The following is a 288,358-nucleotide window of genomic DNA, read 5'->3' on the forward strand; positions in this document are numbered from 1 at the left end:
ATTCATAGTGACGTAGGAGGCGAAACATCACAGAGCCTGCCGCCTGTGTGATGACTGACAGGCGGCAGCAGGGGAGCTAGCTTTGGCGTACTAACCCAGGAGGGGAGGTGGGAGCAGAAGCTTCCTAATATCTGTGATGTGTTTTGCTGGGGCAGGACAAACCTGCCCTAGTAGGTTTGTCCTGCCCCAGCAAAACCAACAACTCAGGAGGTTAATTGTTAATTTTTCACTTATGAATAAAAACCTAACCTAGCTTGCTTCCTCCTAAGAGGAACACTACAGGCAGCCAGGTCACTCACGCTGGCTGTCTCCTACTCGTGGTGGATCAATCATTCACTGCAGTCAGTGCCTCTGCTGCCAGCCCAGGGCGCGTGCTGCTGCTGGGCTTGCTCTCTCAGGCAGCAGGAGGACGGCGGGAGCGTGGGCAGGACGATGGCAGGAGCGCGGGCAGGAAGACGCAGGGAGCGCGGGCAGGAGGACGGATGTGCGGTGCGACGTCACCACGTCTGTGTGACGCAGCCGCTTGTAGAGGCGGGGCCGGGTGCTAATGTGAATGGAGCTCACTGAGCTGCACAGCCCACGTCCCGGCCAGCGCTTCCAGGCTGGAGAACGGCAGCGGGCAGCGGCCGTGTCTGGCAAGTGAAACTGTGCTCGTTTTAAACATTTTGCGTGCAATCGTGTGGGGGGTGCCGACGGGCATTAGGAGGTGCCTGTGCACCCCCGGCACCCCCCGTGCGCAAGCCTATGATGGTAGATGCTCAATTAGTTCAGTAATACCACTCAGGTGCATGCAAGGGAGGGGTTAACACTGAGTGAGTAAACCAAGACATTGGTTCCCCCAGCTCACTGAATGGTATTAGTAACCAATCTTGAACACTACATGATAATAGAATTCAGAGATATTGGTTACATATACCTGTGCAGGCTTCCAAGACATTGGGCAGTATTCAATGAGAAAAGTTCTCCGTGTTTTGTGGAGAATTTGTGCTTTGTTCGCCTTGGATGGAGCATTTTGCTCTCCAAAAGCAAGCAACCCTATTCATTGTGAAATATTCTCCGTCTTTTTAAGTGATTTTCTCCGTCTCTCTCCGTGTAGCAATTCTCCATCTTTTGATGGAGAGCTGGAATGTGAACTTTTGAACGTAAAGGTTTTTTTTTTAAATTTTGGTGTAAAAAAATCAGGTTTTTTTTCCTGTGAAGGGGCATGTTATTTTTATTCATGTGCTTATAGCACATGAATATATATTTAATTTAAAAAAAAATATTTTTTTAAATTTTTTTTTACACAGTGCAGCCAGCAGGGGGCCCGAGCGCTCGAGCCGCTCATTAGATATTCATATATTCACTGCAGCTGAACGTAACTATGCACGAACGGTGCAGTGAATACTGGGTCCCCCGCTGGCTATAGGGGGGTGCAGCCTGGGTCCTGGAGAGCCCCCCTCCCCTCCACAGTCCTCTGGAGCAGCCAGGGAGACTTTAATCTCTCTGGCTGCTTCCGGCTCCCTGAAAGCTCCCTGCTCCCTGCAGGGGTTAAGACTCGCCGCGAGTGGCGGTGAGTCTTAACCACATTGAATAGAGGGAGCAGGAGTGGCAGCGAGCCCTCCGGAACACGGAGAGTGCATGGAGAGCGAAATAAAACGCTCTCCATGCACGGAGAACTTTTTCATTGAATACTGCCCATTAGCAGAACCTCTCACCATCTGTGGCCAAGCCTCCCATCATCTGTGGCAGGATCAAATTGATGTCAACCGGTTCTTGGGGCTGCAACAAGCCTTTTATTCTCTTTTACATCTTCTACTCCTTCTACTAGCCTCAAATGTTACCCACCAGCAGTAGTTGCAGTGCCATTCATGTAGTGCGTGGCGTAGGGGGGAAACTATGACAACTGCTATGCCCATATGCTGCTGCACAGCTGCACTCATTAATCACTGACACATTTTAAAAGATACACAGGTGGAGCTAATTAGCTCACTTGTGATTCTGTGAGGAGACCTGCAAAACATGCACTGTTGGTAGCTCTCGAGGACTAGGGTTGGCTACCCCAGGTTTACAGACATTGTTTTTAGAAACATCCCTCTATTGGTGACTAGGGGTAAGTGCAATCAATTCCCTGAAATACACTGCCAGTACTTAAGGAGGAGACTCCCAGAAGTCAGTGGCAAACGCAGGATTTTCAGAAGGGGGTTTCCAGAGGGGCGTAGCAAAGCACGGAGATGGACATTTAGGTGACCCAGTATATGCCGGGTAAGGTAAAGTATTATAGATAGACCAAATGTATATAAATAATAATATATATATATACACACACACACACAGATTTCTGTTCAGCCTGGCACTCGTCCTCAGTGGGTCAAACACCTGGGTGCCTCCTTGATCAATGGGCAAGCGTCCAAGCAGTGGCACTCGACAGGATTTGTACACCTTGACAAAGGGGCAGTTTTGGAGCCCCGAAGCGTTGGAGAATAAACCTGTTTTGACACCTCTTAAATCCTGTCGAGTGCCACTGCTTGAACGCTTGCCGCCTGCTATATATATATATATATATATATATATAGGAGGACGGGGGACACAGGCACTCCACGGACTTGGTAGAATAACGGCACAGAGGCACACAGGGGTGGCCAACGTTTCGGAGCTTTAATCCGTTGTCAAGGCATGAACAAGTGCAAATACAAACAAACATACCTTTAAACTCCGTCAAGATCCGCCTCCAGCGCCGCATCTCCCGCCGCGAGCCGGCGTCCATCCTTACTTCCGGGTCAGGTGATCTATGTCGCGGGTGTACGTCACTCTACCGCTGCCTGAGATTCCTGCCCGGAGTATCCTGTTGCCTAGCGACGCAGACGCCGAGGTGGCGCTGTGGGAAAACGACAAAGCAACACCATCAGACTACATATAAAAAGTGCAAAAAACAGAATAATAAAAGAAGGTGGGAGAAAACACATTTGAATAAAGCTGATTAGAGAACAATGCACAGCGGGCTAGGGACAGATAACAGTGGGAGCATAAATACTGTTAGATTCACATGAACATTCCATAAGACAATTGTTCATTTAACCCTCTAGGTCTAACTGTATCCAGTCTCGCTATCCACTGTGTCTCAAGTTGAAGCAATCGTTTGCCCCTATCTCCGCCCCTCAGGTCTTCAGCGTCTTCAGGAGAGAATTGCCCTCCACCGCACAGCTATACGTGCCGCTTTGAGTAACAAGCCCATGGACCAGCCTGTAGCCAAGCACTTTGTGGCAGAGAAACATAGCCTGGCTAGCTTGAGATACATTATTATCGATCAAGTCGCTGAAGACCTGAGGGGCGGAGATAGGGGCAAACGATTGCTTCAACTTGAGACACAGTGGATAGCGAGACTGGATACAGTTAGACCTAGAGGGTTAAATGAACAATTGTCTTATGGAATGTTCATGTGAATCTAACAGTATTTATGCTCCCACTGTTATCTGTCCCTAGCCCGCTGTGCATTGTTCTCTAATCAGCTTTATTCAAATGTGTTTTCTCCCACCTTCTTTTATTATTCTGTTTTTTGCACTTTTTATATGTAGTCTGATGGTGTTGCTTTGTCGTTTTCCCACAGCGCCACCTCGGCGTCTGCGTCGCTAGGCAACAGGATACTCCGGGCAGGAATCTCAGGCAGCGGTAGAGTGACGTACACCCGCGACATAGATCACCTGACCCGGAAGTAAGGATGGACGCCGGCTCGCGGCGGGAGATGCGGCGCTGGAGGCGGATCTTGACGGAGTTTAAAGGTATGTTTGTTTGTATTTGCACTTGTTCATGCCTTGACAACGGATTAAAGCTCCGAAACGTTGGCCACCCCTGTGTGCCTCTGTGCCGTTATTCTACCAAGTCCGTGGAGTGCCTGTGTCCCCCGTCCTCCTGCATATCCTCCTTCACCTGCTGCACCCCGGCAATTACCCTGCTGCTACCCTGGAGTGCCCTCATCCGCCTACTATATATATATATATATATATATATATATATATATATATATATATATATATATATAATCCAAAGAGCAATCACACCCACTAACAGGTATATTGGGGACTGTGCTGGGAAATAATAATGAAAAGGTAGAATTTCCTAATGTAATCCAACAGGACTCCAGGAAAGACCCGCACCAGTCACTACCTATATAATCTACCTATATAATCTACATATATATATATATATATATATATATATATATACACATACATACATACATAACAGCAGTTTAGACCCCTGGGCATAGCAATGTATTGGGGCCCCTACTGATCCTCCAGCGGTAGGGGTGGGGGAAGCTTTGATGTCCCGCAGGTTGTAGGGGGTATTATATCAACCGCTCAGCATGTAGGGCCTGGATCAGTAATTTCCACTAATTACCCCTTTACTGCACAGATGGTGGGAGATGGGGTGGGAGAAGGGGGCATTGGGCTGAATGAAGGGGCCCTGATACATAACTTTCAGGGTGGTAGAGGATGTTTAACATGCAGAGGAGGGGTGTATAGTGGAGCCGGCTTATTATTCATAATTTTCTGATGGGAGGACAGCTTGCTTGACTGCAGATATCTCCAGTTCCCGGAAATAGATTTCTTAGATTTTAATGGAATAAAAAACTAGAGAATCCCACCTACCAAATGGTACTGGGGACTAGGGGATCAGAATTCAGCAGGCAAAGCAATCTGCCAACTAGAATATAAAACTACATACCAGGTGTGTGGAGCTGGAGCAGTAACCAGCTGCTGGAAGGCTGATATCTCTGGTTCTGGGAACAGTAGAGACAAGCTACTACTGTCCATCAAAGAAGGAGAATCCCAGCTTTTGGAATATACCCTCAGAAAAACTCTGTCAGACAGAAAGTGAAATATCTGACTGGAAACAGCAATTAACAGGCTTGGACGGGGACCACTGCTTTGAAGTCAGATATCTCCGGTTCCCAAGGGCTGATTTTTAAAATTCTTGTATCCATGGAAAGAGGAGACCCTCAGCTTTCAGCCTAGGGCCCTTAGACTCCTGGGGGGGGGGGGGGGGTTCAGGGTACTCAGGGTACTCAGGGTACCCCCCCCCCTGCGTGCGCTACTGGAAGACTACAGAGGCATATACTGCATTGGACCAATTTTAATGTTATCTCTATCCATAGATAAATAAGTAGGATTGGGCTGATCCATGATATATTTTTGATATTATGTAATATCAATATAATCTTTTGTTTAATTAAATTGTATTATTCAGAGCGCTGCTATTTTCTAAATTGCCTTTTGTTGTTTAGGAAACTTACCAAGCTGCTGCTAAAAAATAGGGATAGTGAAACACAGACATTAGCACCTGTTTGGAATCCGGGCTAGTGTTCTTTCTACCTCACCATGAGTCAGCATGCGTCAGGTGAATAATCTTGCCATGAATGAGCCAAGATGGCCACAGGCCCTGTGTAATATCTACATGTCATTCCTGCAAAGCTAAATCTCTATATTGTGTTAATTGTCGCTGTACTATATCAGGTTCATTCTCTGAAACACCATGGGCCTAATTCACACCTGATCGCAGTGCAAAGTTGTCCACAAATGGGCAAAAACCATGGCTCCATTACAGGTGGGGCAGATGTAACATGTGCAGAGAGTTAGATTTGGGTGAGGTGTGTTCAAACGGAAATAAAAATTGCAGTCTAAAAATGAAGCAGTATTTGTTACATTTGTAGAAAGAGCAGTACAGTATATATAAATTGATTTTTGTTCTATCCTCTTTTAAAACCTAACTTTGCTACAGCATACAATACATGGTAAAACTATGCTAAACCAATATAGCTAAATATATGGTGTTAAGCATACTTTATCCATGAATGGGACTGAAGAGGGTATCAAATGCTGCTGAATACAGAATAATATTAGTGTCTTAATGTTTACTTCCGGTGGGGCCAGGGATGCTCGCATAAAGGAGAGCTCCGGTGTTCCATCCACGGAGCTCCCATCCCTGGCCCATGGAGAAGGTGCGGGTGGCGTGGGTGGCAGGGGGAGCAGCGGGGGGACGGGGGAGACGGAAAGCATGGAGGAGCGATGTGTTCCCCCAGCGCTGATCACTGCTCCTCCGGCTGGAGAGTATGGAGGGGGAGACGGACAGCGCCCACAGCCACGGCACCCAAGATGATGACTGGTGGTATAGCGATACCACCGGCATGAGGACTGCTGCTGGTCCCTCGTGCCAGCAGGACCCCCAGCCGCCACACCGCCGAAGCAGAGAGGGAATCCCGGCCCCAGTGGAGGATCCAGGCCCAGCACTGCAGCCGAGACTCCAGACAAGTAGGCCCTGGCTAAAAGCCCTAAGATGGACTGGGAAGCCCATCCATGCTGGCTCTCCCTACAGGAGGATGGCCTGGTGAGGCCTTTAAGATGGCGCCGCAAATGGCTGCCCGGGAACTGTTCACTCAGCAATATGTATCCCGTGTCTCCTGTGTGATAACTGTACTGTCCCTGCTACAACTGTGCTGTCTTTGCTCATACTGTTACCTACCTGGCTGCTGCAATGACCAGTAGTGCAGCGGATGACTGCCTAGGCGCTGTGCAGCTTGGAGGGTATGTGTTCCCTGTGTGATAAGTGTACTGTCTCTGCTTGTATTGTTACCTACCTGACTGCTGCAATGATCAGTGGCGCCGCTGATGGCTGCCTAGGCGCTGTGCAGCTCAGCGGGCATGTGATCCACGCAAGTAATACTCTCAATGTAATGTGTATAATGTCTCAATGGAATGTATGTAATGTCTCTCCCCCCCCCCCCCATTTCATCCCTGCTTGATGCTGCTAGTGTGCGCACGAATACATGGCCAATAACGTTGATTCTATTCTATGTAAACATCCCAAGTGTCAGCTCTCAAATTGCCTTTGGAAACCTGCTGTGTTGTGGGCAAAAGTTTGTGTTCCCTTTGTGCATGTGACATAGTGGCCCAATCATGCAATGCAGTTGATAATAAAACCTTTTCCTGCAGAAACATCGCAAAGGATTCAAATTGCAATAGGAAGGCATCAGTGGCAGCTGCCGCACCAACCACACACTGCAACGGCAGCCAGTCAGCACGCATAAACATATATACAGGAAATGGTTTACCTAATATGTGCTGGCAGCCTTACCAGGGGGTCAGCAGCAATGCTGGGCTTTACTGACTTGCCACAGCACTCCACTGGTCTGTCTTCTAGAAGCTCAACCCAGACTCCCATTGGCTAGTTTCACACATCCTGGTCGCCGCTCCCACCTCCTGTACATCTATCCCAGGGCCAGCCCGTCTTATTTTTTAGGTAAGCAATCAGATTTTACAGCTTCTCACTGTGAATAATGTGGGTGGAATATTGACATGTAAAAATAGTAACAGGTGCATGGCAAAAATTTAGGGTGTGGCTACACAATAGTACCAATTCACACTACACCGCACAGTAGGGCCCCATAGACACACTGCACCATTACACATTGTGCCACACACTAATGCCCATTACATATTACACCACATAAGTGCTGCTTACCTACATGCTCATTGCCAGGAGTTTCTTGCTCAAAGCCAGGGGCTTCATGCTCATTGCCACGGGGGGAGTGAAATGCTCATTGCCACGGGGGAGGAAAATGCTGCAGCTTGCGGTAACAAGGACAGCCGCCAGCGAGGCTGAATTGAAAGCAGTGACCGCCAGGCAGAGTGAGCGGTTGGCGGCCCAGCTGTATTCAAACTCGGAGCAGGTCCATTGCTATTTTGATATCCAACCCTGGCTCACAATCCAATTAGAGTTTGCGGTCCGGCAGCCAATCAGAAGAGGCAGTGTTGGCTCCTGATTGGCTGTCGAACCATGAGCTTTGATTGCAAAGTCAACTTCCCTCTGGGTATAATGCTTAATAAGATCTTGTGTGGCTTTATGTGCAAGGCAGGGGAGAAGTCGCAGATTGCCAGTAATGAGAGTAGCAGAAGCTGCCCTGTAATACACATTTGTCTAAATTCTCATTATTGTATATTTACAGTCATCTGTTACAGCTACAGATTGGATTTAGGGAAGCAGATTTATATCAAGAAGATTAATGGTACCTGTCACTTGAGACCAAGCGCTGAGCCACTGCTCACTACATTTAATTCCAGCACACACTCTTCAAGTCATCTGGGTGGAGTGATCTGCAGATAGTAAGTGCTGTGTAACAAAGTGTTGCTAAAGGGTAGGACTATACATCATCTGCCTCATTACTCAGCCTTCCCTAAAGACATCAGGCTTATCCAAACTGGTTTTATAAAAATCAACATCTAGAATTAACATAAATACTTGTACAAAATATATTTGGAAGTCTGCCATTTTTCAGAGAGTATCATTCAACAGCTATTTTTACTGTGACCTCAGTTTACCTTTAAACTTCTCATTGCTTCTTCATAGGCTTTGGAGAGTGATAAAATACAAACCAGTACATTCCTGTAATTTTTTTCAAACACAGCCTGTAATATGGCAGTTAAGAAGGGATTGGATGGTACTTGGTATCTTTCTCCAAGATGCCTCAGTTCTCTATTAATTTTTAGAATTCAATTATCACTCGTTTAACATTATAACAAGACATTATTTATGATCAATATTTTATAGTAATGAATTTATACAATCCATTGATATGTTATTTAAAAGAACAAACTATATCTCCTTGCTCTCTCCACAAATATGTTGTTTGTTCCAGAGAAAGGAACTCCGTAGTGAATACGAGGGCAGTTTACTAGAAACTAGCATGGAGAAGGATTACAGGTTGGGCATCCCTTATTTGGAAATTACAAAACCGAAATATCCAGAAAACTGTAGGGCTGCAGAATATTTTGCCCCCCCCCCCCATACCGGTTTTTAGATTTATAATATCCCCCCGCGTATGCAGTGGATATGGGATTCCTCTTCGGCGGCATCACCGGTCCCAAGGATGCATTGCCCAGGTGTGCAAGTGACGCCACCAGCACACCCGCGCAATGCATCCTTGGGACCAGGGATGTTGCTGAAGAGCATTTAGAAGGTCACTGTAGAGGTCAGGCAACCGCCAGTGGACCAGAGTATGTTAAATAAAAAAAAATCCCCAAATCTGGAATAATCCCTTATGCAAAATGCTCATGGTTCCGAGCATTTCCGATAAGGGATATTCAACCTGTATTATAAAAGTACTATTGATGGAGGCCCAATCAGACATTACCACATCTGTCCTCAAGGTGCTCTAAAGAGGCATAAACATGGGGTGATTCAGCCCCATTTCTAAGCGATCTGACCAGATTGGAGCAGTGATCGTTCTGTGTGTATGCCTCGCAGTGATGGTGATGCGCAGCCATCGCTCCCAGGGAAAGACCGTACTTGTACAGGCTTTTCTACTAGATCGCGGGGTTTTGACTATAAACAATCGACAAAGCCCTGCTCGGCACACAGCATCACGGAGTGAATCGCTATTGCCAAACAATGTGCTGAGAGATCGTGCTTAAGCCCATTGCTCAGCATGGAAGCCAGCATCTCCCCATGTGTACGGGGATTTACAGTCCAGGTTGCAGTGATATCCATGCTTGAGCACAGGCGAGTTAATTAGTGCCTCAATTATTTTGATTTAACACTTTAGCACAAAGGCTATAAAATACACAAATGGCATAGCAAAGTGGTTATGTGAGGTTTTTGTAAGAGTTTCCATAAAATCCATAGCTCCAGAGGTGGAGAAGAGGAAACGGTTACCTTGTTCGAAGGGACGCATGGCTATACTGATCTGTAGGAACACCCATTTGTGTATAGTAGAGACTTTGTAACTAGAGGTGTGGGGGTCACCTCACCGTGTGTACCATAAATAGGAAGCTTCTATCTGGATGTGCACGAGATGGAAATCCACTATTATACATTGTCATAAATCTCATCAAAACCTGCACTGTTAGTGTGCTTTAAAGCAGTGGTTCTCAATCTCGGTCCTCAAGGATATAGTGCATGTTTTCCAGGTCATTTGGCCAGTGCACTCATTCACTGACACATTTAAAAAAAATCACAGGGGGAGCTAATTATTCTACCTGTGATTCTGTGTAGAGACCTGTAAAACATGCACTGTTGGGATCCTTGTGGACCGAGGATGAGAACCACTGCTTTAAAGGACCAAGGTTGAGAATGCCTGCTGAAGACCATGTAAAAAGAATATACTTTTCGCTTAAAATATATACTTAAATTAAAAATAAAATAAGTCTCATTTTGTTGGCATACTAGAACAATACATATTGCCTATATGATGCATTCTCTGCAACGAGGATCCTTTGAAGAAATGTCTCAACCGCATCTTGTCATTTATTTGGGAAATGTCATTTGTATAGGAATATAACCATCAGTGTACAACTAGATTTGTGTCCGTGTCCCAACCAGCCTCCTGTCCCCTCACCCCAGCCTATATTTCCAGCTGCCTTCCCCATGTCACTTCAGCCTCCCCTTTCACCAATAGCCAAACCTCCTCTCACTTCAGCCTCCCCTTTCACCAATAGCCAAACATCCTCTCCTGCCACATTTGTAAAACCAGGTGATTTACCATCTTGACATCCTGCATGCTCCTCTTCCTTTCAGGGGTAGATGGAAATCTCCAATCATCTCTACTGCCAAATACCCTCATGTTGGTATGTTCCAGACTAGAGCTCAAATGATACATTTTTATTCTGTTAGATGGTCAGTTCGCTGGTACAGCAGGAACATGGATGTCTTGCTTATGTCAACATAGGGAATGGGGTTATTTGGGTTTGTTGTTTTCAAAGAAATTCGTGATAACCCACAATTCACATATTAGGTGCCTTGGCACTGGTAGGTAGTGTGGAGGTGCTCTCTTGAGAGTAATATACAATGTAGACAGGTGAAGAGAAAAGCACTCACTTTTTGGGGGGGGCACGCTTGTTTTAAAACTAAACGTTTAATAATAAATTAGTTTAATGTAGTTACGTCATAACAGGACAGACATACACATAACATTCAAAACAAAATACTACGAGAAGTGTATCAACAAAATCTCTGTAGGATATTTCGGTTAATCTATCTTCATAAACTATCCAATCAGCAATTGCTCATGAGTGAAAACTGCCAATCAGACAGTAAGTGTATACCACAATGGGTAAAGTGGACCTCGAATATATAATAAAGTATTATTTTCACAAATAAATGCCTCTTGTCACTCATTCTTTGTTACATGTATGTTTTTATTAAAGAAATGAAAGGTCCCTTCTTTTTAGGTAGGGTTCTATAGGGATTATCTGGAGAGAGATAAAGTATTTCTAATCTTTAATGACTGCTCATTTTTTTGTCATTATCGTGCCACCTAGGGGTTTTAATTGTAAAAGTTTATATCCAGATGATACTGTAGATGTAGAAAAAGAGCAGATTTGTGTCAGTATATCCCTGCAATGTGCTTGTTCCACAGTAACTGCTGCTGATTGTTAGATCTGGATTGGCTCAACCAATCTTTACTATTGAGCGGGTCAATCCGTGTGACAGTATCAGATATGGATATGAAAAAAGATTGGGTATTATTTCTTTCTACGTTAGTGTGGGGACTCCCCTGAATGGCATATGCCCTTGCAGAGAAATACACTCACAATCATAAATGAATTTACCCAGAGTGTATACAGATTAGATGAAGTTTGTTACACTGTCTGACTTTCATACACGCTGCTTTCTCCCATGTGCTTTTCAGCCTTGGTGGGCGATGAGCAATGTACTATGTCGCTAGTGCACCAGAAGGACAAATACATAAGGGAAGGAGAGAGAGAAAGAAAAATACACAAGGGGGGTGATAAGAAACTGGATAGTTTAAGAGATAATCAATAGAGGGGAGAGGAGATTGGAGGTCCGCACACAATTAAGTTGTGTCTCTTTTATAATTTTTTCAGGATTTTTATATATGGGCCGCCTTTATTAAATATAATCTGGCGGGGGTGCTATCCGGGCAAAGGTTAGGACAATTGTTTGTAGGAGAGAAAGATTTGCACAATGGATGAAAGATTTGCACAATGGATGCACACCAACAATATTTAGAGAGAAGAAATGTTTTTGTTATATTAAAACTTAAACTTTTATTAGTAAATTCAGATAAAAAGAAGAGAGGACACTGTCTTGTGAAAACTTTTAACACATAGGATTGCACAGGATGACCTCCTTCTGCGGCTTGTGAAAATATTTCTAGAGGTTAAAAAATTTGAACATTCATACATACATACATACATACATACATACATACATACATACATACAACATAGAGTGACGTGCAAATGCACACAAGGAAATTGTGTTTTTAGGGATTAAAAGAGTTTCCCTTGGACTTGTTAACAATTTTCTAGTGATGTAATTTTTTATTTTCAATATAGATTATGCGTCTTTAGTTTTTCAGTACTATTTGAAGAAATACCCCTATGAGAGAGGAGTCTGATATCCCTTCATTTGGGTTTTAATTTCCACTTGCAATGAGTTTTGCGTCAGTGAACAGATTTTATTTGGCGTTGTGTTTAATTTTTTAACACACTAAATCCAGTTACTTTTAGTTAGTAATAACTTTGTAATTATTAGTGTACCCAGATGGTTTTGTTTTGCAGTGGTTGGTTATACACTTTTATAATGGTCTTCCGATCTTGATTCTGTTATGATGAATCTGTTACCATCTAGTGGGTATCCTCAATAATTACATACAAGTATGCCCTAATTTAACAGTGCAGGAGTGGTACTTTATTAATTTGTATTCAAGTATACTTTATATCTAAATCATGGGTGCTTTCCTGTATTGGATAGTTTTCACTCCCTCACAGAGCTACTCTCTTTGTTGATATAGGTTTACTTCACAGTATTCTTTTGGAATTTAATCCCCACCTTCAATAGGTTTTATGCCGGTAAACAAATTTTTAGTGTTATATGTTTATTTATTAACACTAGATTTGGTCACCTTTGATTAATAGTTTTTATAAACTCAGATAGTTTTATTTTAAAGAGGTTATTTATACATTTTTCCAGTGATTTCTCTAACCTCTATTTTATTGTATGGATCTTATTGCCATCTAGTGGGAATTTCCAAAATTACATGCAGGCATGCCCTCCTTTAACCGTGCAGGAGTAATACTTTATTACTTAGTATTCAAATATACTTCGTAACTATATCTCCTGTGCTTTCCTATGGATAGCTCTCATAGCGCTTTAACTCCCTCTCACAGAGCTACTTTTCTTTGCTAGTGGGTATTTACTTCACAACATTATTACATCATCATTTACACATGTTATTGTTTGCAACATTGTAACAAGTCTACACGTGTTTCACAGGCTGCTTCATCAGGACCGGTATTAGTGGTAAACTGGACCGCCTTCATCGGTCCTGAGGAAGCAGCCTGTGAAACATGTGTAGACCCCACCGACGTAGTCCTTTGCTTGGACTGTACCACTTGCAGGGGGAGAAGGGGAAGAGAGGGGGGGGGGCAAATGTGATTGAGATAGGGGTGCATGTACTTCCATTTTGTGGGGATATTGGGGATAGGAGAGGAGACATTCAGCAGCCGTTCGGGGAGCAGGGCTTAGGCGTGATGTAATTAAGCCCCGCCCCATGATGCAAAATAGCCAAATGCACGGATCTCCGTGGAGGGGGCGGGACTAAAATAACACGATTGTGCCATTTTAGCTCCGCCCCCCCCTCTGAGACCCGCGGATTGCGGCATTTAAATGCCGAGTTAGGGATAAGATGGCCGCGATCAGGGGGTGCAGTGGGGGACCCCCTGAATCCAGGAGGGTTGCCCACCTTTTCGAGGGGTCGGGAGGGAGACACGATTTTCGGGAGACTCCCGGCCATTCCGGGAGGGTAGGCAACCCTGTATTAGATGTCACAGTGAAAGAATAAAATGGGATATGAAGCTTCTACATTTGTATACAGTAAATGAAGATGCTATTAGGGCAGAATGCAATCTATACATATGTATTATATGCATAATAGTAGAACCCCTGTGGATATACTTGTTGTAACCCCACTTATTACATATAATAATGGTCATTCCTACATATTCAAGTTAGATGCCATACAGGTGGTTTTTAAAAGGTAAATAATGTGTAATTGAAGTGCACTTATGGCACAAGTTTTTTTTATAAAAGTTGGATTCATCGAAATAGTTACTGTAAGTTCTTAAGAAAAAGATTTTTAGTATAGAACATGTTTGGACAAGGTTAGTTAGTTAATTGAAAGATAAGTTAGGGTGGCTCAGCCAAGGAACGATATGTAATTGGTGTTCTCATTAAGAACGTAGGGACTGACTATTGAGATTGAATATCCATCTGCATTTTTTTTGAAGTAGTCCTTTGGTTACATCTCCTCCTCTGATGGGTGTGGATCGTATTATCGACCACACTTAGGTTGACAGTCATTAGGTAGACACCGTTGGGTCGACATGCAGAAAAGTCAACAGGGTTCTAGGTGGACATGGATGAAGGTCGACAGGTGTCTAACTCGACAGGGGACTAGGTCGACATGAGTTATGTCAACAGGTCACAAGGTCGACATGGATTTTTCCATTATTTTTTTTTACCCGAATGTCGACATGGACACTGTTTGAAGTCAACCACAGCCCCTCGCTGCGCTCAGCACACTATTTTATTCTCCCACCACACCCTAGTGGATGGTAGGGCATGAAATACCGCCTGTCGGCACGTCGACTCAAAAAACCAATGTCGACATCACGACCTGTCAACATAACCCATGTCGACCTAACGCTATGTCGACCTAATGACTGTCAACCTAAGTGTGGTTGATAATACGACCGTAACCCCCTCTGATACCAAGCTTAATTTGTTCTAGGTCAAAGGCCTTTACGTCATCTGGTTTGCCTTGGTGAAAAGCCAAGAAATGGCAGGCTACTGAAGTAAATTTTCTGGATTTTGAGAGATCGGTTTTTACATTTTTAATGTGTTCCAATAATCTGTTTGAGGGCATGTGTTGTCATGCCCTCATAGCAAAGATTGCACAGACATTCTAGGCCAGGGCTGGGCAACACCGGCCCTCCAGATGTTGATGAACTACATATCCCAGCATGCCTTGCATCAGTTTCAGCATGGCCACATAGCAAATCTAATGCAAAGCATCCTGGGATGTGTAGTTCATTAACATCTGGAGGGCCGGTGTTGCCCAGCCCTGTTCAAGGCAGTATACTTAGCCTATAGAGCTGCAGCTCAAACTGTTTAATGGAGTGTTTTTTTACCATGTCTGTCCACAATTCGATTGTTTTTTTTATGTGGGAACATGCTTTGCAGGTGTTACATGGAAAAGTTCCTTTTAGCTTTGATTTTCTTTTGGGCGTTCTCTGGAAGTGGCTCTGTACCAGTTTATCCCTTAAGTTAGGGGAACGTTGACAACTGAATGTTTTTTGGGGGAGAATTTCCTTTAGGTTATTGTCTGCAAGGAAATCTGTCCAGTGTTTTGTGACCAGGTTCTGTAGTTGGGATGCAGTTAAAATCCCGGCGTTCAGAATCCCGACTGCCGAAATGCCGACACATTCTCCCTCCTGGGGTGTCCACGACACCCCTGGAGGGAGAATAAATTAGTGTGCCGAGCGTAGCGAGGCACCGGGCCCGCTGCGTGGCGAGCGCAGCGAGCCCGCAAGGGGGGGGGCGATCCACGTCCCCCCCTTGTCGGCATTTTGGCTGTCGGGATTCTGAACGCCGGGATCCCGACCGCCGGGATTCAATACTGAATCCCTGTAGTTCTCTCCAATCCGCGCAGTAATTGGTTATGAAGCATAGCTCCAATTGTCCTTTGCCTACTACATGTTTTGGAAAAATGAGATCACCTCTATCCATTTTAATTGCTTGAAATTTGGCTGTCTTGATCGATCTCTTACTATAGCCTCTTTCTTGTAATATTTAATCATTAATTTGATGCTTTTGGTTTCAATTGTTTCCCTGGTGGTGCAATTTCTTCTCAAGTGGTAAGTGTTTGATTGTTGGAGGGAAATGTGAGCTCTCTGTGTAATAGATTGTTAGTGGCGGTTTCTTTTCTGAAGAGTTTAGTGTGATATTACCCTCCTCACTGGGATAGATTTAAAAATCCAAGAAGGTTGCTTCTGTCTGGCTAATGCTGAAAGGGATTCTAAGATTCAGTGTGTTGGTATTCAGAATTGTAATACATTTTTGTAGGTCTGTTTATTGACAATCATTTGTGAACAGATCTAACATGGGTGTGAAATTCACTTTTACAATGAAGCAACCTGCATACTAAGAATGTACATTAACAGATTCTTATATAGCGCATACATAGTCTTGTAACTACCAAATACTGTACATAGATGACTTAAGGCAGTTCTCATTGAGTTTTAGACTTAATGGTTGGCTAAGCCTCTGTGGTAGCTGACCACACCCTGTAATCATGGGACCCAAACATTGCTCCGGTGGGACCTCCATTCCCCACTCTGAATTCAATGCATAAAGGGCAGATATCAAACCACCAATAAGCCAATACAGATATCTGCCCTTGATATGCATTGAATTCAATGTCAAACCATCAATAAGCAATACAAGTTACATCCACAATGTACAGAATTCTGTCACACAGACCAAATCACACTTTCTTACTGCATGTACTGTAAATTCAACAGAGAAGGCAACAAATGTTTTAGGGCAGGCCTAGCCAACCTATGGCTCTCCAGCTGTTGCGAATTTTATTTGCTTAATTGTGCACCTAGTAAAGGGTAGGTGCAAAAATACATTTATATATCCCTGTACACAGGCAATATAAACATATTTGTGGCAGCCAGATCTAGCCATCAACCATATCCCCAATGTATTATAGAATGACCCAATTATGTCCGAATCGCCATTTGATATTATGTCATACTTATGACGCAGCAGTGAGAATGATCACATAATTATGATGGGTGGCTGTGGCAGTTGAGGGAAATTTTTTTTTATGGCCACACTATTTATTTATTAACAGTTTCTTATATAGCGCATACATATTCTGCAGCGCTTTACATTGTATAGTTGAACATTCACATCAGTCCCTGCCTCAGTGGAGCTTACAATCTATAATCCCTACCACATGTACACACACACACAGTCTAGGGCAGTGGTAGCCAACCCTAGCCCTCAAGAGCTACCAACAGTTCACATTTTCCAGACAACCTAGCTGCTGCACAGCTGCACTCATTAATCACTGACACATTTTAAAAGATCCACAGATGGAGCTAATTAGCTCACTTGTGATTCTGTGAGGAGACCTGCAAAACATGCACTGTTGGTAGCTCTTGAGGCATAGGGTTGGCTACCCCAGGTCTAGGGTTAATTTTGTTGGGAGCCAATTAGCTTACCAGTATATTTTTGGATTGTGGGAGGAAACCTGCGTACCCGGAGGAAACCCACACAAGTACGGTGAGACTATACAAACTCCGCACAGTTAGAGCCATGGTGGTAATCAAACCCATGACCTCAGTGCTGTGAGGCAGTAATGCTAACCATTACACCATCTGTACTATTTAAGACTTAAGGTGCCCACACACGCACCGATCCCGGCGGTGCGATGCGATGGGGTGCGCGCTCCCGCGGCACCTCATCGCACAGTACAAAAAGTATGTACTGCACATAATTTTTGTACTAGCTTTTTATCGCATCGCATGCACAAGGCATACGATGCGATGCTATGTGTGCTAGTTAAGCACAGAACGCACGCCGGGATCGATGCGTCTGTGGGCACCTTTACATCTTTTGCAGAATTTAGGAAAATTTCTACAACATATTTCCCTTACATTCATCTTTTACCTGAGGATTAGGTACTGCGGTGGTTTAGCCCGAACAGCCAGTGTGTGCGCAGAGTTTCAGATTTTAAAATTCCCAGAAAACTATTTCACAAATGTACCTACATTTGTGTCCATTTCCCAGCATTTAGGAGCAAATGGTTTATCTTTTTTTTTTTTTTGCGGTTATTGAATTCATCCAATTCAAATGGATTTTCTTCTACTGTTCTGCATTTTTCTCATCTGAAACAGTTCACTTTATATCATTTTCCTCCCAGCCAAACCCCTCAATTGCTACAATTTTACCTCCAAAATGTAACCTAGACATTGTGACCACTCTGCCCATCTATTGCAAAAATATCCTGCCAAATATCCTTTACCACCTCTCTCTGCCACAGGGCTCAATGTCCATGTGCAATCTACCTCCTTTCATCTGTCCTCTCAACCTCGTTCCCTCTCACCTCCTTAGGTCCAATGCTCATGATGCCTGCTACCACTTCTTTTGAAATGATCCTTTGCTTCTGGTGCCTTTCCTTAATAACACATGACCTTATTCCCCCATTCTCAAGAAACCTTTTTTTTCCCCCCAATTCTAATGGATTTAATTGCCAACTCATCTCTTTCCTCCAAGCTACATAAACAGATATAGAACAGATAAGTCCTCGTATCATTGACCCACTGCAACCTTTCTAATGTATAAAAACTGCCTAGACCAAGGTCACCAACAACTCACTCCAACATTTAAAGGGCCTCTGCACTAATCCTCACTGCTGCTTTCAATGTTCAACATACTCAGCTTTACATCATATCTAGCCACACATTTTGCCTCCACATCTACAAATCAAATATTTCAAACCATCTCTGGGCCATTTGCTTTTGGCTGTCAAAATGGAAATTAACCTGAACATTGCTATTACCAAACTCATATATATCCCCCCCAAAGGTCATGTTTCCAAAGACTTGTCTGGGTCACCTATGACTCCACATTCTTATTTGCCCCCACTCACTTATCCAGATGCTTCAGGATAAGACCACTCAGCATGGAAGCCAGCAAATGATCATATCATACCTCACAATAATCTGTAAGGCCTACCCCTCTCCCACCTATTTTCTATCTGCATAATCTTTATATACCACTTTGCACTAACTTAATCTCCAAAACAGATTTTTAACACTTCTCACAAAGCCCTCAACCACTTTTTCCCACCATATACAGTACAATTCCAGCCCTTTCTCACTCCTCCCAATGTTCAGTCAACTAAGCTGCCTTTCTTCTTTCCTAACTATCAATATCATCTACCCTCCCAATCCTTTAAACATGTTTTTTTTTTTAAAAAGTGTCACTTTTCCATTGCACCTCCTCCAACGATGCACCTCACACAATGTCCTCCTATTGATCTTTACAATGTAAGCTCTTGTGAGCAAGTTCCACATGTTTTACTATACTTACAGTATGTATATTGTGGGATGTATGAAATAATTTTTATGGTCTGTCCATATGGTTCACTGTATACCCAGGTAATCCGGTTTAAAAAAATAATAATAAAAAAAAAAAAATAATCAAATTCAGAACAGCAGTTGTCAGTCTTTTTTCATATTTTATTGGGTAATTTAAAAGGTAACAATAGTGTTAAAACTACTACAATATCTTTCCACAGCCAAAGCTCACAGACCCACAAATAACCTTCTATATATAGATTTTTTTTTGCCTTTTCTCCATTTTTACCTTTTTTTAGTCTTACCTATCATAATAAAATGCCCATTATAACATTTTCTTCACACTAATAGCAACTATATGTGGAGGGAAGGATCTAGTATAATGTAAAGGAGAGTATGTACTTTGTCATGTCATTATTGTAAATTCATAATCAAGTTAATAAGTAGAGGGGGGCTGCAGCTACTCCAGGCAGCCTCACGCCCCATTTTATATATAGCCTTCATAGCTGAAAAAGCCCAGAAGACATTGCTCTACAATGTGTTCCGAGGATCTTGAGCTGTGAAGGTGATCACCATTGCATTGCCATCAAGCTGGTGATATATTCAAAGCAATTTCATCTGTAACATATAAAAACACTAACTTAGAAACTAGATCCCCAAAATTTTTCTGAAAAAAGAATCAACTTTGATATACAAAAACAGTCATTGAAGGTTTTATACAAAAGTTTCAAACATAAGTTCATTTTCTCAGTGCGTTTTTTTCAACCAGCGTAGATACTGGGTCCAGCGCAATGTTTGTTTGTTTTTTTTCATCTTTTTTTTTTTTAAATGTTTTTTTTTCCCCCGTAACAGTAATATAAAAAAGAAAAAAAAGTTACTTCTAACAGAAAGATTCTTTGCTGGTCTTAAGAATGAATGTAACTTGGAACCCTATAAATCTCAGAGGCACACAAGAAGGGTTCCTTAGAGAAAAAAAAAAAAAAAAAGAATTCTAAGTTTATTTAAACAGAGGATGTATTTCGTTTCCAGTCTCCTCAAATAAACTTGATTCACTTAAAACATCACTAGAAAAAAAATCTGTTAGAAACTGTACAAAAATAAAAAAAGTTTAACATCATATAATCCTGCAGGATAGTTTGATAGAACTAAAAGGCTTTAAGGAGCAGCATTAGAGTATGGCCAGAGGTTTCTTTGGTTTGGTCTAACATACAAGAGATGAAATCTATCTCAGACGGATTTTTGTTAATTTACTTTTAAGAAACCTGCACATTTGAAGACGAGCCATAAAAAGATTATTATACAAGTGAGTGGTGCATTGTTCTATAAATACATCAGTAAATAGGCATGACAACAATGTTGGTCACATTTATTTTTGCAAACATTCATGTGTTAAAGGTATTGGCTACATGAAGAGCACTAGATTATTAATATATTAGGTTTCGGGATTCCTTGGGTGCTTTTCTTGTATTTATTTCATTTTCTTCTTCGTGACATGGTAGCTGTATTCTCGCAACTGAATACAAAGCACCTTAAGCATTCCATCCAGGGGGCAAATAAAATACACAACACATCTGAAAAGCACAGTAGGATACCAGAAAAATAATAATAATAATTCAGTAAGAAGAGCAGGTATCAATACTAGGGATAAAATAGCAATATTTTCTGAAAGGCAGTCATTTCATTGTGATGTTTTTGAAAGGCAAAATGAATGTGGCTTACAAGAGATGCCATCAGATCTCTAGAAAATTCTGTAATGCAGACTTTAATTCTGTATGCATGCTGAGTTTATTGTACATATTGGGGTCCCTTATGGTACACAGAAAATGTTCTGTAATAAAATAGCCAATCAGAAGCCAGGTTTCATATTCCAAACCACAAAAGAAAAAGGTAAATATAGGATATGATTGAATAAAATTAGTCATAGCCCCTTCCCGCATTTTAATATGTAGGGCTAGTCATGTCCTACTGTAGGGACTAAATAAAAACATATACATTCTCTACCAGACCATAGTAAAATGTAAAAGGATACACGATTCCTGCTGAATGCCTTGTATTGTAAAATATCCATTTGGTTTGAAAGTTGGCCAAATTTTCATTGAACATTTGATTAAAACTTTGGCTCAACTAGATTTAAAATTATGGTAAGTAAAGAATGTAAATGGCAATCTAATTTTTTTTTTTTTTACCAGGGGGTATATTTGCATAGCTGGACCTCCTGGTATCAACAACAGTGGAAAGGAAAATGCATCAGCTTAGGATATTCACTCTGGGGCACGGGCTCACTCGTAGAGCCAATGACTGAAGCAAGCTCGAGTTCAGCTACAGAAATGACTGCTTGACAAAGAACGCAAATCCAATGGATTGCCTAGCAGGTGGCTAATGGGAAAAGGTTAGGCATTAATTGGATTTCACTACCAAAAGTGAATATCTAGTGTAGCTAATTGGGCTGCCTTGTAGTGTATTGATACAAAGTTTTTGGCACTTCAGTGGGTGCCAAACAGCACTAAACAGAAAATGCCATTTCAACTGTAGTGTAAGAGGCAGCTGAACCCTAAACTAGAGATATACTGATATCTATAGAATAAAAAAAAAAATCCGAGCAGTACACCATCACAGTTGCATAACAATCTTAAGACAACTTTTTGTTTTTAGATAATTAACAGCTACTAAGACAACTGCATTTTTGCACTAGGCTGTATACAAAAGGACACACAAACAATCCTTTTATTTATTTTTCATTCTCCCCTAAGCCATGCTGGGAAGTATTGCTGACCTCGTGCTATCAAAACCTGCAGGATTGGCATTATCAGTATCGCATTATTACACTGTAAGAAACATCTGTAGAACATCTGCATATATCGAGGATAGTAAAAATCTGATATGATCTTTGAGTTGGCATGACCAGTCACGGGACCTTGTGCAAGGATGATTAGCACCTTTAAATACATCGTTTTTAAAAACAACAACAAAAAAAGGAATTTCTAAAGCTCATTCAGAAAAGAATGTGTAGCAACCTGCACCAACAAAATCAAATCATTTTGCTGGCTCGGTCAGTACTGGTAAAAATCGATTTTTTTTTTTGCAGCAGAATTCATGATTTCATTTGTGCTCACTTTGTTTGATGGATGCAAAACAAAGGGCTGATGCAAGGGGAGACAGTTTGAGAACTCCCCTAGAGAATGTCACACAATGTAAGGGGGAAAAAAACAAAACAAAAAACAAATAAAACACTAGTACTCCATGCACCTGAGTGTGGGGAGGAATTGAGACAAAAATATTCACCCCCCTACTGCTGACTGGAGACTGTACAGCGTATTGTTCTGACAAACTTTGGAAGCTGCCCAGACAGCACAAGAACTCCACTGCAATGTGTTCTGGCAGCATGTGAGTTACTTAAGGCATTCAAAAAGAGGAAACAACCCTTGCTACCGAGTCTCAGCAGCAGTGACTGTGACCAATGTTTTGAACATGATGTGGATGAAGGAGTCGCTGTAGTGTGTAAATCCTTTGTAGCCAGAAGGGCTGCGACAGCTGATCAACGAGCTCAACGGACATCAGAGGCTACAAATCTGACCACCAACAGAAAACCAGATCAAGGTTATCGCCTTATCTAGGAGCCTACTTTATGCTCATTCTACTTTACAGCGCTAACTGTATTCCTGGGTGTATTCTGTAAACTCGTTTATTTGGCATTTCACCTTTCCATCATACAAAGTCCACTTATAGATGCATTTAGCAAGGACTTTATTCACTGTTTTGCATGATGTATTCAATCTTCTATATTCAATTGTTTCCACAACACCCACATTAATGACAATCTATCAACTGTATTTGAGCCTGAGATCTGTAAAGCTATGAAGATGGTAATGGCACTTAAGCGGGGAAAAAGTCCAGCAAGATTTGCATAAAAAGCCCATTACATGTCACGCAACATCCGCTTCCTCCAGCCGTCTGCTCACAACCAATCATTAAAAAGCAACAATTTTCCTACCAATCTAAAATGAAACCCTGACATCACACCGGAAGCATAACAGAGGCTAGCCAGCTCTTTCTGCAAAAGATCAATAGGGAAACAGCCGACTATATTTCAGACACAACCCTGCGAAAATGAGCTATTTAGAGACTAAGATTTGCAATGTATTTTAAGCTTCCAGTGGCACACAGCCCCTTTGGCATTTACAGAGATTTTAAAAAAGGTAAATGAGAATCGTGATGTGACAGCGGATGGAACTTGCAGCAAAAAGGTAGATCATTGTGCATCCAAGCATTAATAGAGAGTAATTAACCAAATACAGTTAATCATTGAAAGACGTTATCTAACACTGCAAGGCGATTCTGAGGTAGGGTTTTCATTATATAAAAAAAAAAAAAAGTAACTGCATAAAAAAAAGGTAAAACATTTCCATTGTCTGCCTTTATTTCTTGTGCTGCAGTTATTTGTAAACACCTCATCCATAGGTTCTCACCGCTCATTAACAATTAAAAGGGATAAGACAAAACATTAGGTTACTCATCTGCCAAAGAGTACTGAACCAGATACGGTCATGAAAAACAAATTACTGCTTATTTAAAAGAAGAAAAAAAAAGATAAAAATTAGCAAATCGCTGGAAATGCCAAGGGGGAAAAGCTCACGTCCATGCCTTGAAATGACCAAACCAGGCGACGTAACGTTTCTAACTCTGAAACGCTATTGAAATAAAACAGATATGTACTGGACATGAACTAAACATGCACAAAGAACTATATGTCAAATCGCAGATCCTTCATTATTAAACAAGTCCTTCCATCCACAATCATTGAAAAACCCTGACAGTAGGGATAAAGGTTAGCAAAAACAAACTGTAAAATAATGTAAGAAGTAAATGTAAAAAGGGGAAAAAAATATGCTGCAAAAAATTTCAAAAAAAGAAACATCAGTAGCTCAAAAAATTCTAATAAAAAATTGAAAAAAACCATTGTGGGTACTTAATAGGTCTTCCCACCCGTTGCCCTGGTTAGCATTGTCATGGTGAACAAGGCATAAACAGGACAACGGAAACAATCATCATAAAATAGTACAGTAATAGAGATAGCTAGACCAGGAGGGAGCTGGGTCTCCTGGGAAGAGTTCTGCTGAGAGGTCTAGTGACTGGTCATGCGGCTCAGTGTCAGGAATAATGGTTGTATGGTGGGAGGGGGTGCCCGATGCCATTTTGAAAGTGATGATGCTGACGGTGTGAAAGGTATTCAGCATAGCTCATAGTCATCTTCTCACTACGGTATCTGTAGGGGAGAGAGGAATGAAAGTATTAATCATTAGAGGCACAATATCTACATCAAAATACAATATATATGTAATAGATATTTATGCAAAGATGTATTCCAGACAAACCTACTGTAAAAGTATATGGGTTTCCCTGAACTCCTTATGTCAAACTTGTTCCTCAAAACCCCCGACAGTTCACCAGACAGGTGCACTTATTACTGACTGACATTTTAAAAGATCCACAGGTGGAGCTAATTATTTCACTTGATGCTGTGAGGAGACCTGCAAAACATGCACTGTGTGGGGTCCTAAAGACCGACTTTGAGAACATGTGCTCTATGTAGTCAGTGTCAAAGGAAATGCAGGAAGCAAGCGATACTGCAAAGGGCTCAAAGGGAACAATTCTTCATGCACACCACACGTCTAGCACATTCCTTCTGATTGCGTTTATGCCCCATATTTAGAAGTGCCAGGTTTTACTACCCAACGCTTCCTAAATAAGCCCCTGAATCCTGTGGAATATTAAACACCATCTGCAAAGGCTTGACTTCCAGGTTTCTAGTCAACTTCAGAAAAACGTACCAAACACTTCTGGCTTGCACAGATGCAGAATATTGGCAAGTATTAAATCTTTATTGGCTGTCACTTTGGAACGGAGAAGCCGCTTACAAATGGTCAGTAAAAGCAAGATGAATTGCAAATTTTAATAAAATAAATGGAGCTGGTAGTGTAAAATCAAAACATTAAGCTCATCTGCCAGCGAAATCGTTGGCAGCTACTGGCATTGGCAAATGTAGGTCAGGCTGAACAGGGGCAGCCCTGGTATAACAAGAGCTGTGGACACAGGGTATTCAAGAGGTGTGAAAAAAATACAAGCAATGGCAATGTGTGCTTAAATGCCTACTAATGCACTGCTCCATACATAACGGTTTCTGAAACCCATAAAGTTTATACATTAAAACAGATTATACACTAATTGGAATAAGCCTAAACATGAACATGCCACAAACAGTAGTTAGAGAGGAAGTGTTCATAAGGATTGTAACCTTTATGCTACAACACAATCTCCTATAGCTGTAATCAGTAGACTACACATGATTTTATTACATTCTATGCTCCGAATGGAAGAAAACACCTATTGTAGTATTTGAGAATATCACACGTAACCTTAACCCTTTGCGTGCCAACATTGCTGTGAGCGATCCTCAAAATATCTATTAAAACCACCAGCACCGCTCACAGCGACTATTCTTTTAGCATAAATTAAAACACAGCCAAGTCAATTGAGGTTTAGTTAAATATTGCACCCCAAAAAATGGAATATTAAGAGGATCTCAAAGCAATGTTGGCACGCAAAGGGTTAAAATGGACTCTGAAAGTTTGCAAAGTCTCGCACAATGGCAAAGCCTCCCATAGCCACCCACACCTAGGGCATAAGTGGGCAGTCCCAGCAGGGTGTGCTTATTTATAATCCACTTGAATATAAATCATGACTGATTTACATGATTTTGTTTGGGTAAATCATTACTTAAAATCACACTTAAAGGACCCACATTGACTGTGGTAGTTAAACTGCAGAATATGGACGTTAAAGAAAATTTACCTAAATACAAGGGTAGATTTATTAAGCTCGGTGAGGTGATAAAGTATCTGGTTTTTATCACCGGCCAATCAGCTCCTACCTGTCATTTTTCAAAACAAACCTGTAACTTCAGTTAGGAGCTGATTGGCCGGTGATAAAAACCAGACATTATCAATTTACCGATCTTAATTAATCTGCCCCATCAATTACCCTTCTACAAACACTAGTCAAGTTCCAAGCAAAAGCAACCACGTTTAATGACTGTTTAACCGTGATGTTGTATCAATACTGACACCAATATATTTGTGGAAAATCTACATTGTTTCAGAAACTGTAGTTGTTAATGAAAATATGATGGTAGTACTAGAGCAATTGCCAACAGCTGCATCATCATCAGATTTGGTTTGGGATTGTAACTTATCATTGCTTTTTATCCTTTTGCAGTTTGTGATGTGTGTAGTTTGCTGAGCCATGCCATGATTTACGGCAGGGCTCGGCAAATCCCGGTTGCCAGGGCGACCAGAATATGCTTACTGGTGGCCATATTTTTTTTGCCACAAGGGAGGAACCCTAACCTGGTCGTAGGCCAGGGTTACCCACCCCTCACCCCATCACCACCTAACAGAGCAGCAGCGCTTCCGCGGAAGCAGCACATCCCCCCCTTCCTCTCCTAACAGCATATCCAAGGGCAGCGCTGCCCCCCCTCCCTCTGCCCCACAGCCACGGCAGCAGCACATTCCCTCCCAATACCACAGCCGTGGGCAGCGCTGACCTACTCCCCCCCTCAGCCGTGGGCAGCGCTGACCCACTCCCCCCCCCCCCCCCCCCTCAGCCGTGGGCAGCGCTGCCTGACGCCCCCTCTCTTAACAGCAAAGCACCCCCCCCCCCCAATCCTAAAAGTGTAGTGGTGGCAGTGCTCCCCCCCCCCCCAGCAAAGTGGCGGCTGGCACCGGGGAGCAGAGGATAATGAGACGAGCAGTGGCCAGGGAGCGGAAGCAACGGACCAGTAGCCAAGTAGGGACCAGGAGACTGTCAGCCATTGAGGATTACCATGTATGGCTGTGTGGTACATACATGGTAATCATCATCAATGGCTGCCAGGCTGTGTGTGGTATAGCCATTGAGGTGACATCCAGGCAACATTAGTGTCGGTATTTCAAGATGCAAATTATGTCTGTGTAAATTTCGTTCCCTAGACTAGAGATGGGTATACCTTGACAGGAGCCTATAACCAGGCAAATAAACTCAGCGCCCAGAGGCAGTACAGACTTGGAGCCCGGGCATCACATAGGGAAGCGAGTTATGTACAAGGACCTGATGCACTGCACTCAGTCAGGTCCTTGTACACTAAAGTACTGTAACATACACAGCCGAGCATGCATACAGAATCTATATAGATATTGTATGCCATGGAATGAAATTCCTGGGGGTAATTGACGGTTGCGCTGTCGAGACACAGCCGGGCATGCATATAGATTCTGCATATAGATGTGTGTCTGATGAGCGACCATCCATTACCCCCCGGAATTTCATTTTTACCCCATTTGTAATTTACCCATGGTCCTTGACCACTGCTGTAAATAAACCTGTGCAGAACTTAAATGATGGCTGGTCTAAGATAAATGATGGTTAGATGTGTGGAGCACTACTTTAGTTGGCAAGTGTAATGGTTGGCTACAGCAGTCGCTAGGAGCGGAAGGATGTAGGCGTCGGCTACAGCAGTCGCTAGGAGCGGAAGGATGCAGGCGTCGGCTACAGCAGTCGCTAGGAGCGGAAGGATGCAGGCGTCGGCTACAGCAGTCGCTAGGAGCGGAAGGATGTAGGCGTCGGCTACAGCAGTCGCTAGGAGCGGAAGGATGTAGGCGTCGGCTACAGCAGTCGCTAGGAGCGGAAGGATGTAGGCGTCGGCTACAGCAGTCGCTAGGAGCGGAAGGATGTAGGCGTCGCTACAGCAGTCGCTAGGAGCGGAAGGATGTAGGCGTCGCTACAGCAGTCGCTAGGAGCGGAAGGATGTAGGCGTCGCTACAGCAGTCGCTAGGAGCGGAAGGATGTAGGCGTCGCTACAGCAGTCGCTAGGAGCGGAAGGATGTAGGCGTCGCTACAGCAGTCGCTAGGAGCGGAAGGATGTAGGCGTCGCTACAGCAGTCGCTAGGAGCGGAAGGATGTAGGCGTCGCTACAGCAGTCGCTAGGAGCGGAAGGATGTAGGCGTCGCTACAGCAGTCGCTAGGAGCGGAAGGATGTAGGCGTCGCTACAGCAGTCGCTAGGAGCGGAAGGATGTAGGCGTCGCTACAGCAGTCGCTAGGAGCGGAAGGATGTAGGCGTCGCTACAGCAGTCGCTAGGAGCGGAAGGATGTAGGCGTCGCTACAGCAGTCGCTAGGAGCGGAAGGATGTAGGCGTCGCTACAGCAGTCGCTAGGAGCGGAAGGATGTAGGCGTCGCTACAGCAGTCGCTAGGAGCGGAAGGATGTAGGCGTCGCTACAGCAGTCGCTAGGAGCGGAAGGATGTAGGCGTCGCTACAGCAGTCGCTAGGAGCGGAAGGATGTAGGCAGCGCTACAGCAGTCGCTAGGAGCGGAAGGATGTAGGCAGCGCTACAGCAGTCGCTAGGAGCGGAAGGATGTAGGCAGCGCTACAGCAGTCGCTAGGAGCGGAAGGATGTAGGCAGCGCTACAGCAGTCGCTAGGAGCGGAGGGATGTAGGCAGCGCTACAGCAGTCGCTAGGAGCGGAGGGATGTAGGCAGCTATACAGCAGGCGCTAGGAGCGGAGGGATGTAGGCAGCGCTGCAGCAGTCGCTAGGAGCGCAAGGATGTAGGCAGCGCTACAGCAGTCGCTAGGAGCGTAGGGATGTAGGCAGCGCTACAGCAGTCGCTAGGAGCGGAAGAATGTAGGCAGCGCTACAGCAGTCGCTAGGAGCGGAAGGATGTAGGCAGCGCTACAGCAGTCGCTAGGAGCGGAAGGATGTAGGCAGCGCTACAGCAGTCGCTAGGAGCGGAGGGATGTAGGCAGCGCTAAAGCAGTCGCTAGGAGCGGAGGGATGTAGGCAGCGCTACAGCAGTCGCTAGGAGCGGAGGGATGTAGGCAGCTATACAGCAGGCGCTAGGAGCGGAGGGATGTAGGCAGCGCTGCAGCAGTCGCTAGGAGCGGAGGGATGTAGGCAGCGCTACAGCAGTCGCTAGGAGCGGAAGGATGTAGGCAGCGCTACAGCAGTCGCTAGGAGCGTAGGGATGTAGGCAGCGCTACAGCAGTCGCTTGGAGCGGAAGGATGTAGGCAGCGCTACAGCAGTCGCTAGGAGTGGAGGGATGTAGGCAGCGCTACAGCAGTCGCTAGGAGTGGAAGGATGTAGGCAGCGCTACAGCAGTATAGTATTTATTTTTATTGCAGAAAACCTAATATTTTCTAAAGTTACAAAACGGCATGTTTGTGGTCAAATCAAGTTGTAATCTGTATGTAAATGTTAATGGTAAAGCAGATGCTGAAATACAATATTTTAAAGCTAAAATGGACTTCAATATAAGGACTTGAGAACTTGCCATACCTGGTCAGTTTAATAGTTTTCCTGAAGTCATTATTGATTGCAGCTTTGTATCCACCTTTCCTCAATAAGGAATCTATGGTCTGTATGTGGTCCCAACCTGCAGCAATACAACATATGGATCAGCGTCAGTAATGTTGTCATACACACTGTGTTACATGTCAAAGATGAGGCCATCTATCCTATGCATTTTTTTCTATTGGCTCATGAGGCCATCTATCCTATGCATTTTTTTCTATTGGCTCATTAATAGTTTACTGCCCATTATATGGATACTGTCACATTTACACATTTTGAAAGGACTTTTCCATCAAAGAGCTCTATAAGTCAGGCATGGCCAAACTATGGCCCTCCAGCTGTTGTGAAACTACAAGTCTCATCATGCCTAGCCACAGTTTTGCTATTAGGGAATGCTAAAACTATTGCAATGAATGCTGGGATGTGTAGTTTCACAACAGCTGGAGGGCCATAGTTTGGCCATGCATGCTATAAGTGAAAGACTGTATGCAGAAGGACATTGTTTCTGTAATATGTAGTTTATTATGCTGTGAAGCCAATGAAACCTCAAGGCTGGAAGGACAAACTGTACGTTCCAGTTGTCATACTGCTAGTAACTTCCAGAAATAGTATATTCTCCTTTTAAGTGTCTCATGTTCAGTTTTTCAGCTGTGGCAACCACATGGAAGAGTGAGGATTAACAGCACTGCGTGCATTTGGGATTGTGGCTTACTGAAAGCTAGATGGAACATTGTATGAAGTGACTGGCCTTGAGGAAGAACAGAATATTTCTAGAATACTTTTAGGGAAAATAAAGTGGGTTTCATTTTACTGCAGCACTTAGTTCTTATACAATCAAATATAATCATGATCTATGTCTAACAGTTCGTGGGACCCCGACAACTAAAAATACACAATGTTTCAACAAAACTTGAGGGATTTTAAAGCCTTCAGACCCCACTGTACAGTACTGCGAACATACAAGTTCAGCCCAAATCCCACTAGGCTATAGTGTAGGACAGAGGTCCTAAATCTTCAGAATCAGATACATTTAAAACAATAAAATAAGAAATAAAAATATGAAAGTACACGTTAGATCTACAAAAAGGTTTGTACATGTAAAGAACTATGACAGCAATAATTTACCTCTGTTGAACTAAATTGCAAGACTTACTTTTACATCATGTACTGAAGTTCCGACTTCAGACTAGGGTCAGTGGTTCTCAAACCTTCTTAAATCACGGCACCCTAGAGCAGGGATGGCCTGCAGCTGTTGAACTACACATCCCAGCATGCCCTGCAACAGTTTCAGCATTGCCAAATACAAAACTGTAGCAGGGCATGTGTAGTTCAACAGCAGCTGGAGGGCCAAGGTTCCCCATCCCTCCCCTAGAATATCACCATTTTTTTCTAGTCCAAAAGTTTTACTGCTAAAGTATAAAAAAAAACATACTAAATTAAATTGTGGCTTCCTGTCACCCTTAGGTACAGTTATAGTTTCTGAATAGCAGCCAGCAGCACTGAGGAACAAGAGAATATACAAAGCGCATGGCCGCAAGGATGGTTGAAAAATTGGTCAGCACAAGGAGGTACTGTACCATACAGAGCACCCGAAGACTCAGCGCCGCCCGTAAAACACCCGCCTCATGGCATTTATATATTGGGGAAGCGATATCCCCTACCATAACGCATGGGAATAGCGCATGTTCCCCTGATCGCTGCATCTACCCCAATGTTCTTAATGGGGATAGATACCACTTCTCCAAGCTTTTTACATTTACCCCAGTTTGGGAACCACTGGGCTAAGTCATTGACTAGACCGTGAATAATGTTTATTGACTGCAGCAAAAATGTACTGTTTACATATAGCAGCATGGGCATAAATACATAGCCTACATATATTTTACAGTAAAATTCATTAAAAGTTACATTTAATTGAAAATTATTAAATTTGTACATACACTTTTTTAAATCATAAAAGACATTGCTTGGAATATGTAACAACATTTTCTGAATAATCAAACTTAAAAATGTTTGATTTCAAGGTAGCTACCTAAAGTGTGCCAGTCTCCTACAGACAGCCTGAGCATACGAGCCAGCAACACAACAGGTTAGAAGTAGGCAGCATGCTCAGGAATATTGGGGGGGAAAAACAGGACTGGTCCCATGGCCTGTAAGCAACAAATACTAACAAACCCATTAAGAACTAACTAGAACTGCTCTTCGCACCAAATCTAAAGTAGACAGTAGATGCACAATCAGTGCTGTAAAAGGTTGCATTTTATGAGTGTACAGTATGTGCACTTAAATTATGGGCCTTGCTTTCATTTCTGCAGTATGGCATTACACTATTTGCATGGACATCTGTTGTAAACTATTTCTGTATAATACTTATGTCTCTGCTTCAAATTTAATTGAAAAGAATCACTGAAGTAGAATTACAATGAGGTTTCCATTACGAAGTATTTGCATTTTATAGTTTTGTGCTTGTGGCTGTATTTAATGTTGGCATTTGTTAAAGCAAGAAAATTAGCATCTTTAGGTGAAATATCAAATTCAAAGGCTGTAATGATCCAGTCTTTGGGCAGTATTCATTGAGGCCGATTCGCCATGTTCTACGGCGAATATGTGCTACTTTCATTCTCCAAGGCGAATCTTTTTACTAAAAAAGTAATTCACCCTATTCAACGTGCAATATTCGCTAACTGCGAACAGTGAATGACGGACAAATCGAAGTCTGAAAGTCGCTGCGGTTTTTCAATGTGATTCGCCGTGAGTGTATTCAATGATCAGATGGCGAATTGCTTTCTAAGTGATTTTCACCGTGTAGCAATCGCCATCTTTTTATGGTGAACTGACCTGTGATCTTTTATAATAAAGGTGTTTTTTTTTTTCTTCGATATTTTTTTTAAATCTGTATTTTTTTTCTGTGAAGGGGCATGCAATTTTTTTTATGTGCTTACTGCACATGAATATATATACTATTGTAAAGCGCAACGGAATCTGCTGCGCTTTATAAGAAACTGAAAATAAATAATAAATAAATAAATATATGGTTTTATTTTTTACACATAACAGCCAGCAGGGGGCAGAGAGCCGACAGCCGTTCATTAGATATTCATATATTCACTTCACACTGATCCCGCTCATTACATATACACAAGCGGGAGCAGTGCAGCAGCTCCCTACCCGCATCCCCTGCTAGTGTCCCTGGGAGCCCCTGCTTCTCCCCCACAAGTGCTTCCATCTCTCTGCCTGCCGCCATCCCCCAGGGGTAAAGAATCGCCGTCAGGGGCAGCGAGCCCCTGCGGCATTGAATACAGAAACAGGGGGGCTCATTGAATACTGCCTTTTATCTTATCCAAGTTGCATATTAGTGTAGAGATTATGATTTTGTTTGGAGTTGGATCCATTAAATTGTTTTATTGTGGCCCAACACTGTCTGCTTACCAGGACACATACAAATATTAATCTCAAATGTTTCTATGTCCAACATGTCCTGACTGAACTACTCTCGACTGTATAGGCTTTTTAATGTATAGACATGGTCTAGTTAGGCTATAAATAGGTAGACTTCACATGGTCGACAAGTCTTGTTGTAAAAATTAGTTTACTTTGTTTACTATGTATGTGGGTAAGATTGGAAATGGCAACCGTTGGTGGGCACAACAGTAGCAGAGTGAGTCACCTTGTCTGAAGTGTGCTAAGTGAAGTGAGTGCACGTGTCTACGCTGCCACTAATCATGGTCAAAGACTTCAATGGACAATTATGGGCAAAAACCTGAACGTATGTTGACTTAAAAAAAAAAAAAAAAAAAAAAAAAACATAAAAAAAAAACAACATTTAAAAGTCAACTTTTTGACCATGTCAGCCTTAGACCATTGACTGTCTGCATGTTGACTATGTGGGGTTGGACTACTGACGGTCTGATATTTAGATCTATTATACCACCCGTATGAGATCAATTATAGCAAAATCTGCATTTTCACATGAACAGCAGTAGACCATGTGGTTCTCAGGACCAGGTTTGGTTTTCCAGCTTTATTGTCTGCCTCCTGTATTACAGCTTCACTTATCTCGCACCCTGACATCTGCATGGTTTAATTGAAAACGCGATTCATCGGCCCACATGACCCTTTTCCAGTCATCTACTGTGCAATCCTTATGCTCCTTTGCGAACTGGAGACATCTGCTCTTGTTTAAGATAGACAGTAGAGGCTTTGAACAGGTCGGCTTCCATAGCCTATATGGTGTAATGTGCGGCAAACAGTTCGTTCAGAGACCTTTGCAGTTGCTCCTTGATTAAGATTCCCCGCAATTTGACGTACTGTTGCTCTTCTGTTGGACTGGACAACTCTGGCAAATCTCCTTTCAGATCGCGCATTCAGTAGCCTGTGACGACCACAAGCCTGATGTTGAGACCCGGTTTTCTGCTCGGTAGTCCACGCTCTGTAAACATTAATAACTGCTGCTCTCTAACACTTCACAAGTGCAGCCATTTTGCAGATACTGGCTCAGACGATTTGAGCGACTACAACCATCCCGCATTCAAACAGTTAAATCACGTTTTTTGCCCATTTCCTCGCAAGCAACACCATGCAATTGATGCTTCACTTGTCCTGCATTCCCTTTTTATAGCTATCTCACCCTCTAGCCGCAACAACGTGAAGTACTGGACGATCTGCGTATAAGTGTCAAGTGGTCATAAGAATTTGGCCACTCAGTGTATATACGTTGACATTGTTAAAATGTCGACACAATCAGAATGTCAATGTTTAACATAACAAATGCTGACTTATCGTGATCTGTTGATTTTTAGATTTACAATTTGTTTCAACATTATAACGGTCTATATTCTGAAAAAAATCATTTTAACCATGTCTACATGTTGTCTACCTTCATAACCTGTCAGCATCATGGTGTTTACCTTCTGAATACTGACCAGTCGTACCACAACCATAATGCACATGATGAGCAAATTGTCTAAATAAGCCAGTCATTGTTAAGATTTGCATCACAATATTAGATTTGGAGACCATCAATAACAGGCAAGTTGCAGACAGGGGGTTGCAAGCTTCGCCATATGAATTCGACCATCTATAATAGATACTACAGAGCAAGCTGCTGAATAACACGTAGTGAGCAATCACAAATGAGTCACATGTAGTGGAGACCAAAGATGACAAACACACTACTAGTGTGCAACATTCTTCTAAGTCTGTGCGTATCAGTATATGGGTTTTCTGTTTTGGTGATGGTCTTTATATTTGTTACAGTAGAGTGATTTTTTAGAAGTTTTATGTATGGTACAGCACGAGTGTCTTCCTGGCATCTACTGTCTACATGACATCTGCAGTACTATTGTTATCTTAATAACGCGGCATCTTTGCAATTTAAAAAGAAAAAAAATTTAACTTCTACAAAACTATTCTGCCTCAGCTCCTGCATTCCTTAGCTAGGTCTGAGTGCTAGTCACTACGCATATAAGACATGCATGCTGTGACCCTAAAGCAGGGCTGGCCAAACTGGTCCTCAAAATCTTCCAACAGTTCACGTTTCCCCGACCACCTAGCTGGTGCACAGCTGTAGTCATTACTAACTGTCACATTTTCAAACATGTGCTGTATTCATTCCTAAACTCATTTCACAGATGGCCTGGAAAACATGGACTGTTGGTAGATCTAAAGAACAGTTTTGGTCACCCCTGCCCTAAAGCGTGCGAGGTGGGGTTGGTGTCAAACTATGTATCTGGAAGGCGATGGCTTCTGTTTATAAGACAAACATTCACAAGGGAATTTTTGCATTAAGTACAAAAGAGAGGGTAATAAGCATGAACCTGACTCTCTCATTAAGTGTAGATTACAATCATACTTTTACATTTCAATAAGTGTTAAATATACAATTCGGTACTTATGTAATATCTGGGCTCCCGTTTTTCTTATGAGACCGCGGCCGCTCGCCACGCTTCGGGCACAGTGGCTCGCTGCGCTCGCCACACTATATAAAATCAACTCCATGCGTAGTTGGATAGTAGGGGTATCAAAAAATGGGGTGCATTTAACATGGGAGCCCAGATAATACATAAGTACCGACAATTCAAACGAGTGCACCCTTTTCCTATTAAGCAAGATCTGCTGTTAATGACCTATGCCCTAATGCTTTTTTTCATTGAATTTCTATTGGGTTGACAAAAGGACTACGTTCCAACAGTGGCATATTCAGTAGAACGATGGCACTGCTATCGCAAGGTATAATAGTTGCCAGTTAGTATTCCCAGCCTGCTTCTTAGACACAGATTTGTAGTGGCACACTTATTGGAATATGGTGTTAATTATTCACCAATCACAATGCAGACAGGGTTTAAGGCTCTGTTAAACAGCCTGCCCCGATGACCCCTCTGGATCAGTCATTAACTCAACACACAAAGGACCAGAGACGTCACTTTCCAAGCTTACTGACCTATAGAGGAATAATGTTAACATATTTAAACAAATGCATTCACAAAATCAGTAAAATCTCATGTAAGATAAAAGCCTTACAATTAAATGATCCACCATCTGACATCAGTGCAAGGTCACATACTGTATTTTGGTTTGTATGTTTAATTTTTTTTTTTTTGTTTAAATCTTTAACCAATTGTTATGAAATAAAGTGCATCAATGACCTTGCTCCTTTGCAACCTCCGGTAAGTACGTGGCGGTTCTTTTGGATCCTTTTTCATTGATGAATTCTATTCTAATGCCATGTACACCCACCTGAAAGAAACCGGTAGTTTGGTTAGTACATTTCAGGAAAGATAATACAACAATAATTCTAGAGAGTCGCGTGGAAGGTCACAGAATTTGGGCCCTTTTTTTCCTGTGCTTGTCCTGTGGAAGTTAATGCTGCAAAGAAAAAACAGAAGGGAGTTTTTATGTTAAACTTGTGGTACAACAATATTGAGGCCAAAGTTCTACCGAAAGAACAGATGTAGAGGGAGGAGGGAATTTAAGTAACGCATAAAAAGGTTTAGTAGAGGTCAGCATTTGTGGAGACAAAATTCCGTAGTCAGAAAGTCATTGTGCCGAGCAACCAGAGAGAAAACGTCTGCTTGGCTTGCAATAATTAAACTAATGAACAATTCAGACAGGAATGGCATTTCAGTACCAGCCTAGAATAACAGGACTTCACCTCCACCTTGCACGCTAATGTTTTGTTTGTTTGTTACTGAATATAGATCAGCAGCCTGTTTATACGGTGCCGCCTGGGGACATTGTACAGCGTAACCGATCTCTACACTGAATCATGAGTAGCTGTAGGTTTTAATCCCAGGAAAAACAAAGAAACTTTGGCTGCTGTGACAAATACATGGCTGAAAAGAATAGACAGCATTTATAACGAAAAAACAATGGGTAATTAAAGTTGAGACAATTACGAGTTTCATGAAGATCTACAATGCTACTAAGAAGGCATACACACATACATATATATATATATATATATATATATATATATATATATATATATATATATAATATCATACAATGGAAAAAGCACTCTGGAGACTTGTATATGCAAAAAACGTCTGTATTGAGGAAACTTTGAACGTTTTCAAGACCTCAGTCCCGTCATCAGAAAAATCCAGCTGTAGGATTTTTCTGATGACGGGACTGAGGTCTTGAAAACGTTCAAAGTTTCCTCAATACAGACGTTTTTTGCATATACAAGTCTCCAGAGTGCTTTTTCCATTGTATGATTGTACTTATTCTGAAGTGGCACCGGAGCAGTTGTACCATCAGAGTGCCGACAAGGGTGGACATATATATATATATATATATACACACACACACACACACACACACATATATATATATATATAAATAACTTCAATAGATACGCAGCACTCCAGCCTTGAACAAAAGTGCTTTTAATCGTCACAGCACAACACAGCAACGTTTCAATAATAAATGTATTTTCCTCAGGCATATATACACATATACACACACACACACACATATATGTTCCTGCTAGGCTGTTTTAGCGGGGCGCTGCGCCTTGCCCGATTTTTAATGGGCAAAATGCGCCCCGCTAAATCAGCCTGCAGTCTGTCCCGCCGGAGTGCCCGGGCCGTCGCATCGCTGAAGGGGGCTTGCCCGGCCATGGCTACGTCCCGGCAGCTCAGTGACGTAGTCATGGCCGGACAAGCCCCCTTCAGCGATGCGGCACCCGGGCACGCCTCCTGTAGTGATGCGGCGGCCCGGGCACGCCTCCTGTAGTGATGTCGGCGGCCCGGGCACGCCCCCCGTACTGACTTCGGCGTGCCCGGTCCGCCCCTCCAGCGCCCTGCCTCAATTCGTTCCTAGAAGGAACACTATCTATCAACATACTTGTCTCACAGGTTTCATCATCCCCTAAACCTGGGGTAGCCAACCCTAGTCCTCGAGAGCTACCAACAGTGCATGTTTTGCAGGTCTCCTTACAGAATCAGAAAAGAAAGGGGTGTTGAGCTGCGCTTGGTATAATTTTGTAAAAAGTGAGGTAATGAAACCTGTAAAGTTGGGTGAAAAAAATGAGGGATTGGTTGATCTAGTACAAAAAGATTTAATGTCTAAAATACATATAGCCAGAATAAATTGATAATTCTCTAAAATCACATAAAATTCATATCTCACCAACCAAACTGGGGAAAATGTATGGCTTGGAGAGTCCCAAGAGTCCTGTATAGGGCTGAGATGTAAATCGTCCTGTATGGAGCTGCAATGATATGCCCAATTGGAGCAGTAGGGAGGGAGGACCAGATGTAAGAATAAGGAGCGGCTTAAGTTACAGAATCACAAGTGAGCTAATTAGCTCCACCTGTGGATCTTTTAAAATGTGTCAGTGATTAATGAGTGCAGCAGCTAGGTTGTCTGGAAAATGTGAACTGTTGGTAGCTCTCGAGGGCTAGGGCTGGCTACCACTGCCCTAAACCAATGGTGTCAAACTCATGGCCCTCCAGCTGTTGTGGAACTACACGTCCCAGCATGCCCTGCCAGTTTTAGCAATCCATTTAGCAAAATCGGTGGCAGGGCATGCTGGGACGTGTAGTTCCACAAAAGCTGGAGGGCCATGAGTTTGACACCACTGCCCTAAACTGTAGCCGATGTGAGGCCACACAACCAAAACATAGGCAGAGTCCATCCATAGCCCCTGGGATGACATGACTGTCCTTTTGTGAATTGGAGAGTAATCCCAAAGTCCCTCTGATGTCTATTCCTCATGGATGTGGGTGTGTTCAGCTTTGGACCATTTTCCATCAGGAAAAGGTTAAATCCTTACTTCATAGAGAAAATGAGTCACTTGTGAGGATCTGGAAGGTGATGTGGGAATTGTACTTCATACTTTCCAAAATGAACACACCTAATAGTGTGTACAGGCGATATGGCTTCCGATGTTCCTGATATAGTGCACATCGGTAGCCATATCGCATGCTTTAGGGCTTGCGAACCCGATGCGCGCTCCCGTATGAGCGCAAAATTAGCAGTGAAATAGAGAGGGCAGCCAAGACTATATAGTGCAGATCTGCACTATATAGTCTAAATTGTCCCTCTGCATGGCATGCCGCGAGATGAGTCCCGATACGATCTGATCGTATCGGGACTCGCATCTCACGGCACATCCTGCCGTGTGTACACGCCTTAAAAGTTACATGAAACAATTTACTCAGTATCCAGATGCCTGACATACAAGGTCCATGTCAACAGCCAATGGGTACACCATGCACAAGGCTGACAAATGGTTTATACGTGAAAAGGTCAACCCTTTTTCTTTTTCATACTAAACCATTTGCAATCTGAGTATGTAGAGCACAATGGTAGCACCGGTACCTAACCTGAAGCATGGCAACCAAAGTAAGCCATATGAAACGTGGGTCCACATGCAAGAGTGTTTACATTCACACCCAAAAAAACAAAAAGTGAAAAAACTCACTGTAAACTCTTGTCAAAGATGACCTTATGACTATGGACCTAGACATATATGTGCTACACCACACCCAATTTACTCATACCTGACAAATGTTGTACTGGATATTGTAGCTAGTATAAAGGCTCAATGTTCCACTGGAAATAATGGAAGTACATTATGGGTTTGTACACGTTAAAGGACAGCCATGAAGAAAACTCTGCAGAATGATGCATGTCCAAGTTCCTCAAGCTTTTATATAAGCGCAGACAAATGCATAAACTTTTATACTTCATAAAAAAGGACCAATGCTTGTAAAATACTGCCACGTCTGCAATTATTGCCTGAACGGTGTGTACACTGCCTGTGATACAGAACAGGTCTACTATTTTAATCAGTACTACTGCCCATTTACAAAAAAAAGAAAGAGGACAATGACCGAGCTGGGACCTCTGCAGAACAGTCATCGTGGAGAGAAAAGCAGCTGGCAAGTTTCTAAATGTATATCAGATGAGATTAAGCCAAATCCCCTTTGAATCCATGAGCACAGCATACGTCAGTGAAATTATTCAAGCTGTCAAGTTATTTCTATGGCCATTCCTGGAAATCACAACGGTTGCAGATATTGCTACACCTCTAAAAGCAGAAAGTCAGAATTGCTGATGCAGAAAAAACACCAGTACACAGCCAGTCTAACCCAGATATGTATGAGTGCAGTTCATGTTCTCTATCAGAAAGTGGATACCAGTGACTGCCACACTCATCTGTATACATATTTTCTATAGGTCCTATTGCCAGGAATGCTTTCACGCTATCACACTGTGTAACCGTGTAGAATACATAACTACTGCTGGGACATTGACAGCTCCGCCATAATTGGTTTTGTACATGTGGCAATAATGACCTTGCAGCTATTGTGGAATGACAGATCCAGAACACAGACTGAATAAGCATACTGCAGGCATGGCCAAACTGTGGCCCTCCAGCTGTTGTGAATACATCCCATCATGCCTTGCCATAGTTTTAGCATTCCCTAATAGCAAAACTGTGGCAAGGCATGATGGGAATTGTAGTTTCACAACAGCTGGCGCTCCATAGTTTGGACATGCCATCAGTATGCTTTTTCAGGCAGTGTTCATGCCTGACATACTGGGACATACATATATATATATATATATCGATAGTGTTCACTCTAGCACCTGCCATATTTGAAAATGCATGCCGTTCCTGTTCCCTGCCTGGGGTGTCGCTGTCTGCTGTGGTGTTTCTAGCACATGTCTGGTTTGCATATCAGTGCTGATATACAGACCACACTGTGCTAGAGGCACTACAGCAGACAGCGACACCCTAGGCAGGGAATATTGCATGCATATTCAAATATGGCAGGTGCTAGAATGTACACTATAGATACATGTATTAGTGAGATGTTTAGTGAGATAGATAGAGAGCTATGTAAAGCGCAACGGAATCTGCTGCGCTATAGAAGAAACTGTAAATATATATTATATATACACACACACACACACTCTGGGGGACGCTTAACAACGTTTCCGTTTACTTTCAAAACTGGTTTCAAGTTTACAGAGTTAGCGGGGTGGTTACATTCTCCAATATGGTGGGAATATTAACCTGTATGATATGCAGTAACAAGTTTACTCCAAATTCTACAGCATAAGTCACTTGTGAGCAATGTATGTCACCGCAGCTCAATAGTGCTTCACCACAGCTTAGTGGCCTTTCATATGGGCTAGCAGCATGAAAGAATGCTGGAGACGGTCTCATCACAACCTTCAGTAAATACTTTGCATACCAAGCAAGTGCCGCAGGATTTATCGGTGCACACTGCTAGGGTGGATATTCTCACACCTACTACAGGGACGTCCCACAGGTGGCGCTAGTTGCCATTGCACCTGACATTGTGTCCCCAGAGCAGGCTGCTTTGGAAGATATGCTTAAAGCAGCCTGGAAAAAACATTTTAAATTGTCAAAGCGTTTTAAATCAACCTTCCCCTTCGATCCTTTGGGTAGGAAGGCGTGGGAGGAGCCTCCAGCGGTAGATGCTTCGGTGTCCCATCTCTCTAAAAAAAGGTAGTACTCCCTGTACTGGGGTCTCCCACCTTGAAGGATACGGTTGAGGCAATTTATACTGCCAGCGGCGCATCTCAGCGCCCAGTGCTCGTTAGCTGCTGGTTGGCTAAAGCTGTATTTACATGGGCTACCCAAATACAGGAAGGGTTGCTGGTGACATGGACGTGACTCAGGTAGCTGAGAAGCTACGCCACATCCAAGATACGGCAAGAATGCTGCGTGTGCCGCAAAAGGAGCTAGGTGCCATTAATGCACGTAATTCAGTCATGGCAGTATCGGCCTGTAGGGCCTTATGGTTGGGGCATTGGGTTGCAGATGCAGACTCCAAGCGCTGTGTGGAGAATCTTCCCTTCATGGGGGATAGATTGTCTGGGAGTTTTAGACAAATTAATTTCAAAGGCCACGGCCAGCAAGTCTGTCTACCTCCCACACAAGTAAAGCTGGGTACACGTTTTCTTGCGACGGTTCGACCGTACAGATGGGGTAGGTCCCATCTTGGCAGGGGATGGCGCTGGCGTCGCCAGCCGCCATCCCCCGCCAGCGCCATGGCGATGGTGAGAAGGGGACGTGCGCGCACGAGAGGCGCGCGTCCCCTTCCGACGGCGCTTCCATCCGTTCCCCCGGGTCCCCACGGTAACCCGGGGTCCCCGCCGCCTGCCCGCATCCCCCCCTAATCCTCCTTACCCTGTCCGTCTCCCTGAGGCGGAGACGGACAGGGTTTCCGTTGCGCTGGCGACGGAGACTGAGACGCGCGTGCGACCCACGCGCGTCTCAGTGTATTCGCTGGCGCGGCTGCTGGCGGGTCGCCAGCGCAGACGTTCTGGCGATCCGCCAGCCAGGATGGGACCTGCCCCATCTGTATACGCATCGGACCGTCCACAAACAGCCGATACGCGCGTACACACTTGTACAATTTTACTTGCAATTGTACCACCGTACACACTCTCGATTTGGGCTTTTGACACGATAGATACAAAACAAAAATCATAATGGGCTGGGTTAAGGGCATACCAAAACAAAGAGGCGTGAGCACAGAAAATAAACAAAAGTGATTTCCTTTTTTACATCAGTGCAGCACATACATTCATTCCGTTTCATTTCTACCACTTTCATCATGAGCTTGAGGATAAAAAAAAAAAAAAGGTTCGTGCTCGCATTCTTGCTGCTATGGCCACCTTTGATAAAGCCACCAGGAGTGGCGAAACGCATAAGGGAGCCATTGGGGACCCCCCTCTATATTGACCTACTGGATCGAAGTCCGAACCAACCCCTGGATTTACAAACCCACCCTTTCCATCAAGGACATCACCTCTATGTGCCTCCGTCTTAAGAACAGCCCTTTGGTAACATACCATCTACAATTTACCATCTTGGGAGCACCCGAGCATTACAAAACCACAAACCGTCGGTGATTTGAGCCAACTTTGGGCCGACTCGTGGACACTCGGAGGACGACATCTATACCCTACTAAGGGTGGTAAATATCATATATCACCATATTCGTCTAGGGGTAACATAGGAACGGACTCTCCAGTAACATTTCCACCCTACAGGGGTCCCCCCCATATTGTTTTATGCACCTATCCATTATGCTAATTCATTTCAGCCCTATCATGTTTTTAACTTTCATGCATGTACATTGATTTTATATGTTGATTTTTTATTTTTTAATTTTTAATTGTTCAATAAATTTTCTTTATTCTTCGATTCTCATCACATGTGAGCTGTTCACATTTGCTTTTCCTTTTGTTTTTCTACACGGGACCAACTACCCCGTTTACTGAACAGCTGCTGGTCAAGCCACTCTTGACAAGCGCCCCCAAGTTCCGACCCTTAGGTCCGACCCTAAATACCATTTTTCTCATGGCCACAACATTGCAGTATATGAGAAAAAAAAAAAAAAAGGAGCAAGAATGGCTGCTATGGAACGCCCAACATGGGCGTTCAAGCGTATCGATGGAACGTCCTGTCGGAAGAATATTAAACAGCACTAAACCTTCGACCGACCGTGTATGGATGGACAAGACTGTTTTTGGACGTTTATCGCTCGTACAGAGGGAGTCAGGACAGCGTACACACCTATACAATCTGGACGGCCGTCGTCCCAGAACGGAAGAATAGCCCAATGATTGTATAGATGTGTACCCAGCTTAAGACGCCCTTTTCAGGGAATACCCAGCAGTCCTTTCAGTCTTCAAGGTTTAAGCCTAAGGCCATAGGTGCTCATGGTAAGCCCAGAAGAGCAATGACCTCTCCAATATTGTGACCGCAGCACAAGCACAGCTGCGCCCAAGCCCTTAGCATGAAGCGCTTTCCCCACCTCGGGTTACAAGCTGGTGTTCGAATAACAGCCCCCTCACAGGTTGTTCAGGTCAAAACTCCCGGCAACTGCGGAGGATCGCGGGATTCTCAGACAGGCCGTATAATAGTACAGCCTCCGGTAATTATACTTATACCGGGGTACTTATATATGTTAGTTGGGCGCCCACAAAGCTATTTGCTTAGTTTTCCGCGTCACCTCACGGGGCTCACTACGCTGCGGGCTCGGTGGCTTGCCACACTATATAAAATCAACTTAATGCCGACATGGAAATTGGGGGTATGAGCGTACTAACTATAGTGGGCACCCAACTAATATAAGTACCTATACCGGTTCTAGAAAGAAGCCAGCGATACCTCTCCAACCTATTTGTAGTATGGCCGGATGGCTCTGTCAGACCGATTCTCAATTTAAAGACGTTGAACCCTTGGGCTTTAAATTCCAGATGCAATCTTTGAGAGAGATGATTACGGGGTTGGAGGAAAACGAATTCCTGGCATCCATCGATGACAGATGCTTATCTTCACGAACCGGTGTGGGGCTCACACCAGGAATACTTAAGGTTTGCCATACTGGACGAGCAGTTCCAGTTCAGTCCCTGCCTTTTGGCATGTATACCGCTCCATACGTCTTCACCAAGGTAATGACAGAGATGAGATTCCTTCTAATGACCCAGGGGATAAATTACCCCATACCTGGACGACCTGCTCCTTATAAGGAGTCAGCGACAAGGTTACTCGGAGCGATAGACAGACACCACCAGACATCTCCTGTTCAGAACACGGATGGATACTGAACATACCCAAATCCTCTCTGGTTCCGACCTAGAGTCTCCAATTCTTGGGGATGATATTGGATACGGTAGAGAGGAGGGTGTTTCTCCAGGACAAGATGTCCGTACTTCAACAGTTGTTGGTGGAAGTGATTACCCAAAATTGCAGGTGTCAATTTAACAATGCATCAGGTTGATGGGCAAAATGGTAAAATGTGGTCTCCGAGGCACTTCAGTCGGGAGTTTTCCATGCCAGGGTGTTCCAAAGGACCAGCTGAGCAAGTGGTCTGGGTCACACGTCTATAGTCACAGGTTAATTACACCTGTCAGCTCGGACAAAACAGTTTTTACAGTGGTGACTTTACTCACCAAAATCTCCTTCCGAGACGGAGATTTGGAATCCAGGACTGGATTTGGTTGACAACGGACGCCAGTCTCCAGGGCTGGGGTGCAGTTTCAAGGGAAATGGTCACCCTGGGAAGCTCCGCTCCACATAAACATCTTAGAGCGGTATACTATGCTCTACTGCAGGCTCATTCCCTCCTGGAGAATCGGGCGATCCAAGGTCCAGTCGGACAACGCAACGACCGTTGCTTATGTAAACCGACAAGGAGAAGAGCCTGCATGAGAGAGGTAATCTCCTGGGCGGAGATTCATGCAATATCTGCCATCTTCATCCCTGGAGTGGACAACTGGGAAGTGGATTTCCTCAGTGGCCACGACCTTCACCCTGGGGAATGGGGATTGCATACCCAGGTAATTGCACGCATGGTGGATCTGTCGGGAGCGCCGCAGATAGACCTTATGGCCTCCAGAGTCAACAAGGTGGTCAACAAGTATTGCTCGAGGACAAGAGATCCTCAGGCAGAGGCAGCGGATGCTCGGACTACAATGTGGTCGTACGATCTGGTGACCCTGTTCCCTCCTCTCCCGCTGTTGGGAAGAGTATTTGAAAGAATTCGAAACCAAAGGGTGGAGGCAATTCTGATAGCCCCAGACTGGCCTCGAAAGGCGTGGTACGCAAGTCTGCTGAACATGCTAGTAGAAGAACCGTGGTGACTGCCTCTCAGAAGGTATCTTCTGGTTCAAGGCCCATTCGTCCACAGAACTTAGGGCGGCTTTGTTTGATGGCCTGGAAGTTGAGAGGCAGATCTTAGCTCAAAAAGGGATTTCATTCCAGTCATTACTATGACCAAGGCTAGCAAGTCGGTGACTGTCACACTATCACAAGATATGGCGTAGATACGTGGCATGGTGTGAGCAAAGAAGAGAGTTTTCCCACCAGCAGATTTTAAACTGGACCGTTGTCTGCATTTTTTGCAGTCTGTTGGATTTGGGCCTCCATCTGGGGTCCTTAATAGTCCAGATTCAGCCCTTTCCATCTTTTTCCAGAAGAAGTTTGTTGGTTTTCCAGTAGTCCAGATTTTCTTGCAAAGTGTTCTACGTATACAACCTCCTTTTGTGCACATTGGGACCTGGAAGTAGTTTTAACCTTCCTTCAGTCATCCTGTTTTGAACCTTTGGATTAAAACGGAGTTTAAATATCTCACCAGGCAGTTGGTGATGCGGTTATCTAAGCACTCTTTCCTGTAAGAGCTACTACCTGATATTTCATCAGAATAGGGCAGCGCTTAGGACAACAGTTCCTGCCAAAAGTTGTGTCGGCATTCCATTTGAACCAGCCGATTGTTGTGCCTTCCAGCTTAGGGCACCAGGATATTCCTGAATCCTTAGATGTGGTCAGGACCCTTGTGGCTTACGTCAAGAGGACTGCCTTTATTAGTAAGACAGTGTCTTTTTGTGCTTTATGACACACAAAGTAAAGGCTGCCCGGCTTCCAAGCAATTGCTTGGTGGATCCGCTCCACCATACAGCAGGTCTATGGGGCAGCACAATTGTTGGTACCGGCTTCTGTGAGAGTTCACTACACAAGAGCGGTCGGCGCACCCTGGGCGGCTGCTCGGGGTGTTTCAGCATTGCAGCTAGGTAGTGCTGCCACTTGGTCAGGTCAACATTTAACAATTATCACATTTTATAAGTTTGACGCTTTGGCCAAGGAGGATACCCAGTTTGGGCAGGTGGTGTTGCAACAGGTTCCGCACGTTCCCGCCCTTTCTGGAAGCTATGGGACATCCCCAATGTATTGAGACCTCAGTATCCCACCATATGAAGGATAGTGAAAATAGGATTTTAATACCTACCGGCAAATCCTTTTCACGGAGTTCATATGGGATACTGACCGCCTGCCTCAGTGCGGTGCCCTTATTGCAATTACTGTGATCATATTCCAACTGTTCTTGAAAATTGCCAGACAGTGACTTCGGTACTCTGTTTGTACCTTACATGTCCGTTGACCCGAGTTGGAGCGTCTGAGTTTTAGGTTACTTTTTGCTCCCTATGAATCACAGTGATTTTTTAATGTTACAATAATGGGGTTAACTCAATTTAGTTAAGTGTGTTGTTGTGGTGTGCTGGTGCGAATCTCACCACATTACTTGTTCACGTTAATCCTACCTCACATACGTTCTTCCTTCCAGGCAGTTTCTTTACTGACTAGTAAGGGGAAGTAGAGGGAAGAAGCCAGCACACTTTGGTTGAAGAAATTTATGTGCCTGTCTCCTGTCGGATGACCTCTGTTCCCCAATGTATTGAGAACTCAGTATCCCATATGAACTGAAAAATATATACCGGTAGGTATTAAAATCCTATTTTCAACTATTGCCCACCACTGTCCGTACACAGGTGTGTCCAGAAATGGATATTGAGACAAAACACAGATCTGCCACCTATATCTACACTGTCTGCAATGTTCCCACTGTCCAAACCGCTTGCGGTCTCTCAATGAGGGAGGGATCACTGGCTGCCTTTCATAGTATCAGCAAATCACTCTGATCAAAGGTAGTCACCGATCTCCCTCAGTTTGAAGAGAACAAACCAAATTAGAAAGCTCCCTAGTGCATCAGCATAGTGGAAAAAACATTACAGAAATGTAAAATTAAAATATACAATTGTCCAGCAACCATCCATGGAGTATAAAGGTGTCCTCAATGCCCAAATATTAATTTCATAAATGCGAGGTTGCCATATGCACATGTGTAAAAAAAAAAAAAAAACTATAGATGGCAGAGCAGTCACATATCACCACATTGAAAATGTGACGTCCAGGCAACTATTAGTGACAAGATGATATAGTGACAGTCTTTGCCAATTTCTTTCCCTAGACTAGAGATGGGTATACCTAGACAGGAGCCTATAAACAAGCTAAGAAACTCGGCGCTGCAGTGGCAGTACAGACTGCGTGCTGCCGAGATGGGGCATCAACTAGTTGACTTTAATGAAGCGGACAGACTTGGAGGCATCTCACAAGGAAGCACATTTTTACACAAGGGCCTGATGCACTGCGTCAGGTCCTTGTACACTACAGTACTGTAACACAGCGGGATAGAGATAGAGATATATATCTCTATCTATCTATCTATCTATCTATCGAGATAGAGAGATAGAGAGATATACATATATATATATACATACACACACACACACACACACACATACATACATATATATATACATATACACTTATATACATATACACACACACACCCACACATACATATAAATATACATATACACACACACACACACACAATTCCTGGGGGTAACGGACTGTCGCGCTGCCGGAACACAGCCGGGCATGCATACAGATTCATATGCATGCCCGGCTGTGCCTTGGCAGCTCGACCGTCCATTCCCCACGGAATTTCATTTTACCAGGTCTACAGCTAGGTCCATGCAATAGCATGGGTAGAAAGGAAAGTTAATGGGGCAAAAATACTAACATTTTGGGCTGATAAGAGTGTTGTCTTGTGTATGTAGTTTGTGGCCCTGGGACAACGGAATCTAGGCTTGAATGCAGCAACTGTGATCCATGTATTCACACCAGTTCAGGATACATACTGCATATTCAATGAAAAGGATTGCCAATTTAACATGAAGTAATTCACACATCCAATGGCTAAGACAGTGAAAAGCTTTGTTCAGCTCATCTTACCTCCCAGTCCAAGTAATCACATACATCTTCAAAATTTGTAAGCAGAGACACTGAACAGAATAACCGTGGCAGCTCATCCCTCGTCATTGGGGGAAAACGGCTATCTTTAAGGGCACTAGGGAGAGAAGAAAGAAAAATGGATTAAGTTTTAAGCAGCTTTAATAGAAATTATGAATTTTCTTGACAATTATTCCAACACTCTGTGGGAACATTTTCTTAACCTCAAAAGCCTTGGCATTACATGCAGTTATATTAAACAGATGAATGCGATAACTAGCCAAAAAGAAAACACAAGGAAAAAATAAAGTACTTTAAAACCATTGAAGTTCAGTAAAATGTTTTTCCAATCATGGTGTATAAGTAAAAGAGTTCCCCCCTTCCCCAACCCACCAAGTAATTAGGTTATGCAGTTGTCCCATAGTAATGTTGGCATCTGGCCAAAAGTACTCAATCTTAAAATAAGATTTTTTTTTGGTTTTGTTTTAACTCAATATGCCAAAATATTAAGACACACACTAGTCTTCGTGCTGAGTAACTGAATTATTGGTATTCTATCAGTACATGCCAAAGCACATTTACTGAATATATAAATATCCCTACTACATACGAACTTCTGTTACCAATAATTTGCATGCAACAAATCTATAAAAACATATAGGGGTATACTCAATTGTTTTTGCGATCTGTAACAGCGAGCAGTGCTCGGTATTTACAGGGAAGGAAACTGTGCGGCCGCTAAAACAGCGAGGCTCACAGCTACTATGTTATTCATGGTAATAACAATGAAGTAATAAAATGCAGTTTAGCATCAAGCAATATATAAAACCTATCTCCCCCCCCCCACACTTTACATTAATAAAACCCTGCTATATCAGATACAAGAGTTCAATACCACAAAGGCTTTTAGAAAAGAGCTATTTTTTTATCTACTTGTTTTAGCCTTAAGGCATTTAAAACGTCTACCGGACGGCAAGAGTGTGAACAATCTGAGCCGTGTGAGTCAGATCCTTCAGAATACTCCGTGCCCATCGTAAGCAACGTTTCTTCTCAATATCCACAAACTGCTGGAAGAAAAGTCCCAAAATTCCACTCAGCTGTCTTAACTAACCGCTGAACCATCCTGCGTGGTGCTACTGTACAGCTCCCATGCCGTACCGTAGCGCAGCTGTGCACAGCGATAGAAGTTCTTCAATATCCGACAGGGGAGATGGCTGTGGGGCCCTAGTCAATGCGGTCTTCCTCGACATCATTGAACAGGGGTTCTCGGCAGAACGAGCACGACATCACAAGCTGTTGGGCTAGTTCTGCCGAGAAAAGCCGGAAATAGGCGAGCTCCTGGCCGGAGCTCGTCTATTTCTGCCCTCAACTCGCGGCCACGCCCCTTTCTCGGCGCTCGGGACATTGAATCCCGACCGCCGAGCTCAAGTCGAGCAAAGCGAGAACGGGACAGGGGCACGGCTGTCGAGCACGGCTGACTAAGAACCACATTATTGTCATTACACCAAGTAGCCAAGTGATGCATCTCCTCCCTGTAAGCTGTCTCATCATTATTACTAAGGAGACAAACAGTTGTATCAGCAAATTTGACGATGGAGTATGATCGCTAAGTTGGTATACAGCAGGGATGGGGAACCATAGGCCCTCCATATGTTGATGAACTACATATCCCAGCATGCCCTGCTACAGTTTTGCTATTTGACCATACTAAAACTGTTGCAGAGCATGCTGGGATACGTAGTTCAACACCTGGAGGGTGAAGGTTTCCCATCCATGGTATACAGTCAGAGGTGAAAACAGATTAGAGAAATGGGCTTAGCACACAACCTTAAAGTACATCTGTATTAAGTATTATAGTAGACGAGCGAATGGATCCTGACCTCACATCCTGGGGTCTGTTTGTCAGGAAATCCATGATCCAGTTACACATAGAACTGTTGATTCCTAAATCTCAGTTTGGTAATTAATCTTACTGGAATAATGGTATTAAAGGCAAAAAAATAAAAAACCTATAAACTGTAATCTAATATATGAATTGCCTATATCCAAATGTATTAATGCCCAGGGAAACTGCGTCTTCCGCGCTTCTATTTTTAATATATGCAAACTGGTATGGATCTAGAGCAGGTGAATGGTTAGCCTTTAAATGCCCTAAAACCAAATGTTCAAAACACTTCATAATGATCAGGGTAAGCGCCACGGCGAGATAATCGCAGCAGGCTCACAGAATAAGCAGCGAGCCTTGCTGTTTGGGGGAATCCTCACCATCCTCCGACAGCGAGGGTTCCACTGGAACATTGAATAGGATGAGCGGGCCGGTGTGGGGGGTTAAATCGAGAGGTTTAACCACCTCGCCGGCCTCATTGAATACAGCCCGTAGCCAGTTTCTTAAATCCCTATTATAGGACTCCGGCATATCAATTATAAAACACACAGTCTGATCTATTTCCAATATGGCCACACATCCATAATCCAATTAACTGTAAAAAAAAAAAAAATTCTAACAAGCTATCCAATTGGACCGCCTGATATAAGACCCATTAGGCTGCGAACACTGACAGGTTCACTAAAACCACTGTGATTTCCACAGCACACGCTATATTATTGGGGATAATTAGATAGCCCCGGGCGACCCTATTACCCAAGATCAAAGCCAACAGAATTTGATGGCAGATTATAAAATAAATTGGGCATACTAAATGGGCCAAGAAGTGATTTCAGTCCTGTTTGTTCCTCAGTTCTTTGTAAGGATATTCTTATGCCTAACCAAAGTGTGTTTAAAATTGCTGTAAAAACTTAGCCTCTACCTCCACTGATGGGAGGCTACTCCACTTATCCACTACCCTTTCAAATGTACTTTGAACCTAATTCCCTCAAGTTCCACGGCATGTCCTCATGTTCTATTACTTTTCTTCAATTGAATTAGGTCTTCCTCCTGGAAGCAGAGCAGGCACAAAGCAGAATAAAATGGTCTGCCATCCCATTTTGTTAGCTGCAGAGGTAACATCTCTTCTTGCTGCCTTAATAGTGTCATTACTTCTATTTACCTGCTACAAATTTCTACCCCTTTTATAAATAGTTATTAATACCAGTTATATTATATATTTATTAACAGTTTCTTATATAGCGTACTGCCCTATTCCGCAGCGCTTTACAGAGAACATTTGAACATTCAACTCCATCTCTGCCCCGGTGTAGCTTACAATCTATATTCCATACCACAGGTACACACACAGACAGACATTCTAAGTTTAAATTGTTGGGACCCAATTAACCCATCAGTATATTTTTGGATTGTGGGAGGAAACCAGAGTACCCAGAGGAAAACCCACGCAAGTACGGGAATTATATACAAAATGCCACACATTTATGGTGGGAATCAAACCCATGTCCTCAGTGCTGTGAGGCAGTAATGCTAACCATTACACTGCCCTATGCAACTAAAAATCTGACTTCTCATCTATATATTTATCAGCTAAGTCAAATGTCACTAAAGCAACTACTCCGTAAAACAAAACTCTCATTTTCATGATTCAGGTGTCATTCGATATAGCAATGAAATAAGCTTTGATAATGTGCCAAAGTTGTGATCTAAAAAAAAAACAAAAAAAAAAAAAAAACACATTCTTGATTCAATTTTAAGCAATGAGGTTTACTAGTTCCTTTATTACATTGCTTACAAGGCTTCATGTCATCTGAAATAGTGACTCCTAAATCCCCTTCCTCCTCAGTAGTTACCACTCTAGTGCCCTTCATACTTTTAGGTCTTTCGGGTTTTAAGACCGGAGTGCATGTTTTGTGTTCTTTGTTTTTTTTTTTTACCTTTAACTGTAGTTCTTCTACAGCCTCAATATTTTTTTAGCCTCCTGGCGTGTTTACTTGTGTCATCTGCAAAAAAGCAAACTAACTGCAATGTCAAAGATATTTTAAAGCACTGCCCAAGTACAGCTTACTTGAGTACTCTACTGCTTAATTTTCCCTCCTGCGAAAGCACTCCACTTACAACTCTTTTTTCGGTACTCTTTACCTAGCACGGCGCCCATCGCGGGCATCGCGGCCATCAAATGCACTAAAAAATTGGGTGCGACGCGATGCCCGTGATTTCCCATAGGGATCAATGTTAAAAGTGTGATTGGACGCGATTTTACTGTTCAATGCCTCAATGCCCGCGATTTTGCCATAGGAAACAATGTTAAATGGGCCACAGAGCCCTAATAGTCCCCCTGAAATGGCCCCCACAATTGTTAGCGCCACCCCACGATCAACGTGAACCCGAAGCGTGGCGAGTGCAGCGAGCCCGTGAGGGGCGGCGGTACGCGTCCTCCGACCTTTTCATACCCCCACTATCCACGTCGGCGTGGAGTTGAGAATATAATAGTGTGGCGAGCGCAGCGAGCCCCGCGAGGGGACGCGGATACCTTCACAGGTAAACGCGTCCCTTCGCGGGCTTCACAGGTGTCCGCGTGCCACACTATTCTATTCTCAACTCCACGCCGACGTGGATAGTGGGGGTATGAAAAGGTCGGAGGACGCGTACCGCCGCTCGCCACGCTTCGGGTTCACGTTGATCGTGGGGTGGCGTTAACAATTGTGGGGGCCATTTCAGACTTCAGGGGGACTATTAGGGCTCTGTGGCCCATTTAACATTGTTTCCTATGGAAAAATCGCGGGCATTGAGGCATTGAACAGTAAAATCGCATCCAATCACACTTTTAACATTGATCCCTATGGGAAATCGCGGGCATCGCGTCGCACCCGATTTTTTAGTGCATGCGATGGGACGCGATTTTTTACCCCCGATGACCGCGATGGACATCGTGGGCGCCGTGCTAGGTAAAGAGTACCCTTTTTTCTATCCTGCAATTAAGATCTCATCCAATTAACTATTTTAGGGAGAGTTTTCAATTGTTTTTGAACACCCAATCGCACATCTAAAAGTGGATATCAGTTAGTTCAATTAAATTCTCTTAAATCGAATTACATCCAGACAGACTGGGTTTTGTTGGTAAAAAAGTGCTGGGTGCAATGCAAAAAGTGCTGCCTGTGTGCACCCTTTAGTGACAGGCATCCATTAAACAATTGAATTCCTCCCTTAGAATCCAATCCCAAACTTTCAAGTTTGTTAGTCTGCAATGTGGGACCATGTAAACAGCCTTACTAAAGACTAGATAAGCTAAATCTACTCCCTCCCCTTGTTTATCTATTAGTCATTCAGTCAGAAAACTCAGATATTCCAAAACTTTATTTTAATAGTGTTTAAATTTTTCACCTACTACTGACGGAACACGCTCCCGAAATGTTAAATGGCCCAATTGACCCGATTTCACATAGGGAACAATGTTAAATGGCCCACAGACCCCAAATAGCCACCCTGAAGTGTGAAATGGCCCCCCCAATTGTTAATGCCACCCCACGATCAACATCAACCCGAAGCGTGGCGAGCGCAGCGGTACGCGTCCTCCGACCTTTTCATACCCCAACTATCCACGTCTGCGTGGAGTTGAGAATAGAAAGTGTGGCGAGCCCAAAGCGTGGCGAGCGCAGTGAGCCCCCGAGGGGACACGGATTACTTAACATGTATTCCGCTGCGCTCGCCACGCTTTCTATTCTCAACTCCACGCAGACGTGGATAGTTGGAGTATGAAAAGGTCGGAGGACGCGTACCGCTGCGCTCGCCACGCTTCGGGTTGATGTTGATCGTGGGGTGGCGTTAACAATTGGGGGGGCCATTTCACACTTCAGGGTGGCTATTTGGGGTCTGTGGGCCATTTAACATTGTTCCCTATGTAAAATCGCGGTAATCGCGTCGGTCGCATCGCATGCGATTTTTTGGCGCATGCGATGCGACCGACGCGATTTACATTTTACCATGCATTTCTATGTAAAATCGCGGCCATCGCATCGGCCGCATCGCATGTCATTATAATGGCATGCGATGTACATGCGATGACCGCGATGGGCGCCATTCTAGAAAACAAGTACCCCCGCTAGTTATATCAGTGCATGCAGTCAAAATCTAGTCAAACTGCTTAGCAAGTGACTGCAAATCACTCTGTAGGTACATAATGAGCGATAGTGATCCAAGTCATCTTGAAACACTAATCTGCCTTTTTTTTTACTTGAGTAAAATCACTTAGCACACATCCCTGCATGTGTGCGAGCTCTCTATGGACAATATGGACACCGGCAAATATCCTACCCTAAATAGCTTCTCAAAAATGCTTAGCACACATCAACGTGTGTATGCCCCTTTACTGACCTTAGGTTTGCTACATTTGATTGGCACCTTTTGCTGGTGGGGGATATAAACATGAGGCGCCAAATTTTGACAAACCCCTCAATACCATGTTGGACTATCTTTTGCCCTTAATACTGCATGGGTTCTTCTTGGCATGGACTCTACGAGATGTTGGAAGGTGGTATGAGAAATTTGAGACCATATCCGATGAGCTGCACTTTCCAATTCCTTTGATTTGATGGTACTGGATCTAGCTTCGATCTCATCCCACAGATTCTCGATTGGATTGAGATCTGGTGATTGTGCAGGCCAACTAAGCAAGGTAAAGTCTCGGTCATGCTCTTCGAACCATCTGCGAACAATGCCAGCTTTATGACAGGGAGTATTGTTCTGCGGGAAGTACCCATCCCTGGCAGGGTTCACCATTACCGTAACAGGATATACTTGATCTGCGATAACACTCAAATACCCTTGGCCATTCAGGCGTTGTTACAAAGGAATCAAAAGGTCCCATAAAATGCCAAGAAAGCATCCCCCAAACCATAATATTGCCTCCACCAGCTTGAAGTGTTGTGGCAACGCAGTTGAGGTCCATGCTTTCGTGCTGTTTTCTCCATATTTGCACCCTGCCATCTGCATGGTGTAATTGAAAACTCGATTCATCGGACCACATGACCCTTTCCCAGTCATCTACTGTCCAATCCTTGTGCTCCTTTGCGAACTGGAGACGTCTGCTCTTGTTCAAGACAGAGGCTTTCAAACAGGTTGTCTGCTTCCATAGCCTATACTGTGTAATGTTCAGCGAACAGTTCATTCAGAGGCCTTCACAGTTGCTCCTTGACTAAGATTCCCCGCAATTTAATGTACTGTTGCTTTAATGTACTGTTGCTCTTTTGATGGACTTGACAACTCAGGCAAGTTTCCCTTCTGATCGAGCATTCAGTCGCCTGATGTTGAGACCCAGTTTTATGCTTGGTAGTCCACTCTCTGTAAACATTAATAACTGCTGCTCTTGAACACTTCACATGTTCAGCCATTTTTCCGATTCTGGTTCCGGCGGTTTGAGCGCCAACAATCATCCCACGTTCAAACTCAGTTATAGTAAATCCCATTTTTTGCCCATTTCCTCGCAAGCAACACCGTGCAATTGATGCTTCACTTGTCCTGCATTCCTTTTTATACCTCTCATTTTCTAGCAGCAACATCGTGAAGTTATGGCCGATCTGCGGATAAGTGTCAAGTGGTCATAATAATTTGGCCACTCAGTATATATTACTACAGAAGGACTGCATTTGCATTACAACCACTAAACTCAGGAACATTATGTGTCCTCAACTCACCTTTACGAGAACACCTGGACAAGGCCCACCACTGCCCCCAGACCTTCCAACAAAAAACTTGAATGTGCAAACCAGTTTCTCACAACCACCTGCACTGCTCTCAGGACATTTAGGACTATGAAAATAAGGTTTCCTACATGTTCCCTCTTTCATCAGTCCCCAGCAAAGGTGTTTTCATCATGTCTATTTTTTCCTGTTACATCCACCATACCCCACAATGTGATATTCATGTAATGTGTACCTCCACAAATTGCACACCCTGCCAGCGGTGACCTATGCAGTGTACCAAAGATGGTTGCTTCAGATGGTTCCTCTGTGGGCAGTAAGTGCTTCACAAGGATGTTTCCATGCAGGGTATATCCCTTTACTACACAACCATCTGCTTTCCCTTATATGGCTCACCGCCCACCGTGTAAACTTCATAGTGTGCCCAACATGCCTCATCTGCTACACTTGTGGATGAGGTGAAAAATACATGGACCTGATTGTCTTGTTGGGACTGGGATTCTACACTGAAAATCACCCATTTTGTGTAATTTATTTTAAGAGTAAGCTATTCCACCCAGGGTAATCATATGCAGTGCGCACCCACAATGGCTGTCTCATCTGATACCTTGTTAGGGTGGAATACACAACCCATGGAAGTTCTCCAAAATGCCTTTACTATTCCTGCATTATGCTTAATGTCAATGTTTTCTCTTGTCTGTTTGGACTTATCTATTGCTGTACTACCTAAACACTGTATTATGTGTATTGCTTGAGTTCTGTTGGAGAAAGATGCAAGAAAAACAGGTGTAGCAGCGCACAACTGTTGGAGAAAGGGCGCTAGATAAATAACGTACTATAACGCACCAACATATGACATGGTGCTGTACATTGAACTGTACTTGTACTCGAACAAAATATATTCTACAAACTGATAGTGTATTACAGTGGAATACGGATATAACTCAGTTAAAATATTACTAACCAGCTTTACTTGGCATCTCACCTCACGGTGAGTCATGTGATCCTGCCCTGTGAACACAGACTTCTGGGCTTCCCTGTGTTTGCCAAGTTCATGGCTACAGTTGCGGGGAGGGAGGAGTGATGACACTTGATGAGCAAGTGCTTTTCCTGGAACATTTGAGCTGAATACAACACATAGGAAATCATCCTACCTTGCAGACACAACACAGTCTGTAACTTTACAGGAAAGTCAACAAAGCCAAAAGCCTAACCTGAAGTGAAGTATGCAATTAAACAGTGATATAAAACATATTTCTTTAGTTACAGATGTAGATCCATTAAGTAGTCATTGGAAATGCATTCAGCTAACAAACGGATTCTTTTAATAGAAACCACTTTCCACGGAGGGCAAAAGTCCTCTGTATAAAACTCAAAGGAATTGTGCAAAAAAACAGCTAAGCTGCCTATATGAGGTCAAGGACACTCAGCATCTCCTCTGACAGCAACTGCTGTGCTCCAGATTCTTGTGCTGAAACTTCCAACTAAAGGATTAATTTCCATATTCAAACTTAGAATCTCAGCACTATATATGACTGACAAAAATCAATCATCTTGATCTGAGCGTAGGGAACAGAAGCAAACAATTACATTTTAAACAATGTAGGATGGTAAAAGGTATCTGCACACATAAATTAACCACAGCCATATAAATGTATCTAGCAATGTAATATACTGTGCTGGAGAATGAACTTTGAAGAGGAACCCGTTACCATCTTCAAGATAGTACAATGGTCTATTAGGAAATGTTTACAGTCCGAAAAAAACTAGACATGCGAGAAGGTTATAGAGGTATCTTGTTTATACCGAAGGAGGGTAAGAACCGACACAAAACTTTGCTACATATAGGCCTATTCCCTTCTATAATGTATGCCCAAATGAAAAGGACATTTTTGCTTGTAGTAGCGTAATCACAGTGGGTTAATACGTTTGTGCCATTATCCAATTTCTTCGCACAGAAGAGGAACATGCTTCAGAAAATGTATCACATGATAAGGGCTAGTTACAAAGAGCAGTCTCGCACAGTGCACAAAATTCTGGTTGTTGCAAGCCGTGTACACACGGGGCAATATGATCGCTGGCAATATATTTGCTCAGTGTCCCAGTTTCATCAGCGACCAGAGATGGTCACAGATGAAAAATGACACACTGCCGGGAGAAGAGGTCGGTGCACACTCCAAACGCTGGCAAAATGGTCGCTCAGCGTGTACGCACCATTAGCGTTATGAGACGGGAAGCATCAAGGACTTTCCACAGCCCGGGCAGGTCACCAACCCGGTTTTGATTTTGGCTGTGGAGGATCTCATTTGTCATCCTTCATATAGCCTCGATATCTTCCCATCTCTTCAGCGCCTTTAAAAAGAAATAAACCACTGAAAGGTCAACAGTTCATCTGTGACAAGGAAGTTCAGGATAGTGTGGAAAACTGGATCCATTAGCAATCCAGGAGTTTTTACACTGAAGCCATCCGCTCCCTTGTTTATGTCCCAATACTCGAAAATCCTTCGAATACCCATTCAACTTCTAAGTATTCTACCAGTAAAAACTTCTCACCTGTATTGCTGCTCATTTGTGTTTTTTTTACTATTTCTTTGAGCTTTCTAAATAAAGAATTAAAAATATATATATATATATATATATATATATATATATATATACACACACACAACCCAGAACAAATGAGGCGGCACTTGGAGACTTCTTAGCGAGTGAAAGCAGTGTATTCAATTACAGCGTGCATCTACGTTTCGGGGAACACACTCCCCGTCATCAGGATAAATACATAACAATAAAGTGCAATTTATATAGTGTGTCTTACCACACGTGCAGGTCATCAGGTCCAAAGCGTCGCCGCCCGCAGCCCCGTCGCGTCTGTGACCGGCGTTGGCCTTCCACTTCCGGTTCAGCTGACGTCGGCGCGCCCGGCGGCGTTGCCTAGGGAACCCTGTAATAACAATAACAACAACGTGAAAACAGTGCAAAAAATACAACGGACGATCCCCTGTAAAAAAAGAGACAGAGGAAATAAAGTGCATCGTGCATATGAACTTATCATTGCTATAGCAAGATAAACTAGGTACAGTGCTATTTTGGACATACAAAATACGTAAAAACATTGCGGATAAAAACTGGTAGACTAAAAACCAGGGCTGGATCCCCAGCAACAGACGGATATTTATCTAGGAAGGTCCCCCCTCACTATAATAAAGGGAAAGAAACAGCATGTTCAATGGGACTAAACCCCTGCTGTGTTCTCTGTCACAACATGACAACTAAAGCATGGCTAGAACTTCATGCTATGTGTGTAATAAATTTACAAAACAGATTTTTTACAATAAAAATTTTTTACAAAAAATTGATAAGGCCCAGAGACTCGTTTAACCCTCTGGGTCGTAGAGTGTCCAGGCGGAATATCCACCTGGACTCGGCTTGCAGCAGTTTTTTTGCCCTATCCCCCCCTCGGATTGACTTGGGGATATGGTCAATTATTTTGTGCTTCAGGGTGGCCATGGAATGTTTGGCCTCGGCAAAATGCCTGGCCACGGGTTGATCACCTGTACCTGCAATTAAGGCTGTGCGGATCGCTAGGCGGTGTTGAGCCATCCTGATTTTAAAGGTACACTCCGTTTTGCCTATGTAATACAATCCGCAGGGACAAATGATAACATAGATGATGAACTTCGAACTACATGTTAAGGGCCAATTGATGGTATATTTTCTGCCAGAGTGGGGATGACTGATGTAATTTCCCACTGACATGTAATTACATGTGGTGCAACCCAGACATTTGAAGCATCCATTTTTACGGGATAAAAAATTCTTCTTGGGGACCATTTTTTGTTCATTGCTATTGACCTTTACCAGATAATCCCTGATGCTCTTACCTCTCGTATAGCTCGGGAGGATTTTGGATTTACGTAGTGAGCTTAGATCAGGGTCACTGGAGATCATGGGCCAGAGTTGTCTTGCTCTTTTGGCAGTGGCTGGGCTGTTAGGGTTATAGGCATTGACCCATGGGAACACGGTGTTGGTAGGGCTTTTTGTGGCCTGTACCGGGTGTAATAATTCTGCCCTAGGTTTAGATACTGCCCTCTGTTTGGCGTCCCTTAAAATGTTATCAGGGTAGCCTCGTGCCCAAAATTTTTCTGTCATGATGGTCAATTGCCTATCTCTCTCCCCCATATCGCTATTGGACCTACACACTCGCAGATATTGCGAATACGGTAGGCTTCTGGTGGTAGCCACTGGATGGAAACTGTTGTATCTCAGCAACGTGTTTCTATCCGTGGGTTTGGAGAAGAGGCACGTGGATATCTGTCCTTCTGTTATACTGATTTTAAGGTCTAAGAAACAAATATCTTTGGTGGAATGGGACAGGGTAAGCTTGATGGGGTGAGCGGACATGTTCTGGATCTCCACTAATTTTTCCAGATCTTGGATGGGATTGGTCCAGACGATGAATAAATCGTCAATGTAGCGATAATACATCGCTATCCCCCTAGCTATAGTGGGATCTTGAAAAAAGAGGTCCTTCTCGGTTTGCCACATGTATGCGTTTGCTAGAGATGGAGCAACCGGAGACCCCATCGCACAGCCATTAAGTTGTTTAAAAAACTTGCCGTTGAACAAAAAATAGTTATGTGTAAGAGTGAACTCTAACAACTTGAGGAAGAAATCAATATCGGGGCCAGAATACAGAATATTACCCACTAACAGCTGTTTAACTGCCTCAAGGCCCGCCGAATGAGGTATACACGTATACAGACTGGCCACGTCAAGCGTGGCCAGGGTAGCATCCTGCTGGACCTGAGGCATAGTCGAAAACACTTGTAACAGGGTGGTGGAGTCCTTTAAATGGGTTCTGGTTTTCTGTATGCAGGGCTGCAAGAACGAGTCCAAAAAGATCGCCACAGGTTCGCACAGAGACCCCCTGGCCGAAATAATCGGACGCCCCGGGGGCCTCTGTGCGTCCTTATGGATCTTAGGAATGCAATAAAACACCGGTGTTACCGGGTGTTCTGTGTAGAGCATACGGTGAGTCTCAGCAGAAATAATCTGTTCGTCTACCGCTTGTTGTAGAATACGGCCAAGTTCTTTTTGGAACTTGACCGTGGGATCCGTCTGTAGTGAACAGTAGGTGTTAGCATCGTTTAGTTGGCGGTTACACTCACTGATGTAGTCCTGGGTGTCCAATACCACAACCGCACCACCTTTGTCCGCATTCCGGATAGTGATGTCCTCTCTTTTAGACAAAGCCTTCAATGCGGCAAATTCTGCTTGTGACAGGTTGGGGCGGATCGGAGGGCTAGGAACTTTTCCTGCTCCCTCTAACATCCTGGAGAAGGTCTTTATGGATGGGTTTGTGGACACCGGATCAAACCGTGATTTTTTCTTCAATTTGTTCAGGGTGATGGCTGTTGAAGATTGAGGTGGTTGAGGCATGGCCTTGTCAAAATGTTCTTTAATCTTGAGGCCTCGATTTAGCTTATACATGTCCACCTTCCATTGGAAGTGGTCGGTTCCATGTGTTGGGATAAACGACAGGCCCTTGTTTAAAACCCTCACTTCATCCGTGGACAGAGGTGTGGACGATAAATTGAAGGTTAGGTCCTCCTGCTCCTGGGGGGCCTGCCTCCCCTTTTGCCTTTTTGTTTGTCCACCTCGCCTTGTTTGCTTCTGCCGCGGCCGGAGGTGATGGCGCGCGTCGCAACCCCTAAAGGGGTCAACTGTGTGCGAGGGATGGATACATTGCGGCGATTCTCCTCAGATTCACTCGCTGAGGTGCTGGTGTAATACCCTCTGCGTGAACCAGTGTGAGGGCCGCTTCTTTGGTAGGGAGCTTTTTGTCCAGGACCTTTCGGGTTGGTATTGAGCCAGTTATAAACAGTATGTTGCGCATAATCCTGCTGTACTCGGATCAACTTGCTCTTTTTAAATTTCAATAATTCGGTTTTGTATAGATCAAGATCATTCTGTAGTTTAATCTGTGTAGCAGATGCTGCTGTGAACACCTCATGAGTGCCATGCTCGTCCGTGAATTTCTGTATTTTCTCTTGTGTGCTGGCGTGCTCTTTGGTGGACTCTTTGATCACCAGGAGCATCAAGTCCATGGAGCACTTGTTAAGGATCGAAATCCAATTTTTACAAAATTCAACACTGTGACGGCCAATGGTGGGCATGTTATGTACTCTAAAGCCCCTAGGGATCTGCTTGGCTCTGTAATAGTCCGACAGGGTTCTACTGTGGTATAAGAAATCGAGTTCCCTCTTGCGGAGCTTGAAGATCTCTTTAAAGATATCCTCATCTGAGGCTGTGTAATCTTGGTCAAACGTGGGTTCTTTATGGAGGATATTGTCAGCTTCTATGTCTGAGAAGCTCAGCACCGCTGTGTTGTCACATTGTGCAGAGAATGATGTCAGCATGGGGTCCTCTGTTGCTGGGGTAGCCATGGTGATGAGAGGACCCCACGCTGACATCATTCTCTGCACAATGTGACAACACAGCGGTGCTGAGCTTCTCAGACATAGAAGCTGACAATATCCTCCATAAAGAACCCACGTTTGACCAAGATTACACAGCCTCAGATGAGGATATCTTTAAAGAGATCTTCAAGCTCCGCAAGAGGGAACTCGATTTCTTATACCACAGTAGAACCCTGTCGGACTATTACAGAGCCAAGCAGATCCCTAGGGGCTTTAGAGTACATAACATGCCCACCATTGGCCGTCACAGTGTTGAATTTTGTAAAAATTGGATTTCGATCCTTAACAAGTGCTCCATGGACTTGATGCTCCTGGTGATCAAAGAGTCCACCAAAGAGCACGCCAGCACACAAGAGAAAATACAGAAATTCACGGACGAGCATGGCACTCATGAGGTGTTCACAGCAGCATCTGCTACACAGATTAAACTACAGAATGATCTTGATCTATACAAAACCGAATTATTGAAATTTAAAAAGAGCAAGTTGATCCGAGTACAGCAGGATTATGCGCAACATACTGTTTATAACTGGCTCAATACCAACCCGAAAGGTCCTGGACAAAAAGCTCCCTACCAAAGAAGCGGCCCTCACACTGGTTCACGCAGAGGGTATTACACCAGCACCTCAGCGAGTGAATCTGAGGAGAATCGCCGCAATGTATCCATCCCTCGCACACAGTTGACCCCTTTAGGGGTTGCGACGCGCGCCATCACCTCCGGCCGCGGCAGAAGCAAACAAGGCGAGGTGGACAAACAAAAAGGCAAAAGGGGAGGCAGGCCCCCCAGGAGCAGGAGGACCTAACCTTCAATTTATCGTCCACACCTCTGTCCACGGATGAAGTGAGGGTTTTAAACAAGGGCCTGTCGTTTATCCCAACACATGGAACCGACCACTTCCAATGGAAGGTGGACATGTATAAGCTAAATCGAGGCCTCAAGATTAAAGAACATTTTGACAAGGCCATGCCTCAACCACCTCAATCTTCAACAGCCATCACCCTGAACAAATTGAAGAAAAAATCACGGTTTGATCCGGTGTCCACAAACCCATCCATAAAGACCTTCTCCAGGATGTTAGAGGGAGCAGGAAAAGTTCCTAGCCCTCCGATCCGCCCCAACCTGTCACAAGCAGAATTTGCCGCATTGAAGGCTTTGTCTAAAAGAGAGGACATCACTATCCGGAATGCGGACAAAGGTGGTGCGGTTGTGGTATTGGACACCCAGGACTACATCAGTGAGTGTAACCGCCAACTAAACGATGCTAACACCTACTGTTCACTACAGACGGATCCCACGGTCAAGTTCCAAAAAGAACTTGGCCGTATTCTACAACAAGCGGTAGACGAACAGATTATTTCTGCTGAGACTCACCGTATGCTCTACACAGAACACCCGGTAACACCGGTGTTTTATTGCATTCCTAAGATCCATAAGGACGCACAGAGGCCCCCGGGGCGTCCGATTATTTCGGCCAGGGGGTCTCTGTGCGAACCTGTGGCGATCTTTTTGGACTCGTTCTTGCAGCCCTGCATACAGAAAACCAGAACCCATTTAAAGGACTCCACCACCCTGTTACAAGTGTTTTCGACTATGCCTCAGGTCCAGCAGGATGCTACCCTGGCCACGCTTGACGTGGCCAGTCTGTATACGTGTATACCTCATTCGGCGGGCCTTGAGGCAGTTAAACAGCTGTTAGTGGGTAATATTCTGTATTCTGGCCCCGATATTGATTTCTTCCTCAAGTTGTTAGAGTTCACTCTTACACATAACTATTTTTTGTTCAACGGCAAGTTTTTTAAACAACTTAATGGCTGTGCGATGGGGTCTCCGGTTGCTCCATCTCTAGCAAACGCATACATGTGGCAAACCGAGAAGGACCTCTTTTTTCAAGATCCCACTATAGCTAGGGGGATAGCGATGTATTATCGCTACATTGACGATTTATTCATCGTCTGGACCAATCCCATCCAAGATCTGGAAAAATTAGTGGAGATCCAGAACATGTCCGCTCACCCCATCAAGCTTACCCTGTCCCATTCCACCAAAGATATTTGTTTCTTAGACCTTAAAATCAGTATAACAGAAGGACAGATATCCACGTGCCTCTTCTCCAAACCCACGGATAGAAACACGTTGCTGAGATACAACAGTTTCCATCCAGTGGCTACCACCAGAAGCCTACCGTATTCGCAATATCTGCGAGTGTGTAGGTCCAATAGCGATATGGGGGAGAGAGATAGGCAATTGACCATCATGACAGAAAAATTTAGGGCACGAGGCTACCCTGATAACATTTTAAGGGACGCCCAACAGAGGGCAGTATCTAAACCTAGGGCAGAATTATTACACCCGGTACAGGCCACAAAAAGCCCTACCAACACCGTGTTCCCATGGGTCAATGCCTATAACCCTAACAGCCCAGCCACTGCCAAAAGAGCAAGACAACTCTGGCCCATGATCTCCAGTGACCCTGATCTAAGCTCACTACGTAAATCCAAAATCCTCCCGAGCTATACGAGAGGTAAGAGCATCAGGGATTATCTGGTAAAGGTCAATAGCAATGAACAAAAAATGGTCCCCAAGAAGAATTTTTTATCCCGTAAAAATGGATGCTTCAAATGTCTGGGTTGCACCACATGTAATTACATGTCAGTGGGAAATTACATCAGTCATCCCCACTCTGGCAGAAAATATACCATCAATTGGCCCTTAACATGTAGTTCGAAGCTCATCATCTATGTTATCATTTGTCCCTGCGGATTGTATTACATAGGCAAAACGGAGTGTACCTTTAAAATCAGGATGGCTCAACACCGCCTAGCGATCCGCACAGCCTTAATTGCAGGTACAGGTGATCAACCCGTGGCCAGGCATTTTGCCGAGGCCAAACATTCCATGGCCACCCTGAAGCACAAAATAATTGACCATATCCCCAAGTCAATCCGAGGGGGGGGATAGGGCAAAAAAACTGCTGCAAGCCGAGTCCAGGTGGATATTCCGCCTGGACACTCTACGACCCAGAGGGTTAAACGAGTCTCTGGGCCTTATCAATTTTTTGTAAAAAATTTTTATTGTAAAAAATCTGTTTTGTAAATTTATTACACACATAGCATGAAGTTCTAGCCATGCTTTAGTTGTCATGTTGTGACAGAGAACACAGCAGGGGTTTAGTCCCATTGAACATGCTGTTTCTTTCCCTTTATTATAGTGAGGGGGGACCTTCCTAGATAAATATCCGTCTGTTGCTGGGGATCCAGCCCTGGTTTTTAGTCTACCAGTTTTTATCCGCAATGTTTTTACGTATTTTGTATGTCCAAAATAGCACTGTACCTAGTTTATCTTGCTATAGCAATGATAAGTTAATATGCACGATGCACTTTATTTCCTCTGTCTCTTTTTTTACAGGGGATCGTCCGTTGTATTTTTTGCACTGTTTTCACGTTGTTGTTATTGTTATTACAGGGTTCCCTAGGCAACGCCGCCGGGCGCGCCGACGTCAGCTGAACCGGAAGTGGAAGGCCAACGCCGGTCACAGACGCGACGGGGCTGCGGGCGGCGACGCTTTGGACCTGATGACCTGCACGTGTGGTAAGACACACTATATAAATTGCACTTTATTGTTATGTATTTATCCTGATGACGGGGAGTGTGTTCCCCGAAACGTAGATGCACGCTGTAATTGAATACACTGCTTTCACTCGCTAAGAAGTCTCCAAGTGCCGCCTCATTTGTTCTGGGTTGTATGTTAGGACTGCGGTCCACAGGAGGGCACGGGAGCACGATACCCCCACGGGGGGCGGGCAGCGGGAGTGCCGGAGCCCACACGACGCATATATATATATATATATATATCTCAAACTTAAATATTTTTGTTTAAGAATTGGTCATAACACTGCTTTCAGAATGCCATAGAAAAATATTTTTTTTTTCTGTTTATCTGAATTGTCTTGTACTATACACAAAGAGCAATCTCTGCATATTGGCCCAAAATACAATATATGTGACCCCCAGAAAGTACAAAGTGCTTGACTCAGGATAAAGACAGAAAGCAACTGTACAGACCATGCATCAATGTAAGGGCTACAAATACACTTTTTTAAATGTATTCCACAAAGGCTGGAAAGCCTCATAATTTTCAACAATGCAACTCAGATAAGAGTTTGGATACACCCCACCAAGCGATAGCCTCAGGTTAGATGTGCTGCAAATCACTTGACACTGCATGCAACAACGGTAGTGTGCATAAGGGCAATACCCACTTAACCATATAGGATATAGGAGTTCTTCCGATGCGATTCGCCTAGCAAAACTTCTTGTCGCTCAGTGTGTAACCAGGATGTAAAAATCAAACAAACAAAAAAAAAAACTCTGCATACATTACCTCTGCCCCATCTGCAGTGTAGCGTGACTTTAACCAAGTGCACACTTGCTTCTTTCAAAAGCTGGGTAAACACACTACACAACGCATGTACCCAGCTATAAATAGTACGACGGGACCCAGAGTGGGTACCAGCATCGGCAAGTGCATACACACTAGCAGCAGTGTGGAGTGGCAGTATTCTGTATGATGGCCCTCGATTCATGCAGGACTACAGAAGACATAGTTTGAGATCCGCGAGAGTGCACAATTGAATTCCCCCTATGTTATATTTTAGTGTAGCTCTTTCTAATAAGCAAAGAACAGTGAATTCCCAAGAGGATGAAATTGAAGAACAAGTACCTGACAGCCAAGCCTGGTGCTCTATATCATGGATAATTCCAGGGAAGTAACTGTGCATAGGTTTAACTATTCTATACAGAAGGTGCCATGGTTCAAAACAATTGTTAAGTAGAGACGTAAACCTACACTATACTTTCATATAAAGATATCTCTGTTGCCATACTGGGCATGTAAACTAACTGCACATCAGTGTGAATATATTATAAACCTTATTTAAAAAAGGCAAATGGGGATGCAAATAAGCATTAGTCATGCTTGCATCCCCATCAGCATGCTAAGAGGCTTATACCATAATGTTATTTGTTTTATTATGCTGGGATTTGGGTACATTTGGGCACCAACCACATTAACACAAGAGAAGACGCGTTCTCATTCTCCTGATTGGCTCTAGGTCACTCTAGCTCCACCTAGGCCATCTGCTGCATGTACAACCAATGGTAGAATGAATAGAATAGCTTCACAGGCTTTAGAGAAGGATATCAAGGTTTTAAAAACCAAACTTCTGAAATCGCACCATCATAATAAAGGATACATCCTTTTATTTAAGTAAAGAAAATCAGTGTGATGCCTGAAAGCGATAGACAAAATTATAAGTGTAATGTCATGCTAGTAAAATTACACACCCACGCAGCATGAGATCACTTGTGTATTAGGTTCATATTTTGGCAAATAATATTTTTTTTGTTTTGTTTGAAGCAGCACATTATCTACTTCTCATGGGATGCCTCCAACCTGATCTAATACCCAGCACCCACACAGCAGATGAAGTGATAAAGGTGACTGCCACCTAGATCATTTCAGGAAATTAAAGTCTGAGGCGATTCATCATAAACTCAATGGATTTCCTGGTCCAGTGCTGAATTCTGTCCTGTTTCATAAACACTATCTTATGACTTGTTAATTAATCTACTCTGTTACACAGACTAGGACATTTCATTATTTCATACAGTTTGTAAAGAAAAACAATTACACACACAAAGCAAAATAAACAATCATACACGGTTATATATGATGCAAGTGAAATGAATATATCCTACATAAAAACAAGCAGGAAATAAAGGAAAAACAAAATGAACATTGCAATATATGGTTAATTGAAAGAGCTTTCCTAATGATTGCCTCAGTTCCATGGCTGCTGGAACCAGGGGATCAGTCACAAACAAAGAAAAAGGAAGCCAAACCGTGTGGCAAACACAGTGAGCCTGCAAGGGGCTTTTTACACTCACTGCCGTCGGAGGACAGCTGGGATTCTTATGTCTGTATACGGACCATCGGGATACCGTCCGTCGGCCAGTTACACACACAGGAAAACATGGACTCTGATTGCTACATTGTTTTATTTGTAGCAAGATCTCTTGGTCGGAACTATTACTATGTAAGCCATAGGAAAAACTGCCCATACACTAGGGCGATGTAAATGTGATTTGGTCACTTTTCATGCGATTGTTGTGATAAATCACATGAAGTGTCTAAACTGCATATGATTGACATCAGAACCGATGCTATGCACAGTCCAGTGCGCATCACATCGGAGCCGGAGGATCGCAGGGGCTGCAGGTAACATAGCGCATGGCCAGCCAAGTCAGACAGGCTTTGCTGGAATTGCATACTATACCCCTTATGCAAAATATCTGCACACATATGCGGCTAAAGGGGTGGTGGCGTGTGACTTCTCCCCTCGGATTAGTTGCACAAGTGTTAAATGGGCAAAGCCATGAGCACTGCGGGTGAGGCAAATGTAACTTGTGCAGAGAGTTAGATTTGGACGAGTTAAGCTGTGCACACATAATGTGATTTTGGCTGTTGATTTTTGAAAAGTTGGAGCAGGGCCCTCCTACATTTTGACTGTCTGTAAATACCCTGTTTGTTGTATCACTGTCCCCTTTGTAAAGCATAACGGAATATGCTGCGCTATATAAGAAACTCAATAAATAAATCACATAGCAAGTTAGTAAAAATTGCATGTTCAGCTGCATACAATCCCAATGCATGGCCCGGCGGCGTCTGTATCACATGGCTAAATAGACTGTGCAGGCAAGCCTATCTGTTTAGAATGTATAGCATGTATTTGGCCTAGGGCCATATAGCAAGATAGTGTAAATCTAAAGTAAATCTTAAGTGCAGTTAACCAAAATCGGTTAGACGAATACTGCCCATTAGCCTAAATCTCACTGTGTGTACACACCATTAGTTTGTTTCTGTGCAGGAAAAATACTGGATAACTGAATTCTGATTCACAGATTCAAATCAGGGACCACTCATGGCGGGTTTAACGGGCTCCATCAGAGCCAACTTGACCGAGTACTGAACCGAGAAAAACATATGGGGTGGGCCTACTCACAGATGGAGCAGAGGCCACTGTGTTCCCATCCACACTCAGGTACAACCCCTTCCCTGTGCAAGTCTGTGCTGCCATCCCTCACCCAACTGGCGCATGGCATATTATGGCGGACCAAGTTTTACACCTGAGCATCTCCACCACAGATTTCACATCACAAACCTCACTTAAGTCACTAAGGACCACCAACTCTAACAAATGGTCTAGTATAAAAAAAAAAAAAAAAAGCTTAAAATAGTCAACCCTAATCTCCCGATGCTATTAAATGCAAATAAAGAAATAGGGAACCTGTGGCTGCATGTGAGATTAAGCCAACAAAGCTTGTGAAAAAATATATACTCAGAATGTTTGTATCACTGAGATTTTGAGAGATAGGGACATAGATAGATATAGGTGTATGTGGAGATAGAGAGATATAAATATAAAGATAGATAGATAATATTTTATATTGTGATGCCGATACCCACTGTGTCCTTCAAGGAGACCCCACAAAAAGGTTTAAAAAGGAACAGACTGAACTTTTATTACAATACAAGGATGTAAATATTCTATAATCGGATGAGCTGTTCCAAGTTTTGATTCCAGAATTCCCTATAACACCACTGATATATACTCTTCCAAAAATCCACAAAGGGGTGGTTCTGCCCTCTGGACGTCTAATTATATTCGCGAGAGGATCTCTTTAATAGCCAACTTCAGCGTGTTTGGATTCAATAGTGTTCACGTTAGGCTGATTTAGTAGGGCGCCGTGCCCTGCCCAATTTTTAACAGGCAAAATGCACCCTGCCTCTCTATCAGGGGGCTGCTAGAACAGCCTGCTGCCCTGTCCCCACAGGAAAGCCCAGCACCCCTGTAGATGCCGGTGCTTCCTGGCAGTTACTTTAGTGGGGCTTAGCCCGCCACCCTTTGGTGATGTCGGTGGGCCGGACCTACCGCCTTTGGTGATGCCGTGGTCCTATCCGCCCCTTTCATTCTGCCCCCACCCTGCTCAGTTCCTAGAAGGAACACTATTCAAAATGACAGCCCTTGATACAGAGACACCCACATTTCTTATTAGATACTACAATGATTCTGAACAAGCTGGATACACTAGGTACACTACCAGCAGTTGTATGTTTGGTGTGTCTGGATGTATCCATCTTGCATACCGTTACACCATATAACCTGTTAAAAGATTACTAGAAGTTGATGGTGATTTCTCAGACTTGATTATTGAATTGTTTTTACAGTTACTGATTTTTCTTTTGACAAAAAAATAATTTTCCGTTTAATGGCAAATATTTTTAGCAACAACTAGATGTGCAATGGAGTCCTCCGTAGCCCCAAGTTATGCAAATTGTTTCATGTTCATGGTGGAAGATTACATTTTTTTTCAGACCCTCAAATAAGTTCACATTATATTTTACACCCGTTTCATAGATTTGTTTCTTATATGGAATGGTAGCCAGGACAATTTATTTTCATTAATTAACAGTCATAATTCTTCCACACATTAACGTTCAAAAGTTTGGATCGCTTTCCAAATGTCCTTATTCTGTAAAGAAAAGGGTACTTGTGTAGTTTCACGGTGGCAGTCCATGTCAGAATCAGCGTAGTGTTCGAGCGGCCAGCATCGTCAGCGTCCCTGTCAAAATCAGTGTAGTGTTCCCGCGGCTCGCTTAGGTAGTTAGCGTAGTCACTCAAGCATCCTTGTCAATATCAGCATTGGGTACTTATGTAGTATCTGGGCTGCCGATTTTTTGATTGTATGTCTTAAGTTAAGGCATACAATCAGATGCGATATCGCATCGCATGCGACATCAAATCGCATCGCATACGACCATATCGCATGCGATGCGATGACCCGATTTTTCCATAGGATTCAATGTTAAAATGGACTGAGTCCATTTTAACATGGAATTCAATGGGAAAAAGGGGTCCTTTTCATACCCCTACTATCCAAGTGGGCATGGAGTTGGATATAAACCTGTGGCGAGCGTAGCGAGCCCGAAGCGCGGCGAGCGAAGCGAGCCCCGCGAGGGGACGGTATTCTGTGTCCCCTCGCGGGGCTCGCTACAGGTTTATATCCAACTCCATGCCCACTTGGATAGTAGGGGTATGAAAAGGACCCCTTTTTCCCATTGAATTCCATGTTAAAATGGACTCAGTCCATTTTAACATTGAATCCTATGGAAAAATCGGGTCCATCGCATGCGATATGGTCGGGTGTGATGCGATGGACCCGATTTCAAAATCGGCAGCCCAGTTACTACATAAGTACCCAGCGTTGTGTTCCTGCCTGTTCGCGGCTAGCTGGAGCTTACTTAAGTTAACCTTCCTGACATGACAGGTGTGAATGTGTTCCATAAACACCCCTACTATCCACACCAGCCGGAAGCGTGGTGAGCGTAGCAAGCTCCACGATGGGACACGATATGCGTCCTCCCGACTTGTTCATACCCCCACTATCCTCGTCAGCGTGGAGTTGATCTTATAAAGTGTGGCAAGCGCAGCGAGCCACCGAGCCCGAAGCGTGGCAAGCCCCACGAGGGGATGCGGAATACACGCCATTTAATCCGCTGCGCTAGCCACACTTTGGGCTCGGTAGCTCGCCATGCTTCAGGCATGAGTGAATAGTGGGGGTTTTAAATGGAGGCATTTGTCAGACAAATTGCCTAGAAATTTTGTTTGTTTTACTAAAAGGCAGGAGAACTTAAGGCCCATACACACTGGTCAACTGAGCTGAAAGCAGCTCAGTTTTCTTGTCTGAGCGGCTTTTAGCTCAAAAATCCACCCAGTGTCTACAGGGCGGAGATGAACAGTGAATGCTAATGTGCACTCCCACATCATCGCTGACCCTTCCGCTCATCTGTTGGTATTCCCATCAGATGAACGGTGGAGTGGACGGCTTTCCATAGCATCCTGCTATGGAAAGTCGTCCACCCCAGGTAAAATAAAGCGATTTTCCCAATCACTGTCCATACATGCTGTGCAAATGGACCTTAAGTTAAACTGCGGGAGGCTGTGCATATGATATTGTTTATTTTGTTTATCACTACCATTACATTCCGTGATATACAGGAATTCTAATTTACAAGTAAGACTAGTGCAAAAACATTACTAAGGTTTCCGTGTGGTGGGATATGGGAGACTGTCTGTTGGAGGGTGACCCCATGAGTTACTACATCGGGTGAAACCAACCCTAGTGATGCTTCTGATTGTGTGCCTTGTTTCGATGTCTGTAAAGTGGTTTGAGTCCTGTTGGAGAAAGTGCTCTATTTGGAGTCCGAGCTGGACCTCTTTGCTGGTCCGACCTCCGACGCAGGCAGCCTGCTGCAGCAGGAAATGCTATCGCATACCCTATCAGATGCAAAATTACTGCATGTGCTATATTGCATGTGATCCTGCTGCATGTGAGCGCTATGCAAAGCCGTCCTGAAAGCCACTCATCTGCTGGTATAACCAGCAGATGATCGGCTTACCGGGCAATGTTGAGGGAGCGCGCAGCAGCGCTCATCACCGGGCCATACACACTGGGGGCTTTGAGCTGAAAGCCGCTCAAACCTCCATCTTAAGATTGCAGATCTTTCTAGTGTGTGGGCACCTTAGGATATAAAATGAAAAATGCATTTATGGCCTAATCAAGCAAATGCATTAAGCATATCTAAAATGTTCCCGATCCACTGAGCAATCACAAGGAAACAAAAATACTCAGACAGCTATGGTTTTTCATTAAGGAAATAAAGACAACTTGTTCCAACCTGAAAACCATAACAAAGTAGCCTGGATGTTAGGACTTTAAATCTCTCAGTAATGCAAGAGGCTTATTAAGCTAACCTCTCTGTATATACACATCTATACTGTATATGGCCATTCTGTACTATAGGAGTACATACAGGCTGTACTACAGGACTGTGGGATGGCTAGTATTACTGCCTCACAGTACTGGGGTTATGGGTTTGATTTTCATCATGTCCCCCAACTGTGCGGAGTTTGTATATTCTCCCAAAGCTTTGGTGGGTTTCCTCTGGGTATTCTGGTTTTCTCTTACAATCCTAAAATATACTGGTAGGCTAAGTGGGTCCCAACTAATTAACCCTAGAATGTGTGTGTGCGTGTACATGTGGTAGGGAATATAGACTGTAAGCTCCCCTGGGGCAGGGACTGATGTGAATGTTCAAATATTCTCTGTAAAGTGCTGCGGAATATGTGTGCGCTATATGAAGAACTGGTTATAAATACTACTATAAAGAAATATAACATTTTATGTACCATTTGATTTACATCCACCAAAAAAGCAGCCCATTGTGGCCATGCTAGCATTCCCGCTAGAACAACAGATTGACACAAGCCACTTGTTGACATTAAAAATGTTGAGATGGGATTCACACTTATTTTTTTAACATTTTCATACTTTGTTACCCACGTGGACTCTGACTGGGAACTGTAAGGTGTGTCCAGTGCAGCGGCAGGAAAGCGGCAGATGCCGGAAGCAAGCTATACAGTACACTAAATGGGGGTGCTGTGTTCCAAACTGGCAAGCAAAAAAACCATGAAAAACTCATGTTCACCTTTTCATGAGCCAACCTTTTTCCCCTGTCCACTTTTTGGGGTTGACCCTATGAGGCATGCCCATTCAGAGACAGACAGGAGGGCTGTGTTTGCCTCTGCCCACCAGGGCAAACCAAGTCCCCTCGGTCTCCAAATGGCAGAAAAATCGGGACAGGAGACTTCACTGAGACACCGCAATAACTAGCTCATCTACAGCTACAGTGGAAATATGGGGAGAAAAACGTGTATAAACCACCACACATACACCTTTACCCCGCCGCATACCTCAATGCCACATGCCCCACACTTCTATTATGCTGCATGCTATGCCCCAAAATATTTATTCCACATGCCGCGCCCTAGATTCTATAGTGCCCGATTAATATACACTGAGTGGCCAAATTATTATGACCACTTGATACTTATACGCAGATCGGCCATAACTTAACGTTGTTGCTGCTAGAGGGTGAGATAGCTATAAAAAGGGAATGCAGGACAAGTGAAGCATCAATTGCACGGTGTTGCTTTTATATTTATACAGATGCATACATTAGACCTAGGGATAGGCTGAAAGCAAGATGGGACAGTGGAATTTGAGTGACGGCATATTCTGCTGCTGCTCCACCTGCCCCATTGTTAATCCGGCCCCATACACCCTTCATATCTTTTATTATTTTGTCTAGTATGTACACTAAATAGTGTTAATGCTGCTCGCTTCCGCACGTCACTAACCAGCCTCTCGTGTTTGCTGAACATGCAGGTCAATTAGACTATACATAGTTTGCGTGATCAGTGGTTCCCGCTGATGTCACTGAAAGATATCGTTTAGTGTGTATGCGGAATATCGGCGACCCGCAAATGATAGTTAACTATATCGGTCGTGGCCATCATCGTATAGGGTGTATGGGGCTTATCTGAGAGGTGCTAAGTGCAGAACATTTATGGCCTATTTTAATATGAATACAGAGTAAGGAAAACTAGATACCGGATTTAGAAATGTGCTAATACCAGTTTACTCATGGACACACTACAAAGCTTAATTGGCTGACTACAAAAGTGGAATGCAGACTTAAAGCCATAGAACCTAATTAATAGGCGTCACTAATAATGGTATATTATAGCAGCCCTACCTTAAATTAGAAAAAAGAAAACACTAGCAAATTACCAATGAACTCACAAAATAGATCAGATACACACAGTAAATATAAACCTCATGGTCACAGAAGGATGTCAAGCACAAATGCAGCTGCAGTAGCCAAGCTCATACAGTGGGAACTGCTTTCATACAGTCCATTTGGAGACCTTCCCAGCAACTTCTTAACCACAGAAAAAATACATTTAACTGTATTCACAGCTTAGCATATTTATTCCAAATTAATTTTAGAGAACAAATATTATAAACTTTAGTTTAAATTTAAAAGTACAATTATAAGTGCCTTGTAGGCTTGGAAAATAAAAAAACTATTCGGAAATGACAAAGCAGCATTCAGTGGCATGCTCAAGTCTGCAAGAGGATCAATGCTTCAATAAAAAAAAAAAAAATATACGGGCACCTATACATTAGTCTATAAAAACACACACAGGGGCTAGGAGCACTGCATTTGTGTAAAATGCTTATAGAAATCCAGAGTGGAAAAAAAAAAGATCAAATAAGTGTTATTAACAATAGGTGGTCACTGGTCCTCCCAACATATAAGATCAGAGGTACATTCAGTGAAAAAAAAAAAAAAAAACCCACAGTACCATAACACTGATGTAAGACCAGGGCAAAGCTGTGCACACTCGATGCAATTTTGGCTATAAAGAGTAAAACTGCATAGCAAGTTAGTCAAAATCGCAGAGTGTTCAGCCGCATGCGATTCCACAGAACCGGTATCGCATGGCTAAATACACTGTGCAGGCAAGTCTATCTTGACCATGCCACCTGTAGAATGTATTTGGCCTAGGGCTAAATAGCAAGATAGCGTAAATCTTAAGTGCAGTTAGCCAAAATCAGATAGTCAGAATTTACAAAACAGTGGGGATTTCCAAGTCTCTGGCGCAATACTTGAATGAAGTGAGTTTGAAGGTCTTTCGTCTTCAGATATTTTCACACTTTTTCAAGAATATTCTCAATTGTGCATAAGAAGAAAAGATCGATGGTTATATACAAATCGGTTTTAAATAAAAGGAGATGATGTGTGGACAATAAATGTAAACATATGGGCGTACCCCCACTCACGGTAAGGCGGGAGATGTACAGACACGTAGCGGTTTCTTTTTATCTCTTTCTCTCTTCTTTCTTCTGTTGTCGGTTTGTCTTCTTTTTGGTGATTGATTTCTCTCCGTGAAGGATGGAAGTGAAAAGATGGGGGTTAATCAATAGGTCTGTGAATAATATCAAAGACACCCCGTGCAGATCGGATAGAGAGAACAGTGAAGATCGTACCTTACTCACCCAGGGATAGAGCAAGATACGCATATAAAGGTTTCTTTATTAGGATAGATGGCCTTTATAATACACCAAAGTGGAAGCAAGGAATGTGTGCGTACCGCACTTACGTGGATAGATGGTGAGTATATGCCCGTAGCGTGTTCTTTTCTTGCATGGGACTCTATTCCACCATGGAACAAGGTTTGTCCTCAGATGTAAATATTTTAGGCAAAGAAAATAATAAAATTTGAATATTAGTAACTCTTGTGGACTTTATATATAAGGTGCTTTTTAGAAAATTTCAGTGCAGAAAGGGGTACTGATGGCGTACCGTGACTCACACTTTGATGAGTGGGGAAACACGTATAAAGGTTTCTTTATTGGGATAGGTGACCCTTGCAATATACCGAAGTAGAAGCAAAGAATGTGTGCGTACCGCACTTACGTGGATAGATGGTGAGTATATGCCCGTAGCGTGTTCTTTTCTTGCATGGGACTCTATTTCACCATGGAACCAGGTTTGTCCTCAAGTGTAGGTGTTTTAGGCGAAAAAAGTGATAAAATTTTAAATATTAGTGCATGAAATTTAATTATGACTATTGTATCTAGAGTGCCTTTAGAAAATTTCAGTGCAGAAAGAGGTACTGATGGCGTACCGTGACTCACACTTTGATGTGTGGGGAAACACCCAAAAAGGTTTCTTTTTAGAGGAGATATTCAACTTCACCGCGTGTTACACCCCAAAAGACTCAATAGTAATTATACCCAAGGTTTTATAGGGATCGGTGATATGCGTACCAGAACTTACAGAAATGTAAGTAGTTTACCACCTATAATGGTTTCTTTTAATTCTGAGTGCTTGACCCGTAGGTGTCTTGAAAAAGGTGTCTCCATACACCGAAACGCGTCGACAGTTCTGTGGAGTGTGAGCAGCCATCACCTTTCTTTCCGGACACTTTGGATGTACTGTATGTATCATTTTTAAATTTTTTTATTTTTTTGGATTTTTTAATATTTTTTGCCCTTTTTCTGGTTTTACTGTGGATATTTGGGAACTTTGTTGTGATCTTTCCATTGTTGGGATGGAAGACATTTTATCTGCTTTTTCTATGGATTAAATAAAAAATTTTATGAAGAAAAAATTCCCCCTTCTTCTGGTTTACAAACATATGTTGGGAGGAACACCAGCTCCACCTACGGGTCAAGCACTCAGAATTAAAAGAAACCATTATAGGTGGTAAACTACTTACATTTCTGTAAGTTCTGGTACGCATATCACCGATCCCTATAAAACCTTGGGTATAATTACTATTGAGTCTTTTGGGGTGTAACACGCGGTGAAGTTGAATATCTCCTCTAAAAAGAAACCTTTTTGGGTGTTTCCCCACACATCAAAGTGTGAGTCACGGTACGCCATCAGTACCTCTTTCTGCACTGAAATTTTCTAAAGGCACTCTAGATACAATAGTCATAATTAAATTTCATGCACTAATATTTAAAATTTTATCACTTTTTTCGCCTAAAACACCTACACTTGAGGACAAACCTGGTTCCATGGTGAAATAGAGTCCCATGCAAGAAAAGAACACGCTACGGGCATATACTCACCATCTATCCACGTAAGTGCGGTACGCACACATTCTTTGCTTCTACTTCGGTATATTGCAAGGGTCACCTATCCCAATAAAGAAACCTTTATACGTGTTTCCCCACTCATCAAAGTGTGAGTCACGGTACGCCATCAGTACCCCTTTCTGCACTGAAATTTTCTAAAAAGCACCTTATATATAAAGTCCACAAGAGTTACTAATATTCAAATTTTATTATTTTCTTTGCCTAAAATATTTACATCTGAGGACAAACCTTGTTCCATGGTGGAATAGAGTCCCATGCAAGAAAAGAACACGCTACGGGCATATACTCACCATCTATCCACGTAAGTGCGGTACGCACACATTCCTTGCTTCCACTTTGGTGTATTATAAAGGCCATCTATCCTAATAAAGAAACCTTTATATGCGTATCTTGCTCTATCCCTGGGTGAGTAAGGTACGATCTTCACTGTTCTCTCTATCCGATCTGCACGGGGTGTCTTTGATATTATTCACAGACCTATTGATTAACCCCCATCTTTTCACTTCCATCCTTCACGGAGAGAAATCAATCACCAAAAAGAAGACAAACCGACAACAGAAGAAAGAAGAGAGAAAGAGATAAAAAGAAACCGCTACGTGTCTGTACATCTGCCGCCTTACCGTGAGTGGGGGTACGCCCATATGTTTACATTTATTGTCCACACATCATCTCCTTTTATTTAAAACCGATTTGTATATAACCATCGATCTTTTCTTCTTATGCACAATTGAGAATATTCTTGAAAAAGTGTGAAAATATCTGAAGACGAAAGACCTTCAAACTCACTTCATTCAAGTATTGCGCCAGAGACTTGGAAATCCCCACTGTTTTGTATGTTTTGTATTTAGAGGGTTATTCGGGTGATAACCAGGGTTTAGTACAGTTCTCAGGCAGCAGTGCGCCACTTCAGGTCATATCCTAAATTTTGTTCCTAGATAGTCAGAATTGTCCGTAGCCTGAATATCACAGAGTGTACACACCATTAGATGCTATAATAAATAGTGGGGCTAGTTCAGTCTCCATCCCAATCACTAAACTTACAAACATGAGAAAAGTGCAGCAAGATGCAGCAAGAAACAAGTGGTTTAGTAATTACAAGTCACTGTACAGATACTACATACAGATATGTCCTCATAAATCTTTGCTGCAATCATGCCAAAAAGCTAATCTTGACATGCAAGCCCGTGTGAGACTTCTAGCGTCAGGGATCTTCATTTACCGGAAATGCATTATATACTACATGGCTAATACGCACCTGGAGACTGTGCTGTCCATATATGACACTGGCATATCTTTCAGCGACAGACTCAGCACTTCAAGAATACAAGTTCTATTCTTAGCTCTGTATATAGACCCCATACACACAATGTACAAGTGTCACATAATTGAATAGGTACAGTCCTCTTGTGCATCCGAAGTCATACTTGGGCCAATTCAGGCCTGTTTGCAAAGGTTCGAATTGGGACCCTCTTCCGATGATGCCTGCACATGCTCACAGCCTCCAATGCACATGTGCAGGCACCAGCTGCAAGTGTCTTTGGCCAAGTTTTCCTTCACCGAGGTGCTCGCCGCCTGATTGACTGGCAGGGGAGGGGCATTCCGGGTGGGAACCCCAGAGTTTCATTGGAATGCTCGGTGGGCCCCAGCAAACCAAAGGATTTCGCCTCTGTGCAGGTGCCAGCGAACATCCGTTCGCAACCCTGCGCATGGGCCAATTGTGTAGTGATTAAGACAAGTTTTCTGCTAAAAGAAAGATGGCTGACATTAGTGGAGTTGCATGGGGCCTGGCTGCTCAGTCATGCTGGGCCTCTCACTCAGTCTGGTATAATGAGGCTACAGATTTAGAAGGACACATCTGTAACTCGATAGATAAATAAGTACATAAAATAAACTAATACAATAAAACAAAAAAAAAAGGCATCAAGCAGGAAATACGTGAGCAGTTACCTGGTAAGTGTGTACTCCCTGAGACCAGAATGCAGGTTCATGGCAGAAAAGGTTCCTATGCATCCACGCAGCCTTTTGTCCCGTCCTATCTTCCATGTTACAAACAGTGGGCTTGCAGAGAAAAGCACAAACATGTATTAGAACACATACAGAGATAGGATTAATAAATTAAAAAAAAGAGAGCAGGATATATATTTGCAGTTTCACTTACAGTAGATTGTTATTCATATTTACAATGTACTGTAAATAATATAGATTTTATATATGAAATCATTTGGACCATAAAAATCATGTTCCTGATTCTTCCACTTAGCAAATAATCAAAAAAGGTGTCCCTAAAATATTAGGGCAGTATTCAATGAGGCGGATTCGCCAAGTTCTACGGCAAATGTGTGCTATGTTCGTGCTCTAAGGTGAATCTTTTTACTGAAAAACTGATTCGCCCTATTCAACATGCACTATTCGCCAATGGCGAACAGTGAATGACAGACAATTCGCCGTCTGATAGTCGCCGTAATACGCTGCGGCTTTTTCAATGTGATTTGCCGCGAGTGTATTCAATGATCAGACGGCGAATTGCTTTCTAAGTGATTTTCGCTGTGTGTCACCGTGTAGCAATTGCCATCTTTTTATGGTGAACTGAACTGTGATCTTTTAAAATAAAAGTTTTTTTTTTTTATTATTTGGTGTAAAGAAAAAAATAATTTCTGTGAAGGGGCAGGCTCATGAATATATATTTAATCTTAAATGTATTTATTTTTTACACATAACCACCAACAGGGGTCCAGGAGCTGCTCATTAAATATTCATACAGGTTGAGTATCCCCTATCCGAAATGCTCGGGACCACGAGCATCCGGATAGGGGCATTTTTCGGTTTTTGGAATATTTTTTTTTTGGCATACTTACCTGTCCCCTGATGGCGTTCCGGTGGTCCCTCGGCGTCCACAGCAGGCCTCCGGCATCTTCTCTGGGTCTCCAGCGGTCCCAGGAATGCATTGCGCGGGTGTGCGCGCGCACCGGTGACGTCACCGGCGCGCGCGAACACCCGCGCAATGCATTCCTGGGACCGCTGGAGACCCTGGAGAAGATGCCGGAGGCCTGCTGTGGACGCCCTGGGACTTGTAAGTATGAAAAGAGGGTTAGGGGGAAAAAAAACAAAACAAAATTATTCGAATGATTCCAAAAACCACGGTTTTTGGAATAATTCGGATAATGGATGTCCAGATACAGGATACTCAACCTGTATATTCACTTCACACTGCTCCCGCTCATTACATATGTACGAGCAGGAGCAGTGCAGCGGCTCCCTACCCCAGTCCCCTGCCAGCTCTCCCAAGGGGGCAGCTTCTGCTGCCTGTGTCCCCAGGAGCCAAAACTCACAGTCGGGGGCAGCGAGCCCCTGTGGCATTGAATACGGCGACAGGGAGGGCTGGCAGCAAATGCTCCAACCCTCTGGAACACGGCGATTGTGCAGCGAATCCTGAACAGGATTCGCTGCACATTGAGATTTTTCACATTGAATATTGCCCTTAGTTTAATGTTCACATATTGATCTTCACCAATTCGGTCTCTTCCTTTCTTTTGATCCACTATGTATTTGAATCTCAATAGCACCAAGGTCTCCTGTAGTCTTGCCCACCTGATTTAGCCAGGCAGCATTACCCATCTACAGTAGGGCAGTGATTTTCAACCTTTTACCTTGCGGCACACTAAATAAAAGATTTGGAAAATTGCCAAGGCAAACCAGGAGATCCCCACAGGGCAAACACTTTGGCCCCCACAGGAAAAAAAAAAAAAAAAAAAAAACTATTGGCTCCCATATAAAAAACAATCACACTGGTCCCCACAGGTAACAAAAATAAAATACATTGGCCCTTTAAATAAAAAGAAGAGACCAGTAAATAACAGTTGGACTGGTGGTGGCTGTAAACTGGTTTGGGCATCTCTAGATCTGGGGGCACACTTGAGAACAGCTCAAGGCACAGTGGTTGAAAATACTGCAGTAGGGGGTACATACTTGGGTACTTGTTTCCTAGCACGGCCACAATCGCGGGCATCGTGTGTCATTTTTAGTGGTATACGGCGCGACCGACGCGATGCCCCCGATTTTCCCATTGAAAATAGTCAAAATCGCGTCGGTCGCGTCGTATGCGGCTAAAAAAGGCTTAAATGGTCCAGACGCGATGCCCACGATTTCCCCATAGGAAACAATGTTAAATGGCTCAATGTACCCGCGATGCCCCCGATTTCTCATAGGGAACAATGTTAAATATCTCAATTTCACCAAATCATCATAGGGAACAATGGTAAATGGGCCACAAAGCCCCAAAAACACCCCAGAACAGTGAAATGTCCCCCCAAAAGTACTTTACGCCACCCCACGATCAACGCGAACCCGAAGCGTGGCGAGCGCAGCGAGCCCGCGAGGGGCGGCGGTACGCGTCCTCCGACCTTTTCATACCCCCACTATCCACGTCGGCGTGGAGTTGAGAATAGAAAAGTGTTGAATTAAATTGACCCATTTAACATTGTTTCCTATGGGAAATCGGGGGCATCGCGGCTAAATTGAGGCATTTAACATTGTTCCCTATGGGGAAATCGTGGGCATCGCGTCGCGACTATCGCACCCGATTTTTTAGTGCTTGCGATGGCCGCGATTTTTCCTCACGATGCCCACGATCATGATCGTTGTGGCCGTGCTAGGAAACAAGTACCCATACTTGTAATCAGGTGAGCAGAACTAGTACACAGGAGACCAAAATCAGATAGCAAATTAATTTGGGAAATAAAGGATTAAAATAAACATTGGAGGTTATTGAAAGACTGTCAATTAGATCAAGTAATACTGATCATAAATCTAAAAAGATTTATGGTCTAATGTGGCTGGTAGGAACGGATATCTGGTAATATATGGGTGCAAATGACAAATACAAATTTGCTCCCAAAAACTGAAAGACAAAATGGTCAATCAGGCAAATTGAATTTAACCAATTTGTATGAATGACCGAGTCTGTTTTCTGGCATTTCAGAGCAAATGGTCAATTTTCATTTGCTCCCATATGTGATCAGATTTTTGTACCCACAATAAAGCTTTACTCGCATTCGGGAGTGCCAGTTGACCCAAACTTTCCTTTAAACTGGGAAATATTTAGAAGCCTGCTCAAGGCTTGCCTGCCATCTAAGCCTGCATCTCAAGCATATCATCTGAAGCACAGAGTTAAGGTGTGTACACACGGCAGATGCTGCCGTGAGATGAGAGTCCCGACGCGATCAGATTGCATCAGGACTCGTATCTCACTGCATGCCAGAGGGGCACAATTTACACTATGTAGTGCAGATCTGCACTATATAGTGTTGCCTGCACTCTATCTGGCTGCCGATATGCACTCACAAGGGAGTGCGCCTCGGAAGCCCTAAAAAAAAAAAAACAGCATGAGATTTGCCTTCCGATGTTCCCTATATCGGGAACATCAGAAGCCAAATCTAACAGTGTGTACACACTATTAGGACTGGAGTCGGACTGTATTTGGACTTAAACCCAAACACTGCTACATTTTATTTTTTCCCCAAATAACTATATCTCACAGCCTTTGAGCTAATCAAAGCTATGTATTACTTTTTATTCACATTTCTTTACCATAATTTGTATCATGTACCTCCAACCCCACTGTATGCAAAGCATGTATGCTGTACCTTCACTGGTGCACACCATGCCAGCAACAACCTGTGTAGTGCACCTCAGATATTTACCTCTGTGTGCAGGATGTAGTGTGCATTCTTGCACCCTGCATGTTTTGGGGCCTATGCTGTTTCTCTTTCCTGCGTGGGGTTTTCCGCTCTGCCTTTGTATATCTGATGTTCCTTGGCCTGTCTCTCAGCATTGAGGTGCAGGCCAGACTGCGCTGGAGGCCCAATGGTGAAGAGCGGCACCCTGGGTGGGGGTCATGGGTTTAAGAGTTGCAGGGTGCTAGAATGTACTACTTGTGGATCTATGAATGCAAACGTAATCAGTTTTCCCATATGTGCATTGCGTCCATGTGTGGTGTAACTCATACAGCATAACCTTCGTAGTGCACCCAAAATGGCTGCCTCCTTTGGTATGCCCGTGGATAGGATGAAAAACACAAGGACCCGATGGTTATGCTGGGACAGTACCCCTAGCACTAGGACACTGAAACAACCCATTTTGTGTCCTCTTCTGGGCATGACCTATTCCTCCCAAGGCAATCCTACGTTGTGCGCCCAAGATGGCAGCCGCGCCTGGTACCTTTTATGGTTGGAATATATAACCTATAGAAGTTATTACCCAAAATGTCTGCACCAACCCTGCAGTTGGTGCAGACCTGCTTATTGTGCTCTCTACTTTAAGCTAACTATCTCTGTTTTTCAACTTCATGCAATACTAATGTCTTTGTTTAATGTACCATGTTTTTGACGTATTTTAAGCGACTGAGTTCCGTGGGAAAAAAGCGCTATATAAATAAAGTTATTATTATTAGGTGCACATAAAGTACTCCTGGAAGGGTTGTGGGGCCTTTGGTGACATTTGCATGCTGTTACAAAAAACTCACTCCCCTCGCATCTGATTAAATGGACCCCTTAATGGTTACATTGTCAGCTTTGGGTTGCTGAGGGCAGGTTTTACATTTTATACGCAATATATTATTACGGCTACATAAGCGATGCATCATGCTTAAAACAAAACTGATAAACTTACTGATTAGGTGCAGGATACTAAAATGAATACAGAGGGGCATTTCCTATTAGCAGCAATGCTTTACCACTGCTAATTGGTAAATCAGGGATATTCTATTAGCTCGCGATACCCACTGTTATCGGGTATTAGGCTTTCCATAATCCCCAATAAGCAGCTGCTGAGACCTACTTTCAGCCGATAAAAAGGCTGCTAATTAGATGCAACAATTATGACCACGAATCACCGTTGCAATGTAACTAAAAATAAAAAACAGGGTACTTGTTTCCTAGCACGGCCACACCGATTTGCATCGTGGTGGTCGTGTCGGAAAAATTGCGTCGGTCGCATCGGACCGACCCGATTTTTTAATTGAATGAAATGTGAAAAGGGTCCCTGGGACCCGATTTTACATTGGATTCAATGTAAAATATTCCCTAGACCCCCAATTTTACAACCTCAACGCCACCCCACGATTGACGCGAACCCGAAGCGTGGCGAGCGCAGCGCGCCCGCGAGGGGCGGCGGTGCGCGTCCTCCGACCTTTTCATACCCCTACTATCCACGCCGGCGTGGAGTTGAGAATATAAAGTGTGGCGAGCGCAGCGAGCCCCGCGTATAACTTCACAGGTATACGCTGCGCTCGCCACACTTTATATTCTCAACTCCACGCCGACGTGGATAGTAGGGGTATGAAAAGGTCGAAGGACGTGCACCGCCGCTGCGCTCGCCACGCTTCGGGTTTGCGTCAATCGTGGGGTGACGACGGGGCCATATACAATGTGAAATGGGTCATATTGGCCCATTTCACATTGTTTCCTATGTGAGATGGACTTAATCAAGTCCATCTCATCTTGTGCTCCCGATTTCAATGTTAAAAAATATTTTAACATTGAAGCCTATGGCAAAATCGCGGGCATCGCGTCGGGGGCAATGTTAATGGCCGCGACCGACGCGATGCCCGAGATTTTGCCTTTGCCGGCAAAATGGACCTGATTTCAAAGGAAATCGGGTCCATCGCGGACCTTAACTTTAAGGTACACGATGCCCGCGATTGTGGCCGTGGTAAGAAACAGGTACCAAAAACAGCTGTATATTATGAAAGCAATCACCATATTTTACATTGCAAGTCAAAAAAAAAGTTTTTTTTCTTATGTTCATGTAGAAGTGAATAAAAAAAAAAAAAAAAAAACCTAGTAGATTTGTGCCACAGCAGAGACACCTGTATGCACAACCATTTATATAAAGCATGTACTGTAGGTGGTCTATATAAAGCATAAGTGCATGAATGCATATTCCAAATATATGTAACTAGAGTTTAAAGGTCCATACACACTGGGAGACTGAGCTGAAAGCTGCTCAGTTTACTTGTTTGAGCTGCTTTCAACTCGAAAGCCGACTAGTGTGTGTATGGGGCAGCGATGAGCGGTGATGTGCGCTCCCGGCATAAATCGCTGGCCTGGCCGCTCATCTGCTGGTATTACCAGCAGATGAGCGGCAGAGTGAATGGCTTTCTATAGCGTCCTGCTATGGAAAGTCACCCACTCCAGGAAAATCACTAATAAAAGGCAAAAACGCCCAATGTGTATGGCCCTTTAGAGCAACAGCTCTCATTTTTAGTCTATTTCAGAAACCTGGTTTATTCAAACAATGCAAAGTTTTAAAGCAATAGATCAAATACTATGCTGTATGGATTATACCCCTTAACACTGCACTTATAGAACCCTTGTTAATGCCAGGTTGCAGCCTGGTTAACCAGGGTGGAGGTGCAGTGTGGATGCACCAAACCTATTAACCAAGGTCGATCAAGCCAGCAATCCATAGCAGGTTATAAGAATGGTTAAACCTGGGTCGTCCTGTATATAATGGGTGGCCCCGTGTTTAGTGTGAAAGTGCTCAGTTTTCTCAGGTGCCAATTGACCCACCATTAGTTTTATATTGCAGGAAGAAAAATGTGAAACACACACAAACATGGGGAAGATATACAAACTCCACAAAGGTGCGATTAGTTCTATGGTGGGAATCTAATCTAGGACCTATAATTTTATATATATATTTATAGGTCAGGTAAGGAAAAGTACAAGACTGAAGAGTACACCATAAAGATTGAATATTGCACCCAAAGGGAGTTGGAATGAAACAGGGAAATCTCTTGATTCCAGGAAAATTACATTTTGACAGATGGAGCTCTGATCGGCAACAGATAATTGTAATGTTGGGGGGTACAAAAGAACACACAATATTACATTGCAGTATTAAAATTATTTTTATTTTTTGATTCCATGATGTGGAAAAAAAATGGCAGTAATAGCAGTTTTGCCCCATCCACTGAGGAATACTTGTATGGTGGTAAGCAGTGGTGTGTGAGCTCCAAACTAATCATACTGCACTCAATCCAGAATCCACTTTTGAATCCAATAGTACCAAGGTCAGCTCTTTCTAGTAAGCAATTCTTTAAAAGCTTTTTTAAGTCATTCCTATTAAGAAGTGGCTTTAATGTGAGCAAGTGGCTGAGGTAAACAGGCATGGAGTGTCTCATTACTGAGAAGCCTCACAACACTGAGGTCACTGGTTCAACTCCCACCATGATTGCCTGGGTTTCCTCCCACACTCCAAATATATACTGGTAGGTTAATTGGCTCGCAACAAAAATTAACCCTAGAATGAATGTGTTTGCTTGTTTATGAGTTAGGGAATATAGATTGGAACGGATGTGAATGCTCACCTATTCTCTGTAAAAGGTCTGTGGAATATGCACTATATAAATAACTTATTAATTCAATCGGTAGTTGCTTCTGAAAACTGGCTCTGCCTAGCAAATTTTACTGTTTACGTATTTAACACTTTAATGATTGTTTGGACACCATTTTAGTCCATGCGCTACTTTCTAGACCAGTGGTAGCCAACTCCAGTCCTCCAGAGCTACCAACAGATCACATTTTCCAGACAACCTAGCTGCTGCACAGGTGCACTCATTAGTCACTAACACGTTTTTTTAAAGAACCACAGGTGGAGCCAATTACTTCACTTGTGATTCTGTGAGATCTGGAAAACATTAAAATTTTGGTAGCTCTCGAGGATCGGAGTTGGCCACCTCAGTTCTAGACAAATGCTGGGTACACACCAGGACGACCCACTCACGATGCACATCGTGAGCGGGTCCGATCAGATAGGGACCCGCACCCTGGAGTATAGTTGTTTCCAGATCCTACCTACTGCAGGTAGGATCCTAATAACGACCAACCCGCGGGACCGCGCATCAGATCAGCATCAGACCACACCAGGACAGAAAAGGGCCCAATCACCACACAATCTACATCCAATCGGTCGGAATTGGATCTAGATTGATGGGATCGGACCCTTGTCGTCCTGGTGTGTACCCAGCAATACACGGATAAGATTTGTGCTCCTTATTTAGTTCAGTTTAACTTGTGAGGTCAGGGGAAGCTGGAAGTCACTTAGAAGAGGCCTGAAACTTAACCCCTTGAGTGGCAACATCTGAGGACACAAAATAACCTCTACAAATGCCATCTTCGCTCACATTTGTTAAATAGTATCAAATACATTTTTGTATAAAAAAAAAAAAAAAATTATAATTCCTACAGAAGGTAAACATTACAGGCCATTATGATGAATAAAAATGTTTGCTTGGCAATTTACACATCTACTTAGACAAATTCACTTGGCACTCAAAGGGTTAAGTATCCAAAGTCTGAATGACAAGCCAATGAAAACCCTTACATCTGCAGGCCAACAGCTGCTAGCCAGCTTCAGAGGGAATATATGGCACACCCAAAAAACTGTTCAAACCGAAATCATGTTAAATTTTAGGATACATTTATATAATGTATAACATAATACAGTGGTTCTCAAACCAGGTCTTCATGGTACTCAAACTTTGCAGGTTATAGAAGTATCCCTGCTTGTGCATAGATGGTATATTTAAATGGACTAAAGTTCTAATTAAGTCACCTGTGCCTAAAAATGGATATCCTTAAATGCAACCCATTCCAAAAGCCCCACTGTTTTGTTAACCACGAGTAGATATGGCATATGAAAGAATTACACAGTAAACCTAATCCGCAAGCTTCCCACACATGGATTGGGGGGGGGGGGGGGGGGTCAAATAACCAGGGTTAAAAAAATAAATAAAAAAAAGTCAAACCGGTAATTTGCTGAAAACACAGGTTATTTGTGTAGTGTGAAAAAACAAAGATGGTACAATATGACCGGAAGTTGTCATAGTCAGTCGCCGCTGTTATGCGCTTCACATACACTTCCTTGTTTGCGTTCCAGCAGTTATATCCGCATATTCTTCTTCCTCTTTCTTGAAACGCATGGACATTTTGAGGTCCGCTGAAGCTCAAGGTCGGATCCTTTAACACCTTCACTTCAGGAGGATTTTCTGGCTCCGGTGGAAGGGCTATTCTGTCACCTTTTTAGGGTGCTCTTATTTCTACATAGGGATTGGAAATTTGTGTAAGCTGTGCTTACAAATCAATATATTGCCATATTTTGAATTGTCAAATAATATAAAAAAAAAAAAAAATTGCTTGAGAAATGTAGCTGTAAAATGTTTTTTTTTCCTTTCTTAAACCTACTAAAGTTAAAAAAAAAAAAAAAAAATGTGAAGGTCAAGCCCTACATATTACAAACCTTACAAAATGTCCATGCGTTTCAAGAAAGAGGAAGAAGAATGTGCGGATATAACTGCTGGAACGCAAACAAGGAAGTGTATGTGAAGCGCATAACAGCGGCGAACTGAATATGACAACTTCCGTTTTTTTGACAGTGCGATACGTCACATCCGGACCAAGCGTCCGGAAACAACGGCTGTCCTGCATTGAATGTTGATTACGAACGGGGGATTTAAGAGCCGCCCCGTTCGATGGTGACATTATGCGTCTGAGGAAGGGCTCTATCAGCCCGAAAGAGCGCTCAAGCTTTTTGTCATCACCAAACGGACCGGACCAGGAATGGGTGATATGTTTTTATCTTTTTATTCATTGTGAGTGCACCAATAAAATTGTTATACTTTATAATTAGAAACTGCTGGCAGAAACTGAAAACAAAGATACAATATTAGGGGCCAATTCAATTACAGGCCACACCAGTGATTTAGTGCACGAGTATGCCCCACTAAATTCCACACGTATATATGAGCCCAACATGAATCTCTCGTCAAATGCGCAATTGTTTAGGCAAAAATCGGCAGTTTGGCTTGCGTTCTAAAACTGTTGCAATGGCACATGGCGGGATTTACAGCCAATTCTCCAGTACTTGAATTGACTCCCAAAGGGTGGTCTCTACATTATCGGCATGCAATTCCTTTATAATGCAAATGTCCATTTAAAAAAGCAAGCCTGTGTCTAACTACAGTAGATGACTTGGCATACGTCTCATCTAGTCTGCACTTATGCTTACACAATTATAATAAAATAAAAACCTCTTCAATCCACAAAATAAGGACAAGCTAATTACATAAAATCTCAGAATAGCATACAAATGCAATAACCAGAATTGATGGCATAGGGCTGGCTGCAGTTCCCACCTTTGATGCCCTGCAACTAGTGTGCTGCTGCTGCTGCTTATTAGTCCTCACTTAGCGCTCTGAGCCTGCTTAGTGGGTCTCATGAGAGCCAGCTGGTGCTTTCACATTGCTCTCCCAGCTGCTAGGCAACAACGATGTTCATATCTTCACATGGCAGTTCTGATCATCATTTGACAGTAAAATTACATAGGAAATAATGTCAACATGAGGGAGAGGAGCGACGGACAGTTGCTCTGAGGAAGGGTGGCCATGTCCTTATGCTGTCCATACATGGTGCGATGCGCACTGTGCGTTTTAGACTAGATCGCAATTAGCTCAAACCCCACGCAATATGCTAAAGCAGCGTGCATTTTGAGGCCATCTGTGCAAATGGAGATGGCGATTTACATTGCTGGAGGCGGGTCGAGCACATGGAACACCCAACATTTTATGAGCATTTCCATGGTAATTCAGCTGTGAAGCGGGTGCCGGCAGCGAACGTCATCGGATGTCAGCTGCCCGCCCTCTTCCCGTACCGGAGAGGGACTTAGATTTGCGAACACCTTAGAAATCATTAGATGGTCGGCAAATTATTTCTGCCCTGCATGCAAGCTGCGATGGGATGTTTATGCAAAACATCCATTCACATTTGTGTGTGCAATCGTGGGTTGTTTCAAAGAGATCTTAATACACCCACATCACCAGTTTTTCCTTCACTATGCAGACAGAGTTTACGTTCTTAAAATTAAACTTAACAAAGGCTGCCAACACCGATATACTGTATGAATTTGTTGCACAATGCAACTGCTGGAGACACTGCCCAGGTGCCCCGGAATATACATCTGACAGCTGGGTTTTTACTAAGCGGAAGCAGCAACTCATGTGCATACTTCCATTGGCAGGACGCCAAATCTAAGGACAAAGTCAGCTGTGGAAGCCTGGGCTATGAAAGTTAATTAGACGCACTGCTCAGTGAGGTCTCAATTCATCTTTGCTGTAGCTCTTGACCAGTGTGGCAGGTAATATTCCCAGCAGAAACACTAACCACTTCTTGCATAACGCAGCCCAGCATCAAAGTCTTTGCTAGAACCTTTATTTCGTGGGAGAAGCTTTCCCATTTCAACAATATATGTCACTTTCTTTGCAGTTTATGGTTACAGCCAGGATAATATAAAATTCTACTACTTATTTGATTTCTATAGATTTTATATAAGAACTTTGGCAGTGCTGGCTGCACTTATAATGGAAAATGTCCAGTTTTCTTACAAAAGGTTATTTTAATTATTAATAAATAATTCCAAATAGTATTTAATAATTGCAGTTAATACCATGTTGCCCTGTTCTGACTCTGAATATAGTAGTAAGAGGTACACATGTGGGCTAGTAAATAATGAATGCAAGTTCTACTTCCAAATCTAACCAAAGAGAAATGTTTTGCTATATGCAAGGGTGTACTTTGTCGCACACATGGAACACCCTGGATTTTATATGTAAGGTAGACCTTTAGAAGTCAATCATATAGGTAGCAATACTTTTATTACTAACCCAAATTAACTAGAAACAAAAATATATTATATATATTAGATCTGTGTTAGTCTGAATTTCAGGTATAGCGTTTCAGAGATAATAGACATGCCTACACAAAGTCAGTCCCTGGTGACATTGCTGGGATTTCCCTAACAATGCAGAAAGGACATCTCTTATAAGCTGGATGCATACTAGACAACTTGTGAACAATAGGATTTCCCTTGAACTCCTGGACAAAAGTTAAAGCACACACACTATCAGCAGCCATGTCCAGGCGTACACAGTCGTTAACGATATTTACAAATCTTCCTACATGTTCTAAAGATCAGAAGTAGCGACCACATAGTACGGCACATAGTGCCTAGTACACACTGGGCAATTTGAAAACCAGTTCTAAAACCATCTCATCTCCTATTTTACAGGTACATGAATCCCATTTTGAACATCTGATGCTTTTCATTTAAAGAACAGTCTGCATTGTGAATTGTTTTGTTACTTGGAGCCTGCAACTTCCCCCTTCCACTAATTAGCCTGTTGAGGAATTTGTGCAAACACCAGCCCCTCCCCCTGTACCAGCTGACCCAAACTTTCCTTTAAAATTAGAAATTTTTGGAAGCCTGCTTAAAGGCTTGCCTGCATCGTAAGCATGGCATCTGAAGCATGAGTTTGACTGGAGTTTGGAGTGGATTTGGACTTACACCCGCACATGGCATCATTTTATTTTTCACCAATTACCATATCTCTCAGCCTCTAAGCTGATGAAAGCTATGTATTTTCTTTGTTTATTGTCTCTTTACAATGATTTGTACCATGTACCTCCATAACCACTGTTTGCAAAGCCTGTATGCTGTACCATCACTAGTTGCACACCCTTTGAACAACAAGCTGGCAGGGTGTGCCAGCTTTGGAAGAAAAGTGCTACATCCGGTCGAACTCATGCTTCAGTTGCCATGAAAATAATATTATTACTGCTGCCTTTGAGCGGCATGATCAAGATGGCGCCACTTATGGCTGCCTAGGAGCTGTGCAGCTCAGCCAAATATGTTCCATGTGTGATAACTGTACTGTCTCTCTGTTTGTATTGTTACCTACCTGGCTGTTTCAGTGACCAGTGGCGCCGCTGATGGCTGCCTAGGCGCTGTGCAGCTCGGCGGGTATGTGTTCCCCACATGTAATGTCTTAATGTAATGTATGTAATGCCTTCACCCCCCCACCTTCATCCCTGCTTGATGCTGCACTGTAAATCCACAAAAAAATCCTAGTGTGCGCAAGCATACATGGCCAATAAAGTCAATTCTGATTGAAATCTTGTTCTGGTCAGTCGGAATAGCCAAAATTGTTCCAAATAAATAATCAAGTGTGTACCCACCTATAGTGTTAAAGTCAAGGTATTACTGCAAATACAAATGGTTCTATAGCACACACAATACTTACCTACTCCATAACTATATTACGGTCGGTTTACCCTATACCTGGGGTTGAAGCAAGTTGCCATACAGCCTGTGTCCATCTAGGAGTGTTTGAAAGCCTGTCTAAAAGGACAGAACAGAGCACAGCCATGCTCTGCTGAAGCTCTAGGTCGGATCCTTTAACACCTTCACTTCAGAGGATTTTCTGGCTCCAGTGGAAGGGCTATTCCGTCACCTTTTTAGGCTGCTCTTATTTCTACATAGGGATTGGAAATTTGTGTATGCTGTGCTTACAAATCAATACATTGCCATATTTTGAATTGTCAGATAATATAAAAAAAAAAAATGCTTGAGAAATGTAGCTGTGAAATGGTTTTGTTTTCCTTTCTTAAACCTTCTAAAGTAAAAAAAAAAAAAGTGAAGGTCAAGCCCTACAGATTACAAACCTTACACAATTAGAATAGGTGTGTCCGCATGCTGACCACGATTTAATGTCCAGGCATATTTCACTTTAATCTGTAACCCAAATTGCCTAGATCATGTTGTGTACTTTGTGTAGAGACAATTTGCCAGACAGGAAAGGGATTACATTAGAATTTTGATGTACTATTTCTTATTATTACTACAAGCGGTAATTATCTTTGTGACCCTCTGACAAAAGAACAAAATTGTGGTGGAAAAAAAATAAAATTCTACTTTCATTCCAGTAACTATTTGGAACTTCCCCAATACCTTCTACAGTTTTTACGTTACTAGAGGTCAGTCAGTTCAAAGTGAAAGGAATGCAGACATAGGGCACGATTCAGACCTGGTTGCAGTTTAGCAAAACTGCAGCTCCCGGTGGTAGTCACCAAGCACAGGGCAAGGCTGCATGCCGGGTTCCACAAATATTTGCAGGCACATTGCTGTGGAGTGAAGTGCTCACACATGATGGACAGCCACATTAGCGGTGAAGCCAGTGGCAGCCCAGCCATATTTCGGGTCTCAGTGGCTGCGTATCACTTCCCACAGCCCAGAGATGCCTGTCGTATCCTGACCGCTCCTAGAAAAGGCTCGAGCCCACCCCTCTACCAGCATATCGCAGCCCCCTGTTGCAACGTAAATTCCAAATCAAGATAAAAATGTAGTTTAAATTCACTCGCACGCATTAACAAAATTGTTGAGTACTCTGAATTAGCCTCTTAATGCAAATATTCAAATAATTATGTATTGGACATTTTTGCATAACTAATTGCGGTCATGCATTCTAGATCAGATAACAAGGCTGTACTATTGGTTTGTTTTTAAGAACAACATTATAAAAATACCAGTTTGTCAACCGTACAATCAAATGTTCTTTATTATGCACATTATTGCAAACAGTACAAAAACAACATTTATAGAACACAATGTTATTGGCAAAATGTTCTAAACCCTATTTTGTGCGACAATTTCTGAGATAGAGTGGGTATGCAGTATACTGAATGGATGAACGTTGCCACCACTGCTTCTCAAACATCTATTAGGAGCCTTCGTTTTTCATGGCACTCCCTCAGCATATTAGAACGTGCTTGTAGTAAATTACTACCGGACCATCTTTGCTGCTATCGAGCAAGCTATGTATATTATGAAGTCCAAAAGGTCTCTCACGATGTAAATCTGTCTGGAAACAAAAACAAAGTATCTTTGTCCATTCCAAATGTTAAAGCCAAATGGTATATAACGATCATAACACTTTCTACAGGTTGTACACCACAACTGGTTTATTTCCAATATTTTTAGTATACCAGAAAGTACATAACATCTTGGGGTAAGGATTCAATTAGCCATGAAAAGTTTAGGTAGTTGTAGAGGGGGGTATTCAATGTGGGACTCCGACTGTCAGAACGTCCAGACAGTCAGAATCCCAGGCCATTTTCAGCGTAGCCTGCCTGCAGCTCGACAGGCAGAATTCCATGTTCTGCCTTTCGAGTGGCAAAAAGTGGGGGTGTCGGCGAAACCGTCCGTGGATTGTCGAGAAACGGGCATGAATTCAACATCTGTTTTCAACAAAACAGATTGACTGGTTTTAAAGTCTGATCGGTTTAATCGAAATCCGCCTTCAATTTCCTTTTCGGAAATAGCGCCCAATATTTTATACACCACCTTATGCTTTTTGCACCCAAGGCTATTTGTCTCCCTTTTTTACTCAGCTTTATTAACCCTTTGAGTATGAGATGTTCAAAATATCCACTAAAAATTCCGTCATAGCTCACATTACTTAAATGCAAATAAAAAAAATGTTGTGTAAAAACAGATATTTCTCAAAAGAGAAGACAGCATGCTCTTGGAGTGTGCATACACAGAGCAATGTGCTCCGTACTTTTTTGTAGTAGATCCGATTGCATCTAGTACAAAAAGCATGGAATGTGCTACAGCAGCGTGCTTTTTGTGGTATACGGTCAACATGGTTTTTTTTTAGGACAAAAACACCAGGAGCAGAATCTCCTGGTTTAAAATTAAAAGTGGAAACCACTTTAGGCAAAAATATTGGAACTGTTCTCAAAACAACCCTTTCTACATGAAACACCAAAAAAGAAAACTTGCAAGACAAGGCCCTTAATTCAAACACACATCTAGCCGAAGCAAAAACCAATAGAAACACAAGTTTTCAGGTCAGAAACTTAAGGTCAGCCAACCTTAATGGTGTTTTCTGCAGTACTGCCAAACCAGTGACAGATCCCAAGGTGCCACTGGTTGTCTATACGGAGGTTTAAGGCAAGTAATCCCCTGGAGGAACTTACAAACCTCCGGCAACAACAGCACCGTTAAGTATCGTAGGCTTAACCCAGTGGAAAATCCAGCCTGGAGAAATACCAGAAGTCTAAAACTCTAGAGGCGTGAACTTGCTGTCTCACCACCTTCCAGACTAATATTTTGCTGCTAAAAATGGTTTCCGTGCACTAATCATAGATTAGATAACGGCCTTCAAGAAACCTTTCTTCTTTAACAGGAAGGTTTCAAAAGCCAGGCTATCAAATCTAGATAAGCTAGGTCCTGATGAAGAAAGGGACCTTGCATGAGAAGGTCTGGTCAAAACGGAATCCGCCATGATGCTGTCAACCAGCTCAGTATGTCGGAATACCAAGACCACCTGGGCCAATCCGGGGCTATTAGAATGACCTTCACCCCTTGTGTCCTCAATCTCTTGAGGACCTGAACAAACATGGGAAAACAGTGGGACGACATATACGAAGCTGAAACACCCTGGAACTTTGGTGGCATCCACTGCCCATGCTATGGGATCCCTGATTCTCAAAACAGAACTTGGACACCTGACAATTGTGTCTGGACACCATCAAGTCCACGTCTGGGAGCGCCCAAAGGGAACCAATGTCCTGGAACACCTCCTGATGTAACGCCCATTTTCCTTCAAGCAGGTCTGCTCTGCTGAGAAAGTCCGCTTCCACATTCCGGATCTCCGGAATGAACACAGCAGATAAAGCTGGAATATTTCCTTCTGCCCTCCAAAAAAAAACAACAACAATAATTCCGAGAGACCTCTAGCCTCACCATCCTGCTGTGAGTGCCTCCCTGGTGGTTGAGATATGTCACAGTCATGGCATTGTCCGACTGCATTCGAATGGGAGTATTCTTCAGAAATTCCTCCGCCTGCAGAAGAGTCTTCCAGACCGCACGCAGCTTCCAGAATATTGCTCGGCAAGGACTACTGTGCACTGAACCATAGACCCTACAACCTTAGGTTCAGGGTTACTGCTCCCCAGCCTGAGACCGGCATCGGTTTCGACAACCAAACCCATGACAGAAGGGGGCCGCCCAACTGGAGGGATTCCAGATCCTACAAGCACAGTAACGAGTTCAGAGTCTTGTGAGACAGGAGAATGGTTTCCTCCTTCATGGACTTCGGATTGCCGGCCCAACTGGAAAGTATGTTAACTTTGGAAAGGCCTTGAATGGAACCTTGTGTACTGAAGGGTCTCGAAAGTCGCTATTATCTTGCCCAGAAGTTTTAGGCACTGCCATAGCGATGAACTGGGTGACTGAAGAATAGGCAGCACTAACAGACGAACGTCCCTGGCCTACGTCTCCGGAAGGAAAAAAACACAAATGTAGGTGTGCGTCCAGAATGACTCCCAAAACTGCAGTCTCAGAGTATAACACAGATGGGACTTCGGTAGACTTAATATCCACCCATGACTTTGCAACGAATGAGTTGCAACTGAAAGAATTTCTTGCAACTTCTCTGCTGATTTTGCCTTGAACAAGAGATCGTCCAAGTACGGAATAATCACAATCCTTTGAGTCTGAGGGACGCCTCCCTGACCGCCATCACCTTTGTGACACCCTCAGTGCTGTAGCCAGCCCAAAAGGGAGGGCCTGAACTGTAGATGCAGATCGCCTATTGTGAAAACGCAGCATAAACTGATGTTCTGCGCAAATAGGCACTTACAGATAAGCATCCTGAATGGTAGAAATTCTCCCGGTTCCATATTTAAGAGAACTGACCTTAGAGATTCCAACCTGAAGTGATCCTCCTACAAATGAAGGTTTAACGACTTCAGATTTAGGACAGGTCTGAGAAATCAGTCCAATTTGAAAACCAAGAAATAATGGAGTAAAATCCCTTTTTCCTTTCCTCCCGACACCGGGAGCATCACACCTTTCTCGAGAAAAGATGTTGCCACCCCTAAAAAGGGCTTTTTCTTAAACTAGCTTTCCGTAGTAAGGATATTGGAAGAAATCTCCATGGAGTAACTCCACTGAGACTGATACTGTAACCTTGGGAAACAACCTCGTGACCCCAAGTATTCTGGGTGGAGAGAACCCAAGAGTCCTGAAATCACAGGAGATGACCCGCCACTCTGTTCCCAGAACAGGGAGCCCCCATTTGGCAGACTACTTCTTTGCAAAGGCACCCAAATGGGACCTGGGAGCCCTACCTTTGCCAGAGGGAAATCTTCCCTTACCGGGCTGTCCCCTATCGGCATCTCCTGCCCGCAAATCTTATAAGTCTACATGTGCGATTCATCCGAATTGGGTGAAATCGTGCCCAAATCGCATAGTGTATGGGGGCCTATAATGTGATGTGATACAAAAAAGTTTGGGAACCACTGCTCTAATGTGTACCCAGCTTTACCAAGACCAACTCTGTCTGCCCTACATGTCAGTACAGTAATATTTAAGAAACCAGCATAACATGAGGACCAGGCAACTTTTCTAGGCCTGAGACGTGACCTTATAGGACTCCTAAGCAGTGGTAGAATAGTGTCTTTTACTGGTAAAGCACAATGGAATGACTAAAGAAAAACACAAATAACCTCTGTAAAATATTGAGAAACATGCTGGCACTATATAAATAATGGATAATTGGTTTCAGCCAAAGAAAATGTGCCACTAAATAAAAGGCTGTCCAATATTCAACAATACTAGAGAAAGATTGTGCAGTACAGAAATGCCACACCTTCCACAAATAAAAACACAAGTGATATAGATCTATAGATATATAGATATACACACACATATATACACACACATGCCAAGTAGAATACTCCTACAATGTATCTACATTTTAAACAGATAACCATTTTCTTATAAAGCAGCACAAAGTGTTCAGTAAGAAAGGAGAGCAACCAAGTTTAATGTATGTAAAAAAAAAAAAAAAAAAAACAAAAAAAAACCTCAGCTACAGAAATCTAATGCTGCACACAAAAGGCTATAAAAATTAACAATGTTTCGTGATCTTCCAAGAACTACAGAAAGAACGATGTAGTGCATACACACTATAAAGGCCCATACACACTAGACGACGGAGCTGAAAGCCGCTCAAAACAGCAAGTTTGAGCGGCTTTCAGCTCAAAGCCGCCCGGTGTGTATGCCCAAGCGATGAATGGTGAGCACTGCTGCGTGCTCCTGCATCATTGCTGGGAAAGCCACTCATCCGCTGGTATTACCAGATGAACAGCTTTGAGGATGGCTTTGCATTGTGCTCTGCTATGCAAAGCCGTCCCTCTCCCCTCTGTCGGTGCCGGGCAGGGGTAGAGCCGCTCAGTGTGTATGCACTGAGCGGCTTTCCCCCAGCAATGAACACTAACCATATACCCTGGGCATAGGCGCCCAGTGTGTATCGACCATTAATGGTTTCTAAAGATAAAGAGTTGGCTTTACCACTGACCATGTTGTTTTATGAAAGATTATCTTATTTTCATACATACTGAACAATATGCTTTAAGCCCTGTAGACACTATGTGATAAAGTCAGACTATAAGCATGGTAACAATATTGTTAATGATGTTATTGCACACATCATTCAGAGTGTACCCACAATAAATACGTACGCTCCTGTGGGCAGTTATCGACCTCCCTTATTTTCTGTACATGTGTTTTATGACTAGGTGCACATCATTCAGTGTGTATGAGCTCTATTAGTGCTTTGTTTTACCAACAGATACAGATTTTGATTTCTGATCCTAGTAATTCCTATTAGGGCTCTTTAAAAATTATCAGTTTTCACTGAATGAAAACAAAAGTATAGGCAAGCTTGGTTAGGGTGTGGTATAGGGTTCCGACAGTCGGGACCCCCACAATCATTAGCCCGACAGGCCAGACTCAAGACAGCATGGCGAGCGCAACAAAGCCCTTTACGGGCTTGCTGCGCTCGCCACGCTGTGGGCACGGTGGCTCGCCACCTATTCTATTCTCCCTCTATGGGAGTTGTGGACCCCCACAAGGGAGAATAGCCGGTGGCCGTCGGGAACCCGTCTGTCGGCGTTTTAACAGTCTGGGTCCCAACATCGGGTAAATGGACTGTCGAGACCCCGTCCCACACCCCTTGGTTGCACCCAAACCATTTCCACTGATTTAAGTAACATCCTATTGCTTAAAGAAATTTAACATGCACATAAACATGAGTGTTCATTTAAAATAAATGCATTAATACCTGACTCAATTACAAAACTCGGTACTTGTTTCCTAGAACGGCCACAATCGGGGTAATCGGGTACCTTAACTTAAGGTACCCGATTACCCCCGATGGACCCGATTTCCTTTGAAATCAGGTCCATTTTGCCGGCAAAGGCAAAATCGGGTCCATTGCGTCGGTCGGGTGCATTACCATGGCCCGCGACGCGACCCACACGATGGACCCGATTTTGCCATAGGGTTCAATGTTAAAATATTTTTAACATTGTAATCCGGGAAAAAAAAATGGGAAATGGGCCAATATGGGCCATTTCTCATTGTATATGGCCCCCCCCATTGCGAACGTCACCCCACGATTGACGCCAACCCGAAGCGTGGCGAGCCCGCGAGGGGTGGCGGTACGCGGCCTCCGACCTTTTCATACCCCTACTATCCATGTCGGCGTGGAGTTGAGAATATAAAGTGTGGCGAGCGCAGCGAGCCACCGAGCCCGAAGCGTGGCGAGCGCAGCGCGCCCCGCGAGGGGACGCGTATACCTGTGAAGTTATAGTCGTGGTATGAAGAGGTCGGAGGACGCGTACCAGCGCCCCTCGCGGGATCGCTATGCTCGCCACGCTTCAGGTTGGCGTCAATCGTGGGGTGCCGTTGAGGGGGTTAAAATTGGGGTCTGGGGAGAATTTTACATTGAATCCAATGTAAAATAGGGTCCCAGGGACCCTATTCACATTTCAATCAATGTAAAAATCGGGGACATCGCGTCGGTCGCATCGCATGCTATTTGGTCGCATGCGATGCGATCGACGCGATGCGACCCGATCAAAATCGGTGTGGCCGTTCTAGGAAACAAGTACCCAAAATCCATTACTTTTAAAGTGTCGGAACCTGCACATTACACACATATACAGGCAATCACTCTTAAGTTACATTGTACTAGAAATAAGCTAAAAAGGAAGGAATGAGCTTAAAAAAATAAAAAAATAAATAAAAAAAAGCAGAATTATACTGACCTATATTTTTAAAGAATTAAAAGTGCCTTAAAAGTAGAATCAGTTGTGTTTGGTACATAAAAAAAAAAAAAGAAAAAAACCTGATTCTCTCTACCGTTAAGGCACTTAATTCTTTAAATGATCAAGGTATATTATATATATATATATATATATATATATTCTTCCATTTATTACCATTTTTATAACCATTTTTTTTTGTCTTGTTTGAATGTCATTTCATAATTTTAAGATTTGTAACTAATTTTGAGTTAAAAATAGAAATTCCAATGTTCTGAAAAGTGCCACAATGTTCTATGCAAAACTTGTAAAGCTGAATATTTCGAACTATGTATATGTGTATGTTTCTATTGATACTCTTGAACATTGTAAACTGTATATTAAATGTTAAATTGAATAAAATATATTAATTTAAAATAAAAAATAAAGGTGGGTCAGTAGAATAGGTTGTTAGATACACCCTCAATAAACATGTATCCAGCTGTACCTGTTCAACCAAATTACAATGGTCTTGCAGTGAAGCTCTATAACTGAAGTGTAACATATTATATGGATAACATACAGAGCAAAACAATGGACACAGATTGCCTTTCCCAATAAGCATGTCGGGAACACAGCCAATGGGAAAACTAAGGCTATTGGCAATCATCCTTAAAAGCACTTCATATAATGAACGCTTGTAGGTTGTTCCTAACAACCAAGTTCAATGGTAATGGCAAGTTTCCACAGATAGACATTTCTTTAAGTGACCATAGTTATAGGTTTCTTAAAAAGGCTGAAGCTAAATGCAATTTACACCGGCACAAGCGAACAAATCTCATCCCAATTCACTTGGTATCCTAAAATCTGCATTCACAATTCAGGTTTTCAAGATATCCATGCTTGAACGCAGGTACCTTAATTAGTATGCACGTTCATTTGATTTAGCCATCTGCAGTGAAGCATGGATAACTTGACAACCTCACCTGTAATGGCAGAGTTTGGAAAATTCTGACTTTATTTTTCAGGGCCGAAACGAAATGTTTAATCTCGCCCGGTCTTAGCGACTGGAGATTGCTGGGAAATATTCCAATGGATGTTTTCTTTGGGCATAATGCGCAGCTAAATAATGCCAAATTAATGGACGCGGTCCCATTTGCACGCTCAAACGGGTGACTTTTCACGCATTTCAGCTTGCCACTCCAGGGGTTGGGAACTGAAATGACATCAAAGGCAACCATATGTGCCGAAAGGAGCTACATTTGAATAGCTGTGTTGGGCGACCTCTTGTGGCTGCCACCGGGCGACCTCTTGTGGCTGCCACCGCATAAACAATCTGGCCCTCTGAGTCATTGTGACTATTATACTACTAATTTCATGATAAGAAAAATAGATGACGTGGGTGGAGTGCAACAAAAGCCACTCGACTATATCGTTCTGAATAATCGCAATAAAGAATGATCTGATCATCATTGGGCAATTGGCTTACAAGCCCCATTCATCTAATGACAGCCAAACAGCTTGTTTGGCAACATAAAAATTATACTGTACGAACAAGAAAACAAAAGGGTGTTTGAAAAGCTGTATGCTGTTTTTGGATGTTCCCCACTGACCTGCCATTGACCCTAACCATGCTCTCAGCACCCCCACCTCTATGGGAACTTGGTCCCTCCACCCGTAAGTGTATATGAGTGGGGACTGCAAGCAGCAGTGTGTTCAGGATCTGTACACTGCTTCAGTGGGAGAAGGATGTCAGAAGAGCAGCTATTAGCACTTCATCACCGCACTTATCTTACTATCCATCACTCCTCCTACAGGTATGTACCAAGTACCTATTTAAAGCATGCATTGACGAGGCTTGTGGGGTGGTCAAACACTAAGCATGCGCCCCGTGTGAAGGAAATGGTGGTGTCACCCCTCTATGTGCCTTTCAGGTGCACAGGTAAACTGGACACTTTAAAATGAAAAAAAATTGCCTTGCTCTAAACAAAAACAAAAAATTGGAGTTAACACTAATGGTGTGTACACACTGGTGCAATCAGCATGAGATTTTTTACTATTATAGTCAAAATTGCATGCAGATCGCACAGGTTTTTACCTTGAGATCCCGATGCATACTCTCATGGCAGCACAAATCGAAACCCAGATAGTCAGGGCAGCAATGACTATAGTGCAGATCTGCACTAGATCGTCCAAATTGCATGCATGTTGGGTGGCTTGCCGTGCGATTTGTTTATTTACAGTTTCTTATATAGCGCAGCAGATTCCGTTGCGCTTTACAATAGTAGACAGTGATAAAACAAACTGGGTAACAGACAGACTTGGAGGTAGGAGAGCCCTGCTGCAAGCTTACAATCTATTCGATCCCGTTGCAATCTGATCGCATGGGGATCGAATAGCAACCGTGTGTACACACCATTAGCAACAACTATACAAGTTTCTTGATACACCGTTCCATCTAGTTTGGGAAACTAGAAAAATAAAGACTTGTAGAACCATATGATGAAGGGAGTTTAAAGGCCCATACACACTGGGCGACTGAGCTGAAAGTCGATTAAAACAGCAGGTTTGAGCGGCTTTCAGCTCAAATCCGCCCAGTGTGTATGGCCCGGCGATGAACGGTGAGTGCTTCTGCGCGGTCTCGCAACATCGCCGGGAAAGCCGTTCATCTGCTGGCTATACCAGCAGATGAGCGGCTTTCAGGACGGCTTTGCATAGCGCTCCGCAACACCCCTTCCCCTCCGTCAGCACCGGGCAGGGGGAAAGCCGCTCAGTGTGTATGCACTGAATGGCTTTCCCCCGCAGCGATGAACGCCATCATCGCTGTCCATACACGCTGCGCATAGTCGCCCAGTGTGTATGGACCTTAAGACTACTGAAAAGGTTTTTCTTATGAAATAAATGTCAAAATTTGAACCAATGTGCATAGGATATAAACATTCAATAAACTTCCAAAGGAAGATCAAGATTTAGAGATGTCAATGAATAACACACACACACCTTTGAGCTGGTTGACTTGCATCATTATAGTAACATCACTTTTTCATTTTCCTATTAATGAGAGAAGCATTACATTTAACTTTTTTGTTTTGTTTTTTTTACAGGCCTTTCAGACTTCACAGTCATGCAGCACTGTACAGTAGGGGGAAGTCCCGAAGCACTATTACCTTAAAGAAAAAGAACTCGGATGAAAAGACCCATAATATTCTCATTACAAACATACTGTAGAGCAGCCATAAAAGAAATAAAACATTTAAGCAAGATTGCTCACCACACCCAAACTGTGTAGCTGCCCAATTGTGTGTGGTCAACTGAAGCTTTAAAGGGGAAAATTAAATGTGTGTCTAGGTGAATAGGGCGATGCTCAGTAGAAAGAGGATCTCTATCAGTACACTATATGTGGAAGCATTGTTCACAAATAACCAGTGCCAGGAGCTTCATCCTGCTAGACGGCTGAAATGTGACTTCCTCATGATCTCAGATGACAGCTTTAGGATTTCAACTGTGCAGCCATCACATGATATATGGAAATATAGTGTAACAGGGTGCGGTCTAGGAAACAGGACTCCGAGGCATGTGGAACTGCTGAGTAGCCAGTCTTGAAGAAGTTTTACACTTTCATGATTCAAATGAACATAATCCACTTGCACGCAACTGTGCAGACATTACTGCAGGGGTATCTATGGCTGTGCTGGGCTTTTCCAAAGCACGCCAGCGGGAACAGACGGGCAGGATTTTCTAGCAGAGTCAGGCTCAATTTGCCCTTTGAAATAGCATAAACCTCTCTGGGACCCAGGAAATTATGTAATGTATTTAGGTTGAATATTCAGTGCTGACAGGAATCAGACTGTCAAGGCCCCCATACACAATGCGATTTGGCCATGAATTCATTTCAACCAACTCCAACAGATCGGACCAAGAAATCGGGTGAAATTAGCCCAAGTAGCATGTGTCTGAAGTTCCATGCACATAATACCTGGAGATCATACATGCTGCACTAAGATCTCAGGGTCAGGCCCTCTCCTGTTGCAGGGAGTGGGGATCGCATGCGATACTACCGTCTGGGAAGGTCCAGGGCCGGCTAAAGGGAAATTTTATGCAACTTCTCCTGTAGGAAAAGTCGCATACTGTATGGGGGCCTTTAACATGGACACAAAAGAATTTTTTTTTTGAAGGAACAGTGAATTTATACAAAGAGAGAGGTTTTAGTGCCTTGTGGACCACTTTCGCAAACAACTCTTCTAAAGTATTGTCCAGTTTAAGCAATTTAATATTAGGTCATGACCAAATATAGGTTTGTCGCCCATTAGCATTCTTCATCGCTGTAGTAATTTATAAACCGTTATGGTCTGTACACCCAAGCTTTATGCCTAAGATATGCTCACAAGTGGTTTTATTCAGAGTGCTGACAAATACATAACATTTTAGAAAAGAAAAAGCTTAAAAAAAAGCAAACTCATTTTGTAGTATTTGATAGATGCATCTCTAAAAAAAAAAAAAAAAACGATGTAAAAAGGTCAGCAGCACAAGGTTGCCTTCACAGCTACAATTTACATAGTGTTTTGGAAAGGTAGAAAAAAAAATGCTATAACTGCACAGTGCCTTTAGAAGATAACTGCAAAGGACAAAGCTAAAAATTACAAAACGCTGCAAATTGCTTATTGTACAGTTGCTAGTATAAAGCATCTCTTTAGTGTAGGTTATTTCAATTCTGTCACTGAAGGTGCATACACATGGTACGATTTAGTGTGCAAGATTGTGCACTATCTAGCCAGTTTTGAATAGTATGCTAGATAGTGCACTATATCTAAAAGCACCCACTTACTAGAAAGATCTGCGATCGTAAGATGTGCGCATAAATTAGCCTTGAAATCTTTTGTCCGTCCTAGACAAAAGATTTCAGGCAAGCACACATCTTTACCAAAGATTTTTCTTAAGATCCTGTGTGCGTTCCTATGGATCTTTTGTTAAATCTTCTGATCTTTCATGGCAGCACTTAAGATCAGAAGTTTCAGCTAAAGATCCACGGGTGCGCGCATCGGCCGATTTTCGACTGATTATCGGTAAACATCAGACGATATATCGGTCGATTTATCGGAAATCGGCCCAAAAATCGTTCTAGTGTGTGGGCACCTTTACCGTGTGTATGCACTATCAGACAAGATACGCGCTCCCACAGGTTGTATGGGAGGGAGCTGCTCGGACGAACATGCAACTCAACTCTGTCTAGAAAGCATAAGATAGTGTAGTATAGCTGTGACGTCATATCGTATATATGACAGTGGTAGCCAACCCTAGCCCTCGAGAGCTACCAACAGTTCACATTTTCCAGACAACCTAGATGCTGCACTCATTAATCTCTGACACATCTTAAAAGATCCACAGATGGAGCAAATTAGCTCACTTGTGATTCTGTGAGGAGACCTGCAAAACAATTCACTGTTGGTAGCTCTCGAGGACTAGGGTTGGCTACCCCAGGTATATGATATCTTATGCACATTGGGCCTAGTTCACTCTGACAAAATCCTTCTTAGATGGACAAAACCCATGTACCCTGCAGGTGGGGCAGATGTTACTTGTGCAGAGAGAATTAAATTTGGGTGGGGTTTTACTTCAAAGTGAGATCTATATTGCATTGCAAAAATAAAGCAGCCAGTATTTACCCTGCACAGAAACAAAATAACTCACCCAAATCTAATTCTCTCTGCACATGTTACATCTGCCCCCTGCAGTGCACATGTCTGCCCCCTGCAGTGCACATGGTTTTGTCCATCTAAGAAGGATTTTAACAGAAAGAGTGAACTAGAGTAAGGCCCATTGTACGTTATTTTAAGCACAAATAGTATACTATATCATACGGAACATAAATCGTACCGTGTAAATGCACCTTTAGTGTTTAGCAGTGCCCCATAGTTAAACCAACACAGACCAAGTGGCGCTTAATCCACAATACCAAGTAACCAATTCATATTAATTTAAATATCACAACAAATATATTAGTGATATAAAAATAAAAATGAATGATTACTTGTATTATGGATTATTAAGTGCCACTTGGTCTCTGTGGGTGGAGGCTGGCAACATCCTCCAACGTGGCTGCTGATACACCACTCGCCCTAGTGCCTTAGACCTTTTGCATCTGCCCCAAAGTTATTCAGTTTTTCCATGCAGCTTTTAACAAATTGCATATTAGATTTATTGGTACTTGTGTAGTATTACGGCTCCCACGATGTGCATCGTATAGGAAAAAAATCGCATCGCATGCGATGCCATTTTTCACAGAAATCATTGACGTGTTAAAATCATGTTAAATGCACCCCAAAGGGCATTTGTTACTGTGCAGCGAGCCCGCGAGGGGCGGCGGTACGCGTCCTACGACCTTTTCATACCTCCACTATCCACATCGGCGTGGAGTTGAGAATAGAAAGTGTGGTGAGCGCAGCGAGCCCGAAGTGTGGCGAGCGCAGCAAGCCCTGCGAGGGGACACTGATAGCTGTGAATCCTGCGAGGGGATACTGATACCTGTGAAGGTATCCGCGTCCGCTCGCCACGCTTCGGGCTCGGTGGCTCGCCACACTTTCTATTCTCAACTCCACGCCAACGTGGATAGTGGGGGTATGAAAAGGTCGTAAGACGCGCACCGCCGCCCCTCGCGGGCTCGCTGCGCTCACCACGCTTCGGGTTGGCGTTGATAGTGGGGGTGGTACAGTGTGAAAAATGACATTTGGGTCGCATTTAACATGTTTGCTACTAATTTAAATGCATTTGGGTGCATTTGTGATCAAAATTGCATGCCATTGCATCGCTTCGCATGCGATTTTTATAACAAATCCGGAAAAATCGCATCGCATGCCACTACATATGGCATGCGATGGGAGCCGTGAAGGTATACAAGTACCGATTTATTTAATAATGGGTTGTATTATATGATCAGTCCAGGAGACACTTGAGGTGTAAAATGGCAGGCCATTTAAGTGAAATTAGGCAGCACCTAATTTACATGAGCAGGATAAAGCACCCCATGTTCTATACACCACCAGTCAGATATGCACCCTCTTTACCCATGAGCGCACTACTATAATTTAAGTTTCAGAATAGTATCATACAATTACTGTGTAAACAAGACTCAACATTTTTCTGCAAGTGGCCCAAGTTCTAAAATAAAACAAAAACAGACCATTTTAATCCAGCAACACAAAATTGGAAATGGTAGGATCTACTAGTGAGATGAGGTAATCCAGTCTTCACAGAAAAGTTGTTTAACCCTTTGAGTGCCAAGGGAATTTGTCGAAATAGGTGTGAAAATTGCCAAGCAAACATTTTTATTCATCATAATGACCTGTAAGGTTTACCTTATATAGGAAATAGAATATTTTTTTTGTTTTAGACTTTATTTGGTACTGCCCACTAAGCTATTTGCTTAGTTTTCCGAGTCCGCTCGCCACACTATATAAAATCAACTCCATGCCAACATGGATAGTGGGGGTATAAGGACCTTTTTTTATATGAATTGATAGAATAAATGTGAGTGACGCTGGCATTTATGTATATTTTGAACATTGCTCAAAGATGTTGGCATTTAAAAGGTTCAATTAAGGAAAGCGTACAAGGACACAAAATGGTTGTAAACTTTCATACAAGTCCTACTTCTGCTCAGAGACCTACATATTGCAGCAACTACTAGACTGTTATAGCACTCTAAAGGCACCCATACACTAGGCAATTTAGGCACGATTTCACCCGATTCGTATGAATTGGGCCGTGAAATTGGTCCAAATCCCACATGTAAACATCCCCTCCAACCCGTTGCGCATCGGATTGGAGTCAGGAGTTTAAATGGGCTACAAATAAGATTTGCTAAATCTTATGTGCGGCCCAGAGCCGGGCGGGGGATGCCGGCTACCACAGAGCCGGGCGGAGGGAGCAGGGGGGCGGCGCAGGGAACCAGGGAGTGGGGCAGGGGAAGAAGCTGCCAGTGGCGGGAGCATTGGAGCACTTACACAAAAAAAAAAAAAAAGGCACATACAAATGAACAGGCAGCTATTGATTGGCTGAGACCTTTCAACCAATCAGTGGCTGCCCATTCATTTGTATTCCCCTGCACCGATTTCCGGTTCCCATCACATGCAAAACTTGTCACATGAAGTGCCTAATCGCATGTGATCCCTCCTTAGGATAAGTCGGACTAATGTATGGGGGCCTTAAGAAAATTATCCTGCTTGTATCAGGTCCTCAGCATTAAAACAGCCTGCAATTCGCAGCCAAATACTTTGGCGTCAAATCAATTAGCAGCAGGGGAGCACGAGTTGCTACTGAAATGGTATGGAAACGCATGCAACTAACTGCACTTACTCATAACACCATACTGTGTGATTTATTGTGCTTGACCAAGCGCCCTGTGGCAAGTTGGTGGGACAAACGCCATAGGCAGGCTAGATGAGCGTTGCTCAATCTGTACACTGCAGCTCGTTCTGCTGGATTTTTTAAGTGGCACTTTAGGGCGCAAGACAATCCATTAGTCTGGAGGTATTGTAAATGCGGCATATAGCCTCACTTACACAATGAGCGGACTAGCAGGTAATTGAATTGCTTAGTGTATGTGAACGAAAAGTTAACTACAGTCAAACTGTTTAAGATTATAAAAATCTGTTTATCCACTTAACCCATTTTTTACTAGAGCTACTATACTGTACTTATAGGTTTGTAGCGGTCAATCCATTTGTGTCACTGTCGTCACTAGTTATAAAGAGGTGCCTGTTCAATCCCATTCATACCTAATGTTTTAACCAGCAACCAGTACAGTTTAATCTGTAATCCATGTTACCTAACTATAAACATTTGAGATAATTTGGGGAGGGAGTAAACAGCTAGTCAAAAGAACACACAAAGTTACCAAATTAAATTAAATAGAATTGGAACCACTTTAAAATTAGCAGAACAGACTAAAAACTGATTTCACAGTGGATACTGGCATCCATATATCAGAACCTAAACTATGTAAACATTATTATGTAAAATACTGCTCAAAACAAAATTTAGAGGAAAGCACCTACGTTCTACATATTGCAACTGTCCGGCATCAATTGGACCACCACTGTGCTATAATAACAAACATAATACATAGTGTTCATTCTAGCACCCACCAACTTTGAAAACTCATGCAGTTCCTCTTCCCTGCCGGGGGTGTCGCTGTCTGCTTTGGTGTTTCTAGCACAGGTCTGGTTTGCATATCAGTGCTGATACAGACCACACTGTGCTAGAAGCACTACAGCAGACAGCGACACCCCAGACAGGGAAGAGGAACTCCATGGGTTCTCAAAGTTGGCGGGTGCTAGAATGAACACGAATACGCAAGCCCTAACTACGTTACTACTTCTTAGTACAGTACTAAATGGAGATCCAACATTTAGTTAGTCAGGAGAGCATTTGCACAAGCGACATCCCCAGTTCCTAAAACAAAGGGGACCAGTGAAGCCGCAATGCTGAAATTCATTATGACATGTGAATGTAAAGCAAGTGGCTGCTAAATACAGTTACAGAACTATACTCCTGTTTGCCACCCATAAGGCAGTGGCTCTTGACCCTTGCACCACAAACTCAAATAGCCATTTTGAGTGGCCGCTGTTCAAAGTGTGGCAGGCTTTTTAGAAAACAAAATACACAGCGCAACTGTCTACTCCAGCGGTAGCCAACTCCAGTCCTCGAGAGCTACCAACAGTTCACATTTTTCAGACAACCTAGCTGCTGCACAGGTGCATTCATTACTCACTGACATTTTAAAAGTTCCAAAGGTGGAGCCAAATTACTTCACTTGTGATTCTGTGAGGAGACATGGAAAACATGCACTGTTGGTAGCTCTCGAGGACTGGAGTTGGCTACCCCAGGTCTACACAATAAATGTTACAGTACTTATTAAATCAAGTGTTTTATATGCAGATAAAGTGGGTTTGTTTTCTTGGGAGTGATGGTGCGGTCAGTAACAATTTACATGTTTCCATTATATTCTATGGGGACAGTGTACAAGATTACATGTCCTAATTTATATTCTCATCCATATGCTTAATGTCAGTGAGCAATTATTTATAAACTAAAAAATAAACAAAAAAAAACACTGAAATCTTTTTACTTTGATAGCATAAGAGTTTTTACAGACAAAACAGTACTTATTTGTTCAGCCAGTTTTCCTTTCTAATAGTGGAAGAGTAGCACACTGGGGCAGTATGGATGGTATAGTGGTTAGCATTACTGCATCACAGCGCTGAGGTCAAGGGTTCAATTCCTACCATGGCTCTAACTGTGCGGAGTTTGTATACTCTCCCCGTACTTATGTGGGTTTCCTCCGGGTATTCCGGTTTCCTCCCACATTCCAAAAATATACTAGTAGGTTATTTGGCTCCTAACAAAATTAACCCTAGAATGTGTGTGTACATGTGGTAGGGAACATAGATTGTAAGCTCCACTGGGGAAGGGACTGATGTGAATGTTCAAATATTTTCTGTAAAGCACTGTGCGCTATATAAGAAACTGTTTATTTATAATACTAATAATAGCAAGTATACTGTAACTGCTGTTCTCAAGACAAACTCAGTAGTGATTTAACTTAAACAAGGCTGAACTCATCCAATACTGAGTGAAAGGTTAGAGACAAAAGAAATGGGAGTCATTAAAATACTAAACACATAGGGATGTAACCAACTTAGGTGCAATATCTATTTTGTTTTGTCTAGTGAATAAAGGTGTGACACATTACAGTATAGGTTCACTGTAAGAGACATACCAGAGAGCATTGCATTACTGACTGCCACCTATAGGATTTCCAAACTGTACATTCTGTAATGGATTTCAAAGTTTGATTCATAATAAGACAAACAGTAAATATACAAGCATTCCCCGTATTGTTACGTAAACAAAGCTAGCTATTAATAGAACATATTTGATTGTAAGAAGGTCTGGATTGTTTAATGTATACATACAGCTGCTTCCTGCTAGTGATCCTCAGCCAACCCCAACCCCCCTCCTCCTAGCTACAGCTACCCTTCCCCCCCCCCTTGCGTCCTCATGCTCTGCCCCCCCCCCCCCCCTCCTCCTTCCTCCATAATGTCAACAAACATTCCCCGGCATAACTTATCTACTATATCCCCCCTCCCCATATTGTCTCAGACACTAGACAGCTATGCTTTTGTGCCTAGTACCCACATACCCTTGACAGCCATTACTAGCCCACACCATTAAATACACCCAGCAGCCCTTAGCATGGCACAACCACCCTGGTGCCCACCTGTCAGGCATTACTAGCCCTTCTCATTACACCCTCTGCCTGGCAGAGCCACCCCGATGCCCACTTGCACTGTAGCAGGGCTCCTTTGTTCTCCAGCGCCCATATAGCTATAGTGCACAGACCGGCAGAGGGTGAGACACAGCGTGGCACAGTCACGCCCGGCACCGGTTGTGTTCCCATACACAGGTTGATATCCCCATCACCCTCTCAAGCCCCGCTGCTGACACTTACTATGGGTCATTGGTGAAGCGCGGCGTGCGGGGCGGCTGGTAGCCGTACAGGTGGCAATACAGAACATCGAAGCAGAAGCAGCACATCTCCGCCGACACCACCATCTTCCGGGATCCGGGGCTTAGGCTGGAGCCGCAGCCGGGGGAGAGAGTCCCGCAGCCCGGGGAGAGGCTGTTACCACAACCCAGGCCGTTCACCCGGATGCTTCCGCCAGGCCCGTTGCCGGGGCCTCCCAGCCCCAGCTCCGCCCCGCGGCACTGGCTCTCCCCGTTGCAGTGTGGGCCGCCCGGGCCCCCTGAGCCAGATGGCGGAGAGCTGGACAGCTTCTGCTTCTTCACCCCGCAGCAGCCCGCCGCCATCTTGGAACAGTCTCCCACGCACCGCTTCCGACCCATGCTCCGGGCGTCCTCCTCCTGTGCGTGGTGACGTCGCAGCTCCCGGAGGTCGGAGCCCCGCCTACCACTGCACGCTATGAATGGTGGCCGGGCGGCGGCGGGCGTCTGTGATGGGGGTATCGGTTATGTGCCCGGATGGCGGCTCCCAGCAGCGGTGTTGGAAATCCTGCAGCGGGAGACACAGAGAGGGCGGGGGGTTAGTGCACACAGCTCGTAGGAGGGAGAGGGAAGGTTACACATATACAGCAGTCCTCTTAGGCTTGGGTTGCAATCTGCCGTGCTCTCTGGTTCCCGGCATGCCTCGTTTGGGCTGCACCACATCTAACTCCTGTTTCCTACACTCGGCGAGAGATGGATCAAACCTTCAAAAAGATTCAGGGCAGTATTCAATGGTAATATTCTCCGTGCACGGCGAGCATTTTTTTTTGCTCGCCGTGCACTCTCCGTGTTCCGGAGGGCTCGTTGCCTCTCCTGCTGCCACTATTCAATGTTTATAAGACTCGCCGCCACTCGCGGCGAGTCTTAACCCCTGCAGCGGACGAGCGTCCGCAGCAGGGAGCTGACAGGGACGTGGCATCCAGGGAGATTAAAGTCTCCCTGGATGCCACAGAACATATGTGAGGGTAGGGGCCCCCCCTGGGACCCAGGCAGCACAGGCTGCCCCCCTCTATAGCCAGCGGGGGACCCAGTATTCACTGTACCCGAACGTGCTTCGGGTGCAGTGAATATATGAATATCTAATGAGCGGCTCGAGCGCTCTGGCCCCCTGCTGGCTGCACTGTGTAAAAAAAAGAAAAAAAAAAATGTAAAAAAATATTTTTTTTAAAATTAAATATATATTCATGTGCTATAGGCACATGAATAAAAATAACATGGCCCTCCACAGAAAAAAAAACCTGATTTTTTGACACCAAAATTAAAAAAAACACCCTTTTAGTTTAAAAGTTCACATTCCTGCTCTCCATCAAAAGATGGAGAATTTCTTCACGGAGAGAGACGGCGAGAATCACTAAGAAAGACGGAGAATATTTCACATTGAATAGGGTGGCTCGCCTTTGGAGAAAAAAAACCTCTCTCCACGGCGAAAAAAGCACAAGTTCTCCACAAAAGACGGAGAACTTTTCTCATTGAATACTGCCCATAGTGCCCATAACAACCAATCAGCTTCTTTCACTTATTTATTTTATGAATGACAGCTGGAAGGTTATTGGTTGCTGTGGTCAATGGATCTCCCCGTTATCTGAAGGGCTTGATGCATCTTCCTCGTAATCGTAGTACTACTCAGTTATACAGATGCCACTTAACAATATAATGTAACATACTCTGCTAGAGCCCAGCATTGTCTCCCGGACGCTACAGCTGCCCCTGCAGTTAAATATGGAGATAACAACACCAAAGTGGTCATTTTTTATGTGACTTATTTTCTCTTTGGTCATTAAATCAGCCCCATACACACTACATAACTAGGGCCCTTATTCTGATCTCGGCGGTACGGCCCGCGTGCGGCCGTACCGCCGATGTTTTCACTCTGCACATGCGCAGAGGTCACTCTGCGCATGTGCAGGCGAAATCGCCGCACAAAAAATGTATACGCCGCAAAGGGGGCGTATAGGGGCGTGAGGGGCTTAATAGCCTCATTACCCTATGCATACGCCCAGCGTTTCATGGGCGTTCCCATGCAAACGCGGGGCGTATGCATGGTAATGAGGCTATGACGCCAGTGATGGGGGCGGAAAGCTGACATCGCCGGATGTCAGCTCTCCGCCCCCATACAAGCTTTCACACGGACGATTGTCCGTGTGGTCTAAGCTTGCGGGAGCTGGTGGAGCGTGCGGCCCTGCCTTCGATGGTCGCCGACCATCGAATGCAGGGGGCAGCTCCCACCATGGTGGAGGCGTACGCCCCACCATTTTCATGCGGATCGCCAGCCGTCCGCGTACGGACGGCCGTGGCGATCTGTATTGTAGGCGGGGATTGGTTTGTGCGGCCGGAGCAACGTATGCGGCTCCGGCCGCACAGATCAGAATAAGGGCCTAGGTGAACATCCATATAGATCTATCGGTGGTGCCGCTAGTCAAAAAATATTAAGTGTACGCACTAAACGATATCGGTAAACAATATTGTTCATTGATGTTACAGAGACCCGCTGAACATGCAGGTTGTTGGCTATATAGCCAAAACATTAAAGATGCATGGGAGCCCACATCGTTAATGGTATTGAGTGTACACACTAGACAAGAAATTAAAAGATATCGCTCAGAATGGCCTTTCTGATACCCCTTTCACACTGAACATCAAATCACTCGGTGAAGCAGCTTTACCTGGCAATTTATTCAGTTTAAAAGGGTCAAACCGGGTCTTACATGCTGGGTTGTCGACCTGGGTGGACCCTTTCACACTGAAGAAATACCCAAGTAATACTGAAAATTAACGGGTTGACATTTTTAACCTGGTAATTTGCTTCTCAGTGTGAAAGCGGGTCAGACAGCACCTGGAAAATGACCTGGCATTCTAAATGCTGGGTAATTGTCGGATCGCATGTCTAAAAGTGGTATTAGTGATATATTCTCTTCTAGTGTGTATGGGGCATAAGCTCCAACAAGCTGGTTTGGTGTAAACTGGACAAGTGCAAAACATTTGTGGGATCTTCTACTACAATGTTCAGAAGACTTTTCAATGGTAGAAAGAATGGCACAAGTACAACCAATGTTTGTATCTACTAATAGTGGCTATATCTCCAATTGTTTTATTTGTTCTATGCTTTTATTTCAGAATTTATTAAGTCTTTCAACTGTACATTTCTGGAAAAACTTACAATATTCTAAACCTTCTGTGAAATACTGTATGTACACTCTATAGCAGAGTCTATAAACCACCCATTTGATAGAATTCCCCCTCTGCAGCGTATATTGCTAAAATAATCAGATTTTTTGTAATGATACTTCATTTAAATTAGAGATGTGCAGATCCGGGTCTCAAAACGGGATCTTATTGGCTATCAGCTGTCACATGTTTTTGGCTCCAAAACATGTGAAAACCTGATAGCCAATAAAATCCCATTTTGAGATCCGGGTAAATCCGGATCTGCACATCTCTAGTTTAAACCCAATGTCACTGAGGTTATAGAGCAGTGAAGATGTACACACTACAGAGGATTCCTCATGAATTACATATCTTCTGCCAGATAAGCCTATGGGCAGTATTCAATGCCTTTTTGCGAGTTATGATGGCAAGCAGTGCTGACAGCTCGCAGGTCCGTATTCAACTGACACCCCCCCTCCCCCTGCACACGCCGTTTCCACCTCGCTGAGTTTTTACAGCGACATGGAAACGGTGTGTGTGCGGTAAAATGCAGCAGGCTCCCTGCATTTGCCGCAAACCTCACCATTTGGGGGGAATCCTCACCATCTTCTGACAGCGAGGTATCCCCCAGAACATTGAATAGGGTGAGCGGCCGGCGTGGAGGTTACACAGCGAGGGTCACCGTTTAACCCACTCACCAGGCTCATTGAATATGGCCGTATGTGGTGGCCATCTGAGAGGCCTTTAACATTTGTTCATGTGCTTGAGTAAAAGAGCATTGGGGCCTCTTTTGGCTTTTCAGAATTAATCACGGTGAAACTGAACACCCCCCCCCCACACACACACACACACACACACTCAGCAGAGCTGGATCTCTTGCAGTAATTTAATATGCTTGGCTGCCCCCCACCCCTTTTTATTCTGCTGTGCGATTCACTGAAGATAGGTCAAGTTTCAGGCTGTTTATAAATGCTTGAGATACTGTAGAGTGTATATATAAAATGGCTCAAGGTTTGCAAATCATTGTACAAAACCACAAGTATGGTCTTTCAGACATTGTAGGAGTTGCTTCGTATATTTTTTCTTTAAAACTAATTCTTAAACAAGACATTTGTAGTACTGATATCCCTGTAAAGGAAACCTATTACATATAATGCCATAAAAAATAAGTTATTAACTTCTAGCAATAGATCAGTGGTTCCCAAACGGTGCCCTGGATTGGTGGTCCATGACCAATTCAAATTATATATGACCAATGTAATAGGCAAATGGTGGACAAAGAGAAGTCAATCCTGCCCATTACCACATAACTGTCATGAAAGATGCGATATAAACACAATTAACTTAATATTTTGCTTCTGATTTTTTTTAAAGATTGTAAGCTTGCAAGCAGGGCCCTCCTACCTTTTAACTGTCTGTAAATACCCTGTTTGTTGTATCACTGTCTCCTTTGTAAAGCGCAATGGAATATGCTGCGCTATATAAGAAACTGTTAATAATAATAAAAAATTTTTTTTGAAATATTTGCCCTAGGGGTTCCGTTAAAAGAATTCTGATACTCCTGGGTGCCGTGATTCAAAATAGTTTGTGAACCACTGGATAAAGGGGGGTATTCAATGTGAGGGTCACGGCGGTCGAGCAAGCTCGGTCGCCGTGACCCAATCCCGTTCTCGGTCAGCTCGACCGAGAACATGCAGGCGGGATTCAATGTCCCGCCTGCCGGGAAGCTAAAAGGGGGTGTGGCCGCGAGTTGCGGCTGGAAAGAGGCGAGCTGCAGCTGGCAAAATAAGTCACCCAAATTTAATTCTCTCTGCACATGTTACATCTGCCTCACCTGCAGTGCAGTGTTCTGCCCATTTGAGAAGGAATTTGCCTCTGCGAGTGAACTAGAATAAGGGCCATATTCTCAAGGAATGTTCTATCCGGTCCATTTAAAATGGGAAAACACCTATATCAATCAAGATCAAGAGACACCACTCCCCACAGCAATGTGAATAAGGCACACTACACAGTACGGCATCTGATGCAAGTTCTCCAAAAAGTTTTTTTTTTTTAAAGGAATGTATATATTTCCCTTATTTATATTGGCATATAGCCTAGCCTCATGGGAGACAGGTGCTTACAATGTATCAGTGCGCTAACAGAGCAAGACTTTTGTTTATATTATTTTTGCTTTGTGCTGCATAGTTAGTGTTTCACCGCCTGAAAGATACCGGTCTAAAGTCAGCTGGATCCAATAGTGCCTGTCTGCTAGCTGTAAAATGTTGCATGTACAAATAGTGCTTTTATGCCCATGTGCTGAGACATTATAACATATCCAGCTCTACACCAATTGCACATGTACCAGGTGTACATCAGGTCATACTTGCCTACTCTCCTCGAAGTTGCAGGAGACTCACAGTTTTTTAGGTAGTCACCCACACCAACGGAAGTGTAGGCAAGGAGCAGGCAGGATGGGGAGAAAGTCATTGGAGGCAAGTATGCATCAGTGTATATAAGTGACTGTGCCGGACCTTGGACGCGAGAAAGTCGGCTCCTGATTGGCCGCTAGGCGGCCAATAGAATCATCCGGAGGAAAGGCGCAGAAGATGAAAATCTCTGCGTCTCTCCAGTCCGAGAGCGGGTACCAGCCGGGAGCAGCGCGTCTGCCGGAGAGGATGCCGATGACGTCGCCGGGGACCAGGTGAGTAGGATTTCCTTCCTCAGGTACCCCTGTGGACTACTTCGGATCCTGGACTCCGGATTCTTCAGCCCCGGAACCAGGACCAAGGCCCCGGAACCGGACTCTTCTGCCCTGGAGGCCCGGACCCAGGATCCAGGGACCGACCTACGGGCTCAAGGTAGGTAAGTATCAGTGTGTGTGTATTAAACTTTTATTTTTCGGGGTGTCAGTGTGTTTAATTTAACTATTTTTGTACTATAGAACTACAAGTGTCAGCGGGCCCTTTAATGCCCCGCATGCTGGGACTTGTGGTTCTCCAAGTCCCAGCATGCGGGGTAGGCTTGCTGGGACTCATAGTTCTACAGTAGAAAACAATAGTTTATATTCTTTTTTTTACACTTTACATCAGCCCGATGCCCACCGCCCAGGGGCATCGGGGACAGCCCCGGACTTTCAGCATGGGCTGGTAAGTCCTGGAGGGGGGGGACCCCTTCATTGGGGGGGTCCCCACTTCCCCAGGACCCCTGCCCATGCTGACCAGCCAGGGGGTTAATGTTTTGGCCGCGGGACCTTATATAATAAGTGTCCCCCGGCTGTGGCATTACCCTGCTGGCTGGTTGGGTCTGGTGCTGGTTCTTAAAATACGGGGGACCCCTAGTCATTTTGGGAACCAGCGCCGGACCTTGAGCCTGGTGCTGGTTTCATTAAATCAAGGGGACCCCTATTTGTCGGGGACCCTGATTTTATGTCACCAGCACCGGCTCAATGAGCCCGGGGCTGGTTATGCTCTGGCGGGGGACCCTGCGCTGTTTTTTTTTTTTATTTTAACTGTTTAATTTTTTTTTTACACCAGAACCCTGCACAGAACATTGCGATCTGTGCAGGGTTCTGGCTAATTCGCCCATCAGAACCTGGTCTGATTTTTGGGCGAATTATAGACACACTTTATACAAATCGCATACCATTAAATATGCGATTTGTATACTTTTTCATGTGAAAACATCTGGATGCGATGTGCTGCGAAAAGCAGCCATCGCATTTCCAGTGTGTCCAACTTGTTGGCAAAAATCGCACTTTTTTCACATTTTCGCCGCTCATTAAATATGCGAAAATGGAAAAAATGCGATTTCGGCCGTTTTTGCGAAAAAAAATTGCAAAAGTCTATAAATCTCATCCCATAGAATGTCACCCATAGTGTCTACATGGACTGTGCTGATAACACATTCCTCTGAAATAAGGGTGGTGGGAAATGTAAGTGAGTTTACAAACCATGATGATTATTAATTAAATCAATTCAACAACACAATATTAACTGTCCCTTGATTTAAATTGAAAAGCACTGCAGCCTCAGAACCTGGAATCTGGTCTCATATGTCAGGAATGCCCCAGTCTGTTAATAAACTAAAAACAGAATCTAAAACAAAAAGGTTTCAATGGTCAACAAAGGAGTCATGTAACTACCAAATGCTTTTAAAATGCTGTCACTGTGCAAAATTATAATGTTCCTTAGGCTCAAATGGTGAAATGTAAAAGGGTGCGATTTTTTTAGACATGTTACATTTTTTGTCAAAAACAGTCCAATTTGCACCTTTTCCGAAAATCACACATTTAATAGGGTGCAAATTGTGGTTAAAAAAATTGCACTTTTTACTGCGGAATTTGCACATTTTCACATGGCGATTTTTGCGCACACTTCAATTCGTTTTTGGTAAACATTACCTAAAATCGCCTAAAAATAGACCAGGTTCTGGCTTGCAAATTTTACAGAACTATGCACAGATCAGGTAGATCGGTGCATGGTTCTGTCTTAAAAAATTTGTAAAAGTTAAAATAAAAAATGGCATGGTGTTCCCCCTCCTGAGAATAACCAGCCCCAGGCTCATTGAGCCGGACCTGGTTCAAAAAATATGGGAGACAAAAAGCGTAGAGGTCCCCCGTATTTCTGAATCCAGCCCCAGATTCTTGGACTGGCCCTGGTTCCAAAAATACAGGGGACAAAAAAACTGGGGGTCCCCCGTATTTTGGAACCAGCACCAGGCTCCAACAGCCCACGGACGGGGGACACTTTTTATGTAAATAAAAGGCTCCCCTCACCAGGCTTCACCCGTCCAGGGCTGAAGCCTGGGGCTGTCCCCAGCATCCGTAGGCAGTGGATGCCTGGCTGATACATGTAAAATGAAATATAAAAAAACATTGCTTTTTACAGTCGAACTGAAACTCCCAGCATGCTGGGCATTAATGGGCCCCCTTGGACTTGCAGTTCACCTGTAAAAGAATGTTCAAGTTAAAAACACACACACACACACAAAAGTATAACTTTAATGCATACACTAATTTTACACCAGTATACAATATACATACCATTCCAGGCTCCAGTGGAATGCATGTATGTATGCATTAAAGTTATGCTTTGCTCTGTGTGTGTGTTTTTATTTAAACATTCTTTTTACAGGTAAACTACAAGCCCAAGGGGGCGCATTAATGCCCTGAATGCTGGGACTTGTGGTTCGCCAAGTCCCAGCATGCAGGGGAGGCCTGCTGGGGCTTGTAGTTCGACTGTAAAAAGCAATGTTATTTAATTTTACACATATCAGCTCGGCGTCCACCGCCGATGCTGGGGACAGCCCAAGGCTTCATCTGTCCAGTGTCCCCCGGCTGTTGGAGCCCGGTACTGATTCCAAAATACGAGGGACCCCCAGTTTTTTGTCCCCTGTATTTTGGAACCAGGACCGGTCTAAGAGACCGGGGTTGGTTTCAGAAATACGGGGGACCCCTAAGCTTTTTGTCCCCCATATTTTTGGAACCAGTTTCATGTCTAAAAAATCACACATTATCATTACAAAAAAACCACACATGTCTAAAAATAGCACATTTTTGTTACTAAAAAACCCACTTTTCCTTATTAAAAATCACACTAAATTGCATGCAAAAGTGTTTTGAGTTTTTTAAAGTCTGTAGAAATATAAAATGTCTTGTCTAATAATAATAAGTTAAAAGTTAAGATTGAAAATAAGCTTAAGAGAGATTGCTGATCAAGAAAATGTGTCTTCTTCACCATTAGACCAAACAATATTTTCCCTCTGCATGTGTAGCTGGTTTAGAAGTAAGTCAGGCGGAATTAGCATTAGAACAATTTGTAAGCTAGAAACATGAGGATCATCTTTTCATTACAAATTTCATGGCTTTGTTGTGCGAATTAGATACAGTAGATGAGGACAAAGTAAAGTTATTGTCCAAAAACCCCTTAGAACCTGTGAATATCTATTAAAAAGCCAGATAAATGTTGAGAGAGTTATTTTTACCTGGTTAATGTACTGATGCGATGCTCTCTATAAACACCGCACTTGTTTTCCTCAGAAACCCAGTTTTGTACATAAGAGCCTCAGTACATATTAGGACACGTGGTAGCAGTAATGTGATTGGTGTTCCAGGACAGTGACTGGGCTTGTTATGGAAGCAGTTCTGTACAAATGTTAAACTGCACACCACACGTGATAGCAGTAATGTGATTGGCGTTCCAGGACAGGGACTGGGCTTGTTATGGAAGCAGTTCTGTACAAATGTTGAACTGCACACCATATTCAGAAGGAGGAAAATGCATCTGCCATAGGGCTGATGCAATTGATGGTGTGTTTGAAGACGCACCAATTAGTTTTTCTGCATCTATGGACGTTGACAGTGGGCATCTTCTTGCACCTTCAGATACATGGATCTGCACCAGGGAATTACTTTGTAGCAGCATTAGTATTAAGACTCAGAGACAACTGCGGCAAAAGAAGAGGCTGCATCAGAATTAGCCCCTGTGACTGATATACTATGCACCAAGGAATGCGGTGTACTTTTTCCAACACTTCCAATTTAGTAGATAGTCTTAAATTGAGACTTCCATTGATCAGCATGGCAGGTATGTATTCACTCACCATGGTAAGTGGGAATATTGTGAGTGGGTGTGATGGGCAACTGTCATTGTTGCATGTGTCAATTCAAATATTTGGGGTAGGCAATGTCCAAATCTTCAAAGTGTTTTGACTACACCAGTGGTTCACAAACTTTCTTGAATCATGGCACCCTTGTGTATAAACTTATTTTTCACAGCACCCATAAGATAAAGGTTTTTATTGATACATTTTAAAACAAATTGTTAAATACCTACCGTCATCCTAAGAGTCAGTTCTGTGGTGGTGCACTGATTGTCCACATGGTTTATGATTGGCAGCCACTAGCACTGGTTTTGTCTATCACTTCTTCCTTAAATAGTTTAATTTGGTCCTGGACCACACAGGGTGCCTAGACACACAGTTTGGGAACCATTGGACTACACCCATTCTTCTGTGTGTGTTTCTGTAAAGTAATTGCCGATTTCCTCCAGGACAATTTCAGGTAATCTTGCAGTTGCAGGTTACCTGACCATACGTTCACTGTATTACCAAAACAGTAGGCACCATAGGTCATACATTTTGCTATAATTCCTCTTTACATTGATGTATCATGTGAAATATTTCCAATCAAATCTAGGTGTTGGTGATAAATGGGTCTAAGCATTATTAATGCAGGCATCCCTGCATAATTTAAGGCTTTGGCGTGCTGCAAGTTGAAGCCGGGAACTAAAATACATAGTTCATGATCTTAAAACTAGACCCCCAGGGGCTCAGTGGGCAGCCCAATAATGTCTATATGCTCAGGAGAGGGCAGTGTGTTTGCCTAAATAATTACCTACATCCTTTAACTTCTCTCCATGAGACCAAAAGAGGACCAGATGACAGGATTGGGGATATGGTGCTATCAATAGCACCTTTTCAGCCATGACCCCACAATGTTTTACTGTGATTCCTAGCACTGCATCACAGACACCATTTTTAGCAATTAATAGCAATCCCGTTATCACGTCTCAGCCCAGGTCACTGAAGTAGTGGTGAGATGCTAGAGGGATGCTCATTCTCCAAGGAGCCAAGATAAATTCTTTAAATTCCGATCCCTATGATGCCTACTATAAAACAACCATTCTTTTGATGAAGATGTGTATAAGTTGAAATGCATCAGTGAATTGCTTTTACATCAGCCACCTGGTTCTGAGACTGGAGGACTTTGCTCCACTTTTAATGCTTACACGACTTGTTGATTTAGTGACTTAACATCATACAACTTTTGCATAGACTCCGCTGCTCTCCAATGTCACAACCTTTACAGAGAGCCTGAACACAATTCCCTTGACTTCCGGCTCACATCAGAAGTGCTAAATACAGTATCATTTATACTTCAAACTCTACTGGATTCCTGGTTATTAGGAGATGAGTCTGATATCTAACAATGAATATCTAAGTGGACTAAAATAGTGACTATTCTATACAATTGAAACATATCCTTTTGATGTCACATTCACTGTCAAATTCCCATTTATTACTATATAAGTATATGTTTTTTAAAGCAGCAATAACTTACAAGGCATGGTTTGGCATCCTGCATTGCAGGGACGTGCAGTCAGGGGAGGCAGGGGAGGCAGAGCCTCCCCTGTCACAATGATGAAAATAATAAAAAGAAGATATTTATATATCTTCTTTTACTATTTTCATCATTTCTACCTCTCCGGCTGCCTCCCACTGCTGCATGTGAGAGTGGGAGGCAGCGGGAGAGGTGCCTCCCGCTGTTAACATTAAAACACCGGGCAGCGGGGGGCGGGTTGGGGTGGGCAGGGGGCAGGGCGCAGCAATGGGCTGTAAAAGCCCATTGAAAATGAATGGGGAAGCGGCACTTATACTGATGCCGCAATGACAGCGGCACCAGTATAAACGCACGCCCCCAGATGTGATTGGGCCAGCAGATCCAGTGCTGGATCCGCTGTCCAATCACACATGCAGCAGCGCGGGCAGCGGGGAGTTTGGCCAGCGACTCTGCCGCCGGGTCCCCCGCCCTGCTCGCCCGCTCCCCGATGTGCCCACTGCCCAGCATCAGTACCCCGTACGGTGCCATAAAAACCTTCTCCTCCGCGTTATAGGAAGTAGATTTGGGACAACATAGCAAGGACACATCCGCCCTCACCTGACGTCACTCCCGGGTGCTTACTACTGAGGAGAATAGTGCAGCGGCTGCTGCCTTGCCTTAAGTGACAGGAAGAGATCCGAAAGTGCTTGGACGTCGGGACTCGGGAGGTCAGGGGGGTTGATGGTGTAAAGATGGTGGCGAACAGTATACATGGACTGTCTGCCTTTGTGTCTACCCTATGACCCATGCCAGTGGCATAACTATAAATTTTGCTCCCCCCAGCCAAAAAGTTTGTGGCGCCACCCCCCCCCCCCCCCCCATGGCATTATATATATCTATATCATAGGCGTGCGCAGGGCCGGCGCTACCCACTCAGCAGCTCCTGCAAAGCAGGGAGGCGCCATGCTGAAAAGGCGCTGTCTCCCTCCCTGCTCTGCTAAAGCTGCCTCAGCCCTCACTGTCACTGCCTCCTGCACGCCGCCCGCAGCACCTGTCTGACAGCTGGCGGGCGGCAGCATAAATAGCTGCTCCCTGCACCGCAAGTGCACACACTGTCCTCCTCCTGCGACCTGCCCCCTCTTCCTCACGGACACTTGCGCTGAGGCATGAAGCGCTGTCTGTGATGTCCGGATCCGCTCCCTACCCATTGCTCCCTGCACCTGTCAGCAGTCAATCAAATGACGAACAGGCAGCAGTGCCGCCTCCCCTTCCTTCCCTCTTCTCAGTGTGCTGTGCCAGTGCTACTGCCAGTCCTCAATACTCCGCCCCCTCTATCTCCTCTCCTCTTCTTCCATCTCCTCCATCTCTCCCCTCCTTTTCCCCTCAGTCACGAGAGGGGTGTAATGGCATCCTCAGCATCCTGCCTACGCAGATAGAAGAGGAGGGACTGCACAAGAGTTAAACAGCAAAAGAACAGTGAGTCTTGTATTATACATGTTTATAACAATTTTTTTTAATAATTGTAGATTTGTTTTATATTAATTTAGACACTTTTTTAAATAATGGGCTGGGTTATGTGCCTAAAGGTGGCCATACACGCTGCAATAGCAGCATGAAATGCGATGTGCGCTCCTGTGCTGCACATACTTTTTGTACTGCTTTCGGATCGCATCGCGCACACATTGCATGCATGCCATGCGATGCGATCTAGCACATAACGTATACGATTCTCGCAGCGTGTATGGGCACCTTTAGTGCCTGCAACATTTTGCAGACACAGCACAGCAATGTACATGCACCCGAGATCCTCCATAGGATAGCATGTTGCATACCCTCCCACAATGCTTGCTGCAATGGCAATGTGGAAGGGTGCAAAATGTATGGTTTGCAGGAGGGCGCCGGACACCCTAGCACCGGCCCTGGGCGTGCGCACATAGTGTTAGGGGTGCTGTGCCCACCCTTATATACTTTTGCTTTTTAGAACTGGTATTCCACAGAGGAGCTAAGTTCAGCAGAGTGTCAGCTCTTCCAGCCACATCCAGCCCCCCCACCAGCCCACTCACCTGCTTTAATGAGAGCGTCTATCAAAGATGCTTCTAAACTCCACTCAGTTGGAGATTGCTGCTGTAAGATGGCTTCGGTCTGGTCACTTCTAGAGTTGTTGGACAGCCAGTGGAGTGGAGAGGGATCCAGTGGAGAAAGGAGGAGGGAAGCCAGGAGTGCGTTGCAGCAAATGTGTGTGCTATGTGATAGACAAGACAGAGACATAATCTATTGGGCCTCCCCTGAATACTGTATGTAACCCTATTAGTCACATAGCACATAATGACACCAATGTTGACACAAGACACACTGACAAGACTGGCATACAGACAAGACTGACAGATAATGACACACAGACAACACTGACACACAGGCAGATGCTGACACAGAACAACACTGACACACAGATAGATACGGACACATAGACAATGACACAGACAACACTGACATGTGTACACTGATACAGACAACACTGACACACAGGAAGATGCTGACACAGACAACACTGACACACAGGCAGATGCTGACACGTGTACGCTGATACAGACAACACTGACACACAGGAAGATGCTGACACAGAACAACACTGACACACAGATAGATACGGACACATAGACAATGACACAGACAACACTGACATGTGTACACTGATACAGACAACACTGACACACAGGAAGATGCTGACACAGACAACACTGACACACAGATAGATACTGACACATAGACAATGACACAGACAATGCTGACACGTGTACCGCTGATACAGACAACACTGACACACAGGCAGATGCTGACACATGTACGCTGATACAGACAACACTGACACACAGGAAGATGCTGACACACACAACACTGACACACAGATAGATACTGACACAGACAACACTGACACAGGCAGATGCTGACACACAGATAGATACTGACACATAGACAACACTGACACCACATTCAAACTGACAGTTTCCCTTCCAATTATGTGTGCCCTTTGCCAGGGTGAAGGGGATCTTGTAGAGTGCAGTAACAGAACAACTCCCCTAAGTAAGGGGAACATATGGCAGGGACACGCATTCCCCCCTTCTCCTCCATAGGTGCCAGGTTCATCACCCAAATCCATTAAAAAATGCTCCTTTACCATACCTCCCAACTTGTGTCCGGAGGAAATAGGGACACTCGCGCGGCTTATGCTAATTAGCCGCGACCTCATTTTCATACGAGAATAGACGCTGTGCGCATGCGCACAGCGTCTATTCTACTAGATTGGGGGGTCTCCCAACTGCCACCCCCCGCAGCGGGACAATGCCTGCCGCGGGTGGGACGTCGGGACAGGACCCGAAAATCGGGACTGTCCCGACGGAATCGTGACAGTTGGGAGGTATGCTTTACTAGTCTTCGGTAGCAGAAGCAGTCAGCACCATACATCCTGTCTGCCTGCCACATTGCCAGCACACACATCAGGAAAACAGCGCACCCCCAGCTTACCTCTCCGAGAGACACAGGTGACCATGTAATTACACCTCACTGGTCAAAGACGCTCAGTCTTTGCTGTTGGGATGGGGGTTGGCGCAGTCTGCTTGAAGTTCCCGCTGGGTGGGAGTCGGAGAGTGAAGGCGGGAGCCTGGATTGGGTGTCAGCAGGCCACTTGATGTCCTTAACACACACAGACCCCGCTGGCGCTGACAGGATTCTCCTCCTGTGTCAGCTCATCAGCGGGGCGGGCAGAGGCAGCGCAGCCCAATGTCAGTCCCCAGTGCAGGTGCCGGCGCACACACAGAGACCCAGCTGGTGCTGACAGGACTCTCCTCAGGCTCCTGTGTCAGCTCATCAGCGGGGCGGGCAGCCCAATGTCAGTCTGCTCTGCAGCGCAGGTGCCAGCGCATACACAGAGACCCCGCTGGCAGCGCAGCCCAATGTCATTCCGCCGGGCGGGTGCCGGCGCCCACGCAGACACTCGCTCCCCCAAGCGGTGGCGGGGTCTGCCTTACAATAGTTACGCCACTGACCCATGCGCAGCAATTGAATCCCCCCCCCCTCCTCTGGTGCGGTGGCTGCTGTACATGACTGGCTGACAGCACGTTGTGCATCTATACAGGAAGTCAGCAGCAGGTGAGTGTGCGGAACCCAAGGTGATAGAGTAGTACAGTATGTGACTGCTCCGGCTGGTGTAATACAGCAGCCCCTTATGGTGTGAGTACACTGCAGGGGAAATCTGATACATGGATCCCAGTGATTGTGTGAGAGACTGCGGGTCATATCCCATTCCCACCGTGATACCTGGTGGCTTGTTATTATTTATGTGTCGGGCAGCAGGATTCTCCAATCAGTATTTGTAGGACTGCAGCATATGTCATTGCTACTATGGTGCACAATGGGTATATAGAGTGTGTGATGCACCCAGGCCCCAGTAGCCAGTATAACTGTAATGTGCCCCGAGGTGGCCTGACCCTTAAATTAGCCAGTGGCAGGCCCCGCCTCAAAAGCTGCTCCTGCTTGTACCACCATCAGCATTATTTACTTGTCTGGAGAGGTCCAGCAGCGCTCTGCTGTCATGAGCCAGCCTTATGTTAGGTAGTATAATTTTGATGCAAGATAATTTTATACCAGTGAAATTTATTATACTTAGCGCTTTGCTTTGTTCTGGTTACCTCTGTGCCATCTACATAAGATGGAAGCTGTACACATGGACAGTAACCCATCCAATAAGCTGATGAGGGAACGACTGTAAAATGCAAGAGCTATAATTGTGGTTTATCATTATTAAACATATGTGGCTGTGACAGGCAGCGCAGGCAGCTTTCGTGTTCCAAGCACACCTCATTGCTAGCCCACGGCATCATCATGGGTATGGTTCATCATCCCATCATCAGCCCCCTTTTTCTCCGCGCAAAACCCTACTACAAATCAGGGGGGGGGGGGGGGGAGAGGGCGCGAAACATGCCCTTGCTCCGGGCACTGTGGCACCTAGCTACACCACTGGTCGCATATACCGGCGGCCGCTGCATATGTAGCACCGCCGGGGGGGGGGGGGTGTGTGGTGGTGAGGTCAGTGCCTCCCCAGGCAATGACCTCACCGCACGTCACTGCTGCATTGTTAATCAGGCCGTGAGCACTTGGTCTCATCCTGATACCCATTGGGCTGTCAGTGGCAGGGTAATAAATTCAGTCAAAAAAATAATTTAGATCTACAAGTTCTATCAAGTACTGGCAACCATCGACTTAGGTATACTGATGCTTATTGGCTGACAAAGCTTGCTGATCATTGTGGAGCTACAAATACAGGCAGCCAGGAGCATGCACTTCCACAGATGTACCTAATATTTAAAAAAAAAAGCCACACACCGGAGGTTCTATTATTTTATTTGAAATACAAAAATCCATTTATTACTTTATTAGACGCCTACATCCATTGAATGATCTTTCTTCTGTACTGTCAAGTCAAAATGTGAAAAAAATTGGTTAAAGAACAATGATGGCTTACCACCTTGACAAAGCTGCAAAGCGAAATGCGTTCGTAACTGCCTATTTGGACACCCACCCATTTGGATTACAATATGTTGCCAATACAGTGACCGTACCAGCCTTCCCTCTTCCCCACAGCCATATCCATATCGGTATTTGAACAAGCCAGCCTTCTGACAGACGGGACACCTAAATCAGGCACCCCCATGGCTGGAGAACACAGTTTATTCTCCCTAAACAAATCCACTCTTGGCTCATAATCTCTGGAAGTACATAGGAAGGCACCCTAGGAACAGACATTGGACACAATCTAGATGGGACTATTTGGTGACTATATCCGCACATTCATTTACTCCATATATGGTATCACTGATTTTTACAGTAAAAACTTTTTAAATATGTTTTAATAAATTCCCTTTACTTTTTACTTACACCTGTTGCATGTGTTTTTAGATATAGCGCAGTTATATCCTTTTCTGTACCAGTTTTTTCCTTTGTGGTTTGACAACCTCTGACATATAACTGCAGCTCTGCAATCCCATTCCTCCCTAGGCGCCTTCATGGGACACCTGGTGCCCTACCCTCTCTACCACTTACCCCTAGCATGCCTGCGTCACCATTTAATTTTATTTAATTATTCTCATTTTGAAACCCTCATCAAGATGTTCATGATGATGACTGACATGTCTTCACTCTGGCTGTATATACTTATACTGTATGCAATAACTGTATGTTGAGTTGCCTGTATTATATTGTACACACATAAGGCCACAATGTTTTTGTGGCAATAATTCCACTGTTAGGTCTGGGGAACAGTACTGTAACTTATTCAATATCGGGTTCTTAATAGATACATTGAGATTTTGATAATTGCCAAATCCCTTTACAATTCATTTTTCCTAAAAACTTAGTATTTAACACAATTAAGCTGCTTAGATGGACCATGCTGGAAAGCTATTATATTTTTTTAATAAACATATTAATAACCATTACTTTATTTTTATTGCCCATTTATATGCTGCCACCATATTCCGAAAAACTGTGCAGAGAATATTTAGACATTCAGGTCAGTCTCTGTCCCTTTGGAACTTACAGTTTAAATTCCCTAACAATTAGATGTACCAGCTGAAATAAAAACACAGTTGTCATGACAACAAATAAAATGCACGGAAATGTCATTTAGAAATATATATATATTTTAAACATAGTACATATCTAAGATAGTAACGGTATAAAGCAATATTTAAATAGTATTCTGATTCAAGAAAAGGAATGCACTACTCCAAAATAAATACAGTACAAGGTCAAGCCTATGTTAAGCCTATGTTACATTGGAAATCACTTATGATTCACACCCTGGGGCCTATGCGGACATGAATAGAATGTGCATCTAAATCAAAAGTGAAGGCCAAGAAAGATGTTTTAAGCATAATTTGCTGAGCTGGTCTTATATGCAAGGGCATTCTATGCACCTCATTTACACCTGGAGACAATGGGCCTGATTCAGACTTAGGGGGGTATTCAATCCCCGCCGCTATTTCCAACTGGAGAAATAGCAGCGGGCACCTAGTCAATGCCCGTTCTGCCGATTACGGACGTGAATTGTCGCGATCACGACCGAATCTTGACAATTCATGGACGTTTACGCAGACCCCCCCTTTTCGCTGATCGCGAAGCGGGACATTAAATCCCGCCTGCCGATACGCTGTCGAAAATGAGCCAGGGTCACGGCTGTCGGAACAGATCGACAGTTGTGACCCGAGATTGTAGACCCCCCTTGTGGTTTACAATGGATTCGCTAAACTACAATTCCCTGGGTTAGTATACAGGGGGGCTGCCTAGCACGATATGGCCACAACATTTTGCAGGCACATCGCTAAAGTGCAGGCTGGCCACTTGTTGGGCTGCAGCAGCTTCATCTGACATAACGCAGCCGTCGTGGCCCTTCGGACATGCCTGTGTTGTCTGGACCTCTCCCACAAAACGGTTCATCGCTGACAACCCCCCCGCCAGCTGTGAAACTGGGATTGCAGTTTCAGGGCTCACGCATATGAACTCCAATTTCCACACTTTGACCGGTAACTCTGAATCAGTCCTAATGTCCTTAATTTGAACACAATGGAACGTAAACTTCACATATTTTCCTTTAAGTCATAATAAAAAAAAAAATGTAAATAAATGTTTATTCAAATTCTCACATAATAAACATTATAAACAAACAAGCAGGTAATATGAGAGGTAACAGATCTAGTGAATTAGATCTCAGTTATGGTACAAAAATATATCACAAGTAGAAAGGTTGTTAAGACCTGAAGTAACATCCCAGAAAATTCAGTCAATCACTCTGCTGAACAAATAATAAATCCTATAAATCCTATTCAACTCCCAGCTTAATTTGTGATACTGAGCCAATAATCGAATGCTTTAAATCAGGGATGTGGAACCTTCCGCCCTCCAGCTGTTGTTGAACTACACATCCCAGCATGCCCTGCTACAGTTTTGCTATTTGGCCATGCTAAAACTGTTGCAGGGCATGCTGGGATGTGTAGTTCAACAACAGCTGGAGGGCCTTAGGTTCCACATCCCTGCTTTAAATAACGAGTTACTCGTTTATTAATAGCGTGGAATCAAAATTTAAGATAAAACATGTTAAAAGTTATGAAACGTTATTTATAGTGCCCATTTGTTGAATATGGTACATTTCCGAAAGAAATAAGAATGTCATTTGAAAAATCAAAGTATAATAACTGAGAGGAGATCAGGATAGGGTTGTCCTCTCTTCGTCTGTTTCCCCAGTTAGTGAGGACCTGAGCTAAGATACCTGTATGACACAGCTTATATCAGCCCCTTACAGGTATATGCACCAATTAGCCACTTTCATACTTACAGCTTAAAGACACAAAATGGCCCTTGCAGATGGAGCCCTCCCCCCTCTCTCTCATATCCACACCCCAGGACCCCTTATCCAGCTTTTATCAATAGTCCAAAATCTTTCAGAAGAGCAACCGCAGACATATTGCTTGGCATTTAAGATGCATAGGCCAGAAACTTGGGCCAAACGGCATACGGTCGGTTGGTCGACAGTCATTAGGTTGACACTGTTGGGTCGACATGGGACAAGTCAACAGGTGTTTAGATCGACACAAGCATTAGGTCAATATGGGTTAGGTCGACAGTCAAAAGGTCGACATGGGGTTTTTCTCTTTTTCTTGAGCCGACATGTGCCGACAGGCGGTATTTTATGCCCTACGATCTACTAGGGAGTGGTGGGAGAATAAAATAGTGTGCCAAGCCCTGGATTCACCGTGCCCGAAGCATGGCGTGTGCATCGAGCCATGCACGGGGACGCAGTGCACTTAAAACTGTGTCCATGTCGACTGTGTTGACATTCGGGTAATAAAACAGTGAAAAACCCCATGTTGACCTTTTGACTGTCGACCTAACCCATATTGACATATTGCTTGTGTCGACCGAAACACCTGTCAACCTTGTCCCATGTTGACCTAGACACCTGTTGACCTTGTCCCATGTCGACCTAGACACCTGTCGACTTTGTCCCATGTATGTCGACCCAACCATTTCGACCTAATGACTGTCGACCATCTTTTGGTTGGCCCAATGATTCCATTCCGGGACAAACATATCTTCCGTGTATCACTTTATCAGTGGCAATGACATGATAAAAGATATTTTAAGTTATACATTAAAAAAAGTGAAAATGCAATGAAAACAGAATATAACTTGCAGTGTCTACAAACCGTGTAAAGGGCACATTTTATCTCCAATATGTGTGCTTGGATAATTGACAATTTAAAACATCATAGTAAATGTTCTTCTGGTAAAGAGGAATTTCAAGGCTCATTATAACAGAATTACGAGGCATTATGGATTACACTGCTTGTATGACTAACTGGTATTATGGATGATCAAATAATTAAACAAAAATCTATTGCATAAACTAGAGGTCTGTGGGTTCTGTTCTGCAGAAGGTAATGTAATCAGAGAATGGTAGTTTGCCTCTCATATTAGTGCAGAGATGTGTGACTCAGCATCACATCCATCATGGACAATGAGTAATAGCATATTATGAGTAAAGAAGCTACACAGTCTGTCTCCTGTTTGACTTTTGCCCAACTGTCCCAGAAAAAGAAAGTATAATAAGAAAAAAAACCTTTCTTTGCCATGTTTTTAGATGTGTATTTTGGAAAAGCTTCTATTCCCTGGCAGTGGTTTTCAGTTAATGAAAATAGAACCAGACATGCATCCATCAACTATATAGAGTAGATTCCAACAATATGTATCCCATGAGCATTCATGAATGCAGCTTATCAATTCTCTAGTAAGCAGTGACCCTGGGGCATATAAACTATGACTTATTTAATTATATTCCTGGTATTCTATGAAGTCTCTATAATAATTTCAGTACAACTGTTATGATTGGCAGGTACATTCAGTAAAAAAGTATTGGTGGTCGAGAACTGTGACACAATCTACACCAGTGGTAGCCAACTCCAGTCCTCGAGAGCTACCAACAGTTCACATTTTCTAAATCACCTAGCAGAGGCACAGGTGCATTCACTACTTCACTTGTGATTCTGTGAGGACACCTGGAAAACATTAACTTTTGGTAGCTCTCGAGGACTGGAGTTGGCTACCCCTGATCTACACTTTATTGATGACTCTACTCCAAACCACTGCCTCTTATTTGGCCTTTCTGATTTTATAGTTTACTTGGAATTGTCACAGAGGTTTATTTACTAAGATGTAAGTTCTATTGGAGATGAGATGTTGCCCATAGTAACCAAACATAATCCACTACGAAAAGTTGCAAAATAAATAAGAAATCAATTCTTATTGGTTGCTATGGGCAACACCCCATCTTCTATAGAACTCCATACCAGTTTCCAATTGGGTATTTCAAGCCAAACGGACAGTTTTGGATCAACTCTGTGGCAAAGCTAACTGCTGAACATCTTATCTGCTGAACATCAGTACATAGGCCCTGAGGAAGCTATGCCATACCCTCCAACATGACCCATTCCATTGGGTACAAAATGCTCTGCTTCTGGACTTCTTCCTTAATTTAGGATTGCCTTCACCGTTGCTAGAACACCGTTATCATCACAGTTCAACACAGGTGACTGCAATTATCAACAGTGCATTTTGTACCTAATGGAATGGGTCATGTTGGAGGGTATGCTATGCTTGTGAACCTATTGTACATTAATTGTATACTCATTGGCCTGTGGCCTACCCACCATTAACTGTTCAAACAGCTGGTTAAATAACCATGACAGGTTGTAAGTATATATACACTGATGCATACTGGCCTCCAGTAATTTTTGTCCCCATCCTACTTGCTTACTCTAAGTGGGTGGGATTTGGGAGATTTGCCTACACTTCCATTGGTGCGGGTGACTACCTAAAAATTGTGAGTCTCCTGCAACTTCTAGGAGAGTAGGCAAGTATGACCTAATGTACATCTGGCACGTGCAATTGTGTTATAGTGTTATAATGTCTCAGTACATGGGCATAAAAACTCTATTTCTTCATGCAACATTTTACAGCTTATTTTGTTTTACACAGGTCCACTTCTACATCAGCCCTATAGCACATCACTGCTTTAGAACATCCTTCATATTGAAACTGAAGCACTTTTATGGCTTATAGCATGCAATATTTCTCTTTAAGGTCCAGATGCACTAAGCTTTAAAAGTGATTAAATGGAGAGTGATAAACCATTAGCGAATCAGCTCCTACCTGCCAGGTCACAGACTGTGTTTGAAAAATGTCAGACAGGAGCTGATTGGCTGGTGGTTTATCACTCTCCATTTTATCACTTTTGAAGCTTATGGGCCCCATACATCAGCAATCACAATTAATGGATTTCCAGATCCAGGGGTTTTTTGGCCAGATAAATGGTTTTTACAATCTATTTGACTTGCCCACACATTACAGATTTATTTCAGTGATCGGCAGATTTTTCCATCTAAAGATTGCATCTTCATATCTGGAAATTGCCCAATCGATTGTCATTTCAGCTGTTCATAATGTAAATAGATGAAGAAGACAAGTTGGGAATGCCCACACATATAAAATAGATCCGCAGATGATACCAGATTAATAAGCATGTTTAAAAATCTGATTAAGCAATTGATTGGCGATCCCTATTAATTTTTGATTGGGATTGCCTAAAGGGGGAGCCCACACATCTAAAATTCATTGTGGCAATCATCTCCAGATCTCAGGATTGTCACAATTAATTGCTGATGTATGGGGCCCATTAGGCCCTTAATCAGATCTGATTGTAGTACAAATGTGTTCTCAAAATGGGCACAACTATGTGCACTGCAGGTGGGGAAGATGTAACATGTGTAGAGAGTTAAATTTGGGTGGGGTGTGTGGGAACTGAAATCTAAATACCAGTGTAATCATAATGCAGCCAGTATTTACCCTGCACAGAAACAAAATAACTCACACAAATCTAACTCTCTCTATACATGTTACTGTATCTGCCCCCCCCCCCCCCTCCCACCCCCCTGCAGTGCACATAGTTTTGCCCATTTTGAGAACAAATTTGCACTGCAATCACATCTGAATGAGTGCATCTGGCCCTAAATGTTTCACTGTACTTTTCTGCTGGAATGAAGATCAGTGCCAAAGCATCTCTCTTTCACTCAAATTTCTGAATTCTCCACCATGTGTGGCAAAAATTTTTACTCGGCATAATGTTTTGTCTTGGGACCTACAATCACTCTTTCGTCTTTCATGATAACAAAAAAAAAATGGCTTGCAGACAGGCACTATTGGATCCAGCTGACTTCAGACCGGTATCTTACAGGCGGTGAAACACTAACTATGCAGCACAAAGCAAAAATAATATAAACAAAAGCCTTGCTCTGTTAGGTGCTTACAATGTATCAGTGCACTGTCTCCCATGAGGCTAGGCTATATGCCAATATAAATAAGGAACATATACACATTCCTTTTTGTTAGTTTTTGGAGAACTTGCATCAGAGGCCGTACTGTTTAATGTGCCTTATTCACATTGCTGTAAGGAGTCTCTTGATCTTTATTGATATAGGTGTTTTCCCATTTTAAATGGACCAGATAGAACAGTTCCTTGAGAATTTATGCTAAGGCAAGATTAGGACTGGAATTCTATTGGGGAAATTACTTAGATGGGAGTACCATTTCACATGGGAATCTGGGGCAGATGTATTATAGCGGCGCTCATTAGCGAGGCGAAGCAAGAGGGGAGACCGACAAGATGTATTAACATCTTGTCCGCCGAAGCGGGGGAGCGCTAACTCCCCCCTCCGGCGATGTCCCCTCCTGGAGATAGCGCATCAGTTTACACTGATGCGCTGTCTCCTGTCCCCCGGCCGGCTGCACTGGGCATGTGCGGGATCTTACTGCTCACGCGAGATCCCCAGCGCAACCCAGACCTAACAGCAGGGACAGCGCTGCCCCCTGCTGTTTAGATAGGGCTTCGCCAGCCTGCTGCTGGCGAAGCCAAAAGCAGCAATGGGCAGAATGGTCAGCGATGCTGACCGGTCATACATTCGGCCTTCTATCATTTAGATAGCAGCGCCGATATGGACAGGGGTACATAGTGCCCCCGCCATTACCGCACGCTGGCGCCGTCATACATGAGGGAGAAGCGGTATCAGTGCACATAATGTGCGCTGATACCCTTCTCCCCCAAATTATCTGTTCATACATCTGCCCCTCTATGGGCAACCAATCAGAATATACTTATTTATTTAGCACCTTCAGGAAGATAATAGATATAATCTGATTGGTTGCCCATAGCAACATCCCATTTTAGTAAATAAACTCCCCAGTCTTCTCGCCCTTGAACTAGCACTATACAATACTATAGATAAAATGCACCCAGTCCAGGCCCCACCCCCTAAAGTGACATCATGATGTCACGTTGAGGTGGCGGAGGCACCGGAACCAAGAAGAAATAATGTTCTGGCTCATCCTAAGGGCACTCCAGATGGCTCCGTTTGGACTTGTCTCTTGGACCATGGAGAAGTTAAGTGACTGGAATGTCCTAAGTACTCTCATTAAAGAAACCATACAAATACAGGTGACACAGGCAGCAACAATGCCACTCCCTATAATGTACCTCATGCCCTTTCCTAGTTATGGCCCTGTTTGAACTTCTCTGGCCAGATATCTACATCTGTCCTAACAGTGAACTGCCATTGTACTGCATCTCCCTTCCCCATATGTTATGTCTGGCTACTATCTATCCTTGTCATTTGTATTTCAAGGAGAAACAAGAAGCTATAACATAAAAAGTTTCTTGTGTAGTTTCACGGCGCCAGCATGGCGCCGTGCTACTTCCGGGTTGGGTACGCTCACCAAACTATCTAAAATAAAGTAACTTAACTCCATGCCAACGTGGATAGTTCATACCCCCACTATCCACATTGGCATGGAGTTGATTTTAGATAGCGTGGCGAGCCACCGAGCCCGCAGCGTGGGCGAGCGAAGGATACACCTTCCTACTATCCCTTCAATGCCCACAGCGCATTTGTCTAGTGCAAAATCTCACAAACATCATGGGACAGACGCTGGCACTGGACAGCACACATAGGAAATCCTGCCAATTTGTTACAAAATTATAATCCACAAAAGTGCTTATATTTTTAGTATCTCCATGATTTCCATCTGCATTCAGCAGTATGGCGACTACAAAATAGATAGATGTTTTCAGGTATTGTGGAGAAAAGGGCTTTTATGTTTCTGCTTTCATAAGAGTCAATTTCATACATTGTGTCAAACAGAGCTGTTTATAGCACATTTTGACACATCACCTCTTTGTAATTAACCCCCATTGTATAGTGTGTTTTTCATTTTGCAGTTGGTTAGAATATCAGGTTCTCTCATAAGAGAATAAATCCAAAACTAAATGTTAATTGTTTTTTTTTTTGTGATAAACAGAAATTAGACAGGATCAAATGATGTAAGGATAGGATTAGAGTATGATCTCTCCCTCTCTCTCTCTCTATCTATCTATCTATCTATCTATCTATCTATCTATATATATCTATATATATATATCTATATATATATATCTATATATATATATATCTATATCTATATATCTATATATATATATATATATATATATATATATATATATATATATATATATATATATATATATATATATACAAAGTAAATACTCGCACTCAACGGTAGTCAGCCTAAGGGGTGCACAGATGGACACAATTTTAATCCAGGAATCCAATGAAGGAAATGAGCACTCACCTCAAAGTTTTTAAATAAAAAACTTTTACATTTATTGCAACAAAAAATCTGAAAAAAGTTTTCAACATATCAAGTGAAGCTGTCAATTTTAATAAACTGTCCGACATTTCGATCCCAATCAAGGATCTTTTTCAAGGGAGAGTCATCAAAGGCAATATCAGCTAGATAGTGAAAAAAAGAGCCAGCAATCCTGAGGTCCTTCTGCAACAGCGCACAGTGACCTACTGAGAAGCCGCCCTGTCCCGGGTTTATATGCACACAGTGATTGTCAATTAGTCTATGGAGACACCCACTACTAGATCACATGTCCCCAGCTCCGGCTATCACATCGCCATCAGAGTCAGAGTTACTTCCTGGCCGTGGAACGCATGCCTCGCCCAGTCAGGAGACTGGTGGAACGCATGACACTTCCTGCTCAGCTCAGTGCTTCAAGTTAATGCCGTGTATTGGAGTACCGGCTGGGTTTCATGCCCGCAGTGTGTGCTCTATTCATTTACATATCCACTCGCTTCCAATGTCACATTAGTCATATTTGCCCATGCGGGATAGTGTCTAAGGAAGTGAAGTGGCAGTGTGACGCTTAACGTTTCTTACTGTACATTGTGAGGAGATTGCGTGTGCTAGAGTGAGAGAGATACAGTGTATAGAATTTAACTGTGAACTGGATCATCGCCATGGTGCATGGATATATGTGTCTGTAACGTGCAAGGTCTCTCCTAGGTGTGTGTGTGTGTGGAAAGTGTTACTGTGGTTATATTATACCACTATATCCCAGATTGCATGTGACATCGTGCGAGTGATATTAAATGTTACTTATAAGAAGGTTGTTAAATTCTGCTTGTGTGTGCAAGACCGGGACAAGAACTGTCACACATGAAATAACCATGATATTTGTGTGTTAATAAAGAGATGGAGTTGCTGTGCAAAAATTGTATACACTAAATTTGTATATACGATATACAAAGAGTAATTTACAAAAGTAAAGAGGCAGATAAGAGGAGACATCCATCCCCTAAAAGGGATGTCCAGTTTCTCTTTTTCCTGAGTGCTGGTGGTGGGAACACAACCTTGTGCAATTGTGTATGTGTTTTTCTCCCCTTAGGTAGGGTCAGGGCTATTTTTGTGCAGGCTCTAGCAGGAACTGTGGCCCTTATTCTAGTTCACTCTTTCTGACAAAATATTTCTTAGATGGACAAAACCATGTGCACTGCAGGTGAGGCAGGTGTAAAACCCCACCCAAATCTAATTATCTCTGCACAAGTAACACCTGCCTCACCTGCAGTGCACATGGTTTTGTCCATCTAAGAAATATTTTGTCAGAAAGAGTGAACTAGAATAAGGGCCACAGTTCCTGCTGGAGCCTGCACAAAAATAGCCCTGGGTAGGGTCAATGTGTTTTGGAGGTGATGTGTGTGTGTGTGTATATATAGCAGGGCTCAATGCTATGCCTCTGATCGCACCTGAATGCATATACTCGGCCAGAAAAATGCAATGAGATGCTTTTTGGGAAATACATAGTAATATAGTTGTTGGGGTTGAAAAAAGACATGAGTTCATCAATTTCAACCTATGTAAGATCTCCTGAGGTGTAAATGAACCGGATGAGGCTACTGCTTATCTATTATAAACCAGGATCCCTGGTATACTGGTACCTTGTATACTTTTTTCCGCTAGAAATTTGTCTAACTCTATTTTAAATGTATCCTTAAGTATCTACCACAACCGTCTCTGCCAGAGTATTCCATAACGTAACTGCCCTTACTAAGAAGAAACCCTTCCTACGCTGGGTGAGACGCTCCTCCTCTAACCCTAATAAGATCCCGCAAATCATGTGTTCAGTCCGCATGGTAAACAGATCACCTGATAGTTCTCTGTATTGAACCTTTATATATTTAAATATATTGATCATATCCCCTCTTAAACGCCTCTTTTCTAATGGAAACATATATAGCTTGGCTAGCCTTTCCACCACTGGCTCTAAATGAAAACACAGCTACTATTCATTATCATCTATATATATGTCTAGTTTCCATGTGGCTCAAAAACACACACTTTCGAAGCATTTGCTTTGAGCAGGCATACTAGATATATATATATTTTACTGATTGAGCCGGCATATATAAACCCTGCCATACTTACCTCAGACACGCCTCCTGACGAAGTCATCAGTGACGAAACGCGTTGGGGCGTGGTCACCCGACGTATCAGATCCTGATTACAGAGTTACCTGTCCATCTTGAGTCCGTGTGTGGAGAACGCCGCCACCGCTGTCCTGAGTTCCATTCTGCCGGTCTTCTGGATGTCCTCCGGTGTCCGTGCTATGTACTGGTGTGCTGACGGTGATTACCACATATGCTGACTGCTGCTATCCTTAATGTATGTGAGCCTGCACTTTTTTCTCAGTAAACGCTGTTCAATTTTGCTCACCTGTGCGCTCCTCTTTTCTTTTGTGTTACATGTGTTCTATTTGAGGCCGTGACAAAGCCTCTCAAGAGTGAGCTGCACTGCAAACAGAAGACGGGTTTCACTGATCCATAAGTATTGCTTTGCGCAGATCCACCTGTGTTCTGTATATATATATATATATATATATATATATATATATATATATATATATATATATATATATATATATATATATAATATGTCTAGTGTCTAATTGTGTGTCTCTTAAACACTGCCATCTGTTGGCAACAAATGAAACTACATCTCTTTCTCTCTCACACATGCACAAACACAGATGCAATCACAAGGAAGCAGACTAACTTTCCAAGCATTTGCTTCAACAGTCATACTAGTATAGCATATGGATGGTGTGGACAGGAAAGGTTTAAGCATTTTGAAATTTAGTTTATCTACAAGAGAAGACATGGGGCCAAATGTAATAGGGTGAGAGTTTCAGAAAGTGAGAGATTTTGGGAGAGTTTTCCCATTTTTTTTAAAGCAGCAATCAATTACATGGCAAAATCAGCCTGGTTTTGCAGTGTAATTGATTGCTGCTTTAAAAAAAAGGGGACAACTCTCCCAAAATCTCTCTCTTTCTGAAACTCTCACCCTATTACATTTGGCCCATGGTTCCTCTGACAATGGGCCTTATTTTAGTTCACTCTTTCTGACAAAATCCTTCTTAGATGGACAAAACCATGTGCACTGCAGGGGGGCAAATGTAAAATGTGCAGAGAGAATTAGATTTGGGTGAGTTATTTTGTTTCTGTGCAGGGTAAATACTGACTGCTTTATTTTTACACTGCAATATAGATCTCACTTTGAAGTAAAACCCCACCCAAATCTAATTATCTCTGCACAAGTAACATCTGCCCCCCTGCAGTGCACATGGTTTTGTCCATCTAAGAAGGATTTTGTCAGAAAGAGTGAACTCGAATAACCCCCAATGTGCCTTTCACAAACTGTAATTGGATTCCACTAGATATTTAATCTCTTAAATGAAAAAAAAAATTAAGTTATATGAAACCTTTAAAATATCAAATATTTACTTTTGTTCTAAGCTTTTTGTTTATAAATAAATGCACCTAAAAACACTTGAAAAGCAACCTGAATTATGCTGCTTTCCCACTGCAGACCCGTTTTAAGTTACAGGTAATCTTAAACGGTATTTAGCATTCCCACTGCAGCAGATTACAGTTTTAACCCCTTCACGACATTTGACGTATATATACGTCATGGCCGGGAAGTACTTCCCGACACATGACGTATATATACGTCATGACTTTAAACTGTCACTGCGTCTAGAGACGCAGTGACAGAGGGACGATGTCTGCTGTCCCTGACAGCAGACATGTCCCTGCATGCCCAGGGGGGGCTGCGATGCCGCCCCCCCGTCGGCGATCGCTGTGATTGGCTGTTCAGTGTGAACAGCCATTCACAGCGTTTTCCTGTGTTACCAGCGAATCAGACGCTCGGTAACACAGGTGTCAATCACCGCCGGGCGTCAGGGGGCATGAGGGGGTCATCGGTGACGATGACACCTCACCCCACCCTCACCCCACCTGCCCCCAAGGCTGTGATTGGTCCGTGGGACCCACGGACCAATCACAGCCAAGGCGCGACATTTAAACTAACGGTGACTGCGCTGCAGACGCCATTCCGGTCTGGAATAGCGTGCAGAGCGGTCACCGTGCCTATCTGCCGTGATACTGACCTGATCCTTGCTAATACTTACCTGATCCTTGCAAATACCTTACCTGATCACTTGATCACTGCTTGTAGCGTGCTGGACGCTTCCTGGATCTGACTTCCTGAGACTTCCTGCTGCTGCTGCAGTGTGATAGAGAGATAGAGAGATAGAGAGAGAGATAGAGAGATAGTGACAGAGAGAGCTATATTTTGTGTCTGCTACCCCCCCTTTTTGGGGGTGCAGGTTTTTTTTATATATAAATAACTGTCAGTGCTGCTGCTGCAGTGTCATAGAGTGATAGATAGTGATAGATAGTGATAGATAGTGAGAGATAGAGAGATTTGTGTCTGCTACCCCCCCTTTTTGGGGGTGCAGGTTTTTTTTTTATATATATAACTGTCAGTGCTGCTGCTGCAGTGTCATAGAGTGATAGATAGTGATAGATAGTGAGAGATAGAGAGATAGAGAGAGAAAGTGACAGAGAGTGATAGAGAGTGTATATTTTGTGTCTGCTACCCCCCCTTTTTGGGGGTGCAGGTTTTTTTTTATACATATAACTGTCAGTGCTGCTGCTGCAGTGTCCTAGAGTGATAGATAGTGATAGATAGTGATAGATAGTGATAGATAGTGAGAGATAGAGAGAGATAGTGACAGAGAGTGATAGAGAGTGTATATTTTGTGTCTGCTACCCCCGCCTTTTGTGCTGATCACTATATCTGAGGTGATCAGCAACTTTTTGGGGGCGCAGAGGTTTTTTTTTTTTATATATACCTGTCAGTTGCTGCCAGTTGCACCAAAGGTTGTGCACCTGCTGCCCCTCACTGGTAATCAGTGTCGCATCACTGATCACCTTTTTTTTTTTTTGTGGGTGCTGTGTGGTCTTTTTTTAATTTTTTTTTTACACACATTGTGATTTTGTGGGTGTCCTGTGGCCACTGTGCGCTGATCAGTGACGTACATCACTGATCAGCTTTTTCGGCACAGGGTTGATCTATTTTTTTTTTTTTTGATCAAATTCCTGTTGCCTTTGAGCGCTGTTCAGTGACGGACGTTACTGACCAACATCTGTGCTCAATTTTTGGCGCAGGACCTTTTTTTTTGTTTTTTTAACCCCTTCAAATTTTTTTTTTTTAACCCCTTCAATTTTTTTTTTTTAACCCCTTCAATTTTTTTTTTTTTGTATAAAGTATTTTTTTTTTCTGCACTACATACACACTACACACTACATACCCCCCGGGTTGAAATAAAGTTTGTACCCCCCCCCTACACTATACACGTGTTGAAACATTTTACTACCAGTAACACAAAAATAAAAATGTCATCCCAAATGTCATCCCAAATGTCATCCCAGTCATCCAGAAGAATGTATTCAGTGGAGGAGGCATATGCCATGCTTGCTTCTGACTCTGACACAGCCAGTGAGGCAAGCGGGGAATTTGAAGGATTCGTCTTAAGCTCCTCTTCCTCCTCTGGTGATGAGGGACCCCCTCAAAGACGCCCCCGTAGAGCAGCTGAGACCCCCCCCCAATAATTGATCTCGTATGGACCCCACCACCAGACAATTTTGAGCCCCAGGTTCCTGAGTTTTTGGCCATGCCAGGAATCCAATTTGATTCCACAGGTCTCAGAGAAATTGACTTTTTCAAATTATTTTTCTCTGATGATTTTATAAATTTAATGGTGGACCAAACTAATTTATATGCCCAGCAGTTTATTGCTCAAAACCCCACGTCATCATTTGCTAGGTGGACCCCTGTAGATGCAGTAGAGATGATGACGTTTTGGGGTCTGGTGTTTCATATGGGCATAGTAAAAAAGCCACAAATTAGGCAATATTGGAGTACAGATGTTCTGTACAGCACCCCATTTTACCGTATGGCCATGACTCGGACTCGTTTTGAGGCAATCCATAAATTTATACATTACACCGATAATGCACAGTGCCCACCCAGAGATGATCCCACCTTTGACAGGCTATTCAAAGTCAGGCCGGTCATTGATCATTTCAGTGCCAAATTTGCAGAGCTATACATCCCTGATAAATGTATTAGCATCGACGAGTCCCTTATACATTTTAAAGGAAGGGTTAAATTCCGCCAGTACCTTCCCAGTAAGAGGGCAAGGTATGGCATAAAAATGTATAAGCTGTGTGAAAGCACCACAGGGTACACCCACAAGTTTAGGGTATATGAAGGGAAGGATTCAAGAATTGAACCGCCAGAATGCCCCCCCTCCCTCGTAGGTGTTAGTGGAAAAATTGTCTGGGATTTAATGCACCCCTTCCTGGATAAGGGTTATCACCTCTATGTGGATAACTTTTACACCAGCATCCCCCTGTTTAAGGCCCTTGGTTTAAGAGGTACAGCAGCTTGCGGTACTGTGCGTAAGAACCAAAGAGGCCTCCCAAAAACGCACATTGCCCAAGTAATGAGAAGGGGTGAAAGCAGGGGAATATGCACCGAAAATATGTTGTTGGTCAAATATAAGGACAAGAGGGATGTCCTTATACTGACAACAATTCATGGAGACAGTACCACCTCCATCCCTGTACGAGGTACCAGTACCCACACCTCAAAACCAAATTGTATCCTAGATTACAATAAGTACATGGGCGGAGTGGATCTTTCAGATCAGGTACTGAAGCCGTACAGTGCCCTGCGGAAAACAAATATCTGGTACAAGAAGCTGGCCGTGTATATCATCCAGATGGCACTGTATAACGCTTACGTGCTATTCCGTTCTACCGGCCAGAGGGGGACATTTATGCACTTTCAAGAGGAAGTCATAAAGGGCCTAATATTTGGGAACCAGCAGGCAGAGGGCCCCAGTACTTCTAGTACTGGCCCCCGTATTGTACCGGGGCAGCATTTTCCCAACGAAATCCCCTCCACTGCAAGAAAGGGCAGGACACAAAAAAGGTGCAAAGTTTGCTATAAAAAGGGAATAAGAAAGGAAACTATTTTCCACTGTGAAACTTGCCCCGACAAACCCGGCCTATGTATAAAGGAGTGTTTCAAAATATACCACACATCTATGGATTATTAGGTTCATCATTTCACCGTGCTTCGGGGGTCTTGCTAATGCCACATAGCACCCACCATTCATTCCACCAGAATCTGAGCTGCAAAATCCAAAAATCACTCCTTCCCTTCTGAGTCCTGCCATGCACCCAACTGGTATTTTTTGGTCACATGTGAGGCATTGCCGTACTCTGGAGAAATGGGGGCACAGATTTTGGGGTGCTTTGTCTCCTTCATTCCTTGTGAAAATGAAAAATTTTGAGCCAGAAGTACATTTTTGTGTAAAAAAAATGTAATTTTTCATTTTCACAGCCCAGTTGTACCAAAATTGGTGAAACCCCTGGGGGTTTGAAATGTACACTATACCCCTAGATGAATTCCCTGAGGAGTGTAGTTTGCAAAATGGGGTCACTTGTGGGGGGGTTCCACTGTATTGGTAATGCAACATAGCACCCACCATTCATTCCACCAAAATCTGTGCTCCAAAATCCAAAAATCACTCCTTCCCTTCTGAGTCCTGCCATGCACCCAACTGGTATTTTTTGGTCACATGTGAGGCATTGCCGTACTCTGGAGAAATGGGGGCACAGATTTTGGGGTGCTTTGTCTCCTTCATTCCTTGTGAAAATGAAAAATTTTGAGCCAGAAGTACATTTTTGTGTAAAAAAAATTTAATTTTTCATTTTCACAGCCCAGTTGTACCAAAATTGGTGAAACCCCTGGGGGTTTGAAATGTACACTATACCCCTAGATGAATTCCCTGAGGAGTGTAGTTTGCAAAATGGGGTCACTTGTGGGGGGGTTCCACTGTATTGGTAATGCAACATGGCACCCACCATTCATTCCACCAAAATCTGTGCTCCAAAATCCAAAAATCACTCCTTCCCTTCTGAGTCCTGCCATGCACCCAACTGGTATTTTTTGGTCACATGTGAGGCATTGCCGTACTCTGGAGAAATGGGGGCACAGATTTTGGGGTGCTTTGTCTCCTTCATTCCTTGTGAAAATGAAAAATTTTGAGCCAGAACTGCATTTTTGTGTAAAAAAATGTAATTTTTCATTTTCACAGCCCAGTTGTACCAAAATTGGTGAAACCCCTGGGGGTTTGAAACGTACACTATACCCCTAGATGAATTCCCTGAGGAGTGTAGTTTGCAAAATGGGGTCACTTGTGGGGGGGTTCCACTGTATTGGTAATGCAACATGGCACCCACCATTCATTCCACCAAAATCTGTGCTCCAAAATCCAAAAATCACTCCTTCCCTTCTGAGTCCTGCCATGCACCCAACTGGTATTTTTTTGGTCACATGTGAGGCATTGCCGTACTCTGGAGAAATGGGGGCACAGATTTTGGGGTGCTTTGTCTCCTTCATTCCTTGTGAAAATGAAAAATTTTGAGCCAGAACTGCATTTTTGTGTAAAAAAATGTAATTTTTCATTTTCACTGCCCAGTTGTATCAAAATTGGTGAAACCCCTGGGGGTTTGAAATGTACACTATACCCCTAGATGAATTCCCTGAGGGGTGTACTTTGCAAAATGGGGTGACTTGTGGGGGGGTTCCACTGTATTGGTGCTTTGGGAGTCTTGCTAATGCAACATGGCACCCACCATTCATTCCACCAAAATCTGTGCTGCCAAATCCAAAAATCACTCCTTCCCTTCTGAGTCCTGCCATGTGCCCAACTGGTATTTTTTGGTCACATGTGAGGCATTGCCGTACTCGGGAGAAATTGGGGCACAGATTTTGGGGTGCTTTGTCTCCTTCATTCCTTGTGAAAATGAAAAATTTTGAGCCAGAACTGCATTTTTGTGTAAAAAAATGTAATTTTTCATTTTCACTGCCCAGTTGTATCAAAATTGGTGAAACCCCTGGGGGTTTGAAATGTACACTATACCCCTAGATGAATTCCCTGAGGGGTGTACTTTGCAAAATGGGGTGACTTGTGGGGGGGTTCCACTGTATTGGTGCTTTGGGAGTCTTGCTAATGCAACATGGCACCCACCATTCATTCCACCAAAATCTGTGCTGCCAAATCCAAAAATCACTCCTTCCCTTCTGAGTCCTGCCATGCGCCCAACTGGTATTTTTTGGTCACATGTGAGGCATTGCCGTACTCGGGAGAAATTGGGGCACAGATTTTGGGGTGCTTTGTCTCCTTCATTCCTTGTGAAAATGAAAAATTTTGAGCCAGAACTGCATTTTTGTGTAAAAAAATGTAATTTTTCATTTTCACTGCCCAGTTGTACCAAAATTGGTGAAACCCCTGGGGGTTTGAAATGTACACTATACCCCTAGATGAATTCCCTGAGGGGTGTACTTTGCAAAATGGGGTGACTTGTGGGGGGGTTCCACTGTATTGGTGCTTTGGGAGTCTTGCTAATGCAACATGGCACCCACCATTCATTCCACCAAAATCTGTGCTGCCAAATCCAAAAATCACTCCTTCCCTTCTGAGTCCTGCCATGCGCCCAACTGGTATTTTTTGGTCACATGTGAGGCATTGCCGTACTCGGGAGAAATTGGGGCACAGATTTTGGGGTGCTTTGTCTCCTTCATTCCTTGTGAAAATGAAAAATTTTGAGCCAGAACTGCATTTTTGTGTAAAAAAATGTAATTTTTCATTTTCACTGCCCAGTTGTATCAAAATTGGTGAAACCCCTGGGGGTTTGAAATGTACACTATACCCCTAGATGAATTCCCTGAGGGGTGTACTTTGCAAAATGGGGTGACTTGTGGGGGGGTTCCACTGTATTGGTGCAACATAGCACCCACCATTCATTCCACCAAAATCTGTGCTGCAAAATCCAAAAATCACTCCTTCCCTTCTGAGTCCTGCCATGCGCCCAACTGGTATTTTTTGGTCACATGTGAGGCATTGCCGTACTCGGGAGAAATTGGGGCACAGATTTTGGGGTGCTTTGTCTCCTTCATTCCTTGTGAAAATGAAAAATTTTGAGCCAGAACTGCATTTTTGTGTAAAAAAATGTAATTTTTCATTTTCACTGCCCAGTTGTATCAAAATTGGTGAAACCCCTGGGGGTTTGAAATGTACACTATACCCCTAGATGAATTCCCTGAGGGGTGTACTTTGCAAAATGGGGTGACTTGTGGGGGGTTCCACTGTATTGGTGCTTTGGGAGTCTTGCTAATGCAACATGGCACCCACCATTCATTCCACCAAAATCTGTGCTGCAAAATCCAAAAATCACTCCTTCCCTTCTGAGTCCTGCCATGCGCCCAACTGGTATTTTTTGGTCACATGTGAGGCATTGCCGTACTCGGGAGAAATTGGGGCACAGACTTTGGGGTGCTTTGTCTCCTTCATTCCTTGTGAAAATGAAAAATTTTGAGCCAGAACTGCATGTTTGTGTACAAAAATGTAATTTTCCATTTTCACATCCCAGTTGTACCAAAATTGGTGAAACCCCTGGGGGTTTGAAATGTACACTATACCCCTAGATGAATTCCCTGAGGGGTGTAGATTGCAAAATGGGGTGACTTGTGGGGGAGGTTCCTAACTTTTAGCACTTATGGTGCCTAGAAACCTACATGGTGCCTAAAAAAAAATCTCATAAAAAGGAGGCTCCAAAATCAAGTAGGTGCTCCTTCTATTATGAAGCCTGTGGTTTGGTCAACGTGCACACTAGGGCCACATATAGGATATTTTTTAAAACAAAAGAATTGGGGGAATCAATTTTTAGTCACATTTCTCTAGTAAAATCTACTGTATTCGTTAGAAAAATGTATTAAAATTGAAACTCTGCAAAAAAAAAGAAATTTTGAAATTTCACCTACACTTTGTTTTAATTCCTGTGAAACACCTAAAGGGTTAACAAACTTCCAAAATGCTGTTTTGAATACTGTGAGGGGTGCAGTTTTTGAAATGGCATCATTTATGGGGGTGTCTCACATACAAGTCCCTCAAAGTCACATCAGAACTGAACTGGTCCCTAAAAAAATCAGTGTTTGAAATTTTCTTGAAAATTTGAGAATTTGCTAGTCATATTTGAAGCCTCCTAGTGTCCAAAAAAATGAAAAGGAGGTTGAAATAATGATTGCAACATAAAGTAGACATATGGTCTTTGTTAGTTATTAACTATTTTGAGTGGTATGATTATTTGTCTCACAAGCAGAAAATGTGACATTTTGCATATTGCTAAATTTTCCATTTTTTCACGATATTTTGGTATTTTTCACAAAAAAACACAGACTGTATCGACCAAAATTTACCACTAACTTGAAGTACAATGTGTCACGAGAAAACAATCTCAAAATCACTGGGATAAGTAAAAGCAAAAAAAAGTTATCCCCACTTAAGTGAGACATGTCAGATTTGAAAAAAAGGGCTCTGTCATGAAGGCACAAACTGGCTCTGTCATGAAGGGGTTAAATGCCATTTAAGTACCATTCCCATTGCAGGTAAAACGTTTTAGCTCTTCAAAACGTTTTTACAGCACAAATGAGTGCCTGTGAATTTAATGGGCTTTTCAGGGTTAAAAAGGTGCACACCCACAGTTGTTTTCACATAATAAAAGGAGGGGGAGGGGCCAGTGGTGCGTACAAATCCCGCAGCCGTCAACATTTGTGCTATGTGTCGGCTCAATTTAACCCATGGTGGACAGTAATATATACATTGCTGGCCAGTGCCAGCTATGTATATATTACTGCCTAATAACTAAATCATTGGTGCCCAGTGGTGCCTGTAATAAATAGATTGCTGGCATGTGCCAGCAATCTATATATTACTGGCTTATGATTGTCATTGGTGCCCAGTGGTTCCAGAAATATATAGATTGCTGGCATGTGCCAGCAATCTATATATTACTGGCTTAGGATTGTCATGGGTGCCCAGTGGTTCCAGAAATATATAGATTGCTGGCATGTGCCAGCAATCTATATATTACTGGCTTAGGATTGTCATTGGGGCCCAGTGGTTCCAGAAATATATAGATTGCTGGCATGTGCCAGCAATCTATATATTACTGGCTTAGGATTGTCATTGGTGCCCAGTGGTTCCAGAAATATATAGATTGCTGCCATGCGCCCAACTGGTATTTTTTGGTCACATGTGAGGCATTGCCGTACTCGGGAGAAATTGGGGCACAGATTTTGGGGTGCTTTGTCTCCTTCATTCCTTGTGAAAATGAAAAATTTTGAGCCAGAACTGCATTTTTGTGTAAAAAAATGTAATTTTTCATTTTCACTGCCCAGTTGTATCAAAATTGGTGAAACCCCTGGGGGTTTGAAATGTACACTATACCCCTAGATGAATTCCCTGAGGGGTGTACTTTGCAAAATGGGGTGACTTGTGGGGGGGTTCCACTGTATTGGTGCAACATAGCACCCACCATTCATTCCACCAAAATCTGTGCTGCAAAATCCAAAAATCACTCCTTCCCTTCTGAGTCCTGCCATGCGCCCAACTGGTATTTTTTGGTCACATGTGAGGCATTGCCGTACTCGGGAGAAATTGGGGCACAGATTTTGGGGTGCTTTGTCTCCTTCATTCCTTGTGAAAATGAAAAATTTTGAGCCAGAACTGCATTTTTGTGTAAAAAAATGTAATTTTTCATTTTCACTGCCCAGTTGTATCAAAATTGGTGAAACCCCTGGGGGTTTGAAATGTACACTATACCCCTAGATGAATTCCCTGAGGGGTGTACTTTGCAAAATGGGGTGACTTGTGGGGGGTTCCACTGTATTGGTGCTTTGGGAGTCTTGCTAATGCAACATGGCACCCACCATTCATTCCACCAAAATCTGTGCTGCAAAATCCAAAAATCACTCCTTCCCTTCTGAGTCCTGCCATGCGCCCAACTGGTATTTTTTGGTCACATGTGAGGCATTGCCGTACTCGGGAGAAATTGGGGCACAGACTTTGGGGTGCTTTGTCTCCTTCATTCCTTGTGAAAATGAAAAATTTTGAGCCAGAACTGCATGTTTGTGTACAAAAATGTAATTTTCCATTTTCACATCCCAGTTGTACCAAAATTGGTGAAACCCCTGGGGGTTTGAAATGTACACTATACCCCTAGATGAATTCCCTGAGGGGTGTAGATTGCAAAATGGGGTGACTTGTGGGGGAGGTTCCTAACTTTTAGCACTTATGGTGCCTAGAAACCTACATGGTGCCTAAAAAAAAATCTCATAAAAAGGAGGCTCCAAAATCAAGTAGGTGCTCCTTCTATTATGAAGCCTGTGGTTTGGTCAACGTGCACACTAGGGCCACATATAGGATATTTTTTAAAACCAAAGAATTGGGGGAATCAATTTTTAGTCACATTTCTCTAGTAAAATCTACTGTATTCGTTAGAAAAATGTATTAAAATTGAAACTCTGCAAAAAAAAAAGAAATTTTGAAATTTCACCTACACTTTGTTTTAATTCCTGTGAAACACCTAAAGGGTTAACAAACTTCCAAAATGCTGTTTTGAATACTGTGAGGGGTGCAGTTTTTGAAATGGCATCATTTATGGGGGTGTCTCACATACAAGTCCCTCAAAGTCACATCAGAACTGAACTGGTCCCTAAAAAAATCAGTGTTTGAAATTTTCTTGAAAATTTGAGAATTTGCTAGTCATATTTGAAGCCTCCTAGTGTCCAAAAAAATGAAAAGGAGGTTGAAATAATGATTGCAACATAAAGTAGACATATGGTCTTTGTTAGTTATTAACTATTTTGAGTGGTATGATTATTTGTCTCACAAGCAGAAAATGTGACATTTTGCATATTGCTAAATTTTCCATTTTTTCACGATATTTTGGTATTTTTCACAAAAAAACACAGACTGTATCGACCAAAATTTACCACTAACTTGAAGTACAATGTGTCACGAGAAAACAATCTCAAAATCACTGGGATAAGTAAAAGCAAAAAAAAGTTATCCCCACTTAAGTGAGACATGTCAGATTTGAAAAAAAGGGCTCTGTCATGAAGGCACAAACTGGCTCTGTCATGAAGGGGTTAAATGCCATTTAAGTACCATTCCCATTGCAGGTAAAACGTTTTAGCTCTTCAAAACGTTTTTACAGCACAAATGAGTGCCTGTGAATTTAATGGGCTTTTCAGGGTTAAAAAGGTGCACACCCACAGTTGTTTTCACATAATAAAAGGAGGGGGAGGGGCCAGTGGTGCGTACAAATCCCGCAGCCGTCAACATTTGTGCTATGTGTCGGCTCAATTTAACCCATGGTGGACAGTAATATATACATTGCTGGCCAGTGCCAGCTATGTATATATTACTGCCTAATAACTAAATCATTGGTGCCCAGTGGTGCCTGTAATAAATAGATTGCTGGCATGTGCCAGCAATCTATATATTACTGGCTTATGATTGTCATTGGTGCCCAGTGGTTCCAGAAATATATAGATTGCTGGCATGTGCCAGCAATCTATATATTACTGGCTTAGGATTGTCATGGGTGCCCAGTGGTTCCAGAAATATATAGATTGCTGGCATGTGCCAGCAATCTATATATTACTGGCTTAGGATTGTCATTGGGGCCCAGTGGTTCCAGAAATATATAGATTGCTGGCATGTGCCAGCAATCTATATATTACTGGCTTAGGATTGTCATTGGTGCCCAGTGGTTCCAGAAATATATAGATTGCTGGCATGTGCCAGCAATCTATATATTACTGGCTTACAAAATAAAACATTGGTGGCCAGTGCTGCTCCGTGTGGAGCAGGACGGAGGGAGGCGGGGCATGTGGCCGGACCCAGGAGGACAAGAAAAAGAGGACCTGCGGGGCGGACCGGACCAGCGTCGCTAACGGCATCCAGCCGCAGCAGCAGCCAGCCGGACACAGCGGGGCAGCGTGGACAAGTGAGTATAACAGGAGGGGGGGGGGGGGGCAGCAGGGCGTACCGCCGGGCTGAAAGTGGTTAATCTTTCAGCCCGGCAGCGTACACACACGGAGAGGATGGCTGAAAAAAATCAGCCATCATCTCTACCGTTTAAGATGCATTCCCATTGCCTCTTAAACGGTAGATTACCGTGTAAAACTCTGCTTTGGAAACAGGTTGAAATACCGTTTAACTTTAAACGGTATTTCAACTTTGGCGCTTTCCCACTGCAGCCTTAAACGGTATTTTGCCCTCAATGCCGGCAATATACCGTTTTAAGGCTGCAGTGGGAAAGGGGCATTAACGTAACCAGGGCAATGGCTTTTTTTTTTTTTTCTTATAATCTGCAGCTGTAGTAATGATTATATACGTAGTATAAATTACAGAAAGAACATTGTGAAAAACTAATGCCAGGTACACACTAGACAATATTTTACATAAATATGCCAATAATGTCCATTTGTAAGGAAAAATTCTAGTGTGTACGGTGTATCCAATTATACATTGCTAGCTATGGATTCTCTCACAGCTCAATTGCGACATGCCCCATCTGTACATGCAGAGGGATGACGTTATTGATGCCATGCTGTACGATACAACATGGCTCCCACTCCCCCCACCCTGGTGTATAGGCACATGCCAAAGCTGGCTCCACCGTAGGGTCTTGACACTTACAATTTTGTGTTGGTACACATTGTCTAGTACACACCCAGCAAAGCACAGGCTTCTTCAATGCAGGATGCTGGCAGCCAATAAAAATGCAGCACCGACTGTTGAGCCAATCAGAGCTCATGTACCGGCAGCTGCTCTGATTGGCTAACGGTACAAGAGCTCTGATTGGCTGTAAAGCCGGTGCATAATTTCAATTGTCCACCAACGTCCTTTATTGAAGAAGCTTGTGCTTTTGGGGGGGGGGCAAAATGAGCTGCCCGGGCCCTTCCAGATGGTCATAGCCGGGTCAAATACAGGGTATTTCTGTATGGGTATAGCTATGTCACACTGCAGTATGCTGGCATATGGGGAACTATTTACATTGCATATCTATGTGGCATTACAGTGCTAACTATAATCCTATATGGTTCCTATATTTGAATGGAAAGTAGGAGGAAGGTGCTCCAAATTGTTTTGCACAGGATGCTGGTAAACTTGTCCATAGTCTATTATTCTATTATCAGTCACAAAGTTAGCAAATGTTATGTGCATTTACAAAGCCTAATTGCACGGTGGGTATGATTTAAATACACCAGGAGTGGCAGCTCCCCTCCAGTCAAAATCACCACACCACCAGAGACACAGACAGACAGCACCAGAACTCCGGTGCATCCCCCCGTGGGCACCTCCCTCAGAAACACAGAACTGTAAAATGTGAAAAAACAATGTTCTATTGACACTCATTCATGGATGTCATTTATTTATACAGTACAGAGAGTACAGAAATGTTGTAGATTGATTGGTTCCATGTCAATCACAAAGGCAGTAAATATAAGTTAATATAAAGTTAATATACCAAAAAGCTTTTTGCAAAATTCAACACTGACATCATCAGTAATATTACAAAGAAGTATGGGTTCATTTTTAAACAATGGTTTCTATTTTGAACCTGTTTTGAAGCATTCTACTGGCATTAAAATCATCAGTACAAAGCAAAAAATCGATGCCAATGAATATGAGGTCTTAATAGCAATGGAAAGTTAAATTGGTACTTGTGTAGTTTCACGGCGCCGCACGCACACTCTGTATCTGAAACTTGGCAGCCTGCCAGAAGCTCTGTTTAACTGTGCGCGTGCCGCTCTAGCTCTGTTTAACTGTGCGCGTGCTGCTCTAGCTGTAAGCTACGTATTGTCAGCTTACGTTATCAGCATAGCGCCGGGCAGCAGCATTGCGCTGCCCATGCTTGACAGGTCACTGTGGTAGTTGTAGTTCCACAGTGAAATAGGCAGCCCTGCGCACCGCTGACAACGGGGGCATGTAAAAGTGGACACCCCGGGCACACCGCTATCAAAGGGGGAGTCCCCCATGCAGACGCTAAATTTAGACGCTTTAGTGTCAGAAAACCGGACTACCTGTTAACCGCTAACAAGCCGGGGTTTCTGGACTTAGGCGCTAAAGCGTCTGAAACCGGACTACCTGCTAGCCGCTAACAAGCCGGGGTTTCTGGACTTAGGCGCTAAAGCGTCTGAAACCGAACTAACTGCTAGCCGTTAACAAGCTGGCGGTACGCGTCCTACAACCTTTTCATACCCCCACTATCCATGTCAGCGTGGAGTTGAGAATAGAAAGTGTGGCGAGCGCAGCGAGCCACCGAGCCCGAAGCGACGTGGATAGTGGGGGTATGAAAAGGTCATAGGACGCGTACCGCCGCCCCTCGCGGGGCTCGCCACGCTTCGGGTTGGCGTGGATAGTGGGATTGGTACTTCTTTACTTTCACGGCGCCAGCATGGCGCCGCGCGTCAGAGTCCCCTTGCGGGGCTCGCTTCGCTCGCCCACGCTGCGGGCTTGGTGGCTAGCTACGCTCGCCACGCTAATTAAAATCAACTCCATGCCAACATGGATAGTGGAGGTATGAACTATCCATGTTGGCATGGCGTTAACTTAGTTTATTTTACTTAATTAGTGGCGAGCGTAACCCGGAAGTACGCGCGGCGCCATGCTGGCGCCGTGAAAGTAAAGAAGTACCGTGGGATTTACACGGTCGACAGCTGTTGCGTCGACTAGTGGCACTGTGGACAGGTTTCAATAGTGTACCCCTAGACCCAACAAAATTAGATGCTTTAGCATCTAAATTTAGATGTACCCCTTGTCCCAACTAAATTCAGAGGCTTTAGCGCCTAAGTCCAGAAACCCCGGCTTGTTAGGGGCTAGCAGGTAGTCCGGTTTTCTGACGCTTTTGCATCTAAATTTAGCGTCTGCATGGGGGACTCCCCCTTTGATAGCGGTGTGCCTGGGGTGTCCACTTTTACATGCCCCTGTTGTCAGCGGTGCGCAGGGCTGCCTATTTCACTGTGGAACTACAAGTATCACAGTGACCTGTCAGCGCCTGGGCAGCGCAATGCTGCTGCTGCTGCCCGGCGCTACGCTGATAACGTAAGCTGACAATACGTAGCTTACAGCTAGAGCGGCACGCGCACAGTTAAACAGAGCTAGAGCGGCACGCACACAGTTAAACAGAGCTTCTGGCAGGCTGCCAAGTTTCAGAGACAGAGTGTGCGCGTGGCGGCGCCGTGAAACTACACAAGTACCGTTAAATTAAACAGGTCAGGATCAGAGAAGTACCAAAGCCTTTCTAGGTTCCTGGTCATTTCCTGTGGGTGACCATTAGCATCTATACACTGCATGTACTGTATGTAAATATTTTAGGCTAAAAAGTAAATAGGGGGAAAAATGACATCTAATCTCATCTTATATTATATCAGGACAAAAACATAATTGAATGAGTATCCGTACAAGACAGCAACAGTACAGCATGTTTTTTAAAGTGCAGCCAGTAAATAAATCATCTCCGGATTTCAAAATAGCTCAGGGACTCGAGCCATTAACCTAAATGACCCCTCCCAAAGCTAACTCTTGAATGTTATATATGAAAAGAAAAAGGGACTTGGTTAAGATTAGTCATTTCAATAAGCATCAACTATAATAACAACATTATTTGGTGTAATAGGTTGTTTATCCTTTTTCTAATACAGGCCTAGAAAGGTGGGGTTTTCAGATAAATAGAATAATTGGATTCTAAAGGCATTCAATGGAAAATAACTCATTGTATGATTAATGATGACATATTTAATAAACTGATCGTTTGCCACAATTACACCTGGGAGAAGGCCATAACCAGAGGATCAAATTGCTGAGAAGCAGTTCAGTGTTAGGATTTCCATGCAATAGAAAACTGCACCCAAAGTCTAATTCACTGCTTCTGCTGGAACACACCAATCATGGCTACTGGGAATAAGGGTTTTATACCTCTTTAACACAGAAATTGAGATACCGGGTGAAGCAGTTCCACCCAGGAATGTCATGAAATATAAAGGTCCTTTTTCTGAGTGAAAGGGTCAGTCTGGATCTTAAACTCTGGTTGCTTGACCCTACAAATGACCAGGGTCGGAGACCCAGAGTTTAGGATCTGGGTTGACCCTTTCACACAGACGAAAACCCAGTGTAATTTAACAAATTACCGGGTCTAAATTAGACCCAGAGATTTTGCTCTTTTGTGTGAAGGGGGTCTGACAGCACACGGCCGAATAACCCGGCGCTATAAATGCCGGGTAATTGCTCGGTGTCTGAAAGAGGTATTAGACTGTTGTTAAATTTAGCCTTAATGGACTCATACATCAATAAAATCCTGATCCACAGATTTCCAATGCACTAAGCTTCAAAGTGATAAACAACCAACCAATCAGCTCCTGTCTTACATTTTTCAAACACAGTCTGTGACATGGCAGGTAGGAGCTGATTGTCTGGATGTTTATCACTCTCCATTTTATCACTTTTTGAATCTTAGTGCATTTGGCCATCTGTTTCATCAACAGTTGTGAAAACTTGTTAATAATTTCTAACATGTTGGAATTCAAACCCAAAAATGGACGAAATTGGCGAATCAACAATATCCATCGTGTTGGATTTTACTGATCATCGTTAACAAACATTGGCAGAACAGTGATATGTACAGGACTAATGTGGGACTTTAAAGAGCTAAATATACTAATGGGTGCACCCATTCTAGCTATGCCACTGATATCAGCACTTTGTATTGTGTCATGTTCTGTGATTTAGCTTTTTCCTCTCTTTAGACTCCATGACAACTTTGGGCACTATTTGGACAATGGTATCTTGGGGCACTGTGGGTGCAATGGCATCTTTGGTAACTCTGGGAGTATTGGCATATGGGATCATTATGTACTGTGGCATCCGGTGGCAATGGCCTATAGAGGCGCTACAGTGTGATGGTATATTGGGGCATCCAGTATGTGATATTTCCTTGTAGACCTACAGGGTATTTCTTTATGGCTATAGCTATGTCATAATGCAGTATGCTGGCATATGGGGAACTATTTACATTGCATATCTATGTGGCATTAGTGCTAACTATAAACCTAGTTTGAACTGAAAGTAGGGGGAAGGGGCTCCAAATTGTTTTGCACAGGGTGCTGGTAAACTTGTCCATAGTCTATTATTCTATTATCAGTCACATTGTTTTTTAATCGGATGCCAAAGTTAGCAAATGTTATGTGCATTTACAAAGCCTAATTATGATTTAAATACACCAGCAGTGGCGGCTCCTGCTATAGAGCTGCAGGACTGCAGCCCCTCCAGTTAAGGTCACAACTCCAGAGACACAGACAGACAGCACCAGAACTCCGGTGCATCCCCCCGTGGGCATCCCCATCAGGAGCTCTGGTGCTGGCTGTCTGTGTCTCTGACACGCTGGTAACCTCCTCTCACCAGGCTCCATGAGGCAGCAGGGCAGACACAGCAACAGCCCAACCCTGTGGGGAGGAGGTCAGCAAGTAGTAGATTCCTATTGGAAGCTGCTACTGCTCATTATACACAGAGCTGGAAACTCCTCCCCTTCTTGGGCTGCCAGTACATGGAGCGATGACAGCAATAGCTTCCAACAGGAAGCCATTCTGTGCAAATCAACAGAGCTACAGTGCTTCTATTAAATTAACATCCATCCATGACCTCTTCATCTCCCACAACTTCAGTCTGATGGCAATTACAGAAACCTGGCTCACACAATCAGACACGTTCTCGCCTGCAGCACTGTCACATGGTGGTTTCCACTTCACTCACACCTCTAGGCCTGGTAACTGTAAAGGAGGTGGAGTTGGTATATTACTGTCACAAGACTTCACATACTCAGTTCTCCCACCAGTTCCTTCACTCACATTTACATCATTTGAAGTACACTCCATTAGGGTTTTTTCCCCTTTCTCTCTGCGTGTTGCTGCTATCTATCGCCCACCTGGGCTTCCCAAATCTAAATTTCTGGAAGATTTCTCTGCCTGGCTCCCCCATTTCTTATCCTCTGACATCTCCACTATCATCCTGGGTGACTTCAACATTGCTATTGACAGTCCACCATCTCTGCATGCCTCCAAACTCCTCTCTCTAACCTCCTCTCTTGGCCTCTCCCAGTGGTCCGACGCCGCTACTCATGAGGAAGGCCACTGCCTTGACCTCGTTTTCACCAGGCTGTGCTCAGTCTCTGATTTTACTAACACTCCCTTCCCTCTCTCTGATCACAATCTCATTACTCTCTCACTCTCCTCCATTACCTCAAGCTCACTGACACAGAAATCATGCAAGCCTACTCTAACCCGCAGAAATACTAATGCTATTAATTTTCCACAACTTTCCACCTCCCTGCAACAACAGCTCTCACTAATTTCTACATTTACCTCTCCTGACTCTGCTGTTTCCCACCTCTACCAGACTCTTGAAACAGCCCTTGATGAAGTGGCTCCAGCTACCCATTATACCCCACGTAGGCTTAGATGCCAACCGTGGCACTCCAACACAACAAGACAACTACGAAATCAGTCACGCAAAGTTGAACGCCAATGGCGTAAATCTCGTAATATTACTGATTTCCTCACATATAAGACTAGCTACCACTCCTACTGCAATGCTTTGGACACGGCCAAACAAACATACTACCAATCTCTCATCTCTTCTCATGCCACCAACCCTAGGCGACTTTTTAACACATTTAAGTCTCTTCTGTACCCTCCCCCTCCTCCCCCACCGGCTACCATCAGTACACAAGAACTTGCCTCCTACTTTAAGGACAAGATTGATAACATCCGAGATGAAATGGTATGCTCCACAATCTCTAACCCTCTTTCTGCCACACCTGAACCCTCTGGCACTTTCTCTTCGTTTGAGCCCACAAATGAAAAGGAAGTATCCGCACTCTTCTTATCCTCCTACTCTACTACCTCTCCTCTTGATCCTATACCTGCACAAGTCATTAAAAATCTATCTCCTGTGCTTATTCCAACCTTAACTAAAATCTGCAATCTCTCTCTTGCTACTGGTACTTTTCCGTCTCTGCTCAAACATGCAGCGATTACTCCCATTCTGAAAAAACACAATTCTGACCCTAACTCTCTCTCTAACTATCGTCCTATCTCTCAGCTCCCATGCCTCTCCAAGCTACTCGAGAGACTTGTCTACTCTCGCCTAACAAACTTTCTTAACTCCAACACCCTATTAGACCCGCTTCAGTCAGGCTTTCGCTCTCAACACTCCACTGAGACAGCACTGACTAAAGTGGTGAATGATCTGGTAACAGCTAAGTCTAAAGGCCATTACTCACTGCTTATTCTTCTAGATCTTTCTGCTGTGTTTGACACTGTGGATCACACTCTCCTTTTACAAACACTACACTCCCTAGGTCTTAATGGTACAGCCCTTTCCTGGTTCACATCTTACCTATCTGATCGCTCTTTCACTGTTCGCTTCTCTGACTCTACTTCCTCTTCACTACCTCTGTCAGTCGGAGTTCCGCAAGGCTCAGTCTTAGGTCCTCTGCTTTTCTCAATCTATACCTCCTCGCTTGGCAAACTAATCAGCTCCTTCGGATTTCAGTATCACTTATATGCGGATGATACTCAAATCTATCTATCAACCCCAGAGTTGTCACCAGTGGCTTTGGGCCGAGTCTCTGAATGTCTCTCTGCCATCTCACTTTGGATTTCTTCTCGCCAACTCAAACTCAATATTTCCAAAACTGAATTACTTATATTCCTGCCAACTAAGAACAGTTACCATCCTGATATCTCCATCACTGTTGACAACTCGACAATCTACCCTACCCCACAAGCTCGTTGCTTAGGGGTCACCCTCGACTCTGACCTGTCCTTTGTTCCCCACATTCAATCTGTCTCCAAATCATGTTACATGCATCTAAAAAACATATCCAAAATACGACCGTATCTCACACAAGACACTACTAAATCTCTTATCCATGCACTCAATATATCCCGCATTGATTATTGCAATAGTCTCCTAACTGGACTTCCCAAGAACAGACTCTCACCACTGCAATCCATTTTAAATGCTGCTGCTAGGCTGATCTTCCTTGCAAGACGCTCATCGTCTGCTGATCCGCTCTGCCAGTCCCTCCATTGGTTGCCTGTATATTACCGTATTCAATATAAAACACTTCTACTTGCATATAAAGCTATTAACCATACTGCACCAGCATATATCTCTGCACTTATCACACAATATCTCCCATCTCGACCACTCCGCTCTGCACAAGATTTGCGTCTCTCATCTGAGCGGATCACTAGCTCCCATTCACTATTACAGGACTTTCAACGGGCTGCTCCCATCCTATGGAATGCCCTTCCATGCACAATTAGACTCTCCGCTAGCCTCCAAACTTTCAAGCGTTCCCTGAAAACTCACCTCTTCATGCAAGCCTATCATATTTAAGTTCTACACGCATAACCCTCTGAGGCACTTATGTATTATATAGCTTCCCTTCTGGACTTGTAACTTGTTGGGACTGCTATGCTATTACTGATGCCTGTCCTTGTGTTTCCCTCCTATATACCTAATAGATTGTAAGCTTGCAGCAGGGCCCTCTAACCACCAAGTCTGTCTGTTACCCAGTTTGTTTTATCACTGTCTACTATTGTAAAGCGCAACGGAATCTGCTGCGCTATATAAGAAACTGCAAATAAATAAATAAATAAATTCTATGGGCTGCTGTCTGTGCAGCCCAGAAGCAATTCTCTACATTGAGCATGCCCAGACTTCAGTGAGTCACTCAGTGTGATGCATCTGACGGAAGGTATGCATTGCACTAGAGAGGTGCATGGAAGGTTTTTTTTTTTAATTGTAATAATATTTGTGTGTAGATCTTTAATAAGAGTATCATTTTGTATACTTTACTTCATATTAAAGTCATTAAAAGTGTGTATTTTGCTCTGTACCTGTGTTTGTGTGCTTATGAGTACATCATTTATTTACAGTTAATGCACACAAACACTGGTACAGAGCAAATCAAACGAATAACCTGCAAATAATTAATGACTGTTTGCAATGAGCAGTACCCAGGAAACTGCAGCCCCCCTTAAGTCTAAAGGCAGGAGCTGCCACTGTACACCAGTGTTTGCATAGTATATACAATGATCATTACAGTATCAGAGTTGTACGTAGCATAATGCCGTACTCACAGAAAAAGATGCCGCTACTGTAGCTTGAGGCTTGTGCTAATGTACAGTTATGCAGACAACTGAGCCATCAGATTCCGTTGGCTGCTTCCTGAGCCAGATTTCATCCAGAGGGTTTCCTACTAAATGCACACGAGGCAAGCTGAGAACACCCCAGCACTATTTATGTGCTATTTTTATATTTCCAAAACAGGAACTTGTATGGTGCATGACTGGCTGGAAGGGCTCTTGTCTTACTCCTTTAGTGACATAGACCTAAAAGTGGCCCTGAATTACTGAGCACAGAAAAGTAATCCCTCATAAAAATGCTTTATCTTTCCAGCACTACACTTTACGGATTATTCCGATCTGGTTTCAGTAATGTGAATAGCACATGGTACCAGTGTTCAGTACATTGCATATGCACCGTACCCGTACGGGTCCTGTTCCTTCAGACATAGTAAGGCTGTTGTCTTCCTAAAATGAAGGTATGTCCCCTCCGTTTTGTGGGAGTGTTGAGGCAGAGGTGGATTTATCACAAGGCAATCTAGGCACCTGCCTAGGGCCCAATGGGTCTCTGTGGGCCCCATAAAGATATCTTGAACATTCAAAACATTAACAGGAGCATTGTGCGATTACTGCGTGATGTCATGACCTCACGCAGACTTAACCACATTGTCAGAGTCCCACTGTCTGCGCTCTGCATTGGAGGACAGGGCTTGCCACCCAGCCCTGGCACAGTATGTGAAGTAGGGGAGAGTATTTTAAATTGTGCAATTTTTATTGGAAATGTTCATACTTACAAAAACAAAGAAACACTTATACATCAACAATAACTAGGTCTCTACTTTAAAGAAAAATAAAGTTAACCATGGATACTAAAGCATGAATCACAGTGTGGTCATTTTAAGTATAGATTACAGTTAAAAATATGAAATAGACATGGGCAGAAACATGGTGGTAATCCATAGGAAGTAGAAACCTAAAATGGCACATATTGTGGAATTGTTTCCCTTCCCCCATTTCCACTGACCCATGAATTGTGGCATTTTGTTGTGACAGTGGTGGGGCCTAGTGACATGGAGAGACAGCCCTGCCCCCGAAGCGGACAGTAGCCCCAGGCTAGGTGAACCTCATGATGGCCATGTAAAACCAACCCAAATATCTAATATATGTACTCTCAGAATTCATTATCAGAAAGGATGTAATGATGTATTGTAGATATATACTGGTGTTCTGTTTTTGATTCCACCTCCAGGTAATATGGAAATGTACCCTTACTCATGGGTAATAACTAAGTAGTAGTTCTATGACATGGGGTCTATTCCCTGTGAGCAGGGCTGGCAGAACCCGCTCAGCGAGGGATGCGAAGCAGGGAGGCACCGGCCAGTAGAGGCGCTCTCCCTGCTCTGCACCCTGCTACTGCTGGCTGCCGCTGTCTGTCACACTGCATGACAGACAGAGGTGCCAGCAATATGAAGCACTCATTAGCGCTGCGGGAAGGGTGATGCTCGGGGGAGACAGAGGAGAGTGATTTGCAGAGGACGGCTCAGGAGTTACTTCTAACTGCAGTACTGCCAGGAGCCACTAGATGCCCCCAGCTGATCCCAGTGTGCTGTGGAGCTATGCCGTGCCATTATCTTTGGAGAAAGATGGCACTGGACCCTACAGAGGAGTAGGGATGGCCATCATTGCCATTGCCATCGATGGCAATTCTGCAACTGGCCATCGATAGTGCTAAACTATGCAATGGATGACCATCAATATTTTTACATATTGATGGTCTTCCATTGTGTTTAATTGATGGTCTTCCATTGTGTTTGAACAAAATAGAATATGGTATAGTACGTTTTCACAGGGTCATTAGGCGGATGAGGGGAGGAGGACCCAGCAAGTCACAGAGATCCAAAGCAAACACTGAAGCAAGGATCTCCCTGTCAGCCCCCCACCACAGTATATATATATGGGATGCGGTCATCTATTAGAATAAATTTAGGTCTACAGTCATTAGGTCGACCCCACTAGGTCGACTGGCAGGAAGGTCGACCTGACTTAAGGTCGACATGGGCCAAGGTCGACATGACTTAAGGTCGAATTTGCATAAATGTCGACATGAGGAAGGTCGACTGGTCATAAGGTCGACATGGGTTTTCACTGTTTTTTTATCCGAATGTTGACACAGTCGACATGGACACAGTTGGCAATGAAAATCGGACCTTCGCATCGCTCGCTTCGCTCGCAATGCTTCGGGCACGGTGGCTCGCTTCGCTCGCCACAGCTTTAATAACCTCCTCCACGCCCTAGTGGATGGTAGGGCATGAAATACCGCCTGTCGGCACATGTCGGCTCAAAAAACAGTGAAAAACCTCATGTCGACCTTATGACCAGTCGACCTTCCTCATGTCGACCTTTATGCAAATTCGACCTTAAGTCATGTCGACCTTGGCCCATGTCGACCTTAAGTCAGGTCGACCTTCCTGCCAGTCGACCTAGTGGGGTCGACCTAATGACTGTAGACCTAAGTTCATTCTAATAGATGACCGCATCCCATATATATATATACTGTGGTGGGGGGCTGACAGGGAGATCCTTGCTGCAGTGTTTGCTTTGGATCTCTGTGACTTGCTGGGTCCTTCTCCCCTCATCCGCCTAATGACCCTGTGAAAACGTACTATACCATATTCTATTTTGTTTCTTTTTTATACCCCCGTTTCGGAGAAAAAGAAAATAGAAAATAAGAAAAAAGAAGCTCCACATCTGAACAAGATCAAGCTACAGATAATTTAAGGATATATACTCTGAATAGGTTGTGAGCATGGTGTGCGACAGGGGAAGCCATTTCTGTATAAATTGTTTGTATTGAGGGTTGGATGACCTTCTTTCCCCTGTACTTATCGCTGCTCTTTGTGCGCCAATAGGATACTGTATTCCCCCTTTTTAATGAATAAGGAAGTTTATAGATTTATTTTGTTGAAGATTAAGAAGGGTGGCTTCAACACCTATTGCGTAACAAAGAACTGCTGGGGGTGTGGGACCTTGGAATGCTTCCCAAACCCTTTAGAGCCAAAAGGCATACATAGGGGAAAAAGTGAACAACAAAGCCAACCTAGGTTGGTATGGAGCGCCTACCAAGAGTGATTTAATCAACACAGCAGCTGCTTAAGGGAGTAGTCAGCTCCCAATTATACAAGAAAAAACAACAATAAAAGGTAAAGCAGCGCTGTAAATTACAATGAAAATTTTTTATTGTACACAATAATAAAAACATAGATTATACATTAAAAAATGAACCATTGGCATGTGCAGATTTTAAATAATGATGTATTGGTGGACCCAATATTTATAATCACCAATTTGGAGGTAGAATTTAACCCGCTCTGATCCTTGGAGAGAACTGGAAAGTCCTTATTTGCCACTTGGTGGTATCCTGAAGATATTATCATGGACTACAACTGATGGCATCGATGGAATTAGCCTATCAGGAGTCCCACTACTGCGATTGGTCAGGTGTGTGGCTGGAGACTTTCAAGGTGGTAAATATCCGATCAGGTGATTCAGCAGGTAGGGCAGTCCCTTAGAAACAAAGTGTTAGAGTCCTCAGGTGATTGGGGTCCAAAAATAAGGTGGTCACCAACGCGTTTCGCAGTGCCTACTGACTGCTTTGTCAAGGTGTCCATTGTGGTCTGTGGGTGCCATTTTTATACCTGGCTTCCCTAGGGTTCATTTGCATACCAAATTGGTTCAATATTATACAGAGTATAAAAAACATAAAATAAACCTACTCGGAGACAGTGAGAGTAATTACTTATATAGAATATATAATTCATAATACAATTCGATGTTTATAACAGTGAAAAAACCAAAAATAAAATATAATGACAATAATAATACTTCCGGGTCAATGCCTTTCTCTGGGCAAATTTACATCACTTCCGGGTCAGGCTTTCTATAGTATCAATAATTGTATATGCCCAGTATATTTAATCACTTATAGAGCACTCGTTTAAGAGAATAATTAGGGGCAGTGGTACCGCTTATAATGATTTATCCCGATCGCACATAGAATGTGTGTTACGGGGATATTGTTTACTTCTTACCGGAAATGATGATGTGGTTAAGCATCCTTGTAGTCATGGATGCAAGGGGTTGATCCGGAGATGACGTCGCGCTCGTAGCTCAGCGGCGCGTACGTCACATCCGGCACATACTGTGTTATAGCAGAGACGCTCCGGCAGCAAGTACCGGAAGTGTTACTCCGTTATCTGGGAAAATTGTCTACATCATTTCCTGCGGGTGACACGCATGTTAGGTAATCACATCCTGGTATTTGAACCGCAGATAGAGCTTTATTATCCGCGTTAATTCCTGCGTTTGACACGCAGATGGGGCATCAACATCCTGGTGTTTGGAACGCAAATACCTTTATAAAACGACCCATTATTCAAGCTGACAGATAGCTTTATAAAAACAACCGATTATTCAAACTGAAGTATATTAACCCCTTCCCGACATTTGACGTACATTTACGTCATGGTCGGGAAGCACTTCCCGACACATGGCGTAAATGTACGTCATGGATTTAAACTGTCACCGCGTCTATAGACGCGGTGACAGTTTCAACATGTCTGCTGTCCCTGACAGCAGACATGTCCGTGCATGCCCAGGGGGGGCTGCGATGCCGCCCCCCCGTCGGCGATCGCTGTGATTGGCTGTTCAGTGTGAACAGCCATTCACAGCGTTTTCCTGTGTCACCGGCGAATAACGTTCGCCGGTGACACGGGATCAGAGGTGATTGGTGCTGTAAAGTACAGCACCAATCACCGCGGGGTGTAAGGGTGACACTGGTGTCACCCCACCTCACCCCGCCCGCCCCCAAAGGCCGTGATTGGTTCGTCGGACCGACGGACCAATCACAGCCAAGGAGGGGGATTTAAACTAACGGTGACTGCACTGCAGACGCCATTCCGGTCTGGAATAGCGTGCAGTGCGGTCACCGTACCCCCCTGCCGCCATACTGACCAGAACCTTGCTCCATACTTGCTCCATACTTACCTGATCGCTGCTTCATCACTGCTTCCTGGATCCTGTTGCTACTTGTGCCTTCCTGTGAAATTGTGCTGCTGCAGTGTACTAGCTAGATAGAGAGATAGAGAGATAGAGAGAGATAGAGAGAGATAGAGAGAGATAGAGAGAGATAGAGAGAGATAGAGAGAGATAGAGAGAGAGAGTGCTATATTTTGTGCTGCTGCAGTGTGATATAGTTATAGATAGAGAGAGAGATAGAGAGAGAGAGATAGATAGAGAGGCCTAGTGACAGAGTGCTATATTTTGTGCTGCTGCAGTGTGATAGTTATAGAGAGATAGAGAGAGATAGAGAGAGAGAGATAGAGAGAGATAGTGACAGATTGTGCTATATATTTTTTATATAACTGACTGCTGCCCCCTCCTTTTGTGCTGATCAGTATAAATTAACTGATCAGCAACTTTTTGGGGGCGCAGGTTTTTTTTTATATATAGATATACCTGTCAGTGCTGCTGCTGCAGTGTCATAGAGTGATAGATAGTGAGAGATAGAGAGATAGAGAGAGATAGTGACAGAGAGTGATAGAGAGTGCTAAATTTTGTGTCTGCTGCCCCCGCCTTTTGTGCTGATCACTATATCTGAGGTGATCAGCAACTTTTTTGGGGGTACAGAGGTTTTTTTTTTTTATATATACCTGTCAGTTGCACCAAAGGTTGTGCACCTGCTGCACCTCACTGGTAATCAGTGTCGCATCACTGATCACCTTTTTTTTTTGTGTGTGTGCTGTGGGGTCTTTTTTTTATTTTTTTTTTACACACACTGTGATTTTGTGGGTGTCCTGTGGCCGCTGTGCGCTGATCAGTGACGTACATCACTGATCATCTTTTTCGGCACAGGGTTGATCTATTTTTTTTTTTTTTTGATCAAATTCCTGTTGCCTTTGAGCGCTGTTCAGTGACAGACGTTACTGACCAACATCTGTGCTCAATTTTTGGCGCAGGACCTTTTTTTTTTTTTTTAACCCCTTAAATTTTTTATTTTTAACCCCTTCATTTTTTTTTTTTTTATTGGTATAAAGTATTTTTTTTTTTCTGCACCACATACACACTACACACTACATACCCCCCGGATTGAAATAAAGTTTGTACCCCCCCCTACACTATACACGTGTTGAAACATTTCACTACCAGTAACACAAAAATAAAAATGGCATCCCAAATGTCCTCCCAAATGTCCTCCCAAATGTCCTCCCAAATGTCCTCCCAGTCATCCAGGAGAATGTATTCAGTGGAGGAGGCATATGCCATGCTTGCTTCTGACTCTGACACAGCCAGTGATGCAAGCGGGGAATTTGAAGGATTCGCCTTAACCTCATCTTCCTCCTCTAGTGATGAGGGACCCCCTCAAAGACGCCCCCGTAGAGCAGCTGAGACCCCCCCCCCAATAATTGATCTCGTATGGACCCCACCACCAGACAATTTTGAGCCCCAGGTTCCTGAGTTTTTGGCCATGCCAGGAATCCAATTTGATTCCACAGGTCTCAGAGAAATTGACTTTTTCAAATTATTTTTCTCTGATGATTTTATAAATTTAATGGTGGACCAAAGTAATTTATATGCCCAGCAGTTTATTGCTCAAAACCCCACGTCATCATTTGCTAGGTGGACCCCTGTAGATGCAGTAGAGATGATGACGTTTTGGGGTCTGGTGTTTCATATGGGCATAGTAAAAAAGCCAGAAATTAGGCAATATTGGAGTACAGATGTTCTGTACAGTACTCCATTTTACCGTATGGCCATGACCCGGACTCGATTTGAGACAATTCTTAAATTTATACATTACACCGATAATGCACAGTGCCCACCCAGAGATGATCCCACCTTTGACCGGCTATTCAAAGTCAGGCCGGTCATTGATCATTTCAGTGCCAAATTTGAAGAGGTGTACATCCCTGAAAAATTTATTTGTATCGACGAGTCCCTTATACATTTTAAAGGAAGGGTTAAATTCCGCCAGTACCTTCCCAGTAAGAGGGCAAGGTATGGCATAAAAATGTATAAACTGTGTGAAAGCACCTCAGGGTACACCCACAGGTTTAGGGTTTATGAAGGGAAGGATTCAAGAATTGAACCGCCAGAATGCCCCCCCTCCCTCGTAGGTGTTAGTGGGAAAATTGTCTGGGATTTAGTGCACCCCTTCCTGGATAAAGGTTATCACCTCTATGTGGATAACTTTTACACCAGCATCCCCCTGTTTAAGGCCCTTGGTTCAAGAGGTACAGCAGCTTGCGGTACTGTGCGCAAGAACCAAAGAGGCCTCCCAAAAACGCACATTGCCCAAGTAATGAGAAGGGGTGAAAGCAGGGGAATATGCAACGAAAATATGTTGTTGGTCAAATATAAGGACAAGAGGGATGTCCTTATACTGACAACAATTCACGGAGACAGTACCACCTCCATCCCTGTACGAGGTACCAGTACCCACACCTCCAAACCTAATTGTATCCTGGATTACAATAGGTACATGGGCGGAGTTGATCTTTCAGATCAGGTACTGAAGCCGTACAGTGCCCTGCGGAAAACAAAAATCTGGTACAAGAAGGTGGCCGTGTATATCATCCAGATGGCACTGTATAACACTTACGTGCTATTCCGTTCTACCGGCCAGAGGGGGACATTTATGCACTTTCAAGAGGAAGTCATAAAGGGCCTAATATTTGGGAACCAGCAGGCAGAGGGCCCCAGTACTTCTAGTACTGGCCCCCGTATTGTACCAGGGCAGCATTTTCCTGATGAAATCCCCTCCACTGGAAAAAAGGGCAGGACACAAAAAAGGTGCAAAGTTTGCTATAAAAAGGGAATAAGAAAGCAAACTATTTTCCAGTGTGACACTTGCCCCGACAAACCCGGCCTATGTATAAAGGAGTGTTTTAAAATATACCACACATCTATGGAATATTAGGTTCATAATTTCACCGTGCTTCGGGGGTCTTGCTAATGCCACATAGCACCCACCATTCATTCCACCAGAATCTGAGCCGCAAAATCCAAAAATCACTCCTTCCCTTCTGAGTCCTGCCATGCACCCAACTGGTATTTTTTGGTCACATGTGAGGCATTGCCGTACTTGGGAGATATTGGGGCACAGATTTTGGGGTGCTTTTTCTCCTTCATTCCTTGTGAAAATGAAAAATTTTGAGCCAGAACTGCATTTTTGTGTAAAAAAATGTAATTTTTCATGTTCACTGCCCAGTTTTATCAAAATTGGTGAAACCCCTGGGGGTTTGAAATGTACACTATACCCCTAGATGAATTCCCTGAGGGGTGTAGTTTGCAAAATGGGGTCACTTGTGGGGGGGTTCCACTGTATTGGTGCTTTGGGGGTCTTGCTAATGCGACATAGCACCCACCATCATTCCACCAGAATTTGTGCTGCAAAATCCAAATATCACTCCTTCCCTTCTGAGTCCTGCCACTTTTTGGTCACACATGAGGCATTGCCGTACTCGGGAGAAATTGGGGCACAGATTTTGGGGTGCTTTGTCTCCTTCATTCCTTCTGAAAATGAAAAATTTTGAGCCAGAACTGCATTTTTGTGTAAAAAAATGTAATTTTTCATTTTCACTGCCCACTTGTATCAAAATTGGTGAAACCCCTGGGGGTTTGAAATGTACACTATACCCCTAGATGAATTCCCTGAGGGGTGTAGTTTGCAAAATGGGGTGACTTGTGGGGGGGTTCCACTGTATTGGTGCAACATAGCACCCACCATTCATTCCACCAGAATCTGTGCTGCAAAATCCAAAAATCACTCCTTCCCTTCTGAGTCCTGCCATGCACCCAACTGGTATTTTTTGGTCACATGTGAGGCATTGCCGTACTCGGAAGAAATTGGGGCACAGATTTTGGGGTGCTTTTTCTCCTTCATACCTTCTGAAAATGAAAAATTTTGAGCCAGAACTGCATTTTTGTGTAAAAAATGTAATTTTTCATGTTCACTGCCCACTTGTATCAAAATTGGTGAAACCCCTGGGGGATTGAAATGTACACTATACCCCTAGATGAATTCCCTGAGGGGTGTAGTTTGCAAAATGGGGTCACTTGTGGGGGGGTTCCACTGTATTGGTGCTTGGGGGGGTCTTGCTAATGCGACATAGCACCCACCAAAATTCCACCAGAATCTGAGCTGCAAAATCCAAAAATCACTCCTTCCCTTTTGAGTCCTGCCATGCACCCAACTGGTATTTTTTGGTCACATGTGAGGCATTGCCGTACTCGGGAGAAATTGGGGCACAGATTTTGGGGTGCTTTTTCTCCTTCATACCTTCTGAAAATGAAAAATTTTGAGCCAGAACTGCATTTTTGTGTAAAAAATGTAATTTTTCATGTTCACTGCCCACTTGTATCAAAATTGGTGAAACCCCTGGGGGTTTGAAATGTACACTATACCCCTAGATGAATTCCCTGAGGGGTGTAGTTTGCAAAATGGGGTCACTTGTGGGGGGGTTCCACTGTATTGGTGCTTGGGGGGTCTTGCTAATGCGACATAGCACCCACCAAAATTCCACCAGAATCTGAGCTGCAAAATCCAAAAATCACTCCTTCCCTTCTGAGTCCTGCCATGCACCCAAATGGTATTTTTTGGTCACATGTGAGGCATTGCCGTACTCGGGAGAAATTGGGGCACAGATTTTGGGGTGCTTTGTCTCCTTCATACCTTCTGAAAATGAAAAATTTTGAGCCAGAACTGCATTTTTGTGTAAAAAAATGTAATTTTTCATTTTCACTGCCCACTTGTATCAAAATTGGTGAAACCCCTGGGGGTTTGAAATGTACACTATACCCCTAGATGAATTCCCTGAGGGGTGTACTTTGCAAAATGGGGTGACTTGTGGGGGGGTTCCACTGTATTGGTGCAACATAGCACCCACCATTCATTCCACCAAAATCTGTGCTGCAAAATCCAAAAATCACTCCTTCCGTTCTGAGTCCTGCCATGCACCCAACTGGTATTTTTTGGTCACATGTGAGGCATTGCCGTACTCGGGAGAAATTGGGGCACAGATTTTGGGGTGCTTTGTCTCCTTCATACCTTCTGAAAATGAAAAATTTTGAGCCAGAACTGCATTTTTGTGTAAAAAAATGTAATTTTTCATTTTCACTGCCCACTTGTATCAAAATTGGTGAAACCCCTGGGGGTTTGAAATGTACACTATACCCCTAGATGAATTCCCTGAGGGGTGTAGTTTTCAAAATGGGGTGACTTGTGGGGGGGTTCCACTGTATTGGTGCTTGGGGGGTCTTGATAATGCGACATAGCACCCACCAAAATTCCACCAGAATCTGAGCTGCAAAATCCAAAAATCACTCCTTCCGTTCTGAGTAATGCCATGCACCCAACTGGTATTTTTTGGTCACATGTGAGGCATTGCCGTACTCGGGAGAAATTGGGGCACAGATTTTGGGGTGCTTTTTCTCCTTCATACCTTCTGAAAATGAAAAATTTCGAGCCAGAACTGCATTTTTGTGTAAAAAATGTAATTTTTCATTTTCACTGCCCACTTGTATCAAAATTGGTGAAACCCCTGGGGGTTTGAAATGTACACTATACCCCTAGATGAATTCCCTGAGGGGTGTAGTTTTCAAAATGGGGTGACTTGTGGGGGGGTTCCACTGTATTGGTGCTTGGGGGGTCTTGCTAATGCGACATAGCACCCACCAAAATTCCACCAGAATCTGAGCCGCAAAATCCAAAAATCACTCCTTCCGTTCTGAGTCCTGCCATGCACCCAACTGGTATTTTTTGGTCACATGTGAGGCATTTCCGTACTCGGGAGAAATTGGGGCACATATTTTGGGGTGCTTTTTCTCCTTCATACCTTCTGAAAATGAAAAATTTTGAGCCAGAACTGCATTTTTGTGTAAAAAAATGTAATTTTTCATTTTCACTGCCCACTTGTATCAAAATTGGTGAAACCCCTGGGGGTTTGAAATGTACACTATACCCCTAGATGAATTCCCTGAGGGGTGTACTTTGCAAAATGGGGTGACTTGTGGGGGGGTTCCACTGTATTGGTGCAACATAGCACCCACCATTCATTCCACCAGAATCTGTGCTGCAAAATCCAAAAATCACTCCTTCCCTTCTGAGTCCTGCCATGCACCCAACTGGTATTTTTTGGTCACATGTGAGGCATTGCCGTACTCGGGAGAAATTGGGGCACAGATTTTGGGGTGCTTTTTCTCCTTCATACCTTCTGAAAATGAAAAATTTTGAGCCAGAACTGCATTTTTGTGTAAAAAAATGTAATTTTTCATTTTCACTGCCCACTTGTATCAAAATTGGTGAAACCCCTGGGGGTTTGAAATGTACACTATACCCCTAGATGAATTCCCTGAGGGGTGTAGTTTGCAAAATGGGGTCACTTGTGGGGGGGTTCCACTGTATTGGTGCTTTGGGGGTCTTGCTAATGCGACATAGCACCCACCAAAATTCCACCAGAATCTGAGCTGCAAAATCCAAAAATCACTCCTTCCCTTCTGAGTCCTGCCATGCACCCAACTGGTATTTTTTGGTCACATGTGAGGCATTGCCGTACTCGGGAGAAATTGGGGCACAGATTTTGGGGTGCTTTGTCTCCTTCATACCTTCTGAAAATGACAAATTTGGAGCCAGAACTGTAGTTTTGTGTAAAAAAAATAATTTTTCATTTTCACTGCCCAGTTGTACCACAATTGGTGAAACCCCTGGGGGTTTGAAATGTACACTATACCCCTAGATGAATTCCCTGAGGGGTGTAGTTTGCAAAATGGGGTCACTTGTGGGGGGGTTCCTAACTTTTAGCATCTTATGGTGCCTAGAAACCTACATGGTGCCTAAAAAATAATCTCATAAAAGGAGGCTCCAAAATCAAGTAGGTGCTCCTTCTATTATGAAGCCTGTGGTTTGGTCACCGTGCACACTAGGGCCACATATAGGATATTTATGAAAACAAAAGAATTGGGGGAATCAATTTTTAGTCACATTTCTCTAGTAAAATGTACTGTGTTCCTTAGAAAAATGTATTAAAATTGCAAATCTGCAAAAAAAAAGAAATTTTGAAATTTCACCTACACTTTGTTTTAATTCCTGTGAAACACCTAAAGGGTTAACAAACTTCCAAAATGCTGTTTTGAATACTGTGAGGGGTGCAGTTTTTGAAATGGCATCATTTATGGGGGTGTCTCACATACAAGTCCCTCAAAGTCACATCAGAACTGAACTGGTCCCTAAAAAAATCAGTGTTTGAAATTTTCTTGAAAATTTGAGAATTTGCTATTCATATTGTAAGCCTCCTAGTGTCCCAAAAAATTAAAAGGAAGTTGAAATAATGATGTCAACATAAAGTAGACATATGGTCTATGTTAGTTATTCACTATTTTGAGTGGTAAGATTATTTGTCTCACAAGCAGAAAATTTAACATTTTGCAAATCGCTAAATTTTCCATTTTTTCACGATATTTTGGTATTTTTCACAAAAAAACACAGACTGTATCGACCCAAATTTACCACTAATTTGAAGTACAATGTGTCACGAAAAAACAATCTCAAAATCACTGGGATAAGTAAAAGCAAAAAAATGTTATCCCCACTTAAGTGAGACATGTCAGATTTGAAAAAAAGGGCTCTGTCAGGAACGCAAAAACTGGCTCTGTCAGGAAGGGGTTAAATGCAGTTATACTGCCTTTTAGTGTTCAATTTGTTATGTTCTTCTTTTTGTTACACAGTAAATATAAACAATATTATATATACACCATATACTATATATATTTTCTACATAGGGAGAAGGAAGGGGATAGATTTCGTTACTTATTCTTATTTCATTGGGATATTACCAGAAAAAAACATAATAAACTACAGATTCATATGAAGTATATAATTTACACATTCTTTACTCATTCATTGACCTCAGTATATTTTTATTATTTTCAACAATGTTTAATTGCATAATATTATGAAAATAAAAATATAAATAAATATATATAGAAATATAAAAAATAATAATAATAATAAAGGATAATAATATAAAATCCATATGATAAGGATGGGGAGGGGGGGAAAGGGTGTGGGTACAATGGAAAGGGGGGGGGAGCCATGTAAATGAAGATAGTGAACTATTATTTCTAGAGTGTTGGATGATATTTTTCATAGAACGACATTTAACTCCAATGAGTCATTCAGTCCTTTCGGATAGAGGGAATTGAATTTAAATATCCAGTATATCTCTTGGTTGCATAGTAGCTTAAATCTATTCCCACCCCGTTTTGAAATTTCAATTTGTTCTATACCTACAATACTTAAATCTTTAGGATCACTCCTATGGCAATCGGCAAAATGGCGAGACACACTGTGTAATAAGTTCTTATTTATAATATTTCTACGGTGCTCGAGGAATCGTACCCTCATGGGTCTGGTGGTTCTACCCACATAGTGCAATCCGCAGGTGCAGGTCAATAAGTAAATGACATAGTCACTATTGCAATTAATAAAGTTTTTTATAGTATAAGGATTTTTTTCTCCCTCTATTGAGATCAGTTTCGTTTTATTTTGGATATATCCACAAGTAATGCACGAATTCCTCCCACATTTATAGCAACCTTGGATTTTATTTGGCAGCCACATATCTGGGACAGTTGGTGTTGCTGTTATTTCTTTATTATTATGTTTAAGTTCTTTTAACTCACTGGGGGCTAACATGGTTTTTAATGTTTTATTTCTTTTGAAGATAAATGATGGCTTTGGGGGTAGGATTCCTCGTAATGTCTGGTCTTGTTTTAGAATATCGTAATTTTTTTGGACAATACCTTTTATTTCCTTATATTGCATGTTGAAGGTAGAAATAAAGGAAATCCCCCTATCTATTGGGGTTATGGTGGTTCTCTTTTTGGGTACTAGTAGGCTGTTTCTGTCGTGTTTTTTAACCTCTTCGATTGCATTTTTTACTACATATTCGGGATAACCTCTTGCTGTAAATGAGTTGGCTAATTCAGTGGCCTGTTGCTCAAATATTTTTACGTCTGAGCAATTTCGTCTAAGGCGGAGCATCTGCCCCTTAGGTATGTTCTTCTTCCAGGAGGGGTGGTGAGCACTCTGATAGTGCAAATAGGAGTTTGTGTTTACTGTTTTTTTATAATTAGAAGTGTGAATCTTATCTTCTCTGATTTCCAAACTTATATCGAGGAAGTCCATTTTTTTGGGGTGAAAGGAGTGCGTGAAATTAAGATTAAATGAATTGGAATTAAAGGTCCGCCAGAAAAGAAACTACAGACTAGAGAAGGAGCTAAGGGAAGGTACCCCGAAAAGGAGAAGGTTTTCAAGCATAGAGGGAGAAGGGGGGGCAAGAAAATCCAATTAAAACGACTTAAAACTAGAATGACTGAGGACGAACCAAAAGTTATCTTCAATTTATCTTCTAAAATGTTATCTACAGAAGAGACTAGATTACTCAACAAGGGCTTGAAATTTTCGCCCTCCACCCCGGCAAATATATTCAATTTGTTCGTCGAACTGAATAGGTTCGTACGAACCTTATGTAGGCAGAAATATTTCGCAAATAAAAAACTGGATAGAATTAATGAGCCTTCAATACCTATTCTTCTTGATAGTAAAGACGATGAAGCCCTAAATTCTTTAATGATGCTCCTAGATGAAAACGACTCCCAGGACACCTCTATTGAGAAGAAACTATTTAATATAGATAAAAGCTCAATTCATAAAAAATCCGATTTTTTCCCAATAAAGTCCAAGGGGACATTTATAGAAAGTTTCTATAGACTTTTAAAAATTTGTGTTCTTCACAAAACTCAAAAAATAAGACATTGAATGATAACCTCACAAGAAGTGAGAAAAATACTCTTAATAATTTGATAAAAGACACCTCTATCACAATAAAGCAGGCGGACAAGGGGGGGGGGGATAATAATTCAAAATAGAGAGGATTATATTTGTGAAGCTTTAAGACAACTGGAGGATGAGGGGACATATGAAAAATTACCCTCAGATCCGACCCCTAAATTTATCAAATCTCTTAAGTTTTTACTGGATTCAGCACTCGAAGCGAAAGTCATCACAAAAGATGAATTTCGCTTCCTCTTATCTGATCACCCAATCACCCCAGTCTATTATCACCTCCCCAAGATACACAAATCCCTCACTGCACCTCCTGGTCGTCCTATTATTTCAGGTGTAGGGTCCCTCACTTCTAATCTTTCGCACTATGTAGACACGTACTTACAACCACGGGTGTCCACACTGAGGTCCCACATCAAAGACACGACCCACTTTTTGAACTTGATTAATCAAGTCAAGTGGAAAGACTCGTACGCTTTCATGACTCTTGATGTACAGAGTCTCTATTCAAACATTCCCCACAAACTGGGAGTCAAAGCGGTAGAAAAAAGACTCTACCAAGATGGGGACCTCAGTGTGGAACATATTCAATTTCTTCTTGATTCTATTACGTTCATCCTTAATCACAATTATTTTACCTTCCTTAACACTCACTACCTTCAGACTATGGGGATGGCCATGGGGACCAGGTTTGCGCCCAGCTATGCCAACCTCTACATGGGGGAGGTGGAAGACCTCCTCGTGTGGGGGGGTGGCTGGGAGGCGAACCTGGTCCTCTATGGCCGCTACATAGATGATCTTTTTATTATTTGGGATGGGGATCTATCCTCTGCACTCACGTTTGTCACACACCTTAATTCCAATTCATTTAATCTTAATTTCACGCACTCCTTTCACCCCAAAAAAATGGACTTCCTCGATATAAGTTTGGAAATCAGAGAAGATAAGATTCACACTTCTAATTATAAAAAAACAGTAAACACAAACTCCTATTTGCACTATCAGAGTGCTCACCACCCCTCCTGGAAGAAGAACATACCTAAGGGGCAGATGCTCCGCCTTAGACGAAATTGCTCAGACGTAAAAATATTTGAGCAACAGGCCACTGAATTAGCCAACTCATTTACAGCAAGAGGTTATCCCGAATATGTAGTAAAAAATGCAATCGAAGAGGTTAAAAAACACGACAGAAACAGCCTACTAGTACCCAAAAAGAGAACCACCATAACCCCAATAGATAGGGGGATTTCCTTTATTTCTACCTTCAACATGCAATATAAGGAAATAAAAGGTATTGTCCAAAAAAATTACGATATTCTAAAACAAGACCAGACATTACGAGGAATCCTACCCCCAAAGCCATCATTTATCTTCAAAAGAAATAAAACATTAAAAACCATGTTAGCCCCCAGTGAGTTAAAAGAACTTAAACATAATAATAAAGAAATAACAGCAACACCAACTGTCCCAGATATGTGGCTGCCAAATAAAATCCAAGGTTGCTATAAATGTGGGAGGAATTCGTGCATTACTTGTGGATATATCCAAAATAAAACGAAACTGATCTCAATAGAGGGAGAAAAAAATCCTTATACTATAAAAAACTTTATTAATTGCAATAGTGACTATGTCATTTACTTATTGACCTGCACCTGCGGATTGCACTATGTGGGTAGAACCACCAGACCCATGAGGGTACGATTCCTCGAGCACCGTAGAAATATTATAAATAAGAACTTATTACACAGTGTGTCTCGCCATTTTGCCGATTGCCATAGGAGTGATCCTAAAGATTTAAGTATTGTAGGTATAGAACAAATTAAAATTTCAAAACGGGGTGGGAATAGATTTAAGCTACTATGCAACCAAGAGATATACTGGATATTTAAATTCAATTCCCTCTATCCGAAAGGACTGAATGACTCATTGGAGTTAAATGTCGTTCTATGAAAAATATCATCCAACACTCTAGAAATAATAGTTCACTATCTTCATTTACATGGCTCCCCCCCCTTTCCATTGTACCCACACCCTTTCCCCCCCTCCCCATCCTTATCATATGGATTTTTTATTATTATCCTTTATTATTATTATTTTTTATATTTCTATATATATTTATTTATATTTTTATTTTCATAATATTATGCAATTAAACATTGTTGAAAATAATAAAAATATACTGAGGTCAATGAATGAGTAAAGAATGTGTAAATTATATACTTCATATGAATCTGTAGTTTATTATGTTTTTTTCTGGTAATATCCCAATGAAATAAGAATAAGTAACGAAATCTATCCCCTTCCTTCTCCCTATGTAGAAAATATATATAGTATATGGTGTATATATAATATTGTTTATATTTACTGTGTAACAAAAAGAAGAACATAACAAATTGAACACTAAAAGGCAGTATAACTGCATTTAATATACTTCAGTTTGAATAATCGGTTGTTTTTATAAAGCTATCTGTCAGCTTGAATAATGGGTCGTTTTATAAAGGTATTTGCGTTCCAAACACCAGGATGTTGATGCCCCATCTGCGTGTCAAACGCAGGAATTAACGCGGATAATAAAGCTCTATCTGCGGTTCAAATACCAGGATGTGATTACCTAACATGCGTGTCACCCGCAGGAAATGATGTAGACAATTTTCCCAGATAACGGAGTAACACTTCCGGTACTTGCTGCCGGAGCGTCTCTGCTATAACACAGTATGTGCCGGATGTGACGTACGCGCCGCTGAGCTACGAGCGCGACGTCATCTCCGGATCAACCCCTTGCATCCATGACTACAAGGATGCTTAACCACATCATCATTTCCGGTAAGAAGTAAACAATATCCCCGTAACACACATTCTATGTGCGATCGGGATAAATCATTATAAGCGGTACCACTGCCCCTAATTATTCTCTTAAACGAGTGCTCTATAAGTGATTAAATATACTGGGCATATACAATTATTGATACTATAGAAAGCCTGACCCGGAAGTGATGTAAATTTGCCCAGAGAAAGGCATTGACCCGGAAGTATTATTATTGTCATTATATTTTATTTTTGGTTTTTTCACTGTTATAAACATCGAATTGTATTATGAATTATATATTCTATATAAGTAATTACTCTCACTGTCTCCGAGTAGGTTTATTTTATGTTTTTTATACTCTGTATAATATTGAACCAATTTGGTATGCAAATGAACCCTAGGGAAGCCAGGTATAAAAATGGCACCCACAGACCACAATGGACACCTTGACAAAGCAGTCAGTAGGCACTGCGAAACGCGTTGGTGACCACCTTATTTTTGGACCCCAATCACCTGAGGACTCTAACACTTTGTTTCTAAGGGACTGCCCTACCTGCTGAATCACCTGATCGGATATTTACCACCTTGAAAGTCTCCAGCCACACAAAATACAGTCGGACACCTGACCACTTGCAGTAGTGGGACTCCTGATAGGCTAATTCCATCGATGCCATCAGTTGTAGTCCATGATAATATCTTCAGGATACCACCAAGTGGCAAATAAGGACTTTCCAGTTCTCTCCAAGGATCAGAGCGGGTTAAATTCTACCTCCAAATTGGTGATTATAAATATTGGGTCCACCAATACATCATTATTTAAAATCTGCACATGCCAATGGTTCATTTTTTAATGTATAATCTATGTTTTTATTATTGTGTACAATAAAAAATTTTCATTGTAATTTACAGCGCTGCTTTACCTTTTATAGGGGAAAAAGTGTCTGTAGGTCCCGTCTTCCCGAAGCTTAGAGGGACCAACCTCTGCAAGGCTAGGCTCTCTAGCCTCCCCTCTTTTTGTGGTTCAGAGTCATCCCATCTTCCCCAGGGTTGGCTGAAGCAACCCCTGGGAATCAAAAACCTTGGCTCTCCACATGAGGAGAGAGCCACAGTACGTGAGAAGAAGGCAGCCCATAAGGGTTATACCTACAGCCCAAAAAAATTTAAACACACACACTAAAAACATAAAAATATGTAGTGTAGTGCAAAAAAAGTGCAGACACAATTGAAAAATAAATAAATAAGCCCAATCCAGAAGGCTGAGGTAAGCTGGCATCTACATGGACTGCTACAATACCACGCTGCAGCATTGACTAGACATCGCCAAGTTGCCACCCCTGCTCCCACTGAGAAAACAAGTGGGTAAGAAACTCTCCTTCCCTCCTACTTCAACCCACCCTCACTCCTACCACCACCCCAAACTTCTTCATGCTAGATTCTTTTCAGGAGCTTGTGTCAGGAATCGCAGTGTGCGTTCGTGGCTGTGTTTCTTACCAGCATGCTGGTGCGCCTTGCGGCGCAGATCTGCGAGTGGCACTGTCCTCGGGTGTAGTCCATGATGGGATGTCTCCTGCGGTCTCCATGGGCCTGGCCATGCTGCTTCCACGCCTATTCCCTGTTGCATGGGCGCCGCCATGACACCTTGGTCAGCTGACAATTTTGCTCCAATGTTTTAGCCGGTGACCCTGACCTTTGACCTGTGCACTCGATCACATGCTCAAGGTGTCCACAGGTACTTCCCAAGGCTCCCAGGCTTTCAGGCTATTTTTACCAGTGATACCTGTGCACCTGTGCTGCTGCTAGCAAACCTCCTTGTTATCTCCACCTGCCAGACACTCTGCTCGGTACTTGTTTCCTAGTACGGCACCTGTCGTGGGTCATCGCATACCTTAAGTTAAGGTATGTGATGGACCCGTCTGACGTGATTTTGGGCTATTTTTAGCCTTTTTCCGACAATTAAAAAACCGGGTCCATCGCATGCCATTATAATGGCATGCGATGCGACCGACGCGATTTAACATTGAATGCATTGTACTCAATGTTAAATTCCTATGTAAAATCGGGTCCATTGTATGACGTTATAAATGCGTCTAAAGTGATGGACCCGATTTTACATAGGGAACAATGTTAAATGGGCCAATGTACCCGATTTTTTTTATTGTATACCCACCCTGATGGGTAATTTGTATGTGAAATGCCCCCCCATTGTTAACGCCACCCTACGATGAACGCCAACCCGAAGCGTGGCGAGCGCAGCAAGCCCACGTGGGGCGGCGGTACGCATCCTCCGACCTTTTCATACCCCCACTATCCACGTCGGCGTGGAGTTGATTCGATATAGTGTGGCGAGCGCAGCGAGCCACCAAGCCTGAAGCGTGGCGAGCGGACGCGTAATACCTGTGAAGTAATGCGCGTCCCCTCGCTTGACCCATCAGGGTGGGTATACAATGAAAATTGGGGTCTGGGGGGCATTTACCATTGGGCCCAATGTAAAATCGGGTTTCAGGGACCATTTTACATTGGTTCCAATTTAAAGATCGCGTTGATCGCATCGCATGCGATTGGTTGCATGCGATGAGATCAACGCGATTTTTTAGGACCCAATGGATACAATTAAAATCGCAGGCGCCGTGCTAGGAAACAAGTATCCTCTGCTCTTTAATCATCATCAGATCCCGAGTAGTATCTGTGTGTTTCAGGTCTCTGCTAGCAGGCATCATCATCGCTTCTTAGCCACATCATCATGGACTCCTTAGCTGCATCATCATCAGCTCCTAAGCCGCATCACCATTGGCTCCTAAGCTGCATCATCATCATCTCCTAAGCCACATCACCATAGGCCCCTAAGCTGCATCACCATTGGCTCCCTGGCCTTGTCCCCATTGGCTCCCAGGCCGCATCACTATTGGCTCCCAGGCTGCATCACTATCATCTCCCAGGCCACATCTCCAGTGCTCACTGGCTTTCATGCCTAATACCCTCCCGATTCCCAGACCAGCACCAATACACTGATACACCATCATATTTTTATTCTCAAGTCATCCAGTATACCTCTCCCCAAGTATCATGTATTCCCAGCATCCCAGCTCATTGGGAGCAGTACACAGAGGACTAGGGCAGGTTGCTGCATCCTACTCGTTGGGTGCAGCGAAGACAAAAGCCCCTTGCTGGGTTCTCTGGTGAACTTCATGCCCCTGTTCCTGGTTATAGTCAACAATCTATCCAGTGGCGTAACTATAAATTTTGCTCCTCCCTGCCAAAAATTTTATTGCGCCCCCTATATATATATATATATATATATATATATATATATATATATATATATATATATATATATATCGTGTTTGCGAAAACCACCTAAAAAAGTGGGTCCTGGGGACTCTTCACTTCTTAAAATTGGGGTCCTACCTGACCTTTTCTGGGTCCCAATGGAATAAAGCCTCCTCTCCCCTTCTTCCCTGCATGGCATATGTGGGTCGGGGGGAAGTATCAATTGGCCCACTCGCGTAAAGATACATATATACTAGAAACAATATAAACCGGAAAACAGGTACAGTGCGCGCAGAAGGCGCGCGCTAAAAATTTAGGGCATGTTTTTTGGGGGGAAGTGGTGTGGTCACATAGTAGTGCCAATTCACATTCCAGCATACACCGTTATGCCCAGTACACATTACAGCACACATCATTATGTCCAGTACACATTACAGCACACACCGTTATGCCCAGTACACATTACAGCACACACCGTTATGCCCAGTACACACTGTTATGCCCAGTACACATTCCAGCACACACCGTTATGCCCAGTACACATTCCAGCACAAATCGTTATGTCCAGTACACATTACAGCAAGCACCGTTATGCCCAGTACACATTACAGCAAGCACCGTTATGCCCAGTACACATTCCAGCACACACCGTTATGTCCAGTACACATTCCAGCACACACCGTTATGCCCAGTACACATTACAGCACACACCGTTATGCCCAGTACACATTCCAGCACACACCGTTATGCCCAGTACACATTACAGCACACACCGTTATGCCCAGTACACACTGTTATGCCCAGTACACATTCCAGCACACACCGTTATGCCCAGTACACATTCCAGCACACACCGTTATGCCCAGTACACATTCCAGCACACACCGTTATGCCCAGTACACATTACAGCAAGCACCGTTATGCCCAGTACACATTCCAGCACGCACCGTTATGTCCAGTACACATTCCAGCACACACCGTTAGGCCCAGTACACATTCCAGCACACACCGTTATGCCCAGTACACATTCCAGCACACACCGTTATGCCCAGTACACATTCCAGCACACACCGTTATGCCCAGTACACATTACAGCACACACCGTTATGCCCAGTACACACTGTTATGCCCAGTACACATTCCAGCACACACCGTTATGCCCAGTACACATTCCAGAACACACCGTTATGCCCAGTACACATTCCAGCACACACCGTTATGCCCAGTACACATTACAGCAAGCACCGTTATGCCCAGTACACATTCCAGCACACACCGTTATGTCCAGTACACATTCCAGCACACACCGTTATGCCCAGTACACATTCCAGCACACACCGTTATGCCCAGTACACATTCCAGCACACACCGTTATGCCCAGTACACATTCCAGCACACACCGTTATGCCCAGTACACATTCCAGCACACACCGTTATGCCCAGTACACATTCCAGCACACACCGTTATGCCCAGTACACATTACAGCACACACCGTTATGCCCAGTACATATTACAGCACACACCATAATGTTCAGTACACATTATAGCACTCACCGCTATACCCAGTACACATTATAGCACACACCGTTATGCCCAGTACACATTATAGCACACACCGTTATGCCCAGTACACATTATGGCACACTTATGTCGAGTACACATTATAGCACACAGCGTTATACCCAGTAAACATTATAGCACACACCGCTATACCCAGTAAATACAATAGCACACACTGCTATACCCAGAAAACATTATAGCACACACTGCTATACCCAGAAAACATTGGGTGTTTGTATGCTGGTTGCAAAGGGGGCATTTCATGCTGGTTGCCCAGAGGGCATTTCATGCTGGTTGCAAAGGGGGAATTTCATGCACTTTTCCCAGGGGGGCAGTCAGGTGCATCCCAGCCAGTCCCGTTCCACCCCTGCTCTTAGCAGCAGACTGTACTTATGTAAACAGCGTGGTTGGGTGACGGAGGAGCGCACAGCCGCACACTCAGTGAAACTTTGTGTGCTCTGCTCCCTGAGGCTCCCTCCCTGCCTGATCATCTTCTCACTGCTGCTGCCTTACCCCTGCCTGCTCATTGGACAGCCGCCCGCCCGCCTACCCTCCCATTGGACAGTCTGACACTGAGTCTGTCAGACTGTCATGGCTGCCCCCGTGCCCCGGCCGACTCTCCTGTGAGGCGCGGCGCACGGTCACCAGCAGCACATAATGTCAGTCTGACTGACATAAACCAGCCACCTCGCTTTGCTCAGTGCCCCGGGCGGGAGCAGGCGCCCACGCAGCCCCCGCTCCCCCAAGCATTGGCGGGGGCTGCCTTGCGCAATATACGCCACTTAATCTATCCCCGCTGCTTCCTTGTGCTACGGTCATCTCAAGTTACTACATCTCATTCTGTTCTAAAAGCCACCTAGTTTCAAGTATTCAGCGCCCTCCACTGGCCCACTAGGTCACAGCTAGGAACACAGAACTCAGCAGTGTTGACAGATTGTCTTCATCAGAATGCTTATTGTAGATGGCTCCTGTGCAAGTGAGCCTATTAATCGGCTTGTATGCATCCCCATTAAAAATGAGCATTTGGAGCTTTTCCAGACCCTGCGGATTCAGCTCGCCACCACTAGGGAGGCCAGATACTTCAACTGATAAGGAAAGATACTACACTTGATCTTAGCCAATGGAAAGATGGGGCACTGCCTCCCCTGCCTTTCTGCACATCTCTACAAAACTCCCTGACTTTCCAGCAGAATGTACTGGTTCACTTTTGTATAATGCCTACATGAACTGAAGGATAATATATTATATATATATATATATATATATATATATATATATATATATATATATATATATATATATATATGTGTGTGTGTATGTGTAAATCCGGCTCTAAAACTAGTCAGTGCCTCCATTTACCTTACCTCAGCTAGTCCCTGCCAAAACCAGAATGTGAGCTTGAATCTGTGATTATGCTAAGCAAACAAACAGGCCATATGCAAAACAGAACTGCAAGTGACTGCATGCTTTGCATTTTTACAAATCTTTTTGAGAGAAAAATCAACTATAATAAATAATTTAAATTATTTGCTGACAATGGTCATTTGTTTTTGCTAAAGTGTGGTACATAGATTGGATAGTAAGAAAAACAAACAAAAATGAATCTGCTGTATACTTTCTCACCAGTGATTTATAATCTGGAATGCATACCTCCCAACTGTCCCATTTTTCACGGGACTATATTTACCAGATGACAGGGGGGAACACTAACTGCCTCCCCCCCCCCCCCCCCCCCCAGCGCGATGGGACAACATCGGCCCAGGGCGGGACGCCACAACTCCCCAAAAAGGGTAGTTCCCGCGGAAAGCGGGACAGTTGGGAGGTATGCATCTGCAATTCACTCTTACCCTTCCACAACTCTGCTACAGGGACAGGTTGATCATACCTCCCAACTTGTGTCCGGATGAAATAGGGACACTCGAGCGTCCGAAAAGGGGGCGGGGCGTATGCAAATGAGGGCGCGGCTTATGCTAATTAGCCGCGACCTCATTTTCATACGAGAATAGACGCTGTGCGCATGCGCACAGCGTCTATTCTACTAGATTGGGGGGTCTCCCAACTGCCACCCCCCGCAGCGGGACAATGCCTGCCGCGGGTGGGACGTCGGGACAGGACCCGAAAATCGGGACTGTCCCGACGGAATCGTGACAGTTGGGAGGTATGGGTTGATCGTTATCGGCGCTGACATCACACATCCTCCCTTAAACACCTGGACATGCCTGCATTTTTTCCTGCCACTCCCAGAATTCCACAGGTTACCACCCCCAAATGCCGACTTCCTGTTGTCAAATTGCAATGGGATAGTGATGACATTTTTTCGCTACGACTGTCGCTATTTTGGCTGTTGCATTCGCGTTTCGATTCGAATGCATTTGCAGTAATTTAATAATTGCATGGATTGTGAATTTGTAAAACAGTGATCAACTCTGAATCGGGCCCTAAATCCCAGTTTAAATGGCTTACATGAAAAAGATTTTACAGTTTTCACTGCAGAATGCTGACCTCTAGTGACTTTCTATAGAATTGCTGACTGCAGCAAGTATATAGTAATATGACCCAGAGACCTTGTTAATGTAACAGTATGGAAAATTCACCAGAAAATATTATTTATGCAAAGTAAGCACTAATGTCACACAAACATGAAAAAAAAAATGCCCTGACACACAATAAGGACGAATAAATATAATACAACAAAATCATTCTGTTACTTAAGAAAAAGAAGAAAACAAATGTGTCCAAACAGCATATTTACTACTGTATTTTGGTTACATAAAGGCCCTTATTCAGATCTGATAACAGTACTAATTTGTTCTCAAAATGGACAAAACCATGTGCAATGCAGGTGGGGCAGATGTAACATGTGCAGAGAGAGAGAGTTACATTTGGGTGTGGTGTGTTGAAATTGAAATCTAAATTGCAGTGTAAAAACAATGCAGCCAGTATTTACCCTGCACAGAAACAAAATAACTCACACAAATCTAACTCTCTCTATACATGTTACATCTGCCCCACCTGCAGTGCACATGGTTTTGTCCATCTAAGAAGGATTTTGTCAGAAAGAATGAACCAAAATAAGGCCCATAGTTTTTCCCATTTTGAGAAGAAATTTGTACTGCGATCAGATGTGAATAAGGGCCAAAGTGCAAGCAGAAGGGGGTTATACAATTTGGGCGATGAAACATTGGGAGCGAAAAATGTTGCCGCAGCCCTGAGAACATCGATTCTAATTGAGAATTTTGTTTTGCCTGCCTGAGGCAGGCAAAACAAAATCCCTGATGACCTGCATCACACACCAGCATATTGGGGCTAAATGCATAGCCCCCAGTGAATAAATTACCTGCATCAATGATCATGGGTAGCTTAAAACTCACAAACTATCATGATGGGAATTAACGGCCATTGTTTTACAACATTTTGAAAAAGTTATTAGAATATTACTGTGATCCCTGAGATGATGACAGTAGTGCATAATATTTGTTGCTATATGACTGATAAAAGATACAGAAGGACTCATTTACTAATATTATATAATATATTGCATTTTTGCGCCGCTTGCAGCCTTTATGGACATTTGGATTTTTAACCCAAATTTTCAATGCCTGGAGTAGTAGTGCTATAGGTGTACCTACACCCTACTAAGCAAGCAATGCCCTGACAGCTGCTCCTTTATTAACCATTTTGCTCCATAGCGCTGTGCACTTTGGGTAGGATGTATTACATCTAGGCACACTTTTATGTTACTGACAAGGCAAAGGCTAATTTTTGCACTTTGATTTCATCGTTTTGTTTTTGCAATTCTTCATGTTGACGCAGTTCAGTTCAAATATTGCTCATATGTGCATTAAACATAAGTGTGCCTTAATATCACAATCCTGGTATTTCAACATTTACCCTATAGTTTGTTTACCGAGCCAAAAAGCAGAACAAAAAAGTTCAACTTCTGCAAATCTGGGAATTAGTTCTCACCGTCCAGGCTCCAAGGTCCCTCAGGCAGGACTGTGTGTGATGGACGTTACTGCAAGGACTTTGCAGCAAATGTCCCTGGAATTGTTTTTAAAATATTACCAGCTTTGATGAAGAGGACAGAGGATCATTTGTGCTATTTGTTGTATCTTATAGGACTGCCACAATGTGTACATCTACTGCATTGTAGTGCGCACTACAAATACTATTACTGTAATCATTATTAGTACACCCACAAGGTAGGCACCTTTCATATAGAGTTTAGTAGCACCATTATTACTTATTGCCTACAGAATAGATTCTGAATCTTCATAGGTTTGTGACACAGAGCCCAAACATTTAATTTATTTGTGACTTATTGGTGTTAAAAAAAATATTGTAATGAATAAATGTGTGTTTGAAAGATGGCATAAATTACAGCTAATGGGTGACATTTAATTAGATGCAAAAATGTGATTTGTGCGATCTTTAGTCAAAAAACGGCCGAAATCGCACGTTTTTCGAAATTCACATATATAATGAGATGCGAAAACGGCAAAAAATGTGGTTTCTGAAGGTGCGATTTTTATTAACGCTGGAACTCACATCCAGATGTTTTCGCATTGAAAAGTATACAAATCGCATATCTAATGAGATGCAAAAACGGGAAAATGTTACTAAAAATAGCCACACATGCAGACCAGGTTCTGACAGGCGAATTGGCCAGAAACCTGCACAGATCATTGAGATCTGTGCATGGTTCTGTCTTAAAAAATGTGTACATTTTTTTTTAAATGGCGTGGGGTCCCCCCTCGTGAGCATAACCAGCCCCAATAAAGGAGCCACCCCAGGCTTCACCCGTCCAGGGATGAAGCCCAGGCTGTCATCGGTGTCCCTGGGCTTTGGACGCTGGCCTGATAGGGTTAAAACGCTCATTCATAACAATGCTTTATACAGGTGAACTACAAGTGCCAGCATGCCTCCCCGCATGCTGGGACTTGGCGAACCACAAGTCCCAGCATGCGGGGCATTAATGTACCCGCTGGGACTTGTAGTTTACCTGTAAAAAGAATATTCAAATAAAACACAAACACACGGAAAAGTAGAACTTTATTACACACAAACACCTACCTCACTTTTACACCAATATACTTACCGACCCAGGGTCCAGCGCTGACTCCCTCCTTCAGAGCAAGCTCACCCCACACTGACATCGGGGTGAGCCGGCTTTCTCTGGCGCTGATCACAGCTTCTATAGCGATGTCCCAGCGCTACAGAGGCTGCTAGCGTGGTTGGTCGATGCGTCTCCATGGAGATGCATAGCTCAACCCTGATTTGCTGAGCTATGCGCCATGGAGACGTATAAAGCCAAAGACGATGTCAACATAAACACTGCAACGTACCACTGCGTGCTCGCCATGCTTGCCATGCTTTAGGCACGGTGCCACGCTACGCTCTGCACACTATTCTATTCTCCCACCACGCCTAGTGTCGACATGGACACCAAAATGTGCCACCATGTCCCCTCGCCATGCTTCGGGCACACTATTTTATTCTCCCACCATGCCCTAGTGGATGGTAGGCCATGAAACACCACCTGTTGGCACATGTCTTGTCGACATGCTTCTGGCATAGTGCCTCGCTATGCTCGGCACACTATTTCATTCTCCCACCATGCCCTAGTGGATGGTAGGGCATGAAATACTGCCTGTCGGCACATGTCGTATCGCCATTGAAGCTGAAACGTACCACTGCGTCCCCTCGCATGGCTCGCCATGCTTTGAGCACGGTGCCTGCATGTCGACCTAGTGGTGTTGACCTAATACTTGTTGACCTACTTGGTGGTGACCCAGTGACATATCCCTTTCTTTTGTATACAGTACATCTTGCAGCTCTTTACTGTGCAGTAGTCCACAATCATGCTGATGTTCCACCTACCCTGGTATCTGCATTCCACCCCTAGATATCTTGATAAAAAATGTCCCTTGCTCTTCAAAGACAGCATCAAGATTTTCCATGGAAATTTATAGGAAGTGCACCCTTAAACACATTGAGCAAACCCACCTTCTCCTTATTACCCTCTTTGATCTTATAATGCTCCTTCTTCAAAACTTGTATAAAAAGAGAAGCGATGAACAGCTCCTGAAGACAGAAGACATACAGTATGGAAATCCTGGATTGGCAGCAGCCGTTCAAAAAGAATTTACAGGCTGCTACCTTGGGCAGAGGCAGAACTCTGGGAGGCAATGGAGTCATCTGCTGCCGGGCTCCTGCTCCCAAGGGGGCACCTCTCCACCACTGCCAGTTTAAATCCATTAATTGAAAGCCATCAAAATCGCTTCTGTTGCACCAATATTCATCTTGCCTCCGGGAAACTGGGAAAAACTTACGCCATTGACCTTGGGTGAAAAAAGAAGACAACGCCTGGAAGTCCCGGATGGGCAGAGGCCATGCAAAGAGCTTACAGGTCACTGCCCACCATGTGACGAACAAAGAAGATGCCGTGGCGGTGGCATCTATGCAGGAGTTGCAGTTGCTGTGCCACCCACAGTGGCTGCCGCCCGTAAGCTCATGCCTCGCGGGCCTAGTGGGAAATCCTGCACCTATTATATATAGCCCATAGTCTCCTTTAATTATTCAATGGCCAGTTTGCTACCAAAAGCAGAATTCTGCAAATGTGCAACCCCTAGTCAGCAAATGGGGTCTGAATTAGATGTGGTTGGAATTAGCACTGCTGCTGGATAGTTGGAACTGCCACTGATGCTAGCATATGTTATTGTGCAGGTATCTGGTATCAGTAGTCTCCTCCTGCTGCAGCCTTGGACCACTTGCAACACCAATGGCCAGCTGAGTAACATACAATCTGCCTGTCATAACTCCTTCCAAGAGGACAGGAAATCTTAGTTGGAAGATGAAGACCTAGCCTTGGCACTCCCACTGTCAATCACTTGAAATCTGCAGCCACGATGCATGGTTTTGCAGGCGCTCACAGATGTAAGACACCTCTCTGGTGTCTTACCTCTGCGGGCGCCCTGTACGGGAAGTGGTCGTGCAGCTGACATCCGCTGACGTCAGCTGTCCACCCCCCGCACCTGCGTCACCGGCCCATTTACATGGGTACATCCAGCGTTCTCATGGGAATGCCCATGAAACACTGGGCGTTTCCATGGGCGCAGCCCATTGCTGCTCTCCTATGCCTCCCACCTGCACTGCTAGGTGCGAAGGATGGCGAACAAGCAGCTCGCCGCGCCTGCTCGCAACAATCGGCTGCACATGCACATAAAAGTATATGCGCATACGCAGTCACGAAACAGAGCTCCTCTGCACGTATATGCAGTGGAGCAAAAGTACCAGAATAAGGTCCCCAGTTTCTTCTCTCTCAGCACAACATATGTGATAATAAATGTGATGCCTATGTAATAAATTCCAAGTGCAAAATTCCATCTTATTGTATATATCTCTGATTTATTTTTTCTCCAAAAAATGTAACAGCTGCCTAATGTGGGTTAGGTGAAATCAGGGAGATTTCTAGACTCTAGAGGAGATTGCTCCTATTTCAGGGAGTTTCCTGCAGAATGCTAGAGGGTAGCAAAATATGAAACCATGTATTTTAAGTAGAATCGAGCACCGGGGCAAAAGATTTGGATTTGGACTCATCGCCGGGATTTGGATTTGACTATGTCGAGCGGCGGTGAAAAGCTTTTAATTTGGAGTTTTTTTTTTTAAAGTTCGAAAAATGCCCAAATGACGTGATTTTTGCGGTTTTTGGTCCCTAGAGTAATATTAACCTCGATAACATTAATTTCTAGCCCTTTCCAGACAATTTGACCACTTTAAAACTCACAATGTTGTTTTAATTCAATTTAGGCCAATGTCTGCAGCAAGCTGGCTGGTTATCAACACACGGAACTTCTGACAGTATCCGTATGGTCTATTGGGGTACAGTACACACAAAACAATAAAGAAGAGCAAAATAAGATGGAATTTTGCACTTGGAATTTATTACATAGGCATCACATTTATTATCACATATGTTGTGCTGAGAGAGAAGAAACTGGGGACCTTATTCTGGTACTTTTGCTCCACTGCATATACGCGCAGAGGAGCTCTGTTCGTGACTGCGTATGCGCATATACTTACTTAATTCGTTTTTAATGCACAGCTTGTATAATGCTGCATGAAGGCCAAACAATCACACACGGACCTTCTGACAGTATACAATGGGTGCAGTACACACAAAAAATGAATAAAGAAGAGAAAAATTGATATGGATTTTTTTTACTTTAATAATTTAATTTGTTCTTAATGCACAGCTTGTATAATGCTGTATGAATGCCGAACAATCACACACGGGCCTTCTGACCGTATACTATGGGTGCAGTACACACAAACAATGATAAAGAAGAGAAAAAATGATTTTGATTTTTTTTAGTTTAATTTCTTAATTTATTTTTAATGTGCAGCTTGTATAATGCTGCGTGGATGCAGAACAATCACACACGGAACTTCTGACAGTATACAATGGGTGCAGTACACACAAACAATGATAAAGAAGACTGAAAAATTGATTTTGATTTTTTTAGTTTAATTTCTTAATTTATTTTTTAATGTGCAGCTTGTATAATGCTGTGTGGATGCAGAACAATCACACACATAACTTCTGACAGTATACTATGGGAGCAGTACATACAAACACTGCTAAAGAAGATAAAAATTGATTTAGATTTTTTTAGTTTAATTTCTTCATTTATTTTTAATGTGCAGCTTGTATAACGCTGCGTGGAGGCAGAACAATAACACACGGAACTTATGGTGTATACTATAAAGGGTACATAGAAAAATTATGATCATCATTTTTCTATGTATGTCTTTTTTATATGTATTTTTTAAACATATTTTTTTCAAAAACTGTTTCTTTTTGACAAACCCTTTATCACTATTAGTTGCTTACACATATCCTACATTCTATGACACTTTACACTCTATTACACTTCACAGCTATATTTTATTTATGTGATGCCCTGGGGTGGTTTTGCTGGACTGGCTTGGGGGTGCCCTGCGCCCCAGGCATGAACCCCATAGTGCTAGGGACCTGCTCTGAGGAGACCTTAACGTGGTGAGCAGGTACTGTAGATATATTTGGACAAATGTATGCTAACATCCTCATAAATGAATTATAAAAGGAATACATGTTAGCAGTAATGATTGCATAGTGCACCTTCAAACCCTCTCTGTCTTGCATATAGCTAAACATCTCAGCAAGGTAGCACCTCTCATTACAGGGTGTGCAGTCTAGGGCCCCCCTCTGTCCATAGTCTATATTGTGTATCCGTACACACCTGAAGCCTGAGATTGCTTCTGCCTAGATTAGCACCCCTCCCCCACCACCCTCAAATGTTTTTAAGCAGGGACTAGCAATGAATGCACAACTGTGATGAAAGCATAATTTTAAGTAAGTCCTAATAATTTATAAATGTCAGTTTTCTTGGGGTAATTGTCTGGGTGCTGGGCCCCCTTGAGCTTGTCTGGCTGGACCACCCAAGGGCATCGCTACTTTACACATAGACTCACATAAACATATCATCATTTTTCTATGTATGTCTTTTTTATATGTATTTTTTTCACATATTTTTTTTCTTTTTGACACACCCTTTATCTCTTATATATTTGGCTACATCTGTCACTTAAAGTGTGTGAGTGTGTCTCTAACGCTGGGTGGAGCCTCTGACTCACATGACTGACTCACATGACAGAGAACCAGCCCAGTGAGCCCACAGTGCCAGACACCCTCTGGCTCCCCATGTTGCCCAGGAACCTACTCCACAGCCACCAGGTGAGCTCCCCGCAACGTCCCTCCACCCGCGACCCCCACTCCCGCGATTCGACACCAATGAAGTTCCACACTTATGTCAATATTTACATGTGTTGACCTTTATGTGTCTATTTTTTCTTGTGGCGATTCGCGGCACCCCCCACCCTTTGACCCCCCTCCCACACTTTGTGGCACCCCCGTGACCTCCCGCGATTCGCTGCAACACCCGCCCCCGCGACCCCCCCTCACGCGATTCGCGGCAACCCACCGCGCCCCCCTCCCCCTATGCCCACACACCCCTATCACTACCCAGCTTCCTGATCTCCTGAACCGTAACTTCCACCACTGGGGAGTCGCTGACGCTGTGTTGCCCACATACCCCTATCATGCCTCATAGCCCAGCCTCCTGCTCTCATGCACCCTAACTCCCACCCAGTAGGAAGAGACACTGACTCAGGGCCGCCGTCCTGTACTCCTGTACTGCCACGATGGACCCCCACCCACTGGCAGAAGCTGCACAGTGTCTCCCACCCTCCTCTTTAGTCCCCCTTATGCCCACACACCCCTATCACTACCCAGCCTCCTGTTTTCCTGTGTCGTAACCTCCGCCAGTGGGGAGCCGCTGACTCAAAAACACCCTACTATACTATTGCACACACACCTAAACAACATGCACACACAGCCCCCCCTACACCCACAAATGTCACTGTACCATCCACACTATCAATGTACATCTTACTCTGTAACCGCTTTTTAATTAAACAAAACAATACACACCCCCTCCCAAATCATATGCTCTCTATTTAACACATTTCACCTATAACTCAAGTTGCAATACAGGCATCCTTCATACCATTCTAACCATATGTCTCATATACTGTACTGTACAAACGTTCACAAATTAAGGGGGCGCAGCCCCTTACAACGGTGTGAAGAGCGCACGTAGGGTGCGATGAATCAACTAGTCACTATTAGTTGCTTACACATATCCTACATTCTATGACACTTTACACTCTATTAGACATCACAGCTATATTTTATTTATGTGATGCCCTGGGGTGGTTTTGCTGGACTGGCTTGGGGGTGCCCTGCGCCCCAGGCATGAACCCCATAGTGCTAGGGACCTGCTCTAATGAGGAGACCTTAACGTGGTGAGCAGGTAGATATATTTGGCCAAATGTATGCAAACATCCTCATAAATGAATTATAAAAGGAATACATGTTAGCAGTAATGATTGCATAGTGCACCTGCAAACCCTCTCTGTCTTGCATATAGCTTAAAATCTCAGCAAGGTAGCACTTCTCATTACAGGGTGTGCAATCTAGGGCCCCCCTCTGTCCTGACTGACAGCCTGCCTGTATACCACTGTACCCCACTACACTGACTGACACTCTGCCTAACACGCAACCAGTACAATTACTACAATATAGTTAAATATATATATATATATATATATATATATATATATAATGTAGTACAAGATCGCACTCCATCCATCTTAATGCAACTCCCAGGGTGTCATCCAGAATTGGCAAGCAAATTCGTATGTATAGATGAAAATAAGGACGCACTCTCCAGGTTTTTTTTAAATGTAGGAACCTGCTGTGTGGTCCATGCTGTGCCTTACCATTGGATGCCTTACCATTGGATGCCTATGTTTTTCTACTCCTAATGAAGGTCCCTAGATGGACTGAAACGATACGTAACGTTGAGTATATCATGTTACTTTATTCTTGATGAGCTATCTAATACACAGCTGATTTTATCTTGCATTTAAAAAAAAACCTGGAGAGTGCGTCCTTTTTTTCATCTATATATATATATATATATATATATAAACACAGCACAAACCCCTCTGCAGTCTGTACAGCACAAACCTTTCTGCACTGCGCAAACCCCTCTGCTCTGCACTGCCACAAACCCCTCTGCACAGCACAAACCCCCTCTGCACTGCACAACACCCCTCTGCACTGCACAACACCCCTCTGCGTCTGCACAAACACAACACCCCTCTGTCTGCACTGCACAGCACCCTCTGCACTACTGCACTGCACAACACCCCTCTGCACACTGACAAAAAGAGCTGTGCACAGCTGGAAGCGTGACTGTGAAATGGCGCTGAATTCTCGGGACGCCGATCATTTATAGACTCGGCATCCCGCGAGAATCAGACGCCAGATTCCCGCTTTCAGCCGCGCTCAGGTTTCCAAACAATGCCGGAAACTCGTGAGCGTGGCTTGCGGCATGTTGGGAGCGATCGGATTCCGAAGAATCCGGACCGCTCATTTCTATTTTTAAGAGTTTACATGCTACTGTATAAAAAGCAACTTGCATTATTTTGGCATTACCCATTTATCACTCTAATTTTCCGCACATGCATTTGTGTTACCATCTTCTGACTGCCTGGACTGAGCACACCGGGAGGGAATCATTCTTTGTATTACAGGCTGATAATGCTGCATTTGTGTCCTTTAGTGAACTCTGATTTCCTGCCACAGTTCAGTGCAGCACAAGAAACAGAGCTTTATTAGGTTGTCATAGAACAGCCAGATAGAGGACAAGACCTGATAGCTGTCTATACAAGGAGTGCGCTGGAGGGAGTACAGAAAGCATATTGGCATTACACTGAATCCAGTACTGTATACATACTACCCTACACACTAGGTTCAACCCTGGATACTAGCCAGCGGTGATTAACCCTTTGAAGGCCAGCATCTCTGTGAGAAATGTGCAAAATATCCACTAAAAATGCCAGCATCACTCACATTTGTTATATAAATTCAAATAAAAAAATGTTGTGTAAAAAAAAAAAAGATTATATTTTCTATATAAGGTAAACATTACAGGTCATTATGATGAATAAAAAATGTTTGCTTCTCAATTTTCAAACCTATTTTGAAAAAATCACTTGGCATTTAAAGGGTTAAGGGTGAACATTTACCCTCCTCTCACCCCCAACCTTGTTTGGAAATGCCATGCATAGATACTGTATGGTTAGTGGCAGCGGCAGAAAAATTTGGGGTTTCACAGGTCATACCTCCAAACAATCCTGATTTTTGTGGGACTGTCCTGTTTTTTTTTTTAGACTGTAATGACAGTGTCCCACAGTGGCAGATGGGAGTCTTCCCTGTCACAGACCAGAGCAGCAGGGAATAGATAAGGTGTGCATGAGCACAGCATCTGTGCAGGGTAATAGGGATTATTACAGCAAACTAGACATAGGATTGGATTTATTATTATATAAACCACTTGGGATATTACAGGGGATTCGGCATGAAAAGCCGGCGGTCGGGATCCCGGCGTTCAAAATCCCGACGCCGGAATCCCGAATGCCGAAATCCCGACAAGGGGGGGGGACGTGGATCGCCCCCCCTTGCTGGCTCACTGCGCTCGCCACACAGCGGGCCCGGTGCCTCGCTATGCTCGGCACACTCATTTATTCTCCCTCCGAGGGTGTCGTGGACACCCACGGGGGGAGAAAGTGTCGGGATTCTGGCGTCAGGATTTTGAACGCCGGGATCCCGACCGCCGGGATTTAAACAGCATCCCATTACAGGTAGGACTATTTACTAGAACCAGAATTGTGCTTTGGTCTAACAGGTTCCCTGAATAATGACATAAAGGTTTGAGGACGTGACTGCGTCTTTTTGCGAAATAGCATATGTGTGTTTATGCAAATGTTGTGAGCACTTCTCAACCTACTCATGCAATATTCTGTTACACACCAAGACGCAACATCTGTCGCAGCATGAAAGATCACTACCACCATATGGCAGGTGCAATTTTGATATCTGAATATTGTTGTCTACAGTCAGCAACTTCATCCAGTGTCATTCAGACACATGCAAAGACTTAAAACATCGACCACGCACATCTGACAAAGCCACTGCGTCCACCTCTGAATCATGGCCATGGGCTCATTTGCCTCTGTTCCCCCACATACTTATCTTTTAAAAATTTTTTTACTTTGCATACGCATTTCACATTTATGACTACATGAGCTAAGTGGGACAGGATGAGCTTGGAAGGGGCATGAAAACACTGCCAAAGTCTCCCATGCTCACTCCAAGAAGACACATATATGGTTTCCTACCAGTTTGTAACTACCCAGTTTGTTTTATCACTGTTCCCAACTGTAAAGCACAATGAAATTGGCTGTGCTGTGTAACAAACTGTTGATAAATAAATCATTATAAATATATAAATAAATAAATAGTGGCCTGCAATGCTGTTAAAACATCCCTAGACATTAGGCTCCAATACTACATGCAGGTCTCCAGTGTCATACTCATGATATGCCACAGCAGAGTTCCCCAGTATATAATATGACACACCAGAGTGCCCCCAATATGTAATATGCCACACCAGAGTGCCCCAATATATAATATGCCACACCAGAGTGCCCCCAATATGTAATATGCCACACCAGAGTGCCCCAATATATAATATGCCACACCAGAGTGCCCCCAATATGTAATATGCCACACCAGAGTGCCCCAATATATAATATGCCACACCAGAGTTCCCCAATATATTAAATGCCACACCAGAGTGCCCCAATATATAATATGCCACACCAGAGTGCCCCCAATATGTAATATGCCACACCAGAGTGCCCCAATATATAATATACCACACCAGAGTGCCCCCAATATGTAATATGCCACACCAGAGTGCCCCAATATATAATATGCCACACAAGAGTGCACCAATATTTAATATGCCACACCAGAGTGCCCCAAAATATAATATGCCACACCAGAGTGCCCCAATATATAAGTTGCCACACCAGAGTGCCCCAATATATAATATGCCACACCAGAGTTCCCCAATATATTAAATGCCACACCAGAGTGCCCCAATATATAATATGCCACACCAGAGTGCCCCCAATATGTAATATGCCACACCAGAGTGCCCCAATATATAATATGCCACACAAGAGTGCACCAATATTTAATATGCCACACCAGAGTGCCCCCAATATGTAATATGCCACACCAGAGTGCCCCAATATATAATATGCCACACAAGAGTGCACCAATATTTAATATGCCACACCAGAGTGCCCCAATATATAACATGCCCCAACAGAGTGCCCCCAATATGTAATATGCCACACCAGAGTGCCCCAATATATAATATGCCACACGAGAGTGCCCCAATATATAAGATGCCACATCAGAGTGCCCCAAAATATAATATGCCACACAAGAGTGCCCCCAATATGTAATATGCCACACCAGAGTGCCCCAATATATAATATGCCACACAAGAGTGCACCAATATTTAATATGCCACACCAGAGTGCCCCAATATATAACATGACCCAACAGAGTGCCCCCAATATGTAATATGCCACACCAGAGTGCCCCAATATATAATATGCCACACAAGAGTGCCCCAATATATAAGATGCCACATCAGAGTGCCCCAAAATGTAATATGCCATACCAGTACAATATACCTTCCAGTACAATATACCATGTCCTCACAGTATTAATTGCAGCTACCTGCAATTCGAAAAAATACAGTCCTGGCAACTTTCAAAGTTTCAATACTAAGGGTGAAATTTAATAGGATAAGAGATTCAGAAAGTGAGAGATTTGTTAAGAAATCTCCAGGTTTTTTTAAAGCGGCAATCATTTACACTGCAAAACCAGTTTGATTTTAACATGTAAATGATTACCGCTTTAAAAACACAAACAAAGATTTCTTACCAAATCGCTCACTTTCTGAATCTCTCATCCTATTACATTTCACCCCATATGTTTTTAAAATATGAAACAAAACCTTTTTATTGCTGCAGTATTCCTAATTGGCAATTTATGAAAATTACACAGTAAAAATGTGCTTTTTGCTGATCTTTGTTTAATCTTATGCCTCCCATTCATCACAGATTTATTGGGGCAATGTCCTAATACAGGTTGGGGAATCTGAGAATATTAAACATGTTTAAAAACTCTGGTTCCCCAATCCCAACCAAAAATGGTTGCTATGTGTGTACGGGGGAAAAATCATTCAGTGGCGGCGACCATCGAATGATTGTTCCACCCACTCACGAATAAAAGTTAGTATAGGCTGACTTTTATTTATGAGCACCTGGACGAAGACGGGGCAGGTGGCCGATGTCCTGTAACATCAGCCACCTGCCACGAGCAGGCTTTGGCATGCCTGCATTCACATGGGGACACCCACCATTTTTCTGGGAACGCCCAGGAAACACTGGGCGCCCCATGCTCGGGCCCCCTGCCCACCCCCTGACTGCACCATTGTGTACGAACGCCTCAGCAGGTGTGATACTCGCCAAAGATATTCGCACTGGGGGTCTGCACATGCGTATTTTCAACGATACGTATGCGCAGACCTGCAACATCGGACCCTGGACTGAATTCGGCTTTTTATGAGCCAACCTGAATCACCCCCACAATGTGCTGGGCTGAGACACTGTATAGTGTGGGAAGCATATGATTGGATGACCATTGCATTGCTGCCTATATGGTTATGTACTAAGACTTGGAGTGTGATATAAATTAAAACTATCCTGTTATGTTACAGGTTTTGTTTGGAAAATGACAATTAGGACCTAGTTGATTGGTACTTTATCTCTCTCCAAGGATTAGTAAATAGACACTTGATCGCATCAAATGGTGCCCAATGCAGCACCCGATGTCGCATGCCATCTGCGATGGACATCGGGTGCTGGAAGAGGGGTGGCGTGGCGGCTGAGTAGCGGGGACCGGAGCTGGGGACTGGAGCAGTGGAGCTTTCAGGCGGCAGGACTCAGCAGCGGCAGAAGATGACTGAAACACTGGATAGCTCTTTGCTTGGCTGAGGCCGCTGATTCAGGCGACTGCTGACTGGCTGAGAGAGCTCTCTCTCTCAGCGGCCTCAGCCAATCGGAGGGCCATCCAGTGCTTCAAAGTCATTGCTGCCGCTGCTGAGTTCCACTGCCTGAAAGCGCTTCTCCACAGGCTCCACCGCGGTCCCCAGCTACAGTCCCCATCTCCAGTCCTCAGCTCCACAGCCAGTCAGGTATGTACCCACTCCCTGCCAGCGCTCCGGTCCCGCTCCTCAGCTGCCAGCTCCAGTCGCCGATTCAGTCCCCGAACCCGCCTCTGATTGCATTTGAGCAATTGCATGTGGTTAAAAAAAAAATAGATAAATATTATGTGCAGCACATAATATCTATCAATGCGACATTCGATGGCGTGCCTGCGCATCGCGTCAAATGTCCCCATAAAAATTCATGCAATCATTCCATGTATCAGCTAGATGTGGCCGAAATCGAATGATTACATGCAATATTTCACATATGTATGGGCAGCATACCGGCCACTGCAGGGCGGCAGTTAGGAGCAGGTCCCCATGGATGGAGGTGAGCGGCAACTCTCCCCCCCATCTACCCCCCCCCTGGAGCGACTCCTCATCCCCCCCGTGGAATTACTCTGCGGACCTCGCCGCATCGCCCTCGTCACCTCCCATTGAGCGTCGCATCGGCACATCACCCGGCAACCCCCCCACCTGCTCATGGTGGAGCAGGTGAGCGCCGGAGCGCCCGGCACCCCCCCCACCCAGCGGGAGCGACCCCCCCCGCCTTGGGCGCTCCGGTGCAGGGGCCCTGGCAGCATAACAGCAATGTAATTGTGTGCTGAGCATATATGCTAGTGTAAGGACTTTCAGAATATTAAAGGTCCCTTGACATGGGCTGCAAATGTAAATGTTTTGACCAAAACATGACAAAATCCCCATTATTTTATTTTATTTGCTACCTACACACAGATTTGCAGGATATTAGTGTTAGTGCCCATAGTAAAAGTCTTTTAGTGCAATACTTCCCAGTGTCTGGCACAGTGTTGCTTTAAAATCATTGATTATTTATGACCAATGTTGAATGATTTTGCCATTGATGGAAGAGAACCAGATGGTTTCCCTCCATGGATGGCACAGAATAAATTAATTTATTTCTTTTTACCAAGGTGCCGGATACGGAGCATAATTCCACCCCCTGACACACGGGGCCCTGCGGGCCATTCACTTAAATAAGAGGGAGAAATCCATCAATGGTCTACCTCCCAGTTGTTGACCATTGACGGATGCTCATGGTTCCACCATCGATGGCCACCATCAATAGTGGACATATAGATGGCCATCCCTATGCTGGCTGTGTAGCGTGGAAGGCAGTAACATATTAAAAGACATGGCACCCAGAGGGGTGTAAAATGAATCAGGGACACTAGTACATGTGGTGTTATGTGAATATTATTATGCTACTGTGTGGTGTCATTAGAATTGGGGGTCTATTGTGTGACCCCTTCCTTATGAGACCACTGTCCCTTTGTAAAGTATGGGAGGTAGGGCACACATTTATAGTTTGATGGTGGTGCTGAAAAAAAGCCCTAGAGCTTGCCTGGGCTTCATCTAAAGGAAAGGGGGGCACCATTGTCGGGGAAACACATTCCACTACCTTTTGAGAACCACTTTAAGCCCTGTCCCCCTTGTAATGTTATACTTATACTTAATTTTATAATTATAGCAATGCCCCTTACGCAATATGCAATACATCATAATGCCCAATACACATTATGCCACACATCATACCCATCGCACACGATGCCACACAATGTAATTCCCATTACACATTATGCCACACACCGTAATGAATATTACACAGTATGCCACACATGGGCCCTTATTCTAATTGAATCGGACGGATGCGTATTTTTGTTCTTAGCCCCGCCTACCGTACGGATCGCTCACACCATCCGAATGCAGTAAGATGCCGAGCGAACGGACCGCGAGCGGATGTTTCATGCGAACACCTCCCCTATCTGTGGAAACCTCCCCCCATCCTCCGATGGTCGCCGACCATCGAATGATGGACCGAGTGGTCAGGCAGCACTGAGTTCTCCAGACCACATGGACATTTTTCTGAATGAAAGCAGGGATATGGGCGGGCAGCTGACATCCAGCTATGTCAGTTGTCTGCCCCCCACATGTGCGTTACGGCCGCATTACCATATGTACGCCCAGCGTTTTCAAGGGAACGCCCATGAAATGTGGGGCATATGCATATGGTAATGAGTCCAAACATCCCTTCTCGCCCCTCTCCACCCCCTGATCGGATGGTTCTGTATGATGATTTTCTGTACGGAACTCACGCCGTGTTCGTACGTGTGAGGCATTCGCACATGCGCAGATACGCCTCCACACATGCACAAACACCAACCATCGGCCATCCGTCCGCATTCGGAGCCATCTGACTCAACCAGAATAAGGCCCTTAGTGCCCATATTTAAAATTACCCACACAGTTGCCCAATTTTATTCTCATTACAACTCACTTTGTGCCCTTGTTTATAGTACACCCTTATTCACATTACACTACAAATGTAACATAATGCCCACAAAAGTAGCATACATAATGCCTACAGGAGTAGTCCTGCTTAACACATAATTACCACAGGAGTAGCATCACTTATGCACATCATTTCCAAAAGGAGTAGCAACATTCACACACATACTGCCCACAGTACTATCACCACTTACCACATACTAGTCCGGCATGCCCGGGACTAGTAGTAGCACCATTTCAGCACATAGAGCCCACAGGAGTAGCACCGCTAACACACATAGTGCCCAAGGTAGTGGTGCCGCTTATGCAAATATTGCCCACAGTATGCTTATGCGCATAATGCCCACAGGAGTAGTGTTGCTTATGAACATAATGCCCACAGGAGTAGTGCCACTAACGCGCATAACTCCCACATAAGTAGCGCCACTTACTCAAATAATTTCTAAAGGACTAACACCATTTGCAAATAGTGGCCACGGGAGTAGCGCCATTTATGCACATCATTTTTACAGGAGTAGCGACGATTATGCACATACAGATGGAGCCGCTCTTGTTAGCCATCGGCGTGTGCATGCACCCCATTCTCCCGGCAGCCCTGTCTCCGTTCCCTGCCCATCTCCCCACTCACTGCCTGCTCCTTGCCCATCTCCCTGAAGTAGAGATGGGCAGGGAAGCCCCCTGTCCCTGCTCCCTGCCACCCAGCCGAATGGTATGCGCGAGTGAGACGCCCCTGCCATCCGCCAGCTCTGCCAGAAATGGCACCATGGCGAGCTGTTGGGCTGGTTGAGGCTGGCTCCATCTGTAAGACCTGATTCAGAACTTATCACTCATCTGCATCTGCGAGTGAATTGCAGAAATATTGCTATCCGGTATCCTGTCGCACATCCATACTCAATTCACAAAACAACAAGTGATTTCCCTAGTCTGTGCAAATGTGAGTATGTCTGACCCTTCCACATCTCTGAGTCAGAGACAGGCTAACCAAGGTCGGTGCTGATGTCGCGCACCCATCATTTAGCCCCGTCCTTTCCACCCACCCCTTGATTCTCACACAATCCTACCTCATACTTGCCTACCTGACCCTCTCCATGCGGGAGAAAATGCTCTGCTCCTGGACTTCCCTGGTAATGTATGATTGCCATCACCTGTGGTGAAACACCTTTAGCTAGCTCCCCACAGGTGAGGGTAATCCTACATTACCAGGGAAGTCCGGAAACAGAGCATTTCCTTCCGCATGGAGAGGATCAGATAGGCAAGTATGTCCTACCTGCTTTGTTGTGGCAGGCTGGATGAGGAAGCACCCCCTACTTTTCTGGAGCTGCGTGGGGCTACCCCAAAAATCATGAGCCTCCTGTAGCTTTTCGGGAGGAAATGCAAGGGAAGCCTTATGTATCTCTTAAATGAAAATATATACAGTATATAGTCCTTATTTCACATAGCTCAAGCATATGTGTAGATTTACAAAAGGTCCATGTATATTTAAGTTTCTTTTTATTCTGCTTTCCATGTGTTGAAAGCAGGACCATAGGGAGAGGAGTATGAGTGGTGCTGTCACCCAGGGCACAGCACAGTCGCTACCCCGCGGTCCATGTGTCTGGATAACATCTAGAGAGTACTCTATTTTTGCTTGCCGAAGTCCCCACCCCCACGTGTCTCCACGTGCTTGGGGTGAGTCAGTAACGCTAATCCCAGGGATGGCACTACCGTTAGGCAACGGGTGCCGGACGGGTTCCCGACAGTCGGGATCCCGACAGTCATTTAGCCGACGCCGGGATCCCGACAGTCATTTACCCGACGCCGGGATCCCGACTCTCAAAACGCCGACAGCCGGGTGCCCGACGGCCACCTGCTATTTTCCCTCGTGGGGGTCCACGACCCCCATAGAAGGAGAATAGAATAGGTGGCTCGCGAGCCCACAAGGGGCTTTTTTGCGCTCCCCATGCTGTCTGACTCCGGGCAGTCGGGATCCCGACGTCGGGATAATGACTGTCAGGATCCCGACTGTCGGAGTCGCATACCCCACCCTAGGCAACTGCCTAGGATGCCGGAGTCTTGGAGGGAGGGGGGGGGGGGGAGGGCGCTAACAAGTCGTCTATCACAAAATTTAGAATGCCATCCTTGTAATTCGTTCAGGTGGTAGCTATGGAACTTCTAAGCCGCCACCTCCACAATTTCACTTGAGGGGCTGGAATTTTTTTTCAGTGGCAGTGTGGGGTTGGGGGGCAGTACAGTATTTGCAAGAACAAAGAGGTTCCGAGGTGTAAGAATTCACTTGTATCTACATTTCAACCCAAAGAGGTGTATCTGAGCTGTAAGATGTAAAGTTAATTATATGGGCTATGAAGAGTTTGACCAAAGCATAAAAATACCTGGTTTACAATATATATCTATTATACCTAGAATAAGGCTGGTATAGATCTGAATGGATGATCATGGTGTGCGGTAAATGGCGGCACTATGGAAAAAGCTTGCAAGAGTTGCATTCTGCTCTGCATCAGGTCATCTATGTTATAAATTGACTTCATACAAGTAGGTGTGTGACATCACAGACTTTACCGGACAGCTTTAGCTGAGCTGCATATACTGCAAGGCAGGGGCGTAACTATAGCACCGCAGCCCCCGCCACCGCGGGGGGGCGCTGTGCATGTGGGGGCGCCGGGGGATGCGGTGCTATAGTTACCCCCCCCCCCAATCCCCCGCAGACTTACGTATCTTGCTGGTCCCGGCGGCTCCGTTCTTCTGATGAGGACCACAACAAAATGGCCGCCCCCATATAGCAAACAGTTCTCTGAAACTGTCTGCTGTACGGGGGCGGCCATTTTGTGGTGGTCCTCAGCAGATGAACGGACGGAGCCGCCGGGACCAGCGCGATAGGTAAGACTGCGGGGGAGGGGGTTAGCATAGGCAGCGGGGCGACGGGGCGACGGGGCGGCCGGGGGGGGGTGCTCGACGGGGCGGCGGCGGGGGGTGGGTATGGGCACCCCCCCCTAACGGCGGGGGGGCGCCCAAAACGTAGCTACGCCACTGCTGCAAGGGTTAACAGAGAGTGAAAAGTTTTACAAAAGCCAGGCATCCTTATCAATGAGTGAGGGAGTTTATGGCCTAAACCAGGGTTGCCGACTTTCAACAAATCCTCTCCGGGAGAAGCCCGGAGAGGATCTTGCATTATGAGTTTTGGGGGCGGGGCTTAACTGTGATGTCATTAAGCCCCGCCCTCATTACATCAAATAGCCGAAAGAAGTGATATCCATGGAGGGGGCGTGGCTAAAATGACACGATTGTGCCGTTTTAGCTCCGCCCCCTCCCCTGAGACCCGCAGATTGCGGCATATAAATGCCGCAATCGGGGGGCTCAGTGGGGGTCCCCCTGATTCCGGGAGGGTTGCCCACCCTTCCGGGGGACGGGAGGAAGGACCCGATTTTCGGGAGACTCCCGCAAATTCCGGGAGGGTCGGCAACCCTGGCCTAAACCAACTTCTTCCACATGCAGGGGAATGGACAACAGGAAGTCTGAGGGTCTTAGGAAAAAGGACAAAGGACAAGCAGTTGGAGAGTGTAAGTTGAACTGAGATGGAGGGCACAGGCATGTGTCCAGAAAGCAGCCAGTCCTGGGACTGAGGACTGGCTAATGTGGGTTCCACACTCCCTGGCCTTATGGCCTTATCACAGTGTGAGGGCAGCAGTATGCAGAGATCAGTTGAAGGAACAAGGGGATCCCCACCTTTAGAAGAATGATGGGAGATGTAAGGTTTGGGAGAGGATAATCTGGGTGAGTGGTTGTAAACCCCACGGCCTACAAAAGGCCCTCTTCAGGCAGTCCATGAGAAATTATTTTTGAAAGACTGAGAGAATCACCAGAGAGTAGGGGGAGGTTGAACCAAAAAGAGCCCCAGCTTGCGGCTGCTGCATTACTGGCCCCAGAATACACTGCTATGTAATATACTGCTGTCCCATCATTGTTTATGCTGCTGGAAGGAATTGTTGGACTGATGTAGTCTGATGCAATCTATACAAATGTTGTGCTAGAGTAGAAGAACAACAAATTACATTTTATTTCTGAGATACCTGTAACCCTGTCTGAACAGTAAATAATCTGCTTTCTGTTTGTGAGGAGATGGCCTGGTGTACCATTCTTACTTCACTGCCATACCCAGTATCACAGCTGCACATTGCAAAATGCTTCCCTTCAATAATATAGTAAGTGAACTAGTTTTTAGCACCATGTATTTTAGCTGAAGTTCTGAGAAGGCTTATGGTGTCTTCCAATAGTTCCGCACAGCACAGGGCCTTATTGCAAATAGAGAATGTTCCTCCCAGACAATGCACTGGATATTCTGGTTTTATTGTTCCTCAGTGAGAAAAACAAAATAGCAATCTAGTAAATATGATACCTTTTAATGGCTAACAAAAATAAATGTTGTTAAAATGCAAGCTTTCGAGACTTCTTAGGTCTCTTCCTCAGAGAGACCTAAGAAGTCTCGAAAGCTTGCATTTTAACAACATTTATTTTTGTTAGCCATTAAAAGGTATCATATTTACTAGATTGCTATTTTGTTTTTCTCACTGAGGAACAATAAAACTTTTCTTATCAACTGGCTAACACGGTACCAAACTTTTTTCTTCTGGATATTCTGGTGACACTGCTGATTCATTTGGGCTGTAATCTCACAGAGCAATACCAGGAAGACCTATTTCCCCTAGAGGCATACTGTAGCTGTTTGCTGGTGTAAATGAGCATCTGCATATATCTACAGCTTGTCAGCATGTCCCCTCAGGCTGGCAGTGTGACTGTAGGGTAGCACCAGGTTACTGTACAGAGCACCTCAGCGGGGGTCCTGTGTCTACCACGCAGTGCTGCGTCATGCACTTCCCAGCTCACACACATCATTTCGGACCTATCTGCGCTCTGCTATTAGCTGACTATGAGTAATGGCATGGTTAACCCAATGCAGAATAAAGAAGAGGGACATTAACTGTTTCTGTACAGGCTGTATACTGATAGATGCCCACACTAGTGCACCTTACTCATGTAATAGGCCTTTGTAGAACTCGCAAAGGTAGATAGACAGACAGACAGGCAGGAAATCTTCTGAGAAATGTTTGAGGAACACAGAATATAATATACTGGCAGAGTGCCATGCAAATCTCAGATGTCTTTTCATCTACAAAGAAAATGCACACACACAAGATGAAGGGGAAAGCACTACTTACAAGTGCAGGGAAATGGAGATCAGATGATCCTAATGTGCCTTCCATGGCAGCAAAGGTAGATTTGGTAGGGATGGACACAGAAAGCATTCTCTCCCCACACACATCCTAACATTATAAGGGAGAAAAAAGCTGCAATATGAAGTGTGCTGTGCTTACCGTGCTGCAGCTGTCTACTAATCCGTGTAATGAAGACTGGTACCCCGATAAGGAGGCTCCACAGGCTGGATGTGAAAGGGAGAGACGGTGCGTGGAGTGATCAGAGGAGGGGAAGAGGGAATTCAGTAGGAAAGAGAGGATTTCACAGTACATATAGCTGTGGGTTCTTATCATGCTCCCTGCGTTTCCCCGAGCTGCATCTGCACTACAGAGGGAGAGAGCGAGAGAGAAAAATGTCCCAAAAATAGCACCGGCTGCCAATGACTTGCTGAAACCTGAGAAAGAATTGCTGAATTTAAAGATCTGGGTCGCTCTGGGTGTGTGGATTAAACTGAAGAGAAAAGGGTTGGCAGGAAACACAGAGGAACTGAACCACGTGGGTCATTGGAATAAAACACCAGTGTGGTGGGAAGACAACCTGATCTCTGACCATTGGCGACATTTCTGTTGATATTAGAACTGGAAGCCCATCAAAATGTGGCCTACAAAGTTTATACAGTAATAGAATGGTACATATAATAGTACAGTATACAAATACATGAGTAGGGAAACTAGCCATGCAGTGATTTCTGGCCATAGGATGGAGACAGTGGTGAAGTTAATATAGCAGAGACATAACTGAAAATATGGGGTACATTCCCGAAAGATCAATTTCAAATCGATCACTAACTGGGTGTTCTAAGGACATTCCATAATTACTAAATTTAGATTTTTTTATGGCTATATTTTAAATCACTGATGATCGATGTCAGTCAAAAAACTGATTTGACTGATTCAATAACTGAGTCGATTGATTCAATAGCATGCAAAAGGTCGAATTTTTTTAAATCTTTTTTTAACTTTTTAATACTTTACCAAACAAGTAGACTCCAATAGGGAACATTAAAGTGTGCCAAGCACAGGGTTGGGATCATTTGGTCTCCAGCATAATGGTCAAGGATCATTTGGTCTACAGCATAATGGTCGACACCATTAGGTCGACATAGGTTTAGGTCGACATGGTTCTAGGTCGAAAGGCCATTAGTTCGACAGGTCATTAGTTCGACTGTGCATGGATTGAAAAACAAACTATATTGCGCTCTACCTATTGTGGTTGGTGCTGCTAATTCTGGGGTGTGTCCGGTACCCCTTGACGATTTGTATTGGTTGGTGAGAATAGCGCACTCAGGGTGGGTGTAATGGGAAGGGAAGGGGGGGGGGGGGGCAGGGGAAAAAGTTGACATGGACACAGTTTAAAGTGCACCGCATCCCCTCGCAACACTCGTTGCGCTTGTGATGATTCGACACGGTGCCTCGCTATGACACTATTGTATTCTCCCACCACGCCCTAGTGGATGGTAGGGCATGAAATACCACCTATCGGCACATGTCGGCTCAAAAAACAGTGAAAAACCCCATGTCGACCTTTTGACTGTCGAACTAATGACCTGTCGAACTAATGACCTGTCGAACTAATGACCTTTCAATCTAGAACCATGTCGATCTTTTCCCATGTCGACCTAGACCCACGTTGACCTAATGACTGTCGACTATCATGCTGTCGACCATCATGCTGTAGAACAAATTACCGCATCCCCTTGGATATTTAGTTCAACAACAGCTGGAGTGCCAAAGGTTCTCCATCCCTGCTAGAGGTGTGGGTGTTTGTGCTGCAGTGTGGATCATACCTTTTCTGAGGACCCCCTTTACCACACTAGAGCGATAGCATGCTCCCCCGGTGGCAATTGATATGGGTAACAGGGTAATACAATACAAAACCGTTGGACCTGCATAGGGTGAGCGTGTCCGGGTTCACTTTCACCCATTGTAAGATCCCTTTACCCTCTGGGTGTAATACCTTGTATATTTTTATTCTATTTTGAACAATAAACCAGTACTTCTGCAATACTCAGTGTGGTCATTTGAAGCTGAGGATTTAAAGAAAACAATTTATGAGGATCCACAGCTGTATCAAGTAAGCATACGTGTGAGCAACCCCCTAAATCCTACTGATTAGGCGTGTATATGGAAAAAAAAGATACCTTTACATGTATGGTGTTGTTTGGATGAATGTAAGCACAGTGTAAGCAAAAGTTCCTTCTGTGGCACAACGGTGGTCCCCTAAGAATCAGCTTCACTACCCATATTGGAATGTTCCTCCATCTCCGGTTTTGAAAACATCTTTATATTATATCAGAGTTACTACACTATGATATTTCCGTTTTTTAATTTTGGTTTATAAAAATTTTGGGAAAAGAAATTGAAGAGGAAGAAAAAGAAAAAGAAACAAACTGACTATATTTTACACTCATAACCATTGGTCCAGGTGGTGAGAGCGCATTTAAGGATTATATCTTATCTTTTTCATTTAATATGTTTTGAAGTTTTTGGTGACTCTTTTTTGATATCCTCTTTGACAGCTGCTCTTGGCGCAGTCGAAGTTGTCATTTATATTGTGGTATGGTTCAGGAACGTAAACAATCCTATCTCGTTATAGGGATTTAGCAATAATTAAACACAATTTAGATAATACTAAAGACATATAAGTCAATAAGTGGCAAACAATACATTTGTAGCAAGAGAGTTCCGTGATTCACAGATTTAACAACTGGCAATATAAGTAATGCTTTCCCATGGAATGTCACTTGCCATCTTTACTGGCCAGTCTTGCTTTGGTGCATGTATCTTATATACCCCTTGTCAATACTAGGGAAATCTGTGTTCCTGGCTGTGACCTTGGTGGGCCAATCAGGGACATTGGATACTGGAAGCTTGGGGCTTTGATGAATCAGGATGACATACAGCGGATAGAGGAAGGATGACACACAAGGCAGCAGCTGGGACAGGCTGTTGGCTGATACCTGGAACAGGGGCACGGTCTAACCCGCCGGTGGTCTTCAACAGGGAGACCAGCAAGGAGCTTTGGACTTTTCTGCACCCGACGAGCAGGCCGTGCCCCCTGCCCTGGTCCCCTGAACACAGCTGACTGTGATCGATGTTCTGTACACACTGGGATGTATAAACTATAGGTCTTGAATACACTGGTAATTGATGGTGTATTATCAGTCTGGGAACCAAAAGTGGCAGGTAGCTTGGGAGCTGGTGATAGTGTCATTCTGGGAACTGAATGGAGAGACTTAGCCTGGGAGCCAGGAAGGTATTTTGGGCTGGGAGCCAGTGGGAAAGACTATCGGTCAATGAACCGATGGTAGACAATCGGTCTGGGAATCAATGGTAGAGTTCAGCGGCCTGGGAGCCGGGAGTGTAGTATACGGTCTGGGAACCAATGGTGGACTTGTTGGACTGGATCCGAAGGTGGAACAATCGGTCTGAGTACCAATGATAATATGATCGGCCTGGGAACCGATGGCATGCTTTGGCTGTGAGTCAATGGTGACCTCTGCTGAGGACATCCTGGGCTGAGCAACTGATTATATAGGTGGAGCTCTGAAGATGGTAAACAACAGAAGGTAATCTGGCAGGTGCACATTTAACCAGGGAGTGGATAACAGCAGCAGAAAAACACAGGTGCACAGGTATCAAGAACAGGTATTAGCCTGGAGCCTTGGAAGCTGACTGGAAACTATCACAGGGAACAGATAAGTTGATTAAGGCAATGAGGGGTTTTGGAAGCCTTGCTATATCCCCCTAGGTCATCTGTGATTGGCTGCTAGCTGCAGTTAAGTCAGAACCAGGAAGTGAATTACCTGTGCTCACCTTAATCATATGACTAGTGTAAAGATCCACGGAACAGTGTTTGCAGGTAGCTAATAGGTGAAAGCCCATGCAGAGTGGGACCATCGTGGAACGCCGAATAGGGCACCGGATTGATGTGAGTACAAATAGGTGTGAGCCCAAGACAATAACTTCTGACGAACTTCGGGGGAAACAAACATCTTGCTGGGTGGGGGTGGGGTGGGGCTGGTACTGGAGAAACTAGAGTGGATGCAAATGCGGTAGGACTAATTATAGGAGAAGTCTCTTGAGATAACTGATCTTCCATGGATCGTGATGCTGGTCAGTACTGAATTTTAAAAGAGAATCGGGAAAAAAACAAGGACCATCAAGTCTGGCATGGATTTAGACACTGAGTGGACTGAAGGTACAGTAGGTTTTTGTGACATGTATAGATCATTACTGGGAGTTTAGCTCATTCAAGAAGATACCCCCACTCTTCAAGTGCTTATTTAATAGCCACCAACTCCTGATCTCCAATATAATAATTAGGGAGAAACTTGCGAGAGAAGAAGCCACATGGATGTTGTTTGTTGTCTTCGGAGACCTGGGATAACATTGCTCCAACTCCCACATTTGTGACATTAACTTTCAAGAAGAACAACTGGTTGGTATTAGGTTGCAAAAGAATTGGTGTGGAGATAAACAATTGAGAAGTTAAAAGGCAGAGACAGCGCCTTCAGGCCATAATGCTGGATTTGCTCCTTTCTTAGTAAAAGCCATAATGGGAGAAATGAGCACGGAAAAGTCCCGAATAAACTTTTGGTAATAGTTAGAAAAGCCAATGAATCGCTGGATAGCTTTTAATGTTGTGGGTTGAGACCACCCTGTGATTGCCTCTAACTTCTCAGGATCCATGCTTCTGGAGTTCTGAACCGGAGATAATGTAACCTAGGAAGGGTGTTGAGGATACTTCAAAGTACATTTGGATAGTTTGCCATAGAGTTTGTTTTGTCTGAGCCGAGAGAGCACTTCTTTTACTTGGGAGCGATGAGATTCAGTATTTAAAAAAAAAAAGAAGCAGAATGTCGTCTAAATATACAACAAGAAACTTATACAAGACATCTCGGAAGATCTCATTTACAAACTCTTAAAAATACTGCAGGTGCATTGCACAGCCCAAAGGACATCACTAGGTATTTTGTAGTGGCCATCTCTGGTATAGAAAGCAGTTTTCCACTCATCTCCACTACGAATTCTAATAAGATTATATGCCCCATGAAAGTCTAATCTAGCGAACACTTTGGTGCCTTTGGGCAAAATTTACTAAGAATACGACTACGTCTCAGTTGTATTCCTATTTTGGATATGACTAAATACAACTGGCATCGGTAGTGTATTTGTATTTGGTAGTCTTATTTTTTTTTTCAAAATTTTCTAACCTGTCGTATTTTTACCATTCGTATTTTTCGATGGCGTATGGTGTCATATGTCGTATTTGTCATACGTATATGTTTTTTTTACATACGATATGTATGGATCGTTTTGATGTTTTGTCGTTATTGCTATTGTGTATAAAATCTTTCTTTCTTACATGTATCCTTATTAAAGTTATTTCTGCCTTTAAACATTTTCTGATTTAAAAATTTGAGTATTTCTTTGTTAATACTTTTATAAAATATAACATAGCTGTCACGCTAGGGGTACCTTGTGGATCTGTCTGAGGCCTGGAGGTTGGGTGTTTGCGGCTTGAAGGAGACTGGAGAATAGCAGGTTTGATATAACTCTTTATTGTAGCACCAACATAAGAAGGCAAAACCATAAATGATACTGCAGGCTGAAAAACCCAGTGGAATACCTGGGTAACAACTGAAAGTCCAGAATGCTGGGATTGATCCCAGAGTCTCTGTTAGCTTACTGGGGAAAACAATGACTGACTGTGGGAGCAGACGACAATGGGCAGTAGGAGACGGAAGTCAGCGACCTCCGATGACTGGCAGTAGACGCAGATGCCGACAGCAGGGTGAAGCCGCGTCAGCGAGCTGAAGGACTGACAGCAGGTGCAGATGCAGACAGCAGGATGGAGAAGCGTCAGCGGGCACGGAGGCTGGCAGTAGATGCGGATGCATACAGCAGGATGGTGAGGCGTCAGCAGGCACGGAAGACTGGCAGTAGGTGCGGAGGCAGACAGCAGAATGGTGAGGCGTCCGCAGGCACGGAAGACTGGCAGTAGGTGCGACTGGACCACAGGCAGACGTGATGGTGTGTCAACAGACACGCAGGACTGACGACAGGTACAGCGGATCGACAGCAGGAGTGAAGATGTGTCCACAGACACGCAGGGCTGGTAACAGGTGCAGCTGGTCGACAGCAGGAGTGAAGATGTGTCAACAGACACGCAGGGCTGGTAACAGGTGCAGCTGGTCGACAGCAGGAGTAAAGATGTGTCAACAGACACGCAGGGCTGGTAACAGGTGCAGCTGGTCGACAGCAGGAGTGGAGATGTGTCAACAGACACGCAGGGCTGGCAACAGGTGCAGCTGGTCGACAGCAGGAGTGGAGATGTGTCAACAGACACGCAGGGCTGGCAACAGGTGCAGCTGGTCGACAGCAGGAGTGAAGATGTGTCAACAGACACGCAGGGCTGGCAACAGGTGCAGCTGGTCGACAGCAGGAGTGAAGATGTGTCAACAGACACGCAGAGCTGGTAACAGGTGCAGCTGGTCGACAACAGGAGTGAAGATGTGTCAACAGACACGCAGGGCTGGTAACAGGTGCAGCTGGTCGACAGCAGGAGTGGAGATGTGTCAACAGACACGCAGGGCTGGCAACAGGTGCAGCTGGTCGACAGCAGGAGTGGAGATGTGTCAACAGACACGCAGGGCTGGCAACAGGTGCAGCTGGTCGACAGCAGGAGTGAAGATGTGTCAACAGACACGCAGGGCTGGCAACAGGTGCAGCTGGTCGACAGCAGGAGTGAAGATGTGTCAACAGACACGCAGGGCTGGTAACAGGTGCAGCTGGTCGACAGCAGGAGTGGAGATGTGTCAACAGACACGCAGGGCTGGCAACAGGTGCAGCTGGTCGACAGCAGGAGTGGAGATGTGTCAACAGACACGCAGGGCTGGCAACAGGTGCAGAGGTTTGGGAGACTGTAGCAAACCTGAAAGGGCTGGAGGCAGAATGCAATTTGCAAAGTCCAGGGAACAGGTGTAAAGCTGTAAGGGCTGGGAGCAGAATGCAAATGCAAGTATCCAGGTATCAGGTGTTGAACTGCAGGTAACGAAGACAGGGATCAGGGATATCACAGGGCGAAGACAGGAGCACAGGCTGAAGCTCCCTCTCCAGGGATAGACAACAAAGTACTGGCGCCTGTATGCCCCAGAGGGCTCTGCTTTATCCCCCAGGGCAGATCCTGATTGGAGGAGTTGAACTGGAGCTCTGAACCATTGGCTGGCTACAACAACATGGCGGCGCCCGGACTGGAGACAGACAACCTTGTCTAGCTCTCATGCTGGATGCGCATGCCGCAGGCCCCAGGAGGATGGTCGCGGCCGGAAGACCTAGACGCCGCGCTCCCCGTCCTGCACCCAGACGGATGGCCCGCAGGCCCCGCCGCCGGAGATGAACAGGTGAGCGGCGCGTCCTAACCGCGGCCGTGACAGTACCCCCCCCTTTTGAAGTGGACTCTGGACACTTCCATGGTTTTCTTGGATATTGTTGATGAAACTTACGGACCAAAGTGGGAGCATTGACGCGAGCAGCATCCACCCAGGATCGTTCCTCTGGACCAAAGCCTTTCCAGTCTACCAGATGTTGGACTTGCCCTGAACGAACTTTAGAGTCCACAATTTTTTTAATTTCAAAAGCAACATCATGATGAGCCTGAGGCTGAGGAGACTTGGGTATGGATAATGGTTGAAAAAGGCCAGCTGGGGCTTGACTAGAAGACTTGTGACGAGAACACTGGGTACAGGATGCTATGAAGTCAGTGACATCTTTCTTCATGGACGGCCACCAGTACACTCTTTTAATGAATTCTAAAGTTTTCTTTATACCACAGTGACCAGAAAAACGAGAGGAGTGTGCCCACTGTAGCAAAGATGACCTGAGTCCAGTATCAACAAAAGTCTTTCCTCTAGGAATGGATACTACAGCAGTCTTGGCAAACACTGTAGGGCTTAGAACTGGGCTTATGGTTTCCGTCTCTGGCAGAGAGAGTGGATAGGTTCGGCCCTTTGGAGGCATATTACCTGGAATAAGGTCGATGGGACAGTCCCAGCGCCGATGCGGAGGTAATTTGTCGGCTGAACCTTTACAGAAGACGTCGGAGAAGGTTTGATAGGCTTGAGGAAGAAGACCAGGAGACGTAGGCGAGGTGGGCTGGATACGCAGTAATTCGGGAAGACAGGTATGACGGCAGTTCGTACCCCAGGACAGAACCTCCATAGTACCCCAATTAATTTTCGGAGAATGTTGCTGGAGCCAAGGAAACCCCAACACTACAGGGTGGTTCGCTTTAGGAATAATGAAAAAAGATATTTCTTCCTGATGCAACGCCCCAACTTGAATCTTGATGGGCAGAGTCCGATGAGTGATGGAGGCTTGAGGAATAAGACTCCCCTATACAGCAGATAACTGGAGTGGCTGCGAAAGTTCCTGAGAGTCCAGGCCATGATAGGACACAAACTGGGCTGAAATGAAGTTGGCGGCTGCCCCAGAGTCCAGTAAAGCAGATACTGCGAGTGACCCATTGGGTAACACCACCTGTATGGACAGCAAAGAGTCGGACTTGATTGGAGAAGTTTCTACTCGTCCTAAGTTGGTCTCTCCGCAACCAACTAGGACCGGGAGTTTTAACGGACGACGGGTACATTTGGCTAACAGATGACCTGATTCCCCACAATACAAGCATAAATTCTGTCGCCGTCTTCTCTGGCGTTCTTCGGGAGTTAGGCGAGTATGGTTGATCTGCATAGGCTCATCAGAAGAATTTGGAGGGAGAGTAGGCCCTAGGCGAGGAGAAACAGAGATAGACTTGCCTCGCTCTTGCCGGGATCTCTCTAACTGACGCTCCCGAAAACGAAGGTCCAACCTATTGCAGAGCGATATGACCTCACCCAGCGAGGTGGGAAGATCCCGGGTGGCTAATTCGTCCTTCATGCGTTCAGATAACCCTGCCAAGAAGGTGGAAATTAGAGCTTCCTCGTTCCATTTCAGTTCAGATGCCACGGTTTGAAAGTGGATAACATATTGAGAAACGGAGCGGGAGCCTTGACGAATCCGCAGGATTTCTGAAGCGGCAGAGGATACTCGTCCCGGTTCGTCAAAAATTTTTCTGAATTGAGAAATAAAGTCAGAGTACTTGGAGAGCAGAGGATCATTTCTTTCCCAGAGTGGGGAGACCCAGTCCAATGCAGAATCCGATAATAAAGAGACAATATAAGCCACTTTAACATGATCAGAAGGAAAGTTCATTGGTTGCAGGGAAAAATGTACTTCACATTGGTTGATAAACCCCCGGCAGGTACGAGGGGTACCATTATACTTAGAAGGGGTAGACAATCGTAAAGACGGGGAGACAGTCTGTGACGGAGGGTTTGAGGCTTGCCTTTGAGATATGCCTTGGAGTGCTTGAGTCACTTGCTGCTGGGATTCCTCCAGTGCTCGCAGCCGAGCGACCACATTTTGAAAGAACTCCTGGCTGGCGGACGGATCCATTGGGCCAGTACTTACTGTCACGCTAGGGGTACCTTGTGGATCTGTCTGAGGCCTGGAGGTTGGGTGTTTGCGGCTTGAAGGAGACTGGAGAATAGCAGGTTTGATATAACTCTTTATTGTAGCACCAACATAAGAAGGCAAAACCATAAATGATACTGCAGGCTGGAAAACCCAGTGGAATACCTGGGTAACAACTGAAAGTCCAGAATGCTGGGATTGATCCCAGAGTCTCTGTTAGCTTACTGGGGAAAACAATGACTGACTGTGGGAGCAGACGACAATGGGCAGTAGGAGACGGAAGTCAGCGACCTCCGATGACTGGCAGTAGACGCAGATGCCGACAGCAGGGTGAAGCCGCGTCAGCGAGCTGAAGGACTGACAGCAGGTGCAGATGCAGACAGCAGGATGGAGAAGCGTCAGCGGGCACGGAGGCTGGCAGTAGATGCGGATGCATACAGCAGGATGGTGAGGCGTCAGCAGGCACGGAAGACTGGCAGTAGGTGCGGAGGCAGACAGCAGAATGGTGAGGCGTCCGCAGGCACGGAAGACTGGCAGTAGGTGCGACTGGACCACAGGCAGACGTGATGGTGTGTCAACAGACACGCAGGACTGACGACAGGTACAGCGGATCGACAGCAGGAGTGAAGATGTGTCCACAGACACGCAGGGCTGGTAACAGGTGCAGCTGGTCGACAGCAGGAGTGAAGATGTGTCAACAGACACGCAGGGCTGGTAACAGGTGCAGCTGGTCGACAGCAGGAGTAAAGATGTGTCAACAGACACGCAGGGCTGGTAACAGGTGCAGCTGGTCGACAGCAGGAGTGGAGATGTGTCAACAGACACGCAGGGCTGGCAACAGGTGCAGCTGGTCGACAGCAGGAGTGGAGATGTGTCAACAGACACGCAGGGCTGGCAACAGGTGCAGCTGGTCGACAGCAGGAGTGAAGATGTGTCAACAGACACGCAGGGCTGGCAACAGGTGCAGCTGGTCGACAGCAGGAGTGAAGATGTGTCAACAGACACGCAGAGCTGGTAACAGGTGCAGCTGGTCGACAACAGGAGTGAAGATGTGTCAACAGACACGCAGGGCTGGTAACAGGTGCAGCTGGTCGACAGCAGGAGTGGAGATGTGTCAACAGACACGCAGGGCTGGCAACAGGTGCAGCTGGTCGACAGCAGGAGTGGAGATGTGTCAACAGACACGCAGGGCTGGCAACAGGTGCAGCTGGTCGACAGCAGGAGTGAAGATGTGTCAACAGACACGCAGGGCTGGCAACAGGTGCAGCTGGTCGACAGCAGGAGTGAAGATGTGTCAACAGACACGCAGGGCTGGTAACAGGTGCAGCTGGTCGACAGCAGGAGTGGAGATGTGTCAACAGACACGCAGGGCTGGCAACAGGTGCAGCTGGTCGACAGCAGGAGTGGAGATGTGTCAACAGACACGCAGGGCTGGCAACAGGTGCAGAGGTTTGGGAGACTGTAGCAAACCTGAAAGGGCTGGAGGCAGAATGCAATTTGCAAAGTCCAGGGAACAGGTGTAAAGCTGTAAGGGCTGGGAGCAGAATGCAAATGCAAGTATCCAGGTATCAGGTGTTGAACTGCAGGTAACGAAGACAGGGATCAGGGATATCACAGGGCGAAGACAGGAGCACAGGCTGAAGCTCCCTCTCCAGGGATAGAAAACAAAGTACTGGCGCCTGTATGCCCCAGAGGGCTCTGCTTTATCCCCCAGGGCAGATCCTGATTGGAGGAGTTGAACTGGAGCTCTGAACCATTGGCTGGCTACAACAACATGGCGGCGCCCGGACTGGAGACAGACAACCTTGTCTAGCTCTCATGCTGGATGCGCATGCCGCAGGCCCCAGGAGGATGGTCGCGGCCGGAAGACCTAGACGCCGCGCTCCCCGTCCTGCACCCAGACGGATGGCCCGCAGGCCCCGCCGCCGGAGATGAACAGGTGAGCGGCGCGTCCTAACCGCGGCCGTGACAATAGCACATTCTACTATTGACAAAGTAGTGACAATACACAGCACATACATTTAACAACCTTCACACAATCAAAGTTTGACACTTGTAGTCAAATCCACCCAGAGAAATTCAACCACATGGTGCATTTCTGTAAACAGTACTGTTCTTACCATTTAGATAGGGATATCCTGCACACCTTCATATGATAACATGAGTACGTAAACATCTGGAAACATACACATTGTGGAATATTTGCTGTATAATTATATTACATATAGTGGTAATTATTAAACATAATAGCTGTTGCTCACAAGGGTTTTTGCTATGGGCAACCAACTTGAAATACAAGTAGTATCCTTTAGATGGCGTATATATTCGTATACCAACAGGAATATGAATATGGTATTATCAGCTGTTAAAAAGCAAAATACTGACATACTTATGCATTATTAAATTTCCAAAATATGAATAGGAGACCCTATTAAAATATGACTGCATACAAATATGCCAAATCCTACCGTATTTTGCTTAGTAAATTTCCCCCTTTGACTTGGTCGAAGAGTTCCATGATCAACGGGAGAGTGATATCGTTCAGACCACAATAGTCGATACACGGCCATCCTCTAATACAGGGGTCCTCCAACTATTTGCTCTGGGACCCCATCAGACAATAAATTTAATGACAGGACCCCAGCAGGTTACTGTAGAAGGCCTTTACGTCACATGTATACAGATTTTTTCAGACTCCTAGAATCACTGACTGAGATTAGAAAAGTCATCAGCCTGATGGTCAGCAATATGGAGTCGCAAACCCCATGCTGAGCAGCTCGGGACCCACTTTGGGGTCAGGACCCACAGTTTGCGAACCGCTGCTCTAATAGATATACCACTCTTGGGTGCATTGACGTGATGTGTTTTCCAAAGATGTGTGTGTTACTGCACAAACAATAGTTTCATATCTTTTCTATAAAATGGTCCCTGTTGTGACAAAATAGGGTGAAACTAATAATAAACAATAGTTCAGAATAAGCTGTTTTGTTTGAAATATTTTAATGAAGTCACATTTAAATGTTATTATCATTAGTTAGGATTGATGTTAGGTCCTTTGAGTTATGTAGTGATTTTGTTTTTGTATGTCTATCAGTGCGGCAGGGATGTGCTTCTGTCAGTGAGGCAGGCATGTGCTGATGTCAGGCAGTGATGTGCTGCTGTCAGTGAAGCAGGTATGTGCTGATGTCAGGCAGTGATGTGCTGCTGTCAGTGCGGCAGGGATGTGCTTCTGTCAGTGAGGCAGGCATGTGCTGATGTCAGGCAGTGATGTGCTGCTGTCAGTGAGGCAGGGATGTGCTTCTGTCAGTGATGCAGGCATGTGCTGCTGTCAGGCAGTGATGTGCTGCTCTCAGTGAGTGCTTCTGTAAGGCAGTCTGTGTTCTGGCACCTTGGGAGAAATTTATTTTTGGTTATGCTGCGCCATCAATGTTGGGAAACCAACTGGTTCTCCACCATCAATGGCAAAAGTATTCATCAGCCATAAGCCATCAATTATAATGAATCATCGCCGGTCGTTGGCCATCCCTAATTTATATATATTATTTATGTTTGTGTGTATCTATACATACATATGTGTGTGTAATTTGAGGTGGTGCCAAGACATTCACATTCACATCTATTGATTAAGCATCCTTCTAAAAACCCTCCATCTGCCCCCACACTAATGCATTACCTTCTGATGGGTCCTGGAGGCTTCAGTTTTCCCATCAGGTGGTGTCCTGTGCCTGCTTCATAGCAGCTGCTGATCCTGGCTGCTTGTGGGATTGGGACACCGCAAGGATTAGCCAAAGAACAGTAGTGGCAGCGAATGGGGACAGGAGAGTGAACATAGCCTCAGGCAGGTTAGGACAGCTGGAGAACTTCAATCAGGAGCTGCACCACGGGATACCAGTAATACCCCTTTGGTACATGTAAAGTTTCATGGCGCCAGCATGGCGCCGTGAAACTACACAAGTACCACCCCTTTTACACCCAAATCCCGGATCCGACCCTGTATTTGGAACACGGTTCCAAGCCAGGTCGGATTCGGGATTTGCACCATTTACACGGCAGTGCTGACCCGCAGTGTAAACAAGGTGGTGCTTGGAGATGACATCATCTCCAAGCGCCGTAACCTCGATCACCCTGCAGGGACTACTGATCGTTGCGTTGGGGGAAGCCCAGCACCAAGGTAAGCTGCTGGGCTGCCTCCAGCCCCCATGCACCCTTCAGCCCCCATCCGCCAGGTGTATGGATGCTGCATACAGGCATCCATACACCTCCTCCCTTCCTCCCCTGCTGTCTGCGTAGTATAACAGACAACAGCAGAGGCTGTGTGCGCCCCCTGCCCAACCTCCATATTGCTGTAAACGTGAGTCGGGTCAGATGACCTGGCGTACCCGTTTACACTGCCCTCTACCCAGGTCCTGCCCATGTTCTACCGTGGTCAGGACCCGTGTAAAGGGTGTAACCCCTTTTACACCGCTGCTGACCCAGGTCCATGAGGGAAAAAGCTGGGTTTTTGCAGCGGTGTAAAAGGGGTATAAGTGAGGAGTGTGGTCATGTAGGGATCTGTCACACATACAGATCATATAGATTTGCTACATGTAGCATAAGTGTACAATATATGCAAGTATAGTCCCCCTACTCCTATACATATACACTGCTTTATGTCATCGTGAACCTTTGCCAAATTACTGCCTTGCCCCAATTGACAAAAATCCTAGTTTTGACTTGGATTATATATTTATACATACACATACATATGTATGGATATACATAAAATACATCAATCTGAAATACATTGGGATACACTTTGACCCTGTGAATGAATGGAGGATGTACAGTATGTGTCTTCTATCGGGCTTTGACTTTGATCTACCATAAATTACATCAAATAACTTTTACAATTACAATTACGATGGGAGAGAGTCATTCTGGAGTGAACAAACGGTAGCTTTAAAAACTAGAGTCATTCAATGATGCCCTGCAAAGCTTCTCTGCAGAATAAAAAAATGATCAGACTTTGCAACTTATCTTATTAGAGGTAATATTAAAAGAAAAAAGGTCAAAAGTAGAATAAAATTAATGAAAGAATTTTGTTTTATGGACATTACACACAGGGAACACACAGATTTTGTCAAACTTAAATGCAATATTGAGGAAAAAACATATTAAAAGTAATACCATAAAATATGTAAAAAAAAAACAAAAAAAAAACAAAGAAGGAAGATAGGAAATTGTGAGCCAATTAAACTAACAGTATATTTTTGGATTGTGGGAGGAAACTGGTAGGGAGAGTCACTGATTTTACCCTCTTTAGGTAGGTCATGTGCATGTCAGTACCGGTGTATGGAGGTATTTGTGTGTGATGTCACACTTTAGCAGTCCATCAGTGAACTCCAGGGTAATGGTAAAAGCAAAATTTAGGAAGGGAAAAGTATACTCTCTTTGTTGGTGTACTCTTCTATCATTAAAACATAACTTTTAATTCAATAATTGGACTCACAGAACACACAAATATGTAACAGGTAAAAAAATAATTGAAATTGTTCGCTAATAAACCATAGCAAGATTTCCCCACTGTGGTTTATTTGCATACATTTTCATTGATTTTATTTCCTGTTACATGTTTGTGTGTCCTGTGAGTCCAGTTAGTTACCTAAATGTTATGTTTTAATGAGAGGAGAGTGCCCCAACAAAGAGAGTGTACATATGAAACTACAATCTCTCAAATTCTCCAATAGAGTTCAAGAACTGGAAGATAAAACTGATAACCATCCATATAATATTTTTAGTGAGAAGACATTCAAACAATTAAGAACTGAAAGATAGGAATGATAAAAATAAATAAAACCAAACAAGAAAACTAAGGTGGGATTTGAAAAAAACAAAATACAAAGGAAAAAGAAAGAAAAATAAATCATAACTGATGACACAATACTTAAGAAGGAAGCTGGAAAAGTCTTTAAGTTATAGAAATTTGTTCGCAGAAGAAACTATCAATAATGAAAAAAGGCTTAAAGTCCCCACCGACATTTGTATTTGGACCATTTGCTACCTACTTAGGTATTCAGAAATGTATAAGAAATTTGACAGGTAAACATGTTTCCAAAATGAGGGAAACTAAAAATAAAACTTAAAATGATCCAGAAACATCTAAGTTCAAGGAAATATCAGACTTTAACTATTCTCATACATGTCAGGCTCTGAGAATTACGTGAATCCGTCTGTGGTCTGGAAGGTAGTGAATCTCGTTTAGGGGGAGATCTCAGAGTGGCTGGATGAATATATGTCCTTCTCATAAAAAGAGTCTAGGGGAGGTTAGGGACAATAATAGAGGATGAAGACGAGATGACCGGATGGTATTACCAGAAAAGTGGACCGGACTTTGAAGAAGAGGATGAGGATGATGTATCCGGAAGACTTTAGCAGATGACTGGACCGGACTTTGAAGAAGAGGATGAGGATGATGTATCCGGAAGACTTTACCAGATGATTGGACTGGACTTTGAAGAAGAGGATGATGAATCCGGAAGACTCTACCAGATGACCGGACTTTGAAGAAGAGGATGATGTATCCGGAAGACTTTACCAGATGACTGGACCGGACTTTGAAGAAGAGGATGATGAATCCGGAAGACTCTACCAGATGACTGGACTTTGAAGAAGAGGATGATGATGATGTATCCGGAAGACTTTGCCAGATGAATGGATGGAATTTGAAGAAGAGGATGATAAATCCGGAAGACTTCATCAGATGACTGGACAGGACTTTGAAGAAGAGGATGATGATGATGTATCCTGAAGACTTTACCAGATGACTGGACCGGACTTTGAAGAAGAGGATTAGCATGATGTATCCGGAAGAATTTACCAGATGATTGGACTGGACTTTGAAGAAGAGGATGATGAATCCGGAAGACTCTACCAGATGACTGGACTTTGTAGAAGAGGATGATGATGATGTATCCGGAAGACTTTGCCAGATGAATGGATGGACTTTGAAGAAGAGGATGATGAATCCGGAAGACTTCATCAGATGACTGGACCGGACTTTGAAGAAGAGGATGATGATGATGATGTATCCTGAAGACTTCACCAGATGACTGGACTGGACTATGAAGAAGAGGATGAGCATGATGTATCCGGAAGACTTTACCAGATGATTGGACTGGACTTTGAAGAAGAGGATGATGAATCCGGAAGACTCTACCAGATGACTGGACTTTGAAGAAGAGGATGAGGATGATGTATCCATAAGACTTTGCCAGATGAATGGATGGACTTTGAAGAAGAGGATGACGAATCCGGAAGACTTCATCAGATGACTGGACCGGACTTTGAAGAAGAGGATGATGATGATGTATCCTGAAGACTTTACCAGATGACTGGACTGGACTTTGAAGAAGAGGATGATGCACAGAGATTGGTGATGGCAGTGGAACCAGATGTGGATCCCAGCGGAATATAGTTCATCAAATGGAACCGGGAGCAGGAGCAGGTATATACAATGCAGGTACCGGTAACAGATCTGCAGGTACTGGAGATAGGTGTTGGAATGCGGGTATAGGTAACAGGGTTACAGGTACTGAAGAAAGGTACTGGAGTGCAGGTACAGGTAATGGGTTTGAGTACTTGTGTATTATCACGGCACCCATCGCGTCACATCGCATACCACTAATTAAGGTATGCGATGGCATGTGATGGACCCGATTTGAGGCTTTCCCCAGGATGAGTGTACAATTTTAATATCGCGTCTTATCGCATGCCATTATAATGGCATGCGATGCGATGCAACGCGATTTCCATGTTAAATGCCCACCCAGACCCGATTTTTAATTGTATCCCCACCCTGATGGGTAATGACAATGTTAAATGTCCCCCATTGTTAACGCCACCCCACTGTCAACACCAACCCGAAGCGTGGCAAGTGCAGCGAGCCCGCAAGGGGCGGCGGTACGCGTCCTCCGACCTTTTCATACCCCCACTATGTGAGCCACCGAGCCCGAAGCGTGGCGAGCGCTCGGTTTGCAGGTACTAGTGATAGATGCTGGAATGCATGTACAGGTAACGAGTTTGCTAATATGTTTGCCGGTACTAGTGATAGATGCTGGAATGCAGGTACAGGTAACGAGTTTGCAGGTACTGAGGACAGGTGCTGGAATGCAGGTACAGGTAATGATGCCCTGCAAAGCTTCTCTGCAGAATAAAAAAATGATCAGACTTTGCAACTTATCTTATTAGAGGTAATATTAAAAGAAAAAAGGTCAAAAGTAGAATAAAATTAATGAAAGAATTTTGTTTTATGGACATTACACACAGGGAACACACAGATTTTGTCAAACTTAAATGCAATATTGAGGAAAAAACATATTAAAAGTAATACCATAAAATATGTAAAAAAAAACAAAAAAAAAAACAAAGAAGGAAGATAGGAAATTGTGAGCCAATTAAACTAACAGTATATTTTTGGATTGTGGGAGGAAACTGGTAGGGAGAGTCACTGATTTTACCCTCTTTAGGTAGGTCATGTGCATGTCAGTACCGGTGTATGGAGGTATTTGTGTGTGATGTCACACTTTAGCAGTCCATCAGTGCACTCCAGGGTAATGGTAAAAGCAAAATTTAGGAAGGGAAAAGTATACTCTCTTTGTTGGTGTACTCTTCTATCATTAAAACATAACTTTTAATTCAATAATTGGACTCACAGAACACACAAATATGTAACAGGTAAAAAAATAATTGAAATTGTTCGCTAATAAACCATAGCAAGATTTCCCCACTGTGGTTTATTTGCATACATTTTCATTGATTTTATTTCCTGTTACATGTTTGTGTGTCCTGTGAGTCCAGTTAGTTACCTAAATGTTATGTTTTAATGAGAGGAGAGTGCCCCAACAAAGAGAGTGTACATATGAAACTACAATCTCTCAAATTCTCCAATAGAGTTCAAGAACTGGAAGATAAAACTGATAACCATCCATATAATATTTTTAGTGAGAAGACATTCAAACAATTAAGAACTGAAAGATAGGAATGATAAAAATAAATAAAACCAAACAAGAAAACTAAGGTGGGATTTGAAAAAAACAAAATACAAAGGAAAAAGAAAGAAAAATAAATCATAACTAATGACACAATACTTAAGAAGGAAGCTGGAAAAGTCTTTAAGTTATAGAAATTTGTTCGCAGAAGAAACTATCAATAATGAAAAAAGGCTTAAAGTCCCCACCGACATTTGTATTTGGACCATTTGCTACCTACTTAGGTATTCAGAAATGTATAAGAAATTTGACAGGTAAACATGTTTCCAAAATGAGGGAAACTAAAAATAAAACTTAAAATGATCCAGAAACATCTAAGTTCAAGGAAATATCAGACTTTAACTATTCTCATACATGTCAGGCTCTGAGAATTACGTGAATCCGTCTGTGGTCTGGAAGGTAGTGAATCTCGTTTAGGGGGAGATCTCAGAGTGGCTGGATGAATATATGTCCTTCTCATAAAAAGAGTCTAGGGGAGGTTAGGGACAATAATAGAGGATGAAGACGAGATGACCGGATGGTATTACCAGAAAAGTGGACCGGACTTTGAAGAAGAGGATGAGGATGATGTATCCGGAAGACTTTAGCAGATGACTGGACCGGACTTTGAAGAAGAGGATGAGGATGATGTATCCGGAAGACTTTACCAGATGATTGGACTGGACTTTGAAGAAGAGGATGATGAATCCGGAAGACTCTACCAGATGACCGGACTTTGAAGAAGAGGATGATGTATCCGGAAGACTTTACCAGATAACTGGACCGGACTTTGAAGAAGAGGATGATGAATCCGGAAGACTCTACCAGATGACTGGACTTTGAAGAAGAGGATGATGATGATGTATCCGGAAGACTTTGCCAGATGAATGGATGGAATTTGAAGAAGAGGATGATAAATCCGGAAGACTTCATCAGATGACTGGACAGGACTTTGAAGAAGAGGATGATGATGATGTATCCTGAAGACTTTACCAGATGACTGGACCGGACTTTGAAGAAGAGGATTAGCATGATGTATCCGGAAGAATTTACCAGATGATTGGACTGGACTTTGAAGAAGAGGATGATGAATCCGGAAGACTCTACCAGATGACTGGACTTTGTAGAAGAGGATGATGATGATGTATCCGGAAGACTTTGCCAGATGAATGGATGGACTTTGAAGAAGAGGATGATGAATCCGGAAGACTTCATCAGATGACTGGACCGGACTTTGAAGAAGAGGATGATGATGATGATGTATCCTGAAGACTTCACCAGATGACTGGACTGGACTATGAAGAAGAGGATGAGCATGATGTATCCGGAAGACTTTACCAGATGATTGGACTGGACTTTGAAGAAGAGGATGATGAATCCGGAAGACTCTACCAGATGACTGGACTTTGAAGAAGAGGATGAGGATGATGTATCCATAAGACTTTGCCAGATGAATGGATGGACTTTGAAGAAGAGGATGACGAATCCGGAAGACTTCATCAGATGACTGGACCGGACTTTGAAGAAGAGGATGATGATGATGTATCCTGAAGACTTTACCAGATGACTGGACTGGACTTTGAAGAAGAGGATGATGCACAGAGATTGGTGATGGCAGTGGAACCAGATGTGGATCCCAGCGGAATATAGTTCATCAAATGGAACCGGGAGCAGGAGCAGGTATATACAATGCAGGTACCGGTAACAGATCTGCAGGTACTGGAGATAGGTGTTGGAATGCGGGTATAGGTAACAGGGTTACAGGTACTGAAGAAAGGTACTGGAGTGCAGGTACAGGTAATGGGTTTGAGTACTTGTGTATTATCACGGCACCCATCGCGTCACATCGCATACCACTAATTAAGGTATGCGATGGCATGTGATGGACCCGATTTGAGGCTTTCCCCAGGATGAGTGTACAATTTTAATATCGCGTCTTATCGCATGCCATTATAATGGCATGCGATGCGATGCAACGCGATTTCCATGTTAAATGCCCACCCAGACCCGATTTTTAATTGTATCCCCACCCTGATGGGTAATGACAATGTTAAATGTCCCCCATTGTTAACGCCACCCCACTGTCAACACCAACCCGAAGCGTGGCAAGTGCAGCGAGCCCGCAAGGGGCGGCGGTACGCGTCCTCCGACCTTTTCATACCCCCACTATGTGAGCCACCGAGCCCGAAGCGTGGCGAGCGCTCGGTTTGCAGGTACTAGTGATAGATGCTGGAATGCATGTACAGGTAACGAGTTTGCTAATATGTTTGCCGGTACTAGTGATAGATGCTGGAATGCAGGTACAGGTAACGAGTTTGCAGGTACTGAGGACAGGTGCTGGAATGCAGGTACAGGTAATGGGTTTGCAGGTACTGGTGATAGATGCTGGAATGCAGGTACAGGTAACGAGTTTGCAGGTACTGAGGACAGGTGCTGGAATGCAGGTACAGGTAACGAGTTTGCAGGTACTGAGGACAAGTGCTGGAATGCAGGTACAGGTAATGAGTAACAGGTTGTAGGAGCACAGGACACAGCTTCCTCCCTAAGGTTTAGCACACAAAGCACTGGCGCCTGGGCGCTGCATAGAGGTCACCTTTAACACCCCAGGCACCCGCTGATTGGCTTTGCCACCGGGACACCCACAGTGAGTGACAGGGCTCTGGGAAGATGGCGCCATACAGAGGACAGGTCCCACGCAGCCAGCTGGAGTGCACACCGGTGGACCACAGGAAGAGGGCAGAGGACACCACAGCTGCAACCCGGCGTCTAAACCCATGCGCCCAGCAGCCACCCATGCCAGGACAAAGCCCCATCGGACGGCGTGGACAGGTAAGTGCCGCCGGGCCGTGACAATACAGTATTAATTGTTGTTTTATCGAGAGTTTTTGAAAATGACCATAATTTGCAAAAATTTGAAAAAACACTAAATAAATCAAACAGCAATTAAACAAAAAAGAAAGAGATGCACTCAAGATCTTCCAGGAAGATCAAACAACTACTATTACAAAACCTTTGCACACAGGGGAAATTGTGGCAAGTTTTGGACAGAACCAAATAAATAAGGAAATCAAAAGACAGCTCAAAATAAATTAGATATACCTTAAACTAGAGGGTGATCCCAATCATAGAATAAGGGCTAATGTTTTGAAATTGATGGAAAAACTACCACACACTATATATATTAATATGATTTCCCTGTTTAAACCCATGATAGCAGTTAAACAGGGGTCTATACAAGGTTTTGACTTGGGCTCAGGAATCAACTTAGCAAGTCGATTAATTTTAGCTGTTAGCTGCCTTTTTGAATGGTTTCTGAAGCCATTTAAGACACTCCTGATGCTAGACTATCTGGCCAGAAAATAGGCTGAGGGTCTGGGATTACCATAGGCGTCATTGCACAACCAGTATTGTTTTACTTATACCCCTTTCAGACAGAAAAATCCCAAAAACCCAGGTATTTCCCGGATACAAAAACCAGGGTAGAACTAGGCAGCAAGGGGCTGACCCCCTTTCACACAGGAGCAAAAACCCGGGTATTTCCCGTGTCGACCCCTTTCACACAAAAGCCGGATTTTTCCTGCAAAACTCTGTGTGTCATAAGAAAAGGACAGTTTTAAAGGCACACAGAGATGAGATCATGAAAAGTGGGAGGTGTCTGCTCACTGCATTGCATTAAACATTAAACATTGCATTAAATGGATCTCCTCATCTTTCCAATGTGCCATGGCCATTTAGTGCTGCGCTGCACGCCACTGCCACTCCCGCTCAGCCAATCAGGGAAGCTGTAAAGATCAGCCAATCACGCAGCGCCACGCTGCACAGCCAATCAGCGTGATTTTTCAATAGTCGGGAGAAAAACACGGGTCGGACCCTTTCACACAGCCGCAAACACGTGTCTGACACGGGAAAAACCCAGGTAAATACCTGGGTCGAAGTCCCGGAACTTTAGACCCATGTTGACCCTTTCAGACAGAAGAAAAACCCGGGTCGACACGGCAAGAGCAGGGAAATTCCCGGGTCTTTTTTTCTGTCTGAAAGGGGTATAAGACGTTGGAACACAACATTGTAACCTACAACTGCTGATATCCATGTGAATGTTCTAACTGTTTTCAGAGAAATGTAATTTATTTATTTATTTATTTACAGTTTCTTATATAGAGCAGCAGATTCCGTTTTACTTTACAATTCTAAACATAGATAAAACAAACTGGGTAACAACAGACAGACTTGGAGGTTAGAGGGCCCTGCTGCAAGCTTACAATATATATATATGGACATAAGAGGAAAACACAAGGACAGGCACAAGTAATAGCATAGCTTGTAGGTCCAGAAGGGAAGCTATATAATACATAAGTGCCTCAGAGGGTTATGCGTATGTAACTTAAATATGATAGGCTTGCCTGAGTAGGTGAGTTTTCAGGGAACGCTTGAAAGTTTGGAGGCTAGTGGAGAGTCTTATTGTGAGTGGAAGGGCATTCCATTGGGTCTTTTGGTCTTCCATCTTGTGCAGAGTGGAGTGGTCAAGTTGGGAGATATTTTGTGATAAGTAAAGAGATATATGCTGGTGCAGTATGGTTAATAGCTTTATATGCCATTAGAAGGGTTTTATTATGAATATGGTAAAACACAGGTAACTAATGGAGGGACTGGCAGAGCGGATCAGCAGACGATGAGCGTCTTGCTAGGAAGATCAGCCTAGCAGCAGCATTTAAAATGGATTGCATTGGCGAGAGTCCGTTCTTGGGAAGACCCTTTAGGAGACTATTGCAGTCAGTGGCGTAACTATGAAAAAATCTCCCCCCTGCCACAACTCTTTTGCATGACCCCCCCTCCTTCAGCTCGACCCGACCCCCCCCCCACCTCGACCCTCCCAACCCCCCCCCTCCACATAGTACCGCTGCATCTGCCCCGGGACCTTCCGACGGCGAATCAGTCTGCGCTGCGGCTCTCCGTCTCCCAGCTGTCATAAAAAACATGTCACTCAGAAAATGGCTGCCCCCATACAGCAGACCGTTTTTAAGGATGCTAGAGGAGGCCTCCGCCTCCTCTAGCATCCTCAAAAACAGTCTGCATTAAGAGGGCAGCCATTTTCTGTGTTTCACATTTTTTATTGCAGACGGAGCCGGGAGAGCAGGGAGACGGAGAGCCAGCGAAAGGTCCCGGGTCAGACGCAGCGGGTAACAATAGCCCCGCAGCCCCCCCCGGCGCCCTTGCCTTCCAAGCGCCTCCCCACCACCGCGGGGGCTGCGGGGCGATAGTTACGCCACTGATTGCAATAAAAGAGCAGCATGCTGCTGCTTTGGACTTTGGAGGGCACTGATTTTTCTACTTGCAAACTTTGCACCATTATATGGAGTGCCATCACAGGAATTGGATATATATATAAATATACACATACATACATGAATAAAAAGTACTGCAATGGCGCTTCAGGCCCCAAGTCCATATTTTAGTCCAGCTAAAATATAATCTCCTTGCTTTGCAACGTTGTTTCAAATACACTTCGTGGATAGCAGGCGGTAGCTATTGTTCTCCACAGAAACTTGTTGTGTAGTCTTCGATAGGTATATCTAACTGGCGAGAAACAGTGCTCTCTAGTGTTTTAACTTCATAGTCAGTCAGGGAAGATAACTAATGTGCATACCCCACTAGCTAGATGTTCATATGCCTGTAGCAGGGTCTTTATTACACTGTAGGTGTTAGGTGACCTCCCAAATTATACGGTCTGGTCAACTTTCGTCACCTCAGGTCAGTGGGCTCAGTGGCTCGCTGCACTCGCCACACTTTATAAAATCAACTCCGCGCTGACGTGGATAGTGGGGGTATGAACAAGTCGGGAGGACGTGTACCGCATCCACTTGCGGGGCTCGCTATCCTCACCACGCTTCGGGTTGGCGTGGATAGTGGGGGTGTGCTAAATGTGCTTCATCGCATCACGATCGGATCACATGCAATGCGATTTCCTGCTGCCGTGAAACTACACAAGTACCACCATGACAGTCTATTTACTATTTACTACTTATTTACTACTTATTAAGAGCACTTTACATTGACTACTTTGGTTTTCCCTGTTTTTCACCTATTACTGACTGGATGGTTGTTCTGTGGATGTGAATATCCGGTACTTGGTTGCCCATCGCATCGCAGACCATAAGGCATGCGAAGGTATGCAATTTTAAATTGTATACCATCGAATTGTATGGCATTGTATGCCATTCTATCGCATATACAATGGTATGCAATTTAAAATTGTATAAGCACCCTAATGGGTTTTTCCATGTTAAAAGTGGCCCCTATAAGTTAATGAAACGTGTTGGGTGCTTAATATGTTAAAAGCACCCCCAACGGCACCTCCACTATCAACACGAACCCGAATTTTGGCGAGCACAGCGAGCCCACGAGGGGTAGGGTACGCGTCCTATGACCTTCTCATATAGTATGGCGAGCGCAGCGAGCCACCGAGCCTGAAGCGTGGTGAGCGCCCCGCGAGGGGACGCGGAATACATGTAAAGTAATACGAGTCCCCTCGCGGGGCTCGCTGCGCTCGTCACACTTCGGCCTCGGTGGCTCGCTGCACTCGCCACACTATATAAAATCAACTCTACGCCGACGTGGATAGTGGGGGTATGAAAAGGTCGTTGGACGCGTACCGCCGCCCCTCGCGGGCTCGCTGCGCTCGCCACACTTCGGGTTCACGTTCATAGTGGGGGTGGCGTGGGGGTGCATTTTAACATTGTAAGCCCCCATTAGGGTGCTTATACAATTAAACATCGTATAGGGGGCTTATACAATTTTAAATCGCATCGCAGTGCATCGGGTGTATGCCATGCGATGCGATTATATGTCGTGCTACCAAATATCGTGGGCACCGTGCTAGTACTCAAGTACTGAATATCCTTATGGGGCCCTTTGGGACTTGCTGGGCCCTAGGTTACCTAGTTTAAAATCTGCCTCTGGCTTTTCTGTCTGCAAGCTGTGCTGCATCGCACAGCCTGCGCTTATTAGAGATATGCTACTGCCTTTATGGATGTTCCTTTAGCTTCTAAATACTGTACATGCCTCATGTGAAACACATTTATGCTTTACTGGGTCATGCACACACAAGACAGAGGGCGGGATGTACTAAGCATTTGCGGTACATAACAAGGAGCAATACCAATTGGCGCTTGGTGCATATAGTGAAACAATTACATATGTTAAAAATCTTTTTAATCAAACAACACTAAATCACATACATCACATAAATATAAAAATTTTGGTGTAAAAAAAAATCTGATTTTTGTTCCTGTGAAGGGGCACGCTATTATTATTATTTATATAATGTGCTTGAAGCACATTAATATATATTATTTATTTTTTTAAAACCTTTTTTTTTTTTTTTACAGGGGGCCGGGAGCCGCTCATTAGATATTCATATATTCACTTCACTCCGGTCCCGGCTTGTTAGGTGCGGGACCAGAGGAGCGACTCCCTATCCCCCTGTCATGGACGTGCAGTCAGGGGAGGCAGGGGAGGCAGAGCCTCACCTGTCATAACTGATTTAAAAAAAAATACAAAGATGATATTTATAACACATATGCTGTGTTATAAATATCTTATTTGATTTTTTTTAAATAGTTATGAGGTGGGACACTGTGGGAGGCTGGGCGGCAATTGAAGACTGTCAGGGATCAGGGGGCGGGCATAACCTGCAGGGAAAAATTGTCTGAGAAGCCCATTGAGAATGTATGTGGAAGCGGCATCTACTCCTCTGCCTCAGTGACAGGGACGCACGCCCCTGTCACTGAGACAGATGTGATAGGACAGCGGAGCAGGCTGTCACTCACTGACAGCCTGTACCTGCTGCCCCTGAGCTGCGTAGTGGCAGTGTCGGCTCTTGACACTGATGTTATGTAAAATTAAATTTAACCAGGGGGCGGGCAGGAGTAGTAGTGGGAGTAGGTGCAGTCGCAGCAGCAGCACTGGCAGGAGTAGCGGTCAAAGGTAGTGAGTACAGCTACTGCCGTTGCCACTACCGGCCACCGCCGGGGCTGCAGCTGTGATAAACGTGGGCGTGGTAGAGTCGTGGGATTTGGCCACCCGCAGCCCGGTGCCAAACTCCCCCTCTCCGGCTGCCCATGGTCAGCTCTTTTCCTGCAGTTCCCCAGTAGCAGGGGGGGCGGCAGCTCAGCACTGTATAAACATATACAGTGTGCGGCGGCTGTATCTCCGGACCCCGCCGGGAGGCCTGGCTTTCCTCCACCTGCGGCTGCAGCCTGGGCTGGCTGTATCCCCTCCTCTGGGTCACTGGGCTGCCAATGCTTAAAAAGTAAGTAATTCTTCAGCCCTATGTCCCCACTGTCACTCTCCCCGCTATCACTCTCCCCGCTATCACTCTCCCCCATCCGCTGCTGTCACTCTCTTATATCCCCCACTGTCACTCTCCCCCATCCCCCACTGTCACTCTCCCTATTACTCTCCCCCATCCCCCACGGTCACTCTCCCCGCTATCACTCTCCCCCATCCCCCACTGTCACTCTCCTGCTATCACTCTCTGCACTGTCACTCCCCCAATCCCGCCACTGTCACTCCCCCCCATCCCCCACTGTTACTCTCCCCGCTATCACTCTCCCCCATCCGCTGCTGTCACTCTCCCATATCCCCCACTGTCACTCCCCGCTGTCACTCTCTCCCATTCCCCACTGTCACTCTCCCCATCCCCCGCTGTTACTCTCCTCGCTGTCACTGTCCCCAATCCCCCGCTGCGACTCTCCCCCATCCCCTGCTGTTACTCTCCTCACTGTCACTGTCCTCGCTTTCTCACTGTCACTGTCCCAAATAGCACATGCCTCACCTGACACTAACCTCACCGCACGTCACTGCCCCCTGTCCCGTGCCAGCATTCCCACAAATTCTGGGGCAGGCAGGGAGGCTTACATCTCCGTCCCCCGGCTCCCTGCGGCATTCGCCGCAGGAGTTAAAATTCACCAGCAGGGGCAGCGAGCCCCTGCTGCATTGAATAGGGTGACAGGGAGGGCTGGCAGCGAATGTTGCAGCCCTCCAGAACCCTGCAAATGTGCAGCGAATCCTAAACAGGATTCGCTGCACATGGAGAATAAAATCATTGAATACTTCCCATATATGCAAATGAGCATCCAATTAATTTGAACTAATGTCTCAAGATTATGCGCACTTTCAATACAGTGCAGACTAGATGGTCTTAAACTCAAAATTCAGTTCCACATTAATATATGGTTGACTCCATCATCTGAAATACAGACAGCCACTGGGTACCTTTAGTGGGGGAGTGGTGATTACTCACGTACGTGTATTTGGTGCAAGTTCTCCCTTTTAATAGGGTTTTGGTAGCTGCCAGATATAGAGAAAAGTGAAGGTTTGAAGATCGTTAACCATATAGGTCCCGTTTTTTACTTGTACACACAGCTAGATGTAATCGGAGGCTGTGACTGTTATCTGTGATTTATAATAGCTCACCATCCACACTTCAGCGATATCAGTGCAATGCCTTTAGAGCTGCTGGTACTTGTGTAGTATCACGGCTCCCACGATGGGCATCGTATAGAAAAAAATCGCATCGCAGCGATGCCATTTTTCACAGAAATCATTGACATGTGTTAAAATCATGTTAAATGCACCCCAAAGGGCATTTGTTACTGTAGCACCCCCACTATGAACGCCAACCCGAAGCGTGGCGAGCGCAGCGAGCCCGCGATTGGCGGCAGTACGCGTCCTACGACCTTTTCATACACCCACTATCCACGTCGGTGCGGAGTTGAGAATAGAAAGTGTGGTGAGCGCAGCGAGCCACCGAGCCCCGCGAGGGGACACGGATAGCTGTGAATCTCGCGAGGGGACACGGATACCTCGGTGGCTCGCTGCGCTCGCCACACTTTCTATTCTCAACTCCACGCTGACGTGGATAGTGGGGGTATGAAAAGATCGTAGGACGCGTACCGCCACCCCTCGCGGGCTCGCTGCGCTCGCCACGCTTCGGGTTGGCGTTCATAGTGGGGTGGTACAGTGTACAGTGTACAGTGAAACTGCGAATGGCTCATTAAATCAGTTATGGTTTAGACATTTGGGGTGCATTTAACATGTTTGCTACTAATTTAAATGCATTTGGATGCATTTGTGATCAAAATAGCATGCCATCACATGCCATTGCATAGCATGCCATTGCATGGCATGCCATCGCATGGCATGCGATGGCATGCGATTTTTACAACAAATGCATAAAAACCTGGAAAAATCTCATTGCATCGCATGCCATCGCATGCCACTACATATGGCATGCGATGGCATGCGATGGCATGCAATGGGAGCCGTGAAGGTATATAAGTACCGAGCTGCTCGGCATTGGTGTCAATCAAAGTCCACCCTGGTCTCACCACGAGAATTGCCCAAGGAAATAGCAGCCTGCGGGTGCTGGGCGGCTGTGAGCGTGGTTCACCGTGAGTAGTTGTTTGCTGCATGGGGCTGCGGGTTCCAGCCGCCTCGTCTCAGCGGGGAAACACTGCAGCATATGTGGGGCAATGGATGGTGCCGGTGGTCTTTCCTAGGTTATCCCCAGACTTGGCTTTGCTGTATGCAGTTGAATGGAGTCCTGTGATACGCGTTTCACCACACACAGGGTGGCTTTATCAATCAAGAATGATAATATAAATTTCATTATTGTTATTTTATTATTTATATTTATGTGGTGTATGTGATTTAGTGTTGTTTTATTAAAAATATTTTTAACATATGTAATTGTTTCACTATATGCACCAAGCGCCACATGGTATTGCGTCCCTCTACTATTAAGGCTGCTGTTGCATATTGCACATAGCTCTTGCCCTAGTGCCTAGACACTTTTTAGTAAAACATTTGCGGTACATGTCTTCACACATCGCATTGATACTAATCGCACATGTACTAATATATATGATCAATATTGCAAGGGACAGCTCTTCCTATCACTGCATTGTTGCTGCTACTCCCCGTAATGAAGGGCTTAGTATATGTGGGAAATGCGGCCAAGGCCTATAAACTGGATTTTGGCCACTTTTCCCTTTAGTACCTCGTGCAGGTAGCTCGCCATTCATTACACTGAAAAAACAAGCCATTTATTGAATTTACCTGTGTACACTATTACCTGTTAGACATTTTGCCTTCTACAATTGCAGTATAAAGTGTGCTCTGCGGATTACAGGCATGTACACATTTGTACTGAATAGGTAAACAAGCATATTGGTCTGCAGTGTCATGCATAATTAATGCTGGGTAAATATTTCCAGCAAAACAAGCTCAGTGTTTGAATAGTTTGGTAAAATGCTGTTGAGTGCATTGATTGTGAATTGATGGTAGGGGGAGCTATTGTGCTATTAATACTGCATGAATACAGAATTGCACTTTTATAAAAATAACTAGGGCTTGTTTTTAAATTGTTTGCATAATTTTACACTGCTATATCATAGTGTTCTATCCGATTGTAAGGAAATACAGTGAGTTGATAGCAAAACCAGAGGAAGCTTGGCTCCTGTTAGATACTGTAGTCTGTCTTCATACACTTAGCATCGTTATGCACCATACTTGGCTCAGCTTAGACGCTCTGCTAAGGCCATAGTTGCCTACCCTCCTGCATTCTGCAGGAGACTCCCTGAAATAGCAGCAATCTCCCTCTCTCCCTCATTAGTCTAGCAATCTCCCTCATTTCACCTAGCCAACATTACACTGTTACATTTTTTGGGGAAAAAAGGAATGAGAGCTAGATACATGTACATTGAATCATCAGCACCATTTCCCAGCACTTATATAAGTATAGTATCTCTTACTAACTGCTTTGGGGCTCATCTACATTTGGATATAAATTATTTTACAAGATTCCTCTCAGATGTAGCAGTACACACCACTGATTGTAGGTGCCACGTTCACAATCACTTTTCACAATCTCTCCATATATTATTATTATTATTTATTAACAGTTTCTTATATAGCGCATACATATTACGCAGCGCTTTACAGAGAATATTTGAACATTCACATCAGTCCCTGCCCCAGTGGAGCTTACAATCTATATTCCCTACCACATGTACATGCACACACAGACATTCTAGGGTTAATTTTTGTTGGAAGCCAATTAACCTATCTGTATATTTTTGGATTGTGGGAGGAAACCGGAGTACCCGGAGTAAACCCACGCAAGCACGGGGAGAATATACAAACTCCGCACAGTTAGAGCCATGGTGGGGATCGAACCCATGACCTCAGCGCTGTGAGGCAGTAATGCTAACCATTACACCATCCGTGCTGCCCTATATGAACTAGACACGCCCTTTGGGTGGAGCATGACACGCCCCCTCAATGGGGTGCTGTGCAAAATTCTGCTACCAACTATAATCTCCCTGAAACTAGTTTTCAAAAGTAGGCAAGTATGGCTAAGGCTAGTGAACAATACTTTTACCTAAATATTGTGTCATAGCCACAAAATCATTTACAGGACCTGATTCAGAGTCTGCAGAAGTGCATACCTCCCAACTGTCCCGATTTCCGCCTACAGTGTTCCACAGTCGGGAGTCTCCTCTGTCAGTGCAGTGAAGGAGTCAGAGGGGACAGAAGGCATGGCCAGCAGCGCACTCAATGCTGGCCATGCCCCAATTAGCGGCAAAACGGGGGGTGTGGCCTCACAATTTCAGATATCCCTATGAGGCCACACCCATTTCCCTGAGCCCACACCCCTTTTCGGGAGCACTTAGCGGGGCCACGTACAGGAATCCCGACCCTGGCCCTCTGAGAGTTGGGAGGTATGGAAGTGTGAAAAATCTTTCCGCACATGTTACATTTGCCCCACCTGTAGTGCACATGGTTTTGCCCATTAGAGAATTTGCTTTTGAGAGCTAAGTTGAATCAGGCCCTGTGTCACAAACATAAATCCTGGAAGCCCAAGTGCTCAGTGTACTCCTGTTATATATTTTTTGTTGATGATTTTCAATTTAGTAATGGAAATAAGATGCAAATTCTAATCAAAATTCTAATTAAAAAAGACGTTTGGCACAGACTAAGTTGCAATGTTTCTCGGGGGCTGAATGGAGCTACTTGGCAGGACTACAGGAAAGGTGTATGAGGACATATTTATGCATCTACAAAAAATAACCATTTTGCACATAAATCCCACAAGAACCTTAATCAATGCTGTAATCTGTCACCCCCCCGACAGTTACCTCAACATTAGAATAATAGCATCCTATTTGCTGCTTTGATTTACTTATAATTTTTTGTCAAGAATTTTTTCTTACATACAAAGGACATGGGGGTTATTCAGACCTGTGTGTTTGGTATCCAGCAAAAAGCTGGTACACCTAGGTGGCGCTGCTTAGCCAAAAATCAATTAAGATATCAATGATGTAAATATCATAAATTTATTAAAATACGTAATTCGTTAGCAACATGATAAAAAGAATATAATTTGACATACATGACATAGAACACATAACATAGACAGATTATATGGCAAGGCTGAGTATACATTTTTCTATAGATGTATATTGAGGCTATTTTCTATGTGTGATATATCACAGAGGCTTTTCATATAAATATATATATGAAAAGCCTCTGTGATATATCACACATACAAAATAGCCTCAATATACATCAATAGAAAAATTTATACTCAGCCTCGCCATATATTCTGTCTATGTTATGTGTTGTACTGTATGTCATGTATGTCAAATTATATTCTTTTTATCATATTGCTAACGAATTATGTATTTGAATAAATTTATGATATTTACATCATTGATATCTTAATTGATTTTTGGCTAAGCAGCGCCACCTAGGTGTACCAGCTTTTTGCTGGATACCAAACACACATTCTTGATACATAGAGGTGCACAATTCCTCTAATTAGGGGGCTGCAGCTTGGCTAAAGGCCAAAAAGAGGACCATCCTCTTTATTATAACCAGCGCTTTTGTGTGACCCTAGTGGCCACAGGAATATTGTTATTCAGACCTGATCGTTGGGCTGGTAAGTTGCAGAGGCCTGCAATCAGGTATACACCGCTCAGACAGAGTGCAATCCCGCCTGTGCAAGGCTGCAAATTGATTAGCACGGCCTGTGAAAATTAGCTGGTTCAGCGATTAGCTGCAAATCCATTCTCAAGCCGCTCACCGTTGAATTATTTTTCCAGTGTGTGCACCCTGTGTGTAGCCCAGGACTTACTTGTTGTCTGCGATAAATGTAATCGGATCATGGCTGGAGCTGACGTCACACATCTTCCCCTCAAACACCTGGGCACGCCTGCCTTTTCCGTGACACTCACAGAAAACAGACGTTTACTGTCCTCAAATGCCGGCTTCCTGTCAATCAACTTTCTCATGGTCAGCGCTAAACAACTAGCAGGATTCTATTGCAGGATGGCCTTGCACATACATACTACAAGTTCATTATTTCTGCAACTAGCCACAGCGTGCACATGTATATATTCCTGTTTATAGGCCTTCTTTAGGAAGTTGCCCAGACAAGGGGTGATCTCCCAACATGGTCTAGACACCAGGGGATGTCTACACCAAGACAGACTACTTGTAGCATACCCATGAGGGTAGTGAGCCAGTCCGGAGTCCCAGGTATAGGTGCCGATTTATGTTTTTGCTGGTGGGTGCTGAAGCCAAAAATATAGAGGAGTGGCTTCATGGGGAAGGGGTGTGGCCACAACGTAACGCCAATTTATATTATGAAGTTGTCTCCAATATTCAAATTACGGCAACAGAGTTCCACATACATAAATGCCCCCACAGTGCAAGTACATAAATTCCCCCACAGTGCAGGTACTCCGTGGACTAAATACACTCTTCCCGGCATACTGTTTCCCAGGTGGCGGGTTCAGCGATGTGGGTGCTGCAGCCGCAAATTAGCAAGTTAATATGGCGGCATAGCAGCGGGACTCGGGCCCGTGGATGCTCATCAATTTCCGTGGGTGCTCGGGCGCTTGAGCACCCACAGAATCGACACCTATGGTCCCAGGTGAACCAGCAAGTTCCTAGAAGACACAGGTAAAGGGATACCTTGAGGACTATGTTAACATCATGCTTTCCACTGCAGTAAGGTGGGTAATACTTATTCTACTATCATGGAAATCCACTATACTGTAACTCGCATCATAATTACATTTGGAGACTGCTCTCTAAGGACAGACAGATGTGTTCAGGTTGCATCTCTGCCACCATATTCCTTCCTGGGCATGGGTCATTAGGTCGACCAATGTTAGGTCGACATGCATTGGGTGGACCACTGAAGGTCAACATGGCTTAGGTCGACACATGAAATAGGTCAAGATGTCTAAGGTCGACAGGGTTGAAAGATCAATACAAACATTAAGTCGGCAATCGCAAGGACGACAGTCAAAAGTTGACATGAGCCTTTCACGTTTTTGTCCCGGATGTCCGCATAGTTAACATGGACATCGTCAAAGTGTGCCGTGTCCCCTCCCCATGTTTTCGGCACGCTATACTATTCTCTCACCACACACTAGTGAATGGTAGAACATGAAATACCGCCTGTCGTCACATGTCGGCTAAAAGAAAAAAGTAAAAAAAACTCCTGTTGCTTTTTTGACCGTCGACCTTGCCATTGTCGACCTAATGCTTGTGTCAACCTTCCAACCCTGACGACCTTAGCCATGTTGACCTATTTCATGTGTCTACCTTAGCCATGTCGACCTTTAGTGGTCGACCCAATGCATATCGACATAATATATGTCGACTTAATGATCGTATACCTTCCTTATTATATATATATTTTACTAGTAGTATTCTACTCACGAGAGATTCTGCATACTGTACTTTAAGCTTGTTTATATAATAGTGGTGCATAGAATTTCTCATTTATTCAGTTTCTTTTTCAGTTCATGTTTATTTGATTTTTATTTCTTTTTTGTGTGTTTAATGTCTGCACTGCATGATTAACAACTTATAGGAGTGAAGGTTTTCATTGACATAATTTGTCATATCTGTCATTTAAGTCTTTTATATTTCTCAATATGGCATCTAGAATATATAAGAATTCTGAATAATAAGAAAGTAATTATAGTAATTTACAGATTTTCAATTAAAAAAACTAGTATGGTCCTAAAAAAACCATAGTAAAAGGTACCCCATTAGAAAATGTCTGTATGCTGTTGTTATGTCCATCTATTCTGTGTACTGATGTTAACCACATTCTAATAGCTGGTATGCAGTCAGTTTGTCAACAGTCATCGGGGGAAATTTACTAAAGCCTATAAAAATGTTCTTAAAAAAGAGGTGGTGTTGCCCATAGCAACCAATGAGATTCTGTCTATCATTTCCTAGGATGCAACAGAGAAATTATAAACATAATCTGATTGGTTGCAAAGGATAATATCACCTCATTTAACTTTTAGAAGCTTTAGTAGATTTACGCCGTCATGTCGGCATTGACTATATCAATAGATTGGGATTACCTGCGCACTAACCGCAAATATTACTTGATAAATGGGCCCCTAAGACAAGTGTGATTGGACTATTTTTGTGTGCGGGTGCACAATCCGTGGTGACCACTTATAGGAGTGCTACTTAATTGAATGAATGAAGAGTCGTGTCAATAATTGATTGATTTACTGATTTAACTAGTCTGTTATAGCCACAACATTAGCGATTATACACATGAACAAAGGAAGAATAGATAATAATGCTTATACAGGTCGAGTATCCCGTATCCGAGTATCCGTTATCCGAATTATTCCGAAATACGGACATTCCAGAAAGTGAAAATTTTTTTTTTTTTTGCTAAAAACTCACTGGGGACATCTGTAACAGCACTACTGAGGACATGACATGTAACTGGCACTATATATGTACAAGAAAATGATTGCTTCGCATTCAAATTCCGTGCTGAGATAGTACACACATTTTGTTTCACGTTTTGAAACCTTGTTTTTTGAACAATTAAAATATATTTGTGTGTATTTTATGTGGTAATAAAATATATTTGTGTGTATATTATGTGTTTATACAGCATAAATGCAAGATACTTCAAAATACATCATTGAAATATTAAAATATTCCGAAATACGGAATAATCCGTTATCCAAAATTCTCCTGGTCCCAAGCATTTTGGATAAGGGATACTCAACCTGTATATGGAAGATAGATGAAAACAATTAATATCAAAAGGTAACATAAAAAATCATGAAAAACCATGCTATCAAGAAGGCACTGCAGGTAGTTTCAGTCTGGTTTCCCAAGTGGATAGCTTTCCCGCTCTGAAATGGGGCTGAGTAGCTTCAGTGAGGCTAGAGTAAGTGTGGGCAGACTGCGGCGTCCCACATGTCATGTTTTTAATTCTTTGCCTTCAATGGTGGGTAAGTGGATATTTTGGGTGCCTAATTGGGGTAAGTGCAGGAAGGAAAGGTATCGGGTTGGTCAGCTGGAATCCGGACCTGCCTGCTGCCCTCCCAGTGCTGTCGCAGCGGAACTCAGGGTTTGATACCCGAGTCACGCTGCTGTTGCGCTGTCATAGTCTGGCGGTCTTGGTGTGGAGTGCGAGTGGCTTCTGCCCGATCACTGTTCACCACAGGCTCGCCTCACCTACAGATTCTACTTCACTTACTCCCTTACTCCCTTGTCCTGTTCTGTCACTCCGTCTGTGAAATCAGTAAATCAATCAATTATTGACACGACTTTTCAATCATTCAATTAAGTAGCATTCTTAGAAGGGGTCACCACCAATTGTGAACCCGTACACAAAGGACAGAGCGCTGTAAGCCCATCCATTATTATAACTATTGACTATCAACACTGCACTGCCAGCACCAGCATGTTGACGCGGTTGTATTGCTTTTTTTAACCGAAGTTGGCATTATAAATTTAAACATTCCGCTTTTACATACTGACTGTCAACCTTACATTTGCATAAACGCTGGATTCTCCCAGGAAAACGTTGGGCGTCCACTTGTGAATGGGGGGCGGCCACCTGCCTTCCGTGGGCGGGCAGCTGACATCACCGGATGTCCACTGCCCGCCCCATCCTTGGACCAGGTAGCCACTAATCTAAATCACCAAAGAGTAACTTAGATTATCGAACGCTACAGAAATCATTCGATGGTCAGCGCCCATTGAATGATTTCGGTCCGCCACGCAAGCCTGCAAATAGATGTTTATGCAAAACTTCCATTCGCAGCGCTGCAGAGATATTCGGCAGTTAACTGGGGTGGGTGTTCGCACAGCCGGCTGGTGGCGTTACTTGGCTCACGAAGCAGCGTACTACTGCTGCTTTGCCAACCAATCAGAACCAGGCCCCTGATTCGGCGCCAAAGTGTAGAGAGGAAATGTGTTGCACAGTTTGCTTTGAGAAGTAATTAAGGAATTCTAATACATTCTTTTTAAAAGATTTGCTTTAAAGAAGAAAATTAAGGCTGGGAGTTTAGAGGAAAGTTAGAAAAGGCCTGAAACCTGGTTCCATATTGTGCACTGGACTTTTATGTACCTGAGATTGAGACCATGTTACCAGGGGAATGTAAAGCTGCTTTCCCACTGCCAAGCCATTTAAATAACCGGTATTTTTAAACGTATTTAAAACGGTATTAGCTTTCACATTGCAGTAGATTACCGTTTTAAATACCGTTTAAGTACAATTCACATAGCAGTAATACCGTTTAAACCCCTCGTGTCCTCTGGTGCCTGTCCTGCCCCCCTACCCCCGTACCTGCCAGCTGGTACCCTCGCTTCCCCCCCTGCCCTGGTACCCCCTCCCCCCCTGCAGCATGGTAGGCAGAGTACAGGCAGCATGGTAGGCAGCGGGCATTGAAGGGCTCCCAGTCGGCAGGTCCCAGACTGATTGCTGAAAGCATCATGCAGGAGGAGGCTGGTGCACAGACAGCGGGGGCACTCGGAATCCGGCAGCGCGTCTGTGCTCAGGAGGAGGAAGCGGAGGAAGGTTCCTTTAGGAGATTGTCATTTCATCTGCGGGGGTCCCTGCCGCGAATGGGAAATAGCAGAGCCGTTCATTAAATATGCACATATTTAATTAGCGGCTCATTAGATATGCGCACATTTAATGAACGGCTCAGCTATTTCCCATTCGCGGCAGGGACCCCCGCCGATGAAATGACAATCTTCGGTACTTATGTAGTATCTGGGCTGCCGATTTTGTGATTGTATGCCTTACCTTAAGGCATACAATCATATGCGATGCGATGCGATTCGATTTTGCATAGGATTCAATGTTAAGAAGGTCCTGTTCATTTACCCACTATCCAAGTGGGCATAGAGTTGATTTTATATAGCGTGGCGAGCGCAGCGAGCCACCGAGCCCGAAGCGTGGCGAGCGGACGCATATTTCTTAAAAAGTATTCTGTGCCCCCTCGCGGGGCTCGCTACGCTCGTCACGCTTCGGGCTCGGTGGCTCGCTACGCTCGCCACAGGTTTATATCCAACTCCATGCCCACTTGGATAGTGGGGAAAGGAAAAGGACCCCTTTTTCCCATTGAATTCTATGTTAAAATGGACTCAGACCATTTTAACATTGAATCCTATGGAAAAATCTTGACCATCGCATCGCATGCGATTTGGTCGAATGCGATGCGATGCGATCCGATCCGATTTCTAAATCGGACGCCCAGATACTACATAAGTACCCAATCTTCTAATGGACCTTCCTCCACTTCCTCCTCCTGAGCACGGACGCGCTGCCCGGATCCCCAGTGCCCCCGCTGTCTGTGCACCAGCCTCCTCCTGCATGATGCTTTCAGCAATCAGTCTGGGAACTGCCGACTAGGAGCCCTTCAATGCCCGCTGCCTGCCATGCTGCCCCGCTGCCCGTACTCTGCCTACCATGCTGCCTTGCTGCCCAGATGCAAGGTACCAGCTGCAAGGTACCAGGGGAGGGGGGGGGGGTGCAAGCTACCAGGGCAGGGGGGAAGGGGGGTACCAGGGTATGGGGGGAGGGGGTACCAGGGCAGGGGGGGAAGCGAGGGTACCAGCTGGCAGGTACGGGGGGGGGGGGGGGGGGTGGTAGAGGGGGCAGGACAGGTACCAGGGGAGGGGGAAAACTAGTGTAGGATCTTAAATATTGTTTAAGAGGCATTCCCACTGCCTAAAAAACGGCTTTGAAACGTGTAGGACTCTGCTTTTTAAACGTGTTGAAATACCGGTTATCTTTAACCGGTAAATCAACTCTGGCGCTTTCTTACTGCAGCTTTAAACGTTTAGAAAGGGGAAAGAAATGGCAATATACCGTTTAAGACCTGCAGTGGGAAAGGGGCATAAGCTTCATTCATAAGTGATCCAATCAGGAGAAAATCGATATTGCATATTTATTATTACAGAAAGTAAATAAATGCACTGTCTCTACAGTTAATGTATTTCTTGAAGTCTTCTGTAAAACATTGTGCTGTAAATATTATGTGTGAAAAGCTGGCAGAGATATGGCATTTTTAAGTGTGGACACTGATGTTTGCTTTGGACTATGCAGAAAACCGCAAGCTGCGCTGAGGAAAGAAGCTCTGTTTGTGTAGGAGAAAGGATGTTTGACCTGCTATAAAATGGAAAATGACAAATTACACTATGCATGGGTAAAGGTGAGGACCATCGGCCATCTTAACTCGTTCCAGTTGGGTGATAAGTGCTTCCAAAGCCAGATTCACAGTGTGACATGGAAAGAGCCATTTTGCTTATAGCCAGTCAGTTGCATAAACACCGGGGATGAGCAGCTTCCAGAACCCAAGCTACTCACATGATGAAGTGAAGTGCCTCAAGGGAAATGCGGTCCTGCAATAGTAGCAAAGATTTCTCGCACTGTACAAGAGACAGAAGGTACAGGATACCTAGGTGTTGTTTGCTTGGACCTTTACATGCCTATCTCACTTCTAGTGACTTACCTAAAATAGGGCTTAATGAAGTGTTATGCAGGAAATAATTTACTGGAACAAAACTAAATTGTAGGTAATGTGTGCCAAAAGATACGGCGTACGCACAATCATTTCCTTTATGTGGCGTAAATGAGAACTTACCAACCATAGAGCTGACAGCTATGTTTTAATGCCTTTTATATTAGAACCATGTTTTTTCCTATGTCCAGTGTCCAGCTACCCAGCAGTTGTTATCCAAAGTAAGCATTCAAATCTGTCGGGTAAACTAACTAGGAGGTGCTGCAACAGCAACATGCACCACCCAATAGTTTAAGCCGTTCCGGTCTTGGCGAATGGGACTTGGTGGTGTCAGCAATATCTAAAACAGTTATACGCACCTCCCAGAAACACAGAAGGATTTATTTTAGTAGCATTTCTGTTTATTGATAACTTTTAAACTGCTCTTATTCACACCACAAGGTAGTAAAAATGTCATGAATGGCCCACAAGTTGATACCAATCGTGGGGGCCCACTGACGGCTGAGGGGGAAGGGGGTAGCAGAGACCATATTATACAGAGAGTGTTTCACACATAATGCAGGGGACTTTGTAGTGATCTCCATATATTGCAGGGAGGATAACAGTGACCATGACCACCATGTAATGCAGGGAGAATCACAGTGACTGCTATGCAATGCAGTGAGCACCACAGTGATCACCATATAATACAGAGTGTTGCAGTGACCACCATATAATGTTTACAGCATTGCACTGATGCCTTACATGCATAAGCATTATAGTAGCACCATATAAAAGAGGGAGCATCACAATTACCTTTATATAATATTGGAAACATTGCAGTAACCACCATACACTACAAAGAGCAATGCAGTGAACGAATAATACTGGCAATATTCACATATCCCAGAGCCCCCCCCCCCCCCCCCCCACCAAGCGGTACAATGTTTGACTCCAGGACTGCCCCCCTGCCGGTGCATGTGCACTGCTGGCTTTGGGAGGCAAGCAGTAAGGGAAGAACAACAAAATGTATATAAACAGAGCGCAATAAAACAGGCTACAGTCCAAGCTGCTGTCTATAAGGGATAATCAGCCCTTAGTATAGAGACAAGAAAAACACAAAGTAGACGGCGCTAATGGACTGTACCTCACACAATTTAATTAATTAAAAAATCTAATATTTATTTAAAAAAATGAAAATACATATATTATATAGTATTATACATATATTATAGTTAGGGAAGAATGCTCCCCTGCCACTCTGCACTGCGCTCTAATGTTAGGAGACAAAGAACTCATCTAAGCTCCAATATTAGGAATATTTGTGATAAAAAAAAGTCTTCAATGCTGCAATCCAGAAAAACTAGCTTCCCAAACAGGATCTTGTACGGCACAGGTTCTCAAAGTGGGTCCTCAGGACCCCACACATTGCATGTATTGCAGGTCTCTTCACAGAATCAAGTGAAATAATTAGCTCCAACTGTGGATCTTTTAAAATCTGTCAGTCAGTAATGAGTGCACCTGGCGGGTGACCTGGAAAACGTGAACTATGTGGGGTCGTGAAAACCGAGTTTGAGAACCACTGTTGTACAGCATTGACTGGACTGCCCGGGGCTGAGAGAGCAGTGAATAAATTACATAGGAAAATCACATCGCATCGCACATCGCATGGCCCATGCGATGCGATGCGATTTCACTACGCAGAATAGCTTAATAGCAAATAGCTTAGTGGGCGCCATGCTAGGAAACAAGTACCAAAAAAACAAGCACAGGGGGCCCCTAGCTAGAGGGGGGCCCAGGAGTACTGACCCCCTTTGCCCCCCCCCCCCCCTTTATTCCAGCCCTGGTCAGATATACAATGCCCCCAGTCAGTGGTGCAAGTCTAAAAAAATACTCAGCGATACTGTGTGTAGGCTGAAGGTGTGCATAAAAAAATGGGTGTAGCCACATGGGGTGTGGCCAAGGAAAATAGGGGTGTGATACACATATGCCCCCAGTAGTGCAGTGCCAGATACACATATGCCCCAATAGTGCCAGATATACATATGCCCCCAATAGTGCCAGATACACATGCCCCCTATAGTGCCATATACACATATGCTCACACAGTGACAGGTATGCCCCCACAGTGCCAGATATGCCCCCACAGTGCCAGAAACAGTTATGTCCCACAGTGCCAGATATCTCCCAACAGTGCCAGGTATGCCCCCACCGTGCCAGGTATTTCCCCACAGTGCCAGGTATGCCCCCACAGTGCCAGAAACAGTTATGTCCCACAGTGCCAGATATCTTCCAACAGTGCCAGGTATGCCCCCACAGTGCCAGGTATTTCCCCACAGTGCCGGAGTGCCAGTTATGCCCCATAGTGCCAGGTATGCCCCCACAGTGCCAGATATGCCCTCACAGTGCCAGAAACAGAGGGAGAGGAGCATCCGTTGTCCCCCTACAGTGCTGTCTGTCTGTCTCCTCCTCCTCTGCCGCTTCCCTGGAGGGGAGCACATCACGTGTGTCTCCTACCCCTCACTGTGTCCCTGTGACTAAGCCATAAGCCAATCAAAGTTCACGGGCTGGCTCCTGATTGGCTGCCGGCCCATGAGGAGGAGATAGACAGAAGGACAGGCTGCAGAGGTCCCGGAATGCCGTTCCTGATTATGTCATTTTGGGAAAGAGCTTCAGGAATGGTGTTCTGGCCCCAAAATAGCCCTGGTTATGATAATAGCAACCAATAAGCATGATCCAGATCAGGATTTTTGACCTGACGTGGTTTCAAATTTTTTTTTTTTACACATTCACCAACTTACCATTGGCCATAATTTATTGACATGTATTTTGACTCTATGATGATGTGCGTGCAGATGTAGAGTTATATAGGCAGACAACAGTGGATGATTCAAACTATGAACAGACCAAAGCCTGATTCAGGTCAAATCAGTCCCTGGCGTATTCGCACCAGGGACCGATGTTTTGGCTCTGTGTATACGTATATGCTAACATACGCATGTGCAGGGTCACTGTGCGGACACCTTCGGTGACCTGCACAGTCGCTGAGGCGGTCGCACAGGGTAGGTGGGCAGGATGCTTGCAGTCAAGGGCAGGGCCGCCGAGGAAGGGGGGGGGGGTGCAGGCACTAATTACCAGGGCCTCCTGGGCAGCAGCAGCAGCACACACCTCTGCAGCATGTGGTGTGCTGACAGCAGGCTCAGCATGACATACTGTTGGTGTGCTGTTGCTGGGGGGGGGGGCGACAATATCTTTCCCTTCTCGATTTCAGAGTGTTTTTTCACCCCATTCATTCTGGGCGTGGCCTAATTGTGGGGGTGGCCACACCGCCCGCTATTAGGCCACACCCAATTTTTTTTACCGGGACCAGCCATACCTTTCGGCTGCCCTGGTCAAGGGGATTGTGCATGGGAATGCCCAGCGATTCATGGGCGTCAACGTAAAAATGCTGGGCATTCCCATATGTACCCGGACGAGCCGATGCCTGTTGGGGCGGATGACTGACATCACAGGACGTCAGCCACCCGCTCCATTCTCGGAGCCGCACACCGCAAATAAACTGTAGGTCAGTCAAGACTGACTTATATTTGTGAACAGGGGAAAAATAATTTGATGGTCGGCGACCATCGAATGATTTTTGCCTAATACGGTCCCGTGCGAATGGATGTTTATATTAAACAACCATTTGCATTGCGGTGCGGGTAGTCGTGTAGTTTCTTATTTTATCAATGAGAAATGTCTGCCTTAGGGGTGTCGTGAAAAAATTGGATACTCAGGGGCACCGTGATTCAAAAATTTAGGGAACCTCTGTTATAAGAAGACATGAATGACAAGAATGTAGATGGTAATGTAATATAAACTAAAATACCAGAGTGTTGCTTGAAGGTGTTGAGTGAATGAGAGTTGGAATTTGCATAGGCTTTTCTGTACAATCATAAATTAGGCCCTATGTATGCAAAGCAATTTCATGTGTTCCACTTGCTAAACCTTGTTTTTGCATTAAACCAACATGTATCCTAAACATTGGTTTGTATGATAGGGTGTGATTCAGGTTGGCTCTTTAATATGCACATATGGTCTGGCGACTGAGCATGCGTATCAACGAAAATAGGCATGTGCAGACCTGCAGTGCGAGCACCTTCAGCGAGTATCACAGTCACTGAGGCATTCACACGCATTGAGACACCCAGCGTTTCCTGGGCGTGGCCACAAAAACGGTGTGCAGGATGCAAATGGATATGTCAGCGTACACCATACTTGCCTACTTGCTGGCTGTCTTTTCCGGGAGAAGGCAGCCAGCTCAGTGAGGCAGGGGGCGGGGCCACTGCTGCGAGTTGGCAAGGGGGCGTGACGGGGCAGAGACGGATTTATTAAGCTTGGAGAAGAGATAAAATGGAGATAAAGCAGAGAAAAGGTAAAAGGAGATAAAGCACCAGCCAATCAACTCCCAACTGTCTTTTTCAAACACAGCTGATTGGCTGGTGCTTTATCTCCTTTTACCTTTTCTCTGCTTTATCTCCAGTTTATCTCTTCTCCAAGCTTAATAAATCTGCCCCACACTGCCTTGTGGGCGTGTCCAAAGCGGCCACTTCATTTAGCCAGGCCCCCCACGTGTAATGCCAGTATTCCAGGCATTACACGGCGGTGGGCGGCACTAAAATGACGTGATCCACGTCATCTGACCCACGGACCCCGTTGAGAGGTCGGGTTCCTGGGAGTCGGACAGCTTTCCGGGAGGGTTGCCCCCTGCATACGGCTGTTTTAGCTGTATGCAAATTTGTGTTCCGGAGGGGAATTTACAAAGCAGTCAAATACGACTGCTTTGTAATCTCCGATGTCGTATCCATTCGTATTAGTGGCCCTGTATACGGCCGCTAATACGAATTCGTACAGGCAGTCTGCATGGATCAGTCAGATCCGTGCAGGCTGCAGTGTGTTAAAAAATAGAAAAATAAGTAAATAAATAAAGAAAAACGACGTGTCCCCCCCCCTCCCCCCCCCCTCACGGGCATAACCAGCACCAGGCCCAACCAGCCAGCAGGGTAATGCCACAGCGGGAGGGAGACTTTTTGTACAAGTCCCCCCGGGCAAAGCATTCATCCCTCTGACCGGTCACCCTGTCCAGGGGTCCTCGGGGAGTGGGGACCCCCCCAATAAAGGGTCCCCCCCTCCAGGACTTACTTGACCAGGCTGAAGCCTGGTGCTGTCCCCGGTGGCCCTGGAGCGGCGGCCACCGGGTTGATTAAGTGTAAAAAAATTGAATTAAAAACTATTGTCTAAAACTGTGGAACTATGAGTCCCAGCAAGCCTCCCCCGCATGCTGGGACTTGGAGAACCACAAATCTCAGCATGCTGGGCATTAAAGGGCCCGCTGGCACTTGTAGTTCCACAGTAATAGAAATAGTAAAATGAAACACACTGACACACATTAAAAATAAAACTTTATTACATCCAAAGCCCACACATACTGATACTTACCATTCTTGAACCCGTAGGTATTCCTGGGTCCGGGCGCCCGGCGATCCTGGGTCCGGGGTACGCTGATCCTGGGTCCATGGTCCGCTGATCCGGTGTCCAGGGTCCGGAGCAATCCCTTGGTTGACCTGTGGAAGTAAATCCTACTTACCCAGGTCCTCGGCAAAGATCACGTCCTCTTCGGTCCGCAGTAGTACCTGGGGTAACAGAAAGAAATAGCACAAATGTCACGGTACCATCGCACTGACAGGAGAGACGCTGAAGTTTCATCTTCAGCGCCTCTCCTCCGAATGATTCTATTGGCCGCCTAGCGGCCAATCAGGAGCCTAATTTCTCAGCGGGGGGGGGGTCGTGATAAGAAGCCCATTAGTCTTACCCATTACCCTTGTAGCGGTAACCCGGCGTTCGGGTAAAAATGCAGATAACGCATTTACCACATTTTTGCTTTAGAGCATCCAGCCCTCTAGCTTTTATCCTCTAAAATGTTCTGATTGGTTGCTATGGGCAACATCTCTGATTTCTAAAAATTCGCACTTTAATAAATGTACCCTTCAATGAATTCTGCATGCTCATCCTGTTTGTGTGGTCCAGTTTTATTTGTGTTCTTTTATGTGCTCAATGTCATATCACAGCTACTGGTGGACCCTATTAATATGTAAAGCAGTGCTTCCTTTTAGAGCTGAACTGGTGGGGTGGCTTTCCGGAGATCTCCTGTAAAACCTTACTGAAAGGTTTCTTTCACTTATTCTGCAAACTGGAACACAGGCAAACTGAACACAAGGGAATTACTATGAGGTTTATTCAGAGACAGAACATTAGGTAGTTTATTTGACGCCATTCCCTGGGGTATCTATAAATACCACAGCAGGGATTGCCGAGAGATAATCCAGACTGCTGCTCTCCAGGTTCCGAGAGGCTGTGAGAAATAAATAGAAGCTTTGATACAGTCATGTTAGGAAGAGATGACTGAGTACTGTATTTATTTACAAGCTAGTGATAAATAGAAGGTAATTCAATTTAAATTGTTATATTTATTTATATTTATAGATAAGATCATCTCTAACATCATGATCATATTAACAGAATAGGTATAAACAAAAGCAAAACTCGCCCCGGCACAAGGAACTTACTATAGCGCTTAAAAATGTAAACAGGTTATGTTGCCCGTACCAACCAATCTGATTATGACTCGCAAGGTCCCCTCGTTCACACGGACCAATATTTTTTTTTTTTTAATATGTCCATGCGCTTGTTGTGTGCGGCCGCGGTGAACATATTGTTCTCCTGGCGCACGCAAGCAACCTTGCAGGGGGAGTGGGAGAGGGGCTTGGAGCGGCGGGCTGCCCCATTTCCATATGGGAATGCCCAGCGTTTCATGGGCATCACCGGATGTCAGCTGCCCGCCTACTTTCCCCTGAGTAGACACGCATCTGTAAGGTTGCTCTGAGGCAATCTTACATATGCCTGAGCCTTTGCCATCATTGGATGGTTGACGGCCATCCAATGATGGGGGCAGGCTGCGAATGGATGTTCCAAAATGTACCCGGAAAGACTAAAAGATCTTAATATGAATACTTTAGAGCAGAGAAGGGAAAGGGGGGACATGATAGAAACTTTCAAATATATCAAGGGTTTTAACAAGGTACAGGTGGGAGACATTCTTCACAGGAAGAGGAGCAACAGAACACGAGGACATGCACTGAAACTAGAGGGAGGAAGATTCAGGGGAAATGTGAGGAAGAATTACTTCACAGAAAGGGTAGTAGATAAGTGGAATAGCCTCCCATCAGAGGTGGTAGAGGCAAATACAGTAGTACAATTTAAACATGCTTGGTATAAGCATATTGATATCCTTACAAAGAAATAAGGATCAAATATGGTTTGAGGTAACATGTTTAAAAATGGGCAGACTAGATGGACCAAGTGGTTCTTATCTGCCGTCAAATTCTATGTTTCTTTGTTTCTATGTAGACATTTTTAACATTAAAAAACAAACAAACACATAATTAAAGGAAAGCATAGAAAACACTAATAAACTCCCATCTCCTAACATTGGACCCTAATGAAACAGTAAATTACACATGAAGTGAAGTATATACACTGAATTTTAATTAATGTATATTCAACATATCTAGACATATGACATAAATAAATAGAAGATAGATGACTGTAGTGATCAGATTGCCAGCCATACCCGTAGGAGTTACAGATAACATTTCTGGGTTCAGCGCCGTTTGGCAGACTCTCGCAAACACTAGGCCATTTGTTGACAACATTTCTATTTTAAAATATCTCAGATAAAAATGAAGCCAATTACTGACTGAATTTTTAAATTAATTTTACAATGAGGTCATTCGCTGCTGTAAACAAATGAATAAATCCCATGATAAAAAAGGTCAGTACGGCCTGTCTATGGTATTTTACCTTATTATGTGCTGTTTGTTCTGTGCCCTGTGCTTTATACTGAGCAAGGATATGTTGGGTCTAACAGTAAAAATTAGAGAAGTGCAGACTCGGATTCCAGAGATCCGAGCCCCCACGGACGTCATCATTCCGAACCCGGTTCCAAGCAGCGCTCGGAGATTCCCACCTGACTCGGGTCCGTCCGCGTGGTCAGAACGTCATCTCCCGGCGCCGGATTTCGTGAGGCTTTAAATAGCGGCTGCTGCGCCTGCCATCTTCACTCCAGTCTAATAGTGGGTTGGGAGAGGGTGTGTTGGTGCTGCTGCTGGGGCTTAAACTTGAGCTTGAACGCAATATTTTTTATTCGCTGGTGCTGTCTTTCAGTGCTGCTGTGTATTCTAACTGTGTACTTGTATTACTACTGTCTCCTCTGTGCGGTCTACCTCTTGTGTGCTGTGCTGTAATTATTTTATTCGCTGGGGCTGTCTCCCTCAGTGCTGCTGTGTACTCTGTTCTCCTCTCTGCTTAGGGTGGGCTCTCCCTAGCAAGGAGGACAGTCTAACTGTGTACTTGTTGTACTACTGTCTCCTCTGTGCTGGGGCCTACCTCTGGTGCTGTGCTGTAATATATATTATATGAATAATTAATTATATTATATATAGTCCACTGGTGCTGCCTGCACTGAATCTGCCAGTATTATTTAGTTACTCAGTCCACTGTTGCCACTGGCAGTGGTACTGCCTACCTAGTGTACCTACCTAGTACATACTAGGCTGCTATATCTAATTTAATTAAAAAATAATACTTGTGCTGTGTGGGACTGTAAAAAATAATTCCATGCTGCTGGTGCACTGACGTGTGCCACTGAGTGCCACTGCCAAGCAGTACCTAATAATAAAATTAATTATTATAAATTCTGCTGGTGCACTGCATAAAGCTACTGGTGGTGTGTAATACAACTACCTTTTGTGGTGACCAATGGCAGTGCTACTGCCTGCCTGCCTACCTACCTAGTAGTTTATTTTCTCTACCCACTAGGCTGCTATATTATTAATACTTAATTAAATGAATTATATATAGTCCATTGGTGCTGCCTGCACTGAATACTGTGAATAGAGGTTGCCAGTATTATTTACTCAGTCCACTGTTGCCACTGGCAGTGTTTCTGCCTAAGTGTACCTACCTAGTAGTACAACTACATACTAGGCTGCTATATCTAATTTAATAAAAAAATAATACTTGTGCTGTGTGGGACTGTGAAAAATTATTCCATGCTGCTGGTGCACTGACATGTGCCACTGAGTGCCACTGCCAAGCAGTACCTAATAATACAATTAATTATTATAAATTCTGCTGGTGCACAATACTAGTATTGCTGACGTATCTACCTGTCTTGTGCCTAGTACTGTCTTATCTACCTGTCTGGTGCCTAGTACTGCCGTATCTACCTGTCTGGTGCCTAGTACTGCCGTATCTACCGCTGCAGTGCCACTCTTACATGAGCCATGTGTTTGTGCCGCACACTTGTGTGGCTTAGCATAGCATAGTTATCCAGATACCTCGGTGCAACCTTTTGCCCTAAAAACAATATTGTGAGGTGTGAGGTGTTCAGAATAGACTGGAAATGAGTGTAAATGAATGTTATTGAGGTTAATATAGCGTAGGAGCAAAAATAAATAAATTCTGTGATTTTAGCAGTTTTTATGCTTTTTTAACAAAAAATCAGAACCCAAAACCCAAAAAAATCCAAACACAAAACACTTAGAAATGTGTCTTGCCAAAACCCATTAGAACCCAAAACCTCAAGGTAATCAGAACCCAAAACCCGAAAAGTGGCCTGTGCACATTCCTAGTAAAAATACATTTATTATTATTTTTAAACATGAGACATCATTGTGTTATGTATAAAATGTGATTAGAATAGATTCCGGTACTTGTGGATTATCACGGCTCCCATCGCATGCCATATATAGTGGCATGCGATGCATGCGATGGGATGCGATTTTTGCAGTTTTTAACGTTTTTTTTAGAAAATCGCATGCAATCGCATCGCATGCGATTTTTAACAGAAAAGCATCCAAATACATTGAAATTAGTATGAAACATGTTGAATGGCCCCCAAATGGCATTTTTGAGGCTGTACCACCCCCAGTATCAACGTGAACCCGAAGCGTGGCGAGCGCAGCGAGCCCGCGAGGGGCGGCGGTACGCGTCCTACGACCTTTTCATACCCCCACTATCCACGTCGGCGTGGAGTCGAGAATAGAAAGTGAGCCCGAAGCGTGGCGAGCGCAGCGTGCCCCGCGAGGGGACGCGGACACCTGTGAAGCCCGCGAGGGGACGCGGATACCTGTGATGCGATTTTTTCATGTGCGATGGCCGTCGTGGGAACCGTGATAATCCACAAGTACCTAGATTCCTAATGTAATAGTTTCATTCTAGACTATAGGGACTGCTTGTTACTTGACAAGATTCTTCACAGGATATTTCGCAGTTAGTCTCAGATAGAAGACTAAGTTATTGGCAAATCCCTACAAGTTGGTAGGTGAAAAGCTCATGTGAGTAAGGAGGATAGCATACCTGCCAACAGGGCCGGCGCCACCACTAGGCAGCTCTAGGCATTTGCCTAGGGCGCCGGCACCTGGAGGGCGGCAGTTCGCCCCTCACCCCCAGCGAACTGTGTAAAAAAATTGCTGCCCCGGCGTCCCTGCAGTGCTGGGGCGGTCAGGGGTGTCCGTGCCGTAGGGGTACCTGCGGCGCCGTCATGTGTATAAAGCTGGCTGCGGCCGGCGGGGGTCCCTGTAGTAAATAGCAAATAACTAGCGCTATGCGCGCGGCGGCGCGGGAAGCGCTAGTTATTTGCTATTCACTACAGGGACCCCGCCGGCCGCAGCCAGCTTTATACACATGACGGCGCCGCAGGTACCCCTACGGCACGGACACCCCTGACCGCCCCAGTACTGCAGAGACCCGGGGCAGCAATTTTTTTACACAGGTATAACCCCCCCTCCCTCCCCCCCCCAGCACCGGGGCGCCCCCACCTCGACTCGTCTGGGGCGCTCCGGTGCCTTGCACCGGCCCTGCCTGCCAACTGTCCCAACTACAGCAGGACAGTCCTGCTAATTAGAGAGTGTTCGACTGTCCCTTCCGTGGGTAGCCTTGGGTAGCTGTTGGGTGGAGCCGGAGATCACTGCTGCTCTGTTCTGCAGAGCAGCTAGTGATCAATGAAGAGATGCTGTACGCATGAGCATGGCATCTCTTCAGTGCAGGGAGGGAGCACTGTTTGGGGAGAACTGGGCATGCCCTCAAAGTGAAAAAATCAGGATATCACTGTACCAGGCCATGCACCCTTTTCCCTTTTGAGGCCACCCTCAAATGCCCAGTGGCTACACCCCCTCCTTGGACTAGCTGCACTTTCAAAAGTCGCGAGGTATGGCATAGTCCACACATTGATTACAAACTGAAGTAGGACTTATTGAACATTCTGTAACAGAATACACGTTATAGAAAACTAACAGCAGTCAGTACAATAGTACAATAAGGTACCAATATTTCTTGGGCTAAGTGCTGTACAATTGTACAACACTATGGTGCTCCAATAACACAGTGACAGACTAGTACATACTAATATTTTTTTATAGAGGCATGTAAGGCATGTAAACAAGATCTGCACTTGGAGTCTATACCATCTGACCTTTAATTACGGTGAATAATATTTTCTAATGTGATGTTATTTTACTACTAACTACTTTTGGGATTAAATCAAATGTATTCACTACAACAGCCTGCAGCTTGGTGATCAGACTGATAAAGTTGACAATTTTTTATACATTCGTTATATAGTAAGCTACTCAGAGAAAGCCACATACTCTTACCACCTTTCTTGGGCTTTATTAAACAAAGTAAATAGAGTTACATTTTGGATGACAGAGGAGGCAAGATATGTCATTCCATGCTAAATATAGATGAAATATAAATATTGGGAATTCTGCACATTTTTCAAATGTAAGTAAAAACAGTCACAATACAAATAAGACAGCGGGCAAATTTACTAAGAAGAAATGGCTATGAATAAGCTTATTTTTAGCCATTTATGGCAGTATACGCCTGTAAATTTGTATTTATATAATTTACTATGGCAGGCTTCTAAGCGTAAAGAAATAGAAAAAATAAATAATTAAAAAACCTGACGTGGGTTCCCCCGCCTGTCAATTACCAGCCCCGGGCTCAAAGAGCTGGTTTTATAAATCCAGGGAACAAACAACATAGGGGTTCCCAGTAATTTTTAAAACAAGCAGCAGGCTCAAGGGTTGGTCCTGGTTCCCAAAATATGGGTGACAAAATGAATAGGGGTCCCCCGTATATTAAGAACCAACACCAGGCCCAACCAGCCAGCAGGGTAATGGCACAGCTGGGGACACTTATTATATAAGCTACCGCAGCCAAACCATTAACCCCCTGGTCAGCCCGGGTAGGGATCCTGGGTGAGTGGGAACCCCTCCAATAAAGGGGTCCCCCCTCCAGAATTACCCCTGCCTGGGCTAAAGCCTGGGGCTGTCTTCGGTGCCCAGGGTAGTGGGCACCGGGCTAATTATGGTATAAAAAATATACGAAAATATTGCAAATTGTTGTCGAACTACAAGTCCCAGCAAGCCAGAACCACATGCAGACATATGGAGAACCACAAGTCCCAGCATGCAGGGCATTAATGGGCCCGCTGGTACTTTCTTCCACAATGTAAATAGTTAAATAAAACACACACACGAAAAGTACAACTTTATTACATTATGGACCGTAAGAAGAGCAGAATGTTATAGTTTACATTCTGCGCTCCTCCCCGTGAAGAGCGCAATGTGGCAAATCAGGAGCTGAGTTTTCTAAAACTCAGCTCCTGATTGGCACCTAGGGGGTCAACCTTGCACTTCTGGGGGATGAGTGCAGCCCGGGCAGGGTGAATTCTGGTGGGGTCCCCACTTCCTCAGGGTCCCTGCCTGGGTTGACCAGTCAGTGGGTTAATGGTTCGACCGCTGGACCTTATATAATAAGTGTCCCCCAGCTGTGCCATTACTTTGATGTCTGGTTGGGCCTGGTGCTGGTTCTCAAAATACAGGGGGACCCCTAGTCATTTTGTCCCCTGTATTATGGGAACCAGGACCGGCCCTTGACCCTGGTGCTGGTTTTAAAAATTCTGTAGATCCCCTATGTCATGTCAGTTGATCCCTGAATTTCTAAAACTAGGAGCCCGGGTCTGGTTACAGCTGTGGAGGGCCCCCACGCCTTTTATTAAAAATGATTTAATTAATTATTGTATTTTTTACACAATGCAGCCTGCACAGATCTGATTGATCCGTATATGTTCCTGCAGGGTATCTCTTGTCAACATCATTGGTCCAGGTTCTTTCCCTGGGCAGCTCCTCCTATCCTCTTTCTTACAACCTGTGCCATCGAAGGAGGTGGGGGCGGGACTAAGATGAGAGTCCCTAGCTAGTGCTGCCGCCGCGTCCACCTTGCTTAATCCTGCAGTGTGCACTTTAGCCCCTGTGTCACTGCATGTCCCTGCATGGAGCGGAGGATGTAATGTGTGGTATTGTAGCTAACTACACATCACTCTGCTCCTCTCAACATGAGGATGTTAACCAGCTCCATGCGGAGATACTGCAGCCACTACCCTCTCTATCCAGCTCCAGGGGGTGGGGTTTGCTTCCCACATCCGCTAACTCCACTTCCAAGCTCCACAGGGGGTTGTGTGTGCTAGCTACCTGCAGTTGCTACCGCCGCTGTCCATCCCCAGGGGGGTATGTGCTACTCTCATCCGCTTCCCAGATCAATGTACCAGGTGTGTGTGGGGGCTGCCAGCTCCATGGGAAGGGTGGTGGTGTAATCTGTGCCCACTTCCCAGCTCCACAGGGGGAGGGCTAACCGTGGCCATTACCACCGCTATACAGCTCCATGGGGCGGGGGGGGTATTGCTATTCGCTACCCTGCTCCCATTGCTATCCAGCTTCAAGTGGGAGGGGGGTGTGGTTTATTCGTGGCTGCTTACCAGCTACATTTGTATGCTACACGTGGACTCAACTCGGTGCCGCCCTCCAGGGAGTCAGTACCCCTGGGCCCCCCTCTATCTAGGGGCCCCCTGTGGTTGGCATGTATTTTTCCCAAAAAATGTTTGGTACTTGTTTCCTAACACGGCGCCCGTCGGGTCCCATCGCATACCTTAACTTAAGGTAAGCAATGGGACCCGACGACCCGATTTTCGGGCTTTAAAGACGTTTTTAACGCACTTTGAAAATCGGTCGCATCGCATGCCATTATAATGGCATGCAATGGACCCAATGTAAAAATGGTCCCTGAGACCCGATTTTATATTGGACCCAATGTTAAATGCCCCCCAGACCCGATTTTTAATTGTAAACCCACCCTGATTGCTAATTATGTCAAATGCCCCACCATTGTTAACGCAACGCCACGATCAACGTCAACCCGAAGCGTGGCAAGCACAGCGAGCCCGCGAGGGGCGGCGGTATGCGTCCTCTGACCTTTTCATACCCCCACTATCCACGTCGGCATGGAGTTGATTTTATATAAAGTGGCGAGCGCAGCGATCCACCGAGCCCGAGGCGTGCCGAGCGCAGCAAGCCCCACGAGGGTACGCGTAATACATCTGAAGTAATGCGTGTCCCCTCGCGGGCTCGGTGCACTCGACACGCTTCGGGCTCGGTGGATCGCTATGCTCGGCACACTATATAAAATCAACTCCACGCCGACGTGGATAGTGGGGGTATGAAAAGGCCGGAGGACGCGTACCGCCTCCGCTCGTGGGCTCGCTGTGCTCGCCACGCTTCCGGTTGACGTTGATCGTGGCATGGAGTTAACAGTTGGGGGGCATACAATGAAAAATGGGGTCTGTGGGGCCAATGTAAAATCGGGTCTCAGGGACCATTTAACATTGGTTCCAATGTAAATATCAGGTCGGTCGGGTCGATTGCATCGCATGCGATTTGGTTGCATGCGATATGATCGACCCGATTTTTGCGACCCGATTTCATACAATTAAAATCGGTGGAGCCATGCTAGGAAACAAGTACCAAATGTTTTAGCTAAAGACTTTGTGAATGGGAGTGGGCTAGTGCTGCAGCTTCGCCTATCTGACAATCATTAATGGTGCTGAGCATCGAGAACCAAGACACACTGACTGCACATGTGTGCAGTGCATTACTGAGAGTTGACTAAGTCACTCTCAGGGGACCGCCATGGGTTCAAATATGGCGGTCTAAATGCTAATTTAGTTATGGCGGTATTTGAGGAGAGGCATATCAACGGCAATCCCAACTTCAATGTAGACATCCTCACCTATGTCTGTTATATCAACGACCTGTTCCTGGTGTGCACTGGTGGTGAAGAAAGACTCCTGGCATTTGTCACATACCTCAATACCATTCCTGGCACTATTAGGTTCACTACTTGTTTTAGTGACAGTCATCAACTACCTAGATGTCACCATTATGCTGAACAATAATCGTCTTTCTACTAAAATCTACTCCAAAGATTCAGACAAAAATACCCTCTTGCTGGCATCCAGCTTTCACCCAGAACCACTGAAAAAGGGCTTGCCCTACTCACAACTTCTGCGAGCCGTGCACATCACCTCTGACCAAGACACAATTAAAGATGCAATGATTGACATGAGCAAAACATTTCTGGAGAGAGGATATAACAAGAAGGAGGTTGAAGATGCCATGGAAAGAGTCATCCTACTGAACTGGGACGATCTCCTGACACCCCCGAGTGGGCAAACCAGAGCTGGTGAAAATAGACTCAACTATGTCAGTACCTATACAGTTGCCTCTAAGCACATATGGTATAAGATCAATGAACATTGGCATATCATTTCAAGTGATCCCACACTGTCTGTTGAACTCAATAACCCACCCAGATTTGCCTACCGCAGGGGCCCCAACCTGAGAGACCTACTCGTCAAAACCATGCCCAACCCAAAAACAGTGCCCAAAGTCAGCTGTCTAGAACTCAAAAAGGGTACATTCAAATGCACAGGCTGTGTTAACTGCCAATTTCTCCTCACAGGATCACAATTTATCAATCCACAGAATGGGCAGAAGCACAACATCAAATTCCGGCTGGACTGTAATAGCAAATTTGTTATATATGCCCTCCAGTGCCCCCTGTAAGCTGGTATACATGGGAAAAATGACACGTATGCTAAAGGAGAGACTTAACCAGCACCGTTCTTTGATTAAGAAAAGTACCAGTCCAGACATCGCTCAGAGTGAGCTCAAGAATTTGCCTGTTGCCAGGCACTTCCTGGAGAAATCCCATAAAGTCAAGGACCTGAAATGTACAATCCTGGATCATATCCCACCTCTCAAACGAAAAATTGTTACTTCAACGAGAACTCACCTGGATCTTCAGGCTTAATTGTCAGGCCCCCTTGGGCCTCAACGAGGACTTTAAAATGGGATGCTTTTTGTGACATTTATAACTTGACCTGATGGTTCACTCATTTCTTTCTTTTTTCTTTCTTCTTGTCTTCTTGTTTTCATAATTTACATTACCTTAACCTGACACTAATGTTTGATTGCATGCACCTGGCCGCGGGTATCATCCTCTTGTTTTTTGATATTTTGCATAGGGGAACTGGTTACCTACTCTCTTGCTGGCCTTGCCTAGACTCTAACAGGCTGACTATACAGAGATTCCATGTGTCGACACCACCGTGTGTCGTCGACTAATGTGGCTAGTTTAAAGATGTTGACACCGCCGTGTGTCGTTGCCTGTTCCTCTGACTTGTCGACCAGTGTGGCTTTTTATAAAGATGTTGACACCGCTGTGTGTTGTCACCTATTCTTAGGATTTGCAGAAGTCCGTTATTGACCCATACCCTTTGCCTGCCGCGCACTCTGGCCACAACCACCTTACCTCACATACTCTATTCAGCCACTTACATGCAATTTTTCCCCTATGTATCCCTAGTCTTTTTTCCCCTCTGTGTCCATTTCCCTTTTTATGCAAACATTTTTTACATTATGTGCACATATTGGTCCAATTCCTACCCACGATACACACCATGCAATCATCCAATCGGTAGATATCATGTCGGTTTTTGCCTTAACATTCATCATGTCATCTATCAAGTTTCAGATTGGTCTATCACCACCTGCGGGACCCCTCAATCGTGTGCTAGTGTTATAGTTTGTGTTCTCACGCTGTAGCCCTGGTTTACAGGCAAGCACTGGTGCTGTCTTTACAGTGACAGTTGCTGCTGTGCACACATAGACCATCACGGAAGTCCCGGTCTAAACACGCCTCCTGGCTTGATGATGCCAGAGATTCCCCGCTGATGCAATACTGAGCCACATCCCCTGTCACTCACTTTTTGCTGACGTCATGCTATAGTCAGCAGAGACCACATGGGTCTCATTTACATGTTTTTTTTTCATGCTTATAAACTGGCTCCCACACTTGTGCCTCACCCCTGATGAAAACTGCCTGTGAGCAGTTGAAACGGCTGTCGGGTAATACAGCTGTTACTGTCTACATGATGCTGACTTATTAAATCACCTATTCTTCAACTCCATGTGCCGGCTCCACATTCCTCACATTGTGGGGGGTAAGTGCTTTTATATATATATATATATATATATATATATATATATATATATATATATATATATATTACACTTACCCCCCCCCACTGTGTAAGGAGTCCAAACCGGCACACGAGTAGTGAAGAAAAAAGATGTGGTTTATTCCATAAGTACAAGAGTTATAACAGCGGTCCCGACAGCTGTTTCAACTGGGTCCTACCAGTCTTCATCAGGGGCCCCTGATGGATATTTGGAATAATTTTTTGTTGCTATCATGTGCTGGCACGTAGTGCAACCAGTGCACTTATAGCAACCTAGGCTTCTCCTTAAGACTCTCTCATCACGCTGCATGTGATCAGTAATATCAGAGTGTACCAGCCAATATTTTATATTCTTCCCCCGTTTGTAACAGGGCATTAAAGTCGAATGTTTCAAACTTTTAAGTTCCCTGTTTGATTGAATGATAGGCCAAAGGGACCTAGATGTAGTTTTAATTGTTTGGTGGGCGGTATCAAAATGCTGTACCCAATGCATACGGTTAGGCACTTTAATGTCTTTTTTGGGGGGTGGGGTTAAAGCCATTTGTCTAGAAACACCTTGTATTTTGCTTCTAGCCCCTGCAATTATCTCGTCAGAGTACCCTCTTATTTTAAATTTGGTCGACATTTCATCAAGACACTTCTCATATTCCTGTTCCTACGCTAAGTTTCAAACACATTATCATAGATCATGTACTGGAAAGTAAAAGAAGAGGAGACAGACACAAAACTTTATTGCAGTTAGAATCCAAGTGGATTCATTACCTAGATACGGTTAAACCAAGAGGATTAAATGACCACCTGAACCTATCTGTTTTCCAATGATGACTGTTATGTGTGACTTTAAATATGTCTCTTCCCAGATTTAGAACCAGAAAGTTCAGTTCTTCACATATTTGCACATATTGCTACTGTTTGCACATTTGTATATATGCACTGGTTGCACTTGAACTTTAAAGCACTGTTTTTTATGTAATGTTTGATGTATTTCAGGGACCTCCGTCTGAAGCCGGGTTACCATGGTAACGTGATGCCGGCGACGCAGAGCCTGAGGAGTGCACCCGGAAGTTCCGGTGAGAGCGGGACGACGGGGTGATGCACCCTGAAGTGTCTGCGGCGTGAGGGGCGGACCAATGGCGGCCGTGACGGACGGAGGAGACATGGCACTAGGGAATAAAAGGTGAGATGTTTGCACTATGTAACTTGTATGTTGCTGACCTGACGAAGGGCAATAAAGCCCGAAAGCTTGTCTACAAGAGCCTGTGTGGTATGAGTCATCTTTGAAGAAAGACCGTGGGTGCAGGATGCTGGAGATGATATTGAATATTTTTTCCTAGCACCGCGGCAGCTATCCAAGAGGGAGGGTGTCGGTCTGCTGGACTGTATATATATATATATATATATATATATATATATATATATATATATATATAACTTCTGTGGCTGGCGGCACTCTACTTAGAATAAAGAAATACAGGAGACCTTGTGGTTTTTCCCGACGTTTCAAGCCTTTTCAGGCTTTGTATCAAGGTGCATCTCTTGCACCTTGATAAAAAGCCTGAAAAGGCTTGAAACGTCGGGAAAAACCACAAGGTCTCCTGTATTTCTTTATTCTAAGTAGAGTGCCGCCAGCCACAGAAGTTATCTACACAGCCTGTGCTAACAGGCTCATCATCCCGGAGGGCACCTTTTTCTCTTAGTATCAAAGGCTCTATTGGAGTGCTGCCTACATGCAATTTGCTATATATATATATATATATATATATATATATATATATATATATATATGTAAACAAAGAATGGGTGGCGCCACTTGTGTGTCCCCAGTCCAGGCACCAGGTATCAATAGGCAATATCCCCTTAACTTATGGGGTGTCAGCCAATCTTCAAGGGTAAAAGTAATGGTAAGTTACTCGGGGTAAAATGTGTACATTGGATTTAATTTCTTCCTCGAGTGTCTGTAACGTTTTCTTTTTTTCTTCTACTAGTAGTTGCATCAGGTTGACTGAACATGTGTGTAGGATGGCGTCCCATTTCTCCACAAATGTATTGTCCGTGTTACCGAATGTGGGTTGTTTTGTGATCCTCAGACCTCTGGGTATTCTATTGACAGAGATATACTGTTCCAGTCCCTTAATATCCCACCATGTTTTCATTTCCTTTGCTAGAAGTTTTTCCATAGACCAGAATTTGTCATCTAGGTCATTCGTGTTTTCAGGTTCCACTAAGGGTTTGGTTTCATTAAATATTCTCTGACACCAGTCATTTCTTTTATTTGTACGTTTGTTTATTCCAAACATACTTTAGCTGGAGAGGGAGTTCACCAGGCAGCCACGCAAATAGTACCAGAATTTATGTAAACAAAGAATGGGTGGCGCCACTTGTGTGTCCCCAGTCCAGGCACCAGGTATCAATAGGCAATATCCCCTTAACTTATGGGGTGTCAGCCAATCTTCAAGGGTAAAAGTAATGGTAAGTTACTCAGGGTAAAATGTGTACATTAAAAAAATGAAGATGCGGCGACTGATTGCTCTAAAATAGTAAATACTATATGTGCTGGTCCACACTTTAGGAAACCAAATAAGTTATTTAATAAAAAGTGGGTCTAAAGCACGATAAAAGACTCACTATGGATAAAAAATTGTATCAAGAGGTACGTATAAAAAACATTAGCATTTATTTAAACAAAGTAGACAGTATGTCCCTTTAAAAAAATATACAGACAATTTTTAAAAAAATATATAATCTAACCTAAAAAATCTAAATAAATTGTAAAGTGCAATAAGAGAGAAAAAAGGTAGCTTAACTTGTAGAGATGAGACAGGAGGGCTAGAGAGTCCCAACGCGTTTCGTCCTTCTGACTTTATCAAGGGGTGCAAGTAGACTGAGGCCAGACCTATATTTATACTAGTATACCTCCTGTTCCTAGAGTGACATCACTTCCTGTCAATCATTAATTACATATTAGAGAACGGGGTGAAAGGCAATGCATATAATGATCTCCTGTGCCTTATGTGGTGGGGCGCTATGGTATTAATGAAGCAAAACAAACGGATTCCATAAACATACAATAAAACTGCTTAAAAAGCTAAATTGGATGTGTGCGCGGTACTTCCGCCACACATCCGGTGTCCGGGTAGCGCTACTGCGCATGCGCCCGCATCCAGTTCATATAGATGTCAGGCTTCCGAGTGAAGTACTCTTCCGCGCTACTGCGCATGCGTCTGTGACGTCCGGGTTCTCTAGTAGTTAGAGCGACGTCTTCAGACTAAGCACGGCGTCTGCATTCTCTGTCAGGTTCATTGTACAGTTCTTAATGCGGCGGCCATTTTCATGTAGACTGCTGGTCCTTTCTTATGCTCAGGACTTGCGGTGGCCATTTTCTAATCGGTTTTTCTTATGGCAATATAAGATAGGATGAAAAGAGATACGTAAATTGACTTACAAAGACAAACTATATTGCTAACATATATAATTTGTATGTTATAGTAACTGATCAGCGTGGAGTGGGTCATTCCAAGGTGTTAACCATATTAAATACAGGTTATCCTTATTATGTGGACATTGAACGTTTTTAAAGTGACAGGAGCACTCAGTATCCAAATTATGTGGACATTAAGCGTTTTTATAGCGACAAGTGTACAAAGTGATAAGTGCACAAAGTGAGTGGTGCTTTTAATGATTATTAAAATAATCAATTGCTGAGTGTACTAAAGGTGATGTGTTTATAAATAATTCAAGGGTAGCGATTTCATTGTATATTGACTTTATTTATATAGTGAATAGCACTTAGCAAAAATACCTACATAACAGTGTTAATAGTAGTAACTAGTATTAATTATTGTGATTTGAAAACCTCCCTTGGATACCACAATACAATTTATATGTGACAACGACCAAAGTTCACCGGCGTAGACTACAGCACTGAATTTTCCCGGGTGGTCTCCCATCCCGGTACTTGTCCAGCCCAACACTGCTTAGCTTCCAAGATCGGACGAGATTGGGCGTATGCCAGTAATGTGGTGTGACTGTAGAAGCGTGAACAGGTCCGATGCATAGTTATCCGAATCAGTGGTTCTTAAGGGAGGGTATTCTAAAGTGATAGTGCTTAGTGAAAATTAAAAGGGTGATGATGTAAGATGGCGGCGAATAAAAAAGATAAAAAGATAGGACCTTATAAAAATGGGGCAATCTCATAACTTTCATTAAAACCGTCTGGATGCATAGTTTTCAGTTCAAATATCCAGAACATTTCTCTTTGTGAAAGTTTATTGGCTAAGTCGCCTCCTCTGGGGCCGAGTCTCACGTGTTCGATTGCCTTGAAAGTAAGTCCTTCTGGGTTGGCGTCATGATGAGTCTGGAAATGTTTGTAAATCGCATGGGTATCCACTTTTTTCTTAATGTTCCTACTATGCTCTTGTATACGTAGTTTGAGAATCCGTTTTGTTTTGCCCACATATTTTAAATGACAAGGACATTCCAGCAGATAGATCACCGAAGTTGTGTTACAATTTGTAAAATCTTTGATTTTGTATTCCTTACTGGTATCGGAGTTCGTGAAACTTTTCCTGTTTGGGTGTACATGTTTACATATATTACATTTGCCGCACTTGTATGTTCCTTTGCACTTACTGTAGGTCCTGATGGGTTCTGGTCACTTTTTGTAGTAAGAAGACTGGGTGCCAGGATATCCTTCAAATTTCTGGATTTCTTGAAGATCAAAGCTGGGCATGGGGGGAGAATCTCTTTAAGTATTGGATCCATTAAAAGGATATTCCAATGATCATTCAATGATTTTCTTATTTTTGGTTCATGTTGGCTGAAGGTGGTTATAAAGGCTGTAGAGTTGTTCTTTTCATTTGGTGTTGTTTTATACTGTAGGAGTTCCTCTCTGTTTGTGTTTTGAATTCTTGATGTTGCTTGTTGTAGGATATTTTGGGGGTAGTCTTTTTCTTCAAACCTTTTCTTATATACTTCTAATTGTTTTGCACACTCTTCCTCCTTACTGCAGTTCCTCTTTATCCTGTGGAACTGGGAGTAGGGTATATTTTCTTTCCACTTCCGTTGGTGGTTGCTTTTAAAATGTAAATAGCAACCACCAACGGAAGTGGAAAGAAAATATACCCTACTCCCAGTTCCACAGGATAAAGAGGAACTGCAGTAAGGAGGAAGAGTGTGCAAAACAATTAGAAGTATATAAGAAAAGGTTTGAAGAAAAAGACTACCCCCAAAATATCCTACAACAAGCAACATCAAGAATTCAAAACACAAACAGAGAGGAACTCCTACAGTATAAAACAACACCAAATGAAAAGAACAACTCTACAGCCTTTATAACCACCTTCAGCCAACATGAACCAAAAATAAGAAAATCATTGAATGATCATTGGAATATCCTTTTAATGGATCCAATACTTAAAGAGATTCTCCCCCCACGCCCAGCTTTGATCTTCAAGAAATCCAGAAATTTGAAGGATATCCTGGCACCCAGTCTTCTTACTACAAAAAGTGACCAGAACCCATCAGGACCTAAGTGCAAAGGAACATACAAGTGCGGCAAATGTAATATATGTAAACATGTACACCCAAACAGGAAAAGTTTCACGAACTCCGATACCAGTAAGGAATACAAAATCAAAGATTTCACAAATTGTAACACAACTTCGGTGATCTATCTGCTGGAATGTCCTTGTCATTTAAAATATGTGAACAAAACAAAACGGATTCTCAAACTACGTATACAAGAGCATAGTAGGAACATTAAGAACAAAGTGGATACCCATGCGATTTACAAACATTTCCAGACTCATCATGACGCCAACCCAGAAGGACTTACTTTCAAGGCAATCGAACACGTGAGACTCGGCCCCAGAGGAGGCGACTTAGCCAATAAACTTTCACAAAGAGAAATGTTCTGGATATTTGAACTGAAAACTATGCATCCAGACAGTTTTAATGAAAGTTATGAGATTGCCCCATTTTTATAAGGTCCTATCTTTTTATCTTTTTTATTCGCCGCCATCTTACATCATCACCCTTTTAATTTTCACTAAGCACTATCACTTTAGAATACCCTCCCTTAAGAACCACTGATTCGGATAACTATGCATCGGACCTGTTCACGCTTCTACAGTCACACCACATTACTGGCATACGCCCAATCTCGTCCGATCTTGGAAGCTAAGCAGTGTTGGGCTGGACAAGTACCGGGATGGGAGACCACCCGGGAAAATTCAGTGCTGTAGTCTACGCCGGTGAACTTTGGTCGTTGTCACATATAAATTGTATTGTGGTATCCAAGGGAGATTTTCAAATCACAATAATTAATACTAGTTACTACTATTAACACTGTTATGTAGGTATTTTTGCTAAGTGCTATTCACTATATAAATAAAGTCAATATACAATGAAATCGCTACCCTTGAATTATTTATAAACACATCACCTTTAGTACACTCAGCAATTGATTATTTTAATAATCATTAAAAGCACCACTCACTTTGTGCACTTATCACTTTGTACACTTGTCGCTATAAAAACGCTTAATGTCCACATAATTTGGATACTGAGTGCACCTGTCACTTTAAAAACGTTCAATGTCCACATAATAAGGATAACCTGTATTTAATATGGTTAACACCTTGGAATGACCCACTCCACGCTGATCAGTTACTATAACATACGAATTATATATGTTAGCAATATAGTTTGTCTTTGTAAGTCAATTTACGTATCTCTTTTCATCCTATCTTATATTGCCATAAGGAAAACCGATTAGAAAATGGCCACCGCAAGTCCTGAGCATAAGAAAGGACCAGCAGTCTACATGAAAATGGCCGCCGCATTAAGAACTGTACAATGAACCTGACAGAGAATGCAGACGCCGTGCTTAGTCTGAAGACGTCGCTCTAACTACTAGAGAACCCGGACGTCACAGACGCATGCGCAGTAGCGCGGAAGAGTACTTCACTCGGAAGCCTGACATCTATATGAACTGGATGCGGGCGCATGCGCAGTAGCGCTACCCGGACACCGGATGTGTGGCGGAAGTACCGCGCACACATCCAATTTAGCTTTTTAAGCAGTTTTATTGTATGTTTATGGAATCCGTTTGTTTTGCTTCATTAATACCATAGCGCCCCACCACATAAGGCACAGGAGATCATTATATGCATTGCCTTTCACCCCGTTCTCTAATATGTAATTAATGATTGACAGGAAGTGATGTCACTCTAGGAACAGGAGGTATACTAGTATAAATATAGGTCTGGCCTCAGTCTACTTGCACCCCTTGATAAAGTCAGAAGGACGAAACGCATTGGGACTCTCTAGCCCTCCTGTCTCATCTCTACAAGTTAAGCTACCTTTTTTCTCTCTTATTGCACTTTACAATTTATTTAGATTTTTTAGGTTAGATTATATATTTTTTTAAAAATTGTCTGTATATTTTTTTAAAGGGACATACTGTCTACTTTGTTTAAATAAATGCTAATGTTTTTTATACGTACCTCTTGATACAATTTTTTATCCATAGTGAGTCTTTTATCGTGCTTTAGACCCACTTTTTATTAAATAACTTATTTGGTTTCCTAAAGTGTGGACCAGCACATATAGTATTTACTATTTTAGAGCAATCAGTCGCCGCATCTTCATTTTTTGAATGTACACATTTTACCCTGAGTAACTTACCATTACTTTTACCCTTGAAGATTGGCTGACACCCCATAAGTTAAGGGGATATTGCCTATTGATACCTGGTGCCTGGACTGGGGACACACAAGTGGCGCCACCCATTCTTTGTTTACATAAATTCTGGTACTATTTGCGTGGCTGCCTGGTGAACTCCCTCTCCAGCTAAAGTATGTTTGGAATAAACAAACGTACAAATAAAAGAAATGACTGGTGTCAGAGAATATTTAATGAAACCAAACCCTTAGTGGAACCTGAAAACACGAATGACCTAGATGACAAATTCTGGTCTATGGAAAAACTTCTAGCAAAGGAAATGAAAACATGGTGGGATATTAAGGGACTGGAACAGTATATCTCTGTCAATAGAATACCCAGAGGTCTGAGGATCACAAAACAACCCACATTCGGTAACACGGACAATACATTTGTGGAGAAATGGGACGCCATCCTACACACATGTTCAGTCAACCTGATGCAACTACTAGTAGAAGAAAAAAAGAAAACGTTACAGACACTCGAGGAAGAAATTAAATCCAAAGAAACCAATTTGAACACATACAAAGATAAGGTGAACTTTAAAGAAAATGAAATAGTACTTAACAAGAAGATAGAGCGAATGGAGGAGGAAGTAATAAGAAATAAAGAAAAGAAATTTGCAAGAGACAAGAGCGACTATGACCAAGGAAAAGTCAAAAATTGGAGCAGGTTTACAGACAACCCCCGACAACCAAGGAATGATACAAGGAAATACCACACCAACTACAATAAACCATCAAGATTCCACAATCAGAACTATGGATCTCCACATACACCGACCATCAGACTGCAGAATAGGTTCACACCACTTCAGAGACTAAGACCTACAGGTGAACAGGAGAATTTTTTATCATCGGACACAGCAACCCGAGTCAGAGAAAATCTAAGAACGAATCTGAAAGAGAACATCAAACACGCATCACCACTCAAACGAAGACTAACAGACGAAAAGGCAAACGGAGCGGAAGGAGGAAGAGACCTCAAGAAAAGAAACCTACAATAACGGCACAACCTAAAGGGATTTTTAACCTCTCAAAACATCACCTGACAACAGCAGAAGCATCACTACTAAGCAAGGGACTAAACTTCGCACCAACTGGCGGAATGAACAAATTTGAAACATATATAGACCTGAACAAGTTTGTTAGAAAACTAACACTCAAGAGACATTTTGCGAGAAAAGAAAACGCGGCAATAAGTAACTATGAGAATAGGTCAAAATCAGGGTTGAAACCCACTTCAAAATACTATCCGATCGAATCCAAGGGGAACCACATCAACATTTTCTTCGATCTCGTTAAAAAGGACTTATGTGAAAATGAAATACAACCGATTCAACAGAAGAACTTGTCCAACAAGGAGAGGGAAGCACTCAAAACACTTAAAGATAATAAGGAATTAGTCCTCAAACCGGCTGATAAGGGGGGGGGGGCTGGTCATTATGGACCGTGAAAACTATGAGAAGGAAGCCAATAGACTCTTGGGGGACACATCTTCATATACGGCACTCAAGAAGGACCCCACGGAAACTTTTACCGACGAACTACGCACTTTACTCCTACAGGGCCTTCGGAGCAACACTATCACGAAAGAAGAATATCAGTTCTTGATGAAGACCAACCCCATTACCCCCATTTTCTACTTCCTGCCCAAGATACACAAGACTCTAGATAACCCACCTGGTCGCCCTATTGTGGCAGGAATAGACTCCCTTACATCCGGACTCTCTGAGTATGTGGACATTTTCCTGAGTAAATATGTAAGAGAATTGCCGGCATTTTTAAAGGACACCACTACAGTTTTAAACCTTTTAAAAAATTTTGAATGGGACGATTCCTTTAACTGGGCAACCATAGATGTCCAGTCCCTGTATACATGCATTGATCACGAGATGGGAATAGACGCATGCAAAGAATTTCTTGAAGAAGATACCGAACTGGATCCGAACCACAAAACCTTCATATGTGATGCAATGAAGTTCATTTTAAGTCACAATTATTTTAAATTTTTAGACCAGTTCTTTTTACAAAAATGCGGGACCGCAATGGGGACGACATTTGCCTCTAGTTTTGCGAATCTTTTTATGGGAAGCTGGGAGAGACGTTTTATACACACCAATCACGTTTTTAAAAATAATGTCAAATTTTATAAACGTTATATAGATGACATTTTAATCGTTTGGGAAGGTACTGAAGAAACCTTTGAAGAATTCTTGAAATACATAGGAGGTAACCAGTTGAACCTGAAATTTACATCAAACTTCAACAGAAACCAAATCGAATTCCTGGACCTCATAATACAAGGGGAAAATAAGTCAGTAAACACACTCAACTTTGTCAAAACAGTGGACACCAACAGTTATTTACATTTTAAAAGCAACCACCAACGGAAGTGGAAAGAAAATATACCCTACTCCCAGTTCCACAGGATAAAGAGGAACTGCAGTAAGGAGGAAGAGTGTGCAAAACAATTAGAAGTATATAAGAAAAGGTTTGAAGAAAAAGACTACCCCCAAAATATCCTACAACAAGCAACATCAAGAATTCAAAACACAAACAGAGAGGAACTCCTACAGTATAAAACAACACCAAATGAAAAGAACAACTCTACAGCCTTTATAACCACCTTCAGCCAACATGAACCAAAAATAAGAAAATCATTGAATGATCATTGGAATATCCTTTTAATGGATCCAATACTTAAAGAGATTCTCCCCCCACGCCCAGCTTTGATCTTCAAGAAATCCAGAAATTTGAAGGATATCCTGGCACCCAGTCTTCTTACTACAAAAAGTGACCAGAACCCATCAGGACCTAAGTGCAAAGGAACATACAAGTGCGGCAAATGTAATATATGTAAACATGTACACCCAAACAGGAAAAGTTTCACGAACTCCGATACCAGTAAGGAATACAAAATCAAAGATTTCACAAATTGTAACACAACTTCGGTGATCTATCTGCTGGAATGTCCTTGTCATTTAAAATATGTGAACAAAACAAAACGGATTCTCAAACTACGTATACAAGAGCATAGTAGGAACATTAAGAACAAAGTGGATACCCATGCGATTTACAAACATTTCCAGACTCATCATGACGCCAACCCAGAAGGACTTACTTTCAAGGCAATCGAACACGTGAGACTCGGCCCCAGAGGAGGCGACTTAGCCAATAAACTTTCACAAAGAGAAATGTTCTGGATATTTGAACTGAAAACTATGCATCCAGACGGTTTTAATGAAAGTTATGAGATTGCCCCATTTTTATAAGGTCCTATCTTTTTATCTTTTTTATTCGCCGCCATCTTACATCATCACCCTTTTAATTTTCACTAAGCACTATCACTTTAGAATACCCTCCCTTAAGAACCACTGATTCGGATAACTATGCATCGGACCTGTTCACGCTTCTACAGTCACACCACATTACTGGCATACGCCCAATCTCGTCCGATCTTGGAAGCTAAGCAGTGTTGGGTTGGACAAGTACCGGGATGGGAGACCACCCGGGAAAATTCAGTGCTGTAGTCTACGCCGGTGAACTTTGGTCGTTGTCACATATAAATTGTATTGTGGTATCCAAGGGAGGTTTTCAAATCACAATAATTAATACTAGTTACTACTATTAACACTGTTATGTAGGTATTTTTGCTAAGTGCTATTCACTATATAAATAAAGTCAATATACAATGAAATCGCTACCCTTGAATTATTTATAAACACATCACCTTTAGTACACTCAGCAATTGATTATTTTAATAATCATTAAAAGCACCACTCACTTTGTGCACTTATCACTTTGTACACTTGTCGCTATAAAAACGCTTAATGTCCACATAATTTGGATACTGAGTGCACCTGTCACTTTAAAAACGTTCAATGTCCACATAATAAGGATAACCTGTATTTAATATGGTTAACACCTTGGAATGACCCACTCCACGCTGATCAGTTACTATAACATACGAATTATATATGTTAGCAATATAGTTTGTCTTTGTAAGTCAATTTACGTATCTGTTTTCATCCTATCTTATATTGCCATAAGAAAAACCGATTAGAAAATGGCCACCGCAAGTCCTGAGCATAAGAAAGGACCAGCAGTCTACATGAAAATGGCCGCCGCATTAAGAACTGTACAATGAACCTGACAGAGAATGCAGACGCCGTGCTTAGTCTGAAGACGTCGCTCTAACTACTAGAGAACCCGGACGTCACAGACGCATGCGCAGTAGCGCGGAAGAGTACTTCACTCGGAAGCCTGACATCTATATGAACTGGATGCGGGCGCATGCGCAGTAGCGCTACCCGGACACCGGATGTGTGGCGGAAGTACCGCGCACACATCCAATTTAGCTTTTTAAGCAGTTTTATTGTATGTTTATGGAATCCGTTTGTTTTGCTTCATTAATACCATAGCGCCCCACCACATAAGGCACAGGAGATCATTATATGCATTGCCTTTCACCCCGTTCTCTAATATGTAATTAATGATTGACAGGAAGTGATGTCACTCTAGGAACAGGAGGTATACTAGTATAAATATAGGTCTGGCCTCAGTCTACTTGCACCCCTTGATAAAGTCAGAAGGACGAAACGCGTTGGGACTCTCTAGCCCTCCTGTCTCATCTCTACAAGTTAAGCTACCTTTTTTCTCTCTTATTGCACTTTACAATTTATTTAGATTTTTTAGGTTAGATTATATATTTTTTTTTAAATTGTCTGTATATTTTTTTAAAGGGACATACTGTCTACTTTGTTTAAATAAATGCTAATGTTTTTTATACGTACCTCTTGATACAATTTTTTATCCATAGTGAGTCTTTTATCGTGCTTTAGACCCACTTTTTATTAAATAACTTATTTGGTTTCCTAAAGTGTGGACCAGCACATATAGTATTTACTATTTTAGAGCAATCAGTCGCCGCATCTTCATTTTTTGAATGTATATATATATATATATATATACTGTCAAGTACGGCGGCACCCGGAGGCTAATGAAAAAGACAACAACTGCAGAGTAGCGTGATCGAACATTTTCGATGTTTAATACATCGTCATCAGGATGTATTAAACATCGAAAACGTTCGATCACGCTACTCTGCAGTTGTTGTCTTTTTCATTAGCCTCCGGGTGCCGCCGTACTTGACAGTATATTCAGTGGGGACTTCCCTCTCAGGAGGGCACCGGAGCCAGCTATACAAGATAGTGGGAGTGCTGCTCTCAAAAACTTTGTATATATATATATATATATATATATATATATATATATATATATATATATATATATATATATATATGAATCCCCCCTGCAGTTACCCATTGACCAAGTTTATACTGCCTTTACTCTGTGTTTTGAGTTTTTGAGTTTTTGATTCTTCCATGCAGTTTGTGGCCAGTAATGACAAGTGGGAGGGGGCCGCCCTGTTTAAAGTGACCCAGGGCCCTCAGAAGGCTTAATCCGGCCCTGCTCTCAGTGCTGGCGATACATGGTTGGCACTGCAGCCCAAAGTCTGCAGCCGCCGCTGGAAGGTAAGTATATCTGCAGCTTCTATTTCCCCTCTTTTCTGTCCCAGGCCCTTGCATATGCCAACCTCTTTGCCATTTTCCACCCTATACTAAACCCTTTGCCTTTTCCAGGCATACTGTATATAATTAGTTGAAAGTATTTACACAAATAGAGACATGTATACATATATATAGACATGATCCATTTTTGTAATAGGATTATCCTAACATACTATACAAATGATAAAACAGTAACATCATGGATTGAGGTCATAATGGAAATGAATAGAAGGATTGGGAAGGAAGGGGAGAATCAAGTGGTGGACATATTTCTTGATAGTGCTTGATATTGTATGGATTGTAGTATTCTGATGAAGGACTGAAGGCCATTGTAGTGGAAGGAACTGAGAGTGAAGAGGCTGTGGGCATCTTTCTCTATGTAGCCACATGATCAACACAGTAGTGGAGAGTTAGGGTCTTCCATGTGGATACTGGGTAATGATTTTACAAGAATGATATGTGCTAAACATGTATCTTAATCACAGCAAGGGAAAGTGGTTCAGTTGGTTTCCATTCATAGGCTTGGCTGTTTATAATATATGGGAAACAATCTTCATTGAGTGTTTCGTTAGGTGTTGAGGCCTTTTTCAAGGATCCTTCCTTGAAAAATGCGGCTGGGACCGCCGAAACATGTTGGATGATAAGTGAATTTTTTTATTGTTTTTAGTCTGTATTTGTGGCTTATGGCAATTGGGTCACACTGCAGGCATTTTTTATTAAACTTTTATTGAGACTGGTCATCCTCTTTGTTTTTCGGTAAACCACTTCCAAACTTGGGGATTACATTGAGAGTGGATTCAAAAGGGGTCCATCTCCATAAATATACCATTATATGTGTGTAACACCTGCACTTGCAGTGAGTATGGTAGGCAACTACCTTGGCTACTAGTATTGGTTATCGGGTTACTGTATTTGGATCTAACAGTTTTAAAGAAACCTTTATACGCTTTAAATCTCCTATTTAATCAGTGAGTACGGTATGCACCTGAGATTGCTTTCACTTGATTTGGTAAGCAAAACCAATGATTGTGGCTGCCAATCATAATATATGTGGACAAACAGAAGCAAATCTTGTCCCTCACCACATTACTGTGACATATAAACACAATGCACTTAATTTAATCTTTTTTTTCTGAATTTCTCGATAAGAAGCACTTGGCCTAGGGGTGCCTTGAAAATATTTTGATGCTCTAGGGTGCTGGGATTGACAAAAGTTTGGGAACCACTGCCTTAAAAGATACCGCTATACACTTGGATCACATCACTGCAGTGTGAGTTTCGGTACGACTTCTTTCTGGGAATTACCTCACCCCATCAAATTTACATATTTTTTGTCACTTATACACATCTTTGGGTACTTGTTTCCTAGCACGGCGCCCGTCATCGCATACCTTAACTTAAGGTATGCGATGGACGCGACCGACGCGATTTCAGGGCTATTTTTAGCCTTTTCCCGACAATTAAAAAATCGCGTCCATCGCATGCCTTAAGTTAAGGTATGCAATGCGACCGATGCGATGGACACGATTTTACATAGGGAACAATGTTAAATGGGCCAATGGACCCGATTTATCATTGTATACCCACCTTATGGGTATTTTCCATGACAAATGCCCCCCATTGTTAACGCCACCCCATGATGAACGGCGGTACGCGTCCTCCGACCTTTTCATACCCCACTATCCACGTCGGCGTGGAGTTGATTTTATATAGTGTGGCGAGCACAGCAAGCCACCGAGCCCGAAGCTTGGTGAGCGCAGCGAGCCCCGCGAGAGGACACGTAATACCTGTGAAGTAATTGCGTCCCCACGTGGGGCTCGCTGCGCTCGCCACGCTTCGGGCTCGGTGGCTATATAAATTCAACTCCACGCCGTCGTGGATAGTGGGGGTATGAAATGGTCGGAGGACACGTTGATCGTGGGGTGGCGTTAACAATGGGTTGGCATTTGACCCATCAGGGTTGGGAAACAATAAAAATTGGGTTCTGGGGGCCATTTAACATTGGGGCCAATGTAAAATCGGGTCTCATGTACCATTTTACATAGATTCCAATATAAAAATTGCGTCGATCGCATCGCATGCGATTTGGTTGCATGCGATGTGATTGACGCGATTTCGGGGGGTCCCGATGGATACAATTTTTATCGCTGGCGCCGTGCTAGGAAACAAGTACCCATCTTTGTTTATGTTTATTTTTCAATCCGAGAAAAATACATCACTGGACACACAACTCAAGCGCCATCAATTCTTTATTTGTTCTGGAGTGCCATTAGTTAGTTGTTTTTCCAGATAGGTACCTTTAGTTATTTTTGCTTTTTGACCGTTTTCTTTGAGATCTCTGGTACTTTGTCCTCACACAAGACCTGGTGGCATCGGAGTTGGGGCGGACCTAATTTTCCCTTTCAAATGTGGCTATTAAAGGTGAAGTCCTAGTTTCTGCAGGTACCAAACTGCACCCAGTCAACAGAGACAGAGTAGCGTGCAAAGTCACAGCAGTGTAGAGTAGCAACAGCGGTCACAGCTGTGGGTGCACACCAAAACTCATAAAAAAATTCAACAGACACCACCCCCTCAACAGACCGCTCCTCCATGAGGGCTGCTTACAGAATTGTTATGGTCTTGTTTTCCATTCCAACCTGCCCCCATCGACATTCCTCCCAGTAGGGTTTTCCTGAATACCAACACCTGTGACTAAGCCACTCCCCCAGCTTACAGCAGTGTGAAACAATTTTGGAAATTTGATGTAGCCCAGTTTTGAGTGTTATCTGTACAACCAACATTGACATGTGAGATTGGGTATTCAGCTTATTTCATGGAAGGCAATTCTTTGTTCCTGGGGATATGTTAAGTGGGAGCGTCTAGAAATAATTTTAGCTGTTGAAATAATACAGTCTCAGTGCTCAGCTCAAGGTCAATACTTTTACATCTGTGATTGTGTTATGCTGTGATCGTGTTGAGTAGTTCATTAGCATCCCTACAATGAGTAAGCTCCTTGCAAATTAATTGTTAGAGCTGTAAATCAGCATCAACCAGCAATTTATGAGAACGATACGTGATTGATTAACTTGTCTCTATTCTGCTTCTTGAACTATTTAATTGAATATTTCTGTGCTGTCTGTTTTCCTAAGATATGACGGTCTCCACAGTTCAATGGTCTAAGAAGACACTCGGTAATTGAAAGCTGTCGTCATTGTTAGGCCTGCCCATGCTTCAAAGCCAGAAACATTATACAACTTCCAGTTTCCCAGTCTCATTTACAGATTTAACACATACATAGCAGCCTCTACCAGCGGTGCTGTGAAGTGGACACAAGTTAGTGATGGGCAGCACCGTTTCCTGCCAAGAGCTCATTAAGGATGGTGTCTGCATTTACCGAAATCTGCACACATGACATCCATGTCTCACATCAAATGAGCATCCCTCTTTTGTTATGCCTTACTGATGCTTTCAGCTAGAAGAATTCAAGTCTGCTCAAAGGCCCAGCTGGGAGATGAAGGCACTGGTTTTAAAATAATTCACATAGGCCGAAAACCGTTAATGACCAGAACTCGCATTTCTCTTGATACATTTTTCAAAACTCAGCCAGCTCAGACCATTGTTGTCCAAACTACAACACAGAGGTCTTTGTTTCTGTTACCAGCTGGGACAATTATGTTGAAGGTGCTTTGTTAGTTATATGAATAATTAAAATATTAAGATGCTTTTAGGGTACTTGTGGAGTATCACGGATCCCACGATGTCCATCGCATGCGATTTTGCACTGAAATGCATCCAAATGCATGGAAATGTGTAGCAAACATGTTAAATACCCCCAAATGTCATTTTTCAGAGTGTACCACCCCCACTATCAACGCCAACCCGAAGCGTGGCGAGCGCAGCGAGCCGGCGAGGGGCGGCGGTATGCGTCCTACGACCTTTTCATACCCCCACTATCCACGTCGGCGTGGAGTTGAGAATAGAAAGTGTGGCGAGCGCAGCAAGCCACCGAGCCCAAAGCGTGGCGAGCGCAGCGAGCCCCGCGAGGGGACGCGGATACCTTCACAGGTATCCGCGTCCCCTCGCGGGCTTCACAGGTGTCAGCGTCCCCTCGCTGCGCTCGCCACGCTTCGTGCTCGGTGGCTCGCTGCGCTCCCCACACTTTCTATTCTCAACTCCACGCCGACGTGGATAGTGGGGGTATGAAAAGGTCGTAGGACGCGTACCGCCGCCCCTCGTGGGCTCGCTGCGCTCACCACGCTTCGGGTTGGCGTTGATAGTGGGGGTGGTACACTCTGAAAAATGACATTTGGGGGCATTTAACATGTTTGCTACACATTTCCATGCATTTGGATGCATTTCAGTGCAAAAAAGCATGCGATCGCATCGCATCGCATGCGATTTGATTGCATGCGATGCGATGCGATTTTTGCTAAAAATAGCTAAAAACGGTAAAAATCGCATCTCATCGCATGCCATCTCATGCCACTACATATGGCATGCGATGGCATGCGATGGGAGCCGTGATACTCCACAAGTACCGCTTTTAGAAATAAAGGTTCATAATAAAGTCAGATTTAAAATAGGCATAATTAAATTACAGTAGCAGGCTTAATCTGGAACGCTGCAATGTATTGTTGATACATAGTTTGAAATTCGGGGTTTGCGCTGGAAAAATGGTGACTATATAAATATATAAATTATTGTTTTAATGGATCTCTAAGTACCTCTAGAACCTTTGCACCCTAGTGTGATAGGAATGTTGCAGAAGTTCTTCATTGGATATGGCACAGAATTTATGAGAAAAGGCAAAATACGTCTAATGTATATTGTATACATTAGATGTATGTATATTGTCTAAAATATGTAACACCGCAAAGTGCAAGAGAAGAGTTATAAAACCTCAAGGTAATTTAAAATTATAAGATGAGGAAAAAATCCAAATCTCTCAATAAAAATGCAATAGGTAAGATTACAGATGCAGTGGTGGAGAGGTACTGTAGTACGAAATGTGTCCAGCAGGTGGCGAGAGTAAGATGAAATATAGAGTATTTTGAGAGTGAGATAGAGTGAGAGTACACTCAGATTAAAAATATATCTGCCAGGTCAGGCAGGTGATCCTCGGCAAACATTCTTTGTCTCATGATATGTGAGGTGTATGGGTTTCTTTCCATATACTGCACAAGCTGTCTGTCTCCTTACAAATCCTTAGGATTATCCATAGTTCAGGAGTCCATAGACTGGAATATGAAACAAAGAGGGAACACAGAGCCCTTTGTTGCAGTACTGGTTTCACACAGTGGAAGACAGCAACAGAACAGACCCATGGCCAAGTGTTCTTTTGTGTGATATTCCATTTCCAAATAGTTTGTTATTGCAGATTAAATCTATTTAAAAGGCAAAAGAGCATTACCTGTGAGTAGGAGAGGAGCTGCAGATGCCACCGGGTCTGCGCCAGTCCCAGCCGCCAGATAACCGCCCGTCCCCACTGCCGGGTCTTTGCCGATGGGTCTCTGTTGGTCCCCACTGCTAAGATCCAGGCACATGTACAGTACAGTTGTCAGGTGCCAGGCCCGGTGCATGTGCAAAACCAGTGGGGGTACTGTGCAAAAACTGGCTTCTATGAGCTGCGTCGGCTGCACGGTAAGGCAGGGGGTGGCTTCCTACAGGAAGCCAGCTCTCTGCTTATCACAGCCTGGACTGTGCGTTCTGGAGGGAGGGAACTCCTCCCATTGCACTGCTTGTCATATGGTTGATTGGCAGTGAAGAAAGTGGAAGTCCTAAAGGTGCCCATACACGGTACAATTATGCTGTGCGATGTGATGCGTGCTCCCATGGGCATCCCATTGCATAGCACATACAGTCTTTGCAGCCTGTACTTTTGAACTAGGCCCCAATCGCATTGCACACAAATCGCATGTGATCCGATGCAATCTAGTTCAAAACGCACAGGATTTATTGTACCATGTATGGGCACCTTAACACTGAGGAGGTGGCGGATTTTACCTGAATGGCTGCAGTCCTGCAGTCCATAGGTAGAAACCGCCACTGCATAAGAGTACAACTAGCTTTTTTCACCATTTCTAGGAACTCTCATAATACAGGGAACACTACAAAGAATGCTTTGATCTCAGTAGTTTTAAATGGATCATACAGTATGTTTTGTAATCATGTTTTTTAATACAACAAACACCTCAGTTTTGTGGTGCAAATCTATCACACTTTTCAAAATCGTGCACTTGTATTCATTTCCTTGGAAACTGAAACAACCTGAACTTCCATTATAGTACCAGACTCAGTGTCAGCGGTAAAGGATTGCAGGCTGCAGCACTGTGATTGTTTCAGTGTCATCATTATATAAAAAAAGTGTGCGTTGTTGTTCAGGCACTGTACTTAAAAACAAAAATATTGTTTAGTATGCGTCACCTGTTTGTTACTTACCGCAGTGCTAACAAAAATATAGAAGCATTCAGTAGAGGTGAAAAAAGAAGTACATTAAAGCAGCCCATACACGCTGCTATAAGTGCTGACCCGATGTGTGCTTTGAGGTGCGCGCTCCCGCGCACCTCATCGCACAGTACAAAAAGTATGTGCTTGCACATACTTTTTGTACCTAGTTCTCATCAAATCGCATCGCATTGCATGCACAACGTGTGCACATACAATGCAATGCGATTTGATCCGTGCTAGTACAGCACGGAAAGGACGCCCACAAAGCAGCGTGTATGGGCTGCTTAAGGCTGAAGGACAAATTGTGGCTTCACAAATTCCTGAATAGTCTAGAAGTGCCCACATTAGTTGTGTATGATTGTGACATTTCTTACATTCTATTTGTAACAAAGCCTACTTCCACCATTTCTGCACCCTCTGCTGCAAATGTGGTGATGAGCAGTACAAGTAAAGATTGTGACATTATAGAAATTGAGGATGCTAGTGTGTACTGTAAATTAGCCACCAGTATAAGCAGTTCCCTCTGATAATAATAAGAGAACCATTGTCGTGCCAAAAATTACCTCTTGGCTATGCAATTATATTTACTCAAATCCTGACAACATTTGTGGGGCATCTGCTCTATCTGTCAGGCCAAAGTAAGCAAAGGTAGGGACGTTAAATATCTCAGAGAGTTCATGCAATTTATTTTCAAAATTGAATAATTTATAAAAACAAATAACAAGCAATGCAATTTCATCTACCAGCAGATTGGACCAGTATATGCCATCTCCACTGCCAACGCCCATATCATCAACCTCCTCATTTTTTCATCAGAGATTGTTCTTCTAAAGAAATGTTTTGTGGGGTCCCAAACAAACAAAGCACTACAGCCACACAAGTGAAAGTCCTGTCACTGAAGTGCTTGGTTTGTTAAACTGTGAATGTGCTTTTAATAATATAATATAAGGGTAGGGCACAGGGCCCAAACAGTGCCAAATTTCTTTATATAATGGGCTGTACTTTGGGGGAATATTGGGGATGGTCTTTTTTGCATACACAAACATATTTATTGGTTATTGCTATAATACATTACATTTGTAATACATGTTTAACCAGAAAATAATACAATGTTATTACAATGGTCAAGGATCCATGACAAGGGTTGAAGAGCAAAGTTAATATTCAAGGATTCCTGGCAAGGGTTAAAGAACATAGGAGGCTGACTTGATGCCCATTCTACCCCCCACCGCTCTCATAAATGCTCTTAGTCAAACAATTAAATTAACTGATTAATCCTTCCTTCCTTTACCTGACTTTCACTACATCAGGGGCGGTTTTTACCTATGGGCTGCAGGGCTGCAGCCCCCCAGGTAAAATCCACCACTGTTCTCTGCCTAAGTGAAACCCAGATGCAGTCTGTGAGACTGCAATGGCTTCAATGTGACTGGCAGTGACTTCCTATTGGAAGGCTGCCCTGCGAGTCACCCAAGGCAGTCCCATTGGGAGGTGTTCCCTACCTCCGGGACACCTCTACATTGGCTGCTGATCAGCAGCCCATAAACACCGGGTTGAGGACTGCACATGCATTGACCCCACGGCGGGGACTGGGACAGATGGCTGGGACAGGGACCCTGGGACTGTGATTGGTGGCAGCAGCAGCAGGGATGAGCACAGCAGCAGCGGATGGGAAGCGCATACCATCAGCCCCCCTCCTCCGCAGATGTAAGAGTCGCCGCTGCACTACATGCATACTCCACCTCCATTTTCCT

General features: G+C 44.0%; 1 protein-coding gene and 3 pseudogenes across 1 annotated transcript; 2 read left to right on the top strand and 2 right to left on the bottom strand.

Moving 5' to 3' along the window:
* Positions 1-19,292: 19,292 nt before the first annotated feature.
* Positions 19,293-210,407, bottom strand: AMMECR1 (AMMECR nuclear protein 1). Its single transcript, XM_083159375.1, has 7 exons — positions 210,111-210,407; positions 112,862-113,422; positions 80,312-80,422; positions 48,665-48,779; positions 36,177-36,267; positions 29,518-29,614; positions 19,293-24,414 (listed from the first exon to the last, which is right to left on the bottom strand). The coding sequence occupies exons 2-7, from the start codon at positions 113,254-113,256 to the stop codon at positions 24,300-24,302; spliced, it is 924 nt and encodes a 307-aa protein (XP_083015501.1). The 5' UTR covers positions 113,257-113,422; positions 210,111-210,407; the 3' UTR covers positions 19,293-24,299.
* Positions 210,408-270,797: 60,390 nt separating this feature from the next.
* Positions 270,798-270,920, bottom strand: LOC146039846 (5S ribosomal RNA; annotated as a pseudogene).
* Positions 270,921-273,009: 2,089 nt separating this feature from the next.
* On the top strand, positions 273,010-273,132 carry LOC146039848 (5S ribosomal RNA; annotated as a pseudogene).
* Positions 273,133-278,021: 4,889 nt separating this feature from the next.
* On the top strand, positions 278,022-278,144 carry LOC146039870 (5S ribosomal RNA; annotated as a pseudogene).
* Positions 278,145-288,358: the final 10,214 nt, after the last annotated feature.

Source organism: Crinia signifera, chromosome 9, assembly GCF_055691185.1.
Source record: "Crinia signifera chromosome 9, ASM5569118v1, whole genome shotgun sequence".
In the NCBI taxonomy this organism is placed as follows: Eukaryota; Metazoa; Chordata; class Amphibia; order Anura; family Myobatrachidae; genus Crinia; species Crinia signifera.

Coding starts and splice junctions, on each gene's coding strand:
- AMMECR1 (XM_083159375.1), bottom strand. CDS start 113,256: ATGGGTCGGAAGCGGTGCGTGGGAGACTGTTCCAAGATGGCGGCGGGC. Junction 80,423..112,861: donor CGCTTCACCAATGACCCATA/GTAAGTGTCAGC, acceptor TTTCTCTGCAAG/CCCACTGTTTGTAACATGGA. Junction 36,268..48,664: donor GTGATTACTTGGACTGGGAG/GTAAGATGAGCT, acceptor GGTTTCTTTCAG/GTGGGTGTACATGGCATTAG.